Raw genomic sequence first — 288,358 nt, 5'->3', positions numbered from 1 at the left:
CCCTTTGGACTAAGAAATGTGGATGATACTTATCAATGAGCTATGACTTTGATTTTCACGATTACATGCATAAGATTCTTGAAGATGACGTGGATGACACTCTAAAATGTAATGAACATGTCTACTCTTAGACAAATCTTTGAGAGAATAAGGAAATATAATATGCACTTGAAACATTCTACTAGTCAATGATGCCCTTTGGACTAAGAAATGTGGATGATACTTATCAATGAGCTATGACTTTGATTTTCACAATTACATGCATAAGATTCTTGAAGATGACGTGGATGACATTCTGACAAAGCCTCTAAAATGTAATGAACATGTCTACTCTTAGACAAATCTTTGAGAGAATAAGGAAATATAATATGCACTTGAATCCATATAAATGTTCCTTCAAGGTTGAAAGTGGGAAGTTCCTAGGGTTTATCACATCAAACAAAGCTATTGAGGTGGATATAGAGAAAATCGATGCTATTGTCAATATGCCTCCTCCTCACAATATCTTGCAACTTTGTAGCCTACAAGGAAAGATATAGGCTGTCTATAGATTTGTTTCTTACCTAGAGGATTATAATATCCCTTTCACTTCCTTTCTTAAGAAGGATTCTACTTTCTCTTGAAATGAAGATTGTAAGCTCTCATTCGAACAATTCAAGACTTATCTTGCTAATCCTCTTATCTTACACTCAACTTATCCTGATAAGTCATTCTTTCTTTATACTTCTGCCTCTTCTAAATCATTAAGTGATGTCTTGTTTTAGTATGATCTATTAGGATTAACCTCAAACATAAATAATTGTTACATACAAATCTAACCAATAAAAAATAATAATAGATTGCATAGAAGAGAACACAAGACACCAAGATTTAACGTGGTTCACCCAATTCTTGGGCCACATCCATCAACAACAAGTCCAATATTATTATTATCTAGTGATTATAATTTGCAATCCCTTACGTCTCAATATCGTTGCAAGAAGCTACAATATTACCATTACATTATGAAATCCCTAAACCTAAGCCTTTTTATAAAAGCTTTTAAAACTTGCAAAATTAGGGCTAGAATAAGTCATCCAATAGAAAAATAGCAGCTGATGCCTTTTTTCAATATAAGGTCATTTTTGGCTTTGAGGGTGTTGCCCCAAAAAAAAAAACCCACAGGGGCATTGTTCCTCGAACCCACCCTATACTACAATAGGGGGCACACTTGGGGTGTTGCCCCAAGGATCCCATAGAAATTACCTAGGGAGAAACTATGCCGAATGAACCTTTAAGTCTAATTAGGTTCCACATTACAAAATCTCCCACTTGGAGACTGATCATAGCACTACTAAACTTGTAGCTCCCACTAGAATATTAAACCACCCTAGACTCTGTTGTTCTTTTATTTTGTTCAGTCTAAAAGACCAAAGGAAGCTGAAGAGGAGTTCAAATTCTCCCTTGTTACTCCTTGGTAAACATATCTGTTGGATTATCATCTATATTTATCTTCTTCAGTTTTAATTGTCCATCATCGAACACTGAGTGAATGAAATGGTATTGCAACTGAATGTGTTTTGTCTTTGAATGTAGAACAAAATTCTTTGCAAGATAATAAAACACACTTTGGCTATCTATAAACAAATAATTATCTCTTTGTAGGTGTCCCAATTCTTCCATGAAGAACATAATCCATATCATCTCCTTGGCCACCTCTGTAGTAGCAACATACTCTACCTCTGTAGTTGATAAAGCATTAACCTTCTATATCTGAGAAACCCAACTCACTACTACCCCACCAACAATAAATACATATCCTGTAGTACTCCATCCGGTATCAATATCTCCTATCGAATTTGAGTCAACATAGCCTTGTAAATCAATAGTAGAGCCCCCAAAATGTAAACACTTACTAGATGTTCCTCTCAAATACTTGAGAATCAATTTAACTACATTCCAATACTCAATTCCAAGATGACCCATATACCTCCTAACAACTCCCACTTCATGTGTAATATTTAGCCTAGTACATACCATAGCATACATCAAGCTTGCTACAGCTGAAGCACAAGGTACCTTAGACATCTTTGCCACCTCTTCTTGTGTCTTTAGACACATCTCCTTAGTCAATTTCAAATGACTAGGTAAAGGTGTGCTGACAGCTTTAGCGTTCTCCATAGAGAAATTTTGCAACACCTTTGCAATATAATCAATCTAAGATAATGCTATTTTTTTTGTTTTTCCTATCTCTCAAATTCTTCATACCAAGGATTTGTTTTGGTGCCCCCAAATACTTTATAGAAAATGAATGTGCTAGCTATTCCTTTAACCCGTTTGATCAAAACATAGTCCAGGAAGATGCAGAGGATGTTGGCACAAGCAAAAATGGGAAAATTTCAAAATCCATTTTTTTTGTATTTTTGTGTTCTAGTACTTTGCATTTTCGGAGGTCTTCGAGGCATTTCTAGGCTTCAACAGGGCCAAGAAGTTGTAGGGCTATGCTTAAAGACTTTGGACAATAAATATAGATCTCTAGAATATTTTTCCAGAAATTTTGATAGTTCGTGACTTCAAGCTACAAGTAGAAAGTTACGACTTCTACACGTAGACATAAATTTTAATATAGTTTTTTTAATAAATTTTATAGTTGTTAAAGTTTATTTTGTAACTAATTAGTTTGTGGACTTTTCGTTTTCATTTCCAAGGGATAATGGTGACCCTTGGGATCCATGAAACTTGTATAAACTCTATTTTTTGAAATGAATGGATCACTTTTTGGCTTACAAAACATCTACTGTTGCATTTTAACTATTTTCAATTTTAGTTACAATACTGCAGGTTCTACACCAAGTATTGTAACTTGAATTCATAATTCAGTTTGGTGGCATCAAAACTTGTTCACTCCTATATTTCCCATCATACACAGTTAGCTTATTGAAGGTTGGGATTGGCCACAAGAGATCTCTAAGATTATCTTCCTTTGAGACGCACATGGTTGTAGATGATAAAACAATCATAAGAAGGGATGGATGAATCCCTCAAAACACTAGCAGAAGAGGCATTAAATAAACAACATGAAGAAATGATGTAGCAATTTTCATGGATGCTTGAAAAACAAGAGTTACATGCCAGTCCAAGTAATTCAAAATTTGGCAGGCAAAACTCATTCAACATGCAGGTAAATTTTGACATTCCAACTTTTCTAGGAAAAATTGATGTACATATTGTTGATGAATGGTTGTCTAAATTGGAAAGGTATTTTTGTGTTAATAATTTCTTAGATATTGAAAAGATAACCTTCACCCTCCTCAAAGTTGAGAATCGTGTGAAGTTGGCATGGGAGGTACACTTAACAACAAAAGAAACCTAAGAATCAGGTATGTGGTGTGAAATCCATAAAAGTCCCTCTCATAACACTAAAGATTGTAGAACTATAAAGAATTTAATGATGGAAACCCATGAAGAAGCTATTGAACCCAAGCTAATAGAAGTTGGAAAACAAGAGGATGAAAAAATCATTGAGGCTGACCCATATGCCACTGTGGCCACTGCAAAGGTATTTGCTCATGATGATGAAGAGAGATTATTCTATTCACAAATGTGGGTAGGAGGAAAAGCTTTACATTATTATTAATAGTGGTAGTCAAAAGAATTTGATATCTTCTGAGACTATAAAGAGATTGAATCTGAAGACAACATAACACCCACAACCATATTCTATGGGATGTGTGAGCCAAGGATGAGACATTCAAGTAAACAAGCAATGCCATCTTTCATATTCCATAAAACAATTCAAAGATGATGTGATTTGTGATGTAGCTCCTCTTGATGTGTGTGATATTCTATTGGGGCAGCCATACATGTGTCATCATCATGGATTGTATGAGTTAAGGCCATGAAGCGTACAATCAATTTAGGTGGACAAAATTATCGTATTCCAGAGGTAAGTTTTGCACACTCTGCATCTTTGATTAATGCAAAATAGTGTAGAAGGTTAATAGCCCAAACTAGTACATTTGTGTTATTAATGATCCATCTAGAGGAACAAAAGAAAAATGTGTGTAATTCTCATTCCATGGTGTCCATCACAATAAAACAACAAAAATCAATGGATCAAATTTTAACAAAATATTAGAATGTGTTTGAGTTGCTAATAGGGGTACCCTCACATTGCCAAGTTAGACACTCTATTGATTTGATACTAGGAACTCCATTGCCTAATGAGCTAGTATATAGGAGATCAATTCTAGAGAATGACGAGATAAAAAGGCAGATACAAGAATTAATTCAGAAAGGACATATTCACCCAAGTGCATCTCCCTATGGTAGCCCAATCGTTCTTGCAAAGTAAAAGGATGGTACATGGAGGCTTTGTATTGATTACATATCATTGAATAAGGTCACTGTAAAAAATAGATATCCAATTCCTCGAATAGATTATCTCTTAAACCAACTTAGAGGGGCAAAATTCTTCACTAAAATTGACTTGAAATATGGGTACCATCAAGTACCAATTGATCCAACAAATGTATGGAAGACTGCCTTTAAATCTGAAGAAGGACTATTTGAATGGTTGGTGATGCCTTTTGGTCTCACAAATGCCCCAACCGCCTTTATGAGGATGATGAATGATGTTCTTAGGCCATTCACTAACTCATTTGTAGTTGTATATCTGGATGATATTCTAATTTTTAGTAGAACTTGGTAAGAACATCTGCAACATGTGGAACAAATACTTTCTACATTACAAACCATGGACTCTATGCAAACAAAGAAAAATGTTATTTTGGTATGAAAACTATTAAGTACTTGGGATATGTTATTAATTGTGAGGGTGTTCATGTTGATCCTTAAAAAATCTAGGTAATTAAAGATTGGCCTGCTCTAAGGAATCTCACAGAGTTGCATAGCTTCTTGAGGTTAGTTAACTTTTATCATAGATTTGTGTTTGGATTTTCACATTTGTCTTGGCCTTTGAATCATTCATTATGAGGAGGTATGAAAGTGAAATTCAAGTGGACAAGTGCTCAACAACGAGAATTTGAGGAGTTAAGACAAAGGTTATGTTCTGCACCAATTTTATCTCTTCCTGATTTACAACAGTCTTTTGAAATACAAACTGATGCATTGGAATATGAATTGGGAGCAGTCCTCATGCAACATGGACATCCAGTTGCCTACCATAATGAGACTTTTTCTAATATAATGCATAGATATCCCACCTATGACAAAGAACTATATGCTATTTTTCAAGCTTGTAAGCAATGGAAACATTATATATTGGGAAAGGAGACTATCATCCACACATATCACAAACCCCTTCAATTTTTGCAAACACAAGGTAAATTATAGAATGATAGGAATCAAAGATGGTCAACTTTTCTTCAACAATTTCATCTCAACATTCATCATAAGAAAGAAAGCACCAATAAGGTATCATATTGTCTAAGTAGGCCTCTGATTGCAGGAATAAGTATGGCATTAGAATCATGTCGTCACCAAACAGAAAATTGGGCCCACTTGTATGGACATGATAATGAATTTTCTGATGTTTATACTTAGCTAGCAGAAAGTAAGCATGTGAATGATTTTTTACTTGTAAGATGGAATGCTCTATCACTTTGGCCAAATATGTGTTCTCAAGGAAGAACGTAAGAAGTTAATATGGGAAGCTCACTATAGTAAGGTTGTTGGTCATCTTGGAATAGGTAAGACTATTACTATACTACAAAGATATTTTTACTGGCCAAAAATGAAAAATGATGTGATGAAATAAATTCAAGCATATACAACATGTGTCATTATAAAGCGTGCAAATCGTAAGCTGGGTTTATATTTACCACTTCCTATTCTAGATAAACCTTGGCATTCAATTTTAATGGATTTTATGTCTGGTTTTCCTACCACAAAACATGGGCATGATTGTGTACATGTTGTAGTTGATAGATTTTCAAAAATAGCAATCTTGGTGGCTTGTAGAAAGGCAATCTCTGCTGACAAAATTTCAAAACTCTTTTTTGAGCATGTTTGGGTTCATTTTGGGCTACCAAAAAGCATTATTTTAGATAGGGATAGTCGCTTTCTCAATAAATTATGGTCTTCATTATGGGCAATGATGGACACAAAACTAACAAACTCTATTGCTTTCCGCCCTCAAATAGAGGGTTAAACATAGGTTATTAATTGAATGATTATTCAAATCGTGTGTATGTATCACTCCAAACATCCTTGTACATGGGATGAGAGCCTTTCCTATGTACAACAGAGAAATTCATAGTTCAACTGGTCATAGCCCATTTGAAGTTTGTCTTGGATATCCATCCTTAGCATAAAGCAATGAAGTTCATTGACAAAATTTATTATTTGTAGCAACAAGTTCATGAAATTTTGGAGTAGACCACTAAGAAGTATAAACAAAGGCATGATGAGCATTGAACTCCTCACAATTTTCAAGTTGGGGATAAGGTATGGTTGCATTTCCAAAAGGAATGCCTACAAGGTCCTCATAGGACGCTTCATCCTCTTTGCTATGGTTCTTATAAGATTATAAAAAAAGTTGGTGAAAATGCACGTGAACTCAACTTGCTTCCATTTTTTAGTATTTGCCCAATCTTCAATGTAGAACTGTTGAAGCCATATTTCCCTCCTTTGCTAGATATTGCAGATGTTGTTGAAGAAATCAATCATACAGAGCTGAATCCAGAAGCTATCAATCCACTTCAAAGTGATCAAATTGTGGATGTTGTCATGAAGAATTTGAGGAACCATAAAATATATTTGTATCGTATGGTAAAACTAGGACAATTTGTTCAACAGGGAAAATGGCTTACATGTGAACAAATTCAGCTTCATTTTCCACATTTGATGCAAAGTGTGGATGAAATGGGGCCCATTTCCTCTCAAGGAGGAATGAATGATCAAAACATAGTCCAGGAATATGTAGAGGATGTTGGCATAAGCAAAAACGAGAAATATCGAAATCTATTTTTTCAATATTTTCTATGTTCTAGTATTTTGCATTTTCGGAGGTCTTTGGGCATTTTTGGGCTTTGGTAGGGGCAAGAAGTTGTAGCACTATGCTTAATGATTTAAAAAATAGGTGTAGATCTCTAGAATATCTTTCCAAAAATATTGACGGTTCGTGATTTTGAGCTACAAGTAGAAAGTTACGACTTCTACAAGTAGACATAAATTTTAATAAAGTTTTTTATAGTTTTTATAGTTGTTAGAGTTTATTTTTTAATTAATTAGTTTGTGGACTTTTTGTTTTCATTTCCAAGGGATAATGGTGACCCTTGGGATCCATGAAACTTGTATAAACTCTATTTTTTGAAATGTATGGATCACTTTTTGGCTTGCAGATCATCTACTATTGCATTTCAACTATTTTCAATTTTAGTCACAATACCATAGGTTCTACACCAGGTACTATAACCTAAATTCATAATTCAGATCACCCTTAATGCGATCCATGTTAGACCCAGAAACAAGCATATCATCAACATATAAACATAAAATAATGTATTTGTCATCATCTACCCTCTTAAAGTAATCTCAATGATCTGAATGACACCTATTATATCCATGCTCATGCATAAAACTGTCAAATTTTAGATACCATTGTTGAGGTGCTTGCTTCAAGCCATATAAACTTTTCTTCAATCTACACACTAGATTCTCCTTACCTTTGACCTCAAATCCCTATGGTTGTGCCATATATATCTCTTCATCCAAATCACCATGAAGAAAGGTTGTTTTAACATCAAGATGCTCCAAATGCAAATCTTCAGTAGCCACAATACGAATAGAAGTCATTTTACCAACAAGAGAAAATATCTCATCAAAATCAATGCCCTTTTTCCATGCAAATCCTTTTACCACTAGCCTGCTTTAAATCATTTCTTATCTCCATCATCTTCTTTTAACCTGTAAACCCATTTATTTTGTAAAGTCCTTTTACTTGCAAGCAACTTGCATAAATCACATTTCTTATTTTTCAGCAAAGAGTCCATTTCTTCTTTTATTGTAGACTCCCACTATATCTTTGTATCCACCTACACAACTTCATCATAACGTTCAAGTTCACCAGCATCAGTAAGTAAAATAGAATATAAAGGAGAAAATCTTTCTAGAGGTCTACTTAGCCTTGTTAACTGTCTAACATTCACTGGGGTGTGTGGTATTTTTTTTTGCGGTAGTTGGAGATCATGAGGAACTATTGGAACATCATCTTTTGGAGTATCATCTAGCACACAGTTCAAATAGAGTCAATCAGAGTTCAAACATGAAAGTTATGGCCTCTGGAGTGAAGGAAATGTTTGTGTTGATTTGGAATTTTGTACGAGTAAAAAAGTTGTCATGCATTTGCTCACTTGGGACATTGCATTATCTTGCCTAGTTATGTGGGAAACCTCACACAAGAGTGTGCTAATGCAAAATGTTGCCTAGGGAACAACCAACACCTCTTTCATACTTTAGAAGATGCAAATTGATGTTCTGAGTACACTTTCTCAAGTAGAGGCTAATTCAATCATGAAAAATCATATTTGTGGCTATTAGAGAAGTTTAAATCTTCATGATATCCTTATAGGATGAGTTAATAGCCTTCATAATCAGTTTGGTACTTAGTTGGGCTTCGTGCTTGGGTTTGTGTGTTCCCTAAAACACTAATCTACCCTTGTGAGGTGAAGTGTAGATTGTGAGCATTCTGTGCAAGGTAGATGTTGCCTTTGTCATTTGGAAATGACTCAGCCTTTTGGTGAGTTTAGATCCTCCTTGTGGACGTTGACTTTGGTGTATCTCTATATCCTTGCCTCTCTAGAGAAAGTAGGCTAGCATGTTTATGCCACTAGCTCAGTTAGTGTTGGATGAGTATTTTGTTGGTTGGTGGAATTATGAATTCCCTAATGCTTCTTGGGCTGATTTAGTGTAGAGGTTGAGAGAGACTCCCTCTTATTCCTATTACTCTGTAGTTTCTACCTCCCTAACCTTGTATCTTCATGAGGATTGTCTCAGTCAAGTTGCTCATTTGTAGTTGACTTGAGGCTGGAGATTAGGTTTACCAATAGGTTAGGTGTAGTATTCCCAACATGTTGCTGGAGGGACATGGTATTGTTGGACACATGTTACCATCTTATTAGTTGGTATGAAATTACTACATGATTTTTTCCAGTGATGAAATTCCTTGCAACCTTGTGGAAAGGTGATAACTTGTTTAGTTGGGATAAGAAACCCCTGTTCCTAGCAGTAGTTGAGCTTTTTGTATCATAGAGACTAAGTGTTCCTATGCTTGGTGGTTAGTTGTGGAGAGTATCCTTTAGAGTGTAAAATATTGGTAGTAAACCATCACCCTCTATGTTTAAGGGGTGAACTTACATGGTTTCAAGGATGCTCATTGTGGCATGATAGTATTCTTGGGAATTTTGGGATGGTTATTCCCCATAAATCCAACTCTTATTGTTAGTGCATAGTGTTTTGACCTTGTTTTGTGGACAGTTGATAGGAATGTGTTGTTGTTAGACACTTTTTGATGAGGTAGAGTGGCTTTTTCCTTACCTTTTAGTCTTGACTTTATGGCTAGATGGGTTTTCCTAGTGCATAGGAAGTTCCTTGTTGAAGGACCTTGAGTCAGTGTGACACCTATTCTCTTCTGGTTGACCTATTTTGGGGTTGATGAGAAGGTTTTCTAATGTTGGAGTGATTTGGGTTTGACTTGTGTAGAGGTTGTTGAGTAATTCTTATTGCTTAGTGTTGATTTTACACTTTGTGTGTTTGTTCTCTTTTCTTGGATTACAGGCTTCAAGAAGTAAGCCTAGTCTTTGGGGGGATGATGTAGTGCCTTCCCATTTGATTTTTGTAAGTCATCCTGATGGATACAACCTCGTTGACCTTTCTCTGTGAAGTGATCTGGGATCATGAGTGGTCTACACCCTTGAGGTGATCAGATTTATATTACTGTATCAGTTGTTTTGGTTATGGTTATGGCTAATTTATGAGATTATGATGAGTTAGATGGTTTCGCTGAGGTTTGTGCTAGTGGTTACCATGACTGGTATGGTATCATGATGTTGTTCCCTAATTACCCTGAGATGTGTGTACAGACTGCACTGTGTATTGTTATCTTGCTACACTGGACTAGTTTCCTATAGCAATGGCTAGTCATGTATTTGACCATGTTCACCTATGTGTTTTAAGTGCCTTTTTATGTTGTTTAATCAACCATTATTAAATGCTTAAATAATAAGAAATAAATTTTCCATGTTGGATTTATTGGTTATGTGCTATGGATAATTACTGTTGTTACAAAAGTTTGCACCCTTACCTGAAGTTTGACCTAAAGCCAACCTTGTGAAACACGAAAACAATCTCCAAGTTATGGGACTTGAATAATGAGATTGAGTCTTCAGAGAAGGCCGACTTCCTCACCATTAGGATTCACCTAACTACTTCTTTGAAGGAAAAGGGAGAAGGAAATGCATGAAATCAAACTACCTAATCTAATCTAGAGGGATGATACACCAAATAGTATGTTCAGTCTTATCTCTGCCTAGAACTACACAGTTCATTGATACAATCCCAAAGTACACAGATTCAATATTTTCTTTAACTCAACAACCCCATGTAGATCTAAAACTAATGGAATGTTAAAGGAAGGAACTTCACTCTATATCATTCAAAGGCAAAATAGATACAACATACAAGTTGAAGAACAAAAGCAATACATTAATAGAAAGCAAGAAGATATTGCACAATATATTAATGAAAGAAAGAGGTACAATAGAGAAGTGTATTCACTCAGAGAAAAAGGGAATTATAGTAGTAGAGTATGCAATACAAGCAATATAGAATTAGAAAAGAGACCAACCCCCTAAAAGAGTTACAAAAATTGCCTTTATAGCTTAGGAATAACTGAGAAGACTTCAACTAAAAACCTAAAACTCAACCAATGTCTTCAAGTTTCAAAGAACAATAACTACTAATCTGAGGAAGATTTGATCAGATGCACGTCCATATGTAGAAAATCTGATATTTACATGTAAACTCAGACCCTTAAGAGATAGAAATGGTGGCCATAATTGATGTGACTGGTAGATGGATAACCATGGTGGTAGAGAATGAAATTTGAATTTATTAAGTGTTGAGAACATCAAAGAGTGGTTGCAGGCAATCAAAGGATTCATTTGCCATCAATGATTCACTTGATAGTGTTCACAATAGTGCCAAGTTAACTATGTCATCAATTTAATTGAACTCAACCATCAACCTTGTCATCTGGCCTTATATCTTTGAAGCACTATGCTAGATCATCCTATTTTCCTAACTGCCATGTCAAGCTTGTGATGATGTGCTTCCCTTCAATGCTCCATTGCTGCCTTGCATCTATCTATCACTTCTATCCACTAACCACTGCAACCCAACGATGACCATGAAATTATCTTTCTTGCATCTTCATAGTAGTTTAAAACTTAACATTTCTTTTACCTGCAATATTGCAATGCCTTTATTCTAACCTCATGGTGACTTTGCGACCGCTAGACAAAAGCTTGTTTAAATCGTGCAACATTGTGATCACTGTCTTGGATGATTCTTGTCTTATTTCACAGCTTCACAACTCAAACTATCACTGCAACTCAAACTCTTGCAATGGTCATTTCTTTTAATAGCCAAATGCTCTTCATAGTTTCACAACTCAAAATTGTTGCTCTTGGCTTAATTGTGCGATGCTGCGATCAACTGGCTTATGTTGTTTTAGCCCTTTATTACGACTTCACAACCTAAAATATATTCAATGCCTTTTTACCTACAATATTGTGATAACCATTTAAAGTTACTTGTTTCCCTTCATTGTAACCTCACAACTTGAATCTTTAACTCATAATCAAACCTTGCAAAGGTGCGATCAAAATATTTCACCACTTCATTGTCCTAACCTAAGGTTAATTTGAATTGCATGTGACAATGTGAAATCTATCCAACTTTAACCTTTTCTTTGTTTTGCAGCCTCACAACCCTAAAATTTAACCACAACTTTAACCTTGCAATGATCCGATCAAAGCATCTTGCCACTTCATAACCTTAATTCTAGGTTACATTTAACCACTTGTAAAGCTGCGATGGTTCAAATTTGACTATGTGGCTCTTTTTCATGACTTTTTCAACTTAGAAAAAATAACTGCAAAGTTGCAAAGACCTCCTTTAATTGTTGATTGTCCTATCATAGTCTCTTACTACTTCCTTCTACTAACTGCCGCAAAATGACAATAACCATTTTACTCCTTCCATCACACCCTTGCAACCTAAAACATTAACTCATCTTTTAACCCTACAAAAGTGTGATCAATGAGATTTTGCAGCTTTGTCACCTTAAGCTTGGGTTACTCTTAACTCCTTGCGATAATACAATAACCATTTGACTTAACCGTTATTTTCTTCGTAGCCTCACAACTTAGAAATTGTTTATTTGACCGCTTATGACCATGTGATGGCCTACCTTTACCTCTTTGGCAAATAAGACACATGTCATCTTATTTCTTTCTCACTTTGGCTAAACTTCATGCAACTTTGAAGAGTGAGAATATGACAAGCGTTGATCTAACAAGATCTAATGGTTCCTACATAATTAAAGTCCTATTGTCATAGCCAACACCTTCAACCAACCAGAATATGTTACACTGTCAAGTTGCTCTAATGCATTCCTTTTTGTGGCCCACACTTGAGTCTGGTCCCATTATGTTCCATGTGTCGAATGCTCACTTTCTCACTTTAGTTATCCTTTGAGCAACTTTAGAAAGCAAGAATATGACAATCATTGATCGACCATGATAGTTTGGAGCCTTTGAGACATTTCTTCTTTCGATCCATTGAGATCTCTCAGAATGTTGACAGCCGTCCACTGCTATGTTAGCATCGCCAAGTCCCACTGAAAATGGACTTAGGGAAAAATATAAAGGTAGATGCATAAATGATTTAAATGAATAGGGCATGGGGTCAATACTTAAAGTGAATGAACCTAACAAGGGGACCTAACTTAAGTGATGCATGGGTAATTTAATCCTTCAAAAAGGTAATACATAATTATATCATTGAAAGGGATAACTAGGGTTTTGATTAGGTTTTAGTCACATATCTAGCACACTGTACAAACCTTGATGCCATGAATAGATATCTCTGATCAGATTTCAATGATGGCGACAAGGGAATTGTGGGGGGGGGGCTTTAAATGGCTAACAATTACCTTGTTCATTTTGGTAATTTATGCAAAATGGTTATTTAATGTAATTTAATACATTTATCACTTCAACTATATTATTATATGCAATTGCACTTGATCATGTTGTTTAGTGTGCAGGATTTACGTCTTTGGTAGTAGCACATGGAGTTAGTGATTCAACTATTCATATCTAGCCAATTTTATCCCTATATGGTCGACATATCCTATTTAATTGTTTAAATTAAATCTTTTGTGATTTAATAAATACAAACTCATTTGCATTATTTGATTAGACCTGTGAGCATTTATGTGCATTTAGAGGTTCGTAATTATCAATAAAGTTGTTAAGGAATTATGTGATTTTAGCTTAAGGGAATTTTGGGCTTTATCTTATTTATTTTAATTCTCGACAACTTTGTCATAGTTGAATTCCAATTACTTGGAATAGTCTACTTTCGTTTGGGTGGGTTTAGGTTTAACAAGGTGACCTAGTTCTTTACCCTAATCCTTTATTCACTTAGAAAGTGAATGAGTATCCAAAAAGGAATTTTATTTCTCACCTCTCACTTTTTGAAATAGAAATTTGAGAGAAAATTACAAATCCTCTTCAAGAGGAAATACTATTCTATCTATTATGGGAGCTACAGGCATGGGATCATCATGAGATTGGTCTCATTGGATCCAGCTCAGGGAAACCTTGGATCGCCATGATTTTCAAAAACTTGCGCGAGATTTTTTTTATATTGTTCATATTCTCATTTTTGTCCTTTTGATTGTTAGGTAGGGCTCTCATATTTTGTTGTTTCAGCTCCTTTTCTACTTCTATTTTTGGTAGCTATGTGTTAGGAGGTTGAGAACTAGTGTGCCCCTTTGTTAATGATTGCTAGCTCTACCAAGTTGGTTGGGTATGAGCATTTCCCTAATTTTTGGGATGGGGCTTTGGGGTGTCACACCGTTATGCTGGTCATTTTTGCTTATGGAGTTCAAACTTGATTTTTATTGGATTTATGTGGCCCATTTACCCAAGGGTAGAATGGGTTTTATTTTTTTTTATTTTCGTCAATGTTGGGTTTTTGAAGTTTTTTCCTTGATTTGTGTACTACCCAATTTTCTTAGGTTTTCTTAGCATGGTGTTTGTCATGGATTCAGATTATATGTAGGATGTCAATCTGACTGCTATTGCATCTTATGTTTGTATTAGGATTTGTGTCAAATCTGCACTCCCAACCTTGTGTTAAGTTGAGTGATTTTCTACCTGATGTTATTATATCATATTGAACCCTTGTTATTTCATGGGCACTAGGATTCATGTAGAATCAATACTCCCAGATTGAGGCTAGTTGAGTGAGTTCATGATGTTTGGTTTCGTTGCATCATTGGGATTCATGTAGAATCTATACTCCTAAATTTTGGTTGTTGGAGTGAGTCATGATGTTTAGTTTTATTATTTACATTGGGATGTGTGCCACATTTGTACTCCTAAGCTTGTATTTAGTTCAGTGTTATTTTGCTTGTGTTCTGATCTAGCCCTTAGTTTTATGATCTTCCTAACATTGGTGTGCACACATACTAGCAAATTCACATGCATTTGTTGAGTGCTTGCGAGTCCCAATCTTTCAGTTGTTATTGGTTGAGTTATGTTCATTGGGATTGGGTTGGGAATATGCATTGGCTATAGGCACTCATCATGTGATGAGCACGGGTATGTAGGATAGCACCATGTAGGGGCTTCACTAGCAATCTTGGTGACTATTTCCCAAGCTGGCATGAAGAAGTTCTAAACAAGTGATAATTAAATAAATTACTAGGTAATAAATCTAAGATACTAGAAATAGTGAGCACCCAAAGTTGATCCGAAGACATTTAAAATGTGAGCACCCAGAGTTGATCTGAGGACACAGTGTAAGAGCCTCCCTAGGGAGTTGATTTTGCATGATACTAGCTTGGGCTTCTTGATGCCAAATGACTTACCCTCCATTGAGTCCCTCTATAGTTGACCCATAGAGTGTTTGACTAAGACCTCTTGTACTTGCATTCTCATGATCTTGGTTTCAAGCATCTTTATTGTCTGGCATGAGTGTTAGCCATGGATATTTATTTTATGCATGTTTGTAGTTGGATCATTATCTCCATCACCATGAAGGGAGTGTACCTATGGGTTTCACATGGTTGGGAGGCATAGCTACCTATAGGACTGTTGGGGATCAGTGTACAAAGATAGTTTACTTCCAGTTGAGACTGATGCTTGATGTTTCACTTGGTATATTTGGGGTTCTACAGTATGTTTCCTTTTGATTTATGCTTTAATTGGAATGCTTGGATATCATGTTTAGATGATGTTAGTTTCATTGATGCATTCATTTATTATGATGTTTTAGCATATGGTTATATGATGTGATTTACTACTAGTTGGAGTATTTATGCTTTGATGGATTAACATGTTAGATCTTTTTATTCTTATGATGTTACTTAATTTTGTAGTAGTAACACCCTCATAAGATAGCTCTGACTATCTACTTGGCAATTTGTGATGTTACACATGGGGGATGGCTAGGGCCTTTGAGGTCTCATGATGTTATTATGGTTGGGAGGAACTATGCACGAGTTTTAGTTGTGTTGGTGCTTGGATGTTAATGCTTTCCTTCATATGATATTTGGTTTGTAAACCACGTATGTACATTGCAATGTTGCATTCTGTATGTTCCTTCATATGTTGTTATGGATTATGTGGATAGTTGTGTTTCTGTCTTGTATTTCATACTTTTGAGTGACGTTCCCTTTACTACAATGGTTCTAGCACTCCCCAGTGTGGAGTATCTTACCTTGTTTGCCTTCTAAACTTAGTGTTTTGCCTTTTGGTTTTGAACCTGGGTAATATTTGATTAGCATTGGCAATACAAAAAAGGTATTGCACCATAGTAGTGAGAAATATCGTATGATATTGGTGAAGTGTCGCCTGGCCATGGCAAGAAGTATCGCCTGGCCATAGTAAGAAATATTGCTTGGTCATAGTAAGAAGTATCGCATGAATAGAAAGTATTGCTTGGCTATTGTGAGAAATATTGCATGGTTGTAGTAAAGTGTCACTTATTTTCTTGCAAAAACCTACTTGGGCAAATAGTAGGTATCTTCGAGCTTTTTGGTTGAGAGTTGAAGGGTGTTTTGGGTACCCTTTAGGGTTGCATGCCTTCCTAGTTCGACAATTTTTCTATGGGGTTAAAATATATCATTTAAGTATAATTTTCTTATACTTAAGATATATTTTAATATATATGATGATTCATTTAACATAAGTTTCAGACCTCTCTGAGTTAAGATAGAGATTCTAGGAAATTGCAAGGCTTCAAAAATTCAGACATAGCCAAATTTTAGAGCTTTAGGATTTTAGACGTTGCCAAATTTCAGGAGTCAACATTATCTTTCAGCATGGTGTCTAGCGGATGAGTGGATGTAACTTTGAGCCCTCGTGTTCTGCATGACTATTGTTGGTCTTTGCTTGTGATTCTTGATTATGATATAATTAGTGGATATGGACTTGTATGTCTAACCATGATAGGAGCTTTTACTTCGGGTTTGAGGAGAACATCCCCTTGGTATATTCTCTTGATGCGTCTGATCTTTGGTTTGTGATTTGCAGTTTCAAGCTTGGAATCTTTGGAAGTAGTTGTAAGACTTTTGCTAGTGTAGGTGGACATGTGAGTCTTGCCATGTTCCCTATTCTTATAATCTTGTTGATGTTTCACTCTTGCACTTTGTTACTTTATGTTGTTGTTAAGTAACTTATCTTAAAAAAAATATTGAGTGCATGTTTTATCCTTGTGTTCCTAGGATCTTTGGGTAGGGCATTACATACTAGGCCAAATATTACACATGCAATATGAGTTGGTAGTAGGTATATGAGTCATCCAGGGTTTGAGCATTGGAATGCAGTTAAATGGATTCTCAGATATTTGAGAGGAACATCTAGTATGTGTTTACATTTTGGGGGCTCTACTACTAATTTATAGGGATATGTTGACTCAGGTTTGACAAGGGATATTAATATTGGGCAGAGTACTATAGGTTATGTATTTACTGTTAGTGGCACAATAGTGAGTTGGGTTTCTTAGTTATAGAAGGTTAATATTTTATCCACTACAGAGGCATAGTATGTTGTTGCTACAGAGGCAACCAAGAAGATGATATGGCTTCACCCATAGAGATGTAATTAGTTGTTTACAAATATCTAGATTGTCATTCATCTCTTAAAGAATTTTTCTCTGCATTCAAAGATCAAACACATACAGTTGTGGTGTCATTTCATTTGGTCAGTTTTGGATGATGGATAGTTAAAGTTGGAGAAGATACATACAAATGATAATCCAATAGATATCTTTACCAAGGTAGTAACAAGGAAGAATCTAAACTCCTCTTTAGCTTTGGTTGGTCTTCTAGTCTAAACAAAAAAAAAGAATAATAGAGTCTACAATGATTTGATATTCTAGTAGGAGCTATAGGTTTAGTGGTGCTATGAGCAATCTCCAAGTGGAAGGTTATTGTTATAGAGCTTGATCATTCTCCAAGTGGGAGATTGTTTTGATGTGGAGCCTAATTTGACTCAAAGGTCTGTTTAGCACAATTTCCCCCTAGATTATTTATACGAGAGTTTGGGGGCAATGCCCCTTGTAAGGTTCTGGGGTAGCGCCTCAAGTGCACTCCCTATCACAATACAGGGTGGGGTCAAGGAGCAATGCCCCCATGATGGTTTTCAAGGGTAGCACCCCCAAAGCCAAAAATGACTCACTATTGTAAAAGGCATCAGCTATTTTTTTTATTGGATGACTTATTCTAGCCCTAATTGTGTAAGTGACAAAACCTTGTATAACATGGCTTAGGGTTAGAGATTTCATAATGTATGGTGAGATTGTAGCTTCTTGCAGTGCTATTGAGTTGTAAGGGATTGAAAATTGTAATCACTAGATAATAATGATATTATTAGACTTATTATTGGTGGACATAACCCCAGGGTTGGGCGATCCACGTTAAATCTATGTCTTGTGTTATTTTCTGTATGATTTATTATTTTATGATATTGGTTATATTTGCAAGTAACTATTATTTTTGTTTGTGGTTAATTCCAACATGCCTAAATGTCTTTGGAACATGGTTGAACCTCAGTTTCCTGGAGCTTGCATGAGTCAAGTACTATAGATCAAAAGCTGTCATTTTCAAAAAGTGTTTATAATAGCCAATTGTAGTTAATTAGCAAATGTTATGGCCTTTGGAAGTTGGGCCACCTAAAAGTATAATTTGCAACTATTTTGAGCTAACCTTATTTAGTAAATATTAAAATAATAATTATTTGGGGGTCGGTTGGTCTCAAGGATTATGACTAAATGACTAGAACCTTCCTAGGTGGTGAAAAAATACCTATATAAGGAAGGGTTGCAGTGTTGTCTAGGGTAGTTTTGGGTGGTAGTTCTTGGTTGTATCTTAAAGAATAATTTAAGGAAAGTGCCCATGTGGCTTTGCATATTGTATTTTGGAAATTATGTAATTCCATACTTGTGGAGATAATAAGAAGCTCATTTTCTATTCCTATGAAAAATTATATTGTTTCTCTACTTCTATTGTGTTTTTATGGTATTAAGGGGAGCACCCTATTGGAATAAGTATATGGGAAAAAAGATAATGAGAGGAAGAGGGGGTGAATTAGGATCTTAAAATTTTGACTTTAAAACCAATTTCATAAATCCACACCTAATTCATCTCATATAATAGATCTACCATTTAAACTATAATGCTGAAACATAAATAAAATACATCACATACATAAATGATTTCAACACAAAGCACCATGATTTGGTTGCCTAGAAACACTTCAAGATGAAGGTAAAACTGGGGTGGGGAAGAAACCCACAAATTTTCATTGTTGCAACAATAAAGTTAACTTGTTAGGGTTACAATGTTTGATCATAAGATATGATCTACTCTGTGAGGAGTCTGCCCTATTAAAAGCTTTAGAGACTATTAGGTCTCACCTTGTTAAAGGATTTTACACTCACAATGAAGTAAGGACTCTGTTAGGAGGTTTACACAGGTCTGTTAAGACCACTCTATAAGAGATTTACCGTATCCCAATTAACAATATTTGATTTAGTATCTGACCCTTGCTTTTCTCTGTAAGCTGATCTTAGGTCTCCTCTTTGTTGTATCTCTGACCTGATCTCCTAATCGGATAACTTTGTTCAATCCTTCACTACTTTGATTGCTCTCTCTGTGATATGCTTTCAAACTTAGTCTTCACTCCTTCACATGCACATACACTCATATGCATCTCCACACACACATGATTCTAGGGTTAGAATCCTCCTTAAATAGATGGTTTGTGAAGGTTCTAGATCTTGATCAATGACTTACATTTCATCACCTTTTGTCATTTCTATCCCATTTTTTGATTGGTTGAATTGAAGGCCTTGAGATCATTACCTTCTAAAATGATGTGTGATAATCTTCTTAGTTAGCTCTACAAATATTGAATATTATATGAAAGTCAACCAAAATGGTTTACATATGTGTTTGTGTCATTACAAACTTATATGTCAAAAATAAACTACTTGGCACTTGAATGTTGTGATGCTTGGTCATTTATACTTCTTCATGTTGTGACTCGAATTTGATATTCCTATTTGCTCGGCACTTGATAACTTGTCAACATGCTCGGTCTCAACTATATTGCTCAGTCACTATTGAATACTCAGCAATCATTATCCTACTTAGGATAAGTATTATATGCTCAGCCTTTACTAGATAAGTTAGTCACAATGATGACCTTGTAATATTGCCTAGTAAATGACTAAGTGTTGGGACACTAGTTGACAACATAGGCTTAGGGATCAATAATCTCCCCCTTTGACATTAGTGGCAAAAATACTTTGTCATGAATAAAATAATAATTTCTTTCAAAAATGAGTGCTACCCTTGAGACCATAGTTTGATCCTCTAAGATCTAATATCTGATCTTTGATCTGCACATTTCCTCTCCTTGTTCTATTCGACTTCACCTCATCTTATTCCCTTATATCCCATTTTATTCTTTCATATCCCCCTTGTTTTTGTCACTAATGAAACTTGGGACTGCTAGGGCTAATTGATACTTATTAAAGAATTGTTGGTGACTTGCCACAATATGGGCATACCCTTTATTCCATCATTCCTGAACTTGATCTAAAATTTGAAACTGAATCTCTCGCTCAGCAACTAGATCAATGAATCTTGCTATATGTGAAAATTGTGTCTCTTTCTTCAAAATTTCTTTGGCAACAAAGATTGCCTTTTGAATAATCTCTATATGTGGCAATAAATGTAGTTGAATAGGCATCAACTTATGCCTAATCTATGTATCTTTAGTTGTGAGCTCGGCTAACCTTTTTTGACTAAATGTCAATTCATTATATGAGGATGAGTTTAAACTTGCATTCTTTCCCAATGTAATAACACTCGCTCTAATCTTTGCATGTAATAGCTCTAATGAGTGTGTTGTATCTGCTACTAAGAAATCAATGTCACACGATTTCAAATATAAGGAATTAATGGTTTATAAAATCATTTCCAGCTATGTGGCTAAAGTAGAAAGCTTAGCTTGTCCATTTATAAATTCCTATGAAATTTTTTGTAATACTTTATGCTCCATTCTTCTTTTTGACCACTACAATAATTTATCGTTGGTGTGTATGTCTTTTGTCTAAATTTTATCAACTAAATATACTAGTTGATCCAATATTGTATGTTGAGTGCTCAAATCTTTGGTTTCAAATGCATCTATAAAAATATCTTTGACAATATGTAATACTTTCCTTCTCTTTTTCTCTCTTCTCAATTGTTCTTGTTTTTCCTTATGACTCAACAAGGTGTGTAACTCTTGCATTTGATCTAGTGCAAGATTGTTCAAATCATACATAGGTAATGTAATTTCCTCTATTGGTGTACATAAGTATTCACTATTTACACTTTACTTAAGTTTACTTAAGTCAATGCATTATTTTATTATTTATTAGGTTGACACTTAGGAGTTTGCGTACTTTTATGATTTGTCATGTTGACAACACTAGAATAAGCAACTCTAATTCAGCACATGGTGTCTACAACATTGGAGTTTGCATAATTAACTGAGTTGTCATGTAAACAACACAGTTATTTGCACTCTTAATTAAGCACATGGTGTCTACAACATAATTTTACGTGCTACACTTTTGTAGGATTATCCTCTCATCATCACACTAACTCATGTGCTTAATGGAGGATAATCCACTCTTGGTGGACATGTGCTTCGTTGTAAGACTTATCAGTGTGTTGACTCCTAGACATTCTAGAAGCATTCCAGAGGCTTTTTATATTAAGGCACTTCTAGTGTGTATGTACTGAATATTGAATGACAATAAATCAATTTTGGATATTTTTATTTTGATCATACCTTGTTGGTCTACTATTGTGATTGTGCTTGAGTTCCTTGATCTTGGGTGATTTTTCCCTAAGGAAAATTCTTACACGATGCTAGAGCTGAGGGAATTTCTCTTCAAATAGTCATTCAAGATTGATCTTGCTTCACCTCTCTAAGGACACCTCGACCCATATATGGAGTATCACAGTCATTGGGAGCATCCAGAGCCAAAACAAACCTTGACATTGTGTCTGGAACGTCAATTTGATAAAAATTGACTATAAATTTGCCTACCCTAGGCCATAGTCGAACTTGAGGCAATTTGTTTTTGCAAATCAACACCCAAAGGACCAATTTGCAAGTACGGTATGATCTATTAGATCTGTAATTTAATTTAATTTTGATCGGTATTTTTTTTTTTCTCTTTAAATTTTCAATTTTTTTTGGCCTATTCAAGCCTATAGAGAAATGTTTATTACAAGAATTGGGTGGTAAAACCCTGGCCCCTACAAGGAATATTCACTGTTAGATTGTAATATTGCAAATTTCAGCTGTCTTCCTACAATTTCTGGCACCTCACGATATAAATTTTGGATGGGTTTCACAAATTTGACCACTATACAATGAAACTCAACAGCCTTGCGTTTGAATTGCTATCACAAGCTATTGTTTAATAACAACACCGAAGTCCGTCTATTCCTTAATGTGGGATTAAATACATCCCCAACCACACCCCTCCCCCCCTCGCAAAAGGCATTCTCGGTGACAAAAGTTGCGACTCGGCTGCACTTTTTGGCTCGATTTCAGCAGTGACATTTTTTAGTGTCCAGTAGTGGCAATTAATATCTCCGGTTGGTGCATTTTTCTTGGCCACCACGGCTTCCCACTATCATCCACTTATCAACTATTTGTAGCTTTCTAAGCATTAGCAAAACACTTTTCAATGTGAAGTTTTCCATCGTGTACAGTTGCCACATTGAGTCATCTGCTTGCGACCAAACCTCCAAGCAGCCTTTGGAGACTACTCCATGTGTCGTGACCACGGCACGCTGCTCCATGTCAACTTCGGCATCCAATGCAAATTGTGGTACCCTATCAATGCTCATGCGGATAGCTTGACTAGCCATGTGTTAGCCCAAGATACTTCCACCTTGTGCCACGACTTAACAAATTGTACAATGTCGATTGTCCCAGTCAGCAGTACCTTTGATACATCAACATACATGTAAATCTACCAACAAGGATCTGTACCTTCCATACATACCACTAATATAGTATCTGTACAGTGATACGTATCAAGACCGTACACTCTATACCAGTCGTACGTCCAGTTAGCCTGCCACGTCAGTAAGGGGGATTTTTCCCTGACATCAACATTTTCATGGTATTAAATATAACGGTTGTTTGACCGTAATTCCCAAAGAACTTTGAACTATTATGACGATCGTTTGACTATCAAATTTAACCTCACAGTTTGCTGCCAAGACCCCTCTCTAGATTCAATTTTGATTTGATAGTCCAACTTTGGGAGGCCATAACTCAGTCATCCAGACTCCAAATCAAGTGCATTTTTTTAATATTTTGGGTAGAATTTCCTGAACTTTTTAGTGGTGTAGTTCTTTTCTAGTTTTGGTGTACAAATTTGTTAGAAATTGTATCTTTTGGCGACTATACCTGTTGAATCCTACATTTTGCAACTTGAAATGCTCCGTACGAGCTCATCTAGACACATTTTTAGGCTCTCTTTTTTTAAGTGCTTAATTTTTTTGTTTATTTTCTAGATCTCCATTCAAATTATAGGGTTATATAGACATAAATATCACTTTCAAAATTAGGACCTTTTTTTGCATTGTATTGCTTTGATTACTTTTCAAAATTGTTGTACATCTAAGCTATAGTGCTTAGTGACAGCTTTGAGCCTCAAAAGGCAGTTGTAAACAACAAAATGAAAATTCCACTTAGTACATTTTGACAAGTGGCCTATTGTACACGTGCTACATATAAAGCACCAAATCATACATTGCGGGGGGTGGGGGGGTGGGGGGGATTGATTGATTTTTTGCATCTTGGGGGGTTCATTAATTTATGTCATGGATTTTTGTCACACACGTGAGTTTGGTGTTAGACCGAAGTTGACAACATGGAACTATCATAGATGGAGTGCATTGATACTTCATCATCTAAGAAAACATCAGGAAGTCCTTCCTTATCTTTATTCGAAGACATTGCCACCAAATCCTAATTGGACATATATTACTAAACTTCTTTGCTTTCTATATAACAATATGGGTAAGGAATGTCTTGCTCCTCTTAGAATGGCAAGTTTTCCTCATAATGTTTGGATGGCTCTTTAGGAAGCATATGGAGATCCAACAATTCCTCCATTTCCAGAGGATATTCTATCACTAATCACTCTAGTCATGGTCTCTACAACGCCACTTGAGATCTCACCTTCTAATGCTCCTGTTACTACTATTGATCTAGTTCTAGCCATAGATGCTTCTGATTTAGTGCAGCAGGAAACACCATGTCTTCCTACTTCAGCTTCATGGGACGACTTCCTTCCAGATATTGTAGGTCTGTTCGTGGAGTCTCATGTGAAAGATGTGGGAGACATCATCGATGATATTCGTCTTCTCTTTGTTGAGGTGAATACTTCATCCATTACCACAGTGATAGGTCTAGCACAATAGGGTACACCTTGTCTTCCAGTTCCAGTATCAGTAGATGACTTCTTGACAGACATTTCAGGTTTGTTTGTGGAGTCACACATAGCAAATTTGGGAGACATCTTTGATGATCTACATCTTCTCTTTGATGAAGAAGAATCTTCTTTACTTGTCATAAGGGCTTACTTTGTGCCTCTTGTCCATTCTCTACATGATCAATCTTCACAAGTTGATATGATTGTGGATCCTTATGTACAGCAGTTGCAAGAGATCTCTTTATCATTTGAGGAGACAGTTGGTTCTTTGGGAGAGGGTCTGCATTCATCCTTGCTAGATCTGCACTTCTTCTTTTCAGCAGTATTAGAAGGGGTGACTATCAGTATCATCATAGGGACAATTGAGCAAGTTTCAAGGACACCATTCATCATCGAGATTCTTTCTACACATAGGGGAAGCATCTCACCTATACCTCTACCATTGTTTCTTCCAAAGGGTAAGAACGTTATTCAATAGTCATGGATCAGCTTCTACATTGAAGCAACTCTCACTGATTAGCACTCTACATTTAGGGGGAGGCTACCTTGTCTCCTTCTTCTTCCCTTTTATGGGGGGTACTTTTTCCTCTTATGGGGTTTTGTCCTTTTGCTTCTCTTTTATATATACTTGATGTATGTCGTAACGGGGGGGTCTTGATTACTCCATCTATCCATGCATCTCATTTTTTTATCTTTCTTTTTGGAGGAGGGATTTTCCCATGAGGTTTTCCCTCTTTCTCCACTTTATAAGAGATTGCATTGCATTTTGTACATGGGCACCTAACATGGCCTAGTAACCAAGACCCATTATGCATTTCATCCTAGCTTAAGTAAGCTTAAGTGCATTCTCCTAAGTTGCACTTAAGGGGGGTGTTGGTGTACATAAGTATTCACTATTTACACTTTACTTAAGTTTACTTAGGTCAATGCATTATTTTACTATTTATTAGGTTGACACTTAGGAGTTTGCGTACTTTTATGAGTTTTCATGTTGACAACACTAGAGTAAGCAACTCTAATTCAACACATGGTGTCTACAACACTGGAGTTTGTATAATTTGCTGAGTTGTCATGTAAAAAACACAATTATTTGCACTCTTAATTAAGCACATGGTGTCTACAACATAATTTTATGTGCTACACCTTTGTAGGCTTATCCTCTCATCATCGCACTAACTCTTGTGCTTAATGGAGGATAATCCACTCCTGGTGGACATGTGCATAGTTGTAATACTTATCAGTGTGCTGACTCCTAGACATTCTAGAATCATTCTACAGGCCTTTATATTTAGGCACTCCTAGTGTGTATGTACTGAATATTGAATGAAAATTTCAATTTTGGATGTTGTTATTCTGATCATACCTTATTGGTCTATTGTTGTGCTTGTGCTTGAGTTCCTTGATCTTGGGTGATTTTTCCCTAAGGAAAATTCTTACAACCTCATCTAGGCTCACTAAATCATCATCTTTCTCACCTAATTGAGTCACATCTTGAGATCATGAAGGTGTATCACTCGGTAGTGATAATTGTAGTCATTTCCTCTTTTCACTTGATCTCGATTTTGGTTGTTGTACTTGTGTAGAAATCACCATAGGTGTCACAATTGTTTGTTCTGTAGACTTTGCACTCAACAATTGAATAAGAGCTTGAGTAGCCCCTCGCTCTTTCTCTTATACTTCATCTTCTACGATTTTAGTGCATGAGTCTTTTTCAAAATTTTCCCCCTTTTTCAAAATAGGCATACTAGTGTATATACAATCAAGTTGCTTGGCACTTGTATCCTTTGTAACTAATTTCACATTTACATCATTAGTCTTCTTATTTTCAAGCTTTGGATATTCTACTATCTATAGCAAAATTGGGTTAGTACAGAGTTTGCTTGAATCTTTCTTTAAGCCTTGAATTTCCTCTTAAGTTAGTATATTAGTATTAGGTGGAGGGGTGTCATCGTCATCTTCTATTGTGATAGTATCTTTATGTTCACATTGACTGACTAATTGTGTAATCTCCTTGGTTAGCTTGGCCACTTCTTGTTTGTATTCATCTTCAAATTATATTGCATCTTGACCTTCCCTCACTTCCATAGATAGACTAAGCAATCCAAATGCTTCTTTCCATATCCAAATACTATCTTTCTCAACTTCATGAGTTTTATTTTTCAAAACCTTATATGCCATGTCTCTCGACATAAACTTCTTGACAAAGTCTTTAAGGGATATAGAGATACGAGTCTTCCCAAAATGTGGCATAACTTGTGCTAGTGTTGTCTCTCTTATTTGTTTCTTAGTGGACAATGCCCATTTCCACTTTGCATCCACTCTTTTGTACAATCCTACTGGAAAACCAATATCCAATTCTAGGGGTGTGCCTCTAAATTTGATCACCGTATCAATCATGACACCTTCAAGCTTAACTTGATCATCAATATTCAAAAATCATATTGAATATCTTTGAATCCCATAATACTTCCAAATTCTATCAATTTTGTATATGCCTGATGCACAGTCATTGAAGGGAGACTCTTCATTATTTAAAGTTTTTTGGGTTTTGAATATAGAGAAAATGGGAACCCTCTTTACAACCTTAATTTTTACAAGGAATGATCCAAATTGATTAAACACAAGAAGGTCTTAAATGCATAAATGGATCAAGTGATGAAAAATAGGGAGAAAGAGGGGCGTCACGAGTGATCTTTCTATTATGGGAGAGTATGTGCCAAAAAATTAAAATAAATAAAGGACAAATACTCACCTTGAATCTAGAAAATGTTGATTTCTGATGTCTATATGAAGTTTATGGAAAATCTGTAATCAGTTCAAAAAAATAAATGTTGAGACAGAGAAAACACAGAAACATTTTGTCTTTTTGAAGGGAGGTCGACCTTGACCTTGTTGGCGGGGCATAATCTTACCCTGGGGCACAATTGTACCCCAAAAAGTCGACTTTCACTTGTACTCCTCCAACAAAATTTATGTTTGCGGATCTCACAATTTGATAAAAGGGTATCCAAATCTGCTCTCTGATTGTTGTTCTACACCTGTATCTGCAAGAAAAATGGTTTTTTTGTTGATTGGGGAATTTGCCTTAGTCAAACCCCAATTTGGAATTAAACTTGAAATATAATTGAAAACATATATATGCATAAACAAAGTAAATAAAATGATTCACCTTACTTATGTGGAAATCCTTGTGGAGGATTCAAATCCTTGAATCCACAAGTATGGATGCTCCAAATGTATGTAGAATGTATGTAGGATGTCTCAAATAAATGTTATTAGATCTTCAACACCAATTTAGAATTTATCTTTGTACGGAAGTGTAGATTCTCAAAAATGGTTCGCCTCTACGGTTTCATCAAAATGAAGCTCCATTTGACATATAGCACACTTTTTGAAAGAAAAGGTCTTCACCTCATTCTAACTGGTCCTCATCTCATCTCTTCAGTCTTATTTCACTCATATCTTCATTCATCACCATGATCATGTGTTTCAATACACCAAATTATCTTCATCTTGCATTCCTACATTCCTACATCATCCTACACTATCTGTCAACCTTCTAGGGCTTTCCACCTAGTCCAGCCCTAGTCTGACCTTTTTTTGACCAATTTTGACCAAATGTGATAATGTGTGACTGATTTTACCCATGTTATGACCTCATTCTATCATTTTGGACATGAACACAAAGTTTTAGGTCATTATGAGTTCAGTCAGACTATTTTTGGCCCCTAGAGTCTTCTGGGGCATAGCCTGCACTTTCATAGCATAGTTGGGCTTCCCAAGTGCCCCATGGGCACACTTGGTACTGTCATAGCACACTTGGGCTTACCAAGTGTGCACTGAATGCACTTTGGTGCGTTTCGGGTGCACTTGGGGCAGTAGGATGCCTAGAACTACTTCTGCAACCCCCATGTTGCACTCCGGAGGCCATAAGTTTTGCGTTTCAACTCTGATTTATGAACCGTTAGTTGTGTTGGATTTTTATCTTTGTTGTGAAAAAATTAAGCTATCTTTTTCATTATTTTGTCACTATCTTGAGTGGTAACCCTTGTTAATACTCTCGAGCCCCTGAATTAACATCACTTTTCATAGTAATTCATCCCATTTTCTCATTCCACTAACTCTAATCTTTTGGTCAACCTGATTGTATCTCAACAATGTCCATCATCATTACTATCCTCTTTCACATGATTTTGGAACCATTTTAGTGTCATCATAAATCATATCAAATCAACTCAAAATCACCCCAAATCAACTCAGAATCACCTAGAATTTGTCCTAATCAGCTTAGAACATGCCAAAAATCCCAAATATATCATCATCTATCCAATCCTAGGCATTTTTGTGGCTTTTAGTGCCTTGGAAACCTATCAATCTATCAAATCTTATCAATCTGACCTTAGTATTGTCATGGCTCTCAGTGCTAGGTCAAACTATCATTCACATTACCCGATCTTTGATATTTTCAAGTCTCTCAGTGTCAGATCATGGCATTATCGACCATTTAATAACATTGATAGTGTCTATCAATGTTATTATGATCAACCTTTATCAACAAATCTCGATCCTGTAGCATTTTACAATGTCAGTTAAATGTTACATATCTTTAATTCATGTCATGTGCCCTTGGCATGTTATCAATTTCAATTAGTCAATCAATTTGACCATGGCTTTGGTCTATCCATCATCATCCTAGTCAATCTCCATTATCGTAACATTTCATCAAAGGATACTGTTGCACTTATTTAATCAAACTGGCCAATCATCTACTAATTTTCTCTATAGGATTAATAACCTATAATTTAATCCCATGTCAGTTTACTAACTATTCTTCCTAGCTAACATCCTCAATTAATTAATTTATCAATTACTTGGTTCATCATTCACAAACCATGGAAATTCTTAATTTCCTAAGTCACTTTTTCCACCATTAATTCCATTTTTGCGAATTTCTATTAGTGTAGAATAAGGGATTTTTAATTCAAATATTTTGCATAATATTGACATCATTGTGACACATGGGTGTGACACCTCGTGGATTCTCCTTTGACACTTGGCTAAGATATGTCATAATCCAATATTCTTATTCTCTTACACACATCCATATTTGGCTTCCATTGTCATAGATTCTTGGCTTTCAGTGGGTTTGAGGTGTTATATGACGCATCATAGATTCTCTTCCATCTTTAGCCAAGTTTGAGTTCCAAGCATCATACAATCCTACATTTAGCACCTTGTGTCATATGCATCATGGATTATCCAAGGAATCTCTTGCCATGTCACATATCTAAGGTGACGATTCCAATGCTCTCATCCTCCATGTTGATTATAAAATGAGCATTCTTTGTCTCATTTTTGGTCCCTAAATCTTGAGTCCTTGGGTCCTTAGTTTTCTTAGTTTTTGCTCCATCTCTCATGCTAAATTCACATCTTCAAGTATTCTCATAGCACCATCCCTATCATAGACTTTTGCTTCAACATTGTGTGCACTATAGGCAATTTGGAGCTACATCATATGGAGAAGAAAGAAGGACATGGGAGCTACAAATGAAAAAGGGGGTTTCTAACCTTGTGTTTCTTCTTTTCTTCATTTGGCTTTCATGGTAGACTAGAGGGTGCTAACATATGTTTATTGAGTTTGTGATTTCATCATAGTATGTTAGACATTAGAACATTTTTTCTGGTCCTACAATTAGTGAACCCGACGTGAATATACTTATCTAACCTGGGTTTTCTTGTTTTGTGCTTGTAGGTGCAAGGAAGGAGCTCACTTGGAAGGGTATAACAACTATCTGCACCTCCTTATCACACCTAGATTAATTAGGGGGTCTATTAATATGGTTATATGCTTTCATTCTATACATTTTGTTAGCTTCTTGTCCTAGGGTGCACTCTACTCTATCAGGGCGCACTTGGGAACATTAGAAGGCAGTTTTAGGGGCCTAGGAGCCACCATAACCCCTTTCTATTGTTCCCAAGTCACCAACTATGCTTAGAACTTATCGACTGTGCCCTAACTAAACCAAGGGTGCAGTCTGCACTGTATAGGCACACTTGGTAGCATAGGTTTCAAAAATTTTAGTTTTTGGGTCTTATGTAGGCACCATTTCCCCACAACTTGCCACTAACCTCCCAATTGGGCCCAAAACACACCCAAGTGCACTATGATAGTACCAAGTGTGCCCATGGTGTACATGGGAAGCCCAACTGTGCTTTGAAAGTGCAGACTACGCCCCAAAAGGCTCTAGGGGCCAAAAATAGCCCGATTGGACTCAAAATGACCTAAAAATTTATATGCATGTCCAAAATGATAGAATGAGGTCATAACATGGGTAAAATTAGTCACACATGATCACATTTGGTCAAACTTGGTCAAAAAAAGGTCAAATTAGGGCTGGACTAGGTGGAAAGCCCTAGAAGGTTGACAAACAGTGTAGGATGATGCAAGAATGTAGGAATGCAAGATGAAGATGATTTGGTGTATTGGAACACATGATCATGGTGATGAATGAAGATATGAATGAAAGAAGAATAAAGAGATGAGATAAGGACTAGTTAGAATGAGGTAAAGACCTTTTCTTTCAAAAAGTGTGCTATATGTCAAATGGAGCTTCATTTTGATGAAACTGTAGATGCGAACCATTTTTGAGCATCTACATTTTGCCCCTCTTTGATAAAGTGTGATTTAGAGAATTGTGCTATAGAACACTGATGAGAAGGCCATAACAACATGCCCCAACTACACCAGGGGCACAATCTGCATTATCTAGGTGCACTTGGTAGTATAGGTTTCAAAATTTTCAGTTTCTGGGTATTATTTAGGTACCATTTCCCCACAAGTTGCCACTGACCTCCCAACCATGCCCAAAAATTACCAAGTGAACCCTTCTAGGCCCCAAGTGCACCATGGGTGCAGTTAGCACTATCTAAGCACACTTGGGGGCATTCTGGGTCATTCTAGCCTTCTGGGGCGCAGTCTGCTCTGTCAGAGCGCACTTGGTTCATAGAAAGCACTTGTTTCAATTAGAATTTGCATCTAAGGTTTCCATTTGCCTCTAGGACATAGGTTAGATGATTTTGAGTTACTGATGGTCTATTTGTAGCATGTGGCAATCGTTGGATGAAGACATGATCATAACAAACTACTAATGCTTGTTTTGCAGGACATTGTTGAAGACCTTATGTGTTTGTCAAAACCATGTGTGTGGATTTCTTAGAGTAAATAACAGTTTTTTTGGTGCTTAAAATGAACTTTTTCTTTTCTACTTGGTGTGTCTGCGGTGTTTAAAACACTAGGGATTACATGGATGTATCCTCTCCCCTCGCCATTTGTGGATCTTGGGTGTAAGAGAAATTTGTGTGACTTCTATAGGAAGCCTGCCTTAGACCAAGATACTCAATATTGGGTATGCCAGGGGACAACTTCAAAGCAGTGACAAGCCAAAAGCCAGGTCAATGTTCTAGCTGTTATATAAAACTCAATTACAATGAAAGTCGTGTCAACAATATTGTTGAGTGATAGCTCTTGTATAGTACCCTTGTGGTGCATCAAACCCCGGCTCTCGAGGCTGGGAGACCTTCTGAGGAAGTTTATCATTCACTTGATGAATGGAATGCCCTTACTAAAAACTATGTTTAGTGGCCAAAATCCTTTCTATCCACTAGCTTAAGGGGTCACCCATGCCCGTGAAGACATCCTACATTCTCGCCATCCTTAGTAGAGACAATAGTCCCTTGGGAAGCGGATCTTGGTAGCCCCGAGAAGTGAGTGCACTGTAAGGGGGAGCCTGTGGTGCCAAAATCCTAGGTTGTCCACTCTAGATAAGCGCAGCTAAACTTCAACTCAAGTAGGAATTCAGTGGATATAGTCTTAAAGGCTAGGTTGTGGTGTGATTGTTCACTTTTAACAACAACTATTCTTGTCTTAATGTGTCTTGCGTGTGTGTAAAACATTAATCAAGATAAAAGCCAACATTCAAATTTACACCTTGGATATTGTTTACAACTTCTCAAAACATCAAACATTATCAAAACATTACAACTTTGGTCAAAAAAATTCAAACTTGGGTCCAATACATTAAAAACTAGGGAAACATGGAATACTACATCCCTAGAAGTGCTTGGCATACCTCAGGTTTCACATTTGCATAGAATCCACTTGCATTCACCTTAGTTTGACCATCATACTTGCATTATCTAGGCTTCTTCTTGCATCTACTAGTCCTCATTGTGCTACCCTCATCCTTCACATTGCATTCATTAGGGTTTAGCCTACTTTCTTTACATTCCAACCTCCAAATTTGTACTTTATATTGTCCATCTTGCATCTTTGCATACCCAACCCTCATTTTGAACACTTTAACCATCATTATAGGTGTCATAAATATCATTTTGAACCTCCATTTTGGTCTTAGCATTATCCTTTATTGTTGAGCTCATTGTGACATCAATCTAGAAACCCTAACACTTCAAATTGCCTTAGTTTTAGCCCATTTTACCAATTGCGCCCTGAAACTACCAATTGCACGCAAACTAGCCTCAACTACACCATAGGTGTAGTTGGTACTGTCTAAGCACACTTGGGGGTTTGAGGACCTAGTTTGGGCTTCTAGACAACATTTTGAGACTTCAATAGTGTCCTTAGGTACCTGGATAGGCCCCCTTGTCTTGGCATGCTCTGATTTGCATTCTGCATCTCCTAACCTTCATTGTATTCACTTAGGAAATCATTCCTTAGGTCATAACCTTCATTCTACATCTTATATCCCATCATAACATCAACCCCAACATCCTAGCTTCTTGGCATAACAACTTGACAACCACCTCCCTCAGAATCAACAACCCTTCAACATAACCTCCAAACTGTGCCATGAAACTACCAACTGTGCCCAAACTAGCTCCAACTACACCATAGGCATAGTTGGTACTTTTGGAGTGCACTTGGTGCTATCAGAGTGCAGTTGGGCACTTGTATGACCATTTTAGGCCTTGAAACTACATTTTAGGATCCTAAAACTACATGTAGATGCCATTGTAGGTCCTCATTCTGCATCTCACCCAAAACCTTATTTCGCATCTCAAGACATGTCCATATTGCATATTTGATCAGCATAACCACCATTTTGAGTCCCCTAAACATCATTTTGAACCCCAAAACCTTTGAATTTAGTCAAAAATATGAACAAAGTACGAGTCTTAGAGTATCTCCTAGTGTTGATGGATGATGAATCTTGACTAGTATTTTTATCTTTTCTTATCATTTTTTTTGGTCAAAATCTATTAATGTCTTGATATATTTGACCTTGTCATCTTTATCATTTTGATCTTTTTGTCTTTTACCACTTTTTGGTCAAGATCCAAAGTCCATTATCACAAGGTTAGACTCCTAGACAAAATACTTTCTAAAGATTTCCACTAAGTTCAAAAACTTTGAATACACCCTTGCCATTACATTGTCATATTCCTAAATATCATTTTGACTTACCCTAGTGGTATATGCCCCCCATCTTGCATTTTTCAAAACCTTAGCATCATTTCCACTATCAAACCTTATCAACTTGTCTATCAACCAAATTGTCTTCTTGATCACTTATCCTCATTTTGCATATCACAAATGTCATTATCAACCCTAGAACACCATATCTTTAATAGTCTACCTTGCACACATCAACCCCTACCATCATTACCAAGTCCAAAATCCAACCCTAACCTTTATTTTTCATACTATAGGGTCATTTTCATCTCCTCTAGTCAACCTCCAAAACGTCACTTTGCATTTGCATTTGCATGGTTTCCCTAGGACATTTGCATCTTGCATATCAAAACCCCACTTCATTTGGCATTTTCCTAGGTTGCATAACATCCTTAAACACCTAAAAATAAAAAAACACTCATATCTTGCATACCCACATCCTAAGTATCAAGTTTTGACCTGTTTTACCAATTGCACCCTTGTTTTACCAACTGCACACTTCAGGTGCTCAGTTGGTAGTTTTAGAGAACACTTGGTAATCAAGGATTTCATCTTAGGTTATAGAACTCTAATGTGGACATCCACACCTCGAATTTCATCCCTAAACCTTGAAAAACACTCTAATACACTTAAATCATTCACATTTTTCATTTTAGGCACCCTAACACCTTTTTTTATCCATTGCATACCTCCTACTTACCAACTGCTTACCTTCAAGGCCCCAAGTGCACCAAGGGTGCACTTGGTAATGTCTGAACGCAGTTGGTAATTTAGGTGTGCACTTGGGAGGTAGTGAGTCCATTTAGGTTTTCCTCCACTTCATATGCATCCTTAGGTATCATCCCAGCACTCACTAGGACACAATCAACTTAGAGACCTAAAGAACTTTATCAACCTTTATTTTTGAGGTACCAACACAACCAAAACCTCATCCAAGACAAAAGAAGAGCAAGAAAACCCAACAAACCTTTGACAAAGACCAACTTGAGGCATCATAACCATTACTTGTAGACCCCTTAAACATGTATCTGCAAGATCACCATAACCAAGAGATGACGTAACAAACCCTAAACAACACGCCTACCATGAGGTTTCCTTAAAACACTTGCCCTATACATGGGATGGTTCAATGGAGTCTGGACTTTGAACCTATATTTGTGTCAATACCACCCGGAGGTAGAAGTGTACCAACCACACACGAGGATGAACAAACACACTCCTTTGAATTCAACAAACCCAACACAAGTACCTTCAACTATAATACATCAAACACATAACAAGGTATTGTAAACCTAAGTGATGAGTCTGATACTGACCATGGCATCACTGATGAAGAAATGGCTAAGGCACGTCAAGATAAAAATTTCCACAAGAATTTCAAACTTTTGGCAGCCCAAGAAATTATCAAATTCTGTTGGGCCCATTTGCCGTTACACCAAAAGCCATGACTAATAGTGAACATGGAACACCACATAATTAACCACCTATGGGCAGGGGAGCGCGTCGCATCACCCAACAATCTCCCCCTCGACGCGCATACCAGGTGCTTACGCGGGTCAAGAAGGCACCGGAGAGATTTGAACCCATGACCAGGCCAAAACCAGGCTCTGATACCAATTGTGGGGCCTGGTGTTCCATGTTCACTAATAGTCATGGCTTTTGGTGTAACGGCAAATGGGCCCAACAAATTCAACCCAAATGTGAAGGGACCTAAGTCCAAACATCAAACCAAAACAACGATTGAAAACATACAATCCACGATCAATTTGGACTTAGATAAGGGAAAACAACCTTTGGAGTTTTCAAACACAATAATGGCACCTATAAGGTCCCATCAAGAATCAACTATCAAAATACTCCAAAGTACATTTGAACACATCAACATTAATCTCTTGTTTGATGAACCACAACCAATGAAGGGAAAAAGGACTCTTTCTAAGTATCCCAAAAGGATGTTAAGACTTGATCTCAATCACGTGGTGCAACAAAAAAACATGCCTAAAGAAACTTGTTCTTGAGGGATGAAAAACATGCCTCCTTTGGAGACAAATCAACAAAGTACACATTTTCTCCTAACCCTACCAAGTGTCATGACATCAAATGTTATGGAGCCTCCCACGAGTACACCATGTGAAACATCAACTACAACAATCCCTATTGATGCACAGAGGAAAAGTTTTATTGATATTACACCTATTCACAAAAGAAATGCACCTCATTTTCAAATCAACATGATGTCCCTAGGAGAAACCTCTAACACACAAAGGTGCCAAAACAACAATACCAACATGGTGTTCAATTCTCAAGGACATAACCAACTACCCCGACAACATCAACCTGCAATAGTCGAAGGACCTAATGTTTCCAACACACATTGAACATATCAACAACAACATCAACAACCTCAAGTGGTACAAGCATCCAATGTTCCTAACACGCACTCCAATTTAAACCCACTTGACTTCCATGCAATGTATCAACAACAAATCCAACAACAACAAGCCATGTTTGCTAAACAATAAGAGCAACTAAAACAACAGTTGGAATACCAAAGATTCCTTGAGCAACAAATTGCATACCAGTAACATTTGTTAGAACAACATGTGCCACAAAAACCTTAATAGATACCTCTACAACAACAATCACATACATGGTCTCACATACAACCAACAGAGGTATCCCAACAACAACCACAACAAATGGTACAACAACAACACATGGTACATCAATCACAGTTGATACTGCAACAAGTGCCACATCAAATACCACAACAAGTACCCCAACATGTATCACAATAGGGATCCTTTTGCCTTCAAGGTGCTAACATACCTCTACCACCTAGTGACACATCACTAGACTCACTAGACACAAAAATATTAGAACCAAGTAGACATAGTTCTCACCATAGCAAACAGTCTACTCATAGACACAAAAGACTTGAAGGGAAAGCTATCATGCAAAACCCTAACCATGAATTACTACAACAATTCAAACAACTTTCCAAACAAGTCGAGGCATTGGGAGTCCAAAAGAAATAGGCTCTATATACAGAAAGGGACCTACGTTCTAATTCATTTGACAAAAGTTTGTATATGCCTCCATTCTCAAAACACTTTGAGGCTCCAAGGTTTGAAAAATATCAAGGAAAAGGCAACCTTGTTGATCACATCCGAGAATTTTGTGCCTCTTGTACCGAACTTAGTGATGAGCCCACTTACCTAATGAGAGTATTCCCTCGTTCTCTAGGTGGGCCCACACTTGAATGGTACTCCAAACTTCCTGGTACTATCAAACCTTGGTCAAAGGTTGCAGACAAGTTCATGTCTCACTTTGCCTGTAACATTATGAATGAGGTGACACTTTCTAATTTGTGTTCAACCAAAAAAAAGATGAGAGAACCATTTATCACATTCCTACTTCATTGGAGAACTTTAGTCAGTCAATGCTCGCTAGACATTCCTGAAGAACAACAAGTTAACTTGTGCATTGAAAACTTAGTCCTTGACTTAATGTATGAACTCAAAATCAAAAGTCCAAACACCATTTCTAAATTGATAAAAAAAAGGGGTTAGTATTGAAGATGCTCTTATCCATAAGGGAATCCTCGAAATGAACAAGGAAAACACAAACACCAACTCATCTAATGACAAGGAAAAAAATTTCTCCAAAAACAAGAATGTGACTAATGATGGCATTGTGGATGTACGTAAGATTAGCATGATACAACCTCAACTAAGTTTGAAAGGTGCAAACCCTACGAATTCACAAAATCCCAATCAAACATCACCTCCATAATAGAAAATTGAGACTTCCACATAGGATGGACCTCGAAGACATCCTAGAACAAAAGATAGAAAATTCACACCATTGGGGATACCTCTTGAAACTGCACTTCAACAATTACTTAGTAATAACTTCCTGCAGTTACCCCTAATCAAAGATGAGCCACTGACTAAAGCTTCTTGGTGGGATGAATTTTTTTTGTGATTACCACTACACTAAAGGACATTAAACCTCATCATGTTTCCAACTAAAGCATGCAATACAAGATCTCATTGATGATGGTGTAATCATAGTCGATCCATCATTGCTAGCATCCAACTCTGATCACATTATCTTCAAAGATCCTTTGGGTAATCATGCCAAAGAGAAACCCCCAAGTTCAAACTCAAACTCACAAGGTAATGTGAATTACACACACACTGGATATGAAAACACCATCAATTGCTTCAATGGGTCTGATTCCCACATATCCACATTCGCATTAAAGGCTAAAGACCCTCGTTGCACTATCACTACATGCCATACCAAGATCATCCTACTTGGAGCTCCATCTCGACCTACTCCCTCTACTAGACCTACATCCCCTAGTAGATCTGCTACTCCTACTTCATCTAATTATAGCCTTGTTGAACAGCTCGGCAAGACCCCTACATAAATATCCATCTTGGATGTACTGCATGCATCTCCCCAACATCAAAAGATCTCAGATCAAGCCCTTAAAGAGTCAGTAGTCCTAGATAACATTGATGTTGCCCAATTCCAGGCCATAGTTGGGAACCTATCTACATCACAACATATCACCTTTTCCCCTCAGGATATCCCTAAAGACAAACCCAACCATAATGATCCCCTATATCTCAAAGTCTTTATCCATAATGCCAAGGTAAGACGTGTCTTAATAGATGGAGGAGTAGGGTTGAATATCTAGACACTTAAAGTAGTCAAAGGTTTGGGTTATTTTGAAAATGATGTGGATCCCTCTCGAAGAATCACAATAAAAGCCTATGATGATGGTGAACACTTCTCCAAGGGCGTTCATATTACCAATAAGAATTGGTTCGGCTACTGAAGACACATTATTCCATGTCCTAGATATTGAAATGAATTGCAACATGATACTAGGACGCCCTTGGATCCATGCTATGAAGGTTGTGCCCTCTACATATCATCAATTTCTAAAGTTTTCCTACAATAATGTGGAGGTTACTGTCCCTGTTGATCTAGATCCTTTCCAATTTTGTGTTAATCTAAGAGATCCTACTGCATACCAAATCCTGGTAAACAATGAAGCCCAACCAATAGATTCTTCTAAATATGTGCCTACTGATATACTTCTCAGTAATGCCAAGGAAAAGATGAAGATTGAAGACAATGGGTGTGGAGAGTACTTTATGTCTCGAGTATTCCACATTAAGGAGTCACCACTTTCTCCCCAATCTTATCATAAATCACAACTATTGCAAGACCAACAATCTGAGATCAGTACACAAAGTACCACTTCTATCGATGAGAATACTTCCATATGCATTGAGAAAGCAAAAGTAGAACAAAAATCTACTTTGGTACGTCCTAACAAGTATGGACTTGGGTTTACTATCATGCAGAAACAAGGCTATGATGGCTATAGTGGTCTTGGATATCATAAACAAGGAATAATTGAACCTATTACTACCAAAGGAATACATCCTAGTTTGGAGCTTGGATTCAAACCATTACGAATAGGTCCTTCGATTACTATAATACCTACGTGTAAGACTATGGATGTTTTGAACGATGAAAAGGCATTTGAGGATACCCACCTTGAAACCAACAATCCTTTAGCTCCTAAGCATGACCCCAATGATACCACTCAATCAGATACCCATTTATCTACCTTCAATCAAAGTCCATTCAACATTGATGATGACATCCCCTCAAGTAATCTTGAACTATTGGATTAGGACCAATGTGGACCACCAATCTTTGATCGATTCGACAATGATGATGCTCTTGCAACATACTTTGAAATCTATGAAAGCATTAAAATTGGTGATCATAAAGAAGCAATTTCTCCTAAAATGAACACATTGGCATATTTTGGGGAGCCAACTCCACATTCTAGTTGCAAAGAAAAAAGAGAAAAACATGACAAATACAGGTCTCTTGGTGAAAACCAAAAGGCACTGTTAGACCATGAAAGATCAAAAGGTAAGCAGCTCCCAAGGATAAGAGATGGAAAAGATGATGCGCTGAATATCAGTGTTCTAGTGTTCAACATGCCAAAAAGTCTTTTTGAGCACTCTCAATCAGCCTTCATGTGGGAAGACATCGGTCTCAATCCTCCCAATCCTTCCTTATATCCAGTTGTTTATCCCCCAATCCTACTACCTAATTTGTCTAATAATTAAAATACAACATCTGTCCAAAAAGCCTTTAAGAACATCATCATCAGTGACATCCCACACAACATATCCATTGACCCATTTATCCTTAGATGCCTTGATTCGCAAGATGCAGACATTGTCTTACATATGGTACATGATGGTATGTCTTGAGGTCTTTTCGGTGGTTTGATCTTAGTTACAGACTTGGATTGAATCCTACGTAGTTATGGTCACTTGCGGGTCCCAAGATTATCAACTAGTAGCACCAATAACATATTTCTTCTCAGCATTTGTGATTCTGTCTAAAAGTCTTGAAAAAATAATAATAATAAAAGTCATGAAAAAATTGATGCCTTGATGAAAACCTGACAAACAAGCGTCTTGGCATGAAAATTTGAGTCAAGAGAAAAATTTCATCCAAAAGTGAAAACTTGGCAAACTGGTGCTTTGGGCAAGTACCATGGTGAAAACTTGGCAAACAAGCACCATGTGTAACAATTGTTGCTCCTCCATCTATCAGGATTCCATCTAGTTTTTTTTCCCATTTTTTCATTCCCTAATCATACCCTTCATACTACAAGACATCCCTACTCCTTGATCATGGCCCATGAACTGGTTAATGTCCATCGTTATCTTACCTAAAGTATCACCAATCTATACATACTCTGTCATTGGCCTTTATACATAGTTTGCATCTTGTCTGGGGGCATATTACCTACATGGTGCATGAGTTTGAACTTGAACTGGGGGCATATCCCTAAGCACTTTGTATCCATTGGACTTATCGCAGAACGGATTGGGCTAACAAGTGTATATGCTTTTACGATCCTAAAAAAATCCTAAAAATTCAAATACGATCCTGAAAAAATCCTAAAAACTCAAATAAGATCCTAAAAATTCAAATATGATCTTGGAAAAAAAATAAAAAATACTTAAAATTCAAATATGATCCTAAAAAAATTCTAAAAATCATAAAATGTCCTGAAGTAAATCCTAAAAATCGTAAAATGTCCTGAAGAGACCAGTCACACCAAAAAAAATCAAATATCCTCAAAAACCCTAAAAATCACAAACACCCCTCAATTTTTTTTAATAAACCTTGTACATAACCATCCCTTTTGCATAAACACTTACACTTTCACAGACTAAAACTCAAAGCATTGTACTTCCATGGCAATCACACTATCTAAGCAATGTGAACCAACAATCAATCCAACATGTCACTATGAACCTATCAACTTAATCAACAATCACAACTATCACATGATCAACCTATCAAACACTATCTAAAGACCTAAAACCCTAAAAGGCAAGTAGTAAATGGACAAGAATAGCTATTGGTTCATGTTGATTAGTGAGTGATTTATTTTTGCTTTGTTTTTCTTTGATCATGTTCCTATGCCACTCGATGATATAAACTTATCTATGAGAGTGGTCGGGATGGTTCATGGTCATCTTTTATTTTTTGTTTGTTACAATGTACCTTTGAGAGTCCGGTGCGTGTATATATGCCTTAGGAAGGACAAGGTCATTTTTTGTCTGCATCATGCTTGTTTACACAATAGGTTTGCATTAACACTCTGGCCCTTTATGCCACGATGTGTCACATTCCATTTGCCATATCAAAATAAAGCTCCATTTGACATGTATTTCACTTTACAAGAGCAAAAGTCTTCCCATCATACTAACTATTCCTCATCTCATCTCCTCCATCTTCTATGTCTTCTTCATCCGCTACCTTGCATCTCATTATTGACAAATTGACCTACCATATGCATATCTTAGTCAATTTCTTGAGGGGGCACCCATATATATCATTCCTACTGGGGCATGTTGTTATGGCCTTCTCATCAATTTTCTTTGACACAACACTCTAAGTCACATTGTACCAAAGAGGGTCAAAATGTAAATGCTAAAAAATGGTTTGCGTCTACGGTTTCATCAAAATGAAGCTCCATTTGACATATAGAACACTTTTTGAAAGAAAAAGTCTTCACCTCATTCTAACTAGTCCTCATCTCCTCTCTTCAGTCTTCTTTCGTTCATATCTTCATTAATCACCATGATCGTGTGTTCCAATACACCAAATCATCTTCATCTTGCATTCCTACGTCATCCTACACTGTCTGTCAACCTTCTAGGGCTTTCCACCTAGTCTAGCCTTAGTCTAACCTTTTTTTGACCAATTTTGACCAAATTTTATCATGTGTGACTTATTTTACCCATGTTATGACTTCATTCTATCATTTTGGACATGTGTGCAAAGTTTTAGGTCATTCTGAGTCTAGATGGGTTGTTTTTGGCCCTCGGAGCCTTCTAGGGCATAGTCTACACTTTCAAAGCACATTTGGGCTTCCCAAGTGCACCATGGGCACACTTGGTACTTTCATAGCACACTTGGGTGCATTTTTGGTGCACTTGGTGTAGTAGGATGCCCAGAACTACTTCTGTAGCCCCCATGTTGCACTCCGGAGGCCATAACTTTTGTGTTTCAACTCTGATTTACAAAACGTCAATTGTGTTGGATTTGCATCTTTGTTGTGAACAAATTGAGATATAATTTTTGTTATTTAGTTATTTGTCTTGAGTAGTAAAAGCTGAAAATAATCTCAGGCCCTTGAATCAACATCACTTTTCATACTAATTCATCCCATTTTCTCATTCCACCAACTTTGATCTTTTGGCCAACCTGATTGTATCTCAACACTATCTATCATCATTCCTATCCTCTTTCACATCAATTTCACATTATTTTGGAACCATTTCAATGTCATCAGAAATCATATCAAATTAACTTGCAATCATATCAAATCAACTCGCAATCATATCAAATCAACTCATAATCACCCCAAATCAACTCAAAATCACCTGGAATCAGTCCTAATCAGCTTGGAACATGCAAAACATCCAAAATCTATCATCTTCTATCCAATCCTAGGCATTTTTGTGGCTTTCAATGCCTTGGAAACCTATCAATCTATCAAATCTTATCAATCTGACCTTAGTATTGTCATGGCTCTCAGTGTTAGGTCAAACTATCATTCACGTCACTCGATCTTTGATATTGTCTAGTCTCTTAGTGTTATATCATGGCATTATCAACCATTTAATAACATTGATAGTGTTCGTCGATGTTATTAAAATCAACCCTTATCAACCAATCTCGATCTTGTAGCATTTTACAATGTCAGTTAAATGTTACGTACCTTTAATTCATGTCATCTGTCCTTGGCATGTTATCAATTTTGATCAATCAATCAATTTGATCATGGCTTTGGTTTATCCATCATCATCCTAGTCAATATCCATTATCGTCACATTTCATCAAAGGATACTGTCGCACTTATTTAATCAAACTAGCCAATCATCTACTAATTTTCTCTATAGGATTAAATAACCCATAATTTAATCCCATGTCAGTTTACTAACTATTCTTCCTAACTAACATCCTCAATTAATTAATTTTATCAATTAATTGGTTCATCATTCACAAACCATGGAAATTCTTAATTTCCTAAGTAACGTTTTCCACCATTAATTCCATTTTCATAGATTTCTATTAGTGCAGAATAAGGGATTTTTAATTCAAATATTCCGCACAATATTGACATCATCATGACACATGGGTGTGACACCTCGTGGATTCTCCTTTGACACTTGGCTAAGATATGTCATAATCCAATATTCTTATTCTCTTACACATATCCATATCTGGCTTCCATTGTCATATATTCTTGGTTTTTAAGTGAGTTTGAGGTGTTATATGACGTGTCATAGATTCTCTTCCATCTTTAGCCAAGTTTGACTTCCAAGCATCATACAATCCTACATTTGGCATCTTGTGTCATATGCATCATGGATTCTCTAAGGAATCTCTTGCCATGTTGCATATCCAAGGTGATGATTCCAATGCTCTCATCCTCCGTGTTGATTATAAAATGAGCATTCTTTCTCTCATTTTTGGTCCCTAAATCTTGAGTCCTTGGGTCCTTAGTTTTCTTAGTTTTTGCTCCATCTCTCATGCTAAAACCTAATCTTCAAGTATTCTCATAACACCATCCCTATCATAGACTTTTGCTTCAATATTGTGTGCACTATAGGAAATTTGGAGCTACATCATATGGAGAAGAAAGAAGGACATGTGAGCTACAAATGAAAGAGGGCGTTTCTAACCTTGTGTTTCTTCTTTTATTCATTTGGCTTTCATGGTAGACTAGAGGGTGCTAATGTATGTTTATTGAGTTTGTGATTTTCTCATAGTATGTTAGACATTAGTCCCTTTTTTTTGTCCTACAAGAAGAAGGCTTGGATGGACGTGGATGAAATCTTCAACAAGATGGCTCCATAGAGATTTAATTCTTCAATGGTTAACAATGGATCTCCTTGATGAATTGGATGCTTGAACACTTGAATGCTTGATAGAACTTCATAAATTAATCATAGGTAGATTTTAGATAGTGGATGTGTTCATGAAGTTATGGATGGAAATTAGATGTCAAAATGAGGGAAGAAGGCTTCCTTATGTAGAGATCTAGGGCACTAACTCCTAGAGAAGACCGACATAGGAGCATTAAATCCCATTTAAGCTTAACCCCTAGGAATAGACCTAGATTAAATGTAATTTAGGAGTCTACCATTTCAAAACCCAAAACGACCGACTCAAAAGCGAGAAAAGAAACTTTCCAAAGCCCAAGATCTCGAAACTCCTAGAAATTGAAAATGAGATGTGGGGTCAAGGATGAGGTCGACCCTGCCCTAGGTCAAGGTCAAGGTCAACCTTGACCTAAGTCAGGGTTGAGCCCAGAAGGTTTTCCTTGACGTAGAGGCCAAAGTCCTCAGTTTCACAGAGCAATTTGTTAGAAACAGGCTGGGAATAAATAAAGAAAAGCATAATAGGGGGAAAACTACCAGATTCATGCAAAGACCCATTCAATGCGCTTGACATGACCCTAGACCACTTACTCGAAGGGATAAATGCTCTTAACATGGAAGTGTGTCCATTTTAAGATGATACATTGAGCCCCCACTTTAGCAAGATTATGGACTCGATGCAAACTCTTGGTAAAGTAGATCGTAACGAAAAGATAATCTTATTAAAATCAAAGGGACAAAGAAATCCTCAAGCCCCTAGAGACTCAAGTCTTCATCAACTCTAGGATCATAATAAGAGAGACATCTCTAGAAAAAAGAGAAAAGAAAAAGAGTGTGATTATCTGGCCCAATGAGAACATATGTCCCATTATGAGCCACACAAGGAAACTATGGAACTGGAAAGATGGAATTTAACTACCTAGCGAATGTGGCTACTCGCTAGTCAACCCATCAACGATTCACCCTCAAGAGTATTCTATTCTATAAGAGTAAAATTGAAAGAGATCCAATATTAAGGACACCTTCAACCTTAAGGGATCAAGATTTGAAATTGGAGGGATCAAGATATTCTAAAATATAAATCCATGCTTTAAGGATTAGTCACTAATTTGAAAAGTGTGTGTGTGCAATAAGTAAGCAGAGCGTATGCTCTCATGTTAAAGTCATTGATAACACTTTAACAAGAGCAATGGCTTTGACAGAAAACATAAACAACTCCACCGATTATGTTTCCAATACGAGATTCCCCTAGATGAAGTCAAATCAAGAAAAATACCACATAAACATACAGAGAACACAGAAGGGATCTGACTACTGTTGGGTTAGTATGATCATTACATATATATATATACATATATATATATATATATATACATATATATATATATATATATACATATACATATATATATATATGTATATGTATATATATATATGTATAGATATATATATATATATATATATATGTATATATATATGTATATATACATATACATATATATATATGTATATGTATATGTATATATACATATACATATATATATATATATATGTATATGTATACATATATATATATACATATACATATATATATGTATATATATACATATATATATATATATACATATACATATATATATATATATATATGTATATGTATATATACATATACATATACATATATATATATGTATATGTATATATACATATACATATATATATGTATATATATTATTGCAAATGAATTTACATCATTCCCCCAAAAAAGTAGAACTACAATCACAAAGGAGGAAAGATCACATAAGAGATACAAAGAAGAATCTTTTTGAACCATGACCTAGAGACCAAAAAGAATCAGTGCTACCAAGATGCAAATCCAAGTAGATTACACAAGGAAACATGTATGAACAATAGCACAAGTACAACATAACATGAAACAATATATGAAAGAATAAAGATACATATAGAGGAATAATACAATAGGTTTGATTCTTTTATCACCTTGTGCCAATGAAGCAACATAGATCATATAAAATAATCTAACATTTAGCAAACATATTACAGGAGAAACATAGTACAATAAATAAACTCACAACAAAGACTACCATGAAAGACAAGCTAATCAAGCATGCTGCCTACTCTCCCCATCTCAATTTATATCATTTAGTGAAGGTGGGTAACTTGTAAGAGGGACTATATCCAACACAGTAGGAATGATAGCCAATTCCAAACAAGGATCTTGAGAATCACAATGTTCAATACTAGGTGTACGTTAATTATGAAGAAAGCATATTAGGTAAATCAACATCAATGTCAATAGTTTCATATTCATAATTAACATCATTAGTATCATCAAGAGTATCGTCATCATCTAAATTAATCAAAATACGATATAAGATACCAATAAAATCATCAGAATCAGGTAACTTATCAACTTCTTCTAACACATCAGGCATAATTGTATCCAAAGAAGATAAAGATTTTTGAATAATAGAATTACGAGCTTTAGCTTGAACATGATGCTTTTTACGATGTTTGTTAGTAGAGCGGTTACATTTTGCTTTACTTGAAATTTGTTGAGAAATAAGAAGAACAATTATAGGACCCTTCATAGGTTCTATAGGAGAATTAATAGGATTACTAGCGTAGTGACAAGCAATATGAGAAGCTTGATTAATATTTGTAGAAGCCATAGATAAAGGAGGTATAGAAGGTGTAGGAAAAAGACCATGATTAAGATCCTTAAGAGGTAAGCTTAACTCAAGAATATTTCACTACTTATATACTTGATATGAATAGAAAAGATGATCAGGTTGAACAAGACATGAATTAGGTAAAGAAGGCCAAAAGAATTCAACGGTAGTAGCATCCCTGGGCCTAGAAGTATGATATAAACTATGATTAATCATCTTCACTTCATCATCATAAAAAAACTTAAGACATTTATGAATAGAAAGAAAATGAGAACCCTCTCTACAACCCTAATTTTGAAAAGGAATGATCTAAATTGATTAAACACAAGAACGTATTCAATGCAGAAATAGATCAAGCGATGAAAAATAGAAAGAAAGAGGGGGGTTATGAGTGATCTTTCTATTATGGGAGAGTATGTGCAAAAAAACTAAAATAAATAAAGGACAACTACTCACCTTGAATCTAGAAAATACTAATTTATGATGTCTGTATAAAGTTTCTAGAAAATCTACAATCGGTTATGGCCTGGAAATGTTGAGAAAAGAAAACCCAGAAATATGTTTTAATTTTTGAAGGGAGGTCGACCTTGACCCTATTGGCAGGGCACAATCTTATCATGGGGCACAATTGTACCCCAAAAAGTTGATCTTGACCTACAATGTTGTGACGAATTTTTTGTTTGTGGATCTCGCAAGTTTGATGAAAAGGGTATCCAAATCTACTCTCCTATTCATTGTTCCATACTTGTATCTGCAAGAAAAATGGTTTGTTGTTGATTGGGGGGTTTGCCTTAGTCAAACCTTGGTTTGGAACTAACCTTCAAACATAATTGAAACAATATATGTATAAACAAAGTAAATGAAACAATTCACCTTGCTTATGTGGAAAACCTTGTGGAGCATTCAAATCCTCAAATCCACAAGTATGGATGCTCCAAATGTATGTAGAATGTATGTAGGATGTTTGTAGGATGTCTCAAATCAATTCCATTAGATCTTCAACACTAATCTTGAATGTATCTTTGCATAGAAGAAGACTTGGATGGATGAGGATGAAATCTTCAACAAGAATGCTCCATAGAGATTGAATCCTTCAATGGCTAACAATGGATCTCCTTGATGAATTGGATGCTTGAACACATGAATTCTTGATAGAACTTCACTTAGTAAATTGATCATAGGTAGATTGTAGATAGTGGATGCACTCATAAAGTTATGGATGGAAAGTAAATGTCAAAATGAGGGAAGAAGGCTTCCTTAAATAGAGATTTAGGGCACTAACTCCTAGAGAAGGCTAACATAGGAGCATTAAATCCCATTTAACGTTAACACCTAGGAATAGACCTAGATTAAATGTAATTTAAGAGTCTACCATTCCAAAACTTGAAACAACCGACCTAGAAGCAGGAAAAGAAACTTTCCAGAGCTTGAGATATTGAAACTCCCAGAAATTGAAAATGAGACGTGGGGTCAGGGACAACGTCAACCCTACCCTAGGTCAAGGTCAAGGTCATCCCTACCCTAGGTCATGGTCGAGGTCATCCTTGACCTAGGTCAGGGTTGAGGTCGACCTTGACCCAGAAGGACGTCCTTGACCTAGAGGCCAAAGTCCTTAATTTCATAGAGCAGTTTGTCAAAAATAGGCTAGAAATAAAGAGAGAAAAGCATAATAGGGGGAAAACTACCAGATTCATGGAAAGAACCATTCAAGGCACTTGACATGATCCTAGACCTTTTACTCGAAGGGCTAAATGCTCTTAACATGGAAGTGCTTCTATTTTAAGATGATATAGGTTCATCAGACTCTGTCTTTTCATTATCTCCCTCCTCCTCTTGTGCTACGACCAGTTTTCTCCTTGACTTTGCTTGTGTTGGTTGATTTTGTATTTTAGTAAGTTTCCTCTTCTTAAATGGACTTCCAATTAATTTCTTGGTAGGGGCTAAGAAGTCATTTTTTCTGGTGATGATCACCTTGCCCCTTGGCCTCTAAGTTGTCACCATTTCCTACATATCCTTTTTTAAGTCAACCCTTACCTTAGGCTCAATCAAAACAACCTTTTTTTGTTTGGTGGCTTTCAGCTTCACAATAATAAGTTCTTTTCCTTTGCCTTGGCTTTTGTAGGTTGTCTAGACCCATCTCCTTGTTCCTTATTGCCACCCTCAGTAATCTCTTCCTTTCTTTTATTCCTTGATTTAGGTGTGCCATATTCAGTACTCAACTTGGCAATTATAGTTTCATATGTGCTAAATTTCTTCACACTCCCATCTATATCTTCTGCCAAAAGTGCAGTGACTATTGCAGTTACCTCATCTACATTTGCTTCATATGGAATTGGCCTTAGCCATTCTACCCTTGACAAAATTGTTTGTGCATATACAAAATTTATATGTACAATGAAACATACTTCATCGTATTATTTATCCACAACTAACTTAGAATTCTCATTATGTTCCTCATCTTTACCTTGAATTCTTCAAAGTAGTTGTCCATTATTTCTTTGAAGTTTTATCCTAATCTACTGATTAAATCACTAATCTACTCTATAGATGTTCTATTCCTATCCCATGTAATTGTTCCAATAGTAGGAAAAGAGTTCTGTACATAGAAAAATATACAAACTAATAAGGATCCAAACTTACAAGAGATGTTCTTCACTTTCCTCACTACCTCTAGTTCTTTGTAAGTTGGTGAAGTTGCATCTCAGCAAGATCATATGAATGATCCTTCTTCATAGTTTTGTAACCCAAATCCACTGCTACACAGGGTATGTTGTTCAACCTACTAGATTGATAAAATTTGTGTGCTATCACATGAACAACAAACTCAATTAATGGGTCCTCAATTCCATCAATTGACATACAATGACCATTCCACTTTGCCTTGGTCAGATTTTCAATTTCATTCTTCATTCTAATTCTAATACTCTTCGGTCAATCCAAGGTAGGGTACCCAGTTACCATGTGAATGATAGCCTTGTTAATCTTGATCGACCCACCTTCTAACCATTTTTTCATATCATGAATGTGACTGAAAACAATCTTTATCCATTCAACTTTGAAAACCTTTAAAAATCCTAGGGCACGGGTAAGCTATTCTCGGCAATGATCTTGTATTCGTCCTTGAGGATTTGATCAATGCATAGCTTATCATAAGCTTCTTTATCTCAAAATCTTAGATTTCTCCAACCTTGCATAAATAACATGATCTTAAATCTTGAACAATCAAGACTCTGGGTGGAATTGATGATAAAGCTCTAATATAATCAATAGTATTTCTAAGATTCATTGAATTTATGAAGTTTGTGGAGGACTTCGATAATTTCTTATGATTTGTGTACTATTTTCCTTCATCATTTCACTTCTAGATGCCATTTTGAACTAGGGTTTGAAATAAAAATCTTTTGCAAATATCTTCACTAAATATTTAACTCAGCACTAAGAATAATGCCTACTTTGTTTCACAAATCCGTTGATAAAATGTTATGATTCTTTTGCTCTGGTTGCTAAAATCGCTTTGATTTGCCTTAAAATCTTATCATAAGCTCTTTGATTGCTTGGTGAAGGAAAATGAATGTCCAAATTCAATATCTATTGTAACACCCTGCCAGGGAACCCAAAAGAAATTAACTTAAATTTTTCACTAAGTTTTCCAAAAAAAATTCTAAGAGATAATAACTTCACAATGGATATAATATAGCAGAATCAATAACATACACATATATTCTAAACTAAATAGGCAATGACGAGAAGTGGTGCATCGTATAGATCCCAACTAGTAGGTAACTATGACTCCCTCCCTCAACCATATCAGAAACATCATACATAAAATAAAACATAGACATACACCATACACATGCAAGTATGGAGTAAGTATCCACAGAAAACACATATAAATAATCCATCTAACTATCATCATGTGATAACTGAAAACACTATATTGTAGTGTCATCATCGAAAGAATAATCATGCATACATGAAATAACTACTATTAAGGTAACTCATCATATAATCAACTAAGTATGAAATAGTATCCAAAAAATTGAAAAACAAATGTCGCTAATCATAAAGCATAATCATAAAGTTGGCTTAAAAGAGTTTGACAATAATAACTGAAAAGTAAACTAGGGGTAGGCACTACATCCATCCCCCTAGACTTAGGCTTACTCTTGGAAACCTATAGAAAGATAAAACTAAACACTCACTATGTAGGTCTTATTGGACCTTTTCGCTCTGTAGGAGGATAAGACTCCATCGAAATAACCCTTTGCGACCTACCCATATCTCCAACTGTGGATTCTAATACTGTAGGTATCTAATATGAGAATTATGATTTCCATTGAGGACAACTTGTGTATGCATTGCCCGCATGGAAAACACTCTCTATCAAAACTCTTCTACACTATAGGTGCATTAGACTACTAAAAAATACCTCCACTAGCAAAAGGATGAGTACTTTGTGATGACTTGTCATATTGGTTGTGCCTAATGCGTTAAGAGTACTGAGTGCCCTTAGAGTGTGAACCATCACCACTACTCTATGCTGAAGGATAGGATCATTCTTGATGCTGCCATAGATTTCCTCCTGAAGAAGCAAGCTTCCTATTGCTACCTAATCCTTGGTTACCTTTGGACACTGGTGCTGCAGGTGCTCCTAAAAAACCATCATGTCCTAAGGTAACACTCTACTCTACTAGGATAGTTTGATGTACCACATCCTTGAGGGTTTTAGGTTGGAAAACTTTTACACCCCCAATAAGATAGTTGTTCAGACCTCAAATGAAGTGTCGAACCATCAACAATGAGCTCTCACTGGTTCTGGTATGAGGCATGAGCTTGTAGAATTTTCATTCATAGTCTGCCACATACATAATATACTATCTTAGATCATGAAAATCATTAGCCATTTACTAGTGCCATTCCTCTAGTGGAATGCATTCATGAAAGTTCTCATGAAATAACTCCCATGTAACAGTGTTCATGTTCACACCCAACTTCTTCTCTTCGATATTCCACAATGTGGCCCCTAAGAGTTCTAAGTGGGTGATGGAAAACCTCACTTTGACATTAGAGTCAGAGTCTTATATAGAAAAACATCTAAGGCAATAAGCCACTGCTTGGAAACATTACCTGAACCTAGCCCATTGAATGCTTTGATCTTAGACCTCTAAAGATCCTTCATTTGAATAGCTACAACCGACCTCTATCTATAAATGTAAAGGTCCCTCTGAGGACTCCTGGACCTATGCCTTTCCTTATTCCCTACATGGTGTGACTCCTGATGATCAACACCCCAAGGAGGAGGAGGTAGGTGATCCATGATGGTCCTCATCATCTATCACAAGTCAACTTCCTCTCAATCTGCCTGATTCTCCCTGTTATGTTCCTCCCTATTTTCCTCTTGAACAAGACTTTCCAGAACATGCTCATATGTATTAGTATCCCTGTCTTGCCCTTGACCTCTACTATGGCTTGAGCTACGACCTCTAACTATAGATCTTGTCTTGGATATCATCCTACAATAATATCCAAGAACAACAAGATGTTATAACCATAAGAACATACTGTTGTAAAGCATATCATAAGAAACATGTTTTTTGCGATTCATGTTTTTTTTTTTACTGATTTTAAATTAAAGATTTTTAATATAGTTTTCTTTAATATTTAAAATTTATAGTATAGTTTATAATTAATATTATTAATTAGTTTATAATTAAATTTTAATTGGTATAATTAATTTTATTAATTGGTTTAAATTAATAATAATATTTTTTTATGTGTTAATAATTTCAATTATTTTAGTAGAATTTAATAATGATTATTATTAGGATTAATATTATTTATTATTTATTTTACTAATTTTTATTAAAGGATTTGGTTAAGAATTTTTTTAAATTGATACTTCATTTTTATAAAATAATGAGGTTTTATATTTAAACGACTTCTATAAGAATTGTTAAGTCTTTTTGAGATTTTGTAAACTCGAAAATCCTTAGTGAATATAATACTTTGAAAAGACGAAAACTAAAACCCTGTTTGTAAACTAAATTCCATTATGTAAACAAATTTAGTGTTTTCAAAACCAAACTAATGGATTATGAAACTACACTAGCAGTTGTATCTTTTCTTTGTGTTGGGTTTGAAGTTGACTTAGAGTGTTGACCAGTTTTTAGGATGTCTACCAGATGTTGGGAGTTATTGTTTTTGGTGATGTCATGGTTTGGTATATTTGTACTTGATTTTGGATCAGTCTTGTTAGGATGACTGTATTGGTGAAATTTGTGATTTTCAATCAGTGATATTTTAGTGCTTTCTAGTTGCTTGTTTAACAAATGATGTGTATTTTATGATCTTATCAGATCTTTTACTTTTACTAATCTTAGGGTAGGTTATCTTTATGTCATGTTGGGAAAGTCTTGCAATGGAGGTCGAAGCCCTAAAGTGGCTGTCTGGGTAACCCATTGTAGGTTATTTTAATAAGTGATAACATTTCATTGAATGAGAGTAAAATGAATTAATAAGAGTCATTATTTTTCCTCACTCATGCCTCGAGTGCTAGTACAGGCTAGGATGGGAGTAGAGAGGATTCTTGGTTGTAACCTTGCTTCATTAGTATGCCTTGTCAGTATGAAAGAATACCAGTGTCGCATTGAGTAACTATGGGGCTGAAGTTCAATGAGGCTACCAGGGTAACCTTAGAGTTGACTCATGAAATGACACTTGCCCACTTACATAGTAGATTTCCTACGTGTCGTTGTTGCCTCTAGGTTCAGATGTCATTTGTGTCTTGGTACCTTTGAGGTAGATTACTTTCAGGTTTTCCTTGATGTAGATGTTGGATTTGACTTTTGAGTTTGTTATCATGTTTGGGACTTGAGACTATCTCCTCAACATGGTGGGAGTGGACCATTTAGGTTTCATGAGGTCAGGTGGTAGTGCTTTTTATTCTTACCATTAAGATTCGACAGTTTGATGTCATGGCTGGAGTTCCTTGTTCTTTATTATCTTTCATTTTGTTCTTATGTACTATGATGGATGGTTATACTCTATTGTATTGTATTTGATTTCATAGATCATATGAGATGATGTAATCTATTTTATGATGTATATTCTTTCAACCTTTCATACCTTGTGACATATACAGTGGATGATTGTGCATTATGACTATTGCTAAGTGACATTTGAGATAATTGTATATTATTTAAATGGATTCATACTTGTAGTTATTATTTAATATGGTTTGTTATATATTAGATTTAGTATTAATTAAACTTAAATGTGATTCAATGTCATGGGACCCTTAAGAGATGTAATTTTTTTATGTGTTGCTTATGTAAATGTGTATGCTATTGCTTCTGCTATATTATATCTATTGTTGTTTATTATCTTTATCTTTTTGTTTGGCAAACTTAGTGAAAACTTTAGGTTAATTTCTTTTGGATTCCCTGACGGAGTGTTACAAATACCTTCAAAATTTCATTTTAGGCTACAATTAATGTCTTCTTACTTGTTTGGTGTATGATACCTATCTTGGTCTCCACTTTAGCTTGGTCAAGGTTACTCACTCAACCATAACTAATTCATTCGACCAATATATTACCTTCCTTGATCACTCAATCTATACTGCAAAGCTCAGTCAATATAGACTGTACCACTAATGCTCAATACTTTATGATTTTCTTTTTTCTAATAGTTCATAATGCATCTTTACTTATGCAGATATGAACTTTTATCACTTCTATGCTAGGAACTAAAAATACTATATCTCCATTTAGCCATTTCTTGTAATTTCCTCTTAAATGTGTTTTGATGCAATTCTATGGAATGTTTCCATATTCTCCACAATAGTGACAACTGCACAATGTATTGCAATTCCAATTGTAGGAATTGTCTTTCCTTGATGCATGAGTTTGTTTTTCAGGTAACCAGTTTGACTTTTTCTTGAATCTGCACTCATGAGATCTATGTCCATAGTTTTGACAATTGTAGCAATGACCTTGGAATTTAGATCCCCTTGTAGTTGAGTCATTGTTCTTTGATCTACATTCATATGCTTGATGTCCCACTTTCTTGCAATTATAACAATTACCACTTGGTTTAGGTTGAGGAGTTCACATACCATTTTTGCTTCTTTAAATGTTGGCTATGTGACCAATTTTCTCACGATGATGACATGTAGTTTTGTCTTTGGATTTTGTATTCCTCTATTTGCCAATTTTGGATGATTCTCCTTCTTTAGTAAATGAAGAGTGCTTGTTACTATTTGTGGAAACTTATTATTTTTAGTAAGTTGGTCATGTGAGCTCATAATGTTTTGATATCAAGGGTGGAAATTCATCTTATTATTTTAGCCTGCTAGTGGAGCTTCATTGTCATACCATATGTATTGCAGACATTATTGAGGTTTTTGAGTACAAAATCTTTGAGCTTAGTTTTGAAGGCTTAAATGGCTCTAAAATGTGGTTGAACCTCATATGACTAGAGCTTGAGTGGTTTAAGCATTGTAGATCAGGAGCTATCATTTCCAAAAAGTGGTTATAATAGCCAATCAGAGTTGATTTGCAAAAATTGTGGCCTCCAGAAATTGGAATACCTAAATGTATAATTTGTAATTATTTTGAGCTGACCTTATGTAATAAATATGAAAATAACAATTATTTGGAGGTCAGTCAATCTTAAGGATTAGGGATAAATGACTAGAACCTTTCTAGGGTGGAAAAATGCAAATATAATGAAGGCCTATTAATGTTGTTTAGGGTAGTTTTGGGTGGTAGTTTGTGACTCTATCTTGAAGAATTTGTAAGGAAAGCACCCATGTGGCCCATTTTTTTTCCTACAAAAATTATGTTGTTTCTATTTTTTTTGTGTTTGTCATATTAAGGGGAGCACCCTTCGTCATGGTTTATACCAGTTTGTGATAGGAGAAAATTGAGAGAATCCCTATCTTATGCACTGCTTTTGTGTTGTGACCCCTTTCCTTATAGAATCCATGATACTCTATGTTCTACTTTGGATTTGATGTGAGGTACATTAGTACTATCATTACCATAGTTGCAATCACTCCCATAACTCCAACACTACCACCTATAATGAATAGGGAATGTGATCTTAATGCAAACAAATTGATATTTTTTGGTCTAATGCTATTAGACTTAAAAAATCTATGTAAATGTTCATCTGTTGTTATTAACACTTTAGAAACGGTCGTCACAGTTTCTACTCAAGAATTTTCAAATGTGTGCAGCCTCCAAATACCTAAGATCGTAACTTTCCAACTCTAAAATCAATCTCAAATCCTTAGCTTTGCAAATTCCCTTGGTGGCATATTATAATCCTAATGGCCCGATGAGAAAAACAAGGGAGTATTATAACATCAATGACCCAATGAGAAAAAGAAGGGAAGTAAAATATACAAAGAAGTTCCTTTCCACCTACACAATGGTCTTCAATATGACCAAACTCATAAAAGAGTGGATCATTTACCATTCCTATCGCTAATTCAAATAATTTTTCATCTATCATAACAACAATGTTAGAGGAAGTGATAAATTGTTTGGCCACATATAGTCCATTAGGAGATGTCTATGACCATGGGTAAAGACTTAGGAAACTAGATTTGCATATTGTGCTTTGAAGGCACAAAAAACTCTGAGTGGATGACATTGATGAAGTCGTATTCTCTCGCATATGATTTGATAATGAATCTCACAATGCTCTTCAAAGTTTCCTTAAAATGTGAGAATCCAGTTCGACCTTACAAAAAGTTTCCATCAATTTCTAGAAATTTGGTTTGTTGATTCAATAAAAATAAAGAACAAAAAATATAGAGATGCAACAGTGCATGATGACATTCCTCTCCATATACAACCATATAGAGGAATAAAGATGATTGAAAAATGCATAGAAACCCAAAAAATAGAGACAAAGCAACATATATGATGACCTCACATTCTACTTATCACAATACAAAGGGCTGAAGTGAAGACATGCATTTTTAAAAATAAAATAAAAATAAAAATTTGGCCCATATCGAGGCACTCTCTCTTGTGGGGCATACATGATTGTCACGTGAGATGAAGACTCTATTTTTGTTTGGCAAAAAAGAGAGTAATATTTGTTTGATTGGTTTGAAAATAAGCAAGAATAAAAATAATTTTATAAATTATCATTCACAAAAAATAAAAATTTTGTTATACCATTTTGATTGCCATTTGATTAGTACTTTGTAACTATAGTTTGGTAGATCACAATGATGGTTGCATAGAGGATGAAGTTATAAGCCAATTTTTACATTATAGAAGGTAACTTGGACATACACTAGTTATTGTTAATCTTGCATAAATTTTGGCTATTATATTTTGCAGTGTAGGGTTTAAAGTTTAAATAAGTTTAGCCACAGAAGATAACATGTATCTTTATCCTTTGAACTTACAAATACTAGAAACATATATTCAAATTGTAAATCTTGTACTTCAAAATTTATTATAGGCAAAACAACACAGATAAGATAAGATAAGAGAAGACAACCTATAACTACTATATGAACAATAACCATGTTCAAAGTTTAAATAGGTTTGTTCATAGAAGATGACATTTATATTTCTCCTTTGAACCTACAAGTAGCACCACAATCTTTTCAATTTGTAAACACATCACAAAACATTATAAACAAGAGTTGCATGCAGTAGGAGTCCCGCTATGTGCTTATAATATTAGGAGAGTTATCTTGCTAAAATTTGAGATGTTAGAGTGGACTAAAAATTTGAGATGAATTTTGGATATGGTTCTTGATGTGGAAGAATCATAGACTTTGAACATGAAGTTCAGTAAAGATAATATCAAATGATTCGGCTTCCTATGCCACTTTCATTTCCCTGTGTGATCCTTTGCACCATGTTTTCTTTGCTTTAATTCTTTCTTGGATAGGAGTTTTAGAAAACACTTTGACTACCAAACATGAATATCTCTCTCCAATTGAAGACCAGTATTTAGATCTTTCTATTGTCTCTTATAATGTATGAAAAAGGTTCAAACAGTAAAAGTATATCAAAGTAACAAGCTCAATAATTAGAATCCCTGCCGGCTAACCAAGAAATTGGCCACTGAGCCATGGTAAGTGATCAAATCTGATCTACCCAAGTTATGGGCTTAATGTGGTAAGAAACAACTTCCATACTTTCTGTATTTGTGCATGTTGAGGATAACGTGCCCTGACTTTGTGGGGTAGAAGGGAGCTTCAATGGCTACATCAGGCCTAATATTGTTACCTCCATCATTATATGGAATCTATGTAGTCACTGCATATGTATGTCAGTTTTCCAATTTTAAATTAAATCTCTTATAGATTTGGGACTAAAAGCATTTCGTGATTCTTAAAAGATAGAATCAGGTGAAACTTTTTCTTCTACCTTGATGACAAAAAAATCCCTTCATATTGTTTCTTTATCTCTTACTACTAACTAAATGAGCATAATCAATAAGTTTATGGGTATTTGTGTTTGTAATCTAATTCTTTTGTGAGACTATGTATCCTTTATCTCTTTACATGAGATATTTTAAAAATTTGTTTGGTATGCTAGTTAAAAATGATTACAAAGTTTTTAAGAGAGTGTAACAACTAGTAAGATATGAAAATTATAATTGTAATAAATTAAGTTATAATATCTAAATTGAACAACTAAGAAATAATATATAAATTGAATGACTATTTGATTCTAAAATAAATAATAATTATATGTGTATGTATTGACTAAACAAACAAATTAATGTGAATAATTAATCTTATATAAATTAATCAATGAATTAAAATAATAATAACAATAACTAATCTCTAAAGTAGTTACTAAAATCAATAAATTTAAAGAGTAATTAATAATAATTAAATATTATTAATTAACTCTAAATATACTTTATTTTTGCTACTCAAGAAATCTAATATCTTCTATTTCTTCAATCTACTATACTAAAATATATAAGATCTATTTATTAAAAGTAACAAATAACATTACTCTCATTACAAAACAAATTAAATTCAATGTGACAATTTCCAAACATTAGTGATTCTTTCAAGACCAATAATTTCAAACCGCACCTCATGTAACAATTTTCATGTGCACAAACTCTACAAATAATTTCCAAATCCATTAGTGGTGACCGTGAAATAGACAATCAAATATACAAACAAAGATGCTTATTATGATCCTTTTGCAAAATTACATGTTATTTTTGGGGAAAACTTGTATGATGTTCTTAGATAATAGGTTCTCAATACTTTGAGTCAAAAGACTGAAAATATTTTTTCACAAGACACAATACTTTAGATCAAAGGCCTAAAATTATTAAACATAAAACTTGTTAACAAGTTATTAAATTAAACATAAAGCTTTCCAACTGTTTTCCAAATTACAAATTTATGGAAGATACAGTTCTAATCATGGACACTATATTTAAATTTAAGAAAAGATCATACAAATATTTTGTGGTAAAATAACACTTGAGAAAAAAAATCTTACCAATTTTTATGAGACATGTATTGTTTGAATCAATAAACCCATCAATGATAGCAACAAGATCAATATTCGCATGGTTCTTTTCATTCTAATTCTTGTTTGCCAACTTGTCTGCCCATAGCCATTTCTTTGCCTGTTTCAACAACTTTACATCCTCCATAGATATTTAAAAAAAATAAAGCCTACTCGCTGAGAACCAACCTTCAATGGGCTTTACAAAGCAACTATCTAAAAGATTTGGTATAATGGCTCCTTAAAGTGGTGAAGAGAACTGGTGAGGGAAAAAATAGATAAGAAAGTAGTGTTAAATATATGTACTTAAAAAAAAGCTTAACTAGAGATTAAATTTGAGGGACAATAATTTTCCTTTTCAGGAATGAAGATTTTTATTCTAAAAAATTCATGTCGATCTTGTGAAAGAAAATGTCATTAATTTTGTGTTCACAAATAGATTTTAGACCAATAATTAGATGACTTCCTTTAAGATTGTCAAATTCTGGGGTTTCAAACTACTTTAGAAGCTTAACCCTTTGTTGAAGAAGTAGAGTTTTTAGAATGCTAAAAAATGGTAGAAGAAAATAGAGGCTTACAAAAAATCTGTTCAATAAGATGCAAATCTCATAAATCATATAAGATAAATTAGTAGAAACTTCAGGAAGAAAAAGGACATGCACCAAAATTTTCAAAACCCTTGCCTTAATTTTCAATGTCAAACTCTTCCTTTATGATATAAGCTTTAATCCCTCACCCTCATTTAGCTATAAGCCCAAACTTTTCTGCACAAAGTGCAAATGTTTATGAATATCTAACCTTTTGCACTAAAAAAGTGTCCACATCCATTCAAGATAGAATTTGTTTTCTTTGAACATCATGAATTGCAAAGTAAATATTTAGATTAGGAATGGTTAAATTGGATGGAAATGTAGTGAAGAGGGCAAAAGGGGAATGACCCACTTCCATTTGTCATCTTAAATTATTGTTAGCTTGTAAACATGCAAATTAGATGTGGAAGCAAACACCATGTTATAGTTTGGAAAATGCCACATTACATCTTAATATTTTTAGCCTAATTTTCCAATCTAAAATTTCAAAGACTACCTCAAAAAATCAACATAGCCAATAGGAAAATCGAAATAAAAAATAAAAAATATGTTTTGATATGAAAATATGTATAGACCATAGAATAAGTGATGATTGCATGGTTCCCAATAGATGGATTAATTTAGTTTTGAGCAAATGAAAACTTTAGTCTCCGCCTTAGTAGGCGGGACCAACAAATATATTATGCACACCTAAACTATATAGCTATTATACTTTAATATTTTCTATATCATGATTTGTAACACATCTTTCATTTTTAAACCTATCAATAGTAGCAACTTATTACTTTGTTAGCCATAGTAATTAGAGTTTTCCTTTGTACTATTCTCTATCATGTTTTGTGACATGATTTATACTTTAAATAGATCTTGCAAACTTATGTTTGCTATTTCACATTGAAATTACATTTCATTGAGAAACAAAAGGCTTATATATGAAATACACAACACACAACTTGTTTATGTATAATGAATATAAAAATTAACATTATTTTGGTTATATTCATAAATTTACAAAGGTTACATAAAGTAGTTGATAGTTTACAATATATAAAACACACAAGCAACAATAATATAGTGTGAACTTACAATTGATTGAGTAGATAACAATGCACATTATAAATTGTGTAGCTTTTTTTTGAAAGGATGTAGGAAATTTTGACAAGGAAAATTGATGTGCTTGTAATAATACGTGATGTACAGTTTGTAACAATACGTGGGAAGACATATTTTTGATATATGTATTTTCATTGTGAATTTATATGTGGATTGATTCAATTGAGATGAACAAATGAATTTGGTGAAGTTTTGAAATTTAAAAATTAGTAATAAGTTTGTCATTTGTTTGATTTGGTTGAAGGCTTGTTTAATCAAAAGTCTTAATTTCTATCCTCCTATTTTGATAGATTGATGAGCCTTATACCTTCAAGTGTGTTGGTTGAAATTATTCATGAGGAAGTGCCTAATAGTTGAAAAATCATCTTGTCATAAAATTAAGTTGATGAGGAGATATGGGGTAAATTTTTTGTTTGATGGACTCTTAGCAAGCCATGCTATTTATTCATGATTTCATATTAACAAAGTACTACTTTTATTAATATTATCCCTTTCGTTTGTAGTTAGGAAAATTTAATAATAAATTCAACATATTGTTATAGGGAGGATAAATGTCTAGGGATTTTTTTAATAAAATATAATTTAAAATATGACGTATATAGTTAAATTAAAATATAGTTTTCATCATTTGAAGATAATGCACTCTTGATATAAATTGAAATGGTATAACATTCTTAAAGATTTGGGTGATCTAATCTTATTATGACAATAATTTTATTTCATGTTTCAAATTCTTCTTTATACTTTTTATCTTATGGCATTAATTTCTTTTGCTACTTAACATTACTTTGTTTGAGATATATAAACATAAAATCTTATATGAAAAAAAATGGTGTGGTATGAACTACATAATGATTTATCTCTAAAGTAAAATAATTGAAATGAAAAAATAACTTCTCATACTCATTCATTCATATATGTATTTTAAAACTTTAAGCTAGCACAGTTATGTTTTAACAAGTTTGTATTATTAGTACTTGCGGGTAGGTTAAGTAATATTGCATCACTTTTTGAATTATAACTCCATTTAACTTGTGATTAAAATTATACATATCAATCAATTAGAAATTGTCATTCTTTTAATTTCTTATACACTCTATATTTTGTATCATGAAGTTGATAATTTTTATAAATTATTTATTCGTGACTTGATTAGCTAACTCATTTATTGTCTTATAGTGGAGAGATTTACAATTGCTTCGATATTGCTCCACAAACTTGATGTATGGATAATTAAAATGTAAATATTTAAAAAAAAATCTTTAATAGTTGAAAATCTAAGTTTTTTAAACAAAATTACAATTTAAATAATTTTTTTAAAAACATAGTATACTATAACATATATTTATTTTCATTCATATTTTAGATAACTAATTTTATTATATATTAATTATGTCTTAAAATTTATTTAAGTAAAAAAATATAATTTCTTAGAAATTTCAATTTATTATTTTATAATAATTTATATAAGATATGAAAATAAAATAAAATAAATATTTTTACATAAATAATATGGCTAATAGTATTATTAAGTTTATGTTAAAATAAAATTCATGATAATTTTACATATTATATGTAATATTTAAACTTAAAATGTATAAAATAAATTATCTTTATAATTATATAATTTTACATTGTAGAGGTCGAAGTCAAGATTAATTATTATTATTTGTTGTTCGATTATTAGTTAATCTTGAGTAGATTCAAACTCAAGACCTCCCAATTAAGAGACTCACAATTCACCATTGATGTAGGTTCTTGCCTATATATACATATATTTATATAAATTATATTTAAATCTTAATTTCCTTACTATCATTATATAAATTAAATATATAATGAACATATAAAAATATTTATTAAATAAAGACAAGAGCCTACAACACAATGGTAAATTGTGAGCCTCTCATGTGGGAGGTCTTGAGTTTGAATTTGTTTAACACATCAAAATAATTAATTACAATAAATAACAATAATTAATCTAGGCTTCAGCCATTTACGATAAAAAATAAAATTATTAAATTAAAATAAGAACTATATTTTAGGAAATTATTAAATTAAAATAAGAATTATATTTCGGCTAAATATTAAATTATTTCTACTTTAGTTTTACTAGAACAGAAGGCGAGTACTTAGCCACTATATGAAACTTATTATTTTTTCCTATATGTAATTTTATTTAACTTTTTCAAATAAAAATGAAAGACTTATTGTACTACTTTTATTAATATACTATATGACACTTATTATTTTTTCCTATATGTAATTTTATTTAACTTTTTCAAATAAAAATGAAAGACTTATTGTACTACTTTTATTAATATTATCCCTTCATTTGTAGTTAGGAAAATTTAATAATAAATTCAACATGCTATTATAGGGAGGATAAATGTCTAGGGATTTTTTTTATAAAATAAAATTTAAAATATGAAGTATATGGTTAAATAAAAATATTCTTTCGTCATTTGAAGATAATGCATTCTTGGTATAAATTTTGAAATGGTATAACATTCTTAAAGATTTGGGTGATCTATTATGTCATTAATTTTAAGCCGATAGGGCTTTATGTGGGAGCTTTGCTCTCGAAATTTATAATTTTTTCCCTAAAATGGTTAGCCCTTCTTGCCGATAATTTCTTTTCAACAATAAAAATAGAAACCTATAATTTTGGTAAGAAACTTTTCTTCATTAATTTTTTTTCCATAAAATTTGTTATTACTTATTGATTTTTGGATTTTCCAATTGCTTTTTGATACCCTCTTGAAATTGATATCTTTAAAAATTACTAAAAATCTTACTTTACTTATTTTCAAGTTTAGTTCTTATTGCTACAACATTATATTTTTTTAATTTGCTATGCATAATTTTATGGAATATTTTGTAGTTCTCAAATCCATTCCTTTCATTATATTGCAATTCAGTAGTTCGTTGATGAAATAACATAGAAATTTCATCATCTACTATTATTATTGTTAGTGTAGACATTTTGGATAATAGATTTAGTAAGTTTTTGCTGGTTATTTTGGTTGTAAATATTTGTTGTTAATTTTTACACTACTGTGTTGTAGGTATAATTATTGCGAAAACTTTGTTAGAAAATAAAGTTTCAAACTCTATGATAATGGAGGCGATGGATCGAATCTTGGGCATGTCTACAAATAATCATTTGAAGAGCATATATTAGAAATCACCCACATAATTGACAATGGAGTCAAAGTATTTAGCAATTTGCATACGTTTCAGTGATATTTTTTCAGTTTGTTTTATGTGGTTTATGAGTATTTTATAGTCTTATAAGAGAATGTCTACCTCATGTATTAGAATGTAAAAATTTATTCTTTGAAAATCAAAATATTAATCAAGATTTCAATTAATGGATATTTAAAGTCAAACATTCATCTAATAATAAGTTAAATGGAGTGTTTCAAAATAAAATATTTTGATTTTTTTCATACACACACACACACACACACACACATATGGACATATGCATATACGTATATGTACATTTATGGACATATATGTATATGTATACATACATACATATAGATGTATATGTATGTATATATACATACATATAGATACATACATGTATATACATATACATGTATGTATGTATATGTATGTATATATACATACATGTATCTATATGTATGTATATATACATACATATACATCTATATGTATGTAAAGATACATATACATAAATGTTCATATATGTATATGTATGTAAAGATACATATACATATATGTTCATATATGTACATATATGTATATGTACGTATATGGACATATACGTATATATACATGTACATATATACATATACGTATATGTATATATGTACATGTACATATACGTATATGTACATGTACATATATGTATATATGTACATGTACATATACGTATATGTACATGTACATATATACATATATGTACATGTACATATACGTATATGTACATGTACATATATACATATGTATATGTGTATATAGACATATTTATGTGTATATACACATATATATGTATATATGTATATATGTATATATACATATGTATAGATATGTGTGTGTACATATATACATACATACATACATCTATCATTTAATTTCGATAAATAATATGGAATTTTTTTTTAAGGAAATATAAATATATGTATTCAATGATTGATTTTTTTAGAATTTTTTTTTCTCATAGGAGAAGGTTTTTATAGATGAGTATGTTTTAATGTTTTAGATAATATTTGTTTTTATTTTAATAAGTTAAATAAAGTGTTTGAAAATAAAATATTTTGATTTTTCATATATATATATATATATATATATATATATAATGTCTATTCATTTAATTTGGATAGATAATATGAAAGTTTTTAAAGGAAATATAAATTTATGTATTCATAGAATTTTTTATAGAAAAAAAACATTTCACATAGGAGAAGGTTTTTATAGATGAGTATATTTTAATGTTTGAGATGATATTTACTTGTATGGAATATTTAGTGATCATTATTGTTGGTATAATATGAACTAATAATTCTTTTTTCTATTTTACACGAGTGAAAACACTAAGAATATTTGTAGATGAAACTAACATGAATTATTCGAGTTGAATGTGGGAAAAATAGTACCTTGATTAATGAATGAAATTGGGCTTAGTGAAAGTGTGGCACACTTTATGCTATGCCCAATTTTATTTTAATCCTAATGTGGAATCCTTCCTATTCAATTCATACAAAGTATTTTAATGTTTTAATGTTTGATAAAATAAGAGAAGATACAATTGATATGTTAATAGTTTAATTGACAATTTATAATATTCATTCAATAAATTTTTTTTCCATAATAATTTTGAACATGTTTGCTAAAATTTGGTATTGATAAGAATTTTAAGATTTTTAATTATTTTGGATGCAATTCATTTCTTTTAATTTATTTGTCTTTTTATTAAATAAAATATTAAAATAATCATCTATAATTTTTATATTTCTATTTTTTACATTATTAATAAATATTTTATATATTCTATTGGCGCATGGTTGCATGCACAAAAGCATGGAACTGCTAGTATTTTATGTTTCAAATTCTTCTTTATACTTCTTATCTTATGACATTAATTACTTTTACTACTTAAGATTACTTTGTTTGAGACATATAAACATAAAATCTTATTTGAAAAAAATGGTGAGGTATGAACTACATAATGATTTATCTCTAAAGTAAAATTATTTAAATGGAAAAAAAACTTCTCATACCCACAATTATGCTTTAACAAGTTCGCATTATTAGTACTTCCCGTTAGGCTAAGTAATATTGTATCACTTTTTGAATAACTTCATTTAACTTGTGATTAAAATTATACATATCGACCAATTAGAAATTGTCATTCTTTTGATTTCTTATATACTTTATATTTTATATCATGAAGTTGATAATTTTTATAAATTATTTATTTGTGACTTGATTGACTAACTCATTAAATGTCCTATAGTGGAGAGATTTACAATGCTTTGCAAACTTGATGTATGTATAATTAAAATGTAAATATTTTAAAAAGAATTCTTTAACAATTGAAAATCTAAGTTTTTAAACAAAATTTCAATTTAAATAAAAATATTTTAAATATAGTATATTATAAAATATATTTATTTTCATTCATATTTTAGATAACTAATTTTATTATATATTAATTATGTATTAAAATTTATTTAAGTAAAAAAAATATAATTTCTTAGAAATTTCAATTTATTATTTTGTAATAATTTATATAATATATGAAAATAAAATAAATTAAATATTTTTACATAAATAATATAGCTAACAGTATTATTAAGTTTATGGTAAAATAAAATTCATGCTAACTTTTACATATTATATGTAATATTTAAACTTAAAATTTATAAAATAAATTATCTTTATAATTATATAATTTGCTGAAGTCAAGATTAATTATTATTATTTGTTGTTTGATTATTAGTTAATCTTGAGTAGATTCGAACCTAAGACCTCCCAATTAAGAGGCTCACAATTCACTGTTGTGTTGTAGGCTCTTACCTATATATAAATATATTTATATAAATTATATTTAAATCTTAATTTTCTTACTATCATTATATAAATTAAATATATAATGAATATATTAATAAATTTATTAAATTAAAATGAGAACTATATTTCAAAAAATTATTAAATTAAAATGAGAACTATACGTTAGCTAAATATTAAATTAAAATGAGAACTATATTTTAGAAAATTATTAAATTAAAATGAGAACTATATGTTAGCTAAATATTAAATTATTTTTAGTTCCTCCTTTGGGAGGAATACTTATGCATTCATATCATGCTAATATCACATTAACACTAACCAATCCAATCAAAGAATTTAAAAGATTATATGAAACTTCAAATGTTTATAACTTTTTTCTAATTTTTCATTATTTTATAAATCACATTTTTCATTCATTCTATTGGTCCATGCTATTTTTGGGGAGAAAATTATTTTTCTTCAATAAAAATACAAATATTTTCTAACAACATTTTTCATTAATGAATGCATTAATTACAACTTTATCTACAAGTTGATAAGATTTTTGTTTTTTTTCAATCATTTTATCTTCCACCTCACACAACATGTCTAATCAATATTAGTTCTTAGTAACAATATAATTTCAATATGTTATATCTTTGTATTTGAATTTATAATTTTTTTTAAACTTTGATTTTTTAATATAAGTAGTTAAATTATTACTATTATTTTACTTTCGTAAAAATAAATTAAACAATATTATTTTTTAATTATATTTTATAATAGTGTTTGTAATATGCATAATTGATAAGTGCCACAATTTATAAATTATATCATTTATTATTAATAATATTTTATGTTTAAACAATTTATCATTTAGTTTAAATATATTTAGAACTTAAATATATATTTTAATATTAAATTAATAATTATATTTTACAATACAAAAACATACTAATGGAAATAACCACAAAAAAGAAATAGTTGATTCTAAAAGATATGCAAATTATTATTAAGTTTTTATAAACTATGTATTAAAATTAAATAGTTATATTCTATTTCTTATTTATTACATCATATTTATTCATCAACATCAAATAATTTATATGTATTACATCTATTTATTATTTACAAATGTACATATTAAATTATATAAATATTATTTCATAATTAAAAATTACATAATTTTATGAAAAAATTAGAAGTACAAAACATTAAATAGTAAACATTTTCTAATTGTGTAAAATTAAACAATTGATTTTATTTATAAAATATTTTTATATTTCAATACATTGCATTTTTTCTTATACAAATGTGAGTTTTAATATAAAAATTAAATTCTTAGTTTCATTAATTAAAATATAATATATTTTAATTTTTCATTATAACCATGATTTTATTTTGACTATTTGTTTTATTAAAAAAATATATATTTAATTCTCTCTCTCTCGCTCTCTCTTTCTCACACACACACAACTTATGCTGGTATCGCTCTATCTTACTATTTTATCTCTCTTCCTCTTCCTCTTCCTTCTATACATTATCTATCATTTTTTCCTTTGCATATATGTTTGTTGTTATTGTTCTATACTGTTATTTATCTCTATCTAATGATTAAAAATAATGTGACTTCCATTTGATAATCAAGATAAGAATAATATATAGTTGGGGATTTTGGCCTCTTATTATTGGGCTTAAATGCCCAAACCTATAATAATATAACACGAGAACTTAACAAAATATGAACCATTCTTTTAGATCACAACTGCATTTTTAGGACGAGAATTTAACAACAAAATATGAGCCATCCTATAAGATCACAAGTGCATTTTTAGACAAAAAAATAATGCATTCACAATATTAATTTAGAACTATTTAACTTTATTCTCACTCATCTACACCTCTACAACCATTATGCGTTAAGGAGAACTATGACACATTGCGTCTCTTGTTATTATTACTATATGACACTCATTATTTTTCCCTAATTTTATTTAACTTTTTCAAATAAAAATGAAAGGCTTATTGTACAGTCTGCAAGTTTGGTATTTTAAATACCTTTTTTTTCCTTATTGTTTTGGGCAGCCTAATTTTGCTGGGGTTTAACCTCCAATGTGTAGAAATAATATAGGTCTGTATTCAGACTGCGCGTAAAAAGACTGTCCAGGCCTGCTTGCAAATTTAGAAAGAACGAACCGCCCTGCATCTCTGTCCTAAGATTCAGACAGCGCTCAGAGCAGTAAAATCTGAGCGTAAGATAACCTCAGTAGCAGTGGAAGAACAATGAACACGGAGGAGCAACAGCAGGATGTTTATCCTTCTACTGAGAACAGTGTATTATGTACGCTGACAGACCCAGATGGCAATGAACTCGGACAACAGTTTCATCTTCCGCAGAACATTACCCCACCTCAATTGGGTGCTATCGTAAACTCTCTGCTAAAAAATGTAAGTCTTCCAATTCCAATGCCAAAGCTCACATTTTATATCAACGGTTTTGTTCGGCAAAACTTTTGTTTTGTAAACATTATCGAAAGCTAAAACGTGCATGCCAAATGTTTTTCTATTCACTTGGCTGTATATTGACCTCGAGGTCAGCTGACTCATTTTTTTGGGACTCTTGCGAGTTTCAGAAGAGACGTAGTCTTCAGTAATGGATGAACAATCCCTTTGTGTCCTGTGGTTCACCTTTGATCTGAAAACCGCCTTCACTTGTCAGAAATGAGCAAATATAGTAGGTTTTGAATTTCGATCTTTATTGCTCAGATTTTACTACCATGGCCTTCATACCAAATGTCTCTAGGTCACGGTGCGAGAATAGCGGTCTAGTTATATCGGGGATCGGAAATTTATCTATAAAGACCTTTTGCTTATATTGAAATGCAGCCTCCCTGTTGTTTAACAGTTGGTACCAAAAGTCCCTTGACTCAGCTTTTCCGCACATGCTTCTTCTGCAAAACAAACTATGCGTTTATTTCTAATTTTTATTTCACAAAGTCATAAAGCACGCAGTTTTAGGTTTAATTGTACTAAAAAACAGCCGTTCATTACAACATATCATTGAAATGTCTTCTCCCAAAATAGACAGGATGCTTCGAATGATATTTTCAATATACATCTTAAGTTGGCTATACACTCGACAAGCATCTCCTACAATTCAAAGCCTTATATTTACCAACCTTATTGGTAAAATCTTTTTGAGGCTTGCCCAAGAGCAGGACACTGTAATAATATCCCATTAGCAGGCTCTTAGCATAGCAGGAAACTGAACAGAACAAATATTCCAAACAGTCATTAAGACTTGATTGCCAGGAAATAAAGAACAGTCTGGAGAGAAGTGAGGCAGTATTTTTGACAAATCTCGTCTTAATTTCCTATGTTGTGGTTTTCTCACTTCCTTCGAGCTAGCTACCATTCTCAGTGAAATACAAGTTAATAACTGCGACAACCTCAGGTATTCAGGTGGCTCTGGTTTTGGAGGAGGTTCAGGCATTAAGGATTCCTTTCTAGGAGAAAGTTATCTATGGGAGTAGTATATTATAGCTCTTTTTTGCCAGCTCCAAGATAACTTTTCTATATCAGTTTAAGTGCGGTATGCCTATAGGTTGATGGTTAGCAACCTCAGGTCCAGATTCTGAATTCGGCATGCAACCTTGATGGGTGAAGTGGGGTACTTAGGTATGTAATGGGCAACAGCTTGAGTGCTGCCCAGCTCAATTTTTCGCAGGTTTGAAGGAGTATAAAGCTATAAGCAGGGGAATACCCTTACCTAAATTGCCTACAATACCTCTCTCCTTAAGGTACTGCCAACTTACCTAGTTTCTTCTTACAATCATTCAAGAACACATTTTGATTCTTATTGGTTGGAGTTTCCAGAATCCAACAGCACAGTATGTTTGGTATAAAAGTTAGTCTTGAAAATTGTATTTAAGAGATTGTTCTTCCTGGCTGCTGCTCACGATCTTTCAGGGTTTCCCGATGCAGTTGTTGCTGTTAACATAATCCCAATTGTACCTTTATCTCTAATCTAAAATAAATTTATAATTTTATGGTAAAGTCATGTTGAAATTGATGACTTAATTATTACTTATAGGGTAGCAAATTTGATTGATCTATCTCGAACAAATTTCGGCCCAAATGTTTTAAGTATGTTATGGCTGATATGATGGTATCTTGGCTAGCCTCTTCCTAAGGCTTCTGGCACTTGTGCATACAAATTGGACTACTTGCTTGTTAAAATGTTCTAATCTTCTATTAGCTTGCAATTCTTTGCTGGTGGACATGTCTATCTTTAAGTGCAATCTCTATGATTTCATCCGCCTTAATCAACTTTCTCAAACATTTCAATTTTCATCTCAATCCTCTCTTTGAGGGAGTTTTGCTGTTAGAATTAGATCTTGAGTAGAATTTGCAACACGATCAAAATCTGTAGATAAATAAATTTGATTATTTTTTATATTTTATGTAGAGCACTAAGAGAGGGTTAGATTATTCATTGGGTTTTACCATCTGAATTTGTATCTTGAAGTTTACCCTCCATGCAAGAGTGAGAAATGCTGGATTCCCAAGAGGAGAGAATTCAGAAATACAACATGCTTAATAAAGGAACATAAAAAGCAGCGCAAAGAGTTTTTTGATAGCTATCAGGAAAGTGGAATATCTTGTTCGGTTTCCTTGTCAGAATCAAATGACAAAATATGATAATTACAGAGCATATATTTCCATAGGCAGATACTAGAGAGAATTACTTGTTTCTGACACTTCTTAGTACAACTTGTGAACGCTTGCTTTTTATTAGTTCAGTTGAACCATGTAGATTTCCTTGAAATAATTTCTTGCCAATAATTGAAGTCCGGTAGAATTGCTATCTAAACTTTTTCATCTTGTGCAGGAAGAGAAGCTTCCATATGCATTTTATATTTTTGACCAGGAGCTTGTGGGTCCACTTGGGACGTATTTGTTGAAGAATAAAGGTTTTGTGATCTTACATGTTTTGAATTGTTTGAATTGGCCTTTTATGGTATTATGGTTTCTTAACATATACAATTGAGCTTCACATGAATACATTTAATGGACATATCAAGGATTTTGTTGTACAAGCAGACATCTATATTTATTTTACCTTGCGAAGAAACTCGTTGATATCTTATGTTGAACTTTTTGTTTGATTGATGGTCTTATGCAGTTTCTGTGGAGCAAGTGTTGCGAATAGTCTACCAGCCCCAAGCTGTTTTTCGCATTCGACCAGTTACTCGATGCTCATCTACAATTGCTGGTCAGAGGCCCAAAACCGAATGTTTGGTTTTGATTATGATTTTAATGATTCAATGCAATGTGATGTTTAACAAACTATTCCCTCCATAGAAATAGGGCTCTTCTCCTGCTTTGGTGCTATTTAAATCTGCATTTTCATCTTTCATTCTGTTCTGATATAACTTATCATCAGTATTCTATTTTGACTGTTACTGTTTCTATTTTCAAAATTGTATGGAAAGTTAATCATCCCTGGATTTTGAAAAGGTCCCTTTGACACAACATATTCTTTAACTGTTACAAATTTATATTATATCAATATGAATTTATTATTGTAGCCTGTACAGTAGCAAGATATCTCATTTCTCTCATAAAATGGAATATAACTTCTCATTTTAGGCCTCATTTCCAAAAAATCATGCACACGGGTGATGATAAAATCCAGTTTTCAAGTATATGTAATGTGACAATTTCTCCCCTTGGCAAGTCCAGCTCATAGGTTTTGTGTTTGGAAGATATTGTATGCCAATTGTTTACTACACTCAAGTTCCATGAAGAGTTGCTAGAATTAGGAGACACACATAATGGAAATTATCTCTCACCTTTCATCTGAATGTTTATGCCTTCCTCTTCCTCTTCCATAGCGATCCATCCTTACCTCGCAACCAGAACACCAGTTTTCTAAGAAGCCATAGGACAATTGGATTATTGGACACTTCTCATATTCTTTGGAAGTTATGTGCCCCTCATTAAGTGATTTCTGTCTTAATACACATCCGAACTTCAATCTTTTTTCTCTAATGAGGCTGATGATTTCTGCAAGGAAGACTTAACTCTTTTAGTAGTTGCACCAAGAATATTCATAGGGCCCTCTTTCCCCTCCAAGAAAGAAACATTGCCACCTTTGATGATTACCCAATAAAATGGATGGAAGAGTATGTGACGTTCCCTATCTAGACTACGATTGAACAACAAAATATAATAATAAAATTAAAATAAATAAATGAACCAATAACAATAAAATATATATTATTAATATAAAATATATATCATTAATATAAAACAAATATTGATTAAAGTGGGTTAAAGGTGACAAGAAGGAAAGAGACGAAAGGACAAGAGAAGGAAACTGAAGGGTCACCTTTTTGAGCATAAAGAAGGATGAGGAGTTCTTTTTCAACAGGCTTGGATATTGATTTGTTTTGAGATTTCTCTTGGAGAAATTAAGGAAGCTTCAACTTCTATTTAGGATCCGAGGATGCAAACCCTCAGGTTCTTCTTGGGTGGATTGTACGTAACCCCAATTCATCTTTTGTGGTGAATTCGTGATGGAGTTCACAATTGCTTTTCAAGTTTATTTCTGGTTATCCAATCTGACTGTTATCACTGTTTTTATGATTGGATTGTTATTGTATTGCTGAACATTACAATGCAATAACATTTTATGAGTATTTTATATGAGCATTTGCTGGTGTTTATGGTATATGTTTTCTATTTATATTTCTGAAATAATTTTGTGCGAAGTTGGAAAAGAATACCCGGGTAGGATATTACAGTGGTATCAAAGTTGGTTTTCCTACTAGCCTGTGAAGTTTAACAAGTAACGGAAAAATCTTTGCTGGGCAAATTTTGCAGAAATAAAATGGTGTTGAATTTAAGAAAATAAGGTATTTCCTTTGGTTGGTATGCTGGAAATTGAAGGTTCAAGTTTAAGATTTATGTTTGAATAAATTAGAAATGGTGAGTTGTTGACTTTGAGCTCTATTGTAGATACTACAAGGCATCGATTATTCAAGGAATTGTTCATTCCTTTACAGTGAACATATTACAAGGTAATTGGTAAATACTTGCTTATTAATAACAGAGACCGAAAGGTCAATTTATACAAAAGGAAGAGACGATGTTTCCTTAGGAAACGATCATAAAGAATAGAAACATTGTATTCCAGAGAAAGCAAAAAACGAAAGCAAACTAAAGCTAAAGATATTTACAAGATAACCATTAACTAATAATAGACGTCTTATCTATTATTGTAATACCCTCCCTTAATGGTTAATCTATCTAACACACCAAGCTGTCCTTTGAATTTGACAAACTTATCAGGACCAAGAGGCTTGGTGAGAATGTCTGCAGTCTGATCTGAGGTAGGAACATACTGCAGATCTATAGTCCCGTCTTCAACCAGCTGTCGTATGTAATGACAATGAACATCCACATGCTTGGTTCGTTCATGGAAGACTGGATTCCGTGCTAACTTGATAACGCCTTCGTTATCAACAAATAGAGTAGTCGGTCCTGCTGGTGACATCTGCATATCCCCAAGCATCCGACGAAGCCAGACAGCTTCACATCCTGCCTTAACAGTCCCTCTATATTCAGCCTCTGTAGAAGAGAGAGAAACTGCCTGCTGCTTCTTGTTGGTCCATGTGACTGCACCGGATCCCAAACTGAACACATATCCAGATGTTGACTTTTTATCATCAACAGAGCCTGCCCAATCTGAATCTGTGAACCCACTAAGTTTAGGATTAGAACTCCGAGAATACAGAAGTCCATAATCAGAAGTGCCCTTCACATAACGAAGCACACGCTTTGCTGCCATCCAATGATCAGCCTTAGGAGCTGTCATAAAGCGTGAAATATAGCTGACTGCGAAGCTGATATCAGGCCTAGTAGCAGATAGGTAGATGAGGCTGCCTACTAGTTGCCTATACGTAGTATCATCAACGGAAGGAGAATCAGACTTGGCTGATAACTTGAGACCTTTCTCCATAGGTGTAGATGCAGGTTTGCAATCCTGCATTCGGAATTTGTTTAACAAGGCTCTGGCATATTTGGACTGAGAGATGAATATACCAGAAGACTGTTGCCAAACTTCAACACCTAAGCAATAATGCATGAGCCCAAGGTCAGTCATATCAAAAGACTGACATAAGTGTTGTTTGATTCCCTGAATCAAAGATGCCGAACTGCCAGTGATGATCAGATCATCCACATAGATAACCAGAAGGATGATGTCACTGTCAGTAGTCTTGATGTACAGATTTGAGTCTGAAGAACTCCTCTTGAAGCCTTGATCACTGAGGTACGTATCAATCTTGATGTACCATGCCCGAGGGGCTGCTTCAAACCATAGAGAGCTTTTACCAATCTGAGAACCTGATGGTCTTTACCAGCAACCTTGAAACCAGGAGGCTGCGTCATGTAGACCTCTTCATGGAGATCACCATTTAGGAAAGCACTCTTTACGTCCATCTGATGGACCTTCCAGCCAAACTGTGCTGCCATAGCTAGGACTAATCTGATGGTGCTCATCTTTGCAGTAGGAGCAAAGGTCTCCTCATAATCAATGCCCTGACGCTGAGAAAAGCCCTTTGCCACTAAACGAGCTTTGTACTTATCCAAAGTACCATCTGATTTGTATTTGATTTTGTAGACCCATTTGCAGTTAATGGGTTTCTTCCCTGGGGGAAGATCAGAAAGGACCCAAGTGTTGTTCTTCAGCAGGCTTTGGTGTTCAGATTGCATGGCCTGTTCCCACTCTGGAATTCCTTTAGCCTCGGAATATGTTTGAGGTTCAAACACACTGTGAATGTTGGCCATAAGAGCAAAGTTAACAGAATCTATAGTTTTGCTCTTTTTTCGAGTAGTTCTCCCATCAATGAGCTCATCATCATGAAGATCAGCAAGTGTCTTAGCTCACCACTTAGGCCGGAGAGGAGAATGACCAACAGTAGTACTAGGAGATGCTTGATCAGCAGGATCCTGATCAGAAGAATTTGGATCAAACTCAGGTGAAGCATCTTCAAAACGAGGTGATCCTGCAGGAGAAGCCGGAGGTGGCTGTACAGGTATCACTGGCAGGACTAGAGCTGTAGGAGCTACTGGAGCCCTCCCATCAGGTGGACCTAATGGAAGCCGAACTCCCAAATCATGAACCTGCATAGGCTGGTCTGCTGGATCAGAAACAGGAGAAACAGGCATGAATGGTCCTCGCTGCTCATCAAAGACTACATCGCGGCTGTATATGAGACGAGATGTCTCAACATCAATAAGGCGGTAGGCTTTGTGAAGACTGCTATATCCAGCAAGCATCAGTTTCTGACTCTTGGCATCCAACTTGGTGCGTGAAGCATCAGGGATCCAAACAAAAGCAAGAGAGCCAAAAACCTTCAGGTGACTGATTCTGGGCTTGCGACCTGACCAGGCCTCTTCCGGAGTTTTACCTTTGACCGCCACTGTGGGTGACCGGTTCAACAGATAAACTGCAGTGTTAACTGCTTCTGCCCAAAAACGCTTCGGAACATGTCTGTGTTCGAGCATGGAATGAGCCATCTCGGTGATTGTCTTGTTCCGACGTTCAACTACACTGTTCTGTTGTGGCGTGTGGGGTGTGGTGAACTGGCGTTGGATGCCATGTGTATCCAAGAAGCTGGAGAAAACATTAGAACAAAATTCCCCCCCATTGTCTGATCTAAGAGTAATAATAGATTTCCCAGACTCTTTTTCAACTAAGGGTTTAAACTTCTGAAATACAATAAATGCATCGGATTTCTTTTTAAGGAAATACACCCACATTTTTCTACTGAAATCATCTACAAACAATAGAAAATACTTGTACCCAAGAATAGAAGGAGTGGCCATAGGGCCGCAAATATCAGCATGAACAAGCTGAAGTACTTGAGAAGCTCGCCAAGAATCGCCACTGGGGAAAGGTGTGCGATGTTGCTTCCCAGCCTGACATGCGTCACAAACTCCAAGGTGTTGGGTTTGAATCTCTGGCAAACCAAGAACAAGCTCATCCCGAGCAAGTTGTGAGAGATAATACACATTTAAGTGCCCATATCGCTGATGCCAAAGTGAGCTGATGGAAGATCGCCGAGCAGCCATAGCTAAGTCCTGAGAATCACCAGAATCAGTAAGTCTGAAAAGACCATGATCCTCACGACCAACTGCAATAGTAGACTTAGTCGCCCGATCAGTGATGGTGCACTGATGTGAACTGAAGGTGACTGCCAAGTGTGGAGAATGTCGCAGCAACTGACTGACCGAGAGTAGATTTAGTTCCATCCCTGGAACGTAGTACACATCAAGGAATATGAGCTTCCTCCCAACAGACTGAATTTGAATGTTGCCTTTACCAACAACCATGTACTCTTCTCCACCACCAAAGATAATAGAATCTGAATAAGGCTGGTAGTCAGTAAACCAGTCTCTGCGGTGAGTGAATGGTCGAGAGGCACCTGAATCAATGTACCAGGCAGATGACTGTACATGATCTGCAGGTCTTTTAGCCATGAAGGCATAAAAGGCAGATTCCACCTGCTCAGTGTGCTCTGCACTGTTCGCTTTGGGTTGCGAACATGATTGCTTAGACTGGGCAGCTAAGCGTTTCCGACATACAACCTTCATGTGACCATACTTGTGGCAATAGTTGCATTGAATGTTCTTCTTTTTGGTACCATCGGATGCTGGAGCAGAAGACTTCTGCTGAGATGGTTGCTGAAACTTGCCCTTATCCTTCTGAAAGGATTTCGCAGCAAAGGCTTGCTCAGTGGAGGTGGAACTGGAGCTGCTACCGAACTGTTGTTTCCACCGATCTTGCTGAAGTAGCAGGGTGCAGAGATCAGTGAACTTTAGATCAACACCAGTAGATGTGATGTTGAGAGTCTCGATAAAATGCTCATAGGAATTTGGTAAACTCCGAAGAGTGATTACCACAATATCCTCTTCCTCCATCTTGCGACCGATGGCAAGTAACTGATCACGGATTTCCTGAATCCGATTCAGGTGTGCCTGGAGCGAGGTGCGCTCATCCATGACAATAGAAAACAGAGTGTTTTTCAGAAAGAAGGCTCTGCTCTTGTCGGAAGTCTCATGAAGACCTTTTAGATGTGTCCAGATTTCGGCCGCTGTCTTGCCGGATGGAATCTGAGAAAGCTGGTCATTAGCTACGGAGAGTTTGAGAAGCATTATTGCCTCTCGATTGTTCAGATCCCATGTATCTTGATCAGGACCCGGAGAAGTCGGACGCTGCTTAACACCCAGAACAAGTTGATCGGTGTTTCGATATTCGAAGATTGCGATGATGCGCTGCTTCCAGGTTCCATAATTGCGACCATTGAATTTGGAATTATGCTCGAGCAGAATATTTGTCAGAGATGCCATGGCACGTTTTTGAATGAAAAACTGTGAAAATCTGTGAAGGCACGTTCTTTGAGGCAAAAATACGGAAGACTCAGAAAAATCAGAGAATGACCCAAAAGAGAGCTTGAAAAACCCAAAAAGAATCTGTTGTCGTTGCTCGAAAATCGAGGCACAAAAATTGAGGCACCCAGAAAAAACGGACGACAACCCAGTTGAGCTCTCGAAAAACCCACCAAGAATCTGCAAGCAAAAAATTTTTTCGACCCCAAAAATTAGGGTTTCGAAAAAAAACGGCCCTAGCTGAAAAAAGCTTGAAAAAACTTCAGATTTCTTGATGAAAAATGGTCGAATCTGCTTCCCAGAGCACGATGACAGACTGAGACGGCTAAGAGCATGAAGATTTGATACAGAAACATGCAGATTTTCACCCCAAAAACGCGAGTCTTCAAAAAATGGCCACGATTTCCACGCGATTTGCAGACCCGTAATTCGGGAATTTCTCCAAGTAGAAAAACCCTAGGTGGGTTTTGGAGAAATTAGCTGAAATAATTTTGGAAAAATTTAAACAAATAATTTCAAGAAGAAATTATAAATTTTTCCGAAAAAATTTAAGTAGTTAGCTCTGATACCATATTACAAGGTAATTGGTAAATACTTGCTTATTAATAACAGAGACCGAAAGGTCAATTTATACAAAAGGAAGAGAGGATGTTTCCTTAGGAAACAATCGTAAAGAATAGAAACATTCTATTCCAGAGAAAGCAAAAAACGAAAGCAAACTAAAGCTAAAGATATTTACAAGATAACCATTAACTAATAATAGACGTCTTATCTATTATTGTAATAGAACATTTGTGGAAGTGTGAATTTAGAATGTGTGATCCCGATGAATTAGTTTGCCTTATGGAAATTTTGCCCATTGCCGTACAGAACAGTGGAAGTTGAGTTGGAGGCAATGATACATATGGTAGTGGAGATATTAAGTCATTGCGGGTCTCGATTATTTGTGGTGAAAGTAATGGGAAGTCGTTTGGACTATAGCAGATAAAGTAATTTATGTGATTGGGCAGCTACACATTTATGTAAGCCTCCAATATTAAAATTTTGGTGTGAGAGGAAGGTATTCAATGAAGGCAGATATCAAATATTGAAATAGCATGCAGATTATATTTCAATTAGATTGGAGGTGATTTGAAATTGTTGCACCAATACTAAAGACCATTTTCCAGCTATAATTTGGCATGATTGAAATTACAGAGGCAGGAGTATCGTGAGTGGAAATCCCTTGCTTGGCTCATAAGAAGGTTGGGAGAGTTGTTGAACTGGAGGCACTCTTTCCAGGTTCTATTTAGTTGTTTTTGCATGGCTTCCAACATTTTTTATGTATCTCTGTTTATTGTTTAAATGTGGGACTCTAATTGCAAATAATGCATGCATTTTTATATTTCATTGCTTGAATGCATACAACACATCCTGGTGTATGTTTGTTGAAATTATAAAAGTAACATTTGTAGTCGCAGTAAACTATTGTTTGCAAACAGAGTAGAGATCTGACATCTCCTATTTAGTTTCTTTTGAGAATATCTTGATTGATGAGATCTCAGATTTAATTCTGTGAACCAAATTTACATACTTCAACAGTGGGATTACTACAGTGGTATTTTACAGTAAATACTCCTTAGATAAGCTTCAACAACCAGGAAATTTAGAGAGGGAATTCTTACACGGGTTTGAATTATTTTAAAACTACTTCACATCAAATTGATTTTAAGGAGGAGGAAGTGATAGAAAATCTAAAAAATGAGGTCTTTTCCAAGGAATTTAATGTCACTTTTAGTAGTGAACAGCTAAGGGATTTCCGGAAGGAAAGGGCAGTAGGGAACAAGTTATACACAATGGGATGGCAATTGGAGTCTATGCAAGGTAAGGATACTCTTGTTCCTAAGTTGGAAGAGCTGGAAAAATGTTTGTTGGAGGTAAACTAGACAGGTTGAGGCTTCTTAATTGGGCTTTACAACCTTCAATGATTGCCCTTGTACAACACAAGTTCACGGAGCATCTGAATGTAGGAGTACGATTAACAATTGCATCTCGTCTCAATGAAATTATCAGAATTACAGCTGTGGTTGCACGCTACAACAATAGCATATTAAGAAGGGTATTACGGTTGATTGTGGGCTGCCTACAGGGGTTATATGATGACAAGTACCCTACTTGTGGAAATAAGGTAAAGCTTCTAGAACTATGGAGAAAACCTGATTTTTCATTCTTATGTTGAACCGCGGTTGTGAGGAGTTGATTTGGCAATTGTTTCAAATTTTCTTAAGAGAATTTAAGAAACGTCATTCCAAACAACGTGAGAGCTTGCGTAAAAACCATCATGTCATTAATTCTTGATGAGAACGATGACATATGCAAGCAATTAAAATCTGATTTGGTGACTATGTGAAGAGGGGGGACATAATTTCACCTATTGTTTACAAGCTTGTGGAGGAATTAAATGAACATAAGTTTGACATGTTTAAGGAGATTATGACTGAACGGGAGTTATCATCAGCAGGTAAACAAGTTGCATGTTCTCCAAAAGTGAGCGAAAACCAAATGAGAAGAGAACAGATTTGTTTCACATGCCAGCAAATTTGGACCTTCGATCACATTTGTGAGGATCATAATGAAGTTAAGGAAAACAAAGAAATCCAGGCCAGCAATGAAGAAGATAAAAATCACACAGCTTTGCCCCTACAAAATAACACAGGTATTGGTTATATAACTCTCTGTATTGGTGACTTAGAGGTGGTTATAGACAAACATCTTGAAGAGGACAATCTGGTTCAAGGAGAGTGTGTATTGGAGACTTCACATGAAAATTTGGTTGAAAGTGATGACGTAACAGCTACCTTGTTATTGCATATAGATCAGTCCAATAGGGAGCTTGAAACCTACAATGACATTGATGACATCCTTGCTAGGAGTGATGAATCATGTATTTTTTATGACAACTCACTTATACATGATAGTGATTTAGTGGAACAATCAGAAACAAAATTTTAGGATGATGGTGTTATGGGTGACCAATTAGAAAATGCATGCCAAAGTGACAATGATTCTTTGAAAAACCAGCTGAAAGTTGATGAAGAATGATTGTTGCAGCCTTGGTGTGTTAATGATGGTACTCACAGGATCATTGAAGATATCTATAGGAGGGCACAATTAAAAAAGAGGCGAAAGGGAGTGGAAAGTGATTCTATTGTTGCTGATTTACAGAAGGTTAAAGTAGCATTAAAATCTTTAAAATCAGATTATTTGTGCTTACTTTTAGGCAGGGATTATGGTTTAAAGGTTGCTGAATTTTATGCTGGTCAACTAAGGAAAGAAGAGGATGAGGTTAATAGGCTCAACAAGGAGCTTAATGTAGCTTAAAAGGCATTGAATAATACATTGGTTGCTCTTCATGAGGCAGAAAATTAAATTGTTGTCACCAAACAATCCAGGGAACATGAGGATAAAGGAAGGCGTGAGTTTTTCCAAGAAGTGATTAAGGAACTTGATAGCATTTAACAGACTTATGACTTGGATAGGTACCTGTTGATGTCAGTTTTTATACCACATAACATATTAGCAGTTGAATATCTAATATGGAGTATCAAATACACAATTCCTCCCTTGAAAAGTTAATACTCATGGGACTCCAATGTTCCTTACACCTGTGGATACTAACTCAATATATCGATGTGATTTGCTGGTAATCATGTAGGCGGGCTTACGTACAACTTGGATTTTGGGATGATGGTAATGGTGATTCGGTATGAGTGCCAGATGATGTTGATGGTGATGGAGGGTGAGTGTTCAAATGGCTTATGCTTTATTAATTGTCTTCTTCAAAACCTCGACTAATTAACTACTCACTATTCTACTCCTACTCCTATGAATGGAAAGATTAGCAAATGGATGGGGATCAAATCTAATGAAAGTTTACCAGGAGCTCCACCCTCATAGATGCAATGATCCAAAGGAAAAAGAACTAGTTTACCACACAAGGCTTCCCCAACAAGCCGCTAGGAAGCTAGTGTTCTAGTTATAGATCCCTATCAAACATCTACTAATATCACCATACAATTAGCCATCTACTTCTACTCTAGCAACTTGAAATGAAATCCTACTTTTATTTTGAGAGATGAGAAGAACCATGCAATACACCAAAATGATCATGTATATCCACCATGCAAGCCACAACGATGAATAGAGAACTATTTTGATAGTATTTTGGCAACAATTCTACATCATAACTCTCTCACAAATGAGAGCAAAATGGCCTTATATAGAGGCTCCAAATTACAATGAATGACCGAGATTAAGAGGCAAAATCAAGGTTCGAGATTATATCTTACAAGCCCTAATTAGGTTTACCATTATTCAACCAATTACATGAGGGCACCAACTTTGTGGGCCAATGAGAAAATTACAATAGTTTGTCAACCAGTGAGAACATAGGACACTTGGCATGATTTGATTGCATGCACATGAAAGTGCCACCTCATCAACCTTATCTTATAAATCTATTCAATCCTTGAGATAAGGTGAAGCTTTGGATGCTTGAGCTTGTCCTTAGAAACTTTCTCATCACCACTCGAACTTGCTTGTACTTGATGTCCTGACCTTGAAAGGATGAGGTCTTCATGCACTTGGGGTAATCTTGTCTTGGCCTCGGTGGCTTCCCTGGATGCAAACTTCTTTGCAACTTGAGAGCCTTGCTCTTGGTCACTACCTTGAAATCGAACTTAATCTCCCCCATTATCCTTGCCTTCTTGGTCTTCCAACCTTCCCATTCAAATTCAACCAAGCTAGCTTGCACAAATAGCCAAGCCTTGCCTAGCCTCAAATATTTTCAAATCTCTTCTACTAATCCGCTCTTTCTTGAAATTGCAGGGCTTCTTGAATCTTAATCTTCAATCAAATTCGCTTTTCACCCAATTTCATTCTTCACCAAAGCTCGCACTTCAACCTTTGCCAGCTTGCAATCAATTAGAAGGGCTCGGGCCCCATGTGGAATTGCATCTAGTTTTGTACTGCCCTAAGTTGTAATTTTAGATTTTCACTTATAATTTTAGCGCAATCAAATTTGCCTCTTCCATTTGCAATTTCATCAATAAAGAAGTACATATAGTTTTCGGATTGCATACCTTGAGCTAGGCCCATAATCCGGCTAAGAAGCACCATGAGATCGCCATATTGTGATTTGAAGTCTGCCACTATGAGCCTCGATGATCCAGTGACTCCTTTCTTTCCTTCGTGCAACCAATTCTGCTTTTGTAGATCTTTGCCATGGGGAATTGTCTTTCCTTTAGTCTGTCCTTTACCTATATCATATTTACTGTATCGACATTGGTATCAGTTATTTGCCTCGTTTTAGAGAAGAAAGTTGTTTTGGGCATCATATCCTCTTTGTCTTTTTTAGTATTTGTTTCTTTAGAGTTCTTGCTTGCACTAACATCTACCATCCTAAACACTTATTTCTGCCCCTTTGTTCTAAGTGATATGGACTACCCTTATCGATCTCCGACCTTCTTTCTATCGATGGATTCTACACTTATTTTTGCCTCGCCAAGTCCTATCACTACACTTATCAATCTCCAATTTTCAACCTAGGGGTGGGACTACCACTTATTTCTGCCCCTTCGTTATCTTAGGATGAACTATACTTATATCTTCCAACTTCAACCTGGGGTGGTCTAGCTTATTTTTGCCTTGCCAAATGCTCTATCATGAATTCTACACTTATCAATCTCCAATCTTCAACCTACGATAGGATGATGAAGTGGTGGATGATGAATGCAAGAAGAACCAAGAGAAGCAAAACTAGATAAGAACAAAAGAGCGAAATTCATTTAAGGACCACTTTCAACTCTACATGAATTGAACTTATCTTTACCAATGGCCGAGTCTTCTTTTGAATTTTAGATCAGACCTAAGAATTTCAAGCCCCTTGCAAATATTGATGCCCTAGTTGAAGAAATCAAAATTCTGCTCACTTGAAATTGCCCATGCATGTGCAAAAAAATCAGCCTTTAATCACCTATTTCCTTTGCCAAATAATACTATTTAGATCTGATGCAAAATCGCAGCTCCTCAAGAAAATCAGACTTCCACAAAAATCGCAGCTCCACAAAAATCGTAGCTCCACAAAATTAGACATCAATCAAGAATCATCTAGGGCAAGGAAAATTAGGTCTGCCTTATAAAAATTGCCAAGAACTGCCTTATAAAAAAATGCCAAGGAAGAAGAGCTGCTCCCATATGCAAATCTGCCCTTGCTAAAAATCGTCAGAGGAAGAGCTACTCCAAGCATGGAAGAGGAAGATGGAAGAATGAGGAGACAAGGGGAAGGAGAGCCTTCTTATACCCAATTCACTTGCCTTCCCTAGTTGGCCGATTTGCACCTAGGAGAGGAAAAAAAAACAAAAAACATTAATTAGTGCACAATTTGGTCCCAATTAAATGATAAGCCAAAGATTAATTTTGCCACAATAAGATTTGTATTATTAAATTGCCGGTTAGACCAAAATTGCAAAAATAAAATTAATAAAACCTTGGAGATGCTAAATGTTTTCATTTAATGATGATTTAGTAATTAATATATAATTAAAAATCTGATTTGGCAAGCCAAAATTGATTTTTTCAATTTTAAATTGCTAATTTCTTTAAAGACTTTAAAATCTTCAAGGCTAATTTAATCCATTTAATGCCAATTTTTGTAATTTAATCTAAATCGATTTTGCTATGCAATTTTAATTTTTAACCAAAATAAATCATTTCGCTAGAATCCAAAATCGATTTTCAATTCAATTTTACCATTACAAAATCAATTTTCACCAAAAATTAAAAATTTTCCAAAACAAATAAATCTAAAAAATTATTTTGAAAAAGCTAAAGATTATACAATTATATTCAATTTTCAAAATAAAATCGTCTAAGTCCCCAAAATTTTGTAATTCTATCCTACCAAGTATAGTTCTTTGAAATTTGTCTGGCCTAAGGATAAAATTACTCGTTTCGGAAAATCAAGCTTAAAACCGGGTGAAAAACAAATCTAACCTCCTCTCTCTTGGCCTGAAGGTGTCCAAGACTTAAAATTTTCTAAAATCAGAAATTTTTTGGACAACTTCAAAAAAATATTTATTGCCAAGTGATTGGAAAAGTTCCAAAAATCCGCGAAAATTGCTAGGGCTTGCCCGAAAAAGGGGGTCGCCAAAATTTTTGGGGTGATGGTGTGAAAACCTCACAACAGTACCCCAAGAGATCAAGCAACAAAAAATTGGATCATATTAAGCTAGTAGACATTTGTTTGAGGTGGATGTTGATTGGACATTTGATAATCCACTTTTTGAGCTGAATACAAAAGATCTTTCTGATTTTCATGATGAAGATGATCTCGATTGAAGGACATGGGACCCAGTTGCAGTTCCTAGCGGTGAGTTAGGTTCATAGGATCAGAGTAACGAGATTTGCTGCGAGTCAACCGAGTAACCCAGGTCAACGAGTTGGGTTACCCTTGCCGGGTCAGAATGACTCCTAACCCTGGCTCAACAGGTCACCTTGGGTGACTCGTCTGACCCTCCTGATTCACGGGTCAGCCATGTGTCTCGCGAGTCGCGATGCATGTAAGTTGACCGTGGTTGGGCAAATCCGGACGCCAATTTTTTATTTATTTTGCTTGGCTTTTTCCTAACAAATATAGACTTGTTTTAACTTTTTTGTTTAACTTAACATATGTTTGGAACATTTGACGATGACTATTCATGTGATGGATTTTATGGATTTGATGTTCATTTTGATGGACTTCATGGATTTTATATATCTATGTTTGCTATTTCCTTCAGCTAGTATTTAGTAATTTACCTTTGATCTTATGTAATCGATGTATGTTTATGTATGTGATCAAATGACCTTCTATTTCATGATGTTATTGTGCCTTTAAACTTTATTCAATAATGGGTGCATGGAATGTTCTTTAAATCCTAAAAAATCTCTAAATTTCAAGGGTTTTGTCACTTTCTCGAGTCATTGCTGAGTCACGGGTGAGTCTGAGCCGGGTCACGAGTTGAGTTACTCTTGTCGAGTTAGGGCCAGGTCCGAGTCTCATTACTTTGCACAGGATTGGTGTGGTGACCCAATTTTCAGATTTAACACTGTTTCTCATTCTCCGATCAGCTTGCACATGGTTCTAGTTTCTGACTTACACGAGTTGGATAGACTCCTTGTTTCACTAGCTGAATAGATCATTGTTGAGAAATGATGGGAATTATAATTTGATCACAGGGGATGGATTCTTAGTCCTCTCTTTACTTGTGACATCAATGTACCTAGATGTATTTAGGCTAACAATAGAATATATGGCCTCTCTACACCTTTGATATTGATTTCAGCTATTGAGTAGTTTGATTCCTTCATCAATAGTTTAGGATGGATAGTTATGATGGAGATTAGTATGCTTTTCTATGGGAGATCATTTATAGATGGAGAGTTGTCCAGTATTAATAGCTCCTTGAGACATTAATATGTTCTCATATCTGAAGTACGCGATAGTATAATAGTGTGGGATCTTGGTATTGGCATGATTGATGCTTTACTCTAGCAGCATATTGATGAGTGGCTACACAGTTTGGGGTCTGAAGCAATTTTAATTAGAGTAGTGTAGTGGATGGGTGTAGCAATAATTTTTAGATTGGGCTACAAGCCTACTTGCAGATTTGTATGGGATCCTGGTACTGATTGCTTAAGGGCAAGCGATCTTGAGGAGGGAGGACTTGTAATGTCCCTTTTTTGGGACATTAGTGATTCCGAAGTTAAATTCATAAAATATTACTTTTGGCTCAAGGGGAGCTTAATGCAAATTTATTAAATAGGTCAAATTAATATTATAAAGTGGGTTAAAGGTGACAAGAAGGAAAGAGACAAAAGGACAAGAGAGAGAAATTGAGGGGTCAATATTATGAGCATAAAGAAGGATGAGGAGTTCTTTTTCTGTAGGCTTGGATATTGATTTGTTTTGAAATTTCTCTTCTAAAAATTAAGGAAGCTTCAGCTTCTATTCTTTATCCAAGGACGCAAACCTTCAGGTTCTTCTTCGGTGGGTTGGACATAGCCCTGACTTACCTTCTGTGGTAAATTTATGGAGTTCACAATTGCTTTTCAGGTTCATTTCTGGTTATCCAATCTTACTATTACCACCATTTTTATGGTTGGATTGTTATTGTATTGCTGAACATTATAATGCAATAACATTTTATGAGTATTTTGTATGAGCATTTGTTGATGTTTATGGTATATGTTTTCTGTTTATATTTCTGAAATAGTTTTGAACAAAGTTGGAAAAGAATATCCAGGTAGGATATTATAGAATGATTGTGAATTGCCAGTTTATATCTTGCTCTAAGGGAAGGTTTCAGCCTTTTCATGTAGAGGAGACAACTCTCATTGATTGATCCACGTCATATCTAAATTGATTTTATACTTGATTAAAATTAATATGATCTTTAATTGATATGACTAGTGATGTTAAAGATCTAATGTAATTGCATTATTAGATTATCTCCTGTGTCTTTTCATGATGGTGATAATTTCTTTCTTAATCGACAATAAATGGTTAATGTTCAATGTTTATTCAATCAATATTTATTTATTCTTCCCTTAGTCGATATCAGCACAATTATTCCCAATCTTTTATACTTCTTTGATATTACATGTTAATTTTGAAAGGTTGCTCGTGATAGGAGAAGATCACCATGCAGAGTATTGTTTGATGAAGTCAATTAGTATTACTAATGACTCGTTATCCTTTATTAGTCATCCGCGATTATCATAGTAACACGGGGACGTGTCCCCCCATGTCCCTGAGGTGAGGATGCATTAGGGATTTGGGGACTCCGTTTCCCCATCCCAGCGACGCCAACAGATTCCGCCACCTCCGCCGAGGATGGGGGGCTATCCCGTTATTGACTATTTGCTGATTTCACTATTTATGTTCAATGTTTGATGTTCCAATTCAGTGCAATGTTCAAGTATTTACTATTTTACAATTTTATATCTTCTATTGCAATATTTTTTTTAATAACCAGCATTTTAAGTACCATATGCATAGTATATACAACCCCCCGGGTCCCCCTGCTGGTCCCATGCCGTCCCCAAATTAAGGCCCGTTTGTCCCCTCATCCTGGAAACTTGTCCCTCTGTTCTGTTGTCCCTCGTCCCCCGGGGTGGTGTAACTATGACTATTATGTGGATAGTATAGGATCGTTGACTAGGGTCATCTACTACGAAACACGTTACATATTATATGGATAAAAATATTAAGAATACAAAATCATTAATATTATTAATTACATTGATTGATATTAATAATATATATTGATTATAGTCATTGATTGATATGGATTAAGTGATTATATTAATATTAATATTAATATTGATTGCTAATATTTCATAGACAACTATCAATTGATTAATAATTATTTCTATTATTGATTATTTATATTGATTAATAATATTTGGATAAAATACACATTTGTATATTAATTATGGACTATGTCACTCTATAGTTGTCTAACAGCTTCTTAGCTTCATACAAGGACTCAACCAACCTACAAATGAGATGTTCTTTTTTAAGGAAATCAAAATTGTTGTGTCTGCAACATGTAAGCCTCCTCCATTTCATCCAAAACAAGTACGAATTGAGATAACTGATTGAAAGGTTACTGTTGAGTTCTAGAGATCGATGTTGCAAATGTAATGGCACTGCCATATTCTGGTATGTGTTTTCCAAATACAACAATCACTTACATCTATATTGAGTATAAGCCATGAATAGACATGTCCCACATGGGACATGTTTATTCGTTAATCAAATAATTAATATAATAATATATTTAATCATTTATATATATTATATTAATATCTCTTATATATTTATATCTCAATTATATCTCATGTAATTATATATATGTTTATCTAATAGAAGCTATCAAACATCAACACTCTCTCTTAGCTAGGGAGGATAAACACACGTATTACCTCAAAGTAATATCAAGCTAGCAAGATTAATGATATCTTTGATCGGAAGATATCCATCATTTTGATATTAGATTTGATATAAAGAGTATCAGTCTCCCAGAATTTCAACATACGATATTCACCAAATACTCAATAAGGTTTGATGATATCATGAGTATTGGCCTCCCAAAATATCAATGATATTCACCAAATACTGTTTGAGTAATGACCTTCCAGAATGTTGAGATGCAAGATATTCACCAAATATTGTGAGTAATGGCCTTCCAGAACATCAAGTCACGTGATATTCATCAAGTACTTTGTGAGTAATGAATGACCTTCAAGAACATCAAGACGCGTGAATATTCACCAAGTACTTTGTGTAATGGCCTTCCAAAATATCAATATGCATAGCATTCACCATGTACTCAAAAATGTTTATAAGGTATGTGTACACGCATTCTCATAAGGCTTACCATATAAACATCCACCATACAAAGTAAAATTTATTATGATATGCATGGACATCATAAGGTATCCATCATGATGTACACAGGGGGTAGGCCCATTAAAATCACATAGTCATGAGATATGTGTAATGAAATAACTTGCACAATAGAAGAAATAATATGAAATATTATATAAATACTTGATAATAACTCAGAGTAATAGGCCACTTCGAGGGGGCAACCTCCAAATATCTTCAATGAGAACACACTTCATAATATGATGATGAAATAAGACTCACAACCTGATATATATACCTAATGATGCTTAGGTTGAATCGACATGACCCTACATAACACCTAGGCTAACCTACCTACCTAAATAATAATATAATAATGATAACATGACTTAATTAAGGATTAAGATAGCCATAAGTTGACTATTCATAACCCTATATACACCAATAAAAGGGTGTAGCATGCCCCCTCTCTTGAAAGAAATTGTCCTCAATGCTAACGAAGTGTGGATTGTTTTGAATGAACTCCTCATCCTCCCATGTGGCCTCTTCAACTGGTAAGTTCTTCCATTGGATGAGATATTGAGTCAGGGTTCTGTTCCTCAGCTTCTTTGTGCGTGTTTGAAGAATGCACTCTGGTTCCAAAATCATTCTTCCTTCTTCATCAGTTTTGGTAGTACTGTTTGAGTAGGAATATTCTACCTAATTACCTTCTTCAAACAATAAACATGAAAAACTGGATGTATCTTTGTTGTTGGTGGCAACATAAGCTTGTAGGCAACACTACCAATCTTTTGCATGATTTGGTATGGTCCATAATAATTTGGAGACAACTTATTATTCTTTTTTTGTTGTTTCATTGAGATTTGTTTATAAGGCTGCAATGTCAAGAAGACCCAGTCCCCAACTTCAAAATTTCTTTCACTATGATGTTGGTCCGCTTGTTTCATTCGATTTTGTGCCATAGCTAAATTCTCGTTGAGTCCTGAAAGTACTCGTTGTTGATGAAGCAAGTGGTCCTCTACTGCCTGAACTCTTGGTGACACCTTTAATGATGATGTGATGGAACGAGGATGATATCCATAAAGTGCCAAAAATGGAGACATTTTTGATGAGCTATGAAAAGGAGTATTGTACCACCATTTTGCAAGAGGTAGCCAATCTACCTATTGAAATTGTTTTTCTGAAGTGAAACAACGTAGATATCCTTCCAAACATTTATTAACAACCTTAGTTTGCCCATTTGATTGAGGATGGTATGAAGAACTATGAGCCAATTGAGTACCCAAACATGAGAATAAATCTTTCCAAAAGTGACTAGTAAAGATAGGATCATGATCACTACCAATAACCTTAGGTGTACCATGTAGCTTTTGGATATTCTCCCAAGAAATTTTTTGCCACTCTACTTGCTGTAAAAGGATGTGATAATGCAATGAAATGTGCATATTTAGTGAGGCGATCAACTACTACCATGATGACATTATGACCTTTAGATTTGGGAAGCCCTGTGATCAAGTCCATGGATACCTCTTCCCAACGTTGGCTAGGAATAGATAAAGGCTGCAAGAGACCTGGTGTCTTAATTGTTTCCCCCTTATTTCTTTGACAAACCAAACATTCAGCGACAAATTTTTGAACATCACCTTTTAGCCCTTCCCAAAAAGATCTTGCTTGACTCGATGATATATCTTCAAAAATCCTGAATGACTATCAATTGGGGACTCGTGTAGTTCTTTGAGAATTTTGTGTTTAAGAGTGGAATTCTTGCAGAGATACAAGCGCTCTTTATACCAAAGAATATCCCCCTTTAAACAAAACTTATCTGAACTACTAGGTTCACTTTTAATTTGATGGATGAGATTACTTGTTGCAACATCATTTTGCCACTCTTCTTTGGCTTCTACTACCCAATTTTCTTGTAATATTGAAAGGGCATACAATAAGGCTTCATCTTTTTCATCCTTCCTAGAAAGTGCATCGGCCACAATATTTTCCTTCCCTTTCTTGTATACAATTTCAAAGTCATATCCCAACATCTTAGTGACCCATTTTTGTTGCTCTTTTGACGGTAGTCTTTGTTCCAAAATATATTTTAAGCTATCATGATCTATCTTAACCTTGAAGTGTCGACCCATTAAATAAGGCCTCCATTATTTAATTGCATGAAGGATTGCTAGCATTTCCTTCTTGTAAATAGGTTTGAGTTGATTTTTACCTTTTAATTGACAACTCTCAAAAGCAATTGGTCAACCTTCTTGCATGAGAACTGCTCCTATCCCATTTCCAGAAGCATCACATTCCACAATAAATTCCTTGGTGAAGTCTGGAGTGGCAAGCATTGGAGTTGTACACATAGCCTTCTTCAATTGTTCAAATGATACATTAGCAGATTCATTCCAATGAAAAGAATCCTTCTTCAATAGAGTGGTAAGGGGTGCTGCTATACGACCATAATTCTTCACAAATCTTCTATAGTATCCTGTCAATCCTAAGAAACCCCTTAGCTTCTTAATAGTTTTTGGAATAGGTCATTCCATGATAACCTTAATTTTGTTAGGGTCCACCTTTACTCCATGTGAAACTATGTGTCCGAAATACTCCACCTCCTTAAGACCAAAAGCACACTTGGATGGCTTAGCATAGAGTTGATGATCTTCGAGTAATTGTAATGCTTGATTTACATGCTGCAAATGTTCTTCCCAAGTCTTGCTATAAATTAATATATCATCAAAAAACACTAACACAAACTTTCTCAAGAACTTCTTAGAAATGGAATTAATCAAACTTTGGAATGTAGATTGTGCATTGGTAAGACCGAATGGCATCACCAAAAATTCATAATGGTCCTCATGAGTTCGAAATGTTGTCTTACAAATATCTTCCTCCTTAATCCGAATTTGGTGATAACCCGATCTAAGATCTAACTTGGTAAAATACATAGCTCCATTTAATTCATCTAAAAGATCATCGATGATTGGAATAGGAAACTTATCTTTAATGGTGTACTTGTTGAGAACTCTATAATCTGGACACATGCGCCAACTGTCATCCTTACGCACCAACACAATAGGTGAGGAGTAAGCACTTTGGCTATGCCTGATAATCCCTGCCTCTAGCATTTCCTCAACAATTTTTTCTATCTCACTTTTTTTAATGTGTGGGTACCTATAAGGCTTGATGTTTGGTGGCTGGCTCCTTGGAACTAGTTGTATGGCATGGTCGTGATCCCTCTTAAGGGGAAGTCCTTTAGGCATATCTCCAAGAATCACTGAGTGACGATCAATTATTGCTCGTAAATCTGGATGAGTAAGAGCATTAGATTGAGAGACTTCTAATGAACATAGCTGGGCCACAAATCCATCCACACCTTTCTTAAGAAACTTTTGCATTTGATGGGAGCTTACCATCTATGGGGATTTTGCTATGCTCTATGGAGTTTCTAGGATGGGGATGTTTTAGGGGACGGGAATGTGTTTCCGGTACGGGTACAGGTTGAAGCCAAAATTTAGGGGACGGGACCTCAGGAGATGGCTATAAAATATAGGGGATTTTAAATTTTTTATATATGGAGAATTAGACTTCTTTAGAGATAATATTTCAAATATGCATATCATAACAATGATAACATTGATAAACCATTCACCATAGAATACATGGAAATTGAAAACTATCAAGATTAAAATCAAAACGAGAATATGATATGATGATATAATAATATGATATATGATATATTTGAATATCGCATACAATTAGCAAAAATGCCCAAAGGCTCCAAGTATTAATCTATCATCATGATGCATGAAATCAAAATGACATGATGTCTAATGAAAGTAAATACTAGAAGTGTAAATGAGATGTCTAACTTCATAATAATCAAAAGCAATAATGTATCTGAGTATCTGCAAAGTGGAAAGCCAAATATATGGCTGTCCTCTACGAATCTAAATCTCTATCTAAATCAAGATCATTGTCAGTATTCTCCTCTGAATCATTGGCAATGGTAGGGGTAGGGTCCTCATCCAATGGAACACCAAGCAGCCCTGGGGGTGTGTTATCCTCATCAATATGCAATGCATCCTCAGGATTAACATCCCAACGTAGTGCTGGAGTCTGTTGATGCTCAAGACTCTGTTGCTCCTGTAGTCGCAATACACTATGAACAGCCACAAGCTTCTCTGATCATCTAGAGGTAACTTGACTGATTGAATGAAGCTATATGTAGACCAATTCCTCTCTGCAGTAGAGGAACTCGCAACTTGTGAGAGAAGAAAGGTGGCAAGGCCTTTCAGCTCAGGTGCGTCTCTACCATGCCATGTCCACCATCCAATCGGGTCCTTTTGAGCTAATGTAGCTCTATTAGTCCTCGCCTCTGGTCTACAAATGTTGGACCACGAAGATTGGCAAAGTCAAGCCATTGCCCTCGAATTTTTGTAGCATCCTCTACACTATACATTTTTGAAAGGGCCTTGAAGAAGCCCTCCTTCACCTATATTGAACAAACAAAAATTAAGAAGTGAGAACTTAGAGTTTATAAACTTTACAAATAAAATAAAAATTTTAAAAACATATTATAAAATCAGAATTCTTTAATAAATTAAACTCACCTCCTCATCAGTAGATGGAGGCACTCTCTCAGGCCTTGGTGCATACCATTTTGGATTGATTGCATAGGCTGCCAGATGAAGTGGGGTGTTCATAGTGTTCCACCTTTTCGTTACAATGGGCTTTAAGATGCTCCTCATAGAACTCCAAAGCAGGTTCCTTATCCTTAACAGCCTGCTTGATCTGCCCAAGCATGCTATCAAAGGTCTCATAAATCTCTCCAAGGCTAGGAGAGTCAGTATCAGCATATCTAATGACCTACACAATAGGGTCAATGAAGGAGCAAATGTATCTACAAATGAAAGAAAATTGCAAGTGAGAAACATCATATGTTAAAAAAATCAACAAGTGCTTAAATTAGAAATGTTTTTATTAAATCAGCAATAACAATTATGATGTCAATTATTTAAGTTTCTTACCTCATTGTGGTCCACCAATTCTCATCCAGGATTCTTTGTTTGACAAGTTTTCTATCTGGGGTGCTTGATTCATGCCATCTATTCCACTCTGCATTGACCACCATGGATTGTAAGGCCTCTTGGATCTCAAGCACCCTCTCCAACAAAATGAAGTAGCTAGCATATCGAGTCTCCACAGGCTTGAGGAATTCTTTTTTGGAAAATGTCCTAAATAATGCAAGAGATGTGGGATGATTGCAAATAAACATTTGCACATCTCTAGCCTCAAACACCATAGTCTTTATCCAATCAATTTTTCCCAAGTACATTAAGGTGTTATTCAATGCATGTAGACAACATGGGGTCCAAAAAATATGTCTATAGGTGCTCTGTACTATCAATCCAGCTGATTTACACACTCGGGTTGAATTAGTGACTACTTGCACAACATTTGAAGCCCCTACCTCTTCTATAGCATCCTTCAAAATCTGAAATTGGAAGGATGCATCCGTCTTTTTTCTCGAACAATCAACGGCTCTAAGAAAATAGGCCCTTGCTGTACTAGTGACAATAAGATTGATGAGTGGCCAATGTTTGATATCGGTCCAACCATCCATGATAATAGAACATCCATCACTTATCCATGTTTGCCTCATATCCTCCATCAAAATGTTTACTTTTGAGTGCTCTTTGTCAAGGATGGTGGTGCGTAATTTAGTCTTTCCTGGTGGTACAAATGAGGGACCAGCAGCATAAATATCTTTGCACATTTGTTTATAGAATGAGGAACGAGAAACATGGTATTGTATGCCATAAGCAACAAGAAATCTGCCAATGGACTCTTCAGCTCTCTCTTTTGCTTGTATGTTAAATAAATCAGCCATATTGGTATCTCTCTTAGTCTTGGCCTTTCCCTTCCCTTTACTAGCAGTGCTAGTGGGAGTCAATGAGGGTGTGGGTGTGCTACTCGTAGGACCCCCAGATTTCAATAACTCCCCCTCTACATACAACCTATTGGCCTCAAGTTTTTCTTCCTTCGTAATTTTTTTGTAACATTTCACCCCTTGCCCACCTATCCATAAAAGATGGCAATACACTCTTGTGTAACTCCCAAAATAATGCTTCTTACATAAATGACACTCCCATTCCCTACTACCCCCCAATTTTTTTATTTTTATTCTTGTCTACTTTTGTGGCAAATTGTAGGAGAGGTTACTTAGGGTTGAATGGGCCTTCGGCATATTGTTTTAGGGCTTTGGAAGGGCACTCAAATGGATTAGGCATTGCATCTTCCATAGGGACATCTACATTAGGCTCATTAATGGCTGACCTAGGTTTTTTTCTTGGTCTTTGTAATTGTGACACTTGAGTTTCTAACTTCCATGCTATCACTACTTCCCTCACTCTCACTACTGCTCATGTTTTTGCCTATGGATTTTACAATAATTTATAGTATACTGCTGCATGTTATAGAAAAAAAACATTTCAATGTTCCATTCAACATGCCCTCTCTATGTCATTGAAAAAATTGAAAAATGACAACAAACAACAATGAAGTTTGAATCAAACAAAAAGAAAATAAAAAACATACCTGGAATGAAGTAGAAATGAAGGCAAAACCTCCTCGTCCACCTCCAAAACACACTCCTCTTTTGTTGTTGTTGTTTTCCTCTTCCTCTTCCCAACTTTCAAACAACTCCAATTGAGCAATGAACTCCAACTCTAACTATTTAAGAAGACACATTAGGGTTAACATCCATGTGGGCCCCGGGCGGAATAGAAAAGACTAATTTTTTTAAAAAAAATCTTTTTATTTTTATTTTTTAAGTCACCCGCAGCCGGCTAGAAAATTGGGTACGGTGTGGGCAAAAGGGTACGGGAGAGGGACAGGAACGGCATCCTTGGTACGAAAATCCGTACCCCCATTTTCTAGCAATTTTTTTTTGGAGTTTTGGGGACGGTCCCTTTTTCACTCCAATTGGGACGTCGTAGGATATGGCCAAAATCCGTACCCGCGTCCCCGTTTCGTACCTGGTACGGGTACTAGGGTATAGAGGCAGGGGACACGTCCCCATGGAGCATAGGGATTTTGCCTCCAATCCCCTTAGCTCCGCTACCTTTCCTTTTGATTGAAATCGCATGAATAGTTCTTGGAAGTTCATCTCAATTGTTCCCAATGTAGTAAGCCATTGTACTCCCAAAACAATATCCGTCGCACCCATGGATATCACATACATTGGGTTATCAAGTTGATAATCTCCCATGGATAATTTGATGCTATGACACTTCTTTGAACAACTAACTGTGTCCCCATCTGCAATCAAAACCTGAAACTTTGTGGTTGGATATATAAAACAATTTAGAAGAGTTGCTAGAGTTGCCAACTTTTTATTGATGAAATTATGAGTATTACCTGAGTCGATCAATACTGTTACTTTTTGCTTCTTTAAGAAACCCACTACCTTGAGGGTTTGTGGTGCATTGAAACCTGAAAGTGCATGACAATGAATGATTGGTTGAGAATGATGTGATTCCTCACTTGACTCCCTATCCTCCTCTGATATGGGCTCATCCTTTTCTTCCTCACTTGGACCTTCAATATAGAACAATATCTTTTCACTTCATTTATGTCCTCGACTATATTTGCTATCACAATTGAAAGACAACCCTTGTTCTCTTTTTTCCTCAATTTGTTTTGGAGTCAACCTAGTAGGTTGAGGAAGAGAAGGTGTTGAATATCCTTTTTCTCTTGTCACATTAGCCCCTTGGTTTCTAGGAATCAAGAACTTGTCCTCTACCCTGCGTGCCAATATAAAAGACTCATTTACTGAGCTGGGACAAAACATGCGTACCTCATATTGAATGTGATCCCTGAGACCACCCAAGAATAAATCATTCAAGTCCTCTACAATTGTATCCACTCTTAAGGATAGATTTTGGAATTTTTGAATATAATCCTTAACAGATCCTGTTTGTTGAAGCTTAGCAAGTTGGCTAAAGAATTTTTTTGTCACACTATTGCTATATTGTGCTTGGAGTTCTTCTGTAAAAATTGACTATGATATAGTGAGACCCTTTTTCCTCCTATGAATACAAAGCCAACGATACCAAATGAATTGATTTGGTTCTAGATATAAGGAAGCCATCGTGACCTTTTGTCTATGTGGGATTTGGTGTACTTTAAAAAAATTCTCCATTTGATTTATCCATGTTAAAGGATCCTTGCCATCAAATTTGCGCATATCCACCTTTGGGAAAAAATTCCTAGATTCCATAGGATTATTAAAATTTGTGTCATTTTTAGTCGATTGAAAGGTTTCACCTTGGTTGCTTGAGAGCTCCTTCCTTGTTTCCCTCATATAGGTGCTTAACATGCTTCGTATATCTGATATATCTCCTTGTAGGTCACACATATCCCTCTTAACCTCTTCCTTGAACTTATTAAGTTCCTCATTGGGATTACTATCCTCTATTGCTTCCTAATCTTGATCAGAGGATTTTCCTGGTGTGGTAGCATTCTTTTTGCCTCTTGCTGAATGCCCCATCATGATGGAAACCAATATTTTTGAAATAAATCACACAATTGAAATGTAAATTATTTGATTTTTAATTTTTTATTTATTGAAACTTACTAGGGCCAAGGTACCCTTACTCAGAAAAAATCCCAACAAAAATTAGCAAATTTTCTACCTTGAGAGAGAATTTTCCTAATTTTGCAATATCTTGCTTTTTTTTTTTTCAATTTCTCCAAGCTTTGAAATTTAATCTCCTCTACTATGTATTCAAAAATCCAATACAAGTTATACTCCAATTCGACAAGATGTGAGGGATACGAAGATCTCAATAAATTGTGTAAAAATAGTAATTCTGCAATAATTTTCTCAAATTTGCTCCAATTCCTCTAAATTTTGGACTATAGCTTCTTTAATATGGTCTTCAAAAACTCTTTAAAAATCTTTGAAAAATTTGCTCAAATTTAAAAGTTATGCTCTTCCCAAAATCGCCCCAATGTTGAGAAAAAATCTTGCCTCTATGGTGCCAAGATCATGCTCTGATACCACTTGTAATGAAATAACTTGCACAATAGAAGAAATAATATGAAATGTTATATAAATACTTGATAATAATTGAGTAATAGGCCACTTCGAGGGGGCAACCTCCAAATATCTTGAATGAGAACACACTTCACAATATGATGATGAAATAAGACTCACAACCTCCTATATATACCTAATTATGCTTAGGTTGAATAGACACAACTCTACATAACACCTAGGCCGACCTATCGACCTAAATAATAATATAATAATGATAACATGACTTAATTAAGGATTAAGCTAGCCACAAGTTGACTATTCATAACCCTATATACACCAATATTAAGGGCATAGCAATATGTTCATGAATCACAGTCCTCTTGACTGCTATAGTTTATTTATCACTAGAGAATCCATCTCAACATATTTTGTTCCCTCTGAATCAATATGATCGTGACCACTGAAGGTTGAGTGGATCATATCCTCTATTTGGTCCCTCGCTTTCAAGGTTGACTGAAATGTCAGTCTCCCTCTGAATCTCAATCTTTTGAGCTCCTTTACCATTGAAGAAGTGTGAGGCCATCTCCCGTTTCCTACAGGAACATACTCGGAGCAAAAAGATCAAGGCAAGTAGCTCCTATAAACATAAAAATAAGAGAGAGAAAGACTACAATAATACTCAAGAATATTAAATAGTTTATGCACTTGCATTGGATGGCTTTTTACTAATATCACTGTCTCAATTGGAATTTTGGATGAAAATCAACGAAGGAAACTTTTATATCAGTTTTTGGCTTGGCTCTTGGCGTTTTCTCTGACACCAAATAATGATTGGATTAGTAATTGTCTTCAAATGAGTTTTGGGCTCTTTTGTAATCACAATGTTCTAGATTTAGGATTTACAATGTCAAGAATCATTAGTGTTGATAGATACTCCTCTCTAGATGTAGTCTTTCTTCTTCTGCATCCTTTTTGTATCAGGCAATTACTAGAGTTTTTCTTTTCTAGTTCTTTTCTCCGGTAGCCATTTTTGAACCAGTTATTATTAATATAAATATAAAGTTTTGCCAAAAAAAATTAAAATCTAATTTATTAAAGCTTCTAATACATATATAAACAAATATCTTTGTCAATAGAGAATTTCTCATACCTACCTTATGAAGGGCCCACGATACCCTTTTGATTGTGGGTAAATAGGAGCAATTTGAAAACAGTGATCTTCCTCTTTATTGAATGCATTTGACTTGTCAAAGTGGGGCCTTGAGTACTCTCACAATGGTCAATGCTTAGGGTGCTGAAAGATCAATGGGTTTCACCTTCCTTGTACCTTTATTTAATGTAAGCAATTGCGTCATACTTTATGTTCTTTCCCAATGTATTTGACTTCATCGCTCTTCCTTGTTCCTTGACTCTGCCAAGACCGAATCCCCTCTACGCACGGGATTCCATACCCATAATGAATGATCCATTGGTTAGTATACTAAATTCATGTATGAGGTTTGATAGTGAGTTGGGCCGATAATTCCTTTGCCACGACAGAGTGTGAATGCATTTCAGAATCTTCTTGTTTTATTTGGTTGCCGATTATATGTGCATATCACTGGCATGGCTTTGTGTGGTGAATAATTTTTGCAGTGATTTATTTCCTATGGACCGATACCTATTCACCCTTGTTGTGAATAATGAAAAACACCTTTTATATTTCTTGGTTTGTCCCCTTCGTTCATGGTATTACAAGGGGGATTAAGTTAATATATATTATCCCCTATATTTTGCATTTATTCTTCTTGCCGATATTAAATAGGTATGATCGATTCCTCTGCTAAACTAAAAAGAAGACACGATTTCTCAGTGTGGAATCGCCTACAAGCAACTGCTTGAACAAGTAATCATACTCGGTCACCCATCTTTAATTGCCCAATCTGCAGAATAGAGTTGATCTAGTCTGCAGTCTGGTAAACGAAGAGATAGTTGGTAGCATGAGATGCGATAAGGCATGTGGGAATGTAAGCACCTCACATGTAATCATTATTATAGATAGGATAGGGCCGAGACAATCCAGAATGGCGATACAATACCAAAAGTGTCATATCAAACATTTTTATATGACAAAATTAAAAGTAAATGGATGCAACAGTAATACAGATTTGGGAGCCTATATTAGAGGGCCCAATCTCGAAAAATCTCGAAAATGGTTTCCTACAGTTATTACGTTGTTTTCAAATCTCTGAAATATTTTTCCCAATTTTCTCCTTAAACTATATGTAAGGCCTGTGATATGACAGAGATGCTGCTGTCAATTGCAATTGGTGCTCTTTATCAAATGTATTTGAAGAATTCATTACATTGCAGTTGGCTTTGATACCATGTTGAATTCTAGAGATCAATGCTGCAAATGTAATGGCACTGCCATATTGTGGAATGTGTTTTCCAAATGCAACAATCACGTACATTTATATTGAGTATAAGCCATGAATAGACATGTCCCTCATGGGACATGTCTATTCGTTAATCAGATAATTAATATAATAATATATTTAGTCATATATATATATTATATATATTATATCAATATCTCTCATATATATATATATATATCTCAATTATATCTCATATAATTGTATATATGTTTATTTGACAGAAGCTATCAAACATCAATAGTTACCATCTTTGCACTAGGGGAAAAATTTCTTCACAGTTTACCACTTGGTATGAAGATAAATTTAATAATAAGTCAAGCTTTGTCCTTGTCCAAATAACTATTTGATTTATACTTTTACCTTGTAAACCCATTTACAAGCAATGGATTTCTTGTGTTAAATTAGTGAATACCCAAGTTTTAATTTTTTAAGGTGTCAAATTTCACCTTCATGGCAACTTACCATTTAGGATCTCTCTCCGCCTTATCATGTGTGCTAGGTTCAACTACCTTTTAGTTGTTGAAATATGAATTTTTACTTGTTCATTCCCCTGCATAAGTTGTTTCCTCGATCATGTAGACCACCCTGCCAATTTTTTTTGGCAATTCATCCTCTCGAACATCTTTACCTATGGTATAATGCCACCTAGGCTTCTACTGTTGGCTCTGTTGTGAATTTTGGATCTCACCCAATTTATCAGATTCCCTTAGAAATCAAACCTTCTTATGTTGTGCACTTCAAGCCTTATTTGATTGGCATGCTGGATGTGTTCACGAATTATTAGTGGCAGCTTTCCTGTAATACAGCCTGCAGATTCACCATTATTTAAAAAGAAAGTCATCATCTCATTTTCTCATCTACATTCCCTACTAACCATACTTTTATTTATTAAAACATCAAGTATTCCATATGCCCTTGACTGCTCACTACAGCCAACAATCATAAATAATTGGGCTGCTCACTGTAGCCAACAAACATAAATGATTGGAGTGCTTACTTAGCCAACAAACATAAATGATTGGAGTGCTCACTGTATCCAACAAACATAAATAGTTTTCATTTTGCATATAATTTCTTTTATCTACTGGAATTAATGCAAAAACAACAATTGAAAACACAAAAGTCACTTACAAATGTACTCCTGCAGCTCCTGCCTTACCATACTTCTCCTAGACCAGTTGAGGATGTAGACTGTTGTATCCACACCTTCTCCCAGTATATATATGGTATGTTTTGACTGTGCACTGTATGCCTTTCTATGTCTATAGTCAACATATTCCTAGGGTACTCTCTTCCTAGGACTTTTGATTGTAAATGGATGTATTCTTGAGTCCCATTACTTTTGGTCTCTTGCAGACATAGATATATTTACTCTATTATTGTACAACTCCATTTTTCTGTTTAATTTATCAGTACTATACGGTATGTGTACCATTGACCCTGAATAATTCTTGAAATTTTGAGATAAACTCACTACGTAATCAGATCTAAAGTTATGATCTGCTTGCTTATCTATTTCTCCACCTAGGTTACCCGTGCTACAAAATGGGAAAAACATTTTGACCAAGGTTGCATGGGGATGGGGGTACTTGGGTACTCTGGGGACAGGTATGGCTATTTTTTAAAATAGGGGACAGGGGTACTTGGGTGCATCAAGAACAGTGATAAAATTTGCAGATGTAATGTATAGTTTTAAGTTTGAGATTTCCAATATGTTTGTAATAATAATATATGCTAAATTTTTAGATTCATAAGAGAGAAGGCAGACTTTAAACATAAATTAGAAGATCATAAATCATACAACGCCATATTGCAAGTGATAAACTTCTGACTTGCACCATGACAAAGTCTACTGTTAATTAGTATTGTATCAAAGTTTCAAGCTGATTATGTATTGAATTAAGCTTGATAAACAACAAGCTGATATGCAATCAAAAAACTGTAACAAAAATTGGAAATCTTAATCAAGGTTGTTAGCTATGACGCTCTTCACTGAGAACCTGGTACTTGGTACGCGGGCATGCAACCTTGATTTTGACTCATTTTTCAGAAAATGGTCACTTGGGTACATGGGCATGCAACCTTGATTTTGAGTCATTTTTCACAAAATGGTCACACATTCTTCTGGGAAAAGTTAACAAACAGCAAAAGTAATTTTTCTTTGCACATTCTACATGTGTTAATCAAACTAAGTTCAAAATGTTTTTCTATTAATACTTACAGAAAACGGCTTTCTGTTAGTACTGTTTCTCAAATTTTTAGTTTCTCAAGAGTGCATAAGATAAGTTGCTAGATGAACCGACTTTTGAATAAAACCACAACAATCCTCACACTGTACACACTAGACTATTTGATTATTAACTATCAGTTTTTTGACCATTGAATGTTACAAAATATCTGTGCATTATTTGAATCTCTATCCTCTGGGTAAAACTGTGGAAGTATTGGATGGTAAACAACTTTTTCTATGCATTATTTTTCTTTCTTATTTGGTATGAAAACTGCAGAACATATATATATATATATATTTTGTGTGTTGTAATTCTGCAGGTCACACAGAGGCAGTGCTATCTGTCTCTTTCAGCCCAGATGGGCGTCAGTTGGCCAGTGGTTCTGGTGATACAACTGTTCGATTTTGGGATCTTAACACACAGTCTCCATTGTACACATGCACTGGTAGATTATGCTCTTTATTATTGCTTCCCTGTTGTTTAATTTCTTTTTGCATGTGGCAATAGATATCTTCATAAACCTAGTGAATTCTGTAAACTGCTTAATATTTGATTTTTTCCTGTAAGGCAAATGTTTAGTCCTTGTAAATATAATGATAAGCAAATTGATATTTCACTAGTAATCAACAAAGCTCTGTATTACTAGTTGTCTGATTTTGAAGGAATAGCAGCTTTTAAATTAATCTGAAACTCTTTTCTAATGTTAATCTATGATGGAGCAAAAGTTGGTTAATGTTCTATATGTGTTCTGTAGGGCACAGAAATTGGGTCCTTTGCATTGCGTGGTCTGCAGATGGGAAACAGGTTGTCAGTGGGAGCAAAGATGGAGATCTCCGAATTTGGGACCCAGAGACAGGGAAGGCATTAGGAAATCCACTTAATGTAAGATTACTTTTATCATTTCAGGTTCTGAGATTGATTTTATTGTAAAGTTGTTTGAACTTTCCTTTTTTGGTAAAAGCAAAAAGCAAACTATATTAAATGGATCAAGTTATGTATAGCCGTTAATCTGTCATGTCCTGCCTCATAAAGACTTGGGATTAATCTTATTTACTTATTTAGACTTTACACGTTTGATTATATAATATTCATATTACACGTTATATTTGCCAAAATTAATCTTAAATTCATAATAAATATAATTGTTTGATTAATTTTGATTACATGATATTGATATTATTAGACAAAATTAACTGATTAATATCCATTATATTTTATTGAATTATATCTGTAATGATATTAATATTACATGAGATATTTGCCAAATTAATCATATTTTCATATTTAATATAATTGTTTGATTAATATCCATTACATGATATTAATATTATTAGACAAGATTAATTAATATCCATTATATTGTGTTGATTAATAATCCGTTATGATCTTAATATTAAATGATATATTTGCAAAATTAATCTTATTTTCATGTTCAATATAAATTTTTGATTAATATCCATTGCATGATATTGATATTATTAGACAAAATTAGTTGATTAATAACCATTATATTTTAGTCAAAATGCTACTTGAAATAATATATAAATAAATGAATTTTAACAGACATAAATATACTGTTCTTTATTATTTCAATAAGAGACTCTAATAGTTTCCTAGTCAATGGCAAAGATGAACAGCCAATTAACTATTAAACTAATTGTCAGGCCAGCTATTTTACGGAGGAGACACTATTAATCACAATTGTTATGGAAAGCTATGTGGCTAAGAGGACATGTCTTATGGGGAACATGGATAACTTTAAGAAACCTCTCCTGGAAAAAATATGTAAAGTTTTGGCAAATCCAACATTATATGTGTAGGAAAATTTTCACCTCGAGGGCAATTTTTTTGTTCCACGTAGGGAAATAAAATATTATATCTTGGCAAAGTATTTCTTTTCCTCACAAAAATCATTAAAACTGTGGCAAATTAAAAAGTCCTTGCTGGCATATAAATAAATGGTGGCAATTTTTTCGGATAGCCCAAAATGGTTTTGAAATGTGAGAGGTGAATTAATGTTTTGTAGCAAAAATAGAATAATGGCCGTGGCTGATCTTTAGTGGTAAACTGGAAAATTGTTTAATTTGAAGATTTGCCAAGTGTTTTGACTAGTGACCTTTAAGGCTTTATAGTTGCCAAGTGTAGTGACTAGTGTCCATTATTAACAATGTCACCATCTTCTTCGCTATCACTTTGGTATCATTAATACGTTATTGTTATCGACCATTGATTAATTGGAGATCAATGACAAAAGATGCATTTTGGGGCCAGTTACTCAAAAAGATCAGGAGATGCATGAAATTCTCCAGAATGGAGACGTGGCAAGTTTTGCATGACAACCTTACCTGGAATGTAGTGAACCTCATATCAAGGTTAAAATCATAAATGCGGGGATGATAGTTATAAATCATAACTAATAATTAGTACATTCCAGGCAGCTTGGTAGGCACTCTGTCACTAATGCGAGTACATTTCCCACACTTGTGAATCAATTGGAAAATGAAAACTAAAGATATGAAAGATTGCAAACAATTTAATGCAATTGCTATTTAAAGAGTCTCTTTGATTCCTCTATCACTATTAAATTCTCAATTCTATTTTTTGTTCTCAGTTCTGGTAGTTTGTAGAAGTTCTTGGGTTTAGATTTGTTTCCTAGTTCAAAGGTTGGAGTGATGAGCCATGGATAACACCAATTAGGTTGAGATGCAACACAATGGATCTGCAAAAGCCCTTTTTGGGCTGGATACCAGAGGATGTGCTCGCTCTGATTTGCAAGGAAGATTCCATTGGGTCTTTTTTCCGCTATGCTTTATTCATGGTCCTTGGCCATGAATTCTTAAGAAACGAGAAGAGATACTACGTGTCCATGTACCTTACGTTCCGCTTCCTCGCGCCTCTTCTTGACTTGGGAGGGGAGCAACTAGACATTTTGATGCTTGTGCATAACATTTTAAAGGAAACCTTTTATGAGGACGACTTCAAAATCATTGTATTGGCCGATCAGTTACCGGGCGTGGAGATCCATTTTGTAGACAAAGTGGACAAGTGGTGGGAGCGAGGCTTAGCAAGCAATATGCAAATAACCGAAATATCATTTTAAGTTCTAACAATAGCTAAATATTGTGTAGTCTCTTAAGAGACATTACTATAAAATTATAAATCAATCTAACCAACCAGTAACAACATAGTAGGAAAACTTAACTTCCTAGCATACCAAATATTTACATTACTACAATTGAATTTGGAAACAGTAGCTATTAGTAAGTTCATCCAAGACATTAAATTATGGAATTTTGAAAACTTAGGTAAAGTGATATACTAATTTTGCCAAACAGATGCCACACTAACAACAAAATAACAATGTTACTAATTCGGGTTTGGGATTGATGGTTTGGTATATGGGTTTGGGCAAAATGTTTTGGGGTTGGGTCCATTTTTGGTTCTTCGACACAAAAACATATAAAAATCAGAAAAAATTACATATTTGTAGCAGTATTTAAGTTCAACATAGACCACTATACTACTTGTCAAATAACATAGCAAAACACCACCATTTTAGTTGTCAAATATTTCTCAAATTTGATTATCTTGATATACATTAAAGTTCAAAAAATAATAATGTCGAGTGTCAACAATCAAACATTATTGATTGAATATCATAATAACGTCAAGTGTCAACAATCAAAAGTATCGTCCTCCTTATTAAATGATATCTATTTTAGTAAATTAAAAGAACAACTATTACCATTGCCGTTGGCACTCTCACTCTCACTAGGTGGCTAATAGTCACTATCAACTTCAGATGCAGTGAAGAGGGAATTGGAAGTATCCAAGTCAATTACACTTTGGCTTGATATCTGAGTTATTTGTCTCTACTTCTTTATAGGCATCTTGTTTGTGTTTAAGAGCCACCAGTTTGAATGCACACACACCAAGTCCTGTACCATTTTTGAGGGTAGTTAAAATTGCTTTTTTATTGAGTGGATGGAGCATGTGCTTTAGTTCCTTTAAGATGCAGATGGAGTATGTGCTCTAGTCATCATCAACTTCAAGTCCAACAAAGTGGGAAGCAAAAACATCCAAGTCAATACACTTTGGCTTGATATCTCACTTCTTTGTCTCTACTTCTTTGTAGGCATTTTGTTTTACGTCTAGGGAGCCACAAGTATGAATGCACAAAGCCTAGGTTGTGCGCCCTTTTTGAATGTAGTTTATTGCATTTTTTTGAGTGGATGATGTTCTGTAGTCCCTTTCAGATGCAGAAGAATTAGAAACCAAAATTAGAGAGTTGAGAGATACAAAAGTTTAAAATATAAATGATAGAATTAAAATATAACTAAAACTTAAAGTTTATTTTTTAAATATATCTTTCAATAAAATTTTGATTGCAAGAGGTTGTAGTTGCGTGTATGATTCTCTATGGAAGTACTACCAACAATGGGCATCAACCATATACTTATCCAGAATAGCATCAAGACCACAATTGTTGGAGCATTTTAATATCCCTTGCTAAGCTGCCGTTAACACGTCATGAAATCTCAAATTTGCTTTTGTTTATTTTCAGATTCACGTTTGATTGCTCCAATGGTTTCAAAAGATGTTCAATCGCTTGCAACAGATTACCAAGAAGTCTAGGCAAGAACTAAGTTACAGTGCAATCCCTTTCACCACTTTAAATGCATACATATGATTTGTAAATATAGAATGTGCATCTACATCCAAACGACATTTTCACAAATAGTTGGCATGCAAACTCAACTACAAACCTCTTATTCAATGCTATTATTAAATGGACTGTTACAAGACTCTGATTATTATGCCCTACAAGCAAACTGCAATGACTGATTTATTTACTACCAGTCCCCAACACGACAAGATTATGCCATGTCTAAAGGCTGCGATTTGCTACAGTCTGAATACAAGCAAATAACATAAGAATTCAATGTAAAGAACCTGTCACATGCTGATGAAATGATCTGCTGATGATGACATGAACCCTGGAAGTTATAGCAGCAATAAACCCCTTGATTATCTTTCAAAAATCTGTTCAAACACTGTAGCATTTACTGTATGTAATGTCCTCATCTTTTTAGCAACTTAGTGGAGTTTTTAACCTTTACGTTCTCCAAAGGCTAAGTGGAGAAATAAGAAACTGATTAAATTAATTTCTTATAAAGTCATTAAATAAATTAAAATTAAAAGGTGACTTTATATTTAATTAATTTAATTAATTATTGTATTGCAAGGAGAAGCTTCTAGACAGTGCATTAATTATTGGAAAAGGGGAAGCCTCTAGTAATTTAATTTTCTAGAAGCATAATTAATTATTGTATTGCAAGGGAGGAGTTTCTAGAGAGTGCATTAATTATTGGAAGGGGGAAGCTTCTAGTAAATGCAATTAATTAATATCTTATTTCCTTCTAGAAGGGTGAAGGAAAAGTATAAATAGAGGTGGGAGCTTCATTGTTTAGCATTGGATTATTGTGACTTGCATTTGATAAGAGCTTGGAGGTGTGAGTTATAGATTTGTTCTTGGCATTAGAGGACGTCTATCCTCTTTTGTGACATCTTAGACGTCATTCCCTTGGGGTTTGGCCTTTGAAATTCATTGCTATGTATTTGATTTTATTAGTTTGAGAATTAATATTATTTCAGCAGTGGTTCAATCTTTAGTTTGCATAAATTCCTTCTTGTTCATGTTATGTGGTTTTAAATCTTTGCAAAGACATTAAAATCTCTTTCAGCGGTTGGTTCATTTCTTGGGCATTTCCAGGTTGTCCATTACACCGTAGTGCTGGTAGTGTATGTGGAACTGTTCACGTGTACTCTAGCAGCTGGCACAAATTTTAATATGCAAATAAATTAAATCTTTTAATATTTTGATCTGCAGATAGATACGCTTGAACCCTTTGTGTTCTTTGTATTTTCTTCCCAATTTGACACCAGTAGAACCTCTGTATGAACCTCTCCTGGATGCCAAATTCAATGGATATTTGATTACCTCAAATGGCTGCAACACTGAAGAATTGACGCTCTCCAATGGCTAACTGCAGGCAGAAACCCTTGGCCTCTTCTCGCAAAGAGAAGCATCATAAAAGATGCACAACAATAATCAGTCCATTTCCTTGAGAGAGTATTTATGTTCCTCTTTAAAGGACAATTTCCCATAAAAGACATTTTAATAACATTTAAAATGTTATTTATTAAGGCTTAGGGAAAACGCTTAACATCTCATTGAGTTTGGCATTCATAATAATTCCTCAAATGGCCCCTTTTTAATGATGAATTGACCCATAAGTTATAACATTAAGTTATTTTATCACCTTATAATAATAATGATCATTTAATCCAATTAAACATTAGTATCTCCCCAAATACTCATTATTTTGCTATATTGTCTGAAATGGGAGTCACACTGCTAATCAACATGTGACCAGATGCTCAGCTAAAAATAGAAAAGAGCCCTTCTCGGTCATCCTGAAGTATATGAAATTTTGTTGAAACAAAGTCCAATCTGAACCAAACAAAGTCCAAATTGGAACATATTGAATTTTGGAGAAGACAAGAACCTCCATTAACCAAGCCTCTGCCTTAGAAGACCCTCTATCCACAATTATTAGCCTATAAGGGTCTGAATGATAGGCTAATCATCTAAAATCTATGTTTGCTAAAATGGGGACATCAGAAGCGTGCAAAACCAATGAACTCAACTCTTGCTGCATTTTGTGTGTCATGACAAATAGAGTTTGCAAAGTATCGCCTTGTACCCTTTGAGAAACTTTGGGATTTGTATATGAGGCAACTTTTGTGCCAACAAAAGGGAGCTGAGAATATAATATTTGGGATTCTATGCAAAGGCAAGAAGGTGCATGAGAGCAGTCGTCCAATTCCATCTCTTTGCCATGATTTTGTGTAGTTCTTTGAAGATATTTTCTTTAGGATCTCTCTCTTTTGAAAATTTGATAACTTTTATGTTTTTATCTTCTCAACTATAGAGTCAATGCCACCATATACCCCCTCTAGACAAGGCCTTTCCATGTTTGTATAATGGAGCATGGTCAATATGGGCTCATTGAATTTGAAGAGATTCTCAGCACAATTCCATTGAATGTCATCTAGGATCATTTTCTTAACCTTTGCTGTCTATGCAGTGCTAAATTGTGCCTTACAAACCTTCAAAAGTTGTCTCAACACACTAATGTTGGAGGCAAAATGGGGTCTGTTGTGAGGTTTTCACACCATCGCCCCATTGCAAATAGGGACCCCCTCCTTTTTATTAAGTTTATCGGGTAGAACAGGTTTGGCAATTATTGAAATCTTTGCAAGCCTTCCAAAAGTCGTGTTGAAAAAGAAAAATTATGGCTAAGTGTTAAAATGGGAAAATCTAGTCATGTGTGGAGAATTTGAATTTGATAAATTTGGTTAAAAAATAAAATAAAATAATAATAACAAAAAATTGTTTTTGAGAAAAATAAAATTACAATTGAGTCAAAAATACATGTACTTGCCCAAGTGCATGGTGATCTTCCCTATACATGTACTTGATTAAGTGCATGATGATCTTCATTATACATGTGCTTGCCCAAGTGCATGGTGACTACCGCATGTTGGTTGCACTTGCCTAGGTCACCCTTGATTTCCACCACAAACTACATGCACTTGCCTAGTCACCCTTAATTTCCACCAAGAAATTGTGTAATTGTGCCTAAGCGCATAATGGTTTCCACTTATCATTTGATGGTTTTGCCTAAGTGTATGGTAGTTTCCATTTGTTGATTGATGGTTTTGCCTAAGTGTATGGTAGTTTCCACTTGTTGATTGATGTTTTTGCCTTAGTGTGTAGTGGGTTCCACTTGATGTTTCATGGTTTTGTCTAAGTGTCTAACTGTTTCCACTTGATGTTTCATGGTTTTGCCTAAGTGTCTAGTGGTTTCCACTTAATGTTTCATGATTTTGCCCAAGTATGTAGTGGTTTCGACTTGATTTTTCATGATTTTGTGTGTAGTACCTAAGTAGGTAGTGGTTTCCACTTCAAGATTAATAATCAATCTCAATCACAAAACCAACCTACCTCTCCTTAAGTTTAATGAAATGCTTTGAAATTTATTGGGAGATTGTGAAACATGATCAAGTATCAAAGATATGAATAACACTACAAATTAAAAAATAAAAATAAAAATAATTTGAGGAGAGAGAAAGTGACGAAAATTAAAAGAAAACTAAATTAAAAAAAATAAAAATAAATGGTTTTAAATGGAGATGAGGATGAAATTTGTCTCAAATTTGCAAAATGGTGGATTTTAAATTGGTTGGAGACTAAATTTAACTCAACTTTACAAAATATGGATTGATTTTAAAAATGAATGAATTAATTCATCCATTGTTGCATTGAAATTATCCAAATGTCATCGATTTTAACAAATGGAAAATTGACAATAGAAATAAATCATAAATGGTAATAAATAAATAGTTTTCAAACAATTTTGCATTTCCCCGTTAAATTATTTTTATTGGAAATTAAAAGGACAAGTTTGTGATGATTTTATAAATCAAATTGCAATTATCTTTTAAAATGTTATAATTATTTAGTAGTGGTGAAGCCTTGCAGGTTAAGATGATGAGGTGGCGTAACGGCCTTTTTTCCGATTGGTCCATGGTTCCTTTCGAATTTTCCTATTGGTCTGCAAGGCAGTGGCTTCTTCTACAAGTGTTCTCTTCTCATTGGTCCAAGTGTCGTTGATCCTTATTTGGTATTTGTAGATTTGAATTTTTCCACTGGTCTAAGAGGGCAATGCAATTTTCTAATTGGCCCACAACATGCTGCTTAATTGTAATTGGGTGAGCATTTAATGCTTGTAGCATGTACTTATGAAACCTTAAATAGGGCTTATGTGGATTTATCTTGGCCCTTGATTTCAAATCAATCTTGCCCATTCATTGTATTTGAGCTCCCTATATAAGGACTAGCTCTCTCATTTGTAAAGCAGGGGGCTTCTTGGAGAATTGTTGCCAATATAATGTCAAAGTCACTCCACTTTTCATTGTTGTGGCTTGCATGGTAATCCATATTTCCTCACTTGGCTTAGGATTTCATTTCATGTTGTTTAGAAGTAGTTTATTTGGATGAAAGTCATTATGGATGTTCACTTGAATGACTCGACAAATCCGGGTCACTAGCCTCTTGTTGATGGCAAGAGTGCCTTGTGTGGTAACTTGATGATTGAATGCACTTAACTTTAATTGATATCCAATCTTCAGGTTGCATCCATTAATGGGATTGAAGAGGGTAGATATTGATTTCAATACCATTTGAGCGTATCCTTAGAAGCTTGCATTAGGTGGGTGGAGTTGGTGGCGAGATTGCATCTAGTAGAGTCCAAGTTCATCCATGGTTCCTTGCATTCTTTGTAGAAGTAGAAGTAGAAACAATGGTTAGAAGTTTGAGTTGGAGTTGAAGTGGAAAAGTTAGATATATTTTCATTTCGTAGTGTAGAGCCAAATCTTGAGAAGTGCAAGAGTTGATATCCATTGAATGAATAGTGTAAGTCCCTTTGTGATAACCAACAAATCACATTATATCATTGAGCGAGTATCCACACTAAAAGGAATCTTGAAGTCATCTCACGATTTTACTTTGCAAGCTTAGTATGTGAGATGACCTTATATCAAGAGAGGATTGAATGTTTGGTGTTTCATCTTGAAACATTTAGTATTTGATTCTGCATGTTGTAGTGGAACACAACTTACATCAATAGGGTCCCAATAATCTACTACAAAATTGATTGTTTTTTAATACAAAAACTAAAATTAAGAAGTTTACTTAAGTAAAACATATTTACTACTATCTTATCTTCAATAATTAGTATTTTGAGAATGTTCTAAATATGCCTTGTGACATAGGGTTTGTGTCAAACATTTGGGTCTCTTTAGCCTCAATGTACAACTTGTATAATTGAATCAATTTTGGTGCTATTTTTTTTTTTTTGTAGCATTAGGTTTGAGGGAGTGGAGACCACAAGATGTCCAAAAAATGCATGAGTAATGATCCAAAGTTAATTACCTAGCAGCCCTGTGGGTTTTTTCATTGTTTGTTATTACTTGCACATGTTTCTAGGGTTTACTTGTTTAATGGCTTTGCAAAGAACGTGAGCAATAAATGCACCATTGTTCACAATCTGTTGCTCCAAAAAATTGTCCCTTTAGGGACACTACAATAACATTGATCAATCAGCAACTTTTTGCATCTTTCCATTTGTCAAATACGTTGGACATCCTTTTTTCGACCCATGAACCCTTTTTTGACTTTAAGGAGTCTTCTACATATTTTGCCTCTTTGTCCAATAAGGTAGTACACATCTTCTTATAATCTAGACCTTTGATCCCTTTGGGACCTCATTAATTGATTTCACTATTGTTTGCCAATATGGTGAGCGAACAACATTGAATGCCAATTCATTTGTATAAACACATCTAGCTTTGTCTTGATTGGGAATCTGTCTAGACTGATTGTGAAATGTCATATCCCTCAATACCTTTGATCATGCATAGAGGTCAAAGGGTGCTCTTTATGTATGGACAAAAATGCATGGTCCTCTGTAGGTTGAAGATGGCGTGGTGGTGTAGGGGCCTTCATCCCTTTTGACACTTGCTTATTTTCTAGCAAAGAATGTGTTATGACTTTTTGTCCTTGCTCTTTAATATATGCCAAGACTTTATCCTTTTAAAGACCTTTTTGATTTGGGTTGGGACAAAATTTGATGTCTAATTAGGGACAAAGCACAATATTTTCACTCGATTGTATGATTTCAAATATATTGCTTTTTGATGCCCAAAGATCCAAAAGTAACCTTTGCCACTTGGAAGTTGTCTTATTCAACAAATTTTGAAAGGGCAGAGTGTGAGAAGTTGAGTTGGCTCCTAGAGCAATGGTTTCCATAAACAAAACTTGAAACAAACCAAAAATAGAAAGCTTAAACAAAACAAGTGAGTTCATTTGTTTAAAAAATGTAAGGAGAAAAGCCCAAAAACTTTTAAAAACGTACCTCTTTATGCATTGCTTTATAAAATATTCAGATTTTGTTTTTAAACTCTTCACACACCTCAATATCACCAAACAACGATCGCACACACCAAACTATTCAAAATGAATGTGCTTATACAGAATTATCTAATGCATTGGCTAATTGTATTTAGTTGGAAGTTGCACATAGTTATACAACCAATCAACCATCATCTGTCCCAACCTCCATTTAGTTATGCCACAATGCCTAACTATTATTTTTTTGAACACGTCTCTTTTAAATTGCTGATAACATAAACTTTATCGTTCTTAGTGGATTGCTGGAAATCATGAACTCTATTGTTGTTGATTATTCCATTGCACCATCTACATTTGTTTGAGACAAGTCACATCCTTTAATTTCTTTTGCTGCCTTTATAGTAAACACAGCCTTTGCGAACTATAATAAATTATTATATTCTGATCACTGTTCAAAAGATTATCATTGATCCATGTATTATGAACATAGATCATTATCACTGCTTGAGACATCTCTTTGAATCATTATCATCGACTCTTTTGACTTCAACTATAAGGTGCTGCTTTCTACACTATAATCACTTCCTTTTATGTTAATCTGCAGCTCAAATAAATACTGTTCCTTCTGTTCAATAAATGCCGCTGCTAGATATGGCAATGATATGTGTCTCTTCTGGAATTGGGACTTGTCATTCCTTCATCCACACTCAGTGCCAAGGAGCCAGGGGTGTTAATGCTGCCAGTTCTGATTATTTACAGGTATAGACTTTATTTACATATTGTAAAACTGTGCAAGGCTCTTCTCTATACAAAAGGATAAGATAAGATAAATCTACGTAGTCCAACAAGAGACCACAAAGGGGGTCTAAGGGACTGAAAGCATACAAACAGGGAAAACGCCAACGATAGGAGCACCAAGTCGTGTCTGCAGAAAGAGCAAGCAAGAAAGCAAAATAACCGAAGAGGGAAGCCCAGAAGTCCTTCCTAGGCGAGAAGAAGTCCAGCACTGAAGGATATGGTCTGGGGTGAGAGTGAGCCTCGGTCTGTCTCAGAATACCACTGGAGGTGTGATGCTGCTGCTGAGTGTCCCTGCTGATATGAAGACCAAATAGATAGATGATGCTCCTTACAAGATACATATGCTATAAACATAGATTGATGAAAACAGACAACATTATCAGGTTGCCGTGCCTGTAAGGTAGAATTTTACCTATTCAAACTGCTTTCTAGCATTGGTATACATTACTAAAGTTAACATTAATGACAAAAATTCTAACACTAATCTTTTCTCAAATGATTAGTTCATTATAACTGCATGCTAGCACCTAGTGCCTTTATCCTACAAAACACATGGTTGGTTGGTTTGAATCAGGACATCGAAGTGTTGGGGAGTAGATGAGTTTTTAATTGTGGCGTGTTTTGTGGATGTCATCTCCCTGCTCAAGATGTTATAGAAGTAATGAAATAGTGGTGTACCTTAGAATAGTTGGCCCTGCTATAAAACCATATAAACCTACACCCTTCATAAAGGAATAGACCATTGTAAACTGATGTGTCCTTGAGTTCCATTGACCTATAATGTTTTATTGGTCCCTTGTGCCTAATAGCAGTTACCTGTGGGTCCTGTGCGCGTGATAACCAATTACTCGTTGGTCCCGTGTGCTTGATAGCCAGTTACCCGTTGGTCTCGTGTGCCTGATAGCCAATTACTCGTTGGTTCCATGTGCTTGATAGCCAGTTACCCGTTGGTCCCGTGTACCTGATGGCCAGTTACCCGTTGGTCTCATGTGCCTGATAGCTAGCTACTCGGTCCTGTGTGCTTGATAGCTAGTTACCTGTTGGTCCCGTGTCCCTGATGGTCATATAGTATAGCTGAATGGAGTGAACAATGATGTACAAACTGTTTGGGGTGGGCTGTACGGTAGCTTGGAATGGAGTACGAAAGATGGTGTTGATTGGCCGTATGGTAGCCTAGGCAGCCATACAGTATGGTGATGTTGCAGTACGGACAAAGATGGTCGTACGGTATGGTAATGTTGTAGCACGGGCAGAGATGACCGTACAGAATGGTAATGTTACAGCACAGAGAGATGCACCGCATGTTGTGCCAAACCAAGGGTAGCGGATGGTGTACAGATAGATGGTGGATTCAATCTTGAAATCGTAAACAGACTTATAGTCCCGAATACATTAGATGAAAGCCAAACAAGAATGGAGATTGAACACGAATATCCTTCAATTAATATTTGTAATAAGATGGTGCTTTGATTTCCCAGATCTAAGTGAAGTATTACATGCAACGGAATAGGGTGAGGGTTGAATCCCATCGAAACCGGACAAGCCAAGTAGGGAAGATTTTTCACTTCTGAAATGGTGAACAATAGAGAATCCCAACGGGAATTTGCAATACAAAAGAAATAATCCAAATTGCATACCCACAACTACCTACAAGCCGTGTTTAAATACTAGTTGGGCAAAGCCTTTCCAAGGTTTACAAAGATAGCTGACGGCAACACTTACCAATGGAAACTAAAATAAAAAAGGTCTGAGATATATTAAATCAATCAGAACCACAAATACAAATATTAACTTGGGCCCCATATTAATTAATTAAACTAACTAATTAAAGGTCCTTTTATTATATTATTTAAATTCTGGGACCAATTAAATTAATTTAATTGAATTAATACATTAAAAATTGGGGACATTACAAATCCTCGCTGGCCAAATATTGCATGTCCTCAAGCAATATGCAAACTCTAGGATGTGCGGATGCAGATTGCTATATCTGCTGAAAACTCGATGCTTCTTTAGGATCACAAATTCAATTGAGATGAGTAGACCGCCATTCGGGCTTTGTTGCGCCACTTTGATATAAACATTGTTATATCCAAAACCACCAGGATCCTAAGGGTGCCAATCATTAAACACATTGATGTCTAGATCCATAATCTTCATGTAATCATCGATCTCCTTGGAAACTTCACAACACATGTAGATTCTATTATTTTTATGAGGAAGCACTTCACACGGAAAAATTGCAGTCATGCATGACTTAGGCAATACTGAAGGGTAAACTCCATATTCAACCAACTTTGGTTGCTCCGACAAGGAATTGTCCATAACATGTCTAGGAAGTTGAACAACCATTGATGGAACCTTCTCATTTGGAGGGCCACTGATAGAACCCAAATTTCCTCAAGATGATCATTGGGTGTTGGTTTGAAAATGTGTGTTCCGGTATCTTCCTCCAGAATCTATTCCTTCATCTTTGATTTGAGTACCAAATAGATTTTGTCTTTGTGGTAAATGATATCGGCAACCACCTTGTATCTGTCATCCTGCACTTGTCCATCCAATAGTTGGCACCCAAAAGTATTCTTGGAGTATTCGACTAACAAATGTGCTCTCCAATTTGCTGGAAATTGAGCCATAGTGTCATCCAAGTCAAAGCTCTCCATTCTCGCAACAGGTTGGCAAAATCACCAGCTCTGATACCACTGTAATGTTCCGTTGGTCCCGTGTGCCTGATAGCAATTACCTGTTGGTCTTGTGTGCCTGATAGCCAGTTATCCGTTGGTCCTGTGTGCTTGATGGCCAGTTACCTGTTGGTCCTGTGTGCCTGATAGCTAGCTACCCGTTGGTCCTGTGTGCCTGATAGCTAGTTACTCGTTGGTCCTGTGTGCTTGATGGCCAGTTACCCATTGGTCACATGTCCCTGATGGTCGTACAATATAGCTGAATGGAGTGAACAGTGATGTACAAACTATTTGGGATGGGCTATACGATAGCTTGGAATGGAGTACGAAAGATGGTGTTGATTGATCGTACGATAGCATGGGCAAAGATTGCCGTACAGAATGGTAATGTTGTAGCACAAGCAAAGATGGCCATACGGAATGGTAATGTTGCAGCACAGACAGATGCACTGCGTGTTGCACCAAACCAAGGGTAGCAGATGGTGTATGGATAGGTGGATTCAATCTTGAAATCGTAAACAAACTTATAGTCCCGAATACGTCAGATGAAAGCCAAACAAGAATGGAGGTTGAACACGAATATCCTTCAATTAATGTTTGCAATAAGATGGTGCTCCAATTTGCCAGATCTGAGCGAAGTATTACATGCAACAGAATAGGGTGAGGGTTGAATCCCACTGAAATTGGACAAGCCAAGTAGGGAAGATCTTTCACTTCTGAAATGGCGAACAATAGAGAATCCCAACAAGGATTCACAATACAAAAGAAATAATCCAAATCGCATACCTACAACTATTTACAAGCTGTGCTTAAATACCCGTCAGGGGAAACCATTCCGAGGGTGTACAAAGATAGCCGACGGCAACACTTACCAATGGAAACTAAAATAAAAATAGGTCCGAGATATATTAAATCAATCGGAACCACAAATACAAATATTAACTTGGGCTCCATATTAATTAACTAAAGTAACTAATTAAAGGTCCTTTTATTATATTATTTAAATTCCGGGACCAGTTAATTAATTAATTAAATTAAATTAACACATTAAAAATTGGGGACATTACATGACCTATGTTTTGTCACATGTGGACACGAAGGGCCCGTTTGGTTGTAGGCATAGGAATGGGGAATTAGAAGAGAAAATTTGAATGGGAACGGAAATTACAATCCAATTCCATTTATCTCTTGTTTGGTTGCACAAACTTGAATTGAAGATTGAAGGTTCGAACCCCATCAAATTTAATGAATGAAAAAGAAAAAACATAATTTATAGAGGGTTTCATCTTCTCACATGCTTATTTTTAACAAATTCATGGCGTTTGCAAAAAGAATCTGAAGCAAAAAACAGTAAAGCGTGTGAATCCAAATCCCCACATCGAGCGATCGAATCGTGCTGCTGAGCGATTCATTGGCCACTGTTGGCTGGTCTTCCGTGAGTAGAATCCGAGGAATATATATATTTTTTCATTATCATTAGTTTGAAAATGGCCATGATTTTTCATTTTGGGGAGCTCCAACAGGAAGTTATAATGAAGCGAATCTGAAGCGGATAATGAAGCGGATCTGAAAAAACATAATTTACAGAGGGTTTCATCTTCTCACACACTTATTTTTAACAAATTCATGGTGTTTGCAAAAAGAATCTGAAGCAAAAAACAGTAAAGTGGGTGAATCCAAATCCCCACATCGAGCGATCGAATTGTGCTGCTGAGCGATTTGTTGGCCACTGTGCGCTGGTCTTCCCTGAGTACAATCTGAGGAATATATATATTTTTTCAGTATCATTAGTTTGAAAATGGTCATGATTTTTCATTTTGGGGAGCTCCAACAAGAAGTTATAATGAAGCGTATCTGAAAATATTTTCAAATAAGAAAAATTCAAAATGGGAATGGGAATAGCAATTCCAATTACCAGTATTTTGGAGAATGGACAAATGCTCATTTTGGGGCAAAATGGGAATACGTATTCCTATTCCCAATTCCAGTTTGGCGCACCAAACAGAGAATTAAAAATGAATTCTAATTTTCTATTCCTATTCTAATTGTATTCCAGCAACCAAACGGGCCCTAATTTACTTGTTCCAATTCTTGGAAGTTAATACACTCAATTATTCTAGTGAGCAATTCTAGCATTGAAGGGTTTTGAGGTGCTGCAACATCTTTATTTTAAGGCTCTGAGGAGCAGCCAAAGGAATGAAATAAAAGCTACATCTTTCTCACTCTTAACAGTAAACAGAAGAAGGCCCTGTCGAGGAGTTGACCTCCTTACCACAAGTACCAGGATACAGAAACCCAACCAATACGTTAAGTTTATTTAAAAAAATATCAACTGGCAAAAGCTCCTGCATTCCAATAGCATTCTCTTCCACTGTCTGAACAGTGATTCTTAGCCCAATTATGATCTAAATTTTAGTAGTTTTAACTTTTTATATTTGCCTTAGTAAAATTGTAGATGGAGCACCTTAGTCTAGTCGGCGGATGATTAAAAAGCAAGTTAATTTCAACCATGGCGGTTTTGGAGAAAGGGTTATTTAGGGAGTTTACTTATGTGAGATTTTCAAACAGCTTCCGAAAGTGTGTAGAGGAAGCCTTGAAGTTTTGTTTATTGTGGTGACCATGACTGTTTTTCACATAAAATCTCAGTTTATGCCTGGATGAGGCAAGGTGAGGAGGACAATGACATTTCTCTAGCATTTTTATGTTATTTTAACCATTATAGAAATTCCGAGTTTACAGAGGAAAAAATGCTTGGAAGATAAAAACCTTGCCAGTAGTGGAAATACCAAAACAAGTCACGAACAGAGGTAAGCTAAGCTGCGAAATTGTCTTTACCAGAAATATAAAAGAGCATAAGAAGGCTGAGCCGAAGACTGAACAGATGATAATCTACCCACTTAAGCTACACTTGTTACCATTAAGCTTTATATGCTACATTGCTAATATAGTCTGTACATAAATTTAAAACTATTACTTTGTAAAGTGAAATTTCTGGAGACATAAAAATACTGCAAAGGCTTTATAGGATGAATTAATTTTGGTCTTCACTATGTTTCCTGAAGTAGCATGTGTTTTCCATACTTGATCTTGCCTTTGACATTATTGAATTTATTGTTTCAGGGCCACAAGAAGTGGATCACTGGGCTTGCTTGGGAACCTATACATATACAAGCCCCTTGTCGACGATTTGCCAGCTCAAGTAAAGATGGAGATGTTCGTGTTTGGGATACATCCTTAAGGAGGTGTGTGATGGTTCTCACTGGTCACACACTTGCTGTGACTTGTGTAAAGTGGGGTGGTGATGGGATGATCTATTCCAGGTATCAATTATTGTCTGCTTTCTGGAGTAATCTAATTTATTGCTCTAGCAACTTGGTAATCTAATGGTTGAAACAGCATACATTAAAAATTTTAAAAAATCTTTTTCAATTCGTTATGATAGTAATATTAATTTTCATTCAAAAATTTGCCTCAGCACTTACACATTGTGGGAATCATAACTTTATGTGCCTATTGTCTCCCAAACACAGATTGATGCCCAAAATCATGTAAGAGGTAATATAGCATGCACGGTGTTAAGAACCCCAACTGGTTCTAACTTAATTTTTAGTGGTTTGACATTTTGTCAAACACTTATCATGCAAGCTTTGATACCACTGTAATGAGGCTTGCTGGCTCACTCCTGACTATGCTGAAGAATAATTCTTTTACTTTGCAAGTTCTATATTTCTTGTGTTTTGAGATATATGATTTTTTTTTTTGCAATTTCCGGAATATATGAATAAGAATGCCTTCAAAATGCAAGTAAATGATTAAGATTCAAACCCCAACTTTTATTTGCAATTGATCAATTACAAGTATTTACCATGCTCACACACATATGCAAATAAATAATTAAAGAAGCTGGTATGGATAAGAGACGTTGGGAATTTGATGAAGAAATAATGCGCAGTAGATGTTGAAACCCATGCCAATGATCAGATTGCAGCCCCTTGATGTAAAGCGCTGCAAGTGGTTGGAAAGAAATGCCGCTGTAGAAGAAACACAGCTTGATATGAATTAAATGTTGCCCAGGCTCAAACACAGCTCTGTAAACTGCAAACGCAGGCCAAGTAACAATGTTCGCAGCCTTGAATATCAGATTGCAGACCCTATATGGATGCTGCTACAGCAGTAGGAAATATGCAGCCAGTAAATGGTGAATGTTGCCAGCAACCCAAACACAACACATAGACTTGGAACGCAGATCCAAGGTATGAAATCACATCTATGTAATGCAAATTGCTGCCCCTGTGAATTTCTTTAAATGACACTAAACTCATGGTATGTTTGCAGAGAAATACCCACACTGAATTAAAACCCTGCTACCTCCTATGCAGCAGTAGATATGATTGAATGATATACATCAGCACCATTCAATTATCAGAAAGAATGCAGATCATGTTCCCAGCTGCTATATGGTTCTAATCTACCTCCCTACCATAGAATTTTAGGGGCCCTCCCCCTCACCCTAAAATGCTTAGTAGATAAAACACAATTCACTTGGTGTTTCACAGATTCAAAGTGTTGAAACAGTGAAGAATTCACAATTCTTCAACAATGTTGAAACCCTTGTTTCAATCTCTTCTCTAAACACAAAGTTATCAAATAATGTTAATCTTGAGACAATACTATTGTATATATATATCTAAGTATTATTATGTGAGAGAACTTAACATAATAATAATTCATGAAAATTATATATATATATATATAAAAGTAAAACTTTTTATTATATATTTAACCAGTAGACATGTTCCCTGAAGGGACATGTCTCTTCTTGGATTATTCTCAATATGTAAATATAAGGGGGTCGCTGCCTTCGGAAAACACATACCAAATAGGCAGTGCTATTACATTTTCAGTGATCCATATAAAACGACATCGTATCAGAGCCATAGCTGCAAATGTAAGAAAACATAAAGTCAGACTGATAGCAAAGGGATTTAGCAAGCAACAACAAATAATATGTTTAGCAATTACGATGACACATGGACAGAGAACAACATTCATGGCAACAACATTCATTTCCCAACATTGAAGACATAGAGAGGAATTGGAAATGTAGTCTGCAGAAGAATGGATTTAGTGGGAGAGTTATAAAGAAGATCAAGTAGCGAAATCAAAATGGAGATTATATAATAGGTAATTGCACAAACAATGCTTCACTTGCTTCACAGTCCAAGAGAGTAAATATAATTCATGAAGAGTCATTCTTGCGCATGGTTGACTAATCCGTCTGTCATTGAACAGTTGAAAAGAGTTACGTAAAACTAAATTGGAAGCAACAACCGATTATTGGTCCGATGCATTGGAGAATAATTTAAATGCACAGTATTAAAAGTAAGATGGTCGTATATGTAGCCAGTGAATTATAATACTTTGTTAACTACCCCATGAGAGCACCATGAATGAAACATGTCAAACAAAAGTAGGTACCACCAAGAAGGTGGATATGATCCCATGTAGGCAGCTTTATACACAAACCATAGGCCTTTTATAAATCACTTTTATATTGTCGTCACCATGTCATCTTTGACTTTGACGGATATGAAAGAAGTGACAATTCTGGAGTACAAAAGAGGTCGGACCCATATAGTAAGGTGACGTGTACATGGTCAAGGGGAACGAACAAAGCACCTCGTCCACTGTTTCACATGCCACATAGGAAAATTCCTAAACTACCAGCAAGGGTAAAAAAAGAACAATTAAATCATTTATCTCACCCTAACAAGGATGCCCATGTGGATTAGGTGGTGGAGGTGCTAGTAAGTATATCCGAAGATATTATAAAACATGTGGTACAGCCTTCCCTTCCATGGACTGCATGCATAACAATTGAAGAAATTAAAGTATTGGAGAAATACAACTTTTCATCTCAGTAATATTACCCACTCAAAACTATAAAAGTATGCACAAGCATGGAGGGAATTTTAAAAGGCATCTGTCAGAAAAATAATGCTGGATAGTTATAGACAATCATCAAATGTAAAGTGGTGTTCTGAGGATTTATTTAGCACCATAAACAGCGGGAATAGATATTGCAGAGGAAACATGCCTCAGTTGAGAGGATGATGCAGCCACATAATTGAGCGGCTGAGATCTAATTTGGATGGTATGGTGTTCTACGGCTAACACAAAATATCCAGTGCGTTGAACAATGTACAAACTTAACATCATGAAAGGTGGAATGGTTTAGTGTCTTTACATATTTGACTTGTTGTACTTTGACTTATAAATATAAGGAAACAAAAGTGCGCGAAATTGCTTCCTACACTAATCTTGAGAGGACAATTATGCAAATTCAACTAACTATTGCAGAGATCTCAAGAAATGCATAATAATATAATCAAAATAACAATGAATGCTTAACACAATGATTACCGTGGGGAAACCCTTCCGGGAGAAAAACCCGCACAATGTATTCTCAAATCAAGAAGATTACAATATACTTGCAATGCAAGTTCTTATAGGAGTGCATCACTACAACTTGAATTCAGACTTGGACTAAGAGAGACTCTTGCTAGCACCCAGTGTTGCAAACAAAACTTGATGGTTCAAACAGCTCCCTGAGCCCACCTTTTATAGTGATTTACAACTTGGAAACCATTTGTGATTTTACAAAACCATGGGCCAAAACCATGGCACCTCCTCAAGCCCTCCTTTTATAGCGATTTACAACTTGGAAACCATTTGTGGTTTTACAAAACCATGGGCCAAAACCATGGGCAAAACAACCATGCCACATGTTACTCACTTGTCATTTGTAACTCAAAGAATAGCATTTTCGTCCATAATTTTGTCCTCTAGTTTAGACCCCCATAAAAGTCATATAATAAGTTGTTTATACTCTAAAACTAGCCCTCCTATATTTTTCTAGGGACAAGACACATTTTTAACAACTCATACACCTTTTTCCAACTTATAAACATGTTGAAAACTACCACAAACAAATTCTAGAATTTTTCTGGAAAAAGCTTGCAAGGTTGAGACACAATTCCTAACATTCTCCCACTTGTCGAACACCTTGCAAGAGGCAGGGGATCCAAAGTGTCATGGACTCAATTACTAGGGGCCGAGAGGCCCATAGACTCCGAACACTATCTAAACTTCTCTGTGCTCACAGGCTTAGTGAATGCATCAGCAACATTCACCAAAGTCTCCACCTTCTCTAGCTTCATCTTGCTGTCCTCGACCATATCTCTCACAAAATGATATTGTACATCAATGTGCTTGGTCTTGGCATGAAATGTCGGGTTCTTCGCTAGGCAGATTGTACTTTGATTGTCACTATATATTGTCACTGCACCATATCTGAACACAGTCTTTTAAGCCAGATAGCTTCCTTGTAGGCATGACTAGCTGCCATATACTTTGCTTCTGTAGTGGACAAAGCGACCACAGCTTGTCGCTTGCTCATCCAACTGATTGCACCACCGAATAATGTAAACACATGTACTGGTGGATCTTCTTCTATCAACATCGCCAACCCAGTCTGAATCCACATAGCCTTGAATATCCAAAGAATGCTCATTTCTTGTTCCATGGAAACATAAAGAGTACTCCGAGGCACCCTGCAAATATCTGAAAACTCTTTATACTGCATCCCAATGTGCTCCTCCTGGATTAGACATGTAACGGGAAAGTACTCCCACTGCTTGGGCAATGTCTGGTCTTGTACAAACCATAGCATACATCACACTTCCAACAACAGTCTGATATGTTACTCGACTCATCTCTTCCATCTCCAATGGGGATGAAGGACATTGTGAGCTAGAAAGCCTTGTTCCCATAGTAATAGGAACACCCAATGGTCTGGAATCTTGCATATTGAATCTTCTCAGAATATTACGAACATACTTACTTTGACCTAGCCAAAGCTTTCTGTTTTGTCTCTCTTATAATCTCCATTCCTAGAATGTGCCTTGCTGCACTAAGATCTTTTATTGCAAACTTTGTTGAGGGTAGAGATTTTAATTCTGCTATCAAACCCTTTCCTTTGCTAATAAACAACATTTCATCAACATATAAGGCAATAACCAAGAAATTATCACCATTAGACTTGTAATATATACAGTGATCAGATTTAGTTCGCACAAATCCCAAACTCAATACATATGTATCAAACTTTGGGTACCACATCCTAGGACTTTGTTTTAAACCATACAAGGATTTCTTCAATTTACAGACCAAATGACTTTTACTTTTCACCACAAAGTGCTCTGGTTGTGTCATATAAATTTCTTCCTCCAAATCTCCATGAAGGAAAGCTGTCTTCACATCCATTTGCTCAACTTCTAAATCATAAGCTGCTGCAATCGAAAGTAAAAATTGAATGGATGTCATTTTTGCTACAAGAGAAAACATTTCACCATAATCAATACCTGCAACCTGGGAGTAACCTTTTGCAACCAATCATGCTTTATACTTCTCAATGTTTCCATCTGAACCCATCTTCCTTTTGAACACCAATTTACAACCAACAAGCTTTCGTTCTTTAGGCAATGATACAAGGTCCCGTGTGTCATTCTTTTTAAGAGCTGCCATCTTTTCTTCCATGGCTTTTTTCCAGGATCTGAATCATTCATACCAAGAACCTCTTCTACATATCTCAGTTCATCAATGTTAGCACTCAAAGAAAATATATACCTCCAATCATTAGGAGAATATCCATACCTTTCTGGTGCTTTCCTCTGTCTACTAGACCTTCGAACAAGATCTGGTTCAGGTTCATGATTAGGGCCTCCCTCTTTCTCTGATGATTCAGAACTCATAGAGCTCTCTTCAGCATCTCGTCTTTCTAAGGGCCTCGATTCAACTTTCTCAGGTGTAGCAGGAAGTTGAATCACATCTTTCTTTTCTTCCATCTGTTCTGGCTGTACTGTAACAAAAGAAGGCTTAGTTTCTCTAAATATAACACTTCTGGAATAAAATACCTTTTGTGCAATAGGATCCCAAAGCTTGTATTCTTTCACACCATAACTATATCCGATGAAGATACATTTGATAGCTTTGTTGTCCAATTTTGTCTACTTCTCCTTTAGCACATGAGCATATGCCTCACGACCAAAAACTCTCAGACGTTTAAGTGAAGGCTTGTGGCCGGACCATGGTTTCATTGGTGTCTTAACAAGAGCCGATGTAGGAGACCTGTTTATCAAGTAGCAGGCAGTGGCTACAGCTTCGGCCCAGAACTTTTGTTCCAGTCCAGCTTCACTCAACATACTCCTAGCTTTCTCCATCAAGGTCCTGTTCATTCTTTCTGCAACTCCATTTTGCTGTGGAGAATACAAAGTTGTCTTCTCTCTCTTAATACCACATTCTTTACAAAATGTATCAAAGTCATTGGAGCAAAATTCACCACCATTATCAGTTCTCAAACACTTTATCTTCTTTCCAATCTGCAACTCAACCATTGCTTTAAACTCTTTGAAATGACTTAAAACTTCAGCTTTACTCCCAAGGAAATAAACCCATGTTCTTCTACTGAAATCATCAATAAAAGAAACATAATAAACTGATCTACCAATAGAAGGAACATCAACTGGACCGAATACATCCTAATGGATTAGATCCAAAATACATGAGGACTCATGAGAACTTGAGTAAAACTAAACGTGGTTTTGTTTACCATAGATACAATGCTCAAAAAAATTAAACTCAAGATTGCAGTTGTTCAACCCATCAACAAGGTTTTTATTTTTTAAGGTTCATAGACCCTTCTCACCTATGTGGCCGAGCCTCCGGTGCCATAAAAGAGTCTTCTTTGCAGGCAACTTTGATTCAGAAGATAGAGCACCCTTGGGTACCGAAAAATCACAAAATTTGTTAAAAGAGAAACCCTCTCCTTCTCCAACAAAGTAGTCCTCTTCACAATCTTATCATAAGTACTATTGCACTCAACTGTGTATGCATTAAGCTAGTACAATGTACCCAATCTGCTTACTCTTGCTATTACCATAGCATCTCTCTCCATTTTCACACCTGCTTGAGAAAACTATACATGTACACCCGCATCTATTAATTTGCTAACAGATAACAAATTCCTTGCTAGTCCTGGGATATGCAAGGCACCATCAAATCTTCTAATTCTTCCATCGGAAAATTTCATACAAATACTTCCACGACCAACAATATTAGGAACTGAGTTATCACCCAAATATACCTTACCACCATCAAACTTTTCATACTTACTAAACCAATTTCTATTAGGAGTCATGTGAAAAGAAGCACCTGAGTCTATCAACCATGCATTGTCACCTACATGAGTGGCCAAGGCTGCGATGAAAACACCTCCATCTTCCTTCTCGGACTCGGAATCAAAATCTTGTTTCTTCTTCTTTTTCTTCTTCTCCTCTGTGCAGTCCTTTTGAAAGTGTCCAGGTTTGCCACAATTCCAGTAGATCGCCTTGGATTTACTAGGAGATTTTGATCTCCCCTTACTTTTGGACTTAGAACCTATGTTACCCGGGGACGCGTTTCTGGCAAAAATTGACCCCATCCCCACGTCCTCCCGTCCCGAAAACTTGGAAACTTCCGGAAACCTTTCCCTTGGCTGTCCCATAAAAAAAATATTTCAATTTTGATAATTTGCTTGATTTCCACTCTCATGTGAACTCTAAAGTTAAATTATTTAACACAGACATTATATGTTAAGGTTCTATAATTTATATAAGCATGCGTTATCCATGTTTTTATATGAATATTTAAAATTTCCTTGCATATTTTAAATTTTTCCTACTTTTTATATAGTTGTTCCCATTGCCGTCCCCTGCCGTCCCTTGCTCCGAGAAAAAAAAATCCGTCCTGGAAACTCGTTTCCCCATCTCCACGTCCCCCCGTCCCAGAAACTTGGGGTAACATAGCTTAGAACGACCATGTTGCTTTTCGTTCTTGCCTCTTTCTTTTGGTCTTCCTCGAACACTCAGCCTCTTTGGCATTCAGAGAGACCTTCCTTCTCATCTCCTCAGAAAGTAGAGAACCAAAAACGTGCTGAGTGCTCCTTATGGCCATGACAAGGCTGCCCCATGAGTCTGGCAACGAACATAGCAAGATTTGACACCTTTCTTCATCCATCGACACCCCAACTGAGGTCAACTGAGTCACCAACATATTAAAACTTTCAAGATGCTTAGAAATCTGTCCACCTTCTTCCATTCTCAAGGAATACAACTTTTTCCTCAAGAAAATCTTGTTCACAAATGATTTCGCTTGATAGATCTCACTTGGCTTTTTCCGACGCTTCTTCGCAATAGGTTCTTCATTGATGTTAATAAGAATTGAGTTTGCAAGACATAATCTAATGAGACCTTTAGCTTCTCTGTCTGTCACATCATACTGTGCGGCTAAAGTCGGATCTGCGGGCCTCAGCTTATTCTCATCAATCGCATCCCATAGATCCCGATCAATCAATAGATCTTCCATCTTCAGCTTTCACATCTCAAAGCTTGTGCTAGAAAACTTTTCTACATCAATCGCCCCTGATATGCTTGCCATCTTTGCAATCCTGCAACACAAAAATGAAAACCTTTGCACAAGCTCCCACTCAAACCTTGATTAACTTAAAAAAACTTGTACTTGACAAATAGAACCAAAACTGGACAAGCTTTGATACCACTTGTAAGGAAGCAAAGGTGCGTGGAATCGCTTCCTACACTAATCTTGAGTGGACAATTATGCAAATTCAACTAACTATTGCAGATCTCAAGAAATGCATAATAATATAATCAAAATAACATTGAACGCATAACACAATAATTATCGTGGGTAAGCCCTTTCGAGAGAACAATGTGATGACCCCTTTTTAACCCCTTGACCTAAAATACAAAATTTAGGTATAAGTTAGGGAATCATCAAAATTTGGCAAACCTATGACCATCATTGTTATTAAAATGTTTGAGGAGATGAGTATTTAATTTAATTTACTTAATTCATTTCGAAGATTTCTTCATATAGTACATAGAAATCTTTCTCTCCTTATTACGATCATCTTGGGATGGAAGATTTATGGTGCAAAGGGCGCGTGAAACAGACTACAAGCGGTTCCTTGGAGGATATCTGTCATGTGCCCGAAATTACTCCGCCTCTCCCTCCACCAACTCCCTATCTTAAGATTTCATAATACGAACAAGAAGTAGATCTCTATGTACTATAATTGAAATGTATTCCTAATATTAATATATTATACCAGTATTCTTTGATGCAATATTATTTATATGTCATATATTTATATCCATTCTGATGTATATATCATCCAATATATATATATATATATAGACACATACACACACACACATATACACACACACACACACACACACACACACATATATATATATATACATACACATGTATACATATATATATATATATTTATATATATATATTATATATATATACATATTCACTTACTTATAGCATGTATCGACATTACCAATATCACTTTAATGTTCTACTCATACGAATTGCTTTATATAATTCATTAATCATTTCGTATCTATATTGAATTGAACGAATTTAAGAATTAACCTAGCTCACAACATATAATCATTATTAATGGAATTCCACATATAATTCAATGTTGATACCTTTATACAAGAACTTAACATCAATTGCTTTTTAATTTACTATATCCATATCCGATGTGTAGAATTAGACGCATCTATATTCATACGTGCCTGACTGTGTTTGATAGTGTTACGTGGGCAGTAATATTAGTCCTTTGGCAACGCAAGGACCCGTTTGTACTTGATGTGGGGACTATCTGCGATGGGTGCGAAGTTGCTAGTACGTTGGCACAGAGATTATCAATATGTTCTTGCAGAGTTTGTTGGTGTTGATACATGGATCTTTACGTGGAGTATATAATGTTTGCTGCACTTCCCTATTCTCTTCTCCCTTTTCCTATTTATGATATCCCTTTTTAATTATTCTCTTCTGCTCTTCTTCGATGTTCTTTTCGAATTTGACCTAACCCTAATTAATATTACTTTGAGCAGACGTGATGAAAAGTCGTGCCCACAATATATGATGCTTTTCCATTGTTATTGAATGTTATGTGGTTAATTAGGTTTAGGTTTAGGTTTGTTTGATTTTATTGAATTGAAAGTATTTATAATTTATAGTAATTGTAAAGGTTAATGTATTTTAAAGTTAATGTGTAGTTTATTATAGCATTTATTTAATTAGTGTATTTTGGAATGAGTAATATATTTGTAGTATAATTATGAAGATGAATGATCAACATTTTTATTCGGTGATCATTAATTCAACATTAATACTGAGTTATAATTTGTATGCTATTGATTGATATAATTCCACAATAGTGCTATTATGATAATGTATTGATGATATTAACTTTAATAATTTAAACAAATACAACATATGTTTGATAAAGAAGAAATACATTAATCTTGGCTCATGAAAAACAACCCCTCCCTCCAAAACCCGCACAATGTATTCTCAAATCAAGAAGATTACAATACACTTGCACTGCAAGTTCTTATAGGAGTGCATCACCACAACTCGAACTCAGACTCGGACTCAGAGAGACTCCTTCTAGCACCCAGTCTTGCAAATAGAAATCGATGATTCAAACACCTCCCCAAGCCCTCCTTTTATAGTGATTTACAACTTGGAAACCATTTGTGGTTTTACAAAACCATGGGCAAAACAACCATGCCACATGTTACCCACTTATCATTTGTGTTAAATATAGCCGTTGAGGTCGCATGAAGTCAGTTGGTAGTTTAATTTGTTATAAGCTAGTGTAATGGTAAGATGGTTAGTTGTTATGATTTCAAGTGAAGATGACATGTTAGTTGATCGTTAATCACAAATTCATGGAATTAATATGAAGGTTAACTGTTATGGTTATTTATGATTAAATAATTTATAATTTAATTACAGAAAAATTCTTTGCAGGAAGCATGTCGAAGGGGTGTAAGCATTATCAGAAAAGAATTAGGCAGGGCATCACCATCACTGGGTAGACGGGTAGAGGACTTTGCGATTTGAAATAGGATACATCTGTGGAATCGCATGAGTTATTTAAATAATTGGGTTAAAATATAAAACGTATCTCAAAGGATTTTAATTTATCTTTCATCATATTATTAGAGTAAATATTTAAATTTGTGCATTTAAATATAAAAATGATTTAACATCATTATAATTTAATAATTTAATAGAATGATGTTTAGTTGTACATTATAATAATGTTCGAATTATAATTATTATAAATTTCAAATTATAATCTTCCAACTTTATTCTTTCTTTTTAATATTCTTGTTTTTAAATCAATTAACATTTGGCAATGATTAATCGATTAATATTTGGTAATTCGAACTATCTTTCCAACTTCTCTTTCACCCTTTTTATTTCTCTTATTTTTAGATTTGAATTTATGATGTATTCAAATGGTCGTCTTGGGAATTTGAATAGTTTTCAATCTTGTAAGCGGATGGGAGCCAAGAAGTCACATTTTTAATCTTACTATGTAGAAGCCATGAGTAGAGATGGATATATATTTTATTCACTCGACTTTTCATTGGTAACGTTTATTTTCCCATTATTATTACCGCCTCTGCATAACATCCGACCCTTTTTTATTTCTTGTTGGGAGCTGGGTGAGGATAAAGGAGGAATTCCCATTTACTAATCCTTCTTAATAACTGTTTTCTTCCCTTATAAAAAGCGGTGTCTTTCACCATCAATGCATTGCTGAATTTCTGCAGGTTCATTTTGAAATCTGTAGCAGTACCTTTCCAATCTAGCATGCCATACAAGTTCTGATCTTACTGAAGATTTACGTAGTATTTATACACTGGAGTTTCCTGCAAGAAAACCAAAGAAGAGTTAAAATAAATTGACTGCAGAGAGTTCTGGACTTATACCAGAGAAGCCATGAAAAGGTGAAGAGGTGGAGTTAATCTGCAAAAACGCAGAAGAGAATCAGTTATGATAAAACTAATTAATTAAACATTCAATTTTGAAATCTTAAAGAACATAATTATGCAATCACAGAGTGTGAAATGCTGGATGTATGTAATCTTCTTGAATAAATGACAAAGTTGTCTGCTTTGAGAATTCTGAATACCTAGGATTCACCCAGTTGTGTAACCAAGGAGATGGGTGATGAGATGAGAGAAAGGAATCATCAATAATATGAATCAATATCAAATATGACAGATGAACGTTTATCATTTTTAATATAATTAATAGCTCATGCATATTCCTGTTATTGTGATCTCTTGTTGCCAAGTCATATGGTGAGTTAATTACCAGGAAGCCTAGTGGATGGCAAGTTGTCCCCTGCCAATTCTGGGCAGGGTCTCGTTGGAGATCGTGTGGGGATAAGTTGTGGTCTGAGGTTGGGTGGTTAAGCCCTTGGCAATGTTTCACCTTTCCCCAAGATGTCAGTCGTGAGTCAGATAGAGATAAGCTATGCAGTCAATTGTTTAACGGAAACAGGTCTTATCACTTTTATTTAGGAGGAGGTAAGATTAAATTGAGTTATTTCATTGTTACCATTATTTTACACCTAGATGCAAGAGATAGATTCGTGGATCAATTTTCACTTATATGAATATCGAATATAAGTATATGTTCTAATCTTGAGTTACTATCATAGTTAATTAATCGGAAGGAAAGGAATCTGAAGTCCTAATTGTTTGAGAGATGACTGGAACCCTAAATGATATAGTGGTATTAGAAGCCCTAATTGAATGCGTGGTATTGGAAGCCCTAATTGAATCTGTGGTAACAGAATCCCTATTTGAATCAGTGGTATCATAAGCCCTAATTGAATCCGTGGTATTGGAAGCCCTAATTGAATCCATGGTATCAGAAGCCCTATTTGAATCTGTGATATCGAAAGCCCTAAAAGATTCCAATGGTAATCAATGCCCTAATGATTACAGTGGTAAGTGATGCCCTAATTTTATATAATGGTATTTAATGATAATCATCATTTGATTTTGGTTTAACAATATTGGATAGAAGTCGTTTTGTGGTATTGTTATAGAGGTATTTGTGGACTAACCCGGGTGGTTGTAGAAGCATCCTTAGTTTGATTTCGATCTCAGTTTTCCGAGGTATGTAGTTTTCAATTTCTGTAGTAATTTCATTTGATGGTATTTCAAGTTTTTAAGTTAAGAAATTTTGTCTAACTGATTTTAATGATAAATCTTATTCACATGAACATGAATGGTATAATTGTCTTCCTATGAAACGAAGTAATAACTGTATTCTTTGAGTATGTTAGATGTTAATTTAGACCCGGGGAAAACCGGATGTTACAATTTGTAACTCCAAGAATAACATTTTCGTCCATAATTTTGTCTTCTAGTTTAGACCCCCATAAATCTCATGTAATGAGTTGTTTATACCGTAAAAATAGCCCTCCTATTTTGTTCTAGTGACAAGACACATTTTGAACAACTCATACAACTTTTTCCAACTCATAAACATGTGGAAAACTACCACAAACAAATTTTAGAATATTCTGGAAAAAGCTTGCAAAGTTGAGACACAATTCTCAATAATAAAAAGGGGAGCTGAATTTGTATCCACTTGAGAATGGATTTACTTCGAACTTCTTGAGTTTTTGAAATCACATAAGAAGAGTATTTAAAGGGTAGATAATATATCACTGGAAGAATTCAAAGAGTGTGTGTATACAAGAACTTGAGTTTCAGAGGGAGTATTGGTATTAGCATCAAGACAACGAACCAAAAAGTATAAAATAATGCATCACATATGTTGATGTGCAGATAAGTATTTTTCTTGAGAATTACATTTATGTATTCATTGCACTCTCTCTCTCATTTATATTTCTATATGCACTATAAGAGCTATTTGCCTTGCTCTTTTCCTCCATATTTGGAGATGTTCTTGTAGGAAAAGAAGGTTAGTACTTTACACATGCTAGAAAATATTGTGCAAAACTCAATCTTATGATGATAGCTCCAAAGAAGTTTTGATTTAGAATTCATTAGTCATATGATGATAATGCTAGATAGTGTGAGATTTTTGAAGTGAGGAGCTTTGATTATTCGAATTTATGAGTATCTTTCTATATTAAGAGGGAGCATAACAATTCATTAGAGGCAAACTTGGACAAAGAGAGGGAGTAGATAGAGGATATATTTTAGATTTAGAGGGATTTTTACAATTCATTAGAAGTAACCTTGACAAGAAGGTCAAAAGGTTAGTGTATGTTCGTTAAGAAGTTCCAAATGCAATCCCTTGTAATACATTCTTCTGAATGAGAGATAAATTTGAGGTGAAAGCCTTATTCTTTGATATGGTTCTTAGTGGATGTCATGACAACACCACATGACAGTATTTGTGGTGATTTCATGTGTGTATGGGCTTGCCCCCTTTGTACATCATGAAGAAGTGACGATTTCCAAATGAAAATCACTTGTATTTGCAAAAGTTATTGAAAGGTGACGGTCTTATGATAATTTAATCATGATATACATTTTATGTAATTTTTAAAACAGACCATGATGGATTATATCTTGTATATCAACAACTAAGTGTTAGATGTGATTCACTTGACGGTCTATGAGTTGCTTGTATAGATATATTTTGAGTACTTGGTGAATATTATGTGTTGATATTCCGAAAGACCAATAATTTGATTATTTGGTGAATATCATGTTTTAATATTTTGATGTGCCAATACTCATGATATCAAAATGATGGAAATGTTCTAATCAAAGATATCCTTAAAATTTTCCATCCCTAATATTACTAGTGGTGTAATATCAATCCTCTGTTTATCCTCCCTAGCTAAGAGGGAGTGTTAATGTTTGGTAGCTTTAGTTGAATAAACCTTGAGACAATACTATTGTAGATACATATACATACATGCATATCTATATATATGTATTATATGCGAGATATAATAAATAAATAAATAAATTTATGAGATAAATTTAAGTACTATTATGTGAGAGTTTAATATAATAATAATTTATGAAAATTATATATATAAATATAACTATAATTAGAACTTATTATTATATATTTAACAAACATGTCCCTTCATGGGACATGTCTCTTCTTGGATTATTCTCAATATATAAATATAAAGGGGGTTATTGCCTTTGCAAAACACATACCAAATAGGTAGTGCTATTACATTTGCAACAATTCTCATAAAACAACAAATAACATAAGCAATAGAATGAATTCCTTTCTCACAAAGCTTCGCATTTATAATAAATAAAGATGACTTCTTCAAGACACCTTTCACTTAAAAGCCCTTTGTTTTATACTTATGCACATATTTGAATAATACAATTTATTAATTCTCTTTGGCTCCAAAAATGACTTTTTCAACCATATCATAATATTCTGACATGCAAGCTCATTGTGTCATTTGCTCAAGATTTAAGACTTTTCAATCTAGTTCCAGCAAGCTATGACACTAAGGTGACTAATATACAATACCATCAAAAATAGTAACCTTAGTGTATTTAATTAAATAATAATTATAATTCACCTGTCTTGTGAAAATAACTGAAGAAGCATCAAAATCAAAATTTGGCAGCACGTGAATGATCTTGATGTAGAAAGATGATGAATGAACTTGATAGGTTGTCTTACTAAAATTAGATGCTCCCTCCAAGATTCTTGGAGCCCAAACTAGAAGCTAAAATTAAAAACTGAGAGTATCATTCAATTACTCTAACTCATTTGAGCTCATAAGAACTAGCCATTGACTTACTATATATAGTAAGTCTAGCCAAAAGGAGCCATAACCCTCAATAGGGTCCTCTAATCACAATATTAGCCTACAAGGACCCAATAATAGGCTAAATCCATCCACTATCATACATACTCACACTAAAAAGGGGACATTACAGTCCTCCTGCCCCAAGATTGCTTGCCCTAAAGTAATCACAAATATCAAAGAAACACAATGATCCACCCGGATCCCAAGAATAAATATGTATAATGTCCCTTGTGTCACTTGCAAACTCCTATGATGACAACACTATCCTCAAAGCTATCTTGAACATACTGTCACCATACTAACAATGGTGACTCACCCAATTTGCAGTGCCAATCCTATCTCTACTCGGATTCCAGTAGAGACGAAAATCACATCCATCCATAACAAGCAAAAATGGATATCTGATATCATGTGCTAGATCAAAACTCCCTGCATGCCCTATCAATCTGCCATGAGTATGAAGTCTATTTGTGGAACATGAACTAGTACTTCCAAAAGCATTTGTACCATAACCCAAATATCCATCCTCTGCAAAACCGTCATTTGAAATGTTGACTCTACAAGTAACCTTCCACTAACGTGCAACAACTAACTCCATCAAGTGTAGATGGGGCAAACCCATCCCATAAAGGATGGTAACAAGCTAGAACCAACCCACATTGGCGTAAAGGCAATTCCTCTGCCCATGGGTCAAAAGAGAGATGATGAACAATCCTCACTGTGTAATTGTGGTAAAATGATCCAATCTCTGTCAAAGGCTCATTAGTACCAAATGCAGAATCAAGAGATGGCTCTAATCCCTGACTTCAAACAATTGGTTGGGCAGGATCCGAGGCAACCCTCTTAGCGAATCCCACCACAAAATTGCTATGGGGATAGTTAAAGTCATTACAATCTTTCCCACCAAATGTTGAATGCCGCGAGAACCCCATATGCGAGTATCCTTTGAAGCTCTATATGGTCCCTCTTGCAATTCCAGTCTCTCAAGCAGATACTCCATAAATAACTTTGTGTAGTAGAAATTATATGAAGAAGAATTAACATGCTCCCCTGTAATCCACAGCGGATCCCTCTGAAATTATGGCACTACAAATTGTCTATTGCTAAAAGCTGTATGAGATGAAGTGGTAAATTCGCTTCCAACAGAATGAAACAAATCCTCATGAGAGCTCATCTCCAAATTAGATGATACCTTGCCCAAGTCTTGTGAAGAAGCGGGAGTAGTTTTAGGAATTGGCACACAACTCTTTGAAGAATCCACTACTATCTTATCAAGACTCTCAATAACTTGTTCCCCATTATCTATCAATGTACTAACTACTGGAGGACTTGGTGCAATAGGAAGCTCTCTATAGTTCTCCACTGATGTAGTCATCTCAATTGTAACTACTGCACTCATATCAAGGATGGATGTAACTGCATCCTCATCGCATCCATCCTCCCTTTCCGTGGAAGTCAACTCACCATCAACCACCACTATGTAGTTGAAAAGGAATTGGAGCTGGTGTAGAGTGTACATGCTCCAACTCCACAACCACCTCTGTCATTTGTAGTTGCGACCCCTCGAGAGCCAATCAGGTGGTCTCCAACACCCCAAAGGTCACTGTAAGCTCAACCATCACCTCCTTTTTCCCTAACAATGCCTCGTAACAAGTGCTTCGCCATTCAAGAAGGTAATCCATGTCAACTACCAACTATAAATTATTATGCTTAGATCTCGAGAGCCTCTTGAAGTGAATGTATCTCTGCTAGGAAAGACAACTATGCTTGTGCCCATCTAACATAGGAGCACCCCAATCGCACATAGCGAACATCTGCAGGATAGCATCATAATGCTCAAGAGCTGAAAAAAATCATTATCTCTCACATTCAACTGTTTGGTGACATGATGGCTCTGCATACCTTGACTTCTACGTAAGCTCTGTGACTCACTAACCGCATTGTGATAGGAGGGTGTATCCTCACTGCTCACTACATGGTCGCATGGGCTAACAACCTCGCACATGTCCATCAATGAGGTACTCCCATTGGGCATTTCCGCAAACAACTAATCTGAATTGGAAGTCACAGCTATTTCCTCAACTCCTCGCAAGTCTCAGCTTCCTCGTCAACTGTAAGTCCCTGTAAATCACAATCTTGGGACCTATCATCATCCAATAACCACTCAGAGTCATCACCAAAAATTTGAAATTACATACAATACTTGTTGCAATATGAATCATCATCGAGTGAAACATTAGAGGTCCCCACATCACTAGTATCAACATTGTGCGACTGAGACCCCTCTGCTATCATGTGTAGCTACATACATGACCCAAAGTCATCATGTGAACCAATAACACTAGGGCATAAATCTACATTGCTTTATTCCTCTATAGCATCCAAATCATGTGTGTCATCATTGGGTAGCTCCATGCCCTCATTCTACCCAGTTAAGAAGACTGCGGTCTCCTATACTGACTCAACACTATGATAACTACCATAAAAATTAGAGCTGTCAATGCTCATATCCTACTCACAGTCTTCAAAGATAGTTCTCTCACCAAGAGAGTCTAAACTAACGTTTGTATCAACTACTTCTTTCACACTTGCCCTATCAGTAACACTATCAACATGATCAAATAAGAGTCGGCTGTCTTGAGAATTAGAACTTATGTCGCTGACATTTTCATAACCATCATCTAGAGTGAGGCAGCTATCAATGGTAGTGAACATGTCATTATTATTTCCCTTCTCACTAACTCTAGCGTCATCAAGAGTTTGGGACTTGGTCCGACCATCTTGTAGCAAATTGGTCATATCTACGTGTCCCTACTAAGTGTCACCAACATCATATATGCAAGATGGACTAGTTACTTCCCCACTAAGGACAAGATCATCTTCACCAAGATCACCAGCTACTGAAAACTCATGGTGAAGACCCCTGGATGTCTATTCTTTGAAAATCTCTAATTTCTCTTCCTGCATTCTTCATGGAGAGGACTTGTTGGAAAAGGAAACCACAAACCTAGCTGCCTTGTCAACTGTCCCACCAAACAGAGTCATAACCTTCAACATGGTCCTTTAACCACAGTATTAGCCTACAAGGACCCAACAATAGTCTAAATCCATCCACCACCATGGTCACACTAAAAAGGAGACATAACACATAGATTGACAAATTGGTTTTGTTGGTCCCACAATGTCCTTTATCTCATCAAAATGAGAAGTTGCAATGCCAAGAGTAGATGCAAATTACTTGGGATTAAGAGCATAGGGAACCATATGAAGAGAAATGCTCATTGTGTTCCACCTTTTTGTCTCAATATCCTTAATGTGTTTGTGATAGAATTCAAAGTGAAGATACTATCTCTGAATTTCTTGTTTCATTGATTAAAAATGTAGTGCATTTGTCATAAATCTCTCCAATTCTATGAGAATATGCAAGCATTTCTAGTTACCTCCATAATAGGTGATATGATAGAGCACATATCCATAGGCAACATTTCAAAAAGGTAAAAACTAACAAATAATTACAAATAAAAAATTTGAAATCAAAATGAAAGGATTTAAAGATAAAATTTGAATTCTATTTTCTTATCAAACTAGAAATTAAAAGGTAATTTACCCAAAAAAATATATTAAATAAAAATTTCTTGCTTGATTGTTGACCATGAAGCGTCATTAAACATCCTCTCTCACCTTCATCCTTCCTATTGACATTTTTTAATCCTCTCCACTAAATTGAAGTAGCCAACACATCTAATCTCAACTAGATTGAGGAATTCTTTATTTGAAAAAAGACCATAATAATGTAAGTGATGTGTGGTGGTTACATACAAACATTTGCACATCTCTAGCTTCAACCACAATTATCTTCACCTAGTTAATTTTTTTCCATGTCTTTCATAGTGTTGTTCAAACCATTAAAAAAAGATTCTTCGCACTATCAACCTTCAAACCAAATCACTTACAAACATGAACTAAATTTCCCAACTTGCAGAGCAATAGGACAGCCAAAATTCTCCATGGCCTCCTTTGAAAGGCTAAATTATTAATCAACATTCTTACGTTTCCCAAAGTAATTAACAACTCTAGTAAAGCATAGGAATCAACACGATATTTAACAATAATATTGAGTGGTCAATGTCAAATTTAAATACACTCATCCATGACAACATAACATGTCTTGGTTTATATTTGTATCATGCCCTCCATCAATACATCCATTTCTAAACATTTTTTGTTAAGGAAGAAGGCATACACTATATTTTCTTCAAAGGTTGCATAAGAAGACCCAATTATTTATTTTTTTAGAATCTCTTTGAGATAAGGAGAATCTACCACATGAAATGGAATGACATGGGCATCAAAAAATTTGACTATAGATTCTGTTGACTCCTGTTGATGCGAGTTTTGTATCACTTACATAACATATTAACAATCGAACATTTGATACGGAGTATCAAACATACAATTCCTCTCTTGAAAAGTTATTGCTCATGGGATATGAGAATAACTCCAATGTTCCTTACTCTTGTGGATACTCGCTCAGTTTTATTGATGTGATTTGCTGGTAATCACGTAGGCGGCCTTACGCTATTCTTTCGAGGATGACTTGGACTTTGGTGGGATGAAGGTGATGGTGGCTCAGTTTGTGAAATGTGTGGGTGGCAGATAATGTTGATGGTAGTGATGATGGAGGGTGTGTCTGTTGATGATGATGTTGATGGGAAAACTGTGGTTGTGGAAGGTGAATGGATGCGTTTCGATGCTTGACTTACCTTTCTAACTTCTCTTTCTCTACTTCGACTACCTAGCTACTCACTATTCTACTCCTACTCCTATGAATGGAAGGTTAGCAAATGGACGGGGATCGAACCTAATGAGAGCTGACCAGCGGCCTCACTTCCACAGGTGCAATGATTCGAAGGAATAATAAACTAGTTTACTACACAAAGCTTCCCAACCAGCCGCTAGGATGCTCGTGGTCTAGTATTGATCCCTATCAAACATTTACCAATGCTACCATACCGCTATCCATCTACTTTACTCTCACTTAAACAACTTGAAATGAAATTTGCTTCAACAACTTGAAAGGAAATCTAACTAAGTGGAAGTAGAAAACATGCAATAACACCCAATGTTCTTAATCAACATGCAAATCGCAACAATGAAAAAGAGAGCAATTTTGGTATTATCTTCGCAACAATTTCTCCAACCACTTTACAAATGAGAGTAAATGGCCTTTTATAGGGGCCAGAAATACAACGGACAGTGGAGATCAAAACAAGATCAACGATCCAGATTGGATCCTCAAAATCCTAATTAGGGTTGCCACCCCATCGACCAATGAGAAGCCGCCACCTCATCAATGGACCAATGAAAAAAGTGCAAAAAGTGGCAACCAATGAGAAGACACCAAAATGGTGGCCAATCAAAAATAGACACTTGTCCTATTCTGGAAGAAAGGGAAATTGCCACTTGGGCTTACATCAAATGATCTTCTAATATAAATCTTCCCTTTTCTTTCATCTTCTTAGCTAAGGCAATGAACTTAGCTAGCCTTTCGTTAACTTCTTCCATTGGAGGACAAGGTGTGTGCTTCGCCTTGAGTTCCATTGACTTTGCCACGCTGTTTGTTGCTTGTAGTATCTTTTCACGATCCTTCTCATAATCTTTCGCAAATCCAATAAATGCATTGAGAGAGGAAAGGGTGCCCAAATGCTTCTTCTTGATAGAAACCTTTCCCAACTCATCCAACCTCGATCCAAAATCTGTTTCGTTGTCATCCTCTTTGCCAAGGGGGATTGTCCTTCCTTCAGTCTTTCCCTCATCCATATCATGTCCACTGTACCGATATTGGTGTCGGTTATTCTCCTCATTTTCGAGAAGAAGGGAGTTTTGGGCATCATATCCTCTTTGACTTTCTTAGTGTTTGCCCTCTTGGGATTCTTACTTGCACTAACATCCTCCATGTTCGTCGCCCTATTACGGGATGGTAGAGTGGTGGACTAGAAGGCAAGAAGAACCAAGAGGAGCAATCCTTAGACTAGAACGAAAGAAGGATGTCAGCTTAAGGACCCCTTGCAACTCTAGATGATGAAAATTCACCTTAACCAATAATCTTACAGCGACTTTTCGGAATTAGGACTTGACCTTAAGAACTTCAAATCCCTTGCAAATAAAAAATCTATCATACAATTCACCTCCAAATAAAATTACCCAACCTAGGGCAAAAATCGCAGCCTCTTGAAAAAATCAGAATTTTATCTTCCACAAATTTCGGCTCCCACAAATTTCACCAGGCAAGAAGAGTGTAGATCTGCTCTTGCAAAATCACCAACACCTTGAGAAGGAGAAGTGAGAAGTGAGGAAGAAATGGGAGAGAGGCCTCCTCTTATACCCAACTTTCTTATTCCCCCCAAGCTGGCCGACTTGGACCCTGGGAGAAAGAAAAACAATAATTAATGCAAAATTATGGCCCACAATTAAATACTTAGCTAAATATTAATTTTGCCAAAATGAAAATTGCCTTTTAAAATTGCCAATTAGTTCTAAATTGCAAAAGGAAATTAAATGGTGCCTTTGAGATGTTAAATATTTTCATTTAATGAGGATTTAATAATTAATACATCATTAAAATTGGATTTTGGTTAACCAAAAGCCATTTTTCAATATTAAATTACCAATTTCATTAAAGGCAAAAAGTTTTCAAGGCAATTTTAATCTATTAAAGCCATTTTTTTGCAATTTCTCTCTAAATCGATTTTGATATGCCAATAAAAAAAAAAAAAATTGCATCTAGAACCAAAAATCGATTTTTTATAGTTTATCCCCATCTCAACAAAATTAAAATTTTCACCAGAGAAAAATTTGAGATTTTCTAAAACTTAAGTCTAGCAATTTTTTTTTCTTTTGAAAGATTTTGTAAATTTACGCATTTATATCCAAATTTTCAAAAGAAAACATCTAAGTACAAATTTACAATTTTATCCTGCCAAATATTGCTCTTTAAAATTTTGTTTGGCCTAAGGATGAAATTAGTGGCTCTGGAAAATCAAGTTGAAACTGGGTGAAAACCTCCCCACATTTGTCCTAAAGGTGCCAAGGCGTGAAATTTTGAAGACTCAAAAATTTGCCGAGGCGATAAAAAAAAAGAGGGGTCCCCAAAATTTTGGGGCGATGGTGTGAAAACCTCACAACTCCCAAAACCACATATTGGAAATCCTAGAGCTTGCCAATTATCCAACAGGATTCCACAATCAGTTCTGGCCAACGATTGAGAATCGCCTTGATTGCCCTACACTTCAGACTTTGCTAAACCTAGGCGAGTAAACATTCACCTCAAACGCTGACTGCTTGATTCAAGGCTTTTCTATAGCGAATTTAAGCCTTGTGAGTTCTTTGGCCGGCAAAATCCTTAACTCGATCAAAATAAAGTTGAATGCTTGCTTGGAATAATTGAATGTTTTGTATATGGTTCTTTGCAATTGGTTTGATGCTTATAAGAAGGAAGATATAGATTTTATGACTTCAAATATAAACCCAATTATAGTGCTTAAATGATTCAGAAGACCAGTGCCTTTGCTTATTCGGGCAACAGAGTCAACTACAAAGAAGATTTTCATGCACTACTTTATAAATTTCTATGCACTTATATTGCCAACAATTTAATAATCAAGATGCAAAATATCAAATATAGATGCAATCTTAAATTAGTCCAAATTGAACTTTAACTCCTATGGTAGGGAGACAAACTGGACACATATATGGAAACAATTCAATATTTCACTATATTTATGATGATCAAATTTAAGATGCTAAATGACTGTGTCCACTTATCTGACATTTAAATCGTTTACATAATTTAAAGATGATTATAAAGGACAAATCAACTAATCAACTGCAATTTAAATCTCCATGCCTTTTGAATAATCAAAAAGCAAAAGTTTTTTTTTTAATCATTAAAATATAATAAATAAATTTACATTAAAAAATCATCTTTTCACTCCTTATTCCTCGTTACAAGTAAAAATAAAATATTTCTTCTTCAAATGCTTTTTGTCAAATGTGTCTCGTGTGTTCTTTCATATTTCTCTCATTATTTATATCTTAACACTTAAAGAATATGACTTTTCAAATGAATGGTCGTATGTTTCTGCCAATATATTTTCCCCCACCTTGGTTAATCGCACCACTTCAAATATTAAATAAATAATTAACGGCACCTTTAGTTTGTCCTTGGTTATGGTAACTATTCTTTGAAATAAAACATGAATTATTTTAGACTTTAGATGCCACCCGATCCTTAATGAAAATCTTAGTAAGCAAATATACACTGCTATCATTGCGCAGTTAAATCACCCTTGTACACACAAGCTTAATGTTTCATATTTTTTCCTACTATCAAGCATTCGGTGGATCGCTTCTTTATCTTTTTATTAACAAATAATTGTTATCAACTCGATGTGCAATCAAACCCTGATTGAGGATTTCCCTTACTCCTTATCTCTTCCGTTGCTATTGCCTCTCATTCTGACAAGGAATTATTTATTTATTTATTTATTTTTGGCAGTTCTGTATGTTTGCTTGATTGCTGACTTGGCCTGAGAGTCAATAATGTTTGATCTTTGCATATTAGCTCCCTTTCTTCTCCCTGCGATGGCCTCCTGATCGCTTTTACTCATGATCTCTACTAAGACTTTCGTCTTATTTCATGTTTGATATTACTTATGTGGCATGTCAAGTTTGACGTGGCTATGCATAATACAGGCAGATCCCTTCTAAGATACCCGATAGTATTGCCAGATATCCTAGGCATCAGTCTGCATAACATGCTACAGATCAATCACACACTGTGCACAAAGGCAGGAAACTATGGCAATATAACAGACAATGCTTCTTAACATATCTCCTGTTGAGCAAATCATCGTTTTCATGTCGCATAGTCTTTGATCGTGAATCAGGAGAAATATTTAGCACATGATTTGAGGCCTGACAGTGTCTTTCAAATGCACTTTGCTCTTGTCGATAACTTGCATTTACTCTTAAACAAATCCATTCTGCAACAGATTTATCATGACAATATGTGACATCTAGTGATGCTATATCATTCAATGTCTCCTGTTTTTGGCATGTTGTTTTGGTTCTATGGCTTCTATGTATTGTAATGTTACAAAAATTGCTTCTGGGACTTGTGTAAAGCATCCTAGGTGGCTGCAGATGGAGAATGTAGTGGAATTTTTTGAGTGTTTTTTGACTTTCATTAAAGAAGGGTAGGGAGGTGATCATAGAGTTCATGGGCTTGTTTTAAAGTTTGGATAAAGGTGTATGAATTCTGCCCCGTGCTCACCATTCAGCTGGAATATTCACTTGAAATGGTTCTCTCCAGTGTAGACTTGTCTTCCTTCATGGTGCTCTGTTCTTTGTTATGTTTCATATCCATGTTTAATTAATGCTATTAGAATTCAGCATTTTTTTTCGTTCTCTCGAGTTGAACTAGCATGGATTAAACAAGTGCATCCTCCTTGTTTATGGATCAAATGATGTGCTTTACCATAATGTGTTAAATTCATGAAGTGATTTTGACTGCATAGAACCTCCATTAACCATGAGACGAAATATAGCATTTCAGAGATATCTTCCTAGTGTAGTGTCTTCTTATTTTGAACGATGCTAAGTCCAGCAGTTCTGTTTCCCTCACTGTGGAGATGCTAGCATGGTTGGTAGTATCCTATCCAACAACACATTGATTCCTTTCATACATTTGTATATGACTAGCTTTCCCTGCTAACCATGCTTTCATGGTTTTCATCATTAATTAAATTTCTCTATCTTGATTCCTCCCTCCCTCGTTTATTTCTATTGCTCGTCATTGTGTCTTGCAGATTAAATAAATAAGCCCTTACCTTTTCATTATCCCTTCAAAATGTGATCCCTGATTTCACCTCAAATGCCAATAATTTTGTGTTTATTAATAACTATGCCTCAACAGAAGAAATTATTCTTGTTTCTTTTTCATTTTCATTTTTCAAGGGTAGATCCCATTGAATACTTTTCTTAACCTTAAACAATTTGTGCACTTACCAGTCCATTTTTCTTTTATTTGACTATATTAGAAGTTTCATTTGAATATAAATTTAAACCATGCTGGCAAATTCTATTTTCTTTGTCTTAATAATATGTTTGTGAGTGGTGTAGTTCACAGGATTGCACAATCAAAGTTTGGGATGGTTCTAATGGGAAGCTGGTCCGTGAGTTGAAGGTATAATTTTCTTCTACACTTTTGATTGGACTGTTTATAACAATTTCTCAAGATTGTGTCATTTCGAAAAAAAAAATTCACTTTGTAATTGAAGTAATCCTTTAGTATCAAGTCCAAAGAAGGCTATCATAGACTCATTCGAATTTGGACTTGGATCCGAGTGTGTATTCTATGAAAAAGATTTGTGTAAATTGTTTTGGTTCTTGAAGACAAAACCATGCTATCTTGAAGATACAAAATAGTTTAGTTTTGCAAGTGGTTAATTTTCCCGATGGTAGGACAAAGATCATATAACATACAATGATCAAAATGTTTATCATTTCTTAGTAAAAAATTAAAACCATATGAAAATTTAGACAATTTAGTAGGTAGAGGAGTATACAAGTGGATACAACATGGTAGTCAAAGAGATAAAGTCCACAGTTATCAAACATCTCGCCACAACTTCTTTATTATTGCAATTTTACAATAGTGTTGTATTTCAGTTCTAGTGCTGCTAATAGATGATTTTTGATATTGCTAAGGTTACACAGTGTACACACAACTTCACAAACATGGAGGATCTTTATTAATTTGTTTTGAATTTCTTTGTTTAGTGATCAGGCTAGACCGTTCTGTTTGCTTCAAGTTCCTGTCCTTAATTCTCTAAATCTTGTACAACTTGGCCGCTTGGCTCAAAATTGAGCTAGATATAGGCATAGAAGCAGTAAGATGTGATATATTTGCATATTTAAATGAATATGAATAGTACAACAGTTATTGCTTAGGCCTGTACATCTTCCATTTAATTTAGTAATTAACACTTCATTTATCTTGATTCTTAACCTTATTCAATAATTTAAACTTCAACTTTAACCAGAGGTTGCCAATACTTTAAAACCCCCTTTTTCTATAAATGTTTTTTTTCTTTTATCAAAGTGTTTTATGCTTTAGAATGCCGTTGACTTGGTCATGCATACAGTAGGTTGGGACAGAGCTTTCCGGCCATTGATCTTTTCTAAAACCCATTTCGAAGTTTTTTGCTTCCTCTGTAGTATGTGCCCAATGCTATCCTTCGAGCAGTCTGAGTTGCTATCTCCTCTGTTGATCAAGATTCATGTATTAGCTCAAATATTTTCACAATCATGTGTTTTAAATCTTTTTGTTGACTGGAAAACATGATACAAATATTGCTTTGGAGAGATAAGGGTGGAATCTGGCAACAGGATTCTGGAATAGATAACTCAGGAATAGAATTGGATATTAGGATACCATCTAGGTTCTGCGTCCCTAATAGTAGATATAAGTATAGATTGGATATCTAGTTGCTAACTGAAGGTGTAACTTGTGATAGAGTGATTGAGACCAAAGATAATGATAGAATAGAAAAGGTCAGGATATAGAACATAAAGGAGATATAAGAAATGTGCATTACATGTTGAGATATTAATACAAAGAGATCTGAATGTAATGTCCTCCTTGGGCTTTGTTAGTTTTTCTCGGACTGCTGCAAATGTACTAAGCACTGCCATTATGTCTGGTATGTGTTTTCCACTTTGCAACAATCTCTTATTTATATTGATAATAAATCAAGAGGAGACATGTCCGTTCAAGGGACATGCACCAAGTACTGAAAACAAGGTTAGATGTCACATATGATATCAAGAGTATTGGCCTCCAGAATATCAATGATATTCACCAAGTACTCAAAACAAGGTTAGATATCACATCTGATATCAAGAGTATTGGCCTCCCAGAATATCAAAGATATTCACCAATTGCTCTTTGAGTAATGACCTCCCAGAATGTTGAGATGCAGGACATTCACCATATACTCATTATTTGATTTCATAATACAAGTATTTGTAAGATCGTCACCTTACAACAACTTTTCCAAATACAAGTGATGATCATTAGGAAGTCGTCACTTCCTCATGATATACATAGTGGGTAGGCCCACTAAAATCACATGGTCACCATGTATGAATCAAGGTCCTCTTGACTGTGAAAATTTATTGATAAGTGGAGAATCCATCTCATCATGGTTTACTCCCTCTTATTCAATAACACTGAGATCACTGAAGGTTAATAACATCCTCAATTTGCTCCCTCTCTTTCAAGGTTGCCTCTACTGAAATGTCAAGCTCCCTCTGAACACTAATCTTTGGAGCTTCTTATCCAATTTCGCCTTTAACAAAGTGTTAGACTCCCTCTAAATCTCAATCTCCCTCTAAATGTGATATCTATCTTCCTTTTCCTGCAAGAACCATCCTCGGAAAAGATCAAGGGAAAAAATTCTTATAGAAATACAAATAAAATTCCAAATAAGAGGTTGACCACAAAAGTAGTAGCAACAATATATAAGATATAATAAAAATACTCATCTTATTAATTAGAGAATTATTATTGTATTTATTCAATACATTCATACATTATCTTTTATAATTAAGATATTTATTATTTTCCATATATCCAACCTTACCTTAACATTTTATAACTATATTGCAATGAATAAGAAAACATTATAAGTATACCTTCTTTCATAATACCATAATCAGTATGGTAGCTATTCCAATTGTTAAGTAACAAGACATTTATTCTAGATGTTAAATAATAAATCATACCTTAAGGAAACCCTTTTTAAATGATCACACTCTTTGCAAGGGTCCCCACATCCACTTGGCCCTGTCAATGCAGATCCTGGAATTTGGATTTGGCATAGTTTGACCGCACAGGAGCCACATAATTTATTTTCCGAAGGCCACATGGGCATGTATCTCCCTGCGGAAGCACGTCATGTCTTATCGCATCTTACTTTAAAAACAATTCATATTTTGTGCAATAATTCTCTGACCGGCATTGCCGAGTGGATGATGTCCATTCGTTCTTGTGACCGTAGCTATCCAATGTCTGTAACTTCTTTTCCAACCAGTTTGTGATCTTCCTGTCGTGATATGTGTCCCTGTTTTGCTGCTGTGTATGCATTCATTCAATGCATCATTTCCGCCTCTGTAATGTTATGATATGTTGACCTCTATTTCTCATTATCGCTGCCTTTGCAAATATCAAGCAATGATTTTCTTCACTCATTACGATCTTCCTATTATCAATGATGTTGATGTCCTCCGCCTTCATTTTCCCATCTTGCACACTCCAGTGTAGTTCTTATTTCTATTGATATAAGATGTTCTTTATACTCCATCGAAGCGACTACTCTCAACTTAGGAGAGATGCATTTTATTTGAATGTTACTGTCTTTTATTTCCAAAAAATAAAAAATTATACACACTGGATATCAGAGTCAGAAGTTTGATGCATTTTTCAGTCACAACTGTGAGCAGAAAGAATTTGTGAGGAAACTCCAGGAAGACCCGACAAACCAAGGCGTGCCCTCCTCCTCCAATCAAAATCATGAGTGCTTGCAAGTGGCAGACTGTTTTTGCTGCTCGTGTATTTAGGGCCATCAAGATATGCAATGTAGCAGTTTTGCTTCTCTCAAAGAAATTCCTCCATTCAAAATGGCCCATGAGAGAAATCGCTGCTTCCGTGGAGAGATATGAAGCCCATAGAGATCCCATACTCACAATTTTCTTCCACAAATCTTCTCCAATATTGCATATTGCAGAATGACTTTCAATGGATTATGATGTATCAAATGTAACTATGTGTTTGTAACTCTTATATTTAGAGTTTTGAAATTTTATTCTATTTACATTTACAACTTGGTCTGATACCATGTTAGTTTTCTTGGACCGCTGCAAATGTACTAAGCACTGCCATTATGTCTGGTATGTGTTTTCCACTTTGCAACATCTCTTATTTATATCGATAATAAATCAGGAGACATGTCCCTTCACGGAACATGTCAATTCATTAAATTTGCAACAACATAAATTATATAATTAATATATCATAATATAATATATTATTTAATTAAGTACACACATAAATATATATATGTAACTTCAGTTTAGTCTCAAAGTTTATCCAACTGTAGCTACCAAACATTAACAGGCTTTACTTAATTTACATCTAAAATTCCAAATTAAGATTTGGATTGCAATTGGAAATGTAAGTTGAGCTAATTTTCAATACTCCCTACTCAGGAACTTGTCAATCCTTGCAATATCCCAATGGGTCCCAACACACATTTGCTTTCCGAAACCTTCTGAATTTAATAATTTATAATATCAGTCATTACTCCTGTAAGTTATAGGAATTCTGCTAGTAGAATTAGCTGAACGAACAATGGACTCAACACTATGTGAAACTCCCTTGGCTCATCTGTATCTTCCTAGTATAGCACCTCAACCAAATATATGGTAGTAAGGGCAACAACTTATTAGACTGGGGGGATTGGGGGGATAAGGGGAGGGGATCTGGTTCCAGCAGGTAGCCCCTGCAAAGGCACCATCCATGGTAGAGTAAGTGACGAAGGGAGAGACAGTTGTTGACCAGGTTAATCCATCATCAATAACCCCCTCTTTTCTATTATTAAAAAAAAGGCATCGCCCATTGCCTTGTATTTATAAGGGCGAGATTCTGGGCGATCCCGCATAGTCCTGCATGCAGAGGCACTACCAGCACCGGAGAAAGCAGAGGTAGGTGCAGTCGCACTCTGACAAATGTGAGCAGATGTCGAAATATATATTGTGTGCAGCTTAATATTTGTCTGTGTTAAAATAATCCAATAGTCAATGATATATGGTTCACTGCATGTAAAATTCAGACCCAAACAATTGAAGAATAATAAACGCTTCTATTTATAGGAAAGTGCCCATAGCAAAATTGAGTCATGATATGAGTGTTTGTCAATGCAATGTATACCAGTTGAGTATAGAGAGTAGGTCTGACAGTATGATATTGTGCTGATAAAATTAACACACTGCTAATAAAATGGTTTAGACATGTTAAAACAGAATTTGATGATGTTTATATCTATCTATTTTTCGTTCTACATGTTTGCAGGTGATACCAAATGCTATAAACTTGTTGACTTTGTAAATCCTCTTGATACTTGGTCTTTTTGTTCGTACCTTTGATGCTGGTTAAGATTTCAGCAATTTTCTGTTACAAAACCAGATTCACTTTGTGATAAATTCAACTGCTGATACCTCAAGCCCCTAAATCATTGATTCGTTGTTATAAGTCTCCTGTTCCTGAGAACACCTGAGTGAATGTTATGCCTCATTATGCTGACTATGGAGCAGCCTATTGACAAATGGGAATGATATGTTCCAGTCTGAGCATATGGATCAACCATCAAACCATCCGAATAACCCCCCTCCTGATTTGCATTTAACTCTCACCCCTTATACTCGCGCAATTAAGAGGTGACTTTCCTTAAGGTTGCGACTTAATGATAACTATTTGAATTTCAGTTCATGTATATTATATCATTAGACTCTAAAATATCAATTAATATCATATTATGGTAATCCTTGATTTCAAATGCCTTAACTTCATGTGGAATTGATACATCCTGGAACCTTTAACAAAAGGAGAAGAGACCCACCACTCTTTAAGGAGAGATATTGTTATTGTTGAAGGATCCATATGCAATGGCACTGTCCGTTAAGTATGTGAAATAGATCCATTATTAACAAATACTGAATAACATAGCAAGAGTTCAGAACTCCAAATAAGGCAGAGCATTTTTCAATTTCAATGCTCATCTCTTTTGTTTTTGGTCTATATTTATAATGCCAATAAGGAACATGTCATGAGCGGATATGTCCACTCATGATATGTCTTCTTATGAAGAGACACAAAGGTTCATTATGAAGTCTCTAACAGAACTGATACTAATTGGGTGTGATTAAGCATTTAAAAAATTCTATTTATAAGACCTTCGATCTGTATATACTATAATGGATTATATGTTGGGTCCAATTACAATATATTGAGAACACTTGATCAATATTGAACAATAGATCATTTACTCGATCTCCAAGAGAGAATTTGGAAGTGCAGATTTCTGTATACTTACCTTATATATGGTTTCAATTAGGTGCAAGGAGTCTACCAAGGTATATGAATAATGATTTTGATTCAGCACAGGATGTGATCCCTGTATGTGACCAAAGCTACATATATTAACACTCCCTCTTAGCTAGGGAAGATAGCTAAGTATACATCAGTTTAGATATCACCTAACTCATGATATCAAGGAATATAGAGAACATCAAGTCACATGACATTCTTCATCCTAGTTATGGTATGTGCACTGACATTAGATTGCATGATGTCTAGCATAACATATCATGACACATCTATAGATATTATGTGACATAATATCCACCATGATTATCTCATTAAGAACATATCGATACACAACCGGTATCAAGTCAGCATGATATCTATTAATAAGTCCAAGAGATATTAACTATCAAGGCATTTCCATGAATATCAAGTCAGCATGATATTCGTCATGATAGTGAACATTGTAAAGTCGTCACCTTACAATGTTGAATACAAGTGTACATTATCAGAAAGATCGTCACCTTTCAGTAATGTACATAAGGGGTCCATAAAATCATAGAGTCACACATATGACTAAAGAGTTTACACAGAGGCACACAAATTCTCTCATGTGGTTATGGCATCATGCATAGGACATCCATTCATGAACCATATTAGATGGTGGATCTTGAAAGAAATGACAAGATAGAGCAAGGAACAAGAAACAATCCAAGTAAGTTAAGTGTGAAACAATGTTACCATGAGATAAGCAAAATCCAAGAGCATACACCAAGAGTTCAACAATGGAGACAAGGATTTATAAGGGGAAAGCAAATAAAACCCCTTGTGAGTATTATGAATGAAGGCAAATGCCTAGAGAAGAGAGAGAGAGAGTGTTGGAGCAAAATAGCTCAATACAATAACATCAAATTGATGTGTGTAAAGAAGAAAGAAAGAGGAGCATCTCTTTTAAAGAGATGAGAAAGGAGTTGCATGTGTAACTCCCATTTCTATGAATGTCACATTCATAATAGGTGTGTGCAAAGTGTCACAATCCTCTTAAGGAGGATAAACTAAATTCCTTAATAAAGGAATTATAAAAATGAGTTGTCCTCACATGTGGAATAAAGGACAAATAATGACATGTCCTCCACATGCGTACAATAGGACAAACTACATTTAGGGATCCTTGGAATATCCCAATTAAATACATCCAAGGGAAGATTAACCTTTCTAACAGATCTGTCACGACTACTTCCAGAGGGTGGAACAAGGGTTCCACTTTAAGCTTCTCTCTCATAGAGAAGAATCCAATAAAGTAAATTTCAAGAGATCATTGATGCCAAGACTCCCTCTTATTAGTAAGGGCTTCATTCTTCACAACCCCAAGCTAGTCTCCAAATGTGCTAACTTTACTTTGTTGACAGACTTGGTGAGAATATCAGCCATTCATTCTTTAGTGATAATGTACCTTGTCTAGAAACCATCTCCATGGTCTACTCCCTTTAAATCACTATCATCAAAGATCCAATTGGCAAATCTTCTAGCAACTTTCTTTGTTCTGATCACAACATTATTCACAGGAGTAGTCTCTTGTACACAGCCGTACTTGTTTGATTTCATAATAACATGAGTGAATGTGATAAACTATGAATTTATCCCCAGGCCTGGCAACACCAACATTCATGATAATGTGGCTTCTATATGAAGCTCAAAGTACATGCATCAACCTCTTTACCTTCTCGTTCAAGGTTGCCTTAGCCTTTTTTCCTAAATGAGATATCAACCTTTAGACCTCGTCTAAGGTTCAAACTCCCTCTAAACCAATATAATCCTCGATGATAATTTTAATTAAATCCTCTATATGCTTCATCTATCATAGTAGGATATTCCTTGCACAATCCCAATCATAGAATTTTTCTTTCTTCAAAAAATGCATAATCTAGCATGCAACATATGACTAAGATCCAAAATCACTTTGGAGCTACAATCCTAAGATCGAGTCTTCTACATTGCCTTGGTAGCATACCTAATGCACCATTCTTCTTTTCTTATAAGAACATTCCTGGAGACAAAGGAAAAGATCAAGGCAAATAGCTCTTATAGTACATATGGTAATGCAAACAAGAGATGCAATGTGTCATAGTTCCTGCCTAATGCATAATAATGTAGATATGTAGATGAGTGAGAATCTAAATTAACATTATGAATGCATTAATTTTTTCCTAGAAATGCACTTGTGATCTGATAGGATTGCTCATATTTTGTTGTTAAATTCTCGTCCTAGAAATGCACTTGTGATCTGATAGGATGGCTCATATTTTGTTGTTAAGTTCTCGTGCTATATTATTATATCTTTGGGCATTTAAGCCCAAGAATAAGAGGCCGAAGTCCCCAATATGGCACAAAGTACTTAATATCATACTACGATCAATACATATGCTTTAGACGAATTTGCACCTGCTACATTGACAACTTAAATTATGTGCAATGAGGAAAGATATCCATACCAATATTTGAATTATAAAACTTGAAGAAGTGATGAAGAATTTGGAGTATCACATTATATGTTTGGGCATACCATGCATGCTACTAATCAACCATAAGTAGTTAGAATAACTCCCCCAACTATGTATTATTCTCATCTTGATTATCAAATGGAACTCACACTATTTTCAATCATTAGCACTGGACAAAAACTAGGATCGAAATATAGATAGAGATAAATAACAGTATATAACAATAACAACATAAACATATATGCAGAAGAAAAAATGATAGATAATATAGAGAAGGAAGAGGAAGAGGAAGAGAGATAAAATAGTAAGATAGAGTGATACCAACATAAGTTGTGTGTGTGTGAGAGAGAAAATTAAATATAGTTATTTTTCTTAATAAAACAAATAGTCAAAATAAAATCATTGTTATAATAAATAATTAAAATATATTATATTTTAATTAATGAAACTAAGAATTTAATTTTTATATTAAAACTCACATTTCTATAAGAAAAAATGAAATGTATTGAAATATAAAAATATTTTATAATTAAAACTAATTGTTTAATTTTACACAATTAGAGAAGGTTTACTATTTAATGTTTTGTATAATTTGAACTTATGCATTACATGAAGTTTTAGAAACAAGTTATATCAAATAGTAAAAAGTAAACATTAATGTAAAACTAATAATAAATATATTTAAAATAAGAAATTAAAAATATTTAATAGATTGCGGCAATTAATATTAATTAGACATATTGTGTGAGGTGGAAGATAAAATGATTGAAAAAATAAAATCTTATCAACTTTGTCACAAATGTGGAAAAGATAAAGTTATAATTAATACATTCATTAATGCAAGAGGAAGTTGTTAGAAAATATTTGTATTTTTTGTTGAAGAAAATTAATTTTCTCCCCCACCAAAAATAGTATGGACCAATAGAATGAATGAAAAATGTGATTTATAAAATAATGAAAAATTAGAAAAAGATATAAACATTTGAAATTTCATATAATCTTTTAAATTCTTGAATTTGATTAGTTAGTGTTAATGTCATATTAGATTGACATGAATGCATAAATGCACAAGAGACGCAATGCGTCATAGTTCCTGCCTAACGCATAATGGTTGTAGAGGTGTAGATGAGTGAGAATCTAAATTAACATTATGAATGCATTAATTTTTGCCTAGAAATGCACTTGTGATCTGATAGGATTGCTCATATTTTGTTGTTAAATTCTTGTCCTAGAAATGCGCTTGTGATCTGATAGGATGGCTCATATTTTGTTGTTAAGTTCTCGTGCTATATTATTATATCTTTGGACATTTAAGCCCAAGAATAAGAGGCCAAAGTCCCCAATATGGCACTAAGTACTTAATATCATACTATGATCAATACATATGCTTTAGACAAATTTGCACCTTCTACATTGACAACTTAAATTATGTGCAATGAGGAAAAATATCCATACCAATATTTGAATTATAGAACTTGAAGAAGTGATGAAGCATTTGGAGTATCACATTATATGTTTGAGCATACCATGCATGCTATTAGACAACCATAAGTAGTTGGAATAACTCCCCCAACTATGTATTATTCTCATCTTGATTATCAAATGGAACTCACGCTATTTTTATTTAATCATTAGCATTGGACAAAAACTAGGATAGAGATATAGATAGAGATAAATAGCAGTATACAACAATAACAACATAAACATATATGCAGAGGAAAAAAGGATAGATAATATAGAGGAAGAGGAAGAGAGATAACATAGTAAGATAGAGTGATACCAACATAAGTTGTGTGTGAGAGAGAAAAAATTAAATATAATTATTTTTCTTAATAAAATAAATAGTCAAAATAAAATCATGGTTATAATAAAATATTAAAATATATTATATTTTAATTAATGAAACTAAGAATTTTATTTTTATATTAAAACTCACATTTCTATAAGAAAAAATGAAATGTATTGGATTATAAAAATATTTTATAAGTAAAACTAATTGTTTAATTTTAAACAATTAGAAAAGGTTTACTATTTAATGTTTTGTATTTCCAAAATTTTCATAAAATTAAGTAATTTTTAATTATGAAATAATATCTATATAATTTAATATGTACATTTGTAAATAATAAATAGATGTAATACATATAAATTTGATGTTGATGAATAAATATAATATAATAAATAAGAAATAAAATATAACTATTTTATTTTAATACATAGTTTATAAAAACCTAATAATAATTTATATATCTTTTAGAATTGAATTATTTCTATTTTGTGGTTATTTCTTTAGTATTTTTTTGATATAAATATAATTATTAATTTAATATTAAAATATATATTTAAATTTTAAATGTATTTAAACTAAATGATAAATTGTTTAAATAAAAAATATTAATAATAATAAATAATATAATTTAAAAATTGTAACACTGAACACTATTATAAAATATAATTAAAAAATAATATTAAATTAAAAAATAATATTATTTAATTTATTTTTATAAAAGTAAAATAATAGTAATAATTTAACTACTTTTAATAAAAAACCAAAGTTTTAAAAAAATTAGAAATTCAAATACAAAGATATAACATATTGAAATTATATTAAAAAGACATATTCATTAGTTTTATACATATATATATATATATATATATATATTTGAACTTATGCATTACATGAAGTTTTAGGAACAAGTTATATCAAATAGTAAAAAATAAACATCAATGTAAAACTAATAATAAATATATTTAAAATAAGAAATTAAAAATATTTAATAGATTGTGATAATTAATATTGATTAGACATGTTGTGTGAGGTGGAAGATAAAATAATTGAAAAAATAAAATCTTATCAACTTGTCACAAATGTGAAAAAGATAAAGTTATAATTAATACATTCATTAATGCAAGATGAAGTTGTCAGGAAATATTTGTATTTTTTGTTGAAGAAAATTAATTTTTTCCCCCACCAAAAATAGTATGGACCAATAGAATGGATGAAAAATGTGATTTATAAATTAATGAAAAATTAGAAAAAAATATAAACATTTGAAATCTCATATAATCTTTTAAATTCTTGGATTTGATTGGTGAGCGTTAATGTCATATTTGGATTGACATGAATGCATAAGTATTCCTGCCTTGGCAGGAACTAATAAGAGATTAACTGCATCAAGCAAATAAAAGTAGTACTCAAAAGATAATGAAATACTTGTCTCATTATTTAAGAGAAATTGCTCATCAACATCCTGTATTTTCCAAAGCAAGCCTTCTATATGATGCATAGTCACACCATGCATTAAGTAAAAAAAATATATTCCACTACAAACACGGTGCCTCCTGCAAATTTAGAGGCATTCCCATGTACCTTCACACTGCCTGGAAATTGTCTTCTATAGGTGGTTGTTCATGGCAATACTTGTTTGCATAGACTAACATCTCTCGAATGTATGTGCACATTTATATTCACTCAAGGTGTTTTGTCCAACAGTTGATATGTGTGGTCAGTGAGTCCACATTTCATGTGCATTCTCCATGCTTCATATATGCATCCCTCCTACCAAAGGAGGGGAAAATTAAAGTTTTGAAGCTTGGCTTTATCCTTGCCGATTATATTTGTTTAAAGAAACTTTTACCGAGTCGGTTTTACACACTGTTTACTCTCAGGATGCCATTCAGAGGCACTTAGTCAAACAGTTGACACATCATTCCATTGCCTAGGCCCTATACATTTTGCATTTCACAGATTGTATGCAATCAGTTCTATCCCTACCAATTTCATTTATAGCATGAGCCCACTGCAGTCCATGTAGCATCATTATTCGTGACCCCGAATTCTGACTCAATCCTCCAACCAAATGAAGGCCCATGATTATGCCATGAGTGCTTCAGAATTTTTTTTCCTTATATTTTAATGCATCCACATGAATATCTATGCATTGACAATTATTTTTAGACTTGCAACTGGTTATTAGCAGATGCTACTTCTCCCACCAAGAATTAGCAGATCAAATGTTAAATGGCAACTTCAATTTTGAATAACAACTTAAGATAGTGCTTGACACTTCAGATAATATGGAAATTACCAATTTTAAATATTGAGTTATATTATTGTTCCATAGTGCTCTAGTCATGACTCTTATAAAAGCATTTTCAGGGAGGCTAAATAGATTCCATGAATTCTTTATAACATCACGGGCATTAATAATTCTTGGATGTTTTCATTCAGTCTGTAACATTAATCGCTAAAATTCTGGTTGATAGCTTATTAATGTTCTTTATGTATTCATCGATACTTGCAATGACCATGGTGATATGTATAAAGCAATACCTCCGATCAATGGACAAGAAAGGAGACACCTCATGCATCGAACATAGTCAAAGGTAAATAAAGGTGTTGAAAAGGGTGAATCAACAGGATATCATCCCGCGTGGCTATCAACAGTGATATGTATATATCAGCATAATCATTCGCTGACTAATTAAGCATTTCGTCAGATTAATCTTCAGCATCCAATTGATTGGCTCCCAATAAAGAAAACATTGCACTGTGGAACTTGATGTGGCTCTCGCAAATGGTTTAGAAGAGTATACAATCTATTATTAGTCATGTCCTTTTATAACATCTCTTACAAAATATATATCTATAGTAGGTGGCATCTTCAATTCAGCCCAAGCAATAGCCAACAATCACCCCATTCACATAATTGTGAGCAACATCATTGGGTGTGCGATAATAGTTTATAATCACACCATTCAATATATTTCAATGCAAATATATTCACAGGGATGTCAAGGAGGATATTTTCCTTAACCTTCTCATATTTGGGTTAGCGAAAAACTTCTTACCTTAACCTTCTTATTAGATATTTCCTGCAAACCCAGCTGGTATTCTTTCAGCAATAGAAAATACAAGTCTAGCCTTAGTTTCCAATGCCAAAAGTACTGATCGGTGGTTTTCCCATTATTACATTATTCACAACAATAGTATTTGAAGATGCGTGTTTGCCAAAGTCTATATATTGCACATCAAAATTCTTTGAGATAATAAGTTAGTGCCTGCTCTATTTTCTTTGCCCTATGCAGTACTTTCTTGAAGAATAAAAAGATGAATTACTATGAATCATCGTCTTCTTGATTTATGTGGGCTTTAAAATTTAGATGAAGTCGACTCCTTCATATGGTAATGACATATCCAGGAATGGTATGCTCACGAAGTCTGATGTTAATGAATATTTCACAAAACTTGACTCCACTGCGGAATGTGGGAGATGATAATTTTTTTTTTGCCTTGTTATGCTTATATTGCAGATATACATCTGAAAAATCTCCATTGAAATGCAAAATGAACTCATATCTCTGTAAAGCATAATGATGAAGTTCATATTCTATACACTTGAAATGACAGATGAATTACTATGAATTTTTTTCTTCTTGATTCATGTGGGCTTAAAATGAAGTTGACTCCTTCATATGGTAATGACATATCCAGGAATGGTATGCTCACGAAGTCCAATGTTAATGAGTATTTCACAAAACTTGACTCCATTGCTGAATGTGGAAGATGATTATATATTTTTTGGCTTTTTACGTTTATTTCGCAGTTATACATCTGAAAAATCTCTGTTGAAATGCAAATTGAACTCATATCTCTTTAAACCCTCACATAGAATATATTGGTGAGCCATATGCAAGCTGAGCACATGGACCGCAGGAAGATCTGTCACCGCATATACACAATTGTGTCTACAACTACAAGCACATTCAGTGGTGACAAACGATCTACAGTGATCACCTTGCTCAATATTCACAGTCTGAGTTCTTGCATTCATCTCCAATGCGAGAGTCTCACTACAGTCTCCAACTTGGATTACGGTTTGATCAGAGATCTGCCTCCTAATTAACAATAAATTACACAGGTGAATTCCCTGTCAGCATCTAAATCTCAAGGCTCTGTCTGATCTGAATCTGTCACATAATTCTCTATCCACTCATATTCCCCCAGGAAGTGAACCTGGCTTTCATACCATGTTATTGTCGAAGGATCCATATCTAATGGCGCTGCCCATGAAGTATGTGAAATAGATTCAGTATTAACAATGCTGTATATCAAAGCAAGATTTCAAACTCCAAATAAGGCAGAGCATTTATCAATTTTGATGCTCATCTCTTTTGTTTTTGGTCTCTATTTATAATGCCACTAAGGAACATGTCATGAGCGGACATATATGAAGAGACACGAAGGTTCATTATGAAGTCTCTAACAGACCCAATACTAATCCTTTGTGATTAAGCATTAAGCAAATTCTATTTATAAGACATTCGATCTGTATATACTATAATGGATTATATGCTCGATCCAATTACAATATATTGAGAACACTTGATCGATATTGAACAATAGATCATTTACTCGATCTCCAAGAGATAATCTGGAAGTGCAGGTTTCAGTATACTTAACTTATATATGGTCTCAATTAGGTGCAAGAATTCTACCAAGGTATATGAATAATGATTCTGATTTAGCACAGGTATTATGTGCAAGTGTATGTATGCATGTATGTCATTGATGTCATCCCTGTATCTGACCGAAGCTACATATATTTACAGATATAAACAAAGAATGTCTAAACTGCATTTTTTCAAACTTGAATGTAGATTTAGGATGTGACACTTTGTTATTCTCTAAGTAGATGGAACTGATGTCCTTTCATTAGACGAACTATTCATGAGGCTATCAGTTGAGTTCCCATGTTATGTGACACTTGGAAGAGTGCCTGGTTTGGTTTTTCTATTTATTAAGTTTTGATTTGTTTGTTCCATGAAGGTTCCCATTTCATCGGCTATTTAGTTCATGGTGGTCTTCTTTGCTCTTCTTTGATAGGTTTGCATAAACTACCCTTCATAGGATGGTAGGATTATGCTTCAATACCACTCTAATGTCCCTTATTTGGGCTTTTAAAAATTTACATCTAAAATTCCAAATCAAAGTTTGGATTGTGATTGGAAAGTGAAGTTCAACTGATTTGCAATGCTTCCTACTGAGAAACTTGCCAATCCTTGTAATATCCCAATGGGTCCCAACACTCATTTGCTTTACAAAACCTTCTGAATTTAAGGTTCATTGAGGTTTGATTTCCTTGTAATATGCCAATGGGCCCCAACACACATTTGCTTTCCAAAACCTTTTCCATTTGGTTCATTGCGGTTTGAGCTGTTTGTTCGTGTTCTCATTTCATTAATATTTAGTTCATGGTCGTCTTATTTGCTCTTCTTCAATAGGTTTGTTTAAACTACCCTTCGCAGGATGCTAGGATTATGCTTTGATACCACTCTAATGCCCCCCTATTTGGGCTTTTTATAATTTACATCCAAGGTTAAAAATTAAAATTTGGATTGCGATTGGAAATGTAAGGTTAACTGATTTGCAATGCTTCCTACTGATAAACTTGTCAATCCTTGTAATATCCCAATGGGTTCCAACACACATTTTCTTTCCAAAACCTTCTGAATATATTAAGATAAACTTTTATAAATGTCAGTCACTAATCCCTTTAAGTTATGGGAATTCTGCTAGTAGAATAACTGGAGTGAATGGTGGAGTCAACACTATGTGAAACTCACTTGGTTCATCTGTATTTTCCTAGATAGCACCGCAGCCAAACATATGGTTGATGCTGGAGAATGTGAGCAGATGTCAAAATATATATTGTGCCTAGCTTGATACTTGTCTGTGCTAAAATAATTCAATAATCGATGATGTATGGTTCATGGCAAATGCAAAACTTCAGACCCCATGCAATTGAAGAATAATAAATGCTCAATCTATACTAAAGTACCCACAGCAAATAATGAATCATGATATGAGTGTACGTCTCCGCAATGTATACCGGGTGAGTATAGAGACTGGGTCTGACAGTATGATATTGTGCTGATAAAATTATCATGTTGATAATGAAATGGTTTCCAAATGTTAAAACAGAATTTGCCATTGTTTATATCTATTTTCCAAGGTTGCACGGGTACGTGGGTACGGGAACGGGGACGGGTACGGGAACGGGTACGGGTACGCATATTTTTCAAAATAGGGGACGGGGGTACGTGTGTATGCCTATTTTTTCTATATTATTAATATTTTATAGAAAATATAAAAATCAAAATATATGTCATGAGTCATGACATTGAGCATTCAAAACAAGAAATTTGAAATATATATATATGCTATTGCTGAATGTTTAATGTTTAAAGTATTTTTCATAATAGGGGACGGAGGTACTTGGGTATGTCAAACTTATTTAAAAATTATACCTTTATATTTATAAAAAATCTGAAATTATGAGTCATGACAATGGTTTTTCAAAACAAGAACAGTGATAAAGTTTGCAAATGTAATGTATTATTTTCAGTTTCAGATTTGCTATATGTTTGAAATAATAATACATGATAAATGCTTAGATGCATAACAAAGAAGGCAGACTTTAAAAATGAACAAGAGGATCCTAAATCGTATAACAATGACATATTGCAAATGATAAACTTATGACTTGAACAGTGATAAAGTTTATTTTTAATGAGTATCAAAGTTTCAAACTGATTTGGTATTGAATTAAGTTTGATAAACAACAAGCTAATGCAAAAATAAAAAACCAAAAAAAAAAATCAGAATCTTAATCAAGGTCCTTAGCTATGATGCTCTCCACCGAGTACCCGGTACGTGGGATACGTGTACCCGGTACTTGGGTACGTGGGTACTCGGTGGGTACGAGTACCAGGGGTGTGGGTACGAGTACCCATGCAACCTTGCTATTTTCCCTTCCTACATGTTTGCAGGTGATACCAAATGCTATATCACTTGCTGGCTCTGTAAATCCTCTTTTGAGTGCTTGGTCTTGTTTTCCGTACATTTGATGCTGATTAGAATTTCAGTGATTTGCAGTTACAATGTCGATTCGGCTCTGCGAGTATTCAACTGCTGACACCTCAAACTTGTAAATCATTGATTCATTGTTATAAGTCTCCTGTTCCACGAGAAGTCCTGACTGTCTGTTATTTCTCATGTCACTGATTATGGAGCAGCCTATTGATAAACAGGAATTATGTGTTCCAGCCTGAGTGTATGGATCAAACCATCTAAATTGCTGATCTATCCCTCTACTGATTGCCCCCTCCCATTTTGCATTTAACTTTCACCCCTTATACCCGCACAGGTAAGAGGGGACTTTGCTTAAGGTTCCAACTTAAGGATGAATCACTATTTTTTTTTCAAGTTTTCTTCAGATTTCTTGCCAACATTTTTACCACTTCTAACCTTTATATAATTCTTGTTGTAAAGTTTCTGCAAATTCTGATAAACCAAAACTGATATAATGAGTAAATTAAGAGACAAATAAATATGCCTAGTAAATCGCCGATCAGTATAGGGAGAAGTATTTATCATAAGGCCATATGTAAGGGAACTTACATGCATATTAGATCCGTCTAATCTGCAATATCAGAACATTGATATAATCAAGTTATTAGAAGTTAACACTCCCTCTTAACTTGATAATATAAATGAGAGAAACATATCTAGCAACATTGTTTAAGCATAGAATTGTACTCTATATCTATCTAATTCTTCCATGCTTGTAGTATCATGGTACACATGATACTTTGTTATATTACTAAACTTGTAATATGGATTATCACTAACACTTGTGATAATAGTATTACAAGTAATGCAATATGCAGGATAAAATCCGGAGAATGATAAAATTCTTCCTTTATCCAAATTGTGACTCATAGGTACTGATAAGACTATATCACAATATGATCTTGAATTAAGATCTGCTAGTACATAGGATAAAACCTGGAGAATGATTAAATTCTCCCTTTATCCAAATTGTGACTCATAGGCATAGAAATGTCTATAACACAATATGATCTTTAATTCATCCAGATCTGCTAGTAGTTTCCTACTGTTATAGATCATTATCTTAGAGATCGTCATCTCATATAATGTCTATTTATTATCACAGAGATCGTCACCTCGTATAATAAACACAAATGGTGAAGCCCATAATAGTCAATAGCTTGACAATAATAATTTAAAAAAATATTTCATTAATAAGTAAGGAGTACAAATGCATTATAATTCAATCATACCAAGTCTTTCTCTTAAGTGATTTATCTTCACTTGAGAGAGGTTTTGTAAGAATATCTGTTGTCTGATCTGCAATGCAAATGTATTCTAACTTGATAGTTTTCCTATCTACCATATCGCTTACATAATATTAAGAATTTCAATATGCTTGGACCTGTCATAAAAAACTAGATTTATCGAAAGCTTGATGGAACTATGATTGTCACAGTGAATAATAGTGGGATTCATGGGTTGACCAAATAATCCCACAAGTAACTTTCTAAGCCAAACTACTTCCCGAGAGGCCATTGCAGCTGTAATGTATTCAGCTTTTGTGGAACTCCATGCTATTGATGCTTGCTTTCTGCATATCTATAATATCTTTGTTGAGCCTAAAGTGAAACATCTTGAATTGCTTTTTCTATCAGTAACATTTCCAGCCCAATCTGAGTCTATGAACCCTTGTAAGTCTAAGTCAACTTTCTTATACTTGAGCCCAAGGTTAAGAGTACCTTGTACGTATCTCATAATGTGTTTGATTGCAACTAGGTGAATCTCTTTTGGCTCACACATAAACTGACTTAAGGCATTAACAACATAGCTAATATCAGGTCTTGTATTTACCAAGTACATAAGAGACCTAATCATCTGTTTGTAAAGAGTAGAATCTATGGAGGGTGATTCTGCTGCTGCTTCCTTAAGTTTGTGTAGATTAGTCTCCATTGGAGAAGACATAGGTTTGCAGTTCCACATTCCAAATCTCTTCAAGATGTCTAATGTATACTTTCGTTGATTAAGTATGATGCTGTTAGAGTTTTGCCACACTTCCAATCCTAAGAAGTAATGAAGAAGTCCTAAATCTTTCATATCAAATCCTTTGATTAGATCTTTCTTGCATTGATCTATAAGATGATCATCACCTGTTATTAGTAAATCATCAACATATAGTATCAAAATTATCATATCATCTTTATCCCTTCTATAATAGAGATTTGGATCAGTTTCATTCTTAGAGAATCCTAAACTGGTGAGATATGTATCGATTCTTTCATACCATGCTTTGGGTGCTTGTTTACGCCCATAGAGAGCTTTCTTGAGTCTGCAAACAAAGATTTTAGGATTATGAGTTTCAAATCCTTCAGGTTATTCCAAATATACCTCTTCTGTAATCTTTCCATTCAGAAATGTTGTTTTCACATCCATCTGATGTACTTTCCATCCCTATGATGTTGCAATAGCTAGGACTGCTCTTACAGAGGTGTATTTAGCAACTGGAGCAAAGGATTCTTCATAATCAATTCCCTCCTTCTGAGAGAATCCTCTGGATACAAATTTGGCTTTATATTTTTCAATGCTATTGTCAGCAACATGCTTGATTTTAAATATCCATTTAGAAGAAACAATAGATTTTCCCTCAGGCCTTGGAACAATTTCCCAAACATCATTCTTAATAATGGATTGGTATTCTTCCCTCATGGCATCTTTCCAAGCTGTATGTTTAATAGCATCTGAAACATTGGTTGGTTCTGATTTAGATAAATCACTTATGTTTGTTGCATAGCTAGAAAATCTTTTGGGTCATTTTCTTTCTCTGAAGGTTTCAGATGGTGCAACAAAGTCTTGTGCTTCCTCTACAATCTTAATAGCCCAAAGTGGTATTTTCTTAGGATTTTGAGTTTCTTCAAGATTAAGATTTTGAATTTCACCTTCAATTTCTTCAGTGTTCTCCCTCTGAAACTCAAATCCATGATTTTCTTCAGAATTAGGTATATGTGTAGGATCTTCAGAACTTAGGGCTCTTTTAAATCCTAAATCTTCTTCAAATATTACATCCCTACTAAGTTCAGTGTTTTTTTGACCAGGTATGTAAACTCTATATGCTTTAGATGTTTTGCTATACTCGACAAAAATACCTTTCCTTCCGGAGGGTTCTAACTTAGTTCTCTTTTCTTTTGGAAGAAGTATGTATACTGGACACCCAAATATCGTAAGATGACTTATATTTGGTTTAACCTTAGAAAAGACTTCTTCAGGAGTTTTATCTCTAAGGTGGGAGTGAGGACTTCTGTTTTGAATATAGACAACAGTACATGAGGCTTTTTCCCAAAGATAATATTCGAAATTTTGGTCAAATATCATAGCTCGTGCTGCTTCTATAGTTCTATTCTTCTTTTCTGCTACCCCATTTTGCTTTGGGTTATAAGGAACAATATACTCCCTCTTAATTCCTGCTTCTTTAAAAAAATATTTAAACAAATCTGAAGTATATTCCCCTCCATTATCAATCCTAATAGTTTTAATTTTGTGCCTTGATAGGTTTTCAGTGAAGGATTTGAATTCTTTAAAACTCTTAAGGATTTTTTCTGATTCTTTACATTTAAATAAGTAAATCCATGTTTTCCTAGAGAAATCGTCTATAAAAAGTATATAGTACCAAAATCCTCCAAGAGAAGGAACAAACATAGGTCTACATAAATCTAAGTGGATTAATTCTAAAACATTGTTAGTTTTTCTAGTGCTATCTTGAAATGCACTTTTGGCATTCTTACCTAGAGCACATCTTTTGCATATGCTCTTATGATCTTTATTCAACTTAGGTAAACCAGTAACCATCTTTTCCATAGTCGATAAGGTTTTGAAGTTTAGATGTCCTAACCTTCTATGCCACATTTCGTTTCTATCAACAGCTTCATGAATTAAGGTTTGAATAGGTTCTATATTTAGTTCATACATGTATCCCTTTCTTTGACCAATCAACTTTGATTTCTTAAATGAAGAGTTCTTAGACTAGGTTATTACTTTACCGTCCATGAATGCAATCTTATGTCCATCATCTTCAAGTGTTGTAACAGAAATTAGATTCCTCTTGATTCCTAGTACATAGAGTACTCTTTTGAGATGAAGAGAAATACCTGACTTCAGTTTCAAGGTGCAGTTCCCAATTCCTTTTACATAATGAGTGGAATTATCACCTATGGTAACTTCGTCATTAACTTCCTCTGATATTGAGTCTAATGCTTCTTTGTATCCTGTAATGTGTCGAGATGATCCACTATCAATTACCCATGCTTTGCTTGATACTTCATTTGATAGCATTGAATACAATACACTTTACTTAGGATCATAGTTTTCCCCTTTCCTAGTAACATTTGTATAGTTTACTTGCTGCTTTGTATTCTCAGGGCAATTAGATTTATAGTGTCCAAATTTTTCACATTTTATTTTGGATAAATCTCTCTTTTGTCATTTCTTTGATTACCCTTAGTCTTCTTGAAGTGCTTCTTCTTACCTTTATAAGAATTTGTGTTGAGGACATGAAGTTCTTCATCTTCAGTTTTTAATTCCCCTCCTTTTTTGAGTTGCCTAGATTCTTCTTGAAGGCTATCTTCTTTAAGTCTATTGAAGTCTGGAAGTTTATCTCTAACACTTACTCCTTGTGAGAATGTTTCCCATGAATCCGGTAACCCATCTATAGCCATAAGTGATAGCTCTTTGTTTTCAATTATGGTCCCTATACTTGCAAGTTCATCTCTCAAACTGGCCATCCTTAGGAAGTATGAATTCATAGATTCTCCCTTCCTTATCTTTATGTGATTTAGGTGCATTTTTAGTGCAAGGGTTCTAGTTGCATTGTTAACCTCATATGCATTTAACAATGCACTCATCATATTAAATGCTGTTTAATGTTTCGTTAGCATAGGTACTATTTCATTTTTAATTCCATCTAATATGATTTGCATGGCTTTCTTGTTTCCTTTAGTCCAGATAGTTTTATGTGGATCAGCATTAGGTTGCTTGGATTCCCTATCAACAAACTGTATTACATCATTGTCTTCAAGAATCGTCATAATTCTGAATTTCCAAGCGACAAAGTGTTCTTTTCCATCAAACCTGTCTTCGGGTCTGATTGTGCTAGCCATTGAAGTTAGACGAATGTTGCCAGATATTTTAAATCTGATTGGCAATTTGCAGAGCCTAGGTTCGACTACTAGAGCTCTAATACTATGTAAAGTTTTTGCAAATTCTGATCAACCAAAACCAATATAATGACTTTACTCTTGCTGCAAATCAATCTATCTTCAAGTCTGGGCTGAATGTTATTGTTTAGGAAGTCTGTAATGAATTCTAGAAATTATATTTTATCTCTGATCTAAATCGTCAAGGAGCAGATTGCTAGAAGAGCAGACTTTTGATAATATTGTGTGTCCTCTATCCACAATCTTGTTCCTACTTTATAGATTAACCAAGGGTCTTGTCTTTCCATAAGACACACACCTTCTAGGTCGGCCCTCCATGAAATAATACCTTTTCCACTACAAATAGTCAGCCTTTTCATTTAACTAATAGTTAATTAATATTCAACTACAATAGTCAATTAAGAGGCATATAAATATGCCTAGTAAATCGCCGATCAGTATAGGGAGAAGTATTTATCATAAGGCCATATGTAAGGGAACTTGCATATTATATCTGTCTAATCTGGAATATCAGAACATTGATATAATCAAGTTATTAGGATTTAACACTTGCAATGTTCGCACGTGCAACCACACATGACTAAGATGAATGGAATCCCTTGAACGCCAAAAAATTGGAATGCATCCAAACATCTAAAAGATAATGAAGGAAATACTTATACGATAGATGTGTTCATATCACATATAGCTGCGCTGCTTAGAAAATAGATTTGAGTATAGACAAGCTACATATATAGCATTTCAAACTAGGTATAGTGGACCCAGCTATCCATGATCTCTAGAACTATCGATTTATTTGAGGATATTCACCACATCACAGTGACTTTGGTTCTTTTCATAAGCTAGCATGTTACAAAATATATGAGCTTTAAGTACAAAATAACTTGTGTTATATGGGGTACATGCCCCCACTCTTAAACTCCTCATCTCTGTCCCTTTCTTGTCCCCCTAAATGATTTTTTTCTGGAAATCCTTAGGAAACTCATGCCTATAATTAGAGACAAAAAGAAATATAGGGGATCCTTAGCTGTCCCCAAGGTGGCCAGGGATGGCCAAGTGTCTCCCATATAAAGAAGAAAACAGACTTAGTTTAATTTTTAAAAGTAAAGACATCTAGCAATTGTTTGTTGGGTTTAAATGGGCACAAGGGCCCAAAAACACTCCAATGCCCCTTGTTCACCCTAATAGACGAAAGGAAAATTGAAACTTTAAATATGTTTGAGGTGTTTTATAATTTTATTGCCATGGATTGTGCATTGGAAGTTGTGTGCTACTGCTATTGGAGGTAGCTTTGATAATATTACACTTACAAGGATATGGGTTTTAGGGCTTGGATGCCTGCCCATGTAATCTATGTAGCTTAATATGACAAAGAAGTTAGAAATTTAGAATTGAAAGATTACAAAGAATACATCAATTGGATCAGCTGCCACCATTGCATAGATGCATTTCCATTTGACTTATGCATTTAGATTGTTAGAGAGGGTTTTTAATTAGTTTTATGTTTTAGTTTCAATTTGTTGTCACACAAACATTACAAAATGTGCATTAGCAGCAATTATAACAATGTGAATGACATGGGCAGTGAAGAAGTTGAAGCAAATAGAATGGATCATTCTTCTCATTTTAAATATCTAAATATAGGGTCTATAAGAACTCCACAACATTGTTCCGCATGCTCTTCATCCTCTCCTCTCTTCAAAAATTTGCAGAAGACCCTCTCAACTTGCCACCAATTTAAGCATTAATAAGGGTGAAAATATAGCGTGTGACAAACATTGCTTATGTCATATTTGTAATATTAATAATCATAGGGAGTTGTAATAGGGTAACCCAACATTTATTTGTTTAGACTAAATATGGGGTTCGGAAGCATTTTAGAAGCACTTGGGTTGTGTTTGCATAGATGATGGAAAATATTGAAGATCCAATTTTTTTATAATTTCTATAATTGAGTAAATTGCATTTTTGTAGGCGTTTAGAGTGGAATTTACCTTGAAGATTGTGATTGGTCCTTTATAATTGGATTGAATGTTTGGGTTCATTTCGGAGCACCAGAGAATTATTGTTGACAAATAGAGCAGTCGTCAACAATTTTTGGTCTGCACTTTATGTTGTGATTGACACCAAGCTCACTATTTGATAAGCAAGGTTCATTATTTCCATTGACACGTCCATTAGCAATATTGTCAAGCTTGCATTGTGAAGCAATCTTTGTTGCCATTCACTTATGTAATTTATTTTGCTCTTTAGAGATCCCGAGGATGTTGTAGAGTCGCCAGAAACTCTTAACATTGTATCAATACTCTCCAAATGCAAAGACTCCTCAAGAGACATGATTTTGGCTTAAAGTTGTTGGGTGCAGTTTGATACTGTATGGTTGTCAACTTTGTTTCTAGAAGGTCATTTCCATAAATTGTGACTACAAATATGCCTGTATTCAGGTAAAGTTGTTAGAGGGCCATGAGGCCTCTCCCAAACAATAGTTTGCAGAATTTGTTTTTGTGTCATAATTGTTTTTGAGATCTATTATTTTTGGAAAACTTTTCATTTGTATTCAATTAATTAGTTTTACTTTTCTAGGTGAAAGTTCTTATGTGGGAAAATTTAATCCCCATCAAAACAACCAGTTATTATATGGTGAATTATTCCTATGCGACTGCTTTGTCAAATCTGCTTGTGGACTATGTCAGATCTACCTATGGATTGTATAGATTGGCAGATCTTTCTTATTTTGGATCTTTAGTGATCAGATTATGCATTCATAGGAGAGCTAAAAGGTTATTCTTGAATATGCTCTCATGCTTTCACAACCTTCTTTAGACGGGCTCTCCTTTCTTTGTAGGCATATATTTGTACATTGGACAAGCACATATCAGTTACCAGGCCACAACTTCCTTTATTGGACCATTGTGAATGATTGTTGGCTGCTTGTGGAAATTTCATTTTGCACCAGCTTACCAACATATTGGTGAGATCGTGATTTACTCGACACATTGAGATTACATGTATGAAATTGGAATTCAGAATTCTATTTCTGCTTGAGCTGTAATTGGGTTCATCTGTTTGTAAGTTTTTCTATCAGTCTTCAACATCATTGCCTTGGTGGCCATTGTCTATGATTTGGTGTTATAGTGGGCAATTTTTGATTGGCTTCTTTGCACTCTGTCATCTTGTATGGTGATCGCGTGGATTCTACATGGTGATTTTTGTGGTGGCGATACAACAATTTATTGCTAGTACGATCTGATTGGTGGATTTCTCTCTTGCTCGGACTTTTACCTTGAATGGGATTTCACTTTTATTACTAGCATAGAGCCTTGATAGTACTCATTATCAAATTTGTTTTATCTATGTTGACTAGTTTAACGACGACTCCCACATTGATAAGAATATCCCAGTTCTTCATTCAACAATGTTCCAACTTGTGTTTACCATGAATAGGGTACATTCATTGCTGGGATCAGGTATTATCATCAACAATATTTCTTTTACCTCTTCTATTGGCTGTGACGTGATATTTGTGACCGAACTTCATTTTATTGTCGTCAAAATTAGTCAATCTCTTTGTTGGCCTATCTCGAGCACACCTCTAATTGACATGACCTTTATTTTTGACAAGCACTTTTATTCTCATGGTGATATTACATTTAATTAATTGTGTATATGATGATAGGATGTAGGTATTATGATAATAGATAAGCTTCTATTATTAGTTAATGGTAATCTATTTGTAATATATTGTAAATATTAGAATGTTTCTAATATTTAGTTAGCTGTAGATAACTGCTCATTTTCTCCTAGCTAGAATAGAAAGCTTCTATTCTTTATGATCGTTTCCCAAGGAAACATCGTTCCATTCATTTGTATATATAGACCTCTCAGTCTCTGTTAGTAACAAACAAATATTTTCCAATTACTTCATAATATGGTATTAGAGCCAATACTCAAAATTTCTTCAAAAACAATTATAATTTTTTGGTTGAAATTATCTGCCTTTTATTTTTGAAATTATTTACATGCATATTTGCTTCCAACTCTCTCATAACTTGACTAGGGTTTCCGTTTTGAGAGATCTGAATCTCCCGACTTCTGGTTCGGTTTTGCAACCCATTTCTGTCTAGATTAGACTGTTTTTTCTACAGATTTCCACCATTTTTGTGGTTTTTTTTGCAGCAGGGCTGCTTTTGTTCAAAACCCTATTTTTTTTTGTATTAGTTCAATTTTTTTTTATAGATTCTTGGTGGGTTTTTTGAGAGCTTAATTGGGTTGTCGTCCGATTTTTCTAGGTACCTTAATTTTTAAGCCAACAGATTTGAAAATCAACAACATATTCTTTTTGGGTTTTTTGAGCTCTCTTTTAGTTACCCCTTCAAATTTTCTGGGTCTTCTTTTTTTTGAAACTCAAAGAACATGCCTTCATAGGTTTTCATGCTTTTTAATTGAAAAAAGTGTTATGGCATCATTGATTGATATTCTGCTCGAGAGCAATTCAAAATTCCATGGTTGGAATTATGGCACTTGGAAGCAAGGAATAATAGCAATTTTTGAATATCAGAATACCTATCAGATTGTTTTGGGTGTTACATAGCATTCGACTGCCCCTGGTGCTGATCTGGATACATGGGATTTGAATAATCGGGAGGCGGTGATGATTCTCAAATTACATGTAGCTGATGATCATTTCTCGCAGATTCTATCTGACAAGACAACTATAGAGATATGGGCACATATCAAAAATCTTCATGAGACTTCTGACAAAAGCATCTTCTTGAAGAACACTAATTTCTATTATCATGGATGAGCAAACATCGCTCTAGGCTCACCTGAATAGGATTCAGGAAATCCGTGATCAATTGCTTGCCATTGGTCGCACGATGGAGGAAGAGGACATTGTGGTTATCACTCTTCGGAGTTTACCGAAGTCCTACGAGCATTTTATCGAGACTCAACATCATGTCTTTTGATGTTGATCTGAAGTTCACAGATCTTTGCACATTTCTGCTTCAACAAGATCGGTGGAAACAATAGTTCAGTAGCAGTTCTAGCTCTACCTCCACAAAGAAAGCCTTTGTTGCTAAATCCTTTTAGGAGGATAGAGGCAGGTCTCAACAGTCTTCTCAGCAGAAGTCCTCTACTCCAACTTCAAAAGGCTATCGAAAGAAGAACATTCAATGCAACTATTGCAATAATTATGGGTACTTGAAGGTTGAATGTTGGAAGCGCTTAGCTGCCCTATTTAAGCAATATGGTTTGGAGCCCATAGCAAATAGTGCGGAGCACTTTGAGCATACAAAATTTGCCTTTTACGCTCTTTGACAGCTTTGTGCTCTCGATAGATTAACTATTAAGGGAGGGTATTATGATAATAGATAAGCTTCTATTATTAGTTAATGGTAATCTATTTGTAATCTATTGTAAATATTAGGATGTTTCTAATATTTAGTTAGCTGTAGATAACTGTTAGCTTTCTCCTAGCTGGAATAGAAAGTTTCTATTCTTTACGATCATTTCCTAAGGAAACATCGTTCCATTCATTTGTATATATAGACCTCTCGATCTCTGTTAATAACAAGAAAATATTTTCCAATTACTTTGTAATAGTAGGCTCTTCTTTTACTCTCAACTCTTATCATATTGTTTGGTATAGGGTTTTTGAAGTTTTATCCCACATTGAGTGGGAAGAATTATTTTCAGCTCTTTAATAATTTCACATCTTCGTATGTGTAATTGCCAACCAAGGACTTTGTGTCTTGTTATGGAGATGTGCGATCCTACTTTCATCCACGTCTATATGTAGTGTGGATAAGGCTTCTAGTGGGGCCTACATTGTGAGCACCCACCATACACTTTCTATTATTTCAGTTTTACGGCCCCTCTTCTTAGCTTGCAGTCATGTGCATGACCAAGTTTAGCCGTTAGGGTCCTGTGTTGCTCCAAAGGTCCTAAAATAGACTTTGTTTTTCCCAATTGTTGTAACTTTTGCAAATGGAGGCGAAATTTTGCAAACAAGATATCAATGAAAAGCTGGTTCAGTCAGTTCTAGCCAAGTTGCACCATGAAGGTATTGAGGAGCACTTGATTTCTATTCATGCATATTTTTCTGATTTGATTTTAGAATTTCTTAATCTCAGATAGTTGGTGAATTGGCACTGTGGGTACATTGTTGTAAATTTGTAAAACAAAGTTGTAATTTCTCTTGTACAAAGGGGTTTATTGCTTGAATTATGGGGGGAAATCTATTGTACACTTCAGTTATATCATGAATTTGTTAAAAAATGTACTTCAATCATATAATTGTCATGAGTGGAAATCACTTTTGGCCTAAATCCAAAACTTATAGGTGCTAGAGAAAAGAGAAAATAATTTGATCAAAGAGATGAAGCTCTTGGCACTCTCATTGTGTATATTTTGCTTGATTGTTGTTTCATGTAAACATCCAAATGATATTTGGACTTCTTAGTAGGACTCTTTGGTAAGCTAGACAAGATGAGGGAATTTGAGTTGGAGAACGAAAAATGAGTCTAAATTTTAGTGATTTTGACAATATCCAGATTTTTTCCTCTAATTTTTGTTAGATTGGACTTATCTAATTGTGGGGTTACAAAAGAGGATGCTTGTTTTCCATAAGAAATATCCACAGATGAAAGAAATGATATTCTTCATCAAATATCCTAGACATCGAAAGGTTGCATCTTATAGAGAATAAACATGTTATTTGATAATAACTAATTAATATTAATTAATTTTGTTCATTAAATAAATATTTTATTAAATATCTATCAAATTAATATTTATTATAATTATATTTTTGTTAATTGATAATTATTTATTTTAAGGCTCAATATGAAAATCATTATTTATTTTTTTACTTCAAATATTGTTTATTCTATAAAATATTTCTTTTACAATTTATTAAAATTATTTATTACAAAACTCTAGGATGAGGACATCACAGTCCCACCCTCCCAAAATTGCTTGTCCTCAAGCAATGTTAATTTTTACAAGACTTTCACTGCGAGTAGTTGTGCAACTCTAATATTAATCTGAAAATTCATATCTTTGAGTCTTTTCTAGATCAACGAAATAAAATATACGTTTGAAAGCATATGCATGAATATGTGAAGACCCAAAGCATACACTCTAATGGATGAAGACATAGAGCATACACATTGAAGACACAAAGCGTACACATTGATGCATGAAGACATGAAGCATACATAAACACATAGTACACACATTGTTAGGTTCATTCAGTTATAATATTTATGATCAAATTCTTTAGTGATATGATTTCAAATATATGTGTATAAACATCTAGATTCGTATTCATTAGAATGGCTCTGCGCTTTATCTTTTTACCCTACAGGATGACAGGATCATGCTCAAATATCATTTGTAATATCCCTTGTTGGGACCTTAATTTATCCTAAATTTCTCAATTAAGGTTTGGGTTGTAATGTCCATGATATGTTTATTGATTCACCTCATTAGGTTAATCTTTAACCCTCATATGCAACCTTATTACTATTTCAACTGAATGAAAGGAGTAGGTGTTACCCAAGTTGCCTAGAAACTAACAATGGATTCCCTCGAAATTTATAGGTCCAAGTTTGTATTACGAAGGCTTATGAAATGCTTGGATTTATACAAGCCCCTCCTTGGTAACACCACAACCTTCCCTTCTCAAATTAAAATAGTAATAGGTCTTGAATAAATATACATCTATATAATATAACTGATATCATTACGATGTTATTCTTATTAATGGATTTATATGATGTATATATTAGATCATGTATTAACTCTTTTCTCTGATAGAATATAGATATAATATTTTGTGATTCAATATCTAACTCTCAGATGTGTTACAACATCATTTGCAATCACACTAAGCTTGCCAATGTAACAAGTTTATTTATTTTCTTATCTCTTCCTTTATGATGAGTAACAAATGTATTTATAATCTGCTATTCTTCCCTTAGAAAAGTATATATATATATATAATGCCCGCTGATGAAAGGAATGATTTTAATCTTCATTAAATATCTTAGACACTGAAAGGTTGCATCTTATGGAGAATAGACATGTTATTTAATAATGACTAATTGATAACAATTGACTTTGTTAAATAAATATATATTTTATTAAATATAATTAAATTAATTTTAATTATGATTATATTTTTATGAATTGATTATTATGTATTTTAATGATCTATACAAATAATTATTTACTTATTTATTTTAAGTATTATTTATTTTGCAATATATTAAAATCATTTATTACAAAACTCTAGGATGGATACATCAAATTCTCTATTCCCTTCAAGCTAGGTCTTGATTATTCAGTTTTTGTTTCTACATTCTAATTGATGCTCTTGTTAGTGCACACAAATGGTTGCTGTTGATGAATTTGCAGCTCAACTCACAAGGGAACAAGAAAATTCGACACACATGGGTACATTGAAGCCTTCAAAGCCTCAAGCAATCCTTGCAAAAGACTCCACTCCAGGCTTCAAGTTGCGAAGGAATGAAACAACATAAGGATCCCAAGTCTAATGAGAGAACTAAGGATTCTCTTTCCAACCATGCTTATGAGTCGAAGACCTCTTGTAAAGAGGAATCATCGAAAAAGAAGATGAAATGTGCATATTGTAAAAAGTATAGGACATGATGAGCATAAGTGTTATAATAAGAAGATTGGTGTGACCACTTACATTCTTCAAAAGACAACATCAAGCTTCCCTCGGCAGTGTCTCCACCTTTATCACAATTAACAACTGCTTCATTTACATGGTTAAGAACTACAATAGTTCCGCATGACATGTATAAGATGAAATCTAAGGTTCTCACAACTTCTACACATCTTGAACATGGAACATGACTTCTTGATTTAGGTGCCTCTCATCATATGACATCTTCTTTTGAGCCTTGTAATTCTACCAACATATTGATGGGTAACAACACATACATGAAGGTTTGTGGGAAAGGTTCTATTGACATGGGAGGGAAGACATTTAATCATGTTCTTTTTGTACCATCTTTGAACATTGGTATCCTTCTAGCTTATCAAAGTACTCATGGGCCACATGGTAAACAATATAGTTCACTCTTGATCTTGCCTACATTAGGGACATGGAGACTACACATGTCAAATGATATATCTATAGGAGCTATGGATTATTCATCTAGGTTGTATTCCTTCTCTCATTTTGCTCATGATGATGATGACATTCTTAATGTTCACACCCTTCCTGTAATGTCCCCATCTTTTTAGCATCTCAGTGGGGTTCTTAGCCTTTACATTCTCCGAAGGCTAAGTGGAGAAATAAGGAGAAATTGATTAAATTAATTTCTTATAAAGTCATTAAATAAATTAAAACTAAAAGGTGACTTTATATTTAATTAATTTAATTAAAAATGACTAAAGTTAAATAAATAAATTAAGGGAATCTTCTAGAAGGAGGTCCATCTATTGGAGGAAAACAATAAATAGGGATGGCAGCTTCATTGTTGGGCATCGAATGTGTTGCTTTCTACTCTTCTAGATAACTTGTGGAGCCAAGGGTTTCTGCAGTTGCTGCATTGATCGTTGGGAACGAACACTCCCATTGATTTACATAACTGAGGTGGTGAAATATCTTCCGAAGGGGTTGTGGTTGTTGGAGAAGACAAATTAGTCTTTTCATTGTGCCGAATTTGTGGCCTAGGGCCAAGTTTGTGGAGTAAGGAATAAGTTGGATATCGTTGGTACAGTAACTTTGCTATAGTATTGCTGCTACAGTATCGATGGTACAGTATCATTGCTACAGTAACGCTGCCATAGTAACGCTGCTATAGTGCCGCTGCTACAGTGTCATCGCTACAGTAATTCGCTGCAGTGTCGTTGCTGCTACAAGAACTTGCTACAGTAAAAATCCAGATTCCCTTGAGCAGTTTTCCAGGTTCCTATCTATTTCATTTGTAATGCATGGAGGATAGATTTGAATATTTTAGGCCATGTGTAACAATTTAGAAGTCATTTGTAATCTGAATATCAAAGTTTGACATCAGAATTTGTTGCCCTAATGTCTTATTGATGTAGATGCATATTTTCTCATTTATTGTCAATGATCTATGTTTCAAAAAAAATACAAAAACATTTGTTGTTACTCATTTGGAGTTTGCAAGCATATCTCTTTTAGTTTGGCATTTAGAAATAAATCAGAATTTAGATCTGCAATATATATATCCCTTGTGTGCAAAGTGTTTGACGAAATTCTCAGGTTAGCAATCACGAAATAAAAATCAGAATTGCATAGGATATTACAGTGGTACAAGAGCTTGCTTGCAAAGTGTTTGACAAAATGTCAAACAATTGAATTATAAAAGAATTTGGTGTTTGTCGAAGTAAATTGTTGGGGTTATTACACTTCCATTCTTTTCACATGCATAAAATTTTCAAGTTCTTTACTTCTATTCTCTCATTGACAGCAGTAACAAGGTTAAAATAAATACAAGAACGTTAAAATACAAATGAAGAAACAAATTCAGTGATAGTACATTGGAGATGGGACAAGATTACAATTGATAATCAATTTAAATAAGAAAAAACAAATGACAGTCACAACATTAATCTATTTATATAGTAATAGAACTAGTTTTGCAATCACATAAACATTAGCAAACCAAGATGGTGGTCATCATAGGCGCTCATGAGCCAGAATAGCTTCTTTTCAAACCTGCCCATTCAATACTTGCAGCTTCAATCAGAACTATTCTTCTATCTCTCTCTGCCTTTAGATGACTCTGATTTTGATGCAGAGTTGGCTGAACTATATGGCAGCACTTAGCCTTCGGGTGTTCTTTTTTGTAAAACTTATTTACATGTTTTTTGTTGTCACATGCATATATGATATTGGAAATGAACATTGAATTCTGATTTCCAAATTTTGAATGCATAGTGTTTTGAAACAGTGAAATGTTGTATACTTGTATGCCAAAAGTTCTATGATGTTTAAGTCAGTACTCCCAACCTTGCCGCAAGTCGGGGGAGTCTGAAGAGTTGGCAAGCAGAGTCAACTCTATTGAGTTTTGACAACTCGGTTGCTCGATTTGTCGAGGTTGACCCAAGACTCGGCTAACTCGGCGAGTGGGCAAAACTTGCCCAACTCAACAGGTTCGAGCATGTATAACTCAATTGGGTTTGAGCATATGCTTGCAAGTTTACTTTGTAATTCAACACTCGGCTCAGGGGGCAAGAGGATTTATACAAATATATATTTAAGTTACATTTATTTCCTTTCTTGTACTTAAAGTTATATTTGTTTAAATACTATCAGGATCTTTGAGATAGGTTTCAACTTCATAGGAGTTAAGATGCAAAATCTAGATAAACTCCAAGATTCAACACGCCTTCAACACTCTAACCCCCCATAACCTATCCTAGCTTTCTAAAGTCAAATTGAAGCTAGAACAAGGATTGTCTAAAGGTTTTAAGTTTCTAACAAATTTCACCCAAAATCCCTTTGGTTTCATTTCCATACTCTTGACAAACCTAGCTACAATTTACATTTTACGTATGTGATGGATTTAGCATTTATGTTCCTTGTTTATATATGTCATGACAAATTAGCTTCTATTTGATTATGTCATAGTGCCTTTAAGTTTTATTCAATAAAGGGTGTATAAAACAAGTTTTAAATTGTTAAAAATTTCTAAAATTCAAGGGCTTTTTTCATTTTGTTGAATCATAGCTGAGTCACAAGTTGAGTCGGCCTTGCCAAGTTCGAGTTTGGGAACTATGGTTTAAATGCTATGCTTTCCCCATATTTTCATATGAATGTCATGTATATTTGCAAATTTTCCTATATTTTATATAGCTGTCCCATCGCCGTCCCCAATCTTGGCAAAACAATTTTCCATTCTGGAAACATGTCCCTTCGTCTTGAAAACTCAGGATAGGACTACAAAATACTAAAAAGTAAAGATTAAGTTAATCTTTACAAACATCTTTTCCTAATATTATCGCAAAACATTTTGTAATAATAAAACGTATAATAATGAAATGAATTCCTTATTAACTTAAATAATCAAATTAAATACAAATAACAATCACAAATGCAGAGCCCACACTAATGTTGCTTCCTCCACCACGATGAGCCTTCTACTAGAGTTAAAACTTCGACTTCAAGCTTTCACCCAACATTTGTATTTGACAGGAACTAGATGCTATGCATCCTTGTTATGAATTGTGTTTCATAACAAAGCCTGCAATAATAACATTCAAATTGTTATACAAGTTTATGAGGTATATGATGCATAGATTCAAGTTAATTGAAACATTAGTAACAATCAAGTGAATGAGGTTAGGGAATGCATTATTTAGCTATAATAAGGATGCTATTTAATGTGGGGCCTTATGCAAAGATCCTATTTTTATCAAATATTCTTTTTATAGACAATTAAGAACATAGCCGTCTTGTATATAAATTAACCGTTTAATGTTTTGTGAATCACCCTCTAATTCTATGCTATGCTACCCAAGGACGCATTTCTGGCTCTAAGCCTTGCATTTTGAAAACCATCCCTAATTTGGGGACTCAAGGATGACCGGAAACGTTTCCAAGCTGTCCCCACCCAAGCAGGAAAATCGGAAACACGTCCTTTAAAATTCGGAAATGGTCAGTGCATTTCTAGTTGGCATTGACCATTTGGGGGTTTGCGTAGCCTTTTTTCGTCCGTCCTGGAGATTGCGTAACCGTTTCCTGTTTGTCCTAGGGACTACTTGAAGTTTCCGATTTCAAAATAAATTTAATTCAAAAAGACATTGATAAATAGCGAGTTTCTGCCCAGTTGCAGGCCCCACACATTGGAAGTCACTAAATTAATAAAATATGATATGTTTAACATAGCATATGTTGAAGGTTTACTTTTTTGGAAGTCATTACAAACTTAGCATCCAATCGATGACTAAAGATACAAACTTTTGTTCAACAAACTAGACCTGAAATGATTGTAAATTAGACTTTTATTTGATATTCATATCAAAGACTTGGAAATGACTACTGCTGTATTGAGGTATACTCAGATCGTTTCCAGCTTTGATAATGCTCTGATAGCAGCAATAAGCGCCCAAAAATATACTGATGTAGCTGATTACTGTGCAGACAAGATGGCTGCTACCTGTCTAGGAACAATTTGGCACAATAAACTCAATTCTTCTTCAAAAACCACAAGCAGGGGCTCTAAAATCTAAACATATTGCCCGGATATGGCAGATGATTTGCTTAATACCCAAAAGTAGATTGATTCTCTCATTTAATTCATTTTATGTCATCCTATGTTCCTTTTCTTAGACTTTAGTATTCGTAGATGATGATTCAATTTGATACTATGTTCTATGATGATTCAATTTGATGCTACATTCTATGCTGATTTGATGATAGAATTGATAATTTTTAATTATGTTGCTATGATGAATGTGAGAATGCCATGTAATTCTGAAATTTATATATATGTATATGTATGTATGTATATATATAGCTATCCCTTGCTCTAGCCAAAAAAAAGCAGTCCTGAAAACCCGTTTTCCTGTCCCCCCATCCCGGAAACTCGGGCTAAGATAGATTCTATGATATATCTTTGCTGATATGCATGATCTATAATTTCAAAACTTCAAACCTTCTAAAGTTTTTTGAAATCAACATGTCAGTAAGTATTTCCTCAAACCTTCTAAACACATTGCATATTACTGTTTATTCCAATGCTAAAGACTTATCCTTTTTGCAGGGACATGGACACTGGGTTAATACTCTTGCTTTGAGCACAGAGTATGCACTTCGAACTGGACCCTATGACCATACAGGGAAACAATATTCTTCACCTGCAGAAATGAAAGAGGTATTTCTCTTGTCAACATCATGTATTTCATATTTTGTACTTCTTGCTGCTTTACATTTGCGTCCTAGTGAATTGCACTATTCTCCACCAGTCCGAACTAGTAAGATTAAAATACGGCCTTTGAGAAGTTAAAGTGAAGACTGGAAATGTTTTTCCAGCTTCATGTTCTGAATTTCAATATAGCTCATTAGAAACAGGAATTGAGTAGTAGTCCATGACTCTATAGAAGTTTCTTTTGCTATTGTGTTTATATGTCAGCACATCTTATAGCTTCATAATTTTAAACCTAAAGCAAGGTATTGGATTATATGTTGGCATAAACGCAATTTTGTTGATTGCACACTATTGCAAACATTTGCTATGCTCATGGTTTTGAATTTTTCTTTATAATTATATCCTTAATTTGTTAAGGTTTTAAAGGTCACTTAAAACACATGGAACAACATTAAGATGTTATAAGGGTTGTCTCCATAACTTTTTACTGGTTGTGGTTGTGCTGAACCTGAGTATTTAAAGTAGTGTATTATTATATCTCAGCTCCTTCTGTTATGATTGTTAATTGGTGAATGCCATCTTATTACCTCGGCACAAATCTTGAGGCAGAAATGTAGAGGCTATTACGGAGTAATTGATGCTTGATACTAACAGAGACTGAGAGGTCAATGTATACAAAAGAATGAGATGATGTTTCCTTATGAAACAATTGTAAATAATAGAAACTTTCTATTCTAGCTAATAGAAAACTAATAATTATCTACGACCTAACTAAATATCAGAAACATTCTAATAGTTACAATAGATTACAAATAGATTATCATTAACTAATAATAGAAGCTATCTATTTTCATAATACCCTCCCTTAATAGTTAATCTATCCACAACACCAAGCTGTCCTCTGAATTTGACAAAATTATCAGGACCAAGAGGCTTGGTGAGAATGTTTGCAGTTTGATATGTTGTAGGAACATACAGCAAGTCTATTGCCCCTTCTTCAAATAGTTGTCGTATGTAGTGATAGTGAACATCCACATGCTTGGTTCATTCATGGAAGATTGGATTTCAAGCTAATTTGATAACGCCTTCGTTATCAACAAAGTGGTTGGTCCCGTTGGTGACATCTGCATATCCCCAAGCATTCAACGAAGCCAAACATCACATCTTGCCTTAACAGTCCCTTTGTATTCAGCCTCTGTGGAGGAGAGAGAAACTGCCTGCTTCTTATTGGTCCATGTGATGACGTCGGATCCAAAACTGAACACATATCTAGAAGTTGACTTTTTATCGTCAATAGAGCCTACCCAATTTGAATTTGTGAACCCACTGAGTCTAGGATTAGAACTCTGAGAGTAAAGAAGTCCATAATCAGTAGTGCCCTTCACATAACGAAGCACACACTTTGCTTCCATCCAATGATCAGCCTTAGGAGCTGTCATAAAACGTGAGATGTAGCTTACTGCAAAGCTGATATCAAGCCTAGTAGCGGAGAGGTAGATGAGGTTGCCTACTAGTTGCCTGTATGTAGTATCATCAACGGGAGGAGAATTTTTGACTTGGCTGATAACTTGAGACCTTTCTCCATGGGTGTAGATGCAGGCTTGCAATCTTGCATCCGAAATTAGTCTAACAGAGCCTTGAGATATTTGGACTGAGATGAATATACTCGAAGATTGTTGCCAAACCTCAACACGTAGGCAGTAATGCATGAGCCCAAGGTCAGTCATGTCAAAAGACTAGTATAAATTTTGTTTGATTCCTTGAATCAAAGATGCCAAACTACCAGTGATGATCAAATCATCCACATAAATAACCAGAAGGATGATGTCACTGTTAGTAGTTTTGATGTACAAATTTGAGTATAAAACTCCTCTGGAAGCTTGGATCACTGAGGTACTTATCAATTTTTATGTACCATGCCCAAGGGGCCTGCTTCAAGCCATAGGGAGCTTTAACTAATTTGAGAACTTGATGTTTTTTACCGACAACCTTGAAACTAGGAGGCTGCGTCAGTTGGACCTCTTGGTGGGGATCACTATTTAGAAAAGCATTCTTGACGTCCATCTGATGGGTCTTCCAACCAAACTAGGCTACCATGGCTAGGACTAATCTGATTGTGCTTATCTTTGTCATAGGAGCAAAGGTCTCCTCATAATCAATGCCCTGATGTTGAGAAAAACCCTTTGCAACTAAACAAGCTTTGTACCTATCTAAAGTACCATCAAATTTGTATTTGATTTTGTAAACCCATTTGCAGCCAATGGGTTTCTTCCCTGGCGGAAGATTAGAAAGGACCCAGGTGTTATTCTTTAGCAGACTCTGGCATTCAAATTTCATGGCCTATTCCCACTTTGGAATTCCTTTAGCCTTAGAATATGTTTGAGGTTTAAACACACTATGAATATTGGCCATAAGAGCAAAATTAATAGACTCTGTAAGTTGGCTCTTTTTCTGCGCTGTTCTCCCATCAATGAGCTCATCATCACGAAAATCAACAAGTGTCTTAGTCCACCACTTAGGCCGAAGAGGAGAATGACCAATATTAGCATCTGGAAATGCTCTATGATTAGGTTCCTCATCAGAAGAATATCAAACTTAGATGAAGCATCTACAAATCTGCTTGATCCTGCAGAGGAAGCTGGAGGTGTTTGTACAGGGATCATTGGTCTAATTGGAGCTGCAGGAGCTACTGGAGCCCTCCCATCAGGTGGACCTAATGGAAGTCGAACTCCCAAATCATGAGCCTTCATAGGCTGATTTACTGGATCAAGAACAGGAGAAACATGCATGAATGACCCTCGCTGCTCATCAAAGACTACAACATGAATGTACATGAGACGAGATGTCTCTGTGTTGATCAAGTGGTAGACTTTGTGAAGATTACTGTATCCAGCAAGACTCTTGGCATCCAACTTGGTGTGTGATGCATTAGGAGTCCAAACAAAAGAAAGAGAGCTAAAAACCTTTAGGTGACTGATTCTGGGGTTGCAACCTGAATAGGTCTCTTATGGAGTCTTAGCTTTGACTACGACTGTGGGTGATCGGTTCAAAAGATAAACTACAGTGTTATCTTCTATCTATTATCGTAATAGAGGCGCTGTTCAGATAACAAACCCTGATTTAATCTTAAAAATCTATCAAAAAATTTGTTAAGAGGGTCAAAAAACCTAGCGGCAAACAAAATACTGCAGAAGTTTCTCGTGCTAAGGAATACTTTTGAAAATTTGGGCGATGGAAAACGTGAATACATGGGGTAAAAAAAGAACTCCCATTGGCTTGAAGAGCACTCAAAAAACACTTCCATCATCACATCTTAAGAATGACAGGACTTTGAGAGAAAAAAGGGGCTAGAATCAATGCTTGAAACGCTCAAACAAATGTGGCAAGAAAAACCCTTCCATTGGACAATGAAATTTGCAGGAAAACACCGCTTTATTGTGAAAAAGAGGATGGAAAAGAGTCGCAGGTTCGTAAGAATTTATCCGCAGAAAGAACTTTTTAAAAACGGCAGGCAGGTGTTGAAATCATCTACAAAACACAGAACTAAATAACTGTGCTGAAGACAAGCTCAGATTTGACGCGTGGGCCAAAAGAATGAAGTTAGAATGTAGGTAAGAATAAATCCTTCACGCATAGTGGGAAATACACCATGTGGAGAGGTGAAAAAACACAAGCTGGAAGAATGTGATTTTTTGAAAGAAACCATCGATTTTACTCCAATGATTATTTCATAAAATAATCAAAACAAAAAAAATCTGAAAGCAAACTCTTTTTCAGGCGCCCCTAGATTTCTTATTTTTAAATAAAAAAATCAGCCAAATTTTTTATGGCTCACTTTGATACCATGTTATTATAAAATCAAAATAATCAATAGAGATGAAAGGTTCTATTTGTAAAAGATTACAAGATGATGTTTTAAAAAAAAAAAACCAATTATTTACAGAATGCAAAAATGTAAACTTACTAAACCAAGATGACCATTATCGGAAAGAATCTATTTAAGATGGGTAATGAGGGTTTTGTTGTTCCTCACTCATTATGCAATTTGGAAAACACTTTAATAAAACTTGACACTTTGGCCAATAAATGTTAAAGCTAAATGCTCAACTACTCAAAGGCTTACAATTTTAAGTGCCAAAACTCCAAGATCCTAACTAAAGGCAATTGAAGGACAAAGGAAACGACCCATCAAAATCATTCTGGGACCATTTAAATTAATGCAGCAAGAGTAGCTTTTCCAGCCTGATGTTATGCTGCCACATCACTGCATCTAATCATCCGAGAGCCTTAGTACCATTAAATTCCTTCCTTTATCTTTTTAAACCAGAGCCTGCCTCACAGTTTCTTCCCTTAGCTAAGTGGAAAACATTGCAAGGAAGTCCACCCTTTTCACCAACAATACAAAATCCCTTTGAAGACCAGTTTTCCAACCTTTTTTGTTAACAGTACAGATTTGATTGACTAAGGCAAGGTCAGCTCAGAAATCCACCAGCTCTTCCATTGAAATTACATAGTCTAAATTTATCATGTGAGAATTTCGATTTCCTATACACACCATGACTACGCCTCCCATGCCACAATTCACCTGCAAATCATCTGAAGCCCATCCTGCTGCTGTTACACTAGGCAGAACTTCAACTATAATCCATTTTAGGGGAAAAAATCCATAATTTGGCCTCAACCTGTTCATTTAAAACTAATTAATAGCATAAATGAAAACTAGAAATTACAATTTTAAATCATTACTGTAGAATGATGCTACATGACTCCACTTGATGTGGGCATGTCTATTGGAAGAAAGTTCATTTTAAATGCACTTAAAATTAAGGAAAATGCCATTTTCTCAAGCTCACACAACAAGGTAAATCCTCTTTTTCAGCAATCCACACGCATGCAGTTAAAATCCATCCCAAGCATTAGCAATTTAAATTTAACATCATACTCTTCTATTCACAAAGGGAAATAGAGCATCTCAAGCATGAGAATTTTAAAATAAGGAGAAAAGGAAAACCTTCTATTTTCTTTTTATATCTTTTCCATTTATTTTCTATTTTTGTAATTTTAATTTTCTCCTCTTTGAAATGGTAAGTGATTGATTAACAATGGAGGTGGAAAACTCCATTCAAAGTGAAAGGAATTATATAAGCCATGTTTCTAAATGAAATGATCATAACTGGAACCAGAAATAGAAAGTAGCTAAACTAAGTACAGTACATTAAGTGACCATTAAATAAGAAATATTCCAATATTACCCTAATACACACTCTTAATGGTCACTCTATCAACTACACCGTGTTTCCCCCTAAATTTTACAAACTTGTCTAGACTTGGTGAGGATATTTGCAGTTTGGTCCTCAGTTGGAACACACTGCAACATCATACTTCCATCTTTAACAAGCTTTCTGATGAAATGACGATGAGGCTCTACATGTTTGGTTTACTCATGGCAGGTTGGATTCTTCGCAAGTTTTAGCAGACCGATTGTCATAAAACAAGTGCGGAGGCCCTACCTGAGACATTTTCATGTCACGAAAGCATCCCCTGTAGCCATATTGCCCCATATGCTTCTTTAATTTTTCTAATATTTGCCTTTGTCGAGGAATGTGCTATGACATGAGGTTCATGAGAGTGCACCTATACCAGGACAGAAGTAGAAGTAGACTTCGCAAATATCAACAAAACCTGCCCAATCTGAGTCTGTAAAACCAATCAGCCGAGGAACTTTTCTTTTTCTGTACATAATTCTTTTCTGCGGCCCAAAGTTCTGCCTTAGAGGTTGTCATGAAACAAGATATGTAGCTCATAATATTACTCAGATCAAATCTAGTGGCTGTAAGATTTCTTAGGCTGCCCACTAGCTGTCTAAAAGTTGATTCATTTACACTCCGGAAAATGAGCTTGCTACTAAGACCCTCCTCGTAGTTAGAGACACCAAGATTGAGATCTCAAAATGAAATCACAGTTTTAAAGAAAAATAGGTGAACCCTTGTGTATACCGTTGTCCTAGCATTGCTAGTTGTGGTCTAGAATAATTGCAAGAAACCACAACTTTTGTAGATGAAATTGGCAAAACCCTCTAATGACATTTTTTCAGAAAAAAGTAGAAAAACCCTGAGACTAGTAACACTAATCATTTTTTGTTGAAAAAAAACGAAAAATCCATAAATGGTTTTTTAAGGAGATAATTGGAAAACCCAGACATGACTTTTGAGGAGAAAAATAATTTGAAACTCAGACAATTTTTAGTAAAAAATCATTGAAACCCAAACACTGAAACATTGAGTAGTTGACACAAATTTGAGACAAATTGTGATGTACTGATTTTCATGACACTGATACCTTACTTTTCACAAGTACGGTGGAAGATCTTTTCCACACCGGTATGACAATTATGACTTTGAGAAATTGTGCAACTACACCCACATACCTGTACGACAAACTCTACCAGTACACTGATAAGTTCTCCATTGTACACCCTTTCACTGTATGCCCCTTCCTCCCACTAGATGACAACACTCTAAACACTCCATGTGGCAAGAATACCAGTCTACTTGTATGGTCAACCTTCCATACAATCAAGCTTTGTCTCCACCCGTACGATGTCATTTCATTCGGTCATGGTAATGTTCTCTACATACAACCCCGCCAAGTTCTCCAATTTGCCTTAGTTCCTCAATTGACTATTTGTTAAGTATATCAGTTGCCAAATCAAGGATTAACTTGGAAGACAATATTTTAATGTTGTAGCCAATATGATATTACCTAGCTGTAATTACTGCATCTGAACATAGAATGGAATAAATTACTGACAATGAGTATTTGAATTTCCAAACAAAATAGATCCTTGATTACAGTAATTGAGAACATATGTAGATTAGGGTGAGTATCTCCCACCAAAACTGCAAAGTGCCATAATAGGGAGGATCTTGCCTCTCTGAAATGACTGCCTATTCTGAACTCCAACTAGAATTCACAAATACATAAGAAATATAAAACTCCACTACGACCTTGTACAATGACAAACACGACCTCATAAAGGGCTCCAAGAAGTTTCCCAAAGGGTTACAAGCAGGTCAACATTAGTACTTTATTACTTTTTATTTAATAATTAAATTAATTAATTAAAGGGTTTGTAGGATATTATTAAATTTGGGACCACTTAACAGTTAATTTAACTATGCCATTTAATATTTCAAAGACATTATAGTTCTCCCGACCCAAGAATTGCTTGCCCTCAAGTAATTGCGAACTCAAATGCTCTAAGATTTGTTTGCTCTCCCATGTGGCATCTGCAGCCCACAAATCTTTCCAATGAACTAGGTACTCCTTGATGGTGTGTGACCTCAACTTCCTTTCTATGACATCGATGATTTGTGCAAGCTCTAGCGTGAGTGTTTCCCTATTCATCAATAGGTGGGAGTTCTTGGGAAACCGCAAAATGCTGACCGATTGCCCCCTTGAGGATGAAATATGAAAGACATCGTGAATCCAACATTCTTCTGGAAGCTCCAACTCATAGGCAACTTCTCCTACTCTCCATACCGCTGGGTATGGTCCATAGAAGCATGGCTTTAGGTTCTCGGTACCACTTTTCTTCTAGGATGACTGTTTGTATGGTTGTAATCTGAGGTAGACCAAATCTCCTACTTCAAAATTGTCTAGCCAGTTGAAGGTTACCCTTAAGAGACCGAGGGATATCCGAACTGTCTTGCAACTAGTCCTTGGCCCTTGGTGCACAACTTTTGCCCAATGCCAAATCCACAAATGAGGAAGCCTTGTAACCATAAAGTGCCTTGAATGGTGACATACCTATTGACATGTGGTAGGTAGTGTTATAATAGTTCTTTCCTAAATGAAATAAATAGATCCACACATTTTGTTGTGCTTCGACATAGTTCCTTTGGTAGCCTTCCACCTTCTTTTTCAGTATCTCTATTTGACCATTCGTCTGCAGGTGGTAGCTTGTTCTCAGTGACAACTTAGTACCTACCAAGTGAAGAACTTCCATCCATAAAGTGTTAAGGAAATGAATATCCCTCTCATTGACTATTTGTGGAAAGCCATGCAAACGAAACACCTCTTGAAAAAATAACTCCACTATTTGAGTTGCTTGAAATCTCGTGGGAATGAAAAAGAAGTGACATATTTTGTCAATTGATCCACCATGACATAAATATAATCATTGCCTTGCACCTTGGGGAGTCTAGTGATGAAGTACATCGAGATGCTCCTGATCAGGTATTGGCAAAGGTTGAAGTAGCCCCGCGGGCAAGTTATGTGCAAATTTGTTCCATTGGCAAGTGGCATGCTTCCTCACGTACTGCAGTACATCATCTTTGAGGCCCTTACAAGGGAACCTCTCACAAACTTTCCTATTGGTCTTGAGGTACCCTGGGTGTCTTGCTAAGGGCAAATCATGAACTTCTCTCAAAATCTTGTCCTTCATCTTCAGTTTGGGTACCAAATAGATTCTATAATTGTAATAAATGATATCATCAACGACCTTGTACCTAAACTCCTGTATTTGACCACCCATCAAAATTGTACGCAAAGGTGTTCTTGGAGTACTCGACCAATAGATGGGGCCTTCCAATCTGCCGAAATCTGTGACAATTAATAAATGGTTGAAAATACATTAAAGAGATGGAATGTAATCTTCAGTTGGTATATTAGGATCTTGGCAATGCTAATAGGGGCTATACACAGTGAGGAGAAGCCTTAGAAATATGTCAGCTACCAAAATAATCCCCAAGGAAGTATACGCATCCCTAGAATAAACAAAAGATTTGGCAGTCTCAAATGGCATCAACAATGAAATGCAACCATGGTTAGCATGTAATGGAAAGATAAAATTGCAGATATGCTTTGCATATGGAGATCTGAATTTTAAATGAGGCTTCCTTCTATTTGTTTTTCTATAAATAAATGATATCTGTAAACAGCAAGTATACTGGAATCTAAGTGAAATAATAGCAACACTTACCTTAAAACTCATACTCCAAAATATACATAATCATGAAATAGTTCCTTGTTTTTGACTAATAACGCAGATCAGAGGTTAAAGCCTGCGACTCTCCAATTGCTTTGAAAAATCATTGAATCTGCAGTGATCTCGTTGCAAAGTTACTGGTATGCTTGATTAAACCTTTTTAACTGTGACTAATTTCGGCTTCATGCTCCTGCATGGAGAGAATTCGACAAAGCAGATCAACCACTGTTAAAGGTTTGAAAACTCCTACGTGGTTCTTCCTAGTTTGATGCACAGCCACTCAACTCATAAACTCAACACCTCAATTCAAAGAAATCAAACAAACAACCTATGACAAAAGACGAGAGAGTGTGCATATATGGATGTATAAGAAATGTGAAAAGGATGAAAAACATCCTACGCAGGTATGTCATTAGATCAATTTTCAAAATACCATTTGCTAAAGGCTCTGCACTCATCTCCCCTTCTCCACCTGCCTCTGCAATTTTTTGTAGCCTTCCTCAAAATTTGTTGCCCCTTCATTTCATCTCCTCCCAAGACAATGATCCAAGAATCATTATGGGACGGTTACATGGAGCACTCCATTCACTCCATTTCTGCCTTCACGACCATTTCCTGATTCCACTTGCTGCCCCAGATTATGTGAGCATTTACGAAACATAGTGGATGCTCAATTAGGTTGAAAATAGTTAATTATCCAAATATTGAATTTGTAACCAAAAGTTATTGCATTACTCATCGACCATCTGGAATCCCAAAAGAACCATCCAAACAAATGAAACATCTGAGAGAAAGAAGGTACTATCCAGGGCAATACTAACGCATTGATGATGTAAATGCATATCAATTTTGACACATATCATTGACATGCTGCAGATTCATATCAGGTATATATCCATTATATCCATATGAACTCTACAGTTTATGTATTCCATAATTACATCAATTACTTACAATTACGCAGCCAGGTTAATTTAATATTAATTACGTTAAGTTATATCAAAGCATTTATAGTATTAACATAATTTATATTTTACTTAATTTTAGAAGACACAATAATAAGTGCATCAACCTAATTGCATGACTTTTAGACATACATTAGTAATTATTAATGATGGCAACATACTTTATGATCGAATTGAATTGAACTTCAATTATATAATACTAACAATCTCAAATCGATAATTGATAGATAAATAAATGTAGAGATGTATAGTTGTTGGTTCACTCACACACACACACACACACACACACACACATATACGTATATACATATACGTGCATCTTTTCTTCAATTCAATCAATCTTTTTATATAAATATAAATATTAATATATCTCTATTAGCTACCTTTAAGATCTATATTAAATGAATTCCAATTATAGATAAGAGTTCTATCACCTTATGAACATTATCAAATAATAATAATAGTAAGTTACATTAATATTTTACACAGAGATATAGATCAATATAAATATGCCAATAAGCTATACTGACCCAAAAGCACAGGGGAGTTAGTATGAAAGAATGAAAATAATCATCCTACAACATTGACACAATAAACGGACAGGAAAGAACTATTTCAAGGAAACCAAAATAACTGCACAAGAAAACATAACTTCAACATGTAAGGAAGGTATTACATGCATCAAATAATATCAATTCATTAATATCTAATCAAAATCCCAAATAACATTATTCTTGTATTTTGTTATGATCATCTAAATGTCATAAATATTCTAATTACGTGATTATTAACACATTAATCTAACTTGTAGAATGCACATTAATTAGGTGTTGGATAATTCTATTAAGTAGTCAAAGAGAGTCTACAGTATCTCCTCATGACTAGGACATACAAGGTTGAGATGTGACATTTCTCATCAGCTAACTGTTTCCTGCATTGAGTCTTCATATGACCAAGATTAGCACAATAAATGCATTTGATTATCTTCTTGGAACCCTACTCAGATTTGCTTTGTCCTATCTGCTAAATGGACTGCCTTTGCCTTTATCATCAGCTTTGGCAATAAATGCTTGTACCACAACCGGTGTCTTGTTGCTCCCATCAACATTGGTGGACATAGTATTAAGAGTCTTGATGAAGTGCTTGTAGGATTGTCGTAGGATTTTCAAAGAGATAACCAACATATCCTCTTCTTCCATCATGTAACCAATAGCCTCCAAGTGATCATGAACATCCTTAATCTGCCTAAGATGCTCTTATTGAGACACTTTATCGTCCATCATAATGGAAAACATGTTCTTAAGAAAGAATGCTCTCTGCCCTTGTCTAAGTATTCATGGAGATTCTTCAAATGAGTCCAAATCTCACCAATTGTCTTGTCAAATGACAATTCAGGAAGCATGTTATTGGTGATTGATAACTTGATGAGCATGATTGCTTCTCAATTGTGCTCATTGTACTTATCCTCATCTTTAAATGCCTCATTGAAACGTTTGAGACAAGATTTGTAGTTCTAAAATATCTTAATCAAAAGGCTCAATTTCAATTGGATTGTAATGAAAATCAAGGGCATTTGTCAAGGCTCCTATCGAGGATATTACATGTATGCTATCTACTTTGGAAACATTGACAGAGGGGTAAGAAACATTTTTGAGCTTTGGTTGTACACATGTAAGAAACATTGGTTGAGCTTTGGTTAATGATTTTCGTTGATACTGTTAATTTTGATCAGATTATTAGACTTTCAAAAATTCAATATATATATATGTTCTAAGGTTAGATCCCTCCTTTGTAATAACATTATATAGCTGATATGCTTTTCAAAGAGAGGGTTTTACTTACATTATATATGGTATATAATAAAGGGGTGTAATCCCACACATCCTTACACCCAAACGTCATATCAAGACGTCTATCAAAAATGCACATAATCAAGATTAACGATGCATTGAGAAGTGTAAGAAAATGATCCGTGACATTACAGATGACATGTCCAATGGTACATGTCTTGAACTTCTCCTCAACAAACCCGATCACGTGCAGGAATGTTGACCCTTTGACATGCACGATGTGCCATGTTGGTCAGAGTATATTTCACCTTCTATTTATTATGCTTCACATATTAATAAGATATGAATACATTTAAAATTTAATGTTAATAATATATAGTCACTCGTAATTTATAATTTGTAGTATTTAATCAAAGATTTGTTCTTTATATTTACACTTTAAGTTTTATCAGACTGAAGCCATAAAACATTAACACTCCCTCTTATTTAGGGAGGATAAATACAAGATGATATATAACCTCAGCGTTATATCAATAGAAAAAAAATCTTTGATAAGAAGATATTCATCATAATCTATCATGATCCGACTCAAACATCATAAGATGTCCATCATAATAGAAAGCCATGGCCTCTTTAAGGAACTTAATCCACCATGCAAGACTTCTTCTATTGTGATCTACACGGACATAACTATATGTCCATCACAATAGAAGGCCATGGTCTATTTAAGGAACTTAATCCACCATGCAATTTATCATCTATTGTGATCTGCTACAGGCATAAAAAAATGTCTTATCACAATAGATGGCCATGGTCTACTTAAGGAACTTAATTCACCATGCAATATATAATCTATCATAATAGAAATTAAGTTATTGTAAGATCGTCACCTTTCAATAACATCTACAAATACAGGTGATAATCATTTGGAAGTCGTCACTTCCTTGTGATGTACACAGGGCCCAACAAAAATAATTCAATTAGTACAATAATCAAATATTTTGAGACTCTTCTCAATAATTACAACGTACCAAGTTTTACCTTGATAATGTTCCACTTTGGTGTGAATGAAAAATGATTTGAACTCCCTCTTAATCCAATATTATATTAACTTTAATTTTAAAGATACTCCTTTAGAATTGAGAATTCTCTGAATTCAAATTTGGATTATTGATTTCAGCGAAGGAAGCTTGATGTTTAAGTCTGTTAGGACATATTGATGCAGTGTGCCCATAGTTGTTGCATTTGTAACATTGTACTTTGGAGTAGTTTCTTTGTCTTTTGTGCGAATGTTTACTATGAGAGCACTTTCCCTTTTTTTTTCTTTAATTTAGCGGTGAGAATCTGAATGTCTTCATTTCTGGATTCATTATAGATTCCTTTGGATATTAGATTACATTCTTCTTGAATGCAATCAGCCTTTAGTCGATCAAATTTAGGGAGTTTGGAACGAGCACATACTCCTTGTCTAAAATTTTCTCATGAAGTAGGGAGTCCATTTAATGTTACCATAGTTAACTCTTTACTATCATATATGTGACCAATTGTTAAGAGTTGGTTTCTTAATTCTATTATCCTCATAAAATATGAGGTGATGGTTTCTCCTATATTCATTTTTATATTAGCAAGTTGATTCTTTAGAGTAAGACGCCTACTAGTGTTGTTAGTTTCAAACATGTCGTCCAGTGCTTTTAGTAAATCATATGCGGAGTCCAACTTGGTGATAATAGGTAGTAAATGATTTTTCACTCCATCCATCAATAACTCCATTACTCTTGTGTTGTCTTTTCCCATTGATTATTTTCATTTTCTTTCTCTGGTTTAGGAGAACTCACTATAGTTGTTAGGTCATGCTTTCTTAGAACTAGCATCATTTGTAATTTCCAAGCTTCAAAATCTGAAGAGCCATCAAGCCTGTCTTCGAGTCTCATGTTGTTTACCATCTTGAAATAAGATTTTTATTATTTTATTAAAATAATAATAATAATCTGATCTGATCTTTTCTTCGAACCTATGGCTCTGATACCATGTTAATTTTGATCAGATTATTAGACTTTCAAAAATTCAATATAATATATTTATATAGATGTTCTAAGGTTAGATCCCTCCTTTGTAATAACATTATATAGCTGATATGCTTTTCAAAGAGAGGGTTTTACTTACATTATATACGGTATATAATAAAGGGGTGTAACCCCACACATACCCTTACACCCAAACGTCATATCAAGATGTCTATAAAAAATGCACATAATCAAGATTAATGATGCACTGAGGAGTGTAAGAAAATGATCTGTGACATGACAGATGACATGTCAGATGGTACATGTCTTGAACTTCTCCTCAATAAACCCGATCACGTGCAGGAATGTTAACCCTTTGACATGCACAATGTGCCATGTTGGTCAGAGCATATGTCACCTTCTATTTATTATGCTTCAGATATTAATAAGATATGAATACATTTAAAATTTAATGTTAATAATATATATTCACTTGTAATATATAATTTGTAGTATTTAATCAAAGATTTGTTCTTTATCCGACTGAAGCTATAAAACATTAACAGATACACATCCTGAAAGTTGACATTCATATGTATTCATAGTTCGAACTTGTTTTATGGTCTATAATATGTACTTAATTCAATTTTTGATTTATATATGATGGAAGTCAATAATATGTTCTACAAATTCAGGATATAATTATGTGCGTGTGGTAAGATAAGATAATTATGCCTCTGTGATAAGATAAGATAATCATGCGTGTGAAGAATATTCTAAAAAACTATGTATTTTGAAATGCTCGTAAAAATTGTCGAGTTGTTGTCAACTTAAAGCACGTGCAATAGCTGATAAAAAAAATTAAGCACAATAACTCATTAAAGTTTAGTGCAGTGGCTCATAACGCATGCATCACATAATGCATTAACAAAACACTTAATACACAACATATATTATACAAATCTAAAGAAACACAAGGAAAACGCAATTGAGCATTACAACCATGCTTGCCATTCACTATTCCTCACGAGTTTTTCCTTTTTGTCATTAAGGAGAGAAACTGATCTACATACAACTTCATCCACTCTCAAGAGGAACACAATTATCCCTAGGAGAGTGAAGAAACCTGTTGCTATAAATAGTGTCATGCACTCATGGACTGAAAAATACTTGTTTACAAGGAGAGTTAAACAAAATGATGGGATTTGGACCAAAAAATTGGCACATAGGGATTGGGGATTATACTGCATACGTTGGGTTGAAGGGTGTCTGTTCAGAGAAGCTTCAACTTGATGGGAGCGACAGTTCTAGAGATTTGTTGGACTTGTACATTTGTAGAGGATGATTAGTCTGTTGAGGCATTAGCCCATTGTACTTGAAACTTGATTCATTGCATTATTGTTTCATTGTGTTTACAGTTGTAAATGAAAGATAAATTACAATTTCTTTTATAACTAGTTTTCAAGTACTATATTATATTTGTGCTGCCTCCTTATGCTGTCCCCCCTGCTGCTTTTAAACTTTGGAAAAAGCGCCTTAACCTCCGAAACCCATTTCCACATCCTCGCATTGCAAATCTCTAAGGAGCTATGGAATTTGTTTTAAACTATCACATGTGTTGGGAATGTCAAACATTGATGCACTTGTCATCCAAAGTGGTGGTAACTAGTCATTTTTAGAACTGTATATTACACTTTTGGTTATGTTTTTTGTTGTGTCCATGGTTTTTTTCTTGGGAATAACACACATGGTGATTTTTATTTAACGATTAGTATCAAGTCAGCACTTTGACTTTCTAATTTTGCTATTTGTCCAACTGCAGGCGGCACTGGAGAGATATAAGAAGGCTAGAAGGGATGCTCCAGAGAGGCTTGTTTCTGGGTCTGACGACTTTACAATGTTTCTTTGGGAGCCCACATCTAGCAAACATCCGAAGGCACGGATGACTGGTCATCAACAGGTCTGAATTTCATGTTCTGATGGTACTTTTATGTAGAATTCATAGGGGTAATAAGTAGCGCATGAAAAACATTGTATTTATGTAGGGAAAGCCTCATATGTTTTTTTTGGTGTTGTATAGGAAAATATTCGTGGATTACAGTAAATTGTGTACTGTTACGTATTTTAATTCATGGAGTTTAAACATATTTCATTTCAATGCCATGCCTGCATTACTGATTACATAATTGGGCTCATTTCTGTTATTTGTAGCTTGTCAACCATGTTTACTTTTCACCTGATGGGCAGTGGGTAGCAAGTGCCTCCTTTGACAAATCTGTGAAGTTATGGAATGGTACTACAGGGAAGTTTATTACAACATTCCGAGGGCATGTTGGCCCAGTCTATCAGATCAGGTTTAGCTTTAATATAATTTCCCTTTCAACATGGAAAGCCTTCTTTAATAATTGATTTTCCTGTTTTATCATTTCAAGAAAGTAATAAGTAACTATTCTTGAGCAGTATTTCTCATTCCAGTTTCCTGAATATTGATTTCTTAAATTTTGTTTGTATGCACAGCTGGTCTGCAGATAGCAGGCTTCTGTTAAGTGGAAGCAAGGATTCAACATTGAAGGCAAGTAGAATAAATACATCAATGTTGAATTGACAATCACATTGGCTGTATGCTCCATGAAATTAAGGGTGAAGGCATCTGGAAGTTGACATGCTATTTCTCATGCTTAATGAAATCTGCATATACTACCTGCTTGTAAATTAAAAACTACCATCAAGTAGAAAATGATGTGGAAAGTGAATACTTTCTGCAGGATGCACTGTTCCAATATGGTTACTAAGTAGTATTTGTGAACTCAGTATTTTCAATGTTTTAAAGTGTTTCAGGGATGTAAAGCCAGGCCCCAACCTAACCTCAGAGGAACTGAAAAACTTGAGTATGAAATTGTCTTACACCTGTAAGACTTCACAATTCTCTATGTTACAATCACCCATCTCCTATGATGGTTATATTGCAGACCTGATATCATAAGGTCTGATATTAAGAAATTGATTAAGAATTAGTTAGAATAATCAACAATAGTCTGAAGAAGCGGTTAGGCATGAAAGGGCATGCAATCAATAAAAGTGCAATTCTCTTTGCAAAGGTAACCCCCTTGAGAAAAATCAGAACCTACTCTCCCAATGGAGAAGTATAAAGGAACAACCCCAAGTGATCAATGGAGGGGCATCGAAGATGAGATAAGCGTTTGTTCAAGCGAGCACTGGCAGTCTCGTCATTATCAACTTGAACGGCAATCTATATACTGGTCAAAGAATTTTGGTATGCTATACAAACCCTGAGAGTCTGATTAGGTTGAACTGTTTATAATGTTCCATTTGATATGAAATAGGAAAATTATATGACAAATATTGCAAATTTTATACACAAATAGGGCTAACTGTCCATGTCTTCAAATTCAGCAACTGCGAGCTGAGAAGTGGAAGCATCCAAGTCCCTATGCTCTGTATTAATATCTCACATCTTTGACTAATCTTTTGTGTATTCATTCTGCTTGTGTGAAAGGAGACCAGAGTTGGAATGCACATAGACTAAGTGCTGTGCCCTTTTTCATTGTAACCTTTTGTGCTTTATTGAGTGGATGAAAGAATATGTGCTTCAATTTCCTTCTGAAACTGATAAACTAATGGCCTATTAAGACAAAACAAAGTGAACAGTTAAATTAAGTCATAAAGTTACTAGCAACCTATGAAGAAAAAATAAATTAAAATTATAAATAAAATCTGGCTTCATGAGTTCATACATGTCAAGATATCATGGATGATTGTAGTGCCTTCATTTATTTCATGTCTACATTTAGCATATATCACTATTACTCAAATTCTAAGATTATATGTAGCCCTTTTTTCCTATGCTCCATGGAGTTTCCGGGACAGGATGTGTTTCCGGTACGGGTATGGGTCGAAGCCAAAATTTAGGGGATGGGACCGTAGGGGATGGCGATTAAAACATAGGGGATTTTTTTATATATAGAGACAGAATTCAAATATGCATATCATAACATTGATAAACCATTCACCATAGACATTTTAGAAGATTAGTACATGGAATATTATCAAATGACAAATACTAAGTACTTCCATTATAACAATATCACATACATATATAGCAAAAATCAAAATGCCTAAAGGCTCCAAGTATCATGCTGAAATCAGAATGAAATAAAGAGAAGTCCAACTAAAATAGTTCATAAATAATAAACGCAATCTTTCCTCACTGCTGGTACTGCTTTTATATATTTTTTCTTCCTCTCAGCAAGTATGTCAAATCTAAAAATGATTAGAAGAGTTAGTGTTTTAATGGACCAGATATGGGTTGCATATTTTTATTATGTCTTTAAGACGACTGGGGGTCGCGCGGACAATAAAAATTAGAGAAAAATGTTTTTTGGGGGCGTCCAAATTGGCTGGAAAAAAAGGGACGGCCAATAGTTTTGGGGACAGATAGGGGATGGTAAAACTGTCCCCAATATTGCTAGCCGTCCCCAAGTTTCCTGCCAAAACGAATTGGCCATTTTGGAGATGTTTCCAAATTTTCCAAAAAGGGGACGACTCAGGGGATGGCCAAAATCCGACTCCGCATTCCCATCTCGTCCCCGGTATGGGTACGACCCCAAAACCAGAGGAACACCCAATTTTTCTATTGTTGCAAACTAAAGCACTTTTGGAAGTGAAGGTCTTGTGAAATGTTTACTCAAATCCATTATTTTAATTCTAGTGACCAGTGTGCACAAGTTTTAATTTTGTGCATTAAAAGCTAAGAGACTGATGCAGCCTCGTGGAGGTTGGAGGCAAAAGCAGATACATATGGGTGCTAGAGGTGGACAGGTGCCTTGTGGGTGCCACCCAGACGCCACTCATAGGCACCCGGATGCGTCCAGATGCCTGGTGCCTTATGGGTGCCACTAGGATGCAGGCATCTAGACGCATCCGGGTGCTTGTGAGTGGCGTCCGGGTGGCACCCACAAGGCACTAGGCATCTGGATGCATCTGGGCGCCTATGAGTGGCATCCGGGTGGCACCCGAGAGCATCCACAGGCATCTTCAACTAAAATCCTTCATTCTTATCCTCTGTTATCCTCTGATATAAATAAAGTCCTTTATTCTTCTCCTCCACTCTTTAACAGTATTTCTAAACACATCTTCTAGAGGTGCTCTTATTCATTCTGATTACCTTGATTAGAAGTATTTTTGGTTTTGTGCTAGAAGCAGCGTGAGGGTATCTTCTTTCTTTTAATTGTACAAATGAACTCTTGTATCATTAGATGAAGATTCCTTGAGTGTTCTTTTAATGCATTGTTTCAACATAGCACTCTTCTTGATGATTAAAAATGGTGATCCATGCTGTATACTCTAGTATGTCATTCAGTTCCATTGCATTTTCAATTCAAACCAAGTTAAATGTGCTGAAATATTTTAAGATTTATCAAGATTTATATCAGAAGAATCCAAACTCAGCGGTAGGATTGTAGATACCTATTCGTGAAGAAGACATGCCACATTTAAAGGAAATGTACACTAGACTCCTTCCAAACCTGAAACTAGTCTACTGTCTTATTATTTATAAGATTAGATAATCAACTGATTACTTATGTTGTTTAGTTAGAAGCTGCTGTACGCTTGATATCAATTGCTTGCCTGTTCTGTCTGAGACTGTTCATATAATAATTATCCGATATTTGGATTATCTGATTAATATTTCCCTGAAAAATTTGAAGTGCAATAAATGGCTTTTTTTTGTTAGCAACCTGGAGATAATTGATTAAATTTGCCTTGGCAACGATGTTGTGTGCATATATTCTAATCACTTTTCTAAGCCCCTGAACAATGTAGATCATCTTTTGATCTTGAAGGTAAGAATACAAGACTGAAATTACTTATCTCATTACTTTGTGTACACACACACACACACACACACCTCTGCATCCTGCATCTGCTTCGAAATCTGTATCCGAATCAGTAACTTAGATTAAAAGTAATGGAATATTACATTCATAAATGCTAGAAGTGGGACTTGTTTAATAGTAATCAAGATTTGATCTTGTGCTCTTAAGAAAACAATGAGTTGCTTCTTGATTCAGCACTTCCGTTTTTGTTTTCGGGCATTTCAAAATTGTGCTTTTTTTTGGCAGCTTTGGGACATCCGGACACTGAAACTCAGAGAAGATCTCCCAGGTCATGCAGATGAGGTACATTTTAAGATGTTTTGTGAAACGGGAACACTTTATTTTGTACCTTATGGATTTGCGTTTACGCAACAATTAAATTTTTTATTGCTTTACCTATCTGGACAGGTGTTTTCCGTTGATTGGAGTCCTGATGGTGAGAAGGTAGCTTCTGGGGGAAAAGATCGTGTTCTGAAACTTTGGATGAGTTAATCATGTGGAGTTTGATTCGATTTTTAGTTGTGCAAGAAGTTCAGAACCCTGGTCAAGTGGACAGTATGGAATATCCCAATTGTCACTTCAGTTCCTCAAGCATTGGCTGAAGGTGATCTGGTGGATTATTCATGGGGCCATTCCATTGTTGTAAATTATACCAATATAAGTACCAAAAGCATTACCAAGGCGTTGGCATTGTAGAGGCTAGTCAATAACTGTTGACAAATCTATTCAATTATAGAAGTGAGTTGGTGAAAAAGTATTATTCATGAGCACGTTGGAATGCTCATGAAAAGCACATGTGCATCTTGATGAACACAAAGTTGAAGAGGTACTTTGTTAAATAGCAGAGGTGCTGGATCATGATGCATGGCAATTTTGATTTTAACTAGTTTCTTGTAATTTGATTGAGAAAATTTTGATTTGATATTTATCTTAGGGCTGATATATTATTTTGATTTTGAGCTCAACGGCCAAAGTTAAGGAATTGAGATAGCTTTCAAATTGGCAATCTATTGAGCTCTGCTATTGACTATATAATAATAAAGATCGACATCTAGATATCTTTCATATTGGTTATCCACTGCACTCTGCTACTGAATATATGATAATGAAAATACAAAGTGCTTGTGAAGGTTGATACATGTTTGTGCTCTTATGTGAGTGCATACATATACATACATTGCATGTGTGATAAGCATGATTATAATATAGTATTTCTATCAGGAATGTGATAAGAGATTTAACATCAAAGCGTTTAGCATTGGAGCATTAAATAATGATTCAACTTAGCCTTCCCGCCTGATGCAATCTATATGAGGGGTCAATTAAACAACTGCCCAAGTTTGGCAGCCCCACAATTCTAACCAAAATCTCACACTAGACAAAAACAACATTATTCCTATTTAAATATTAAAATATGCCCCATGGTTCATGGTATAGAAACAACTATAGAAGAACAAGTTCTAATTTAAATTGTATTAAATTTTGTTTTAAAACTACATGCAGTGAGTTGCATTTATAATTCTGATTTCATAAGTAATGTGGATGCATTCAAGAATTAGGAAAAAGATTGATTTTTGTTTCTAAATTGCTGATCAATCCCTTAGTCGAGGGCTTAAATTTTAGATGATAGAGATTTATTTTTGATAGAATTATTATTATTATTTTTGTCGTTTTGAGAAAAGCTGGCTGCAGTTTTGTTGAACATCAATTCTTTCCAGAACATTTTGTTATAATGTTGTGTGTCAAATTTTTCTTGACAACATCTACGTTTGGCAGTATCTTGTAGATACCAGCAGATCATCATCATTATTATTATATTTTAGTTTCTCATAATTACTAAGTGTGAAATTAGTAAATAGGAGGTTGTTGGTTTCATTCTAATGTAGCATTTTGTTTTAGATTCAATTCTTACAAATCTTATAGTAATTTATAAGTTTTTTCCTACTCTTATTAACTCATTAGTTCAAAAAAGGATTTATTTTGCCAAAATAATAAAAGATAATACATAGAACAAAGCAATAAGTTATTACCATTCTATCCCTTACATTAAGTAGTAGATTTTATATCTTACATGTAATACATTTTTACTAGGACTTGCCTAGAGCTATATCAGAGGCTTCTATGTTAATTACTAATTAATAAATGCATAACATGCGAGTCATTATTTAACATTTTATTAAACTATATGGTGTACCTAAATTGTGAGGGTTAAGCTATACATTTGTTATGTAAGATACTTATTATCTTTTTATGCTCTCCCATTGGGGTCTAATTTGTTTGTGTAGATTCTTAGTGCCATTTCTAGCATTACAAGGCAAAAGAAAAACAAAAAAATGAGATTTGGTGGCAGTTTATTTTTAAAAATGGAGGTACATAGAAATGTCTTTTGTTTTCCCTTTTGTTGCTACAATAATGCAAGATTTTTGTTGTTGTTTTGGATATCACCTATAGTGATCCATATATTATAGTATTTCATTGCTAAGGTGTTATGTGTGATAGTGGTATGTGGGAGCAATACATGTACACACAACTATGTAAGGTCCTTTATATCTATAGAGCACCTATATCGCAAAAGTTTAAAATCATTTCTTTGCCTAGTTCTCATCTATACTTCAACAAAAGCTAAAATTATTGATCCAAATCATTATTTGTCTGATTTTTAAGGCTTATAAAGTAGTAGTAGTACATAATGTTTCACAATTATTTGGATATTTAAAGAACTCCACCTCTACTTAGTAATATTTGTATAGAATATATGAAATTGTTGATTATATAACCTGAAAGAAGAAAACATGAAATTTGAGTGCCTATACCTATTTGGAACACTTGGTTTCACCTCTTCGATTGGATTGTTGACAACATAGCATGCAAACAAATTTAAGTAGAAAGTGGGTATGTCCCCTCTTGTTACTTGAATTGGTTAAGACATGCCTTCTAAGGTATAAAAGAATATAATTTGAATTTTTCGTAGAGTAAATTTTAGGATGATGTCACTTTTATGTCATCTAACATAAGAATTGGTATTTTATGATTTGTTGTTGTTCAAGTTATGAAATTCTTAGTAGTATGTAAGACTCTTGGGTATGTCATGTTCTTTAGAATTATTTTAGAACCTCTGTGGTTGACCCTGGATGTTTGAAAAAAAACTCTTTGGCCCTAAAGAAATGGGAACCCAATATTGATATTTATGAGACTTTTTTTCATACAACTCCTATCCAAGTTAGGTTCCCAGGTCTTCCTATGTAGTACTGACATGAAGATGTTTTAAAAGGCTCAACTTCTTCCTTTAGAGAGCTTCTTTCCATTGACCCCATGACTGCTTCGAAATCTAGGTTGGGTTTCGCTAGGATTTGTCTTAACATCCACCAACTCTCTAACCTTCCTATGAAGATTGATATCATCTCTAAACTACGCAAATGGGTGTAGGAAGTGGTCTACGCAGATCTTCCATTTGCCTTTTTTATTTGCAAGAAACCATGTCATTGGGCTAAGAAGTGCCCAAATAAACATGAGAAAGAGACTAAAGATGTTGTACCAAAGAAAAAAATAGAAGAGAAAAAAGTGTGGAAAGTGAAGGATAAAAAATTAGTGAATAGTGAGGATGTTTAAATGTCATTGTTGGGTCATCTGATGGCAATAACTCCAAAGGGAAGAATTATAATGAAGGGATTGCTCCTTTTGTAGATCAGGGACATGATGATAAGACTATTGTTAGTTTGAAAACCTAGAATTTTAAGGTTCCTGATGGGAATTAGTTGATTGAAAAAGATAGATCACCTCCTTCAGGGGAACATGAGTAGGATGGTAAAGAAACTTTCTATGAACCAAATATGACAAAATAATCTAGGGGAAGGAATTGTTTCCTCTCCTCTAGATCACGAGGAAGAGCAAAAGGAAACTAAGGATATGGATCAGGCGGATGTAGAGGAAGGAGGCCTACAAATGGACAAAGATAGTCAGAAGGACATTGTTACTGTGGAGGATAACTCAGATAACTCAACCAACCAAACAAACCTGATGGCTCTTTAGTCTCATGATCTTGTTCAAGAGAAAGGAGAAATAAGGAAAAGTCTTATTGCTCATATCTTAAGGGTGGAAGACTCCTTCACCAATATGGATATAAGTCCTTTCTTTCAAGATGCTTAGTCTTGCCCAATCTTAGGGGAAAGAAACATCAATTTATCGATTGATTTGGAGGATGTGGATGTTATAAAAGCATATTTTCTTGATGACATTTCCTCCAACAATAGGAAGGTCAAAGCCAAGGAAAATCTTTGATAACATTTCTCAAAGGAGACAAAAGAAGGTGGAGAATGAACTTCGGTTCTCTATCTCTACAAGAAGATCCATACAGGGATTGTATAAAGTTAATGTGGGATCCCCCAAATCTTACAGGGAGATCGACATCTAGAAAAACCAGAGAAATGGAAAGTTTGCAAAATATGGTGGATGGTAAACAGGCTACCATCTAGGACTTTAGACCAAAGAAATAAAAATGCTATCCTGGAGTATTAAAGGATTAAATAACCCTCATAAGCATGATCTATTGTGGAACATTGTAAGAGTTCACATGTCGGACATGGTTGTGCTTCAAGAGACTAAGATGCCTAAGGATTGTGTTGAGAAAATGAAGGTGTGCTAGGTAGTAGTGTAGAAGGTATATCTGGGGGTATGGTAGTATTTTGAAATCAAAATGTTATTTATGGTATTCTTATGATGGTAATATTGTTAACATTAGGTGTCATCACCTAAGATATAACTTCTCTTGGGCTGTTTCTAGCATTTATGCTCCTAATAATAAAGCTTTAAGGAAGAGATTTTGGGATAGAATATCTTATGTTAGATCCACCTTTAAGGACTCAAGTTGACTGATCATAGAAGATTTTAATATTGTTTAAGTGAAGGGGACAAATATGGGGTCAATATGGATTCCCAAGATGGTAGATTAGATCTTTTGGACTTTATTCCCAATGAAGCTTTAATGGATCTGGATCTATGAGGTATTGAATATACTTGGTCAAATAGAAGGACAAGAGAAGATCACATTCAAGTGAAGTTGGACAAAGCCCTCATTCCCATGACTGGTTACAAAGGTATTATTGCTTTCTTTCCCCCGTTTCCAAGATTCAATTTGATCATTTCGCTATAATTTTTTTGATTGATCCCATTTCTAGATAGAAGAATTGAAAATATGGATGACCCATCCCAAATTTGAAAATATGTTTAAAGAGTAGTGAGATATCAAGGTTGATGGAACTGCCATGTACAGTGTGGTTTAAAAGCTTAATATTGTAAAGAAGTGCGTCATAATTTGGAATAAGGCTAGTTTTGGTGATATTTTTCAGACCAAAAAGGATAAACCAAAGTAAGATGAAAAATTGTTAGGATAGGATCCATATAGAAGGCTACTCCAATCAACTTTATAAATTGGAAAATGATCTCTTGGTGAAATATCATGATATTATAGCCAGGGAGGAGATATCTTGGAGGAAAAGATCAAGATTTCCATAGTTGGCCGAAGGGGATAAGAACACTAAGTAATTCCAAATTACTACTTTCAAACACAAAGTTGTCAATCAAATCACCCAACTAGACACTGGAAGAGGCAAAATTAGCAAAGATGAGAAGATGACTATGGAAATAATGAATCATTTCTCTACGCTTCTAAGGGATAAGCATTCTCTCAATAATAATAACTAGGAGAAGCTTCTTTCTACCATCCCTAAAATAGTTTCTAATAGTCAAAACAAAGCCCTTGTGGCTATCCTGTCCTCTAAAATAAAAAAATGTTGTCATGTCCTTTGGAGGAGACAAAGTGCTAGGTCCGCATGGATTTCCCATGCTTGTGTTTCAAAAGATATGGCATATCATTGGAAAGATACTTTTGATCCTATTAAGGAGTTCTTTGGTGCCCATACCCTTCTGAAAGAGATTAATTTCACCTTTGTTGTTTTCATCCCCAAAACATTTGGTGCTGATACTGTGGATCAATTTAGACCAATAAGTCTTTGCAATTCTTTCTATAAGATGATTTCAAAAGTGCTCACTTGTAGAATGTTGAAGTTTCTTCCAGAGCTGAACTTGATCCACCATAACGGTTTTGTTCCTAGGAGGAACATCTTGGAATCTATTATCGTGGTGTATGCAAATGTGAATTCCTTATCTAAATCTCATAAACAATGCTTTCTTATGAAACTGGATCTATCTAGGGCTTATGATAGAGTGGATTGGGACTTTCTTCTAATAGTTTTTAAGGCTTTTGGTTTCAAAATCCAAAGTATTCATATCGTTTTCCATATGATTTCCACTACCTCTTTGGCTATGATTGTTAATTTCTTATTGTCTAAATTCTTCTAGATTTCTAGGGGTTTGTGGCAAGGAGATCGTATTTCCCCAATCCTTTTTTCCTTCCTTGCTAACTACTTGGGAAGATTTTTGTCTAAGGTTTTGAAGGATCCATTCATGGTCTTAATCCTTCTTCTTACCCTCATTATTGCACCCATGAACAATTTGTAGATGATACCATCCTTATGGGGGAGTCAAGCATCTGTGAAGCTAAAAATATGAAAATTTCTCTCAATACCTACTCTTCTGTTACTGGCCAATTAATTAATTGGGATAAAAGTTCCTTTTTTTTGCCTCAACACTCATTTTTCTCGTCAACATAGGATCTCCAAAGTTCTTGGTTGGCCTATTTCCATTCTTTTGGGATCTTATCTAGGCCTCCCTCTTTGTCTTGAGCCCCTAGAGTCCTTTTGGAAATGTTTGCTTGAAAAATTAAATCATAAGTTGACTGGTTTGAAAGGGAGCCTTCTTAGCCAAGGTAGTAAGATAACCCTTCTTAAGTATTGCCTGCAAAACCTTCCCACCTATGCTTTAAGTCTCTTGAAAATCCCAGGCATGTATGTTGAGCTTATTAAAAGGGGTTAGAAGAATTTTTTGTGGTTGGGAGTAGAAGAAAGGAAGAGAATTCCCCTTATTACATGTGATCAAATATGTAATCCAAACAAAGCTAAAGGCTTGGACCAATTAAAAGAATGAACAAGGCTCTTTTAACTAAGAAGATTTGGAAATGTATTCCAAGGAAAGGGTGTGCGATCAAATATTGAAGAGGAAATATTTATTTTCTTATCCATCCATAAAGGACTTTTTGAGTGATCTTAATGTGGAAGGTGGCTCGTACATTTGTAGATCTATACATGAATACAAACATGTGGCCAACAAGGGTGCGAAATGGAAGTTGAGAAATAACAAAAAGATCCAATTTTGGGAGCACAATTGGCTGATGGATGGAGAATCTGGAGACCATAGATCAATGTAAAAGTATCAATGAAAATTAGGTTAATCTTCTCATGATCAACCCCAATTTATGACAAATTCAATAAAATCTCAATGCCTGGAAAGTCAATGGAGATTTCATTGATTCCATCATCTAGGTTAATAATCCTAGCATCCATTATTTTGGTGCTTTAGGGATATCTATTCTCACTCCTAAGAAAGATAACCCCTACTAAGCGACTTGCTCGATAAAAGGTATCACCTTGAATTTGGGCATCTTCTACTAGATTATGATTCCAAACGAAATTCTTTCATTAGATAATCTTTGTACAAGGGGCTTTAGTTTGGTAAATAGATGTTTCCTCTATAAAAAGGATCATGAGACTATTTTTCACACGTTCTTTAACTGCTCCTATGCTCATGAGGTTTGGACCACTTTTTAGCTAGTTGGAATCTTAGCTTGGTCTTCCCTAGAAATGTGGAAGACTTTGTTAAAGAATAGTATTGCTTGGTGATGAATGGTGATGCCAAGACTCTATGGTATATTACCCCTCCCCATATATGTTAAAATTTATGGTAAGATAGGAACCATCAGGTTTTCATGGATAAGGAGGCCCCAACTCGGGTGATTGCTAGAAAAACTATAAGAGGAATCAAGGAAATTTTTCTCACAATTTGAAAGAAGTTGAACCTCAACAATGAAGGTTTATCCTAGGACACTCCTCTACATTGTGATTTTAATTTAAAAATATCAACCAAAGAGAAGAGTGAATGTGATTTGGTTATGTCCTCCTGATGGTTTAAGGCCAACAAGATGAGGTAGCCAAAGGCAACCTTGGGGAAGCTGGATGTGGAGGAATAGTTAGGGATTCATATGGTAATTGTGTTGATGTTTTTGCCTCCCACTTGGAAGTTAGTCCAGCCACATGGCTGAGGCAAAAGATGTCCTCCTTGTTAGTAAACTTGTTAAAGCTAGTAATTACAAACAAGTTTGGGTTGAGGGTGACTTGAAGAATATAATGAACATCTTAATGAGAAAGCCTTGCCTACATGGACTATGGAAGACATTATAAAAGAGGTACAAGATGTATTTTAAGCACTTTTGAGAAATTAATTATTTCCCTTATGTATCATGAAGCTAATTCTTGTGTTGATTGCATCGCCAACCTGGGTGTACAGAAGAAGAGTATTATTTTTTGGTAAGATAATCTTGCAAGGGATGTAATTTTAAAAGAAAAAATCAATGAGGACAAGACACATTTTTCTTGTTGGAAACTCAAATAAAAATGAGGAATACGTTAAAACTATACAATGACAATTACAATTTAATGTGGAGGAACCCGACCATAAAGGGTAATGATGAGTGACACATTTTCTGTCTATTTTTGGATCTCCTTTTCACCTACATTGTCCTTATTCAGAGTAATCTAGTTTTCAAAGAACTAATTTTTCAAATAAATTACAGAGTCATAGGTGGGGAACCTATGAGTTAAGAGCTGAGCTCTTGTTAGGATTGAATGGATATGCCATAGGTTTGGAACCAATTGGAGATGGGAAGGGTCACCACTTATATCAAAAGACTTCATGGCTTCGTCCTTGAATCTACTATGGAGTTTTCCAAAGGATGGATGAAGTATAATGTCACTATGTATGGGGTCTCTTTCCCTCTTAACACTTTCTTTATATATGAGATAACTGGTATGCCGAGAGAAGGCTTGAAGTTTTTCAAGGAAAGAAAGACTCCCGAGGAGGCTCTGCAAAAATTACCCCAAAATAACAAAAAAATAAAATCATCGTATAAGGTGAGAAATTTATTTTCTAATAAGAAAATTAAGCCTATATCAAGGCATGTTTTGAGTTGTGTTAGGGCTTATTTTACTTTAGATGGTAGAAAAGCGAGTTCATTATTTCAATTTCGCTTTTCTAAACCACTTTCGATATGGAAACAAAATATCTTTCCCCTACTATATCATGAAATCTCTTAATGGGAGTGTAGTTATTCACATGAAGAAACTTACTCACCCCATCCTGCATGAAGGCCTTACCTTCTCTTTGCAAAATATTGTAAAGCCATAACTCCCATTGTTACTTTGAAAATTAAAAAAGAGGGTGATTCTGGTAGCAAAAATAAAACCATTGACTCTAATAAAAATGAAAAATGTATGGAGAGTGATGAGACTGGGATGGATATGAGAGATGAGGAGGATGCCACCTTGGATGACTCCCATGATGATAGGGCTTCAAAGGACTTCTGGGAAGACAATGTGGATGGAATGGAAATAGGAGATGATACTAAAGAGACACCCATTGTTAAAAAACAAAAAAAAAATTCTCACTCTGTGACCAAAATGAGGAAAGTGGATTGTAAGGAAAAAATCTTCAGGATACCAAGAACAAAAAAAATGACAACATGAAGGAGAGCCCCATTATCAACATTGTCAAGTATCTTGCTTTAGATTATGAGGAAATACAACTATGGGTTAAATGAAGGGTTCTGGGGATATTAACCCTAACATGCCTTTGAATCCAAGGGATACTTTCACTAAAATTAAGGAGAAATCTGAGCTTACCATTGCCTTTGACAACTGGTCATACAATGAGACCCTTTCCATGAAACATATGGTCGAAGATTTGGATAAGGGTTCATAGAATGAAGTAGAGGCAATGAAAAGAAGAGATGAAAGTATCCTATGCTAACTTAAGGAGGTGGAAGGTAGAAATAATAAAATCTTGAAGGATAGTGACACTAGGATCTACTCATCTATCCAGAAGCTCATGAGTGGCGAAGGAAAAATGGACTTTGAGGGCATTGAGCTAAATGTTGACCTAGATAACAAAGACAATAACCAAAAGGAGGAGGACATTGATGGCCTAGGAAAAGAATGAGATAATGACTTAACAAGAAGAAGGTGACCATGGTACTGAAGAATGATGAAGATGATCCACAAGTTATGGAGATTTAGGTTGCTAAGGCTCTTAAGGAGCTACTTTAGGTTTTGTTTGTTGTGGTCTTTTGGTTTGCCTTCACTTTTTCGTTGGTTTTTTGAATTTTTGTTGGTTTTATGTTCTAGTTTGTTGAATTCTATCATGGTTCATTTTTCTTTTCCAACATATTTCTAATATTGGACTTTTGTTTGTATTATGTAATTTGCTACTTAATGGGTTTGAGGTCCCTGTTAAACATATTTTTACCTTTAAAAATAAAATAAAATGAATATATGCAATAGCTATGAATTAGTTGCACCAAAGGATTATGAATTTCATGAAAGTGAAGAGTATACATGCAAACATTATGTCTCATTCATAAATTTGTAGGCCATAATATAGGAATTTTGGAAGATGTTGTAGTTTCCAGATGCTTTGGTAGATCTATATTCAAAATATAGAAATATAGACACGAGTTTTCATCTTATGTTTGGAAGGGGGACAACAAGCCTAAAGACCATCCAGAAGTCATAATTTGAACATTTGAAAATAATTCTTGGTTCAATAATAGGTGTATAACTGACTAAACAACATGGTAATGAATGTAAATATGAGACATCGATTACTTATGGACAAAGAGCACTGTAACTCTATCCTAATTAAAATACATTTTTCATCATTCTTCTAGCCTATCCCAAAACAGGAGTTTTGGAACATGACAAAATTCCACAACCTTTGCTTGCATATCTGTAATGTGCACCAAAATGGGAGCTTTGGAACATGATATGTCCAATCATCAAAATACAATGAAAGGAGGATTTTAGTCAAATGTTGTAGTTGCAACTAACATAAGATTGTCTTACCTATAAATTTATCAAATAATTCTTTGTTGGATGGATGAATATAATAACTAGAGAAATAAATGCAAATAGATATACACATACAAGTCTAGTAAGAACAAGGATGGAGAGATAGATGGAAATAAAGAGATATGTGTATATAGGTGGTGAGGAAGAGAGAGGCAAATAGATAAAGATAGTTAGAGAAAAAAGAAAGAACGATATGGTGATCAACAGGGAAAATGGAGAGGAAAATATAAATAGATATAGTTTCATATAGAGGAAGATGAATAAGAAGAGAGAGATGGTGTGTTGGAGTCAATCTTGAATTATTGATTACAAAAAGCTAGGTTGTCTATTTCATATAAGATATAATAGTTAGATGGATACGAGAGAGATAAGGAGAGTGAGGTAGAGGGAGAGAAGAATGGGAGTAAGTAAAAAATTATAACAAGGGAAGAGAGATGAAGAGGTTAAAATATTGATAGAGATAGAAATTGGGAGGAAAAAATAGAGAGAAATAGAGATAGTGCATGTGTGTGTATGAGTGAGAGATATGAAGGGAGAGACACAGTGGAAGGGAGTGGGTGGAGAGATAAATATAAAGAGGAGATACAAGAGGGACAGGATAAAGAGATATAAAGATAAAGATATGTGAAGTGATACACAAATAGATCATAGAGAAATAGAGGAACTAACACATAGATAGAATGAGAATAAAGGCAAAGAGGGGGGTAAGATAAGATGAATATACAGAGGGAGAAAGCATGAGTATCTATGTGTGTTAGCAAGAAATATATAAAGGTATGGATAGGGAGTTAGACGTTGAGAGTGTGTGAGTTAGAGATAGACACATTAATATAGAAATAAAGAGGGACACAAATCTAAAAATATACCAATATATCATGATTACATGTATATTTAACTATTAGCGTAACCATTGCACCTTTTTGGGATCTAAGTGATAGTATTATGATTATCACAAAATGGGGCCAAGAAGCATGTAACCTTCCTTTGCTAGATACAAAATACTCAAATGTACACATAGTTGTTTTTAAATATTAGATATGTATTAATATTTCAAATAATTAGTGGATTAGTTTAAATCTTTCTTTATTATATTCTTATATTTTATAGAAAATTGATACTAAATAAAATTTAACAAAAAACTTCATGGATGTTACCCCAAGGCAGATGATTAAGGTTGTAACAAGACATAACATTCAAAGGGTCATTGTGTCCTACTCGAAAGAGAAACAAAATGAATCTTATGGAAAAGTTGATAAATGATGGAAACTTCTATGAGAGGGGTTACAAAAGTAAAGGCCTTCTGCCACACATTCAAAATATGAACTTGTTTCTAGTAATGAAATTAGGAGTACTTGTACATGTCATATATTTAGTAGACATTCTTATTCCTTTCTCTGATGCAATATATGAAAAAATAATTTTCTCCTTTTCTATGAACTAGAAAACTATGTTATCCTTTTGTAATTTAAATAGGACTCTAAAGAAGATAGAGATGACTATAGACTGAATAAAGAGATGACAATATTGAAGGTCTAACAAAAGAATATACAAATCTAGGTGAACATGAAGCATATGAAACCATTTTGAATTTTGTTTCATATACATTCTTATATAATTTATTAAAAAATCTCCTAGAATATTTCTAATTTGTATATTTATACATGCTTGTGACCTCTATAAGTTAATATATTATGTCATAATCATACAAAAGAATCCTCTTAATATTTATGCAATGTTATATTTGATTAGAAATTATTGAATTTTTATTGTTTCTTTTGATTTTCTAAATCCAATAATTGGCATTAGAATTGGTTAGTGAAAAACTTGGCTTTTCTAAATAACTATGACAAATATTGGGTTATGTTAAAACTTTATTATAATATGCATTGTGTCTATCAACAAAGGAGAGAGTTAGGTATTTTAAAACTAGAAATTGTGAAGAGTAGGTTTCTAATAGTTCTATGATCATTTTAGTCTATATTAGAGTAATGTTTGCAATAGAAGAACTTAAAAGATATTTTAGGGCCAACTGAGAGAGATTATTGCATCTTTGGTATAATCTATGAAAATCTGTAGCTTTAATATCTCAGCTCAAATAATATTGTTTAAAGGATTAATGCCATAATTAGAGTGTTCAATGATGTGGGTTGATTAAATTATTACATGTGAACTATTTTATTTCAGAAAAATGTTCTAATTTATATGCATCTAACAAGCAATTTTCTCTTGGATCACTTTGTCCAAGTTTCTTGATTCTACATTTTTGTTGTCTTGTCTTGAAATCACTACATACTTTTCTTATTATTACTTGTGTGATTCTAATATTGAATATTTGCAATCATTTGTTCTTAATATTTAAACAAAAGGATTGCTTGAACTGGAGTTCACATTTTGTCTTAAGGTGCAAAATAGATTTCAGCTCTCCATGTGTTATATGTTTCACTTATTTATTTTCTATTCAAGTATGATTTACAATATGTGGGTGAGAATTAGTATTCTTTTTATTATTTTAAAAATTGAAAAAAAAATTATCAATTCACTTTAAATAAACATGTCTAAGAAAAAAGAAAATGTGTGTGTGTGTGTGTGTGTGAAATGTCTCACATGGATTGGGAGATGAAATTGTCTCACAATGTTTTCTTTATGATGGAACATGGTTCTTTCTTTTATGTGGATTGAAATTGAATTCATTGTGTAAGAAGCAAAAGTGGATGATCATCATGAAGCTTTCAAGTAAACATGGAAAAATAATTACTTTGAAACCCATGTACATAGGTGAATACTAATCTAAATTGTAGAAATTTGGAACTTATCATTGGAGAAGAAGTAGGGACCTCACTATTATGAAAGATCCAATTGAACATTACTTTTATCTTGGCTCCTTCAAACAATGTTTGAAATAAAATGTAGCGATGTGGATAAGTCACTTTTTATTTCTTAACTACAATTGGTTAGATTACCAACTTTGCTTATTTTTAATGTTGTATTAGGAATGAGCTTTAGTTCTATGATGGAAAATGTCAATGTGTCATTAGATTATCATGATTGTTATTCAATATTGTGACTATCACTCAAACTATTATTTAATATTATTTCTTTTATTCAAATATTCATGATTCATTTTTTGGTCTTAGGCAATAACTTAGCTTCCTTGCAAAACTTTTTATATATCTATTTTTACCTATACAAAAAGAGAAAAAATCAAACATGTATCCTACACCTTGGATATTAAGAAATATGTAAAAAAACAACCAGATTTTCTTTTTATAAAAAATACAATACTAGAATAATCCCCTATTCGAAAATATAGATATTATATTTTCCTCACAATGATATATTATCTAACAAGGAACATATAAACTCTTTCGAAAAATGCATAAATTTCTTTTCTTTTATCACATTAATGCTTACTATATATAAACATTAGAATGACACAACTCATGTTTTATCTTCCAAATTTAAAATAGAGTAGAGGTTATGCCTCAATGATATCAAATTTTCATAACCTATTGAAATGTTGTAATTCTTTTCTAGGTAGATTGTGTTAAGAGTGTTTTCATCAGCATTTCAGATCACACTCCATGATCCGTCATCACAATGATACGAAAGCATAAGGAGATTAAAAGATAATCTCCCTTAAAAAATTGATAATTTCCTCTTCAAAATAACATTAGTAATTGACACTCAATTTACTTCTAACTATTAATAAAATAAGAGTAGTGAAAGTATTTGTAGAACATATAGAGACATTAGATTTATAGAAGAAATAATACTATAATTCACTTCTTTTTTGGACTAAGAGAAGGAAATCAAATTCCACCATCTACACAACAATTGTCAGATTCAAGGGAAAAGTATCATAGTTCTTACAATAGAAATAAAAATAACTTGCTAATATTACAACTCAACTTTTATATGCATCTCCTCCTTTGAGGTAATTATGCACATGCACACTTTTCAACATATTCACAACACGTTTTCATAGAAAGGTAATATGTTTTGTAATATAACCAAAAAGTATTCAAGGATTGTATAACCTACACATAACAATAGACCTTCTAATAGGCCATAGGAAGCTCACCTCTCCAACTAGGTTTTGAAACAAGCCACCCTCAAGCTAAGAGATTCCCAAGGGGAATTAGACCCACTCTCAAAATTATGACAAAATGCAATACAAGGAGAAGAATCAAAATATAAACATAAAGTACATACTTGTATCCACATAGGACACTCTTTAGGAAAAAAAAACTTAGCTATACTCCTCATAAAGCCAAAGTTTCCATCACAACTCCACTTCCACACCACACTGCTTACCCAAATATTCATAATAAGGACATGCCAAAGAAAGGTACTCATACCCTCTTCATATCCTTCTTAAGAGGAATTTATTCCTATAGAGAGTTCTCCCCTCTCACCCTTTTAGGTTTCTCTCCCCCAAATGGTTGAGTGTTCCCCCACAATCCATTTCCTAACAAAATACACCATAATAAAACACAACCCAATATAATATAAAATACACCATTCATATGCATATATACATGAAACATATAAATCCCTAAACCAGATTTTAACCAAGAGTCCTACCTCAATAAATTTTCTTATAAGATATTGATGAAGAGATCCAAGCCAAGCCTTCACCACTTCCTTTTCCCAATCAAGCAAGATCGACACTCCTAAAATTATATGTAAATTCAAAGATAAAAAAGAAGAAGAATCCTCTCCAATTCTTGTAACAAGAGATTACAAGGGATCCTATGCTTGAATCCCTTCAATGAGAGAGTGGTAGTGTCAATCTCTAATTTACACTCAATCTCAAATTCCTATATATGTTTACTCTTGAGTGTGATTTTTGGGGAGATAAAAATATATGAATTGTAATCCAATTTATTTTCAAACTTCAAATCAAATCAAATCAAATCATTGGCCTCATCTCGATAAGTGAGCACAAAAATTAGTAAAATCCCATATCCTTCCAACATGAGGGGAATCATCTTCTAAAGTTAATTTCCAAATGTTTCATAGGTTCCATCAATGTTTCCAATCAAAATTCATCCTAGATTTTTTGTATTAACAGATAGATAGTTGTTAGGAAGTAAACATTACCTAGTTTCCTAGTCTAGTTTGGATGTACACTAGCTTGTCAGTCAACTCTGTAATAGTGCAACTGACTTCTCTTTTTCCAATTCCCAAACTCTAATTTTGGAGCCAATCACTTGATAAACTATTAGATATAGTGGTATGTTAGTGTCCTTACACGCTTAAATTTTTTATGATCATGCATTGATTCCTATGCATGCCTCCCTTCTCTTTAGTTGCTTCTTTACCAAAAAAAAAAACAATAGAAATATAGAAGCAAAATTATGGCTCATTTTTTTAAAAGCTTGGTTTAAACAAATTTCTATGGATAGAAAATATAGCTATGAACTTAACTAAATTATTTATAATAGTTATAAGAATAGGATGTGAGTATGATAACTACAATCTCATTTCGGTGATTTTGAAAAGTGTTGCTCTAATTTTTGTTCCACTACATCATGCAAAATCAAATACTTAATGTTTCAAGAAGAAAAACCAAACACTTAATCCTCTCTTGATATAAGCTCATCCCTTAGGATAATATTTCAAACTAAGACCATGAAATGACTTCAAGGTTCCTTTAACTATGGATACTTGTTTAGTGAAATCATGTAATTTGCTAGTTATCACAAAGGGCGTTACACTATTCATTAAATGGATATCAACTCTTTCACTCCTAAAGATTTTACTTCTTAATATGCATTGAAAATATGATTTTAAACTTGCAAACATCCTCTTCAACTTGAATTTAAACTTATTGTTACTTCTACCTCTAGCTAGGAATGGAAGGAATTGTGGATGACTTGGACTCTACTAGATGTAGCTTAGTCAACAATTCCACCCATCTAGTGCAAGTTTCTAAGGAATACACAATCAATTTTCAGATCAATATATTCTTTCCAATCCCATCATTTGGATGCAAACCAAATATTGAACATCAATTAAAGTTAAGTATTTTCATCGGCTCACCACACAAAGTGCACTTACAATCCACAAGAGGCTAGTGACCCAAATTTTTTCAAGTCAAGAAAGTAAACATCCATAAAAAATTCAATTTAACTAAATTACATGGACCACAATGCCATAATGCAAACTTGGTCTCAACAATTCATCACACAGGACACAATAATGAAAAGTAGAGAAAATTTAGCATTATATTGGCAACAATTCTCCAGTGAGTCCCTCATCTACAAATGAGAGGGGTGGGGTTTATATAAGTGCCCCAATTACAATGAATTACCAAGATTGAGTTGAAATCAAGGGCCAAGATTAATCCACATATGCCCTATTTAAGGTTTCATAACCATGTCCTACAAGTATTAAATGCTCACACAATTACAATTAAATACCACCATGTGGATCAATTTAAAAATTATATTTCCTCCATGGCTCAGTGAGAAAATAGATTAGGCATAACCAATTGATAAGATGTACCAACAAATAGGCCAATTGAAAAGTAGAGAAAATTTATCATTATATTGGCAACAATTCTCCAAAAACTCCCTCATTTATAGATGAGAGGGGTGGGGTTTATATAAATGCCCTAATTACAATGAACTACCAAGATTGAGTTGAAATCAAGGGCTAGGATTAATCCACATATTTCCTATTTAAGGTTTCATAAACATGTGCTACAAGTATTAAATGCTCACACAATTACAATTAAGTACCACCATGTGGATCAATTAAAAAATTATATTGCCCCCATGGGCTAGGGAGAAAATAGATTAGGCATAATCAATTGATAAGATGCACCAACAAATAGACCAATGAGAAGGGGAAACTTGTAGAAGAATCTGTTGCTTAGTAGACCAATAAGAAAATTCAAGTGTTGCCAAGAATCAATAAAGAAAAGGCCAGCAAGGGAACAGTTTGGGGATGGTGAGTGGGAGCGGAGAGAGTTCAAGTGGGAACCAAATTTTGAATTCCCCTGTACCTAGGGAATAGTCTGGGGATTCCCCTATCAAATCTGGGGATGGTGATTCTGGCGATGCTAATGATGGTAGGTTCTAGGCAGATGTAGGAGGGGGGGGGCAAATAGAATAAAAAATGGTCTAGTTTGTTTGGGATTCGACCTACTAGAAAGTCTACTTTCTTGTTAATCAAAGACATCTCTGCGAAGGATAAAGGTAAGTTTTCTATTGAAATTCCTGATAAGATCATTGATAGAAATATCTCTTCTAAGGATTCCACCTTGGTAGGGCACTTCATTGGAGCACGACCTAATATTGAAGATGTGTGTGCTTTTGTCCAGAGAAAATGGTGTTTGAAGGGTCAAGTGGATATTTTTGCTATGGCTAAAGGCTGTCTTTCTTTTTGTTTCTCTTGTGATGAGGATAAGAGAGATATCCTGTGTAGTAGTCCTTGGGTTATGGGGAAGCATACCCTGCTATTACAAAAATGGGCCCCCAATCTTTATTCTCTAGATGATTCAGCTATTCAAGCCCCTGTGTGGGTGAAGCTTCATGGTCTCCCTCTTGAGTTTTGGGTGGAAGATGTATTCAAGGGCATTGACAATACTTTCGAGGAACTCCTCTCTTTAGATCCAGTGACTATTTCTAGGAGGAGACTAAACTATGCCAGGTTTTGTGTTGGGGTTTCCCACGAGGTAGACCTTCTGGAATCTATTGCTCCAAAATCTAAACTTGGTGTTTGGGACCAAAGGATTGAGTATGAATCTATCCCTTTTGCATGCTTCCTTTGCAAGAAAGTGGGTCATTGGGCTAAGCAATGTACATCTTTGAAAAGAAAAGCTAAGAAGATTGCAAAGAAGAGTAAGAAAATTTGGGTAAAGAAAGACCTCTCTAAAGATGTGGTGGCAGTAGTTGAGGTGCCTATTCCTCCTAAGGATAGCAGCCCTATGGATGGAGGGGATGGTGCTCCCCACCAAGATCTTCCAGTATGGAATGATATTGCAAAGGATGTTGGGAAGAATAAAGACTTGAGAAAGAATGTTGGGGAGGATACTAATTTGGTTGTTCCCCCAAAGGAGCTTAATATTGACTCATCTTTGATGATGACTGATATGGCTTCCCCTTTTCAGGATCCTTTGGTGAATCCTGAGATTGTTTGTATAAAGAGGAATCAGGAAGCTAGGGGGAGTCTTTCTATGGAAGATCAGATTTCTATTACAGATGGATCTCAAAAGGAGACTTTAGCTCGGGTTCCTGTGCTAAAGGATAAGTCCTTTGTCAGTGGAGTTGTTGAGGATATTTTCACTATCTCCCATGTTGAGGAACCAATTTTGGGAAAGTTCTGAGGCCAATTGGACAGCAGTAGGAAAATACTTTAGGGGCAAGAAGAAAAATAATAAAAAAGAAGATGAGGACTTTGCCCCAGTGAAAAATAATAAGAAGGGATCCAAAGCTGATTCTAAACCAATTAAGGGTAAGTTTGGTTCATCTAAGAATGGTGGAGCCATTATCAAGAATGGTGATGTTGGGTCTTCTCCATCTTCTGCTGGTAGACCTTCTAATCAACACAAAAGAACAACTAAGGCTATCAAGAGCATTGTAGATGGAAGTCAAAGAACCATCCTTGAATCTAAACTTTTTGTTAAATTATGAAGATCATTTCATGGAATATACAAGGGTTAAATAACCCTCACAAACATGATATTTAAAAAAATATGATTAGGGACAATACACCTAACATTTTTGTTATTCAGGAAACTAAGATGCTCAAGGACAAGGTGGAAGGTCTTTCTATCTTTAAGGGAGGAAAGATTATTGGAAGTGATTCTAATGGAGCTTCAGGAGGTTTGGTGGTTTTTTGGATTAATAAATGGATTTAGGGTTAACTCATTTATCAAAGTAGAAATATAATGAATGTGCATTTTGTTAATTCAAAAGATAACTTTAGTTGGGTCCTTACTAATGTTTACGCCCCCAACAACAAATGGGGGAGGAAGGCTCTGTGGGAAGAAATTTCTAATCAAAGAAAGCTTTTTGCTAAGGATAAGTGGCTGGTGATAGGGGATTTTAATACCCCCTTAAAGGATTCTAAAAAATGGGGAGGCAATCAGACCAATTTGGACAATAGATTAGATCTTATGAACTTTATTGACTATCATATGCTACATGGTATTGATTTACATGGAATTGAGTACACTTGGACAAATAGAAGATCTGTTAAGGATCTAATTCAGGTCAGACTAGATCGTGCTCTTATCAGCAATGAGTGGATTTTGAATTATAAATGCTCACTGAATGCCTAGGTTCAGGTGGGTTCAAATCACTACCTTATCTTCTTTTTTGCTGACCACTTTAATTTTAAGAAGAATTTTTCTTTCAGATTTGAAAAAATGTGGACCCTTCATCCTAATTTGGAGAGTCTCATTCAAGAGTGGTGGAACATTAATGTTGAGGGTACAACTATGTTTAGAGTGGAAGCTAAATTGAAAAATGTTAAGAAACACATTAAAATCTGGAATAAAACAACCTTTGGTAACATTTTTGAGAACAAAAAAAAGATTTTGGAGGAGCTTAAAGACATTCAAGATGGGATTCAAGCTGATGGTTATGAGATGGTTTCTAGGGAAGAGGAGAGTGATAAGCTGGTTGAATTTCATGATCTTATTACTAAGGAGGAAATGTTTTGGAGACAACGATCCTGAAAGGTTTATCTTAAAGAAGGTGACAGGAATACCGAGTTTTTTCATATGACTACGTTGAAGCATAGGATGGCTAATAGAATCTCCAAAATTAAGACGAATGATGGTTTGACTGATAATGAAGAAATCATTAAAAGGGAGGCCATGGTGTTCTTTGGCAGCTTGCTGCAATGTGACCCAATCCTGAATTTAGAGAAGCAACAAATGTTCTTGGAGAGTATACCTTCTTGCATCTTTGAAGCCCAGAATTCTTTCCTTTCTTCCATTACTTGTTTCGATGAGATTTCTATGGCAGTTTTCTCTTTTGAGGGCAATAAGGCCTCTGGTCCTGATGGGTTCCCTCTCCTATTCTTTCATAAATACTAGCATATCATTGGAACATATGTTAGTAATGGTGTCAAGGAATTTTTTGGTTTGAGAAACCTCCTTAGAGAGTTAAATGGAACCTTTACTGCCCTTATTCCTAAGAATTCAGGTGTTGATAGTTTGGATCAGTTTAGGCCTACCAGTTTATGTAATTCTTTTTATAAGATTATTTCTAAAGTTCTGTCTCTTAGAATTCTTTCTATTCTTCCATCTATCATTTCTAGACAACAAAATGGTTTTGTTCTAGGCAGACAGATCTTGGAGTCCATTATATATGTTCATGAAAACATTCATTCTCTTGTGGTGTCGAAGGAAGGGTTTCTTCTTAAGCTTGACCTTTCTAAAGCATATGATAGAGTTGACTAGAACCTTATTCTTAGGGGGTTGGAAGCTTTTGGCTTTAACAAGAGATTCAAGGATCTTATCTTTATGTTAATTTCTTCGGCTTCATTTTTAGTGCTTGTTAATGGCTCCCCTTCCTCCTTTTTTAAGGCTTCTAGAGGCCTAAGACAGGGAGACCCAATTTCTCCTATTCTTTTTATTATCTTGGTTGAATGCTTGGGAAGATATGTGAATAATATGGTTGTGAAAGGAGACTTTGTGGGTCTCAACCCTTCTTCCTCAGCTCTCCTGTGCTCACATCAACAATTTGTGGATGACTCTATTGTCATGGGGGAGCCTTCGGTGAGAAATGCTAGGAATATTAAGAAGGCTTTGATTGACTATGGGGATGCTACTGGTCAAACCATTAATTGGAATAAAAGTGTGATTTACTTTATCAATGTTAGTGAGGCTAGACAATTAAAGATTAAAAGGATTATTGGGTGTGAGAGTGGTTCCTTGCCAGGTACTTATCTGGGGTTACCTTTGGATTTATCTCCTCCTAACAGCTTCTGGAACTCTCTGATTGATAAGATCCACGTGAAACTTGCTAGCTGGAAGGGATCTCTCCTAAGTCAGGCTAGGAAGGTTATTGTTTTGAAATCTATCCTTCAAAATGTTCCACTTTATGCTTGTAGTGTCTTTAAAATCTTGAGAAAGTTTGCACTTGCTATTAAAAAAAATATATAGAAGACCTTCTTGTGGACTGGTATGGAGACTGAAAAGAGACTTCCTCTTATTGCTTGGGAGAATGTTCCCCATTCCCATGGGGAAGGGAGGGCTTGGGCTACGAAGGATTTCTACTATGAATGAACTTTTACTGGCTAAACTTCTTTGGAGATGGCATAAGGAAGAGGGGGAATGGAGGAATATCTGGGCTGAGAAATATAACTGGGATAACTTTGATTTTCAGCATTTCCTTTTTTCTGATGTTGATCAAGGGGGATCTCAGATATGGAAGAATGCTCATAAATCTAAACATATCAAGTTAAATGGAAGGTAGGAAATGGATTGAAAGTCCTTTTTGGGAAGATATATGGATTTTGGATTACCCCCTTTGTGAAGACCAAAGATGGAATGAGTTTATGGAGCAGTGCAAGACTCAGTTTGGTACTCTGGTCAACAATTACTAGAAGGATGATTTGTGGGTAAATCTTCTTAGGGTGGATCTGAATTTGGTGGAGCTTGCTAAATGCTTGAATGCTTATTGTTTCAACCATGAAGAGGATGTTTTGATTTGGACAACTGATCCTAGTGGCGTGTACTCTATTTCGTTAGCCTACACTAATTCTTTTGAGGATCATGATGTACCTTATTGGGCTACAGCTTGGGTGAAAGGTATGACTCCTAAAGTTAATATCTTTTTTTTGGATTTTTCTGCAAAATAAAATATTAACTATTGACAATCTTAAGAAGAGGGGGTTTTTCATTATTAATCGATGTGTTCTTTGCAAGAATGATGAGGAGTCGATGGATCATATTATGCTCCATTGTTTCTTTACTAAGCAGGTTTGGGATAAAATTTGGATTTTAATGAACATAGATTGGGTCTCTCATGTTACCATCCAGCTGTTCTTCTCTTGTTGGAAAGTTCCTTCCAAGAATTCTTTGATAACTAAATTTTAGGATTTTATCCTTCCTTATCTTTCCTGGGATATATGGAAGGAACGTAATGACAGGATCTTTAGAGGGGTGGAATCCAATCCAATTCAAGTCTTCCATAAAATCAAGGTTCTTTTGCATGAAAATATCAAAATATGTGGTATGGGACAACAACCTTCTAATGAGTGGGACGTTGGGGTGATTAATAATTGGAACATCAAGAATTTGATTTTGAACACAATGGATACTAACTCAAGGGAAAGTGCAAGATGGGATTGTCCTCTGACAAACTGGCTTAAGATTAACTTTGATGGGGCCTCAAAAGGGAACTTGGGCATCGCTGGTTGTGGAGTGGTGATTAGAAATTCTAATGGTGATTTTTTTGGTGGTATGGCTATACCTTTGGGGTGTCAAACTAATCACGTGGCTAAAGCCTTTGCTGTACTTTATGGTCTTATTTATGCCAAAGATTTTAATTTTAAGAACATTTGGATTGAAGGTGATTCCCTTAATATCATAAACCACTTAAAGAAAATTAACCCACCCTCATGGGCCATTAGCAATATTATTTCTAAGGCATGTTATATTATTAATTCTTTCCAAAATTGCATAATATCCAATAATTATAGGGAAGCCAATGGTTTAGCCAATTGGGATTCGAATATGGCATGTTGTAATGATCAAAAGATCATATGAGAATCATATGACACTTTACCTGCTGATGGCCGCGAGCATGTTAAGCATGACAAATGGAATCCCAACAAAAATCCCTTAATAATGATGCTATCAATGAATTATGATTTTAACTCCTTTGGAGTGAGGTGGGCAATTATTTTTAGAAATGTGGACAACTCACACAAATTATGGATTGCTTCTTTCTATCTGTGCTTAGGTAGTGGTGACCGCAGAGTGTTTGGGGGTTTTTAGTGCAAGCAAACTAGTGCATCTGTAGCAGAGATAATGGGGGAAAGAGGAAATGGGTCGAACTGCTTAGTTGTGCAGAATGTAAGAATAAACTAGAGGTTTGGGACATCCTTAGGAATAGCAATTTTACCAGTTACATGGAGAGACTCAAAGATAATAACCCTGCTATCACGTACCAGTTCGTTAAATCATGGAAGGATGGCTCAGTGTTGGTCGGGAACCAAAGGATGGAGGTCATAGAAGAGATCATTGTGGAGGCTACTGGTTTGGATTTGGATGAGACGAATTTTTATAGGGAAAGGAAGATCTTGGATAAGGCAATTGATGACTTTATGGAGACTGAATAAGAAAGAAATCGTTTGGTTAAGATAGGTAATTCTTATTTTAACCCAACTTCTATGTCTCGTCCGTGGCAGTTTCTGTTCTTTGTTATTATGGAATATTTAACTTTAGATGGTAGATATACAAAATTGTATGGTTACCACTTTGTGCTGGCAGACCATTTTTGACATGATATTAGGGTGAATTTTACTTCCTATCTATTGCAATCTCTTTCCATCTCTACCCAAGCCATCTAGCATGACCCGACTAGAGAACATGTCTGCTATGAAGGTTTAATGGTATTGATTATGAATGTGCTCAAATTAAAAAAAATCTCGAAACCCAAAAACCTTAAAGGGGGTGATCAAGATACTAAAGGGAGAATTCAGGAAAAGGGCTATGACTCTGATACATAAGATGAGGCCGAAGGGGGTTTGGTTAGCCCAAAAAAAGGTTCGGGTGGCAGCACTAAAAAAAAGAAAAAGAATGTTGAGAAGGAATATTTTGACTAGGAAAGGGAAAGTGATTATGTTGAAGAAATTGTTAGCGAGCATATCAAAAATAGGGGAGGTAGCAAAGGAAAGGGCAAGGGTTTTCATGATGAGAGGACTTCTCCTCATTCCGATGATGAGCCCTTGGCTCAATGCTTGGAGAGGAGAAGGAAGTCTGTGGGGCAACAAGATAATAAAAATGTCAATAAGATGAATGAGGATTCCGACTATGCTGATGATGGAGAACAAGGGTCTAAATCTGATGGGGGTGATTTTTCCAGTGGTGGACTAGGGTTCTCTAGAGGCCTATTTGGTAACCCTGGCTTTATTCAGAAGGACATTGGCATCCTCAAGCATAAAATGGGGCTACTGAACAAGGAAATGCAACAATTGAGCAAAATGGCCAGAGGGGAAAGAACCTTAGGAAATCACATTGATAGGATTTCAGAGGTCATAGGAAATGTGGAAGAAGTAAAAAATCTAATGCACAAGATCCTTGTGATGGAAGCTAAGCAAAGGGTTATGGACAAGGACATTAGCAGTATCTAGGGGAAGGTGTCAAAACTTGAAACCAGGTTGGGTAACATGGATAAACAAGTTAAACAAATGGTGGATAATATGACTAATTTCTTGAAGAAGAATAAGGTAGATAAAGGCTAGGATTTTCCCCTGGGGGTTGATTCTCAAGGACCTAACAACTGTACTCCGGCCCATTCAAAGAAGATTGAGGAAACCAGTAAGAAAGACGAGGTGAAAGTTGCTACTGAAACCATGCATTCTCTAGTAGACCAAGTTGTGAATTTGATTATATTCCTTTGCTGGTCAGTTGTTGTACCTTTGCTGGACTTTTGTCGTCTTTTCCAGTAGTGTCTTTTGTGAACTCTTTTTTGTTTACTAAGATCTGTTTCATGTTGTTTTTGGTTTCTTCTCTCTGTTGTTCTTTTCTCATGCTACTCTCTAGAACTCTATTGTTGTAAGGTTTTGGGTCATTTAAAACCTATTTTTACTTAATGAAAAGAAAGAAAAGGCTAGCATGCCACCTCATCATCTTCTCCAAGACAAACCATCACTTGCAAATAATTATTAAAATTTAAATGCTAATTGCAATAAGACTTAGAAAATCATCACAAATTTTCCATTTTAATTTCTAATAAAAATAATTCAATTGGTTAATACAATATTGGGGTAAAAGCATAGATTTGTGTCACCGTTTAGGATACCAATACCTGTTTTGGTCAACTTTCATTTCTCTATCAAAACTCTCTCTCTCTCTCTCTCTCTCTCTCTCTCTCTCTATATATATATATATATATATATATATATATATATATATATATATATATATATATATATATATATATATATATTCCCCTAGCTATACATGTCATCTATAAGATATTTTCAAATCAGAACAAAAATAGATGATTTTCATATACTTCTTTGATGGGAACTACACCCTATATCTTTTATCGTTTAAAAAGGGACTTCAAAATAAAAGAAAATGAATAAATTCTTACTCAAAAAAATTATAAAAATTATAAGCATAAAATTCATCGAATTCTACACATTTCATCAATTTACATCATCTCCTAATTTTAAACACAAAAACCATTTTGTTTGTCATTAATGTTGAATTGTCACATTCTGATATCCCATTTCTTTATAAAAGGTGACACAGGTTTTTGCTTTTACCCATTCATTAGAAAAATTTAATTTATTGCCATTTATGATTTATTTTCCCATTTTTAAAAATCAATTCCATTTGGATAATTTCAATGCAACAATGGATGAATTAATTAATTCATTTTAAAAATCAATCCATATTTTGCAAAATTTAGGTAAACTAAATCTCTTGCCAATTTATAACCCACCATTTGCAAAGCTGATGCAATTTTAAATCTCATCTCAACCTTTTTTTTGTATTGGTAATATGCCAAAGCCATGGTTAATTATCATTATTTTTTGTGATTAATTATCAATATTATTAGTTTGTCTTGAGTATATTCAAACCCAAGACCTCTCATATAAGACTCACAATTTACCATTGTGTTGTAGGCTCTTGCCTAATCTCATCTCAAATTTTAACCATTTATTATTATGTATTTTTTTAAATTCTTTTATCACCTTCTCTTTCTTCATTTGAAAAAAATAATTTTATTTAGATATATTCATATCTTTAAAATTTGAGCATGTTTCACAATCTTTCGATAAATTTTAAAATTTCATCAATTTCTTTAGACTCGAGGATAGATAAAATGATTTTGTGGTTAGGATTGCGTATTAATCTTGTATTGGAAACCACTTCTTAGGAAAAATCATCAAACATCAAGTGGAAACCACTAGCAACTTAGGTTCCCAAAGTGGAAACCACCACACATTTAAGAAAAGTCATCAAATATCAAGTGGGAATCACTACGTGCAGTTAGGAAAAACTATCAAATGCCAAGTGAAAATCACTAGAAATTTAGGAAAATCTATTATTCAACAAGTGGAAACTACTACCTACTTAGGCAAAACCTCTATGCATGAAGTGCAAATCACTAGAGACTCGGGTGAAATTACACATTTTCTTGGTGGAAATCAAGAGTGACTTAGCAAGTGCTACTGGAATTATACAAAATAATTGAGACCGGGGGGGGGGGAGGGGGGAATCAAGTATCCAAGGTCTAGATGTACACATAAAAATTCTCAGTAATAATTAGATCCATATGTGTAATAACTCAACATGCATGCATCCATTAGATCATACAATACTTTAACTTTATAGCTTATTGTCCTAGGTCAAAATAATGTTGCAGAAATGTAAACATGAAATACCATAAGAACATTCACACAATTTGATAAAAGGATTTTATGTGGAAACCCAATTTGGGAAAAACCACTAGTAACATGGTACTAATTCTCACTCTTCTGAAGTAATGTCCCGTGAAAGGCCAACCTTATTAAAGGTAACAATACACACTATTAAATGTGACCTAGTGAAAGGATTTTAATCACCCTATTAGGAGTGATCCTTGTTAGAGGACTTTAGACCATTCCATTAGAATGTCACCCGGTCAAAGGATTTACAAATGATTTTTAGGTCAACCATAATCCAAATAATTTTATCCACACTAGTACATTTATTAGAAAGTAACAGTAGGACTTGATTTGATAAAAAAATACAACTCACTTGTAGAGTAAAAATCTTAGTTTTAGTTCTCCATTCTGCTTGGCATTCATATTCTTCATCTCTGATAGCTTGTTCACGATTCAAGCATTCATCACCTTAAGCCTTCTTTCTTTGTATGTCAACTACAATCTCTTTTGTTCAACCACTGAATGAAGAAATACCCTAGACTCCTTGTCTTCCTTAGGTTCTCACACATGCCAACCTTTGCTTCTGACCAACTATCTCTATAAATAGAGAATTGAGATCTTTTGCCACTTAACTACAATCATCCATTTTAAGGTTAGGTAGGATTCAATGAATCTACCCACTTTTCCATTTGGTCATCTAGAAACTTCTTCTACAATCTTTCTTGAATTTTCCTCAAAATGGTTTACCTTGAATTCTATGCCACTAGTTCATCATAGTTATCTTCCACATGCTTCACATAATTCAAGAAATCAAATTAGTAAGCTCAGATTCATCAAATCTTCAATTTAACACTATTTGCTATCACTTGGCATCTATATTGTTTTGTCACTTAGCCAACACTAGTTCACTTGGAAAACAGTAAAGTTTACTGATGCTCGACACCAACTAAACTTTGCTTAGCATATACTAACATTCACTTGACTTGCACTATTTGTCTTCTCTACTCGAAATCTCTTGATTTTCACTTGGATTCTAATGATTTATACTCAGCTTGCACTGATTGCAAAATAAGGCTTGGTAGACACTTTTCTTACTTGATCTTCTTCCAGTCTTAACTTGAGTAATCTTTCATTTCAAACTTTAAGTAGATAAATAATACATTATAGTATCAATTTCTTACTTGGTCTTAGTGTTCCTTTTATATACCAAATAACTCAACCTTTCTCTAGGTGCTCTTGTTATCTCCTCTTTTCAAATCCTCTTGATCAATCAACTAAATGATAGCATTCATAACAAAAATTAATTGTCTCACCAACAGGTAGCAGGTTTGACATCATTGAAAAATAATAATTGTTCCATTATAGGTTCATCACTTCAAAACAATATCTTTTCAACAAGTGCATCTAGTGTGCAGTGGAAATCAAGGTGACTTAGGCAAGCACATCTTGTGTGCAGTGGAAATCAAGGGTGACTGAGGCAAGTGTAACCAATGTGTAGAAAGTCACCATGCACTTAGGCAAGTATATATCTTTTTAGGTCAATTTTAATTTTAATTTCTCAAAAATTTTAATTTTTTTTTTTGCCCAATTTTATCACTTCCCTCCCCACCCCTTTTATAAAGGAGAAATTTACCAAATTTTATGTTTTCCACACATGGCTGGACTTTTCCCACATGGCCAGACTTTTCCCTTCTTCTCATTTTTTGACACTTGACTAAAATTTGCCAATTTTTTCGATTTCAACACAAGTTTTGGAAGGCTTTCAAATTTCTTGAATTGTTGCTAAAATTGCTCTACTACTTGAAACTTAGAACAAAAGAGGGGATCTCTATTTTCAATAGAGTGATGGTGTGAAAACCTCACAACAAAAAATTACAAAATGATGTGCAAATAGTTCTCAAAACTAAATTTTTTAAAACATCAAAAGTCTTATCGATTTCGTTATGTGATGCCTTAAAAAAATGGTGCCCAAATATAATAGAAAGTGACTAGAAACATGCAATGTCCTTAACATGAGGGGACCCACCTTCTAAAGTTATTGCTTCCTTATAGAAAGATGAAAAGAAAAACCGTGTATCAATTTTGTTTTAGATTGACTTAAACAAATGTCTAGAGCTATAAAATCTACGTAGGAACTCCGTTGATTATTTTTACAGCTACAAGATTGATATCAGATATGAAAATGATAGTTACGATGTCATTTTGATGATTTTGGGAGATTGATAGATGACATGCAGGTAGATCTCAATACTAAATATTTTAAACATCATAAGTACATCAATTTTTCTAAGGAGTACCTTAAAAAAATTTGTATGGATATAATAAAAGAAAATGATTAACAGAAGAACTAGGCACAAGGTACAACACTATTTAAGACTTATTAGATTGAGAAATATTACTATAAATAATTTTGTATTTCTAAAAAATCAAACAAAAATCTAAGGGATTCCAAAGGCGCATCTAAGAATCCAACTTACCATTGGACCCTATGGGGAGGTATGCTTAACCAACATGCAATTTATGATTGGGAGACTAAACCCAGAATTTCTAATCTGTAAGAGCTAGAATCTAAGTCCCTTTTCTACACTATCTTCTCAAAGTAGTAAACATTTATCCTATTTTAAATGGGAAATAATACAAAGTTGTCATCGTCTCCAATAGTAATCTGGTGTCGTGAGTCAGTTCCATATATTATTACAATAATGTAATCCATAACTGTAAGCTAATTGTCATTTCATCTTCATCAAAAATCATCAAATGAATATCAAGGATTTCTTTTTAACAATCATTAGTAAATTAAACATTCAATCTTCTCATTGATGGTGGAAGGGGTATTCTTCATTTATCTCACTCGTATACATTGTTGGCATAAGTTTGTTTCTACAAATATATTTGTGAGGAACGAAGTCACATGCTTATAGGTATTCAAGATTAATATATTTTGCATAATTTGAAGTACCTTTGATATACAAAGGCTAGTTATAACACACATTTAACAACAACATATGTAAGTAATATGTGTACTCATGTGGAAGAATGTAAAATTAGAATATAAATATATTCATGGGCATAAATAATGGAATATGCATGAAGCATAAGAGAGGGACATTTATGGATCATTTATCCATTATATACCCCTATAATAGTCTTAATATACCTTTAATATGCCTAAACAATTTGTAAAATGGTAATTAAATACATAAAATAAAATAATTTCAGGATTTATAATTATTTTTATTAAAAGGGTGGTGTCTTTTCACACTAAAAGGGCGTGAAAACCATTCAATCACATATAAATTTGTGGTATAAAATGTAAAGAGAGCAATAATTCATATGTGAGAATAGCAAATAAAAGAAGTATAGATTTGCATATTGTAAATAAAATGCGATTAATTTGTTTTTTAGATTTCTTCTTCCCAATTGTATCATGGAGTATCTTTTTCACTTTCAAACTAGTTCTTTGTTGTAATTATCTTAAAGTTGATAATTACTACTCAAGTCACTATGCGAATGCATTGCGTAAAGTTAAATAATTCAAACATCAATGTACATCTAAGATTGTTTAGATAGTTGTATCTTGTCTGATTAGTATTTCGTAGTGAACGTGAAATTCAATTAGATTAGATGTAAGGATTATTATATAATTTCATAGCATTAGAGGTTGGGTAGTTGATAGGTCCATTCAAGGGGTGGACTTAAAAAATTATTCTTCAAAATCATACGTGGGGTTTAGATGTAGGAGCATCTTGGGTGTAAGGGCAATCTTGCATCACCCAAAAATATTTCTATTTCTTGTTTTCCAGTTTTGTGTTTTTAATAAGGGTTATTCATGTGCATAGTTGTTACTTAAGGAGATTTCTAATTTTAGTAAGATGATATTATGTGCTTAGATTATTCTAATCTCACATGTGGAGGTTTATATTAGACATATTAGCCTATTAGTTGAGTTTTATTGTCATGTCATATGTATGAGTGTAGTCATTGTAGATTTTTTAATATGAATTTTGGCTATCCCAACTTCAATTCTAGTGATGAAGGCTTAAATGGGTATGGAATGAAGTGAAACCCTGGATGAAAGATGCTTGAGCAATCAAATCTTGTAGATTGCTATCTAATGATTCTAGAATGAGATTATAATAGCCCATCAGGTTAACAATTTGCTAGTTATGGTCTCTTGAAGTGGACCCATCCGAAAATTTAATTTATAAATTGTCTTGAGGTGATCCCATGCAATCAAGTGTAATGGAATAATAAAATATGATGTTGGTCAAATTCAAGGGTTAGGGCTTAGTGTCTAGAACCTTCCCGGTGGTAAAAGTGCCTATATAAGGAAGGCCCTTAGGTTATCTAGGGCAATTTTGGATGATGATCACAACTCTATCTTGTAGACTATTGTAAGGAAGATGCCCATGTGGGTTTGCATATTGTAATTATATAGTTTCACAGTTGTGTCAATAATAAGAAGCCCATATTTTGTTCTCTCAATTTGTGTTGGTTCTATATTTTTGTTGTGTGTTGTGGTATTAAGGAGAGCACCCTTCATCAAGTGGTATTAGAGAAGAAGTTCCTGAATGTGTTAATAGATTGCCAACTGTGAGGTAGTTTGCATTAGAACTGTGGTTTGGGGTTGCGCATGTAGACAGATCGTCAATTGTGAGGCTATTTGCACTAGGGTTTTAGCAAAAGCATGAAATGCCTCCACAAAGAGCGTAGTGGAAGAGACACATGTGGTACACCTAACGATTTTAGAGCCGTCCAGAGGAAAATGCAAGAATTGGAAGAACAATGCACGAAGGGATGAATCTTTCCATAAGAAACGAAAGTGAGGATGAAGGCAAAGAAGAAAAAAATGTTGAAGAAGAGGCAATTCTGAACCCTGAAGCAGAAAGGCTTTTAGAACCATCTCCAAGATTGGAAAAAGACATAAGTTTGAGGTTCCCACATTTTTGGGAAATTTGGACCCAAAGGAGTTGATTGATTGTATCAATGAAATGGAGGAATAATTTGAGTATGAAGATATTGAGGATCTAGATAGGGTCAGATTTGTGAAGGCCAAACTGAAGGGTCATGTGAAGATCTGGTGGTAGGAGATTTAGTTGGAGTGAATTAGAAGATGGAAGGACAAAATCAAAAGATGGGTCTGGATGATAGCTAAATTAAAGTGATAAATCATTCTTGTGGATAATGAGCTTGATCTGCTGAAGAAAATGCAATGGTTGAAGTAAGTAGGAAGACCTATTTAAGAGTATACCAAGGAGTTCTATCAAGTTCTCATCAAAACAGGCCATGGACAAGTTGACAAGGAGAAAGTCGCCTGTTATCTTAATGAGTTGAGGCCAAGAATTTAGGAAGAACCGAGTCTGGTCCAAATGAACAGTATTGAAGAGGCATAAAGGTTTTCCCTAAGAGTTGAGGACAAGATGAACAAGAAATTTGATAACAAGAATAGTGGAAGAGGTCATGGTGAAAGATTTGGTGGATGGTCTTATGGAGGCCAAAATGATGATCAAAAGAAGGAAAAGGCTAGTAGTAACAATTAAAATCAGAGGGGAAACAATCATTTCCATGATCATAATAATAGAGATTAGAGAGGAAGAGGGAAGGATCTGGTAGTGGAGATTTTTCATGGAACTTGTTTTCACTGTGGAGAAGAAGGGCATAGGGCATTTGAGTGTCCTTCGCACGAAGAAAGGACTGATAGAAGAACTGAAGGGTAGGCCTGATTCACACATGTTAGGGGAGGAAGTCATAGTCACTTGCTAGTTGGGATCTACACAATGTACCCTTCCATTGCTTGTTTAGTTTAGACATATATACACACATGTACATGCTCATCTTTTATGCAAGTTATAGGTACCAGGCATTGACTTCCTTGAATTGCTAGGATGAGCATGCCATATCACAATAGATCAATGGTAATAATGAGAAGTTAATGAATAGATCCAATTCTAGCCATAGCCTAAATACTTTTCCTACAAGGAGGATTCGTGTCTGACTGTCTACCTTTTTAAACCTGTGAGTCTTTTGTGCATATGTTGTTTGACTTTTGCTTCGGTTGGTTTGCCTTATGCATTCCATGTGATTTGACTTTGTGATTTCTTGGTTGAGGCTTCTTTATAATCTTTGGATCAATCACTTATATTAGAATCATTAAATGTTACTTAATTAAGAAAAGGGAAAAATATTAAATAAGACAATATTTTATTTGTTGAAATTATTGGAATATTTGGCTAAATTAAAAGTTCTAAATTAAAAAAACTAAATTAAAAAATTTAAATATTAAATGTTGTTTTAGTATAAATATTTAATTAATACTAATTTTATTTGAGTTGCATTTAAACAATGCACTTTAATTATCTTTATTAATTAAAATAAAAAAATTACTCTTACTGTGCTTGCATTAATAATAAAGTGAGAAAATAAAATAAAAGAATATATTTAATAAAATAATGAGTTAAATATGCATGAAATGATTAATTAAAATAAAGAATTATATTTTAGGGCTTATAGAAACATAAATCTTAAAGAGAGTTAGGGCTCTATATAAGAGATTTTTAGGTAATTATTTCACACACAAGTTTTGGGGAGCAATTTTTTGATTTTGATCAAAATAAATTTTGGAAGCTTTGAAGGGTTTCAGTTTAGTGAGAATTTCACTAAGTTGCTAGAGTTTAACATCAACTCGAGGTAGGGTTTGACACCCGTAATAGTATATTTCATTGGAAAGATCTGTATGCTTCATGTCTTCTAGGTGCTTGAAAATTCACTTGTCATTTTATTTTATTAAGCTCAAATTGGGCAACAAATTGAAACCCTTATTAAATTTTTGGTAGAAGGATAATATAGCAAGAAATTAAATTAGACAGGCTAGGGTTTGATGGAAATATTACTAGATTGAATCTATGGTTTGTTTAATCTCCCCTCAATTAATTAATTTTTTAAAAAAATGCAACTTGCTAGAAAAAAATTGCCTTTCAAAAAATATAAATTATAATTTATATTAAAATTTTAAATTAAAAATAATTAAATACAAATTATTTTTGGAGGTTGTGCCATGACCCCTGACCCCCTACATGTGTTGTTGAAGAAGAGAGAGCTGCTAAGGTAGCTCCCTTCCCTTTGGAAAGGTTGCTTGAGCCCCATGGGTTGTGAAAATCGCCCCCACAAATTGGGGTTGACTTTTAAAATTAAGAAAAAATATTAAATTTTTTAAATTTAATTAAAACATTTTAAAATACAATTTTGAATATCTAATTTATTTTAAATTAATTTTTAAAAAAAGATTATTATTTAGTGGAAATAATTGTAGTTGTTAAAATATGTCTTCATTATTATTAAAAAAAAAGTATTATAACTAGTTATGTTTAGTTTAAACACACACGTGCGGGCGCGCACACACACACACGAATTCATTTATAACTAGTTATAAACTTGTGTATATTTAGACGATTATATTTAAATATTATTAAAATTCAAAGGTAATTATGACCATTTAAATATACATATTTTTAAATATAATGAGAATAGGGGATTTATAACTTTAACAATGCTTATTGATGAAATTCTAACTAATTACGCATGAAGACATCATCTAATTTTAAACAAAAACAATATAAGATAATATAAAATACATGTATATCATAATGTTTAAAAAATGTCCAAATGGTCAAACTACTGTTTTGAAACAAAGGAATTCAACTATTTGCTTAAGAACCTATGCTTTCCTTGTAATCTCATTTGAAGTCAATTAATGTTCTTTATTCATGATTGTTTTTCCTATGAGTTGTTTAGTTGGTCAACTAAGACGTACTAGAGGCTTTTGTGATTTCTTCTATAAGTCTATTTGTTCCATATGTTATGATGAGCTTTGTGTTTAAACTGAAAGTTGCATTTATGAGATTTTCTTTGTGGCACATTTATGTTTAATTGGGTTGGGAGAACCAATTTATTTATGGGTTACTTGTTAAGGAACCAAGTCTGGTCATTATGGGTGTTGTGGTATGGGACACAACTCTGATTTGTATCCTTAGGAGAGGTTGGCAAGGTGCATATCTTTGGGAGTGGTTTGCCATAGGGATATGGGACCCAAAGTGGTCAGTATTAAGGTAACCTATTACACATTATGTAATAAGTGATAGTAATTTAAAATATTTAGACACATTAAAAAAGATAAGTTAGAGTTGTTTGCCTCAGCTATGCCTTGAGCACCTATATAGGCTAAGGATGGGAATGTGATGATATCTAGTGAGAGGTATAACTGGTTTGTCTCATCTTCATGAGAGGGTATTATGGTTCCACATGTGTCACGTTGAGGCTCTGGGGTCTAGAGTGACTAGTCCAAGATAACTCAATGCTTGAGGGTTCAGGGTCTAATGAGAGACCAGTCCAAGGTGACTCAAGTAGTTCAACCATGCGATGACACTCTCTAGTATGTAGCCTAAGTCTCCACCATAAATTTTGTATTTTTCTTTGGTGGCATTTTATTGTGGGATACATTTATTGTTGGTGATTGGTATTTGGTGGTTGTTGTACTTTTGACATGTGGCTTTGACTTGAAGTGGATATCTTTCATTGATCTTTTCTATTGATTCATGATACATGAATCATACTTAGTATCTGTATGTTGTCTTGGTATGTGTTGTTGGTATTGGATTGAATACCATTTTGATTTTGACTATCTTTTCTTCTTCAGTAGTTGTATACCAGCCTTTAGGTAGTTTTGGCTATTAGGATTCCTTGCCTAGGATTATTTTATGATTTGATTTTATGTATGAGGATTGTTCATTATCTTCGTTGCATGGTGGAAGTGAAAGCTTAAGTGATCATGTGGTCGGGAGGTAGTAACTTCTTATCATTTGGGTCCCCCTAAGTTTGATAGATGTTGGATGCTCATTGATGCCATTGTATCATTATCATTCTTGTTCTTTTCTTCTAGACTTCTATTCATTTGATGAATCATGTATCTTGTATTTTGGGATCCTATGAGATGTAGTATTGTATTTTGATGTACTTGTATTTATTATTGCATATGGTACAATATGTGCAGTGGATGTTGTTATTTGAATATTTTTTTATCATATCAATTTTATTTATATATTTTCATATGGGATTATGTATTTTTTATTCATTCATGATTGCGGATATCGTGCTTAAGATTAAAACTAATTAATACAAATTTATTCAACCTAACTCAACATGAAGGAACCCTTGAGGGATGAAATCTATATGTTATTTGCATAAGCTTCATTGATGTGTATGTGTATATTTCTTCCTCTTTGTTAAGTTGATATTGTTTAAACTTTAAAAAAAATAGTTCAGTAAACATTATAACATGCAAGATTGATTCCTCTTTGGTTCTTGAGTTTGGTGTTACATCTAGTATTAGAGCCCGAGTTTCAACACTAGGAACTCTGGGTATATTGTGCATCTTTAGTAAAATAATTAGTTAAAGTTTCAATAGGATTAAACAATTTTTTTTTATTAACATACCACTTAGATCAAATAGTTTAAACAATGAAATTAGAAACAATGGAACTTTTGAACATGAAACTTGGAAACTCATGGCACTTATGTTCTAGAATTTCACTTAGTGTCTATGCATATACCCTTATGCTTTCTAATGGATTGTGAGATGTCCTTTTTCTTGGGGTGTTGTTGGGTATCCATTTCAATGATTGTTAAAGAGATGAATGTGGGACCAATATGGTTTTTAGTTTATTCTTAAATCAGAATCATATTGTTCTTAGTGACTAAAAGTGTATAGCTTATTTGTATTAGTTCCTTAAATGACCATTTTGTATGACGTTGTGGATAGTATGATCTGAATGTTAGTTACTGTAGTCATAGTAATAGTCTTCTAGGAGTAAGCCTAATTTTAGGGGGCGGGGGGATGTAATGCCCACCCGTATGTTGCCTTTCTTTTCAATTTGTTGAACTCTTTTAGGCCTATTTCATGCATGTGTTAATTTCAGAGATATGTGATTTATAGTTACATGACATTATTTCATTACTTCAATTACATATATATTAGAGATGATTACTTAGTTGATTATATCTCATGTGTTGATCGATTGATTATGATTAATAACACACTTATAATGCCCTAACGATTCTTAGTTAGTAAATGTAGTTTCTCTCATGATGATGATAGGTCTCCAAATAATGATTATTTTATGTTCATAGTGGTGCATTATTATATCTAAGCATTTGATAATTTGACTTATGATTTATTATGGTACTTACCTAATACTTGCATGTATATAGTGTAGGCATCTGTTTTACTTTTCTATCTAACATGTCTGAGATAGTTAAGGGAAGGAGTCATAGTCACTTGGTAGTTGGGATCTGCATGATGTACCAATCCCTTCCATTGCTTGTTTAGCTTATATATGTATGTGTGCATATGTATATGCTCATCTTTTATGTAGGTTGCAGATACCAGACATCGACTTCCCTGAATTGCTAGGATGAGTGTGCCTTATCACAATAGCTCAATCGTAATAATAAGAAGTTAATGGTCAAATCCAATTTGAGCCATAACCTAAATACTTGTCTTGCAAGGATGACTTGTATCTGACTTTCTACCCCTTTTAAACCCATGAGTCACGAAGTTAAAGCTCAAGAGGCAAAAAAAACCCGTGTCCATACCATATTTCCTTAAGGCAGAATGACCACAAGGTCATGGTCATTGAGCAGTGCCCAGTGAAGTTCAATATTGAAAGATACCAATATGAGGTTCTTTGTAATATCATATCTATTGACATATTGCCATATCTTGATGAGTAGGTAGTGAAAGTTTGAAAGACATGTTGTACATGGTGGTCTTGCAAATGCCTACACTCTAACAAAGGTTAGAGTGAAACATAAGTTGAAGCCATTGATGGAGAAAGAATAAAAGGTAAGTATTACTACTAGAATATGTTTTGTTGATGAAAATTATTTTCTCAAGGGTATGAGGTGTGAGCATATGTGTTTTTTTGTAATCTCAAAAGATGGTAAAGAAGTAGAGGAGGTACCTGCAGAAGTTGTAGATTTGTTGGAAGAGTTTCTAGATGTTGTGTTAGATAATGTACCTAATGGATTACCCCCATTCAGGAAGACCAGTCACCACATGGACTTGATTCTAGGAGCCAATTTTCCAAACAAGGCAACACATATAATGACACGGAGTTGACTGTACAAGTTAATGATTTGTTGTAGAAATCATTGATTTGAGAGAGTCTGAATCCATGTGTTGTACCAACAATATTGGCACCTAAGAAGAATGAAGAATGGAGGATGTGTATAGATTCTCAAGCTATAAACAAGATTACAATCAAGTACATATTTCCATTATTGCAGATTGATGATATTATGGACTATTTGAGTAGAGATATGTATTTCAAAAAGATAGATCTAAAGAGTGGCTACCATCAAATTCACATCAGAGAAGGAGATGAGTGGAATATTGCCTTCAAGACAAGGGAATGATTATACAAGTGGTTGGTCATGCCTTTTGGGCTAACTAATGCATCAAGCACTTTATGAATGAGGTATTGAAGGGGTTTCTAAGTAAGTTTTTTATTGTTTACCTAGATGATATTTTTATCTTTAGTAAGATGTTGGAGGAGCATTTGATGCATATTTGTAAGGTGTTTGATAAGTTGAGGAAGGAAAAGTTGCTAATAAATTTGAAGAAGCATAGTTTTGTGAAGGAGTTGGTTTATTTGAGACTTTTAGTATTAACAAAAGGTCTTAGAATGGACCATGAAAAAGTGAAGGCTATCCTCGAATGACCTACTCCAAGGAGTACAATAGAGGTAAGATCTTTTCATAGATTGACTATTTTTTCCAGAAAGTTTATCAGAGGATTTAGTAGTATGTGTGGACCCTTGACGAAAACAATGAGGGGGATAAGAAAGAATTTAAGTGAATTGTAGGAGCAGATAAGAGTTTTAATATGTTGAAATAGAAAGTTATAGAGCAACCTATTTTAGCACTTCCGAATTTTAATAAGGTGTTTCAAGTAGATTGTGATGTTAGTGGTATTGCAATAGGACTTGTTTTGAGCCAAGAAGGTAGACCTGTTGCTTATTTTAGTCAGAAATATAATGACACCAAAAAAAGTATTATGTTTATGAGCAAGAATTTATGCTATAGTTTAGACATTGAAGAAGTGGAGACACTATCTTCTTCCCAAGGAGTTTTTTTGGTATACTAATCATCAAACTTTGCAATATTTGAATAGTCAACAAAAATTGAAGCAAAGACATTTGAAATGGGTTGAGTTTTTGTAGAGTTAACATTTTGATTTGAAACACAAGAGTGGGAAGCCCGACAGAGTTGTAGATGCTCTTAGTAAAAGATAGTTTTTGCATACAAAGATTTAAATTGAAGTGGTTGGGTTCAAAGAGCTCAAGAATTTATATATGAAGGATCTTAATTTTGGTGAAGCTTGGAAATCTTGTACTGAACCTGCTACACTTGACAGAACAAAATGATTAGATTTCATAATCTCAGATGGTATGTTGTTAAAGGGAAGTCAATTATGTATTACTAGAAGTTTTATGAGAGAGAATCTCATTAATGATAAGCATAGTGGAGGATTGGTTTGGTCACTATGTTAGAGATAAAACTTTTACTTTGGTTTTTTGAGAATTATTATTGGCCATAGTTGCAACAAGATGTCAAAAAGTTTGTGTAGAGTTGCTGAGTATGTCAAATGGAAAAAGGAGTGAAGTAAAATATGGGGTTATATCAGCCATTACTTGTACCTGAGAAACCACAAGAAGATGCCAACGTGGATTCATTCTTGATTTACCAAGGACACGACAAAGATATGATTCAATATTTGTGGTGGTTGACAAATTTTCAAAAATGGAACATTTCATTCCATGCAAGAAAACTAGTGATGGTGTTCACACGACAAAGTTGTTTCAAAGAGAAGTGGTGAGATTGCATGGTCTGTGAAAGAGCATAGTTTTAGATCAAGTTACCAAGTTTTTTGGGTATTTTTGGCCTACATTTTGGAAGAAATTGAAGACAGATTTGAAGTTTAGTTCATCACATCGTCGACAACCTAATGGACAAAAAAAAGTTGTGAGTTAGAGTTTGGGGAATTCACTGAGATGTTTGGTTGGAGATTAGCCAAAAGGTCAGGATCTGACCTTACCACAGACATAATTTGCATACAATAATTGTGTCAACATGAGTAGTAGTAAATCACTATTCTAGATTGTGTATGGGAGTAGTCCCATAAATGTGTCTAAATTGAGGCTGTTGGATAAATGTGAGATAAGTTGTGTCGAAGCAGAAGATTTTGTTGAACATTTGAAGAACATCCATAAGGAGGCGAGGAAGCACATTACAAATATTAATACACAGTACAAGGCTGAGGAAAATGTGAAAATGAGGTATATAGAGTTTCATATTGGAGATGAAGTCATGGTTCATTTCAAGAAGGAGAGATTTCCAGTGGGTACATATAATAAGCTAAAAATGAAGAAGTTTGGACCATGCAAAATACTAAAAATGCATGATTCTGGAAATGCCTATGAAGTAGAGTTGTCAGCTGATATGAATATTTCACAAGTATTCAACATTTTAGATTTGACAAAATATTGTAAGGAGGTTGTGGAGATGAAGTTGCAGAAGCACATTGGAGTATTTTGACATCTACTTTAGCTACAAAGGAGATTGAGGAGATATTGGGCAGTCGTGTTGGATGAAACACAAGGAACAAACCATATGAGTATCTAGTTAAATGGAACAAAAGGCTAATGGAGGATTCATCATGGCTAGCATGGGAAGAGGTTGACTGTCTTGGTTTTCCTCTAACTACCTGAGATGTGTCAGGGTCACTTCTCAAATTACCTCGAGTGTTTGATGAGAGAGCATCCTGGGTTTAAGGGAAGTCTTGCATCACCCAAACAAATTCTATTTCCAGTTTTCCATTTTTGTGTTTTCAATAAGGGATATTCCTTTACAGATTTGTTATTTGAGGGAGCTTTCTTATAATTTTAGTAAGTTGATATTATGTGCTCAAATTATTCTAATCTCATATGTGGAGGTTCATCTTAGACATATCATCCTGCCAGTTGCATTTATTGTTATATCATGTGTTGGTCAGTCATTGCAGATTTTTGGTATGAATTTTGGCTATCCCAACTTCAAGTCTAGTGATGAAAACCTAAATGGCTCCGAAAGGAGGCAAAACCCTAGAAAATGGATGCTTGCATGATCAACCATTGTAGATCACTAGTTGAGGATTCTAGAATGGGGTAGTAATAGCTCATTGGGTCAACGATTTGTTAGTTATGATCTCTAGAAGTGGACCCATCCAAAAATATAATTTACAAATTGTCTTGAGGAGATCCTATGTAATCAAGTGTAATGGATTAATATAATATGAGGTTAGTCGACCTCAAGGGTTGGGACTTAGTGTCTTAAACATTCCTAGAAGTAAAAGTGCCTATATAAGGAAGGCTCATAGGTTATCTAGGGCAGTTCTAGGTGATGGTCGCAACTTTGTCTTGTAGACTATTGTAAAGGTGTCCATGTGAGTTTGCATATTGTAATTCTGTGATAATAAGAAGCCCATATTTTGTTCTCTCAATTTGTGTTGTTTATCTATTTCCATTGTGTGTTGTGGTATTAAGGGGAGGACACTTCATCAAGTTTGGAAGTAGATGACTCTATTTTTCAAGCGAGGAGAAGACATTGATCTACTATATATAAAACATTCAAAATAAGTTGAATTTTAGTAGGAAGATATCAAATCAAGAGGAAGTGATAATTGTAGACCAAGAAGTGAAAATATAACTAGGAGTAAAATTAAAAGGGGCTTAAGACCAACTTCAATTCATACGCCAAATTGAATTAGTCGACTAAGAAATAATATACAATAAATCTACCACTATTTTTTTAGTAAAAAAGAGAGAAGAAACATAAACATATCAAGTACACCTGCCTTGGTTTGGTAGAGCCAGAAGTGTAGAAGAAGTCAACTATAAGTTAGTTACTTATATTTGTTAGCTAGGTCAAGTGGGGAGTTTGAACATATAATCAGACATGGTCTTAAAACTTTCCAAACTTTTGATTTGGGAACCAATAGTTGGAAACTCTGTTAGGGAAAACATAGAAAATCACTATTGGGAAGAGTTAAGGATTGTGTAGCCTATTTCAAAGGTGACTTTACTAGAGTGAAGAACCTCGAGAATAAAATAAATGTTTCCTCATCAAGAGGTTACAATGCTAAAAAATTCAAATTTGTACATAAGCCCCAAACTTTTCAATCAAAAGTATAATGATGTGTTCACATACAGATTCATGTGAGGAACCAACTATATTGTGTGATCAATTTAAGTTGCATAATAGGAGAAATTTTAGAATTGAATAATATAAGGCATTGGACTCCCATGACATCATTGGTTATCAAAATGCTATCCCATCTGATGTCAGAAATAAGTTACCAACATTCCATGGTGCAAAGGATGGATCAATAGAGAGACACTTGTAACAGCTCAAATATGTAGAAGACTATGAAGTTGATCATGAAGACGTTATTGTGAAACTCTTTGTACAATCCTTAAATGATGAGGCAAGAGATTGGTTCTCATATTTAGTACCATAGTTCATTTTTTATTGGGAGGATCAAAACAACTTTCATTTTTCAATTTGGTGAAAGGGTTAGTGAAACAACGTTACTCAAAATTTCCCAATGTTTCTATTGGGGAAGGTGAATTGGTGTCACTATTTAATTTGAGATTTTTTTTAAAAAATTGAAAAATCTTGAAGAAGATGAAGCCTAATGATGCATTTGCATTTTTATTTTACTTGGGTGCCTTTGATGAAGAGATGAGTTACAAATTAAGGAGGAAAAATCAAAAAGTTTGCATGAGGCATTCAAAATTGACATGGATTTTGAGAACATGTGTTTTTGATTAAGTAAAACAAGTTTTAACGGGTGCCTGAAACCCCACAGTTAACATTGTATTACTGAAATAAATTTTGGAACATAAAGTAGAACAACATTAAATAATAGGTTGTGGAAGGCTGCAAACTAGTCCTAAGGCAAAACAAACTCTAAAGGAGCAAGCAAACCCAACTAAGCTAAAAAACCAAGGGGAAAAAACAAAAATGCTAGGAGAACAAATCAGGGCACCATATCTTTGACCAGCTCAAGCTTTGTCTTGAGCTCCAGATTTTCCATGGTCTTTGCTACTTCAGTCATTGGCTGATTTTCATCTGTAGTATCCTCCCTGTCCCTCTTCCTCTTGTGCGATCTCATTTTATAGCTCAGGCTTTCATCCAGGGGGTTGGCATCCATTATAGGAGCATCCCTATTTTCCTCATTGACTATGACAACTTTCCCATCTGTATTAACCTCCATCATCTCCTGCATTTTTATGATATTATCATTTAATCCTTTGATAATATTAAGGCTCTCATTAGCCAAACTGTGAAGAATGCACTCCATCCTATCCAATCTCTTATCCAACTCAGTAACCCTGGTTTCTAGAATGCCAATTCTATCAGACCCATCATCTCCTTCCTTCCCTTCTAGCCCCGTTACCCTGTTCTTTAGCTCTTCTATTTCATGGAAAATCCACTTGATTGACCTGAAGTTATCCACCATGCTATTGCGGGCATTGTTGAGGAGATTCATCTCCACCTCCCTAGCATTGTTGCTGAGAACCACCATTGCCAGATTAATCAGTTCCTCCAAATGGATTTCGAGAACATGTGTTCATTTGGAATGTAGGAATCCCAAAAAAAGAAATTGTTTATGCAAATAAGCAATGCAATCAAGAAGTAAATAATAACATCATAAGTGATCCCCAGTTTGTTGCCCCACCTAACAATTCATTTTTTAGTGGAAGATATGTGCCTAAATATAACCTAAGAAGTAACGAAACATATGAAGATGAAGCTTATGAGCCTTAGAACTATGCATATGTGCAGCCATATGATGAAAATGACGAAGAAATGAGTAACTTGAATGAAGGTTGTAACATTGGTTATATAGGGGCTTCATTTATAGCACATGAATATGAGATTTGGGGATATGACAATAGTTTTGTTGATGGAGAAAGCATAGAGGTGAGGTTTTTTGTCTTCCTTCGACATATGAAGATGATTGTTATAGTCATTACTCTTGCATTATATATGATCATCCATCAAATAAACATGAGCCTATATATAGCTCCTCAAGCGAACAATATTTTGTTGTCTATAATCACAAAATGGTTCAAAGTAAAAACCTAATCAAGCCTTGGGTTTCTTATTAGAAAAATGTTAACATAATATTGATGAATGATGATGTTCTATTAGAGATGAATGAAGATTTATGTTGTGAAAAGCAAAAGGAAGAGGTATATGTATTTGAAGGTAGTTTTAACTATTCAAACTCACTATACAATGAGGGTATCAAGGGAGCTCAAATATTGCCTTGTCAAGGAATATCAGAAGATATTTTTTATAAGTTCTCTAATCCGTTGTATGAGGAGAAAAATGAGTTTGCAAATAACTAGAATGTTAAGACATCATATTATGATAAATGGAATGGAGTTGAGGTAGAGATGCTTGATAAGCATGCTATGGGATTGGAATATCCTTGGCGGTATGAAGAATGATGAAACTACATATAGTGTATCATATGATGAGGACATGGATATAGATTCGAACTTTGATTATGAACTGAAACATTGTGATCAAGAAACAAATGAAATCTTTATGCATCCCAAGGAGATGTATTCAGATAAACAACATATTGACTACACTCAACAAAGTTCATTTAGAAATTTTGTTCTTGGATAAGGTTGTGGGAAACATGCCTTATGATCAACATTCACAAGATCATTTAGATATGCCAGATAATGTGTCAAATTTTAGTTTGAGTTATAATCACGATGAAAGAAATGATGAGGTGGTTAAAGAAGTATTGTTGCTAACCAATAAACAAGTTGAGTATCGAAAGCACATATGCAAGGAAAATCCTAAGTTTACATATTTAACACAACTAGGCCACAATTATAATAAAAACATTTATGACCAGGAGGAAGAATAGTGTGATGGATATAATAACATACATGCATACTTTGAGTTATAATCATGATGAAAGAAATGATGAGGTGGTTAAAGAAGTATTGTTGCTAACCAATAAACAAGTTGAGTATCAAAAGCACATATGCAAGGACAATCCTAAGTTTACATATTTAACACAACTAGACCCCAATTATAATAAAAACATTTATGACTAGGAGGAAGAATAGTGTGATGGATATAATAACATACTGATGTAGATTTGTACAATGGGGAAAACCATTTACAAATACGAGAGCAAGTTATATATGCTCACAACAAAGGAACATATATTTTTAGACTAGTTTTGAGATATTTAATAATATTGTGCATAGTAGCTTAAGGGAAGACATCACCATGCTTTATCAAACATATCTTAGTATCATTTTCAGATTGAGGCTATTGCTAAGTAATGGAAATAAGATTTTTGACAAAGGGAAATGTAAGTCTTGGGGTTGATAACCACTAAATAAGGTTGTGATGTGATTTTGAACTAAAGCAAGTAATTATTTCTCAACACTAGGTCTACTACTAGAGATAGCTGGATTCTTGCTATGCCTAGAAGAGGCATACATCCTCAGAAAGAGCCACTGATGGGAATTATATGTTTTGCATAATTTGAAGTACTTTTGATATACAAAGACTACTTAAAACATGCATTTAGGAGCAACATTATAAGTAATAGGTGTTACCCATGTGGAAAAATGTGAAACCAAAGCTTAAATATAATGATAGGCATAAATAATGGACCATGAAGCACTAGAGAAAATATTTACATCATTTATAGTCTATTTATCCATTATATACACCTAGAATAGTCTTAATATACCTCTAATAATAATAGTTGATTGCTTAAATTAAAGCAATTTCGAACTTTAGAATTACTTTTATTTAAAAGGTTAGTGTTTTTCATTCTAAAGAGGTGAGCTATAAATTAGTTACTCTTGTTTGTTGGCCAGGTCAAGTAGAGAGTTTGAATCTAAAATCAGACATAATCTTAGAACACTTTTGATTTGGGAACCCACGCCACAACCGACACCGCCAAGGTATTTTCTCTGGTTTCCAAAGAATTTATACATTTATTTGAATGTCAAATGTCTCCTGTGAGAAATGTGTGTACAAGAGTATTGATCTCAATCCAGTTGCATCCAGTTTCTTTCCGCCTACCACTTGCTGCGTATATTTCCTGAGAGAAGAACATAGGGTGTGGAAAGGGTGTGGCACTCCAGTTCCACTCGATAATAGCAAGTTGCCTGTTTTCTATTAGTAACATAATATATTCATGCCCCTAGGGTTTTTTCTCTAGTTTCCAAAGAATTTATGTACTTATTTTGGATGTCAAATGTCTCCTGAGAGGAATGGGTGTACATGTCCATGGACCTCAATCCAACTGCACCCAGCTTTCTTTGTTACTATATTGTCTTCCATTATTTTTCTCAGATTTTCAATGTCACTCCACCCACCACTCGCTGCGTATATCTTTGAGAGTAGAATATAAGGTGTGGCACTCTGAGGATCCAACTCAATAATTTTCTTTGCAGCGAGTTGTCCCAATTTTACATTGTTATGTAATCTGCATCCTCCAATTAAGGAGTTCCACACAGAAACATCAGCCTTTATTGGCATCTTGTTCACAATGGCAAGTGCTTCATCAAGGAGTCCAGCTCGGCCAAGAAGATCAACCATACAGCTATAATGACGCACTGAAGGTGTAATATGGTGGTTTTCATACATGCCACTGAAATAGAGGCGGCCTTCTTCCACTAAACCAGCATGGCAGCACGCAGACATAACACAAATTAAAGTGACATGATTTGGACTAATGCCACAATGCTTCATTTGTTCAAAGATTTCAAGGGCTTCCTTCCCACGGCCATGAATAGCATATCCTGCTATCATCGCCGTCCACGACACAACATCTTGGGGACGCATCTTGTCAAACAATTTCCGTGCATTTTCTAGACAGCCACATTTTCCATACATATCAATAAGGGCACTGACCAGGAATACATCAGATTGAAATCCGCTCTCCACTATTTGGTTATGGATTTCCATACCCTGTTGTAGAGCTCCCAGACCTGCACATGCCGGAAGAACGCTAGCAAATGTTTTCTCATCAGGCTTTACCCCTGTCAATTGCATTTGCTTGAATAGCTCCATGGTGTCCTCTGCCAATCCATTGTGGCTATATCCTGCAAGTATTGAGGTCCAAGAAATAAGATCTGGTTCAGACATTTTATCAAACAAATCGTGTGCAATCTCTACACAACCACATTTTGCATACATGTCTATAAGGGCATTCGTAACCAGAACATTACTCTGCAATCCGCTTCTTATTATTTCACAGTGAGCTGCCATGCCCTCTTCCGCTAAGGACACTAAGGAACATGCTGGTAGAACAGCCGCAAATGTAAATTGATTGGGTTTCAAGCCTACCAGCAGCATTTGGGTAAAAAACTCTAATGCTTTTTCAGAAAACCCAATCTTCGCATATGCTGCAATCATTACAGTCCATGACCAGACGTCCCGTCGGGGAATTTTTCCAAATAGTTGCAGGGCCTCCTCAAGGTACCCTTTCTGTACATACCCTGAAATCAGAGCCGTCCAGGATACCGTATCTGGTTCGGGAATTTTGTCAAACATGTATTGTGCATTCTCTAAACTTCCACATTTTGCATACATGTCTACAAGCGCATTTGCCACGAAGGCATCTGCATCGAATCCTCTACGCTTTACGTCATTATGGATTTCAATACCATCCTCCAGAGATGCCAAGCTGGCACACACAGGAAGAACAGTGGCAAAGGTAAAGTGATTGGGTTGGACATCTGTGCATTGCATTTGACGGAATACCTCCAATGCCATTTCAGGAAATCCGTGCTTTGCGTAAGCTGAAATCATGACAGTCCATGAATATACGTCTTTGCGAGGAGCGTAATCGAAGAATTTTTGAGCATCCGGCAGGCTTCCGCACTTGGCATAGATGTTAACGAGCGTGTTTGTCACGGCCCTGTTAACGATTAGTCCCTTGATACAAATATGGGCATGAATTAATCTGGCACTTGCTAGAGTTTTATTCCGAATGCAGCTCTGCAAGAGAAAAATGTATGTACAACAATCGACATGGTAATCCGTAATGTTATACAATATATGCAATACCTCCTTCAGACTGCCTTGTCTACAGAGCGATGTGATATAATTAAAAGCCGGCCTTGGCATTGCAGTCGCCATTGCCAACGCACTGAACTGAAAAAAGAGTTATCAGATTTCTCATATTATTTCCTTGACCCTCACTCTTCTTGCTGAATGCGAAAGACTCAGTTTTATCTGTCTGTCTCACTTTCTATTTTGACAATACAATTTTATTTTGATTGTCGAGTGTGTTAATGTAAATCAGTTTCTGGATTAGATTGTGTGGAGAATTTTACCATCAACGTTTCGAATCACACTACGTGATCAATCATCACGATGAGAGAGCAAGAGATGTCAAATAAAGTAAGTAGCAGATTTAGCAAAGACTCACCATATAAAGGAGAGGAGAGATGAATGCAATATAAAGGAGAGGAGAGATGAATGCACCAACCCCGAAGCTAAACCAAAAAATAATAAATAAATAAAAATATAAAAATAAAACAAGACAATAGGGGTGAATGACTAAAACAAGGAACAACACACAAGAAAAAGGTAAATAAGAAAAAATAAAATAAAACTAAAAATAAAAATAAAAATTAATTTAAAAATGAATTAAAATGAAGACCAAGAAATTCAATAGCTACAAAAATGAGTGTGTTAATGTTAACAATTGTATTTTTTAACTTAAATTTAACAATCATTCACATTGCAAATTTTTAATATTTATTATAAGTATAATATACTTTTAAAAATAATTTACATGAAAAATAAACATAAAGATAAAATTATAATTATTGAATTTTTTTTTTAGATATTAAAATTTAAAACTAAAATTAGTGGAGAAAAATAAATATTGATAGAATGAAATAAAAATATTTTTATTTGTAATAAATTAAATTTTAAGTATTCTATCATTGATATCTATTTGCATTTCTGTAGATAAAATTATTTAAGATATCTATACTAGTTTTAAATTGAAGAGATCATAAGTCATAGTTTTTTTCCCTTTGTTTTTAAAAATATGCTTATAGAGTCAGTATATGGACATAAATATTTATCAATTGCCTAATGATAAGACTTGAAAAGTGTTAATTAATAGGCTATAGGTATATAAATTTGTAAACTTGTAAACTAAGCATTTCATGTATATTTTTTTTTACAACATTATTTTGTATCAAGTTTAGTCGATGTGACTATAAATATTTGTAACTTCTAACTACTTAATTATATTGAAATGTATTGTTGAAAATTTGGTACATGTAAAAATTTATTTATATATGACTAATATTTTTTAGTGGACAATTTTATTTTACCTTCAATGGCAAGATCCTAAATTGAAAAGTTAAAAAAAAATCATATTTCACAAGAAAGTATATGGACATAAACGTTGGGCCCATCAATTCGTTAAAGATATGATTTATACCAATATTAGAAAATGTTAATTGAATAATTGAAGGTGCACATATTTGAAGTCTTGTTGGCCAAGCAGTTTACATTTTTCTTTTTAACGTTGTTATGCATAAAATTTAGTTGATATAGCTATAAATATTTGGTCTTTCAACTATTTGATAACATTAAAATGTATTTCAAATGACTGGCATGTGTAAATACTTGTATTTACATGTAGTCTATATTTTCCTAAATGAGAAAAGAGTCCTAGTTGAAAAACACATTCCCTCTCTCCTTTTAAAATACAATTGTTTTATCTTAAATGAAAATACCATTAGATGAAGTTGAATTTTAAAATTTAATCTTCCACAAGTATGTGGCTACTTAGGCATTAAAGGTCTCCTAACTATCATTCACTACTCTATATCTCTCTATTCTAAGTTGTCAATACTCCTTATTACTCCATACCTTATGTTTCTTAATTAGGTGGCAACTTCTCTCCTTATACACTAGAACATTCATGTGAAATTTCTAATGGGCATTCCTTGGACTACCGACAAATGACATGCACGAAAAACTTGTATTCAACACCATATAGGTGCTACTTGACATGGAATTTTCCATTAGACCAAGTGTCCTTGGAAAATGTTATAAAATAATAGAAGACATATTTATAGTTGTAACAAAAAACTTTAAACAATACAAATTTGAAAAAATAACTAGATGTGAAAACGTACAATAAGAAAATGGAACAAAGTATATACATGAGTTATGTCCACCTTTCTTAATGTATAATTAGAAGGAAGATGACCCAATAGGCTCAAGTAGAACTTAAGCGCTACTACAAGAGCATCCTTGTGTTGTTGACAATCTTGCGCCACTAAAAAATATTTCCTTTCAGTTTGTCTATATTTTGTTCTAATTTGGTAATTTTTTGCATTCTAGGTAGAGATCAACCTAGTTGGCTCATTATCGTAATTATGTAATCCTTATGGTGCAATCTAGACATCGTGGATATCCTATGTCTAGTTTTATAGCTCAATCCAATGTTTTTCAATGAAGTAATCTTATGATTGGTCTGATCATATATATGGCTTTCTTGTTCTAATGACTAGGCTTGCATGATTCAGCTTACGATGGAGATTCATGTTATGCAAATCTTAATGATGTGTTATTCTATGTTGTTATACATGTGGTCGACCTCCTTGTGTGTTTGTACCTCATCATGTATATATTTGGGGTGTTAAAATACTATGGATTTGGGTCCCGACCTATATGTTTTCAATTCATTTCTTTATCTTGGAGATTGTTGATCGGATAAGTTGACTTGTGGTTGGTGATCTTGTATATAAGTAGGGTAGCAATTCTTATTTAGGGGAAATCTTAGTAGAGTTTTGTAGCAGGGGTTAGAGGAAATGATCTTGATTAGTGAATTTGAGAATAAGGCTTAAGATGCATTTCTAATGAAAATCTATAATCTACACTTGCGGGCCAAATTCATGTAAATTGGAGGTTGTTGTTCCTTATTTGTTGGTTTTTTTTATTGCTTTTTTGGGTATTTCTCATGTTATCTCTAGTTGCAAGGTTGGACGCCTCCTTTGGGAATTTATCCTCCCTTAACTATGTCAAGTGGTATCAAATCCTAGTTACAGATCTAACCCAAATCAATAGGTGGCTTGTGTAAGGTGGCTTATGATATAAATTATGATAATAAAGTTTCAAAAATAGGATTTCTTAGATTGAGTCTCAAAGATTGTGAACCCTAAAGACCCTAGTTGTGGGGTGGAAGAAGGTAGACCTAGCCTACAATTGCAAAGGGTTGCAGAAAGGGAACCACAAGAAGATTTGGTGGATTAGTTAAAGAAAAAGTTGGTGATTTTCAAGTATTGCACTAACAAATTATTTGAGGCAAGTTATAAGTGTTGGTATATTTCTTGACCGTATTAGGGAAATCAACACTTGTGATTAGATCATCAAAAATAAGAAAGATGAGAAGGATATTCCTTAAGTTTTCGAGGATGTTTCCTAGAAGAATGAAGCCTACAAGAATAGAGAAAAAGATGGAGGAATATAGGAATGAGATGAAGTATGAGATTTGAATTGCTTTGATTGAGGTTAGGAGGAATCTTAAGACTAAAGATAAATTTGAAGAAGATATTGAAGATCTCAAGACAATTGAAGTTTAGATCCTTACAAATAAAGAAAGATGATTGAGAAATATGGCATAAATGGGTGAGAGCTATAGATTAGATGTTTCCTTCTCTGTTGGTTTATTACATTTTAAGAAATTGATAGATTGGGTTAATGAACTAGATGATTACTTTGAGCTTGAGGATGTTGAGGATCCAAAAAAGGTTAGGGTAGTACAAACTAATTTGAAGAGTCATGTATCCTTATGCTAGAAAGAGTTATAAAAAGATAGGAAAGATAATGGTGAACCTAAGATCACTAGGCGAAGAGCTATGTTTTCTAGACTTAAGGCCAAGTTTATATTATGAACTAGAGTTGTTTAAGAAAGTGCAAGGTCTAAATAAAAAGGGTTTGACAATTAAGGAGTACTCCAAAGAGTTCTGCAAGATGACAATTAGATCTGGCCAATGGGAGTCGTCAAAGGAAAATGTGGCTACGTATATGAATATTTTGAGACTTAACATTCAAGAAGAGATAAGTATGTTGAGGACAAGTTGTTGGCAAGTATGTTAGAAAAATAGAACAACATATTTAAAATAGAGAAAGAAGGAACTTCAAACATGATCTTATTGAATAATAGATGCAATTTTCTATAATAGCTTGACCCATCAACATTCCTAAATCACTGCTAATTAGATTGATAGCAAACTACTTCATGATTGATAACACACACACATAAACTTGACAACTAGTTGAAACTTATGAACACCTAACTCAAACACATCTACAATTAGATATTGATTCAAACTAAGAATCTTTGAATCGTAACTAAACTGAACTTATGTTCCTAGCAACTCAAAGAAGGTTTTCCATACTTTTAATAATTATTTATTTACTATTGTTGGAACATTTTCTCCAACAACTCCACTTAATGTGACAACTAAAGGAAACGTTATGTACAAATCATACTTTGAAAATAGGTCATAGAGGAGTAAGACTTCCTCAAGTTTCTCCCAACTATTGGTATAGTCATGTAGCTATCATCCTGCTTCGAAAGACCATTGGACACACCATCTCAACATGAAATGCCTCATAACCCTTGTAAAGGTATGATGCCAAGATTCTAGATTTTTAGATCTCCCTGACCTATTGGAAACCAATCCACACCTGTGTCTCATAACCCCAATAAGGTATAGTTTCTTTAATTTGTTAGCATCTTAGGCTATTGAGCATCTATCTAGCCTCTACTACATCCTTTCCTATTTTTAGAGCATAGAAATTCTTCAAAATAGAATAAAAATTTCAATGAAATCATAATCACCATCAAGATCGGATGGTTCTTCTCCAAGCCTCATCTTCTTGATATCTTTTTCTCTAACACACAATTAAATAGGAACTAGGCTATGATGCCATATTAGAAAAAATAGAGCAAAATATTTAAAATAGATAAAGAAGGAACTTCTAGCTTGATTTTATTGAATAATAGATCTACAATTTTATACAATAGTTTGACCCATCAACATTCCTAAATGACTGCTGATTAGGTTGACATTAAACTACTTCTTGATTGAAAACACACACATAAACCTAACAATTAATTGAAACTTATGGACACCTAACTTAAACACGTCTACAAATAGATATTGGTTCAAACTAAAACTCTTTGACTCACACTTGAATTGAACTTATGTTGCCACCAACTCAAAAAGGTTTGCCACATGTGCAACAATTGTTTATTTACTATCGGTGGAACATTAGATTTGTTTATAGATTGCAACATAATTTGTTGGTAAGGTCGCTTGATCAATCAATCAATTGTGAAAATGCCTAGTATAGAGCAGGAAATCATGATATAGAAAAACATTTTTTATCAATGAGCAAAGAATATGTATCATCCATTACTATAATTTTGAATACATGAAATGTACAATGTGTATATGCTTTAGGTATGGTCTTCTATATTAATATGATGATTAGCACATGTTTTGATTTAGAGAAGTGAAACTGGTACACTATGTTTAGGGGTAAAATGGATGCACTTTAATGGGATGTAAGCCTCCACTTTACTCACACTAAGCCATTCAAATACAAGAGAAAGAGGGGCTTCCACACGTAACTCTCAATGAAACCAAGTTTAGATTAGCAAAACCTAAGTGTGATAAAGGGATGTCAATACAAAACCAAAGTCTTATCAAGGAAGTACACTAGAAAGGACCATTTCATGCAATATAAAGTTAATTAAAGATGTGTAAATATAAAGATTCAATTGATTCAATTGATTAAATGAGAAGTGTAAGATAGGTCTAGGTCCTAAATGTAATTAAATGACCCAATTAAGATATAGATTTAAGCCAAAAGTATGAAAGGAAATAAAATATGAAAGACTTACCTTGAAATGTGTAAAGATGGATATGTTTTAGCTCTTAAAATAGCAGATCTAGGCTTATTTATGAATATTTGACTTGGGATTCCCAAAGTAAAAAAATGAATCAAACAAAACCCATAAACTATTTTTTTTGGAAAAACAACAGGGACTAGGTCAATTTGGTTGTAACTTTATCAGTCACATTTCTATCAGGTCACTATAAAAAAGTTGAACCAAATTCTCCAAGAATCTCTCAAGGATTTATTTCTAGATCCACAATCACAATTTTGATACCCTCACTACTATATTTGGCCCTTTTTTCTGATGGAGCGACACATTTAGTAAAATTGGTGATTTTTTTTTAGTTTACCCCCAATGTCATCGTAACTCTAACTACGTATGACAAGAACCATTATAATTCTAATGATCACAAGAAATCATAAGAAAAATAAAAAGAAAACACCAAATTATTTTCACCCGAGATCATGTGGGAAAGACATGATTATGATTCGAGTGCAAACTTCCCATGCCATGTGAGTGCCACTCAATGTTGCAAACCCACATATCATCAACACTACCTAGGTAAGGATGTGTATTGCTTCAAGTTTATGTGATTTGAAAATGAAATTGCTTAGCTTGAAACCTGGTTTTATTTGAAAATGAAATCGCTTGGAGTGGCAAATTATTTTTGAAAAAACACCATCGATGACACCCTAAGAACATTGTAACCCTTGTTGTATCCAATCAACATAATTTGTGGCACTAATATTTTTGGGATGAATTTCTTCAACACTAATTTGCAACACAAATAAAACCCCTTGGCCCAATTATTCAACATGCCCATTCCCATTGTATTCATATACTCATTTAGTAAATCCACGTGTTGACCCTAATTATGGTTTTCTAAATTCTGGTTTGTGGGGTTTGGATTTATAAAGTTGGGTGGGATTTGATGAGAAATAGATAGGATTTTTCCATGGTGGGTAAGAATACAAATAGTCATGAATGACTAGGCATTGAATAGTGGAGTTCCTTTTTTTACATGGATTTGATGTGGTGTTCTAACGATAGGCTCTTCACTCTCTCCTCTTTATGTACAAAATGCAATCCAAATAATCCTTTATTGATCTTAGCTACATCCCCACAAACTCCTTTCTATTCCCATGCAACTTGATTTTTTATTCACTCACTTTCAACCATTACTACCAATACACATATTCACACACACACACACCCCTCCCCCCATCCCCCCCCCCCACCACCAAAAAAAAAATAAAAAAAGAAAAACAAAAAAACAAAAAACAAAAAAATAATAATCAAAACCTCCCCCCCCCCCTCCTATAATGACAACGACACACGCACATACTCTTTTGACACTGAGAAAGCCTGTATATGGTGATGATTTTGTTATACATGTACACACCAAGCCAAGGGAATCCATTTAAGACTAGCAATAGGATTCATCTACATTCATATTTGATATGTGCCTTTCCTCACATCTCACACGTCCCATTTTCCCATTTCTCCTAGCACCCATAACAAGTCAAGGAAACATCTCCCCACAACACACATATCAGATTTTGGAAAAGGCAAGTGGACATTTGACAAATTGGGCAAGGCTACCTTAGCCTATATAGTGGAGGACAATTAAAAACAATTCATTTGTTTTCTTGTATTTTTGTGAGTAGATTGGGAAGATAATTCTATAATGGAGGCTCTTAACTTTGGTTACAGTCACAATAAGGTTGATGAACAACTACCTCCTAGATTCAGGTTGCATCCCATTGATGAAGATGTCAAAACACATTATCTCATGAGAATGGTTTTAGACAGCAGTTTCATAGTTTTGTTTTGCGTTTGTCTATAATATGTATGTGTATGTGTATGTGTATGTGCATGTGCATGTGCATGTGCATGTGTATGTGTATGTGTATGTGTATGTGTATGTGTGTGTATGTGTATGTGTTTGTGTGTGTATGTTTATTTGTGTGTGTGTGTGTGTGTGTGTGTGTGTGTGTGTGTGTTTGTATGTATATGTGTATGTGGGTGTATATGTGTGTTTGTATGTATATGTGTATGTGGGTGTATATGTGTGTTTGTATGTGTGACTCAATATTGCAAGCCAACATAACATTGACATTACTTGAGTAAGGATGTATATTGCTTCTAATATGTATGTGCATGTGCATGTGCATGTGTATGTGTATGTGCATGTGCATGTGTCTGTGTGTATGTGTATGTGTTTGTGTGTGTATGTTTATTTGTGGGTGTATGTGGGTGTGTATGTGTTTGTATATATATGTGTATGTGGGTGTGTATGTGTGTTTTTATGTGTATGTGTATGTGTATGTGCATGTGCATGTGCATGTGCATGTGCATGTGCATGTGCATGTGTATGTGTATGTGTATGTGTATGTGTGACTCAATATTGCAAGCCAACATAACATCGACATTATCTAGGTAAGGATGTGTATTGTTTCAAGTTTATGTTACAATGAAATTGCTTCTTAGTTTATGTGATTTGAAAATGAAATTGTTTGAAACTTGATTTATGTGATTTGAAAATAAAATTGCATAGCTTGAAATCTTATTTTATTTGAAAATGAAATTGCTTGAAACCCCCAAAAATGTGTACAAAATCACCATCAATTACACCCTAAGGACACTGTAATCCTTGTCACATATGAGCAACATAATTTGTGGAACCAATCTTTTTGGGATGATTTCCTATCAACACTAAATTGTAGTATAAAAACACCCCCTAGCCCAACTATACAACACGCCCATTCCCATGGCATTCAAATAGTCATTTAGTATATTTATGTGTTGAGTATATCCACATGCTAAGTACAGATAAGGAAATTCAAATAATCCTTTAGCGATATTAGCTATAGCCCCACAAACTCCTTTTTGTTCCCTTATAACCTAACTTTGTATTCACTTACTTTATACCATTATTGCAATACACATATTCACACACACACACATTCCCTCTCTTAAGCTTCTGAGATACATCATAGGAGGATCTTTTATTACCCCCACCCCCACCCCCCTCTCCCCACAAAACTAAAATCTCCCCTCCCCATCTTTAAATGATAATGATATATACACATACTCTTTGAACACCAAGAAAGCATGTCTATGGTGATTCTTTACTTATACATGTACCCACCAGGATGAGGTAATCCAATTTTGACTAGCAATAGGATTCATTTGTATTCATCTTTGATCTGTGTCTCTCCATACATCCCATCCCATATTATTTTCTCACCTCTTCTAAAACCCATATAAAAAGTCAATGCAACATCTCCTGCATCTCACATATTAGATTTTTCAAAAGACTGAGTGGGCATCTAGAAAAATTGGGTAGGGCTACCTTATCCTATATAGTGGAGGATAGTTAAACAATCCATTTTTTTCATGTATTTTTGTGAGAAAAATGGGAAGAGAATTCAATAATGGAGGCTGTTAACTTTGGTTACAACCATAATAAGGGTGATGCACAACTATCTCCTAGATTTAGGTTTCATCCCACTAATGAAGAGCTTATAAAAAATTATCTCATGAGAAAGGTTTTAGACATTAGTTTCATAGGAAGGGCCATTGCTAAAGTGGAACTCAACAAGTGTAAGCCTTGGGACCTCTCTCCTTTATTTTTTATTGTGTGTATAATCCCACACACCCATTTGATCTTGAATAATGATATGTGCATATTGAATGTTTAGTGTCTATACTAAGTACTCCAAAATCACCCATTTCATTCCTTCATATGCACACAATGTAATTTCATATGATCATCTAAAAATTGTGTTACGCTAAGACCTCAAATGTTTTCTCTCGTTTGATAATATCATAACTACTAAATGGTGATTATTGTAGAGGAATAGTTCCAAATGTTACGAATAATAATCATTTGGACCTATTAAGTTGAAATGCTAAATGGTGATTATTGTAGAGCAGCTTCAAATATTAAGAATAATAATAATTTGGACTTGTTAAGTTGAAATGCTAAATGTTAATTATTGTAAAAGAGTAGTCCCAAATGTTGATGGGAGTTATTAAAGAGTGGCCTTGAGGCATTTCCTTTAGGGATTTTAACCAGCATTGACTCATGGACTTGACTCGTGGTCCACATGACTTTATTGGGTCTAAAGGAAAATACATAAGGATATAAAAAGGGTTCAACATAGATTACATCAAATAGATATGGAGTAGTCATGAGGAGGATTTCTCACAACAATGGATTCTAAGGTAATGGCATCATAATCCTCCTCATTAAAGAGTTCTCCTTGAGAAAGATTATGATGCTATTATTGCAGAATCTGCTAACCCCATAAGTAGTAATGAAATCCTTAAATATATATTTTTTTAATGGTTTATATTTTATACTCTTTTATGTTATTAACTAAAATATGGCCATGATGTTTTTACAATTTGTTTTGTGTAATCATGATCCTTATCACCCTAATTAAGTTATTTAAGGTGGACTAGGTGATGCTCATGTTCTATCCCCTATTTTTTCCCACTCAATATAATTGATGAATATTAGATGTTAACATGGAATTTAGAGTTATGTTGGGGGTGGGGTGGGGGAGTGGAAGTTGAGATTCCACCTACACATGATTGGCCCTATTAAGGAGAGAATAGTAAACTATTCTTGAAACAAATAGAAGATGGATACCCAATCACATTCTCAAACTATGATTGTACCAAAAATATTTCACATTCAAGAGCCCTATCAATTGTCAAACTCCACCTTAGGATCCAATGCTCTCCACATATCACTTACCTTTATTCCCTTTTTAATCCTTAGAGTTAACAACTTTGATCAACTTTTCCATTCTCATATCATTTACTTCATTTCCATTGTTTTTGCACCTAGAATCAAAGGTATATAACTTTCTCACTTGTAAGTATAATTTGAAAACACTACAAACCACAATAGTTTCTTCTAATTATATGGTTCTCTTTGTAAGTTTATCAAAATTAATTACATTTACATACATCTTTTTCAAGTTTGATTTTTCTATTTTTCTTGGCTCACATTGCACTAATAATATTTGCAAACACATGCTAACTAGTTGGAGATTGAGCAAAAATATTGTAAGAATGATTGTGCCAAAAGGGCATTAAAGCCACTTGTGCATGATCATCATCTTGTTATCTCTTTTTGTCATAGTTTTTCTTGCATTTTTTGATTTCTAGTGAGAACAAAATTCCAAACTAATTAGGTAGCTAATCCAAAATCGATTGTAATTGATTGAAGTATGTTTAAATACTATATTTCACATGTTATTGAATGCTATGTGTTTATGTGCTAGCATTAATGAATATTAAAGAATGAATGAATGCTAGATGTTAGCTTTAGATATTATGAGATTACTTCATGGAAACTCATAATTTATTTTTTCATGTAAAGGAATGTTATATTTGATTAATGGATGAAAGAAAGAAACAATTTTATATTTTAATGGGGAACTTAGATCTATGTTAGGAGGGAGGGGTGGGGCATGAAACCTTGTCAGTTTAAGGTATGTTTATCTCCTCATTATTGATATTTTACATTTCTTTATTATGCATTTCAAACTTTCTTATTTTATCATTTAATGAAATTGATCTTTTGTATTGATGAATTCCATAGAGTAGCAATTTTTTTGGCTTCAAAATTCGCACTACCCTAGTCAAGAAACTATTTGCATCCATTGTTTGTGCACCTAGGATTAAAGGTGTGTAAATTTATCACTTGTAATTGTAATTCACAAACATGACAAATGAGCAATCTACTTAAATATTCAACAAATGATATCGTATTTTTAAAAATTACCTTACATATTCTTCTATGTGTCTTATGAAATGTTGTTGTTCTTATAAAGTTGACTTATATATGTTTTTTTTACTTGACATGGTACTCGAAATGAAATAAACTTATATATGTTGTTGTTTTCAAGAACATCACCTTAATGTTATGCTTATGGTAGAAACCCATTGTGTGAGAAAACTTTCACAAGTAATTTTAGTAAGTATAGTTCAAACTCTACAATGGCTTGTTATAGAGAAAGCAAACTTAAAATTGTACCAATAAAAAGATACAATGAAGCAAAATATGAATGCTTCCCCAAGAACCGAAGCTCAGTCTTTTGTTGTGAATTGATTTGGTTTCCACGTTCCAAAACTCTCATAGCACCTATTAGGGGAATTTTTTTTTAATGTATTGTTATGAGACATTTATAATAACTTATACGAGTAGTATATTTTAAGCTTAGGAAAAATGCCTTCTTCAAAGGTTATTTGCATCTTTTGGAAACTGACTGGTTATTGCATTAGATTTCTCTCATGCAACCATTTACATACCACATTGTAGTTGGTAATATAATGTATGTCTCATGGAAGCATCCACCCACCCTTGTCATAATCATAATAGCAACACTTTTTTGGTATCACTAGAACATCATTAATATGGACCTCCATTTTTAAGATGAGGATTGTGCTTTCATATTTTTGATTATTTTGTTTTCTTTGAACTTGTAGATCACACCAGTGCTCTTTGTTGGAAGTCTGATGACTTGTGCATAGTATAATAATGTTAGTAAAATGATGTTAGAATTAACAATCTTCATGGGTAATTTAGACAATGTAAGAGGCAACCTTGGTTCAATATCAAAGATCAATAGTGGTCTTTCTCAGGTGATTTTCTTCCATTATCACACACACACACATGGTACTTTTGGGGAAGCAAGTTTGTCACAATTGAAATCTCAATCCGTAATCATGGATGACAATATGAGCTAAAACCATAATTTTCAACATATCTTTTCATGCCTATTAGAGATGTCTATAGGGTTTTAAGTTATAGACTATATGGAAAACATTGGAATTTTGAATCCTATAGTCAAGGAATACCAAAAATAAGAAAGAAAATTGAAACAACTAAAATACTTCTGATCAAAATAGCTAAGAACTACCCTGTTAGATCCCCATCAAGGAGTTCCCACCACCAATAACTTTCTAAATTTCCTCAACATATACAATCTTTACCTATGCATATAAGAGTTGATCAAAGAAGGCATATGTGCAAGTGATGAGCATGTCATATTTGTTAGAGTATTGCTAAGAGATGACCTAGCCACAAATACACTATGATGTCCAAATCTTACAGAATCATCACTAGTACATTTGGGGTTGGGTCAAGCACCCAGCAATGCTTTGGTAAATTTGTGTGCTCATAACTTGTGTATATACCTTCTTTGAGAAACTCTTATATGCACAAGTAAAGACTATATATGTTGGGTAAATTCATAAAGTTATTGGTGCTCAACACTCCTTGATAGTTATCTAATAGGGGCGTTTATAGTTGTTTTGATTAGAAGTCTTCAAGTATTTTAGTTGTTTTGATTTTCTTGATTGTTGAGAGCATACCTTATTTATAGTAGTCATAATTACAATGTCAGCAATGATTTATAACCTAAAAAACTTATGAACGTCTAACATGAATGAAAAAATGTGTTGGAAAATGTATTTTTTTAGCTTTGCCTATTGTCCATGCAACATACAGATTGTGGTTTTATTGCCCCAACTTTCTTCCTCAAAAGTACCATGCCCGAGTCATGAAATTCTAATGATAGTATAATAGTTTCTATCAAGTTAACCAAAAAGGATTTCATGGTCACAACAACATTATCATTTGTTATTTGATGATAAGACGACATAATAATTGTCCTAAAAAATCTCTTTTGTATGTTATTTTCTGACAGATCGGGTGTTGGCATTGTGACAAATAAACTTTTTGACGACTTCTTGGTGATGTCAGACATTCAAAGGTTATGGCTACCATCAAAATTATTGATTCCAATTTAGCGACAACCATTTTTGTCAAATTGCTAACAATTTTATGTCATTTGGTGAGATGAATTGACATTGGAAATCAATGCCAAATATAGTAGTGCCCACTCCTACATACATGAAATGAAGCATTTTTTTTTGGGTAGATGAGGGCTTGCCTTGTTCAAGGCCTAGATTGAGGAATCAACCTTGAATGAAATATAATTGAAAGAATAAACACTTGCATGTAGAAAAATTGAATAATATCAAATGAAAGATACAATTACCTCCATGGATTCAATTGTATTTGATATGTGATCAAGTGTATAAGTGTAATAACTTTGACTCAAAGAAACCATAAAGAAATCACATAAGCCAAAAACTCATGGATGGTCATGTATGTGACATGCCATGATGAATAATGGAAGAGCTTGAATTCTCTCCTTAGAGCCAAACTCCACTGCCACATTGAAGGAAGATGCTTGATACAAAAAGAAAGTGCTTAGACTTGAATGCTTGAATATGTTTTCTTGAAGAAGAATGCTTTGATTTATTTCTCTTTTGGATGCCTTGTAAAGATGAGATGTAAAAATGAAGCCCCCTAGCCTCCTTTTATACTAGCTTTTGGGTAGGAAAAAAATTTGTGCCAATTGGGGAACAAAATAAACCAAGTGGAAAACTAAAGGCTTTTCAAGCCCTAAATCTTATAATCACTAGGGACAAGGTTGACTTGGTAAACCTTGAATTTAACTAGGTCAACCTTGATCCAGGGGAGGGAGAAATCAAGCCTTAAAAAGGCCCAAAAGAATGTGCAGATGAAACTAAAAAATATTGGGCCTACTTGGGGCTATGACCAAAAGGGTGGCAACGAAACACCTAGAAAACTATATCAAAAGGTGAGGGATGCTAAAGAAGAATGAGATAGAAGGAAGAAAGAGAAAATATGATGACACCACACTAAGGAGGGCTAAAATTTCAAAATGAAGTGTGCCCATTTTACTTGACAATACATTTATGCCCCACTTTAGTGGAAGTATAGGGCAATTCATTCTCTCAGTAAAGGAAGAAGATAAGAAAGAAAATGTCCCATTGATATAGAAAATCACCAAGATTGAGGACATAAGTCCCCAAACCTAGGGTCCTAATTCTATTCCCATGCACAAGAGCATGAAAATAAATAAAAAAGGAAAACAAAGATAAAATCAAAAAACAAAGACAAAAACTCAAATAACCTAGTGAAAGAGACCTCAACTGAAGAAATGTCTCACTAACTAATATCATATTTGGAAGGCTACTATAAAGCATAAGAGATCACATAGGAAAGGCACAAGCACCATAAAGTACTACATCCCTCGTGATTCTACCCCATCAACATGAAATAACTAAGAGAGAGAAACAGATTGATTATCTAGCCTAGTAAGGTTTGTGTTCCTTACTATGAATCATAGAGAGGAAGGATTGAATGGTCTAGCAAGTTTATGTGCCTAATAATCAATCCTAAAAAATAAAAGCCAAAAACTAGGATCAAATAGTCTAGTGGGTTTGTGTGCCGAATAGCCAATTTTGTTCACCCATCAATGACTTATGTATGCATGTGTATGTGTCATCTCGTGGATCAATTTTTTGGTATCACCACAGAATGTAAATGTGTGTAATGTCCCCACTATTAGGGTTAGTTTGGGAAAAGTAATACCTGCAAAATAATGGTTAGAATCACATCAATAAAAAAACTAACTATATTATTCTACTCTCTAATTTAACCCCAATCTTAAGGACATCTCTAGATCAGGCTTGCTAGCTCATACGTACCTCGTAATCTTCTTGGGAGTGCACCCCTTAAGATTCTTCTTGGACAAGGCATCCTCTATCCAAGGATAATCACATATGCATATGTTGATATGATCAGAGTATTATAGCACATGGAGATTATCCATTGATCCTTGGCCATGGTGGTCAAATGAATACCTTAACATCTCACATACCCCATGCTTCGAGTCTCATCAATCTCCATGGTGTTAACCCCATGAACTATCAAAATATTATCCAGAAGTATGATTCGTTAATATAAATATATTCCTAAACATAGTTAAAAAAATATAATCCATAAACATACCTTTCATACCTTCTTCTTTTCTTGGTCCATGTGGCTCTATCCTTAGTTGGCCCTTCAATGAATTATTTCTTCTAGATTATCTCAACTCTATATTTAATTTCTAAAATTCCTCATGTTCTAAGTATAAAAAAAGATAAAATATACTTTTTTGTTTCTTCTTTTCCAAGAGTCACAACCTTTCATAATACAAAACCTTTGAAAAGTCACAACACTTCATAGTTATAATTCTTTCAAAAAGTCACAACATTTCATAACTAAAATCATTTGGAATTAAAAGCCCCAATACTTTATAATCACAATATTTTTGAAGAGTCGCAACTATTTATTATTATGACCCTTTTGAAGGTTCACATCCTTTAAATATCATTGACACCCTTTTAGAAAGTCACTTCCTTATTTTTTTCATATTACTTTCCTCTTCCATTTTTCCTTTTTGAACTCCTATCTTCTCCTCTTCTTTTTCCCTCCCTCTAAAATAAACTATCCTCCCTTTTATATCTTAATTTTAAGGAGTCATGTCTATTTGTTAAGCATCTCTTGATTTTTCATTAGATTTAGTTAATTTATATTATTCTATGATATATTTTTTATTTACTTACTTATTTATGCTTATTATTATTTATTATTAAATTCTATTTAGAAAGTTAACATACTTTCTACAATATTGTCTCTTTTATTTAATTCAATATCTTTATTTGCTCATTGAAATTTTAATATTTATTAATTATTTAAAATACCATACTAAATATTATTTCATTGATAATATATATTATTATTTCCTATTTTTAATATTTTAGTATTATTTTTAATATAAATTTATTATCATTATTTATTTAATAACATTGTATTATCTAATTATTTATTAGTATTAAAACTCTACCTTAAAAGGGGATATGACAGTCCACCCTTCCTCAAATTGTTTGTCCTCAAGCAATTAGATAATTTCTTTTGTTGAGTTGAAATATCTGTTTCTTTTAGTCCAAATTCTTAGATTGCTATCATGGATATGTTTGAACCTTTTCTAATAGTCATTGACTTTCTACATTAGTCATTCATATAAATTATTTTCCTAGATCATCTTTAACCCTACAAGATGGAAAGATCATGGTCTAATACCATTGTAATGTCCCCACTATTAGGGTTACTTTGGGACAAGCAATACCTACAAAATAATGGTTAAAATTACAATAATAATAAAACTAACTATATTATTCTACCCTCTAATTTAACCCCAATCTTAAGGACATCTCCATATCGGGTTTCCTAGCTTGTAGCTACCTCACTATCTTCCCTAGAGTGCACCCCTTAAGATTCTTCTTGGACATGACATCCTCAATCCAAGGCCAATCACATATGTATATGTTGACATTGTTAGAATATTTGAGCACGTGGAGATTATTCATTAATTCTTGGTTATGGTGGTCAGATGGAGATCTTAAAATCTTGCATACCTCATGCTTTGAGTCTCATTAATCTCCATGGTGTTAATCCCATGAGATAACACAATATTATCCATAAGTTTGACTCATTAATATAATAAATTCATAAATAGAATTAAACAAATATAATCCATAAACATACCTTTCTTACCTTCTTCTTCTCTTGGTCTATGTTACTCTATCCTTAGTTGACCCTTCAATGAATTATTCCTTCTAGATTATCTCAACTCTATATTTACTTTCTAAAATTCTTCCTTTTTTAATTATAAGGAAAGGATAAAACATACTTTTTTGTTTCTTCTTTTCCAAAAGTCACAACCTTTCATAATACAAATCCTTTGAAAAGTCACAACACTTCATAGTTATAATCCTTTCAAAAAGTCACAACACTTGATAACTAAAATCATTTGAAAAAATTCAAATACTTTATAATCACAATATTTTTTAAGAGTCACAACTATTCATAATTATGACCATTTCAAAGGTTCACATCCTTTCAATATCATTGATACTGTTAGAATTTTTTAGAATAACTGAGAGGGGGGGTGAATCAGTTATTCAAGGTCCAAATGCCCTATTAATATCTTTTTACCTGGAAACCCAATTTGGGAAAAACTACCAGTAACATGCTACTTGATTCTCACTCTTCTGAAGTGATGCCCTGTTAAAAGCTTGCCCTATTAAAGGCTTACAACACACTATTAAATGTGACCTTGTTAGAGGATTTCACCAAACTGTTAGAAATGGGCCCGGTTAAAGGTCTTTAGAACATTCACTTGGAATGTCACCCTGTTAAAGGATTTTTCTAATGGTTGTTAAACCAACCTAAGTCCATAGGATTTAGACTTACAGTTACAATTGCTAGAAAGTAACAATAATGGTCTTTCGATCTGATATAACTTACAACATAGTTTGCAGATTTCAGATCACACTTTTAGTTCAATCCTTATGCTTGGCTTTAATCTCTTTAGCTCTGACTGCTTGTCTTCCTCTCAAGCTTATCTCCTTGAGTCTTCTCACTCATTCTGCCAATGCAATCATCTTTGTGGTCGTCTATACAAATAGAATTTCTACGCTATCTTCTCCTAGGCACATTCTTCAGCATTTCATGCTTTTATGCTTGACCACTATCTCTTTTCCTTCTATCCCCTCTCGCTCTCTCTTTTTTTTCATTAACTTATGTCTTCTTATATAGAAGTCTGATTTGCCTTTACCGCTCAATTCTCCCTCTTCAATTTTAGGGTTTCAAAATTGATTAGGTAGGATACAATGTATCTACCTCATATCTTGTTTTCTTCTTGAAACTTTGCTAGTTGTATCTTAAAAATGTTCTACATGGTATTCTGTGCCACCAACTCATCATTCTTATCTTCCTTTTAATTCACAGATTTCTAGATAACAACCTTGTCCACTTAGATCTGGCAAATCTTCGATTTCCTAAATAATGCAGCAACTCGGCATTATTGAGTTACTGGTGCTCGGCACCTCTGTGTTACTCGGCACCTATACCAGCTCGACACTTGAACTTGCTCGGCACTTGGACTTGCTCGGTACTTGAACTTACTTGGCACTTGAACTTGCTCGGCACTTGAACTTGCTCGGCACTTCAACTTACTCGTTACCACTCGGCATTTGAAGTTTACTCGGCATTAACTAGAACTTGCTCGGCTCTTACTAGCTTTCCCGGCTCCTTCTCTCTAATGAACTTAGTTTGAGCTTTACAAAAGACTTAGTTAAAACCTTAAATCTTTGATATGTTTCAGTGTGCCCATTCTTTGTAGTATGTCATCAAATACATTCTTTCATCAATGGCTTAGCTGATCCTTGTACTTCATTCCAACATCATAACTTCAACCTTTCTCTAGGTATTTTAGTTACATCTTATTAATTGCCTCCACCTTGACAATCAACTAATTGATAGTATTTGGATCACTAAAGCAATTGTCATCCCTGCAAGTAGCAAGTTTGACATCAATGACAAAACAATGATTGAGGACATTCTTTACTAGTTCCATATTTTATTCCAATAATCTCCCTCAACTTTTCTTATAATTATTTCAATCATTTCCAACAGATACTCTTTCATAAAGTCGCTTCCTTATTTTCTTCATATTACTTTCCTCTTCCATTTCCTTTTTGAACTCCTATAATCTCCTTTTCTTTTTCCCTCCTAAAATAAACTCTCCTCCCTTTTATATCTTAATTTTAAGGAGTCATGTCTATTTGTTAAGGATCTCTTGATTTTTCATTAGAATTAGTTAATTTATATTATTTTATGTTATATTATTTATTTACTTACTTATTTATGTTTATTATTATTTGTTATTAAATTCTATTTAGAAAGTTAACATACTTTCTACAATATTGTCTCTTGTATTTAATTTTATTTCTTTATTCACTCATTGAAATTTTACTATATATTAATTATTTAAAATATCATATTAAATATTATTTTATTGATAATATAGATTATTATTTTATATTTTTTATATTTTAGTATTAGTTTTAATATAACTTTATTATCATTATTTATTTAACAATATTGTATTATCTAATTATTTATTATTATTAAAACTGTAACTTAAAATGGGGATATAAAAATGTACGTCTTACCCTAGGAGAGGCATGACAAATATAAAAAGGAAACTTTAAAAGGTGCATTTTCTCAAGATGGAGAAGTGTCACCAATACCCATTGAGGATTTAGAAAACTTTTATGCATTCATGTATATAGGTTCTAGCATGTGTGCTTGTGTATGCAAAGGAGATGGTACAACAATGTATAGATATGAGGATAACCTAGAAATTATACCAAGCGCTTAGGGCTAAAGTACTTTATGTCATACTCTGAATCGTTATTGCTACCCCATGGAAATAATATGTGCAAGGAGGGCATATATATGCCCCCTCCTTGTGATGACTATGAATTCATACACATCATAATGAATAGAATCAAGGATAACTAATTCTATCAACAAAGATATATTCTTTATCAATAATGTATACCACAAGCTTAGCAAAGAGAATCAACTCTTATAAGATAAGAATATAGATAAATTATGAAAGAATTTGTCGCTTTTAGAAGAGAACCTTGTAAGGAAGAGATCTTGTAGACAAGAAATCTACCTTCAAGAGGAGTTTCATGGATAAAATATAAAAAATTCAAGACAAAAGTGGAGAAGAAGAACAGGAATGCACTTATTCAACCCCTTGTGTATAGGCATAATAGGGGTCCTTGAAGGATGACAAATTACATAGTAAGGGAAAACGTTTATAATAAACATAGATTTGTAAATAAAGAAGATGTGATGATCAAAGACATGCACCTCTTGTATAAGAGAGAGGCATGACCAAGAAACCATTCCTTATAGGGAAAGAATGTCACTCGTACTAAACAAATGCCACTATACTAAGGAAAGTCGATCTGTGGGCAAAGAAAGTTAAAGAATGTACAGAAAAACCATTATCCCCCAAGTGTGAGGCAAGAAGAATTAATCTATAGTGCATAATACAAAAAAAATCTCTAAGACATAAGTATGAGCCGTAAGAAACAATTGATAGCCATGCAAAAAATCCAAACACCTTATACCCAACAAGCAACATTACATAATAATTCAATGCCATAAACACATAGAAAGAAAATAACATCATATGATATATAATTGCAAAAAAAATCTAGAAAACGTATCACTTATGAAGAAAACTACAGATGATTATTAAATGAGAAATATTAAAATCCAAAATATGAAAAGATATTTTATATGCATAGACATATGATCTTGCATCTAACAAAGTTTTTCATAGCCAAAGATAATAATGTTCCATAAAATAATATAATCTATAGAGAAATGAGATAGAGAAAGATGAAAGGATTCAATGTTATTCCCAAAAATCAAGGGGATAACAAATCATTAAGAGAAGGGATAAAATAAATCCAATATATGCCCTAAATGAGATATTCTTTATAATAAAGATGCACTTACAAGCATATGATTGCACTAAGGTTGTTAATCCCTATGTAACACAATAAATACATGCAAGGGAAAACATCAAATTATTAGAGAATGAAAAGTCATAAAAGATAATAGATGCATTGAAGAAGAGAAGAATATAACATTATGTCTCTAAGTGGTTTCAACTTATACTAGACATGCTATTTTAAGCAAACATAATATTTCCCCTGCAAGAAATCACAATAAATGATTGCAAAAAAAGATACCATCACATAAAAGGCAAAAAAATCAACAAAGGGAGATAACAGATCCATGATATAGATAGAAAAAGGATATAGGGTCCTTTCACCCCCAAGTGATGAGACAAGAGGAATTGCTATTATGTCACTCACAAGGTAGAACAATGAGTCTACAAAGAATAGGTGAACAATGTCACATAGCTAGAAGAAACCTAATAGGGATATGGATATATAAAGTAAAATATTGATGAAAAATATACCATGCATCATTATAATTCATATGAAATAGAACATAATAAATGAATTGAAAATAATGATAGTGTTGTTATGTAGAGTCTACTTAGACTCGAAGATTATTTTATCTTCACTTCATTCAACATGATTTCCATTTATATTATTCTAGAGGGGTTTGGGGGTAGCACCCCTTGCAGGGTCATAGGGAAAAACTACTATTTTCTATTGGACAACTTATTCTAGCCCTAATTTTGTAAGCAGAAAAGAGATTGTATAAAATGGCTTAGGGTTAGGGATTTCATATTGTGTACAATGAAATTGTAGATTCTTATGGTGGTATTGAGCTATAAGGGATTACAAATTGTAATTAGGTTGCAACCACTAGATAATAAGGATATTGGACTCATTGTTGGTGGACATAGCCCTGGGATTGTGAAAACCACATTAAATTTTTATTTCTTATGTTCTCTTCTATGTGCTTTATTATCTTTTGATATTGGATATATTTGCATGTAATTGTTATTTATGTCTTATTGATCGTAACAAGTGGTATTAGAGAAATGCTATTTTCAGTTATGCTCTACACAAAGGTCTTATGGTTGAGTGGGAACGATAGCAAATTAGGGTAAGCTGAAGGTTGAGAAGTTTACTAGCTATAACTTTAAGCTATGGATAATGCAAATGGAGGATTATCTTTATTAGATTGATTTATGGTGGTCATTGCAAGGAAAGTCTAAGAAATTGGCAACTATGACAAATGAGGATGTGGATAATTTGGACAAAAAGGCACTTGGAAGTATTTATTGATATAAGATTATTTTGAAGTGAAGAATCTGTAATGGAAGAATCATTATTTTGTCAATGATTTCAAACCTGATACATGCTGGTGAGACAATTTCTTTTTGGTCTAAAAGATATCATTTAGTTGATTGATGAAGAAGGTTTAAAAAGAGGAGATAACAATAGAACCTAAACAAAGGTTGATTTATTTGGTATGTAAATGGAGCACTAAGACCAAGTAAGATATTGATACTATATTGTATTGTTTATTTACTTAAAGTCTAAAATAAAAGATTACTCAAGTTAAGATTGAAAGAAGATCAAGTATGAAAAGTTTTTGCCTAGCCTTGTTGAGCAGTAAGTGCAAGCTGAGTAGAAATTAGTGGAAGCTAAGTGAAAAAAAGAGAGGTGTCAAGCAAAGATGAAAAATAGTGCAAGCCACGTGATTGTTTGTATATGCCGAGTAAAGTTTAGTTAGTGTCGGGCATTGGAAACCTTTAATGTTTTCTGAGTAAACTAGTGTTGGCAGAGTGATAGAAGAGTATCGATGTTGAGTAACAACATATTGATGCCGAGTGCTAGTAAGTGTTTTAAATCAAAGATTTGACAAATTTGAGCTGACTATTTTGTTTTCTTCAATTGTGTGAAGCATGTAGAAGATAACTATGATGAGCTAGTGGCAAAAAATTCAAGGAAGATTGGAGAAGAAATTTCCAAAGGAACCAAATGGAAAAGTGGGTAGATTCATTGTATCTTACCTAACCCTAGAATTGATGATTGTGGTTAAACAAAAAAAGATCTTAATTCTCTATTTATAGAGATAGTTGGTCAGAAGAAAAGGTTGTCATGTGTGAGAACCTAATGAAGAAAAAGAGTTTAGGGTATTGCTTTATTCAATGGCCAAATAGAAGTGACTGTAGTTGAAATGCACAGAAAGTTTTCTTAAGAGTATGAATGCTTGAAGGGTGAACAAGCTATCAAAGCTTAAGTTTGTGAATGCCAAGTAGAATGGAGGACCAAAACAAAGATTTATAATCTACAAGTGAGTTGTAATTGGTTATTAGATCAAGCCTTACTATTACTTTCTAATCATTGTATCAGTTTAGGGTAAATCCTTTGGATTGAGGTTGATCTAACACTCATTTTCAAATTCTTTAATAGGGTGACATGTCTAAATTCCTCTAACAAGGCTCACTCCTAATAGGGTGATTGAAATCCTTTAACTAGGTCACGTTTAATAGTGTGTATTGTAACCTTTAACAGGGTTGACCTTTCACAAGCATCACCTCAAAAAAGTGAGAATTAGTAGCATATTATTTGTGGTTTTTCCCAAATTTGGTCTCCATGTAAAATCCTTGTGTCAAATTGTGTGAATGTTCTTATGTTATTTCATGTTTACATTTGTACAAAGTTATTTTGACCTAGGACAATAACCTGCAAGGTTTACGTATTGTATGATCTAACAGATGCATGGATAATAAGGTTTCATGGATATGGGTCTACTTAGCATTGAAATTTTTTATTTGTACATCTAGACCTTGGATGCCTAACACAATTGGTGACATTTAATATTATGAAAGAAAAGACATATGGAGATTTGATGCAAACTCTAGAAAATATGTTGTATGAAAAGCCCTCTCTTCAAATAAGGTATTTATCATGAAGTCTTTATCTAATATGAAGATGGTAGAAGGTGGATCTATTTTTTATCATTTAAATGATTTCAATAATATTACTAGTCAATTATCCTCTATAAATCTCAATTTTGATGAAGAAATTAGGGCTTTGATTTTGTATTAATTTCTTGAAAGCTACAATGGTTTCATAATGAATATGTGTAATTTTGTTTCTAGTTCTAATACCTTAAAGTTTGATGATGTTATTGGTGTGATTTTGAGTGAGGAAACTTGTAGAAAAATCTCAGATGGATCTACACCAAGAAGGGTCTTAATGTAAAAAGCAAAGGAAAAATGAATGATAGAGGAAACAATTATGGAAATCATGGGAAATCAAGAGGAAAATGAAAGAGAAAGAGGTATCGATCTAGGGGTCCAAGAGATTGTTGGTACTGTGGGAAAATAGGGCATGAGAAGAAAGTTTGTTGAACTTGAAAGAACAATGACAGAGAAAAAAAAAAGGAAATAAGGAGGCAAATATAGTAAGTAATAAATCCGAAGAGGATGGCTTACTTCTTTCCATAGAAAATATTGATGATACATGGGTTTTAAATTTAGGGGCTTCATTTAATGATACTCCCCATAGAGGTTATTCTCTTGATTATTTATAATGAGATTTTGGGCTTGTCTATTTGGATGATAATGAACCCTATCAAGTTTTTGAAAAGGGGAAAACTAAGATTAAGTTGGAGAATGGGAATCATTGGCTACTACAAGAGGTAAGAAATGTTCCAAGGATGAGTAGGAATTTAATTTTAGCAAGGCAACTTAGTGATGAGGGTTGCACAATTACTTTTAATGATAAAAATTTGAAGGTTTCAAAACGTTCCTTAGTAGTAGAAAAATGCGTGAAAGTAGACACCTTATATCTTGTATAGGTCAGAATGTTCCTTCTACTTTATTTGTTTTAGAGAAAAATGAATGTTGAGGAACACTTGTTGTAGTTGAGTAGGGAGAAAAAATAGTTGTTGTAGATTTTGAAATAGCACTATGACATAACATACTTGGGCATGTGAGTGAGAAAGGTATAAAATTACTTCATTCAAAGAATTTTTTTACTAGGTCTACAATGTGTCGATATGGATTTCTATGAAAGTTGTTTTTTTATGGAAAACAAAAAGAGTAAGTTTTGTGAAGAATAGGAAGGAAAATAAAAATGTGAATTTGGAGCCTGTACATACAAATGTATGGGGAGGAACTCAGGTATCTTCCCTTGGTGGCTCTCATTATTATGTTAAATTTATTAATGATACAACTAGAAAAGTATGGGTTTATTTCCTTGGACATAAATATGATGTATCTGTAAGTTTTAAGAAATGAAAATGTTTGGTTGAAAATAAGACTAGTAAAAGGCTAGAATGCCTTTAATATGATAATGGTGGTGAGTACAATGATAAGTTTGAAGAGTATTATTCCATTAGTGGTATTCATAGATAGAAAACTATTCCAAGGACTCCACAAGAAAATGGAGTGGTTGAATGCATATATAAGACAATAATGGAGTGTGCAAGGAGTGTGAGGTTGCATATTGTGCTTCCCTTAAACAATTGGACAGTGGATGTCAATATTATTTTATATTTAATCAATGGAGGTCACTCTACTACTTTGGGCTTTGATATTACAAAGGAATCATTGACTGGTAAGAAGGTGAGTTATTATTTTCTCAGAACCTTTGGTTGTGAAGTATTTTTACATATAAATTCTGAAAATAGAACCAAGCTAGAAGCTAACTCAAAGAAATGTGTATTTTTTGGATATGGAATTTGATGAATTTGGTTATAGGCTTTGAGATTTTAAAAATAATAAAATTATAAGAAGCAGGGATGTCATATTCAATGAATTTTTTTTGTTCAAAGATCTATTATTGCAACATGAGAAGAAAGAAAGTGGTTATATGTAATGCAAGATGATACTCCAAAAGATGATGATCCAATTGTTCATTATGCTCCACAAAAATAGCAACAATAAATGCAGCCACAAACCCTAGTGAATGATAAATAATCAACAAGGTCACGTAGGCCTCCTAAATATTTTCTCCCTCTTTGTACTTTATTATATTAGTAGATGATGGTGAACCAGAATGTTATGATGAAGCTATGAAGGTGGATATAAAGCTTCAATGGGAGTCTTCCATGATAGAAGAAATGGATTCTTTGCTGAAAAATTAGACTTGGGATTTACATAAGTTGCATGTAGGTAAAATGACTTTATAGAATAAATGGGTTTATAGGTTGAAAGAAGAGGATGGAGATAAGAAAATATTTAAATCCAAGTTAGTTTTAAAAGAATTTGCATATAGAAAGGGCATTGATTTTTCTCATGTTGTTTTGATTAAGTAAAAGTAGGTTTTAAAGGACATAAAACCTTTTTACAAATTTCAAAATGTCTAGCTAGAAACCGATATAGTATTTAAGATGAAACATAAAATAGACCTCCAAGGAGAACAAAAAAGAGGTCATAAAGAGATCTACTGAAAGGGACAACAAAAAGAAAATTTTCATGTTTTCAGCCACTGCCTTCACCTCATCCTTTTTGCCTATGTCCTCAATCTTCTTGGAATGAGCCCTAGTATGCTTGTTGGGATCTTGACTTTCCACAACCTGAGGAGAATCCTGACCTTTATCCATCTCCAATTTCTTCAACAAAGTAGTCACATTTTCAGCCATTTTCTTAATCAAGTTTTCAAGGTTGCTCATCTTGGTTTCCATCTTTGTGATCTTTTCCTGGTTGGTAGTAAAATCTTTGTCCATTGCCCTATTCTTAGCCTCTAGCTGCGGGATCTTCTGCATTAGGTTTTTGACATCCTCAGTACTCTCGACCACCTCCATTAATTTGTCAATATGTTGCCCAAGAGTGCGTTCTCCATGGAAAATTTTGCTGGCATGTCCAACTTCCTTCCTTAAAGCTTGCATATCCCTACCAAGCATTTGCGTTTGATTTTTCATAACCCCAATTTCTTTTAGAATAGTGCTAGAATTACCATACATCCCTTTTAAAGCCCCTAGAGTACCAACATACTTCTCACCAAAATTGGGGAGAGTCCCCTATTCCTGAGAATCCTCATCTCCTGAGTCTCCTTTATATCCAAAATGCTTCTCTAGACATCTTGAAGGAAATATTTTCCTTTCCAACCTATGAGCTAAGGTCTCATCATTCGAGGGGGAATAAGCCCTCCTAACCGAACTACCCTTAATCTGCTTACCCTTAATCTCACTTTTTGATTTATAATCCCTCACCAATTCTTCTACAAAATCACTCTCCTTCTTTGAATCAAAGTAACCAACCCCTCTTTTCTTCTTCTTTGAACTGCCCCCAATGCCCTTGTTGACATTCTCCTCCCCCCCTTCGGCTTCATCCTTGGTTTCAAAGTCATAACCCTTCTCTTAGATGCTCCCCTCTGTTTCATAATCAACATCCTTCATGCAACCTATGCTCCTTACTATCCTCTTAGATTTTAAAACATTCATGATGAGAACCATGAGGCCCTCATGGAAAACATGTTTTCCATTTGGGTCCTTTTGAATGGCTTGAACATAAATGCTAATTGCTTCAAATAATAAGGAAAATTAATCTTCACACGGTGCCTAAAGTGGTTGGCCAACATAAAGTGATACCCATAACATTTCATAAACCTCCCATCCAGAGTCAAATACTCCATAATCACAAACAAAACAAAGTGCCATGGATGCGAGACAAAGGCCGAATTGATATAAGACTTACTAATTTTGACCAAGTGACTCTTCTCATGTTCAAATTCTATGAATTCCTTAATAGCTCTATCAGACAGTTCTTGCTCCCTGTAGAATTTGATACCCTCAAGCTCCAAGCTCGTGGCCTCCACAATCACCTCCTCTGAAATCTCCATACACCGGTTGCCAACCATAACAGAGCCCTCTTTCCATGTTTTGATAAACTACTATGTAATGGTCGAGTTATTGTCATTAAGCCTCTCCATATAATCAGTAAAATTACCCCACCTCAGGATATCCCATACCTCCTCCTTCTTCATCCACTCCATACAATTCAATGGTTCCACCCTTTTCCTCTTTCCTCCCATATTCCTATCACTAAAAAACCAAAGCTTCACCGTCTGCAATTCCCAAAAGAAAAGAGTCTTCCAAGAAACAAAGAGAAGGATAGCATAAAAGACCTAGAATCCATGTGAAATAAAGCACAAATCATTGGAATTAAAAGCCCAAATCCAGCAACCACTTAACTCCACATCATAATCATGTACTAGCCTTGTCATAATTAAAAAACCTTTTGCAGAGACCTCCATTTATCATGATTAAAAATTTGGTGACCATCCAGAGGTAAGGGATCATGAATTCCCCAAACAATAGTGTGATCATTTTTACATGCCACATTTGCTACCCAATCAACAACACCATTAGCTTCTCTAAAATTATGGAAAATAATACAAGTGTTGAAGGAATTTATGATATGGATAGCCTCATTAATAATATTACTAATTTTCCATGAAGGTATTGTTACTTTGTTAAGACAATTAATAATATTGAGTGAATCCCTCTCCACCCAAATAATATTCAAGTTCATTTTCTTAGCATAAATAAGACCATGAAGAGAAGTCAAGGCTTCAACAACGTGATTGGTTTGAATTCTAATTGGTATAGCCATACTTCCCATATTATCTCCATTGGAATTTCTAATCACAATACCACACCCTGCTTTACTTAGCTTTCCTTTCAAGGCCTCATCAAAGTTTATCTTAAACCAATTGTTAGGAGGACAATCCCATCTTGTGTTTTCTCTGGGATTAGGTCTATGGACACCCATACTCATACTTTTCAAATTCCAATTATGAAGAACATTGGCTTCCTAGTCATTACAAGGTTGTTGTTCTGATCCCAAAGTTTTGATATTCTCTATCAAAAGAATCTTTATCTTATGGAAGACTTGAGTTGAGCTGGATTCTAGATCTCTAAAGAACCTATCATTACACTCCTTCCAAATACCCCAACACACATATGGAAGAATGAAGTCCCACAATTTTACAATCAGATTATTCATTGAGGGAGCCTTCCAACTGGTAAAGAATAACTGAATAGTGGAAGGGAACACCCATTCAACATTAAATAAGTAGAAGATTTTATCCCAAATCATCTTAGAGAAAGGACAATGCAAAGTGATATGGTCAACCAATTCCCCATCATTCTTGCAGAGAACACATCTATTAATAATAATAATCCCTCTCTTTTTAAGATTATCCAAAGTGAGAATTTTATTCTACAAAAGGATCCAAAAGAAAATATTGACTTTGGGTGTCATACCCTTCATCCAAGCCTTAGCCCAACACAGTTCTTTAACAACATCAAAGGAATCAGCATAGGCTGAAGCAATAGAAAAAACACCCCTGGGATCATTTTTCCAAATCAACTCATCCTCATTTTGGTTAAGGAAGAATGCACTCAGAGACTTTCTGAGTTCAACCAAATTGGGATCCACTCTATTGAGGTCCACCCATTCTCCCTCTTTCTAGTAATCCACAACAAGAGTTCCAATCCGAGTCTTACAAAGCTCCATATACCTATTCCATCTTGGATCATCACATAGAAGGTGATCCAAAATCCAAATATCTTCCCAAAAAAGAACTCTCCTACCATTACCAACCTTCCATTTTACCCCTTTTCTAATTAAATGTTTGAGCTTCTGAACATTTTTCCATATCATAGATCCCCCTTGATCCATATTACAATTAAGGAATTGGTCAAAATCAGAGTTATCTATGTTATATTTATCATTCCAAATATTCTTCCATTCCCCAACCTCTTTGTGCCATCTCTGTAAAAGTTTAGCCAATAATAAATCATTCATACAAGTAACCCTTCGTAAACCAAGCCCTCCCTTCTTTTGAGGCATACAAACATTTTCCCAAGAAATGAGAGGGAGTCTTTTTTAATTCTCCATACCCATCCACAAGAAGGTTTTCTAGATATTTTCAATAGCAAGAGCATATTTTCTAGGAATTTTGAAAAGACTTAAAGCATAAAGCGGAATACTTTGCAAAATAGATTTCAAAACAACCACCTTCCCTACCTAACTAAGAAGGGATCCTTTCCTGCCCACAAGTTTCTCATGTTGTTGAAATAAATTTTATTCGTACTATTTTAAGTATTGTGGCTACTGAAGCTTTTCATTTGGAGAAGCTTGATATTAAAATATTTTTTCTTCATGGTGAGCTGGATAAAGAAATATATATGGCACAATGAAATGGATTTGAGGTCAAAGGTAATGAGAACTTAGTGTGCATATTGAAGAAATGTTTAAATGGTTTGAATCAAGCATCTCACAAATGGTATCTTAAATCTGATAGTTTTATACATGAACATGACTACGCTAGGTGTCATTTAAACCATTGTGTTTAGTCTAAGAGGTTGGAAGATGACAACTACATTATTTTATGTTTATATGTTGATGATATGCTTGTAGCTGGGTAGATAAGATGGATCACATCAAGGGGTTGGAACAACAATTAGCACATTCATTTTCTATGAAGGATTTGGGTGCATAAGAAAAACCTTGGTATAAAAATTTAAAAAGATAGAAAAAATAGGAATTTGACTTTATCTCAGGCTGATTATATTGAGAAGGTATTGAAGTGTTTTTGTATGGAGAATTCCAAAGTTGTCAGCACACCTTTGCCTAGTCATTTGAAATTGACTAAGGAGATGTGTCCAAAGAAATAAGAAGAGGAGGGTAACATTTCCAAGGTACCTTATACTTTAGTTGTAGGAGCTTTAATCCATGCCATGGTATGTACTAGGTCAGATATTGCACATGTAGTGGGAGTTGTTAGTAGCTATATGAGTCATCTTGGGATTGAGCATTGAAATGCAGTCAAATGGATTGTCAAATATTTGAGATGTGCATCTAGTAAATATTTACATTTTGGAGGCTCTACTATTGATTTACAAGGCTATGTTGACTTAGATTTGACAAGGGATCTAGATACTAGGTAAAGTAATATAGGATATGTCTAAACTATTGGTGGGACAAAAATGAGTTCAATTTCTTAGTTGAAAAAGGTGAATGATTTATCTATAGTATAGGAAAAGTATGTTGTTGATACAGAAGTTTCCAAGGAGATGATATGGCTTCAATTCTTCATGGAAGAGTTGGGGCACTCTCAGATGGAAAACTATATATTTATAGATAGTCAGTGTCATTCATCTTGTAAAGAATTTTTCTCTACATTAAAAGAATAACACATACAATTGTAGTATCATTTCATTTGGTCAAATTTGGATGATGGATAGTTAAAGATAAAAAAGATATATGCATATAATAATCTAGCAGTTATGTTTACAAAGGAAGTGACAAGGGAGAAGTTGAATTCCTCTTCAGCTTCAGTTGGTCTTCTTAACTGGATAGAACAAAAGGAAAAATAGACTCTAGGGTGGTTTTACATTCCAATAGGAGCTACCGGTTTAGCAGTGTTATGACCAGTCTCTAAGTTGAAGGTTATTGTTGTGAAGTCTAAGTAGTCCCCAAGTGGGAGATTGTTGTTACGTGGAGCCTAATCAAACCCAAAGGTTAATTTCTCCCTACTTTATTTAGTGTGGTTTCCCCCTATATTACTCTATAGGGGTTTAGGGAAGTGCCCCCAATATAGGATCAAGTGGCAGTGCCCCTTGAAGGGTCCTAGGGTGGAGCTTCTATTTTTCTATTAGATGACTTATTCTAGCCCTAATTTTGTAAGGGTTAGAGATTTCATAATGTATATGATGAGATTGTAGCTTCTTGTGATGGTATTGATCTGTAAGGGATTAGAGATTGTAATCATGTTATAATCACTAGATAATAAGATATTGGACTCATTGTTCATGGATGTAGGCCAAGGATTGGGTGAACCATATTAAATCTGTGTCTTGCATTCTCTTCTATGTACTTTTTTATTTTCTTATATTGGAAATATTTGCATGTAATTGTTATGGTTGTCTCATTAACCCTATCAGATAAAGAATAGGAGAATATCACTTAAGTGTAAGTAGATGAAAATGTGAAGAGAAATATTCAGTATGCATATAATCATCAAATAAAGGTGTTGGAGTCACAAAGTCAAGAATGCATGCTGGTGTGTAATCTAAGGGTGTGGAATCTTGAAGAGGTGAGAAGCCACTTATAGGATTATTGTGATTAAGACCTTTAAGATCTAAGATAAAAATAAGGCCATAATGGTCATCATTGTTAATGAGATCTAATTGAGAAGAAGCATCAAATGTGTGATCCTCCACCACTAAGGTGTTCTTAGAAGGACACATATAACTCATCAAGCCTCATATATAGAAGGAATATCAATGAAATTCATAGAAAGTGGTTTCTCATTAGGAGTAATAATATTATTATCAAAGTGTGTAACATTTTCCTTATAAGAAAGGGAATAATTCTGTCTGTAGCTAAGGGATCACCCCATTATTAGCATTATCATCCAAAGGTTGGTCACCCTCATCTTTACAAAGTTGAGCCTCAATAAAATATTGGAGCATTATCATTTGCATAAAATGGAATATCTTGAAGATCATGTAGATAAGTTGAAAATAAAGATAACAATCCCATTGAAAAGAAATGCAATGTCTATAAAGAAAATACAATCTATGAATGAACTAGATGTAGTTTTTTTTGTATTTCCAAAATGTATATATATATAATGCAAACTATGTGAAAATAATGTAAATGAAAAATGAGATCTAAATATCACTAATGAAAACAAAGGAATAAGGGAGATCAAAAGATCTAACTCCAAATACATAAGAAAAGGGAAACTTATTGTGTTCACCAAAATGTTTAAGGGTAAAATGGATAGACTTTAATGGGATGTAGGCCTCCACATTACTCGCATTAATAAATTCAAATACAAGAGAAATATGGGCTTCCTCAAATAACTCTCTTTGAAATTAAGTTTAGATTATAAAAACCCAAGTGTGATAAAGGGATGCCAATACAAAACCAAAGTCTTATCAAGGAAGTACACTAGAAAGGTCTTCTTCATGAAATATAGAACTGATTAAAGATGTGTAAATGTAAATATGCAATTGATTTAATTGACTAAATGAGAAGTATAAGGTAAGTTTAGGTCTTAAGTGTAAGTAAACAGCCCCACGAAGATATAGATTTAAACCACAAGTATGAAAGGAAATAAAATATGAAATACTTACCTTGAAGTGTGTAAAGAGGGATGTATTTTTAGCTTTGAAAATAGAAGATTTATTTTAGCCCCATAATTTCTAGAGTTAAATAGTGTGACCTTGAATTAAGATGTATCAAGGTAGAGAGAATTGACATCACTAATCACAAATATCGATATGGTGTTATGCAACATCATTGTAAATGTTTGTGGCTACTTCTTATGTAGTAGCTTTATGATAAATGCAACCTAACACATTCATTACAATTGAAATTTCAAGGATTTAATAGGTAAAATTGATTAATTTTTCACCATTTATGCTTCTAAAGCAAAAGAAGAGAGAGAGAAGGGCGATTTGAGTTTTTGAGCAAGATATTTCAAAAGAATTTGTGTAACCCTACTTTGATGGTCAAAGAGGTATTTAATATTTTCTACAAGAAATGTTTGAAGTTTCTAAAAGTTATTTTGTACAAGTACACATGAACACTCCCCAAATCTATGATACTAAAGAAATAACATGATATCTCTTTAAGAAACACTCATTTAAGTCAATGGAAGACAACCCTAAGGGAGTGTTTTCACAAACCTTGATGGTGTGCTTTATGTAGAAGATATAAGAGTATATTACATAAAATGTAAGTATGAAATCATAGGGAATTCAAATATTTTGAGTGACTTGGAAAGAATTTATCATGATAATAGAAACTCCAAAGATGAATTCAAGCATTTGGAAACCCTCAATATTATGCATATAATGGACTTCAAGGAATTTGAAGAACTTTAATGGATAAAGATTGTGCTACATGGGATACATGACTAGTTCTTTTGTCTAGGAGATCAACCTATCAAAATAACTAACAAACTTATCCATTTAGTCACTAGATTGGACAATGTTGAAATTATTCCCACTATGACCAAGCTAGTGAAGGAGATAGAAAATAACATTGGATCTAAATGGGACAAGTGATAAATGACCCTCATAGACATTAGTCAACATGTTGTGAGAATAACTTGAAATTTTTTTAACTTATAACATGTACTAAAGCAGTAGACACAACTCAGTATCAACTAGTGTAATTCATACAAAATACAAGATGTTGGTTGAGCATGAGCATTTTGAAATTCATCAAATCCAAAGGCAATTATTTTTACAGAGCACCAAAAGGATATAAAAAAGACAATTCTCTAGTCTTTAGATTTGGATCTTTAACACTTTACTTATTTTTTCACATAATTCACAAATTTCCTAACATGCATGGAGAGAAGATATTCCCATTGCATCATTGACCACAAAAAACTATAGAATGCAAGATAAACATATATTTGACAATGATTTATTTGAATTATTTGAAGGTTTTCAAAGAGAGATGAGATAGAAGATAAGGATACCAAGGCATATAGTTGAGAAGTATGCAAGTACCATATGCTTTATGGTTGAGATAAATAGTACTTGATGTGATAACAATGTGTATAATATGAATAATAATATTGATGTTAATGATCTTTGATGATATGTAAGAACTTGTTGAAATGAATGATGAATTATTTGCTATATCTTTAAAATTTTTATCTTGAGCTCCTAGAAACAAAAAATTTCAATATCATCAAAGCATGTGCCTTGTATGGAACTTGTGATGGCTCCATCTATCAGCTTGATGTTGTACCTTTTGAGTGTTCCCACCATCTCTAAAGTGTAAAGATCAATATGGGGGATAGGTGATATGTTTCACTAGCTCCTCTTGTTTAGTGGAAGCTAGGGTTCACTTTAGTGGCAAATATTCATCATTTGGTGAATGTTTCATGGCGACCAACATTATTTTGGCAAATTTTTTACTCATATGTGGGTTGGCATGTCACCCCAAGTTTACCAAATATAAGTCAAACCTTTGGGCCCATTGCTAGAGGATTTATGTCATTAGATCACATTTCGAAATGAAATAGTCAATCAAAAATATTTTTGGTACACGGAAAATTAAACACATCCGCCTATGATTTCCCAAGTAGATCTTTTTGGATGGCCTTAATTCGCCCTTGGTTTTAAAAAATGTTTTAGGAGAGGGACAACATTTGCCCCCCAAATACCTGAACATGTGTCCACACAAATTTATTTTTTCCATATATATTATGCATGGCCATAAAATGGACGAACCATATTTGCCTTGAAAATACTAGAATACAGGTTTTTCTTACATGGGCTTCACCAAATTTTTGGTATGCACTATAATATTCCCATGGATTTTTCCAAAAAAAGAGTGGTATAAATACATCATAGATTAGTAGGTTCTCTCAATTCCAATTAGTAGTGAAGTCTCAATTTCTCATACTATCGAGATCATTGTCAGGCGATCACAAGTGCGATGACTACATTTTAGCTAAAGGTGAGTAACTCATACCCCTATCTATCTATTATTTGTAATTTTAGTTCATTCTTATATTTAGTAGATACAAGTTAGACTATTGGTTGTTAGTTATCAACTAGGACTAGTGACCAATACCACCGAGTTGTGTAGTAACTAGGGAGACCTAGGACATCTATATTTTATAGTGTAGCTCGTACAAATAATGAATAATATTTAGATAAATATATGTAATAGACTATAGTTGACTATCACTTTTTAAATAACTTGAATTTTATGGTAGCCTATATTTCTTTGGAGATGTCAAACATGAACAAGGGTAAGAGTCCTACATGTGGCAGAAGTCAAGAAAGCCAGCCAAGTGCACACACACACCTTAGCATCATATTTTGGTGCCAAAAATTAGGAAGCTA

At 34.5% G+C, this 288,358-nt stretch overlaps 1 protein-coding gene and 1 pseudogene across 3 annotated transcripts; one reads left to right on the top strand and one right to left on the bottom strand.

Moving 5' to 3' along the window:
- The first annotated feature begins 69,321 nt into the window (after positions 1-69,321).
- LOC149551856 (WD-40 repeat family protein / notchless protein) lies at positions 69,322-204,537 on the top strand. Of its 2 annotated transcripts, none has more exons than XR_016352817.1 (13): positions 69,322-69,690; positions 72,134-72,215; positions 72,428-72,517; positions 104,162-104,287; positions 104,597-104,724; positions 121,480-121,679; positions 147,329-147,392; positions 183,724-183,834; positions 199,398-199,535; positions 199,787-199,929; positions 200,093-200,849; positions 203,719-203,775; positions 203,881-204,537. XR_016352817.1 is itself a non-coding variant. In XM_089787358.1 (13 exons), exons 1-13 carry the CDS (start codon positions 69,526-69,528, stop codon positions 203,962-203,964), a joined length of 1,443 nt encoding a protein of 480 aa, XP_089643484.1. In that variant the 5' UTR covers positions 69,322-69,525; the 3' UTR covers positions 203,965-204,537. The 2 variants fall into 2 exon arrangements, 1 of the variants encoding a protein (XP_089643484.1); XM_089787358.1 differs by having other exon boundaries at positions 200,093-200,147.
- A 45,496-nt stretch (positions 204,538-250,033) lies between these two features.
- LOC149551855 (pentatricopeptide repeat-containing protein At1g08070, chloroplastic pseudogene) lies at positions 250,034-252,532 on the bottom strand (annotated as a pseudogene). The gene has a single exon (XR_016352816.1). The product of XR_016352816.1 is annotated as a pentatricopeptide repeat-containing protein At1g08070, chloroplastic pseudogene (transcript).
- Positions 252,533-288,358: the final 35,826 nt, after the last annotated feature.

This window comes from Cupressus sempervirens, chromosome 6, assembly GCF_028749045.1.
Source record: "Cupressus sempervirens isolate cs-2001-9-10 chromosome 6, ASM2874904v1, whole genome shotgun sequence".
Taxonomy (NCBI): Eukaryota; Viridiplantae; Streptophyta; class Pinopsida; order Cupressales; family Cupressaceae; genus Cupressus; species Cupressus sempervirens.
This window is presented reverse-complemented; position numbering and strand designations above follow the sequence as displayed.

What these genes read in the sequence shown, in the direction of transcription:
- LOC149551856 (XM_089787358.1), top strand. Translation starts at nt 69,526, where the DNA reads ATGAACACGGAGGAGCAACAGCAGGATGTTTATCCTTCTACTGAGAAC. An exon ending in TAAACTCTCTGCTAAAAAAT is followed by an intron (nt 69,691 to 72,133) that starts GTAAGTCTTCCA and finishes CATCTTGTGCAG; the next exon opens with GAAGAGAAGCTTCCATATGC. An exon ending in GATGGGATGATCTATTCCAG is followed by an intron (nt 121,680 to 147,328) that starts GTATCAATTATT and finishes TGAGTGGTGTAG; the next exon opens with TTCACAGGATTGCACAATCA.